The sequence below is a fragment of the Bos indicus x Bos taurus genome, chromosome 1, assembly GCF_003369695.1.
Source record: "Bos indicus x Bos taurus breed Angus x Brahman F1 hybrid chromosome 1, Bos_hybrid_MaternalHap_v2.0, whole genome shotgun sequence".
Lineage (NCBI taxonomy): Eukaryota > Metazoa > Chordata > Mammalia > Artiodactyla > Bovidae > Bos > Bos indicus x Bos taurus.
In genome coordinates this window covers 53,426,499-53,714,856 of record NC_040076.1, presented here as the reverse complement: position 1 = coordinate 53,714,856, position 288,358 = coordinate 53,426,499, and the positions used below count along the sequence as shown (strand labels likewise).

Genomic DNA, 288,358 nt, shown 5'->3' with positions numbered 1-288,358 from the left:
AGTAAAGGGTAGCAGGAAAATCTTGTGTATACCACTTACCTCCTTGATAAGCATCTTCCTAGATAGTACCAATTTACTCATCAAATTCTCACTGCATGGACATCACCATCCTGGATATTGGTGGAATTACAAATATAAATCTCTTGTAAATCTTGATCTTAAAAAGCTTATACTACAATAGTGTAATAGTATAAATTTATACTATAATAGTATAAGTATATACTGTAAGTATAAAATACAGTATCATAGAAAAGCTGTTCTTATAGAGATGGCATAAACATACTATTTTTATACGTGCTTTAAAACCTGAATCTAATGCTATCTCCTCAGTGAACATTTGCTTGATTCCCCTAGGCTGAGTAAGCTCTCTGTCCTTTGTGTACATATGGTTTTTCATTTGAGCTTACGTTGGGGCTTCTGTAGGAGAAGGCAATGGCACCCCACTCCAGTACTCTTGCCTGGAAAATCCCATGGACAGAGGAGCCTGGAAGGCTGCAGTCCATGGGGTCACTAAGAGTCAGACATGACTGAGTGACTTCACTTTCACTTTTCACTTTCATGCGAAGGAAATAGCAACCCACTCCAGTGTTCTTGTCTGGAGAATCCCAGGGATGGGGAAGCCTGGTGGGCTGCCGGCTATGGGGTTGCACAGAGTCGGACACGACTGAAGTGACTTAGCCTCATGGGGCTTCTGTATGAGGCTTCCCAGGTGGCTCCGTGGTAAAGAATCTGCCTGCCAATGCAGGAGACACAGGAGACTCGGGTTTGATCTCTGGGTCAGGAAGATCCCCTAGAGGAGGAAATGGCAACCCACTCTAGTATTCTTGCCTGGAGAATTCCATGGACAGACAGCCTGGCAGACTGCAGTCCATGGGGTCGCCATGACTGAATGACTGAGCACAGCACAATTCATTTGAATAAATACAGTGGATATTTATCACTTTTCCTGAATGTAACGCTCTATGGAGAAGGGACTACGTCTCAGTCCTCTTTGTATTTCTGCCTTGACTAGGCCAGAGACAGATGGTCATAGTGTTTGTTAGATAAGTAAATAAATGAATCAATAAATGATGCAAAGTAGCAAGAGTATTTCAGGAGAGTAGAAATAAATAGGAGAGAGGCCAGACAGACCATGGGGAATTTTGAGTTCTGGGCAACAGAATTCTAGAGCAAAACTGTGGTAAGTGAAAAGAGCATGAACTTTTATGTAACCTTTGGCAAGGTAAGAATAGCTCACTTTTTTTCTTAAGGGTAATAGCTAGTTTTTATTGAGTGTTTGTATACATGCCAGGCAGAGTTCTAAGAGCTTTATGCATACCATTTTAAGTATTCCTCACATTAAGTATGTTCAGTTATTCCCACATTACAGAAGAGAAAACTGAGGCCCAGAGAAGTAAGTTACTTGCACAAGATGGCATAGCTAGCAATGGTGAAGCCAGTATTTAAGTGTAGACATTCTACCATTTTAGAGCTACCTCTAAGTTAGCTGTATCAGCAGAATATATCTAAGCCTTAAATTTTTTCTTTAAGGTAAGATCTGCAGGACCTTCCTTATCAGAATGCTATCTTAATTTAATACAATAAAGTATATAAACTGTCCAGTATAGTACACAAGAAAGACTATGTCAGTAAAAAAATTATTTTCTCCCCTCTTAATCAGCCAAAAGTTTTAAAACAATGGCAGGTTTTTTTGATATATAACAATATTAGAGCCATGCTTCTTAATTGCATTGAGGAAGACTTAGAATTGTTTCCATGGACTAGTTTAGCACTGGAACATCTAATGGGAAACCATATGAAACAGTATTTTAGGAATTCTAGAGGGCCGAGTATCCAAGAGACCACCAAAAGGATCAATCTGATTTTGAGCATATTGGTTAACTGGTTCTATTTAAAAAATGCTGAAAACCTAGCAGATAATGTTTATGTAATGAGAGTGAAGTTGGTGAGCCTCAAATTTGCACCAAACTCTCAGTGGAGTCTGAATTTAGTGGTAATATAATTACCAATCACTTCCACTTAAATACTGGCCTTTTTAATCAATTAGACAAAGAGAGTAAATCAACATGGTTCCCTTTAAGCCCTAAAATGAAAATTTTCTAGTTAGAAGAATTCAGAGTCACCACAGCATGTATGTTCTTTTTTTTTCTTTCTTTTTTTTTAACTTTGTGGAACATCTTTTATTAAGGGAAGTCAGTTCTTTATGCTGCAATAGAACATGTGAACACCCCAGCCACAGAGGTCTCAGGAAGAGTGTAGAGTCTCAGGAAGTAAGGGAGCAGAAGGGTAGTCTCTGATCCTCTCTATTTTTCCTAATATTGTCCAGATTGCTTTAGGTTGTTCTGGATTCTTAAAAATTTTTATAGAATCTTCAGTCTTTAAATAGGCAGACTTTTACTTAAGGTTTATAAATTAGATACAGACTTAAAAAATATCCCCTTTCCCCCACCAAAAAAAAAAAAAAATCACTATGTCAATTCACATACCATTGGGAAAATAATCAGTTAAATGGAGTCAACCAGATAATTGGTATCTCAATATAAGCAATTTCTTTAAACACTGAATTCATAGTTGTATTCCAAGCCAATTTTGTATGTTGATGCTAAATATGTGGTATCTGGGTTTTCTTAAAACCTGTCTATACAACTGACTACTCACTTCCTGTTCAGTTATGTGGAAGTTAACCACTAGATTTCTAGATGAATTATTTTAGGTAGACCTAGGTTTTCTTTGTTGTTCATTTTCTGATATATTAATTTGCAATGATTTTCATAAAGTTATCTTTAAATAAGAAACCTTCTTTCCATGCTTGTTTGATCAGATAGCAATCTAATTGTAGAATTGTTTCTTAATGTTGCTGCTGCTGCTGCTAAGTCGCTTCAATCGTGTCCAACTCTGTGCAACCCTAGAGACGGCAGCCCACCAGGGTCCCCCGTCCCTGGGATTCTCCAGGCAAGAGCACTGGAGTGGGTTGCCATTTCCTTCTCCAATGCATGAAAGTGGAAAGTGAAAGTGAAGTCGCTCAGTCGTGTCGGACTCCTAGTGACCCCGTGGACTGCAGCCTACCAGGCTCCTCCATCAATGGGATTCGCCAGGCAAGAGTACTGGAGTGGGTTGCCATGGCCTTCTTAATGTTAACCTACTTCAAAATCAACATGGTAGCTAACTTATAACTTCCCATTATTAGTGCCTCACAATCCACCAAGATTCTCTCTGATAGTATACTGAATAAAATGAATCAAAGTCTTTTCTTTTTTCCCTACCATATATTGCTCCAGTCACAACTGAGTGTGTATGTGTGTGTGTGTAGACAATTTAATCACTTAAAATAGGTTGTAATGGTTAATTTTATGTGTCAACTTGACTGGGTCACTCTGCTCAGATATGTCTTCAAACTATTCTGCGTGTTTCAGTGAGGGTGCTTTTGGATGAGATTAACACTTAAATTAGCTGACTTTGAGTAAAGCAGATTGCCCTCTGTAACTCATCCAATCAGTTAAAGGCCTGACAACAGGCCGACCTCTCCTGAGCAAGAGGGAATTCTGCCAGCAGATGGCCTTAGGACTAGGACTTTAAGATTAGCTCTTCCCTGGTTTTCTAGCCCAGTGTTCTTTAGATTTGAATTGTAACATTGATTCTTGTCTGGTCCCCAGTCTGCCAACCTATCCTGTAGTTTTAGACTCTGCAGCATTTGTAAACATGAGTGGATTCCTTAATCTCTTTCTGTTTATATACACATTCTATTGATTCTGACTCAGAGGATCCCTGAGCAATACATAGACATTCCCTACTTTTTTTTATTAAACAATGAAAGTGTAGAACTTTGTGGTATCAAAATGTATGTTATTGTTGTCAAATTTATTTCTTAGTATAAAACTAAATGATTTCTTTTCTTTCATTTGGTTGTGCTTTGATTAAAAAATCTGTTTATCTGTATTAGAAAAGGGTAACAGTTAACATAATAAATTATGCATTAGCTTCAAATTTCTCACTGAAAATATCTGTAAGGGATGGGATAAGAAATATGGAATACTGAGTAGCCACCAGTGCCCTTTTGGAGAATAAAGTGCTGGGCAGCGTCTTTACAGTGCAGCTCTTGGCATCTGATTTTTGCTGCTGAAAAAGTGTTCAAGACTGTTTTAAGACCATTAGATCAACTATGGTCTGCAGGGGATGCTTTTATTTACCAAAAGAAATCCCTGCAGAGAACAATTGATGCAGGTGTACAAAGAAATGGACTTTCGAAGGCAAATCCACTTATCTGTGATTTGGGGGAGTGTCTTGATGATTGGTTATATCATTTCTCAGTACTTCTTAAACTAGACTACTGAAGTATTCCATGGATATATGGAAAACTATAGGATAAATGTAGCCCACTTTTCTGTAGAGTCAATTTTAAAGCTTTATTGGAAAGATGAATAAAAGCACATGACTGGTAAGTTTAAAATATTATTTCTTCCTTTTTTTAAAAAAATAGCTTCAGAAAATTTATTAGTGGTTATTAGGGGCTGGGGTGTGGTGGGGATGGGGAGTGACTGATAATGGATGTGAGGCTTCTTTAAAATTGTTGTTTCATATTGAAACAATCATAAATATATTATAAACCAGAATACAAAAATTGCACAAATTTTACAAAATTTCTAAGGAAAGCTTACAGATTTATGGGTTCCACTGGACTCCTAGTCATCATCTATTTCCCAAAATGAGTTAAGATTTTGTTCTCTATTGCCCACAGCAGTACAGCTGTGATTTAACAGAAGTATGGTCTTGGAATAGACTGGCTTTGTTGTTGTTCAGGAAGTGACAAATATTGAAGAAAAGAGGTGAGGACCAGCTCCACTTGAGAGATTCCATTTCCTTCCTTGAATGGAAAGTGAACTAACTCTTTCAAAGAAAAGGCAGTAGAAAGCAGGAGTTACCAACAGGAGGTTTGTTTTGTTTTGTTTCCTTTTTGGACAGTTTTTTTTTTTTAATTTTAATTATTTTTTAAAAATTTGGCTGCATCTAGACTTAGTTGCAGCACGCAGGATCTTTACTGTGGAATGTGGCATCTTTCGTTAAGGTGCACAGGCTTTTCTCCAGTTGCAGCTCTTGGGCTCTATAGCACTCAGGCTCTGTAGTTGTGGTGCCCAGACTTCCCCGCGGCATGTGAGATATTAGTTCTCCGACCAGGGACTGACCTCTCCTCCCCTGCATTGGAAGGCAGATTCTTAACCACTGGACCACTGAGGAAGTCCCTGGACAGAGAGTTTTAATGACACTACGTTTTGCTTTATATTTTCTGTTCCCATAAAAGCTCCTTTTTGGTAAATGTTATTACTGCAGTCTTTATTTCAGTTATCATTTTAAGAGCTACCATTTATTGAGAACTTCTAATTCGAGGTATCAGTGTGGATTTCCATATTTACTCCTTTCAATGGCTCCATGAGGCAGACATAAATAATATAGTAAGTGGTGCGGATTTGCCCTCAGGTCCCCAAAGCTGGTGGTTGGGGTACATCGCCACTTTTTGGGTCCCACTATTCTTGTTATCCTGGTTTAACCAGCAAGGTACGTTTACTGGGCAGTATACGTGTCAAGGGTGAAAGTATTCAGATTCAGATAATACTGTGCTGTCGTTTTCAAAGCAGTCCATGTTTCATGAGCCTGCAACAAAATAAACTTAAGTCATGATCTCTCAGTATTTAGAACATGTCTCGTCAATTATTCTGATTATCATGCAGATATTCCTGAAAGACTGAGAGAAATACTATGGAAGAGTAAGGTTTGGTATTCACACTCTCAGTGATCTGTTTACTTAAATGCTCAAATATTTTGCAGTACATATGGGGCCATAGGGTGAACCAATGCAGTAGAGTCTTGTTACATTATGGTAACTGTCAGTTCATTATACAATTATAGGCAAGAATGTGCTTGAAAATTTCAATATTCCATAATGAAGACCCAGTCTACCAGCTTATGTAATTATTTCATTTGCCATATAAACAAATGTCTTGTTTTAATACTTCTAAATGATGCCTGTTGGATAAAAACAGGCATAAAATGAAATGCATTATTCAAGCTGGTGTTTTTCAGGAACAAATGCTAAGCAAAAACAAGCTGGTCCTAGTTGACAAGTTAAAATCCAGCCAAGCAGAGTACGGATGAGACCCAGGCCCCAGCAAAACAAGGACATTCATTTCTTTCTGACTTTATGTTATATAAATATATTATTTATATACCCTTATGACTGGTGCTAATCAGAGCCTGATACAGTGAAAAGAAAGAATAAATAATTGAAGGAATTAATTAATTAATCAATTAATTGTACATTTTTCCCTAAATTGCAAAATTATAGTGGAAAGTCATGAATAATTGAGATCCTCAAATAAGCCAGCAATTTCATTTGGCCTGGAGTTTCAATGTTGTCTTCCATCAAAAAAGTAAGAATGAAATAAAACTGGGTAATGAAAATTTCTTCATTTCTCTTGGGGTAAGAATACAAATAAATAGGATAATGAACAAAAAGCAAGCAAATGAAGGAATGACAGTAAAGGCTTGGATAATTATCACAGAGAAAAACTAGCTAGTCAACTGCTAAGAGGGAACTAAAATATGACCATGATACCTCCATCCATCTGCCCAACCATATAATAATTAATTCACTGAAACTTGAGAATAATGACCTTGATGGATAAGACAAGCACCTTACATTTTTAGTCTAGGTAGGGAGATCAGGTGCATGCAACAAATAATTCCAGGGTGACATTTGAGAACTATTCACATGTGAACAGCTTGCAAAGATGAGAGAAGAAGGAAGGACAGATGCCTTCCTGGAAAGAAAGAAAAGGCTTCAGAAAGAAGGGAACATTAGATCTTAGTGTTGAAGGAGGAGGTGGATTTACTAGATGAAAGCCTCTTCATGGGGAGGAAAGAGCAGGTATAGCTCAGGACAGCTAGAGAGAGGAAAATAGGAATTGGGCTGGTGGTGTGTAATGCCAGTTGCTACCATGCTTATTTAAAAATAGAGATTGTGCATATGTATAACTGAATCACTTTGTTGTACACCTGAAACGAACACAACATTGTTAATCAACTGTATGCCAATATAAAATAAAAATTTCATTTTTATTAAAAAGGGAGATAGTGAAGGGCCTTTTGTTTGTAATGCAAATACCTGATCAACCAGTGTGTTTCCCCACGTATTCGGGCTGTGATCTGGGTTCCAGTAATCCTGCAAATATATGTGTCTTTTGAGACGTAGGAACTGGTTTGCTGGGTCCTCCAATAAAAATGGTGCTCCCAGTACTCCTGTAATTGAGTCCAACAGCACAGCATCTTTTAAGGCAATAGTTTACATCTGAGTGTTTCCTCTTAAAGAAATTGTGTCCTCTTAAAGCATCCATGGTGTTTGAGAGGAAGGGCACCTAAGAAGGATACTCTGGAAAATCTATGCCCTGGGGCCAATGGCTGCTCCTCAGTCCTTTGGCATCTTTGTCCTCTCATCACCCTATGTGACCTGCGTATCACACAGCATGCAGCCAACGCTGTGTGGTGGATGGAGAAGAGTTTCAGAGTTTCTGTTCATGTATGGGAGACTGCAGACTGAAATTCAAATTTCAGCTCTATCCCTTTTTTAGGCAAGTTGCTTAGTTTCTCTGAGCTCTAGTTTTCCTGTCTGTAAAGAGATATAACAATAATAAAAACAATAATAACACAGACAATAACAGGCTTACTATAAAGATTGGATAAATTAACAGATGTAAATCACTTGGTTCAAACCTGTAAGTCTACAATCTTATTTTTGCTTTCTCATCCTGTTAAAATAGAACATATCTTTCATTTTGAAGTAGACTGATCCCAAATCTGAAACTGTAGTTAACATTGTTAACATTGAGAGAGCCTTCTTTAAATGCAAGCAGGCTTGCATTTTCTATCTTCTTCTCACTCTAAAATTAAGAAAAAAGTAATTTAAAAAACCCATACTTCTTTAGGATCTTGAAATTTTAACAGTCTATATTATGCTTTCATTCTTGAATAAAACACAACCATGTTATAAAGGAAGAACATACTCCTGACTTATTCATGGTAACAATATAAATCTGTTCATTGCTTGTGATAAAGAAGCATTTATTATGAATCAAACTGTAAGTAATGTTACATTAGACACTTTATATCTTCATCATTAACAAGCCTTCATTGTCCAATAATCTGTATAGGTTAGGGTTATAGTGATCTATAAATATGAAACCTCCCTTCTATAGGAGAGGGGATAAAGGGTCAAGATACAAAACAAAATAAGGATACACAGGATTTGACTGTGCTAAGGGAGCTTCCCTGGTGACTCAGATGGTAAAGAATCTGCCTGTAATGCAGGAGACCCAGGTTTGATCCCTGGGTTGGGAAGATCCCCTGGGTTGGGAAGATCCCCTGGCAACCCACTCCAGTATTCTTTCCTGCAGAATCCCATGAACAGAGGAACCTGGCAGGCTATGGTCTATTAGGTTGCAAAGAGTCGGACACGACTGAGCAACTAAAACTTTCACTACTTTCACTTACTTTCAAGGTAGCTTGGGAAAGATTGGAGTATCAGAGCACAAGCAGATATTTTCATGGTCAGGGAAACTGCTTAACCTATTCTGTGAAGGGAAGATTTGTCTAGCATAAGGAAAGATTATGTCTAGCATAATGAAAGAAGGGAAAAGTCTTTTAATCTGAAACTTAAAAAGTGATGTGAACAAAGGTATGACATTAGGAAATCTACAAGACCAATGTCTGAAAACAGTGGTTAGAGGTGGCTGGATTAGAGTTTTATATAAATTTAGTTAACAATTATTGAGCATTGTGCTAAATATTATACCTGAATTACCTTATTTACTGAGCCTTTCCCTTCTCCAGCAGATCTTCCTGACCCAGGAATTGAACTGGGGTCTAAGCAGATTCTTTACCAACTGAGCTATCAGGGAATCCCTTATTTAATACTCACAACAAACCTAAGAAATGGTACTGTTAATCACTTTATTTTGTATACAAGGGAACTAAAGCACAAAAAAAGTTAAATAATAGGTCTAAGGCCACAGAGCTAGTGGGAGAGGGAAATAGAATTCTCCCTTCAGAGCCATTGCACTATATTATTACTAAGAGGGAGGGTTGCTAGGGGTCAGATTATAAAAATATTTTATGTTTATGAAAAAAAAGGAAATAACCATTATTTACATATTCCTTATGATCTCATGCTTTCCCAAGATTGGCCTTGAGTTCTAAGCAGGATTCTAGTTATCAGCTCTATTATTTCTAGTTTAGTTTGTCAATCTAGTAAGCTCTAGTTCCAAACAGATATTGAAAATGATAGTCTGTTGAATGGATAAGGAGGATGTGGTACATATACACAATAGAATACTACTCAGTCATTAAAAAGAGTGAAATAATGCCATGTGCAGCAACATGGATGGAACTAGAGATTGTCATAGGGAGTGAAGTAAGTCAAAAAGAAAGAGAAGTATCATATGATATCCCTCAAGTATCATATAATATCCCTTAAGCATTATATGATATCCCTTATGTGAGGAAACTAAAAAGAAATGATACAAATGAACTTATTTAGAAAACAAAAAGACTGAGAGACTTAGAGAACAAACTATGGTTACCAGTGGGGAAGAGTGGGAGGATGGTATAGTTAGGGAGTTTGGGATCAACATGCACACACTGCTTTGTTTGAAATGGATAACCAGCAAGGGCCTACTGTATAGCACAGGAAACTCTGCTTGATGTTATGTACAGCCTGAATGGGAGGGATGTTTAGGGGAGAATGGATACATGTATATATATGGTTGAGTCCATTTGCTGTCCACCTGAAACTATCACAACATTGCTAGTCAGCAATACTTCAATATAATAGTTTTAAAAAAAGAAAACAACAGCCTCTCTGGATATTAAACATCAGTCAAGATGCCTCTGGGTGCAAAACTCAGTACTACTAACAGAGGATCGAAAAATGACTCAGACATATTCTCTATTTATAAAAAATTAGCAGTTTTATTTATTCAATGATTTAAAAGTAAAAAGCAAATGTTGACTTCAGAAGATAATAGTTACTAACCTGCTGCTAGGTAATCTAATCAGTACAATCAAAGTAACATGTCTATGGAAGCCATCCTCTAAGATGATCCCCAAAGATTCCCTAGCTGCTAGTATTCATGTGGTCCCCTCTTTCTCTTAGTAGGGCTGACCTGTGTAATCACAGACTCCTGAGGCAATGACAGTGTGTGATTCCTGTGGCTATGACATAAAAGACATTACAGGTCCTGCTGTGCCCTGCTCTCGGATGGCTTACACTAAGGCCAGTCACCTGCCGTGTTGGAAGGACACTCAAGCAGCCCTAAAGGAGAGGCCAGCACATCAAGAAACTGAAGTGTTCCACCAACAGTCATGTAAGTGAACCACCTGTGAACCTGATGCCTTTGCTCCAGTCAAACCTTAAGAGGACCACAGCTCCCATTAGTATCTTTACTGCAACCTCACGAGAGATCCTCAGTCAGAACCCGAGACACCCCCAAATTGCTGACACTTAGAAATCATGAAATAATAAGTATTTAATGTTTTAAGCTGCTAAAGTTTGGGGAAATTAGTTATGCTGTAGTAGATAACTAAAACAATGCATGATAAGCACTAACTATTATCAATATAAACTGCTTAATACCAGAGTTGAGATTAGATGAGGCAAGTGAAGTCAGTAGGGCATAAAATATAAGAAGGAATTAACTGACATAGAAAACAAACTTACCATTACCAAAGAGGATAGTGCGAGAGTGAGGGGCAGAGAGATAAAACAAGGACCGACTGTATAGCCCAGGGAACTATATTCAATATTTTATAAAAACATATAATGGGAAAGAATCTGAAAAAATGTGTATATATATACATATGAATGTATGCTGCTGCTGCTAAGTCGCTTCCGTCCTGTCTGACTCTGTGCGACCACATAGACGGCAGTCAACCAGGCTCCTCTGTCCCAGGGATTTTCAAGGCAAGAACACTGGAGTGGGTTGCCATTTCCTTCTCCAGTGCATGAAAATGCAAGTGAAAAGTGAAAGTGAAGTCGCTCAGTCGTGTCCGACTCTTAGCGACCCCATGGACTGCAGCCTACCAGGCTCCTCCGCCCATGGGATTTTCCAGGCAAGAGTACTGGAGTGGGGTGCCATTGCCTTCTCCGATATATATGTGTAAATGAATCACTTTGTTGTATGCTTGAAACTAACACAACCTTGTAAATGAACTATATCTCAATTTAAAATATTCAAAAAAGTAAAGAATTCATTTTTTTTAATTTTATTTTATTTTTAAACTTTACATAATTGTATTACTTTTGCCAAATATCAAAATGAATCCATTTTTGTGTTATTTGATAAGTTGCAACCCAGTGGATGGGAACCCACCAGGCTCCTCTGTCCATGGAATTCTCCAGGCAAGAATACTGAAGTGGGTTGCCGTTCTCTTCTCCAGGGGATCTTCTAGACCCAGGGATTGGACCTGGGTCTCCCATATTGCAGGCAGATTCTTTATCATCTGAGCCACCAAGGAAGCCCCATTTGAAACTAATACAGCATTGTAAATGAACTATACCTCAATTTAAAAAGTACAAAAAAAGAAGGAATTCTCTCTTAGGGTTATACAAATTTTGTGCCATAAGACCTCTACTTGCCTCACCCTAATTCCTACTGCATGGAAGATAATCAGTAAATAAGTCTTGCCACTAGGAAACACATATTATATTCAGAATTGAAAAATAATTATAAGAAGATATATTTTGACTGGAGAAGGCAATGGCACCCCACTCTGGACTCTTGCCTGGAAAATCCCATGGACAGAGGAGCCTGGTAGGCTGCAGTCCATGGGGTCGCTAGGAGTCGGACACAACTTCACTTTCCCTTTTCACTTTCATGCATTGGAGAAGGAAATGGCAACCCACTCCAGTGTTCTTGCCTGGAGAATCCCAGGGACGGGGGAGCCTGGTGGGCTGCCGTCTCTGGGGTTGCACAGAGTTGGACACGACTGAAGCGACTTAGCAGCAACAGCAGCATATTTTGACTAGATTATCTGAAGGGGCAGTGATTAATTCCGATACTGGAAGGAAGGTCTCACAGAGAAGTTGATTCTGAATTAAGCTTCAAAGGATGAGGTTTCCACAGTTAGGAGGAAGGGAGGGGAAGAAAAGAACACACATTCCAGGCTGAAGAAACTTGGAGAGCCCAGGATCAGAGGAGCAGAGTAAGGCACAGGGAACTGCTCTGCTTGATGTTATGTGACTCAGTGACCCTCACTTTGCCAACGTGATTGAAAGGTAGGGTTGTTTGTGGTATAGATGTGTCAGAGTTAATGTTGGAAAGATAAGCTGGAGCTACAATCAGGAAGATCCTACCATCATACCAAGGAATTTGGACTTTACTCTGTAAATAATTATCTTTTCTGAACAGGGAAAACGATAAGACTAGATGTACTTTTGAAATCTTTTTATTGTGATATCATTTGAATCATCTTTTATTGTATGATACAGTGGCATCAAATATATTTGCAATGTCATGCAACCACCCCATCTCCAGACTTTTTCATCATTCCCAATAGATTCTTTACTCTTTGAGCAATAACTCCCATTACCCTCTCCCCCAACCCCTGGTAACCACCATTTACCTTCTGTCTTTATGAATTTGCTTATTCTGGGTACCTTAAGAGGAGCCATGCAAAATTTGTCCTTTTGTATCTGACGGACTTCACTTAGTGTTCAGGCTTTATCCATGTTGTAGCATATGTCAGCATTTCATTCCTTTTTAAGGCTGAATAATACTGTATATGTATATGCCAACATTTTGTTTATTCACAGATTAACCTTGGAAAATTCCTTTGTTGGGGGTGTGGAGAACAGGTGGTAAAAGGAAGAGAGCAGAGTGAGAGGCACAAAGTAGGCAGCTCATCAAACAGTCCAGATGAGAGATTAGTAGGACTTGATTCAGGTAAGTGACAGCAGGAATGAAAAGACAGGATTGATTTGTAGAGAACAGGACAATCAGTCATTCGGAATGATTTCTGTGGATGAACCAGCATTAAAACTTTGGTTTTAGCTGGGATGTGTTAACAAGTGACTTTTCAGATTTCTCTTCATTCTCTTTGAAAAGGTGGTAATTATAGTGTTACATGTTTAATGTAGATTTTTTCTTAAAAAAAAAAAAAAGAGAAACAGAAGTAGTGGCTAGGCAAATAGATCTAATGACATCCATACTAATAAATATTTTGAAATAAATTATGTTTAGAATAAAATTACAGCTACATAAGAAAGTATAGTAATTGTTTAAAATAATGTTATATGGAACATAACATCCAAAAGTAAAACCAATATTCTGTACCATAATTATCCTGGTGTATTGTACAATAAGAAAAAATGCTGTTACATAAACCTTGGCAGAGAGGCATGCTTTAAAATATAAGCCATAACTATTTTAAGCTCTAATAATTCTGTCTTTTGTAAATCTCTATGCTTATGGAAAATGTTTCATCTCCTCTTCTTCCCACCTTCCAGAACAAAACTCCTACCTCAGTAGTATGCACCCAACAGGCACCCAATAAATATTAATTGGTGGTGATAATAACATCACCCATGAGAAAGACAGAAAGCAGTATTTATTATCCTACTTTACAAATGAGAAAATTGACATCTGGAGATGAAATGACTCACTCAAGGTCACATAGTAAGTCAGTGGCAGGGCTGGAAATAAAATGCAAGTAATGTAGAAGGGCATGCTATTATCTTCTCTGCTTGAGAAGTTTCCCCTCCCTTTTTCATTCTGTCTGATCAACCTTGAAAGTTAGTGAGAGCAAGATCAGACTTTTGTGTTTGCAAACCTATAGAATACTGCTGGGGATTGAAAACTGAACCCTGAGTTCTATTACTCTTTTGGTTTTAAAATATGTGTGTGTGTGTGTGTGTGTTTTAATGTAGGCAGTATCAACCAGGTTGGTTTTAAACTTTATAATCATAAGCTATGAAAAAAAATCTTCCTCTCTTTCTTTCCGACTCCCGACATACCCTCCTTGCTTTCATCCTGTATTATAGTCAGTTTTAATAGGACCTGTCAAGCTCAACCTATCATCTAAACATTTGTGGAATATCTTATGCAGAAAAGCCTGTATGGTAGAAATAAGGCAGACACTACAGAATGTGGAGATATTTGAGATCACAGCTTTCCCCACGCAGGCCAAGAAGGGTCAGAGACCTGGAATCTTACTCTGGCCCTGCAATAACTTAGATCGCTAAGCCACTTCTTTCTCCTGTGTCTCCATTTTCTGCTCTGCAAAACAAGCCTGAGTCATATGGTCTCTAAGGTCTTTTTCAGTTCTAACATTCTGAACTGGAATACATTCATAACAAATAGGTCATTAACTGAAAATTACTTCCTCTCTATGGTATTATATTGAAAGTGTATAGAATATACTAAGTGGGCACAGCCCCTACTATTGTCAAGGAATTTACTGAGACTTAGTTCTGTTCAAACTGAGACAGATGGAAATAAGTGAAAGGGAAATCAAAATAGACCTGGCCAGTTAAAGCAATACAAATAAAAATATATTCACATTATGCACACAACAGATGAGTGCCCATCATGGCTTGATAGGCAGTGTGGAAGTAAGGGAAAATTGCCAACATCTGCTGGATCATTGAAAAAGCAAGAGAGTTCCAGAAAAACATCTATTTCTGCTTTATTGACTATGCCAAAGCCTTTGACTGTGTGGATCACAATAAACTGTGGAAAATTCTGAAAGAGATGGGAATACCAGACCACCTGACCTGCCTCTTGAGAAACCTATATGCAGGTCAGGAAGCAACAGTTACAACTGGACGTGGAACAACAGACTGGTTCCAAATAGGAAAAGGGGTACATCAAGGCTGTATATTGTCACCCTGCTAATTTATCTTCTATGCAGAGTACATCATGAGAAACGCTGGGCTGGAAGAAGCACAAGCTGGAATCAAGATTGCCGGGAGAAATATCAACAACCTCAGTTATGCAGATGACACCACCCTTATGGCAGAAAGTGAAGAGGAACTAAAAAGCCTCTTGATGAAAGTGAAAGAGGAGAGGGAAAAAGTTGGCTTAAAGCTCAACATTCAGAAAACGAAGATCATGGCATCTGGTCCCATCACTTCATGTGAAATAGATGGGGAAACAGTGGAAACAGTGTCAAACGTTATTTTTTTGGGCTCCAAAATCACTGCAGATGGTGACTGCAGCCATGAAATTGAAAGACACTTATTCCTTGGAAGGACAGTTATGTCCAACCTAGATAGCATATTCGAAAGCAGAGAAATTACTTCACCAACAAAGGTCCGTCTAGTCAAGGCTATGGTTTTTCAGTAGTCTTGTATGGATGTGAGAGTTGGACTATGAAGAAAGCTGAGCGCCAAAGAATTGATGCTTTTGAACTATGGTGTTGGAGAAGACTCTTGAGAGTCCCTTGGACTGCAAGGAGATCCAACTAGTCCATTCTGAAGGAGATCAGCCCTGGGATTTCTTTGGACGGAATGATGCTAAAGCTGAAACTCCAGTACTTTGGCCACCTGATGCGAAGAGTTGACTCATTGGAAAAGACTCTGATGCTGGGAGGGATTGAGGGCAGGAGGAGAAGGGGATGGCAGAGGATGAGATAGCTGGATGTCATCACCAACTCGAAGGACGTGAGTTTGAGTGAACTCCGGGAGTTGGTGATGGACAGGGAGGCCTGGCATGCTGCAATTCATGGGGTTGCAAAGAGTCGGACACAACTGAGCGATTGAACTGAACTGAACTGAACTAATATAGTACCTCCCTGGTGGTCCAGTGACTAGGATTCCCTGCTCCCAATGCTTGGGGCCCAGGTTCCATCCCTGATCAGGGAAATAGATTCTATGTACTGCAGCCAACAGTTCGCATGTCTCAACTAAAGATCCCATGAGTTGCAACTAAGATGTGGTGCATCCAAATAAATAAATAATAAATAAAATAAATATTAAACAGGGAAGCTGTATAGTCAGAAGTGGAAAGACTGCCCATATTGCTATTACCCAGGAGAGGTTGAAAAAGAGTCTTTAAATTTGATAATGGGGAAATTACTAAATAGTCTATATAATATGCTTATGATTATGAAAAATGGTACTTGTAATAAGAAGGGTTTCCTTGGTGGCTCAGATGGTAAAGAATCTGCCTGCAATGCGGGAGACCTGGGTTCAATCTCTGGGTTGGGAAGATCCGCTGAAGGAGGGCATGGCAACCCACTCCAGTATTCTTGCCTGGAGAATCCCCATGGACAGAGGAGGCTGGCAGGCTACAGTCCATGGGGTCACAAAGAGTCGGACATGACTGAACAACTAAGCACAGCACATACACTAAAAAGATCAGAAAGCCTGATGTGAAATGTAAGATGCAGAATGGAAGGGCAGAGTCTGATGGCAGACTCCCTTTCTTTTTGTGCAGAGGGGGCTCACTGAGAGCTCCCTCTTGGTACATCCAAGAGGCATAAGTTGGCATGTCCAGCTCATTCATCCTTTTTCCTCTTGAGAGTGAGCCACCCTCAGAGGGCACACTTTTTGTTCTGGTTCTACAAGCTGAAACTGTATATTAAATTTTCCAAACTCTGTGATCCAACTATATTCCATTTGCCTCATTAGCCTTTCTCAGTAATAAATGGGCTGCCTTCCATAATCAACTCTGATTTATTTCTCAACTTGATCAAAACCAGGACCAAGAAGTGGAATGCTATGTGTTAGAAGGTGTCAGAGAACCCAACAGGTGAGTTGTCTCAGAGCCTCACTAAGAAACAGGAAACAAAAAAAGGAGCACAGACAAGGGCACTCCAACCAGTGGTAGCTTATCATTCCTGATTCACTGTCTATTAAGTAAACGTGAAGGGATTCAGTGGGGACAGAAAGACTGCCAGTTTCATAGGATAAGCCCTCAGTGAGCTATTTCCCTCAGGTGTAGGGGATACTGATGTTCATGCTGAACATGGAGATAAGCACTACAGTCCTTCCACAAGCTCAAAAATACTTAGGAACGGGATTCTGGAAATAGAGCACTTAGAACTCAGTATGAGGAATTAAGGGTTTCCCTGGTGGCTTAGATGGTAAAGAATCTGCCTGCAGTGTGGGAGACCTGGGTTTGATCCCTGGGTTGCAAAGATTCCCTGGAAAAGGGAATGGCAACTGACCCCAGTATTAAGAATATTTATTATTTACTATTTTCTTAGACTGAGTCTCAACTCTTGTCCTTTAAATGTTTATGTCTTCAAAAAAAAAAAAAAGATGAAATAGGTGCCCAGGCCATTATGTGCACTTGTAAATAAAGTACTAAAATAAAGTATAAATGATCATTAAGAATTAAGTACCAAAGAAGATGAGGAGAAAAGAATACACAGATGTCTTGGCAATATGATAAAATTTTCAAAGAGCTCTCTAACTGTAGGACAAACTTTATAATTTTGTGAGAGATTAAAATACCCAAGTTTACATTCATATTTTTGGATTTGAAAATTCTGTAAGTAAAGAATTTTCTTTACAAATAGTGAAATTCTTATTTTTTATTTCCCACTCTAAACTTTGGTCACTAACCCAAAACTTCATGATAGAAGATTGAAGAGTTGTATTTTAGTATAATGTATTCTCTCACTTTGCTGCAGTTCACATAAAATTGAGAAAGAGAAGGGAAGGGGAAGAGAGAAAGAGATGAGAAATTTGGATTGTGAGGGGAAAATGGTGAAGGAGAGAAAAGAAGGAAGAAGGAGAAGAGAGAAATCAAGAAAGGAAGTCAAAGGAAGGAGAGACAGAAGAAGGGGAGTTACAAAGGTTACAAAAGGTGAAAAGTCATGGGGCAAGGGGCAAGGCAAATAGGGGAAGTAAAGGCAGGAAAGCAAAGAGGGCCAATGGGAGTGAACTGGAGAAAAGAAAGAGGTGCTAAACTCTAGGACCAGCTTACAGGTCCTCATGATTAACCTGTCTGTTAATAAAACGCTTTCGAAACTGAACTTTTAACTCGGGAACTTTGGCTTTATTGACATTACCGTTGCTGATGTATCGAGTACTTTGAAAAGCAAACAGAAACTGGTATTACTTGAGTTTAACTTCAATCTGTTTTAACCCGCTCTCAACACAGTAACATATACCCATATACGTGTTCCCACGCATGACTATGTAATTTCCTGGGGAGTATTTCTGAAGCTGGCAGGTCTTTTATTAGTTTTTAATCTTGTGGACAGAGACATCTGTGACTCACGAAAGGCACCTTTTTATGTGATTCAATCAGTGACGACTCCACGGTCACTGCCTACATACGTGGATGGGATTCCCAATCCTAGAGCCATAACTGATGTTGGCGTGTGGGCAGGTTAACAAATTTCTACAACACACAGAGTGCTGATTGAATCTAGTCATAGGCGGTGAGTTTATTCTCACTGCTCACTTTCTTGAGAGCACCAGTCAATCTTAAGCCAAAGTGAGTAGGTAAAATTAAGAACAAAATCTTATATAATAAACTAAAACTATATCAGGGAATATAGGCTCTCCGAGGAAGTGGAGCACTTGCAGTGATGACGGAGAAGGTCCATTCCTTCTACGCCGAGAAGGCAAAGGTGAGGATTGGAGATACTGACAGGGTTAGGAGGAAGAACTGTGAGCTTAAAGGCTCCTGTCAAAACAAAAGCAAACAAAAAACCTTTCAAGACAAATTGCCCTTGGTTACTAACTCTGGATTGAAAAACAAGAGCTGGAACTATGCTAGAGAAACAGATCATAGGCCATTTATTTTTTACACTGTCTAAAACCAGAAGGCATGCTTGCATTTTATGGATAGATTTGACCATAGCCAACAATATGGGCATGAACCCCCAAATTCTTTAATGGATGGGTCGGCCCCAAGGATTGGTTTACTTAGTGAAGCACTTTCCAAATATGTGCTCTTTCCATATTTCCTCTTAATGTGAGTGGGGCTGTTTCAGTTTTTTGTTTTTTTTTTCTGTTTCAGTTTTTAAAGTGCCCTGTTACAATACTGCAAAGCTATAATAATCAAAACAGCGTATTATTAGCACAAAAACAGACATATGGATCAATGGAACAGAATAAAGAACCCAGAAATAAACCCACCCACTTACAGTCAATTAATCTTTGACAAAAGAGGTAAGCGCATACAGTGGGAAAACAGTACAGTCTCTTTAGCAAGTGGTGTCGGGAGAGCTGGACTGCCACGTGTAAATCGGTGAAGTGAGAACACTCCCTCACACCATATACAAAAATAAAACCCAAAATGTTTTAAAGACTTAAATATAAGACATGACACCATAAACTCCTAGAAGGGAACCTAGGCAAAACATTCTGACATAAATTGTAGCAGCGATTTCTTGGTCAGTCTCCCAAGGCAAAGGAAATAAAAGCAGAAACAAACAAAAGAGACCTAATGAAACTTGAAAACTTTTGCACAGCAAAGGAAGCCATAAACCAGAAGAAAAGTCAAGCTATGGATTGGGAGAAAAACATTTGCAAACAGTGTGACTAACAAGGGCTTAATTTCCCAAATATACAAATTCATACAACTCAATAAAAAAATAAAAAAAATAAACAGTCAAAAAATGGGCAGAAGACCTACTTAGATATTTCTCTGAAGAAGATATACAGATGGCCAATAGGCACATGGAAAGGTGTTCAGCATTGCTAATTATTAGAGAAATGCAAATCCAAATCACCTCACACCAGTTAGAAGAGCCGTGATCAGGAAGTCTACAAATAACCAACACTAGAGAAGGTGTCGGAGAAGGCAATGGCACCCCACTCCAGTCCTCTTGCCTGGAAAAGCCCATGGGCGGAGGAGCCTGGTAGGCTGCAGTCCATGGGGTCGCTAAGAGTTGGACATGACTGAGCGACTTCACTTTCACTTTTCACTTTCACGCATTGGAGAAGGAAATGGCAACCCACTCCAGTGTTCTTGCCTGGAGAATCCCAGGGACAGGGGAGCCTTTTGGGCTGCCATCTATGGGGTCGCACAGAGTCGGACACGACTGAAGTGACTTAGCAGCAGCAGCAGCAGCAGAGAAGGTGTGGAAAAAGGGAACCCTCCTAGACCATTGGCAGGAGTGTAACTTGGTGTAGCCACTATGGAGAACAGTCTCTTAAAAAACAATAGAATTACCATGTGATTCAGCAATTCCACTCCTGGACTTCCAGGAAAACTCTAATTCGAAAAGATACATACACCCCAGTGTTATAGCAGCACTATTTACGATAGCTGAGACATGGAAGCAGCCTGTTTCCATCAATAAACGAATGAACAAAGAAGAGGTGGTACATACATATACACGTATGTAATGGAGTATTACTCAGCCATAACAGAATGAAATAATGCCATTTGGAACAACATGGTTGGACTTACAGATTATCATACTAAGTAAATAAGATAGAGAAAGATAAATATCATATGACATCACTTTCTTTGTGGAATCTGAAGAGGGAGGAATATATGTATACTTATGGCTGATTCACATTGTAGTGTGCCCTGTTGAGGAGGAACATGTTGACTTTGGGATTTTTCTTTAAATCGGTACAACTAGGAACAGTTCTTAGTTGTGTCCTTGTTTGGCTCTATTTTCTCAGATAAAATCCCCCAGCTCCCTAACTTCTGACCTTTTCTTGTGGAACCAGTGGCTATGATCTTGGCTCTATCACGTTTTTGGGAGGAGTTGTGCTGTGCTGCCTACATGATGCCCCTATGAATCTGGCATTGACCATTGACTGACTGTGTATCTTGGTCATTTAACTTCTCTAAGCCTCAGTTTCCTCTTTGTACGACAAGACTCATAACATCTATTTTCAGAGTGATTATGAGAGTTGAACTAAGGTAACATATGGGGTCCCACAGAGTCCGACACAACTGAAGCGACTTAGCAGCAGCAGCAACATATGGAAAGCCCCTGACACACAATAAATATTTTAAATAGTAGTGTTAATACTTGCTGTCTTATTATAGAAGAAAGCAATTCTTGACCTAAATGCTAAAGAGACGATTTTGTTTTGTTTTTTAATGAAATTGTGACAGTTGGACTTCTAATTCTCTGACCAGGGAATCAGCCCCAAGGTGTATAAGTTACTATTTTGAGAAAATCAGTAAAACAATTTGGGGACTCTGCTCATAAATTTAATTACTTAGTAGGCTCTTCAGCATTCCCACTAGGGAAAAAGATAATGAGATCTCTTCCCTACTTACTTCAAATTAAGTTCTAGACAAAAGTAATTTATTAGACAACTAATCTGTAACAGAGAAAACTTTTTTAAATAATAAAAACAAACTTTAAAAAATCGTTGTTTTCTTACGGCAAGAAAAAGGGCTCCAGGGAAGTGCAGATGAATAGGCTATATTCTTAAATGAAAAAGGGGGCATGGGTGGGTGGGGAAAAAATAAAGAAAGTTGAATCAAGCTATTATTTCCTACTTTAGAGCTATATGATTTAAAAAATGTCAGTTGAACTAGTTTTTAGTGGAACAAATGAATCTGGTTCTAATGACTGCAGTCTCCTCCACTTGCAAGCAGTAAAGGCTTCTTTCCTGAGATCTGAAGGGTTAATCCAGCAGTGTCAGCATCCCTTCATCCTTGGATTCTGATCCTCAATTTGTTCTTTCATGAACTTTGACTACTTAATTTTACTTATTTATCTATCAAGTACAGTTAGTCAAACCAATTGTCTTTATAGGTAAACATACTTTCTTTTCAGCTGGACTTAAAGTTAATTCCAACTTGTTTTTAAAGAAAGTCTATAAAAGTCCATTTACAGACCATTTCCCTTCTTGGCTGGTATTTTTGACCCTGCTGTGTTCACAGAGGGGATGTGGACCAATAGTAGTTCTTTCAGCCTTGCAGTCATCCACTGTCACCCACGATGAAGTCAACTGTGTGCGTGAGCAGCCCAGGAAAAGCATTGTACCACTGGATTATAATCAACCTCTTAAATGGAACCAACCTCACTTTCTTCATCTGGAGGTGGGGGCTGTAACTGGGTATGGCTGTATATGCCTTGCGGACAATGGTTTAATAAGAACTTCACTAAAATTTGCTTAATCATTTGTTTAAACATGTCCTAAATGCAAAGTTCAATATAGATTATTAAAACTCTTCGTCAAAATTATTTATATACTTAGGAATAAAGGGTTAATTATGCACACATATATATGTAAACACACATATCTAGATTCATACTCTAGATATAGATATGTATCTATAACTATTCATCTCTGTGTATCTCAAGAGAAATACACATTTCTTTTGGTTAGGTCTCAAGTTTATAAACATAGAAATTCTGATTTAAACATCTTCATCAGAAGTGTTTATAAATTATAAAGATTTAAGCATGAAAATAATTTATACCTTTCTAAGTATTTTCAGTTTTGTATATGAAATGACCTCCCAGTTCAATTCAGATATAAGCCACTGAGTTACTGGGTCAATCTGGCAGCAAATCGTCTGGCCTTTGGTGCCTTCAGCACCTCTCTGAGCTACAGTTTTCCTAAAAGGTTAATGAATTCACACTCTCAAAGTACCTTGAGGTTTCCACATAACTGTATCATGTACATATTACATTTTCTAAAAGACATTTAAAATTTTTCTTTGTTCAAGGACACCAGAGCACTTCTTTAGAGGCAGCAGTTAAATAGACTGGCAATAGTAACATGTTAATACATAATTAGGAATAAAATGATCACACATACAATTAACACTGACATGTTCAAAACCACAGCATAACACAATAGCTTAGCTTCCCTAATGCTTTAAGTCGGCCTATGAATAAAACATGCTTGTCCATTTCTTTAAAAAGTCAAAAGAGGTTATCTATCAATCTAACAGTTGTAAAAGACATGATAAAGAAAAAAAAGAAATAGGTTCTTACCTATAAGCAATGTTGAACACAGGGCAGCTTGAAGCATTTTACAGGCCATGATCCTGTTTTGGAAACAAAAGATTTATTTATTTTAATTTAGACTGAACAGAGCTTTAGGGCATACTGGTTACTTTCCAAGAATATGAAGCATTTCCTGCATACCTGGAAGCCCTATGACCTCAGTCTGAGAGCCTGTTGCTTGATTTGAGATGACTTTTTTAATACGACTCCTGCCTTTTTACCCTTTGGACTCTTTGGACTGACTTTTTACAGGCTGTTCTTATATGGGCCATGTATTTATCTACTAATTTTACCATCCACACAGCCTAATGTAATCTAAAAACCATACCAAAACAAAACAAAGAAGGTGGAAAAACTGGATCACCCAAACTTTGCTGGGGGATATAAAATGGTACAGTCACGTTGGAAAACAGTTTGGCAGTTTCTTATAAATCTGAGTAGTATACAGTTAATTCCCATACAACCCAGCAATTGCACTACTGGACATTCATCTCAGGGAAATGAAAACTTATGTTCACACAAAAACCTGTATAAGTATGTTCCTAGCAGCTTTATTAATAATCGGCAAAAACTGGAAAACAAGTGGAAACAACCCAGATGTCTTCAACAGCTCAAAGTTAAATGCATTGAGGTACATCTACACCATGCATTTCTACTCAATAATAATTTAATAAAAATTATTGATAGACACAGCAACTTGGATGAATCTCAGAGGAGTTATGATGAGTAAAAATAGCCAATCTCAACTGGTTACTTACCTGTATGATTCCATTTATATAAGCTTCTTGAGATGACAAGATTATAGATTAAGAACATTTTATTAGTTGCTAGGGCTTAGGGAGGAGAAGGCAATGGCACCCCACTCCAGTACTCTTGCCTGGAAAATCCCATGGACAGAGGAGCCTGGTGGGCTGCAGTCCATGAGGTCGCTAAAGAGTCGGACACGACTGAGTGACTTCACTTTGGCTTTTCACTTTCATGCATTGGAGAAGGAAATGGCAACCCACTCCAGTATTCTTGCCTGGAGAATCCCAGGGACGGGGGAGTATGGTGGGCTGCCGTGTATGCAGAGTCGGACACGACTGAAGCGACTTAGCAGCAGCAGCAGCAGGGCTTAGGGATAGAATAGGGTAGGTGTGTGTGGTTATAAAAGGGCAATTCAAGAGACATCTGTGGTGATGGAACTATTCTGTGTCTTGGCTGTGGTGGTGGATATATGAACATAAACGTGATAAAATACCACAGAACTAAATCTCTCTCTCTCTCTTGTACACACACACACACACACACACACACGCACATGCATATACACACAAATGAGTACATATGAGACTGGAGAAATCTGAGTAGCATTAGTAGATGTATCAGTGTCAGTATCCTGGTTGTGATATTGCACTGCATTGTAGTTTTGCAAAATGTTACCTTTGGGGAAAGATCAGTGAAGGGCACCCAGGATCTCTCTGTATTGCACTCTTACAAGTACAAATAATTCTACAGATCTAAAAGTAAAAATTTTAATTAAAGAAAAAGGAGTGTTTAACTGCATGGTAAATTTGTTTGTTTCCAACAAAGCAAACAAACTATATATCATTTAATACAATGATAAAATCCAAACACTTTTTTCATTTTTATTTTTCAAACAGTTCCCTTCTTCAGTGGTATGATTAACAGTTAAATGAATAAATTCATTATTATGCAATTTATTCTTAACAGCAAACTATGTACTTTCTTGTTTATTTAAAGTTTACAGAACCAAAGGAGAGATTCATCTTCCTCTCTTCTCCTCTTCCTTTCATCACTCAACTTCTAGGACCTAAAATGAGGAGGGTGGGAGCAGTACCTAGGTCATGCTTCCCTGTATTATGTTCTGTGTGTACATTTCAGTGTTCCAGAGTACATTACATGCTGCCTGAAGCAGCCAGTGCTGCATCTTGCTCCTATTTGTATGTCTTCAGCACCCACCAGGCACAGGACCTTTCATACAACAGCCTCATATAATAGCCCCCAATAAACATTATTGAACTTAATTGAATCAACCAATTCAAATTAAACTTAACTGCATTAAACTGAGTCAGCATTTTCCTGCACTAGTCTATCAATATACAGACTTATCCTACTGGCAGTAAAACAAAACAAAAGCAAACAAAAAAACACAACTAAAATATAGCAGTTCTGTTTTTATGTTAAGCTTAAACAGTGTTCCCTATAACTTTTCTCTTCTTATGATCTATGAAAAAAAAGTCAGATCCATAAAAATTGGTAATTCTAATTATAAAGACATGAAACTTTCTTTGAAATGAAATTTGAATATCTGTATTTGAAAAATAGAAATATCAAGTGACATGAATTAATGAAACTCATCAATGGAGTCTGTTTACAACTTTGATGCTTTATTTTTAGAAATTATTACTTTAATGCGGTCTGATAGACCTGGTAATCTCCCTTGGTCTCTTTCATATCAGTGTAATATAGATGTTAGAAGGGAAAAGTGTGAAATCAGATCTAATACTATAAAAGTATTTTTTTAATAAAAAAAAAAGAAAAGAAATAAAACTTTATTCTACCAAGGAGCAAGCTGACTTTAATTTCTGCTTGAGTCATGCTGCCAATGCAATCAGATACAACAAACTGCAAAGCTTTGGAAAACACAGTGCTCATAGGGAGGGCATAGTGCAGCCTATATGATTCAATGACATCATCAGCATCAAGAAAAGGTGGAGGGTTAGCCCACGTGTTGAAGGAGGAGAGAATACTATATTCCTTATAACCACTGTACTAAGCCTTTGGTGGCATTCAACCTATTGAAAATAAGCTGGTAATAGCATTTGGTTTTGTGAAGTGATTTGAGATTCTCAAAGAGTTACTACCTGAGAACAAAATCTTACCATAGTAACTGGTAAAGGAGTCAGTTTTACACTGATTGGACTGCTAATGGGTTTGGTATGGCTTATATTATAAGATAGAGTATATGTCATAATAATAACATGTCATTATTATCAGGTCAAACCTCTTAGAGGTACTGTTTCCCTTCTAGGACTCAGGGAATAGTCCATCACAGTTTACAGTTTTATTTTACATTTAGGCAGAGAATGGCCGAGCATCTGTATGCCAAGAATGAATGAGAGCTTCTGTAGTCTGTCCTGCAGGCATTAAGTGGTTTAGGGAGGCACAAGATGTCAGATTCAGATTCAGTTGGTAGAATGCAGAAACCATTTTTTAATTACTTAGGTAGAATATTGTTTTGCCTTGGAAGCTGGAACCTTTGTTTTTATTTTATTTTTCTCAGTATGTGAATAAAATGAAGCCCTATTGAAGGCAAATAAAAAGTATAGTTTTCCTTTAATCTTACCCCTTCACTTAAGTACGGCATATTCCTCTTATCATCTTAACTGTTGACTTTTCAATGCTGTTGTCAAGACATGAAGGCATACATGCCCCTCCCACCATATATTAATTGTAGGAGTTGGGTTCACTTGGAGAAATTAGCCAAAATGTTGGAGAAAAGTATTCTGTTTTTGTATTCATTTTCAATGTGACTGCTACAGATTTTAAAACTTGCTACAGCTTGAGATGCCTTAGGTTTAATGTGGTTTAGTAAAATTAAGTAGTTGCCTAATAGACTTCTCTTTTACCAAATGTGGGTGTTTCAGGGTCTTTGAAAGACTGAACTGATCCTGGTTTGGAGCGGAGGGGAGAGAGCCCCATAATCGGGGCTCACTGTCCTCTTGAGAGCTAGGCTGCCCCTATTGTGCAAGGGTTTCTTCTCCTTCTTTCCCTAAATCTGGAAACTGGCCACAGAGTGGTGTGAAGACAGTGGGGAATTTACAGATTTATCCTTCAGGTATTCCTTCACTCAGCTATTTACTGAGCCTTTCCTATGATCCAGGCACTTTTCAGAATCAGTCTGTTTTGAACACATTCCATATACATTGTTCCAAGTACTAGAGTTACAAAGATGTATCAAACATTGTTTCTTGTGTGGGAGAAGATCATTTCAGGGAAAATTTCCCAGTGAGGCCAGTTGGATTTTTTCATGAGGACGAATCCAGATGATGGAGGAAGAAAATTCCAGGAAAGGAAAGAAAATGGGTACAGATCAAGGTGCTGGAATGGAGACAACACATTTGAGGCTATCACAAAACATTTAGGAATATTGTACTGACCTACTACAGAAATTCTCTGTTATTGATGTTCAGTAATTTCAGTGATTTCTGTCGACTGTCACTATAAACAAATACTTGGAATAATTTAAAGATGTGTCACTAATACAAATGTAGATAGTCTAGCAGTTTAAGTAAAAATGCCAATCTGTTTTATGATATGGTGTTGGAATCACACACTTTTTGATTAAGCTTTGAGGTAATGCATGCCAAGGCATCTTCCTCATTATACACTGAATAATTGATAGTTGATAATATGTGACATTTATTGAGCATCAGCAATGTGCTAGCTAGCTTACAGAGCACAAAATTATCAAGGGATCTTGGCCAGTTGGCTCACTATCAAAACACAGTCTGTCATTTGCTAAGTCTTCCATGCTCCACTAAACCGAAAGCAAAGAAAGCATTTTTCAAAAATCACTGCAGTAGTGAACAGGGCCAGATTTTTCTCTGCAGGGGGCTCTGTGGGCGTTAGTATTAGTTCCATAGGGAAGCAATCTGTTCCCGTGGTTCTGGTAATCTCAGAAGATAAACTCAATAATCTAGTGCAGATTTGACGTAAAGGCTGTTCTGTCGCTTTATGATGCTGTTTTTCTGCTGCTGCCTATAATGGAGCCCTGACCGTGTGACTTACTCAGAGTGTAAGTGCATGTGCTTCAGTTTACTGTATAAAAACAACGAGATGGATTCTTTAGGAAAGGAGTAGCTTTAAAGGATTTAACTTATTGCTTGTAATACCTTGTTCCTTGAGGAAAAGATAGGGGAGTTAAGATATTGGAGAAGGTTATGGGTGAGGGCATTTGAAAACACCATAGGTGGGGAGCATTAAACAGAGAATCTTGAGTCCTGGGCTGGAGGGACAAGAGTTTAAAAGAAGAACATTGGTTGGTGCAGTGGCTGGATAAGAGTGGCAGAAGCAGCTTCCCGTTAATTGTTGTTGGAGAAGGGAATGACAACCCACTCCAGTATTCTTGCCTGGAGAACCCCATGGATGGAGGAGCCTGGCAAGCTACAGTCCACGGAGTTGCAAAGAGTCAGACACGACTGAGCGACTAATACTTTTACTTTCCCTGGTCTCTCAACGGTAAAGAATCCGCCTGCCAACGCAAGAGATGTGGGTTCGACCCCTGGGTTGAGGAGACCCCATGGAAATGGAAACTGCAACTCACTCCAGTCTTCCTGCCTGGGAAATCCCATGGACAGAGAGGTCTGGCAGGCTGCAGTCCATAGAATTGTGAAAGAATTGGTCACAACTGAGCGACTAAACAAGAACAAGGGGGTATTAATTTGCTAGAGTTGCCATAGCAAATACCTCAGAATGGGTGGCACAAGCAATAAAAATTTATTTCTCAATGTACTGGAGGTTGTAAATCCAAGATCAAGGTGTTGACAGATTCGGTTCCTCTGAGGCCCCTCCTTTCAGCTCTTCTCCGGCCTCCCTCTTGCTGCCTCTTCACATAATTTTGCCTCTGTGCACGCACACATCCCTGGTGTCTCTGTCTTAATCTTCTCTTCTTACAAGGACACCAATCAGATAGAATTAGAGCACTCCCTGGTATTCTCATTTTAATTTAATCACCCCTTCAAAGGCCTTATTTCCAAATACAGTCACATTCTTAGGTATGTATTCTTATGAATACATATGAATGGGAGGGCGGTTTGCAGTTCACTCCATAATGTTAGCAAAGAAAAAAAACCTTCAAACTTGGGTAGTTTTGCTTCTCCCAACTCTTGCTTGTCCATAAGGAATAGGAAAGAGTATTTGGAAAGTCAACGGAAAATAGTAGATGGAAGAAGAGTCCATCAGCTGATGGACTATCTGATATCTATCAGCTGATGATATCCGGCACGGTGAAATTGTTTTTCACTTTTCAGTAGAAGAGAAGAGTGAAATAAAACCTCTCTCACAGGTTTCCCCCACTGTCCTACCTGACTCAGTTTCCATCCCAGGAATTTTTAAATTGTTGAGTGACTTATATCTCTGAGTCAACATGTTGAGGCTATTGTGAAATTTTAGTTCCCATTCCCACAAAGGTTGACCACCAGCCAGGTTGATGGGTACATTTCTTTTCTATGGAAACAAAGTGTATCAGGTCAGGTATAAATGGGAAAGAGTTAGGGAGCTTGGGAAGAGGCCTTCACACTATGGAAGCATTGGTCTTATTTTTAGGAAGTTATGCAGATAGAATTCACAAATTTATTATAAGCACTAAAACAAGATTATTTGGTTTATTCATGGTCATATAATAGGCATTAAGTACATTATTATACTCATTTTTTTGTTGTTGTTATTCACTGTAATATCATTCTCAAGAAATCTTGAGAATATTATCTTTTGGAACTAAAAAAATAAAATTTTACTTTAGGTTCCAAGGCTCTTGAAATTGTGATTATCCCCTTACAGAGGGTTGCTATAAGGAACAGAGGTTTAACTTTTAACAGAAGGATAATGGCTATAGAATCTCAGCCTCTTTCAATGCCCCAGCACCCTTTAGGTCAGAGAGTTGTCTTATTCTCCACTGGCATCATCAGACTTTGCCCAGGATTAATAATCCTCTGGTTACTCTAGATGAGGATTATGATGCCAGAAAGAAGAGAACTTTAAGTGAGGATAAGAACAGTGAGGTGGTTTTGCAAAGAAGGATGAGAAAAAGGGAGAAACTCCAAACCTAGAAAGAATAAGCATTAGGACTCAGACTAAGATTATTACAGATATTTTATGGTCTGCCTGATACATTATAAAGACAAGACTATGACAGAGATTGGGATATGTTTGTGCTCTGGGAGAAACGGAAAGACAGAGAAGGGGTAGGTAAATGTCCAACTATATACTATTATATCATGCACCTAGCTCTTGAAAGAAATTTTGAGTCTCTAAGTTATTAAATAGAGTGAGGCAATATTTAATAAATCCAGCCAAGTTTAATGCACCCACTCCCTTGAACTCCTCAGTATTTGAAGGCATGCCTCTTTGTGGGAGAAGATCCTACCAGTAGAAAGATGATAATAATAATTACTCATCACCTCTGGTATTATGGGTATTTTTATCTACAAGAGTTAGACATAGATAGCATCACTGACTCAACGGACATGAATTTTAAGCAAACTCTGGGTGATAGTGAAGGACAGGGAAGCCTGGAGTGCGGCAGTCCCAGGGGTCACACAGAGTCAGACATTACTTAGTAACTGAACAACAGCAACAAGAAAAAAGGAAATACCACTTTTGGAGTGGTGATATCTATGCAAATATGACTTTTCATTGATGAGAGACTACCTTGTGATAGGAGTCCCTTAAAAGATGGGGTGATTAGCTTTGGCAGGAAGTGATGTTTTGAATAGAGACAACAATCCAGTTGGCCAATTTGGTGGTTAGTGATCAGAGGGTAAGGGTGCTTCTTCTGGAAATGGGGAGGAACAAGTGAGAAAATCAATAAGAAAGAGATAACCCCTAAAGAAAGAGAGACTGAGAGAAGCATGTTACAGAAACTGACACAAAGCTAGAAAGCCACTGTGAAAAGGATGCAGGCTCTGAACAAATAACTCACTTCCCACCCCCAACCTTTGTGCCACACCCAGACTGAATGATTTGGGGTGAAATTGTATGGAATTTGGAAACTTGAGAGATGTTGTCCATTCTCAATCCCCATGTGCACACTTCATATCAAAGCCTGTTGGCATTTTCTGTTGATAGATAATTTTCCAATAGCATTATGTGTTATCAGTCACCACACCCAGGAAGGTGCTCCATCATTAAACCATGTTACTGGGATGAAGAGAGCAAGTTGCCCCTTTTGGACAATGCTCCAGTCCCCATCCAAGGGAGGGGTATCTGGCGAGTACCTCTGAGCCAGAAGAGCAGGATGCCATCAGTGTTTGAACAGGGAACCCTGAGACTAGCTACTCTGTATTCAGCCCACATTCAGTAATTCCTCTCCACCACACCCTATTATTTTCCCCAGCAGTATCTGTGAAATGAAAGGTTTCACACCTTGTTGAGGAAATTTCAGGCCACAAATAACAAGATGGTGGAGTGTTAGGCTGGTGATAGAAGATCCCTGATAACACATCACAGGCTCATTTCTTTTACATGTTGGATTTTTTTTTTTCATTACTTTGTTTTTGCATTTATGGTGGAACAAAGATAACTGAAGTTCAACAGTAAAAGAAATAAAACCAAAAACTATTTTAAAACTGTTGTGCAGCTTTGATTATAGACAAGTTTGTCCCTGCTCTAAAAACTTTTTTATTATTATTAGGATATTCTTTGAGCTTACCTCAAATACCAGAAGCCTGGCAGTTTGATATGGGAGAGATATAACAATAGTAAAAATAGCACATTTCACATTAGAAACAAAAGTTTAAGTACCTGAAATATGCCAGGCATTTTCTGGATGTTACTGTGGTATGATATGAGGAGAAGATAATACAATTACGGGTAAGGAAGGTCCCTAGACTGAAAATCGTCTGCCGGGAACCATAGAGGATAATTTGTTTCACTTCAAAGGTCTGCAGTTTGAGTTAGATAAGAAATTTTAAGAGTTGGTTCTTTTTTGTGCCACAGCAGGAAACGTGTGCCTACTTCTGAATTGTCAGTGATTCATGGCACATCTGTAACTGTGGTGCACCCAAAGGTCAGGGTACAAACCTTACTTACATATGTGAAGTTTTTTCCTACCTTTGAACTTTTAAAGACTTTTATTACAGTGTCTCAAAGATCAATGTGTGTTGTTTCATCACTTTGCATTCTAACAATGCACTAAATTTGGCTATTTGCAGTGATTTTTTTTCTCTCTTTAATTTTTGTTGGGGTATAGTTGATTTACAATGCTGTGTTTGTTTTGTACAGCAAAGTGAATCAGTTGTACACATACATGTATCCACTTTTTTTAGATCCTTTTTCATAGGCCATTACAGAGTATTGAGTAGAGTTCTCTGTGCTATGTGGCAGGTTCTTATTAACTATCTATTTTTTATATATTAGTGTGTATATGTCAGTCCCAGTCTGCTAATTTACCTCTCCCCCTTACTTTTCCCCTGGTAACTGTTGGTGTGTTTTCCGCATCTGTAACTATGTTTGTTTTGTAGCTAAAACCAGTTTTGTTGAAAGAAGGCAGAACAAGTTTGAGAGGGATCTGGATACATTATTTCCCCTTCATTTTCTATGAATAAATCCTAGGAACTAGTATTCTAGAAAACACTGTCTTATTTTTTCAGGGTGAGGCTAGTGTGTAATTCTTGGCAACCTATTGAGTTGATACACAGTATCAATTCAGAAATTAGACATACACGTTTAAATGGAGGTTCAATACAGAAAATTTATTTGCAGATTTTTTTGGATCAGAGTTGACACTATTAACTCACGTTCAAAAAAAGTCACATTTCTCTGTACATTTCCCTAAGTGTGTTTCCTTTTTTTCCGGTGCCTTTAACCAGTTTCTTCCAGTCCTAGGAGCTCTTCAGCCTCTGACTTCAGAGGCACACAAAGCTTAATAATTTCACTAATATCCTTCATAAAACAAAATTATATTTTATTGAAAAATGATAACCTGTTGTTAGCTAAATCCATTTAAGACAGAAAAACCACATATTTGTCTAAAATGCTCAGACAATCCTCTACTTGGATATGCTGTGTAATGCGAAATCCTAACATCACAAACATGAACTTATTCTCTTCTACCTTTCAAACGGGTAATTTTGGGTGACTTACCTAATACTGGCAGGAGCAAGACCATCTCCCCAGGACTTCAACCTTAAAACCATGGAGTAACTTGCCTCCCCCCCTTTTTTTTCCCCTGGTTCACTCAGACCCCTGAAGAACTAAGTTAAGCCAACCAAATTTGTATTTTCTCCCTGGATTTGCTAGTATCTCGTGATCTTACTTAGAAATTCAATTTCCACATTTTCCTAATCAAGACATTTCATATTCATCTCTTTCTCACTAGTCCTCATCTCCATGGTTTCTTGTCCACTTTATTGCAAATCTTCTAGAGATGACCTTTATAGCTATCTAAGCTACCAGGGCATCCAGTCCATTTCTTTCCCCCATAACATCAAATTCTCCCCAGCTCAAGATGTTATTCCTCACTGGCTATTGCAGTACTCTGCTAACTGGCCTTCCTTCTTCTAGGCTTGAACTCCTCCAACCTGGTATTCACATGCATCCAGAGTGATCCTTATGAACCACAAATTCACTCATACCACTCCATTGCTGAAGGCCTGACTCTGGTTTCCCACCCCGACAGGAGCCATTCCAAATTCTTCAGTGCAGATTCAGAGTCCACCATGATCTGACTCCCACTTCCTCCCCAGTCTTCTTACAGCTGCACCCCATACTCCAGACATGATGAGCTGTTTATTGAATGTCTGCATAGCCTCATGCTTTTCCTTTTTTCAACTGAGCACTCTACCTAGCACGACAATCCTGATTCTGTTCATCTAGCAGATGTAAGATCATCTTTCAAAGTACTGTTCAAGTCCCATCACTTCTTTGAAATCTTTCCTAACCTACCTCCCTACCTGCAGTCCCAACTTCTATCAAAGGACCTGTAACACCTTAATGCACTAAAGGTTCATCAATGTGGTGGAAACTGTGCATTGTCTCCCCTAGTCACCATGTATCTTCTCTCTAATATCTCCAGTTAGAGAGATTAAAAAACTAGAAAATATTCTTAGGTTCTGGATGTGAAAAATATTGTTTTGTCTTGCTACTATCCTGCAGCACATGAGATGCGAGTGCACAGAGGCAGTGGCCAGCCTTAGTATTCCTGTATGTGGAAACCATCCTTGTGGGTAGCTGGAGACACTTGTAGCAGAGGCATCAGGAGACTTCTGCCCTCCGTTCTGCTTCATGGTGTGAGGTTGCACTTGCCTATCCTGTGGAGGACCCCTAATTCGAGCCCTTCTAGCCGCTCCATAGGTTCTGTCAGTATCTATTCCCCTGTCAATATCTATATTCCTTGGTGTCTGGTATACCTGGAATGGTTTCTTTTTCCTACACTGAAATCAGAGACACTCTACCTGTATTAAACTGTAACACCTCAAAGGAAGAAACAAGGTATTTTTACTTTTATATTCTTGGAGCCTACCATGGATTTGGCTCTCACCAAATAAGTGATTCATTACATGAGCCAATAGCAGCTCCAAATTATACATCACACTAAACATAAATCTCATGCTGACACTCCAACTTCTCTTTAATGCTCTCCTTACTTGTCTGGCCAACATGTCTCTTCCTGTGATTCAATCTAACAGTTCTAGTTACAATATTCTGTATACATACCTACACACACACACACACACACACACACACATATCTCCCCCCTTTCAATCTCTTTGTTCTAATGGCTCCTGCAAGTGTCTTCTCATCTCACATTTACCACATCTGGCACCAAAAGACATAAATAACAGATCATAATAAATAATCTGCCCAATTATGGAAAGAAGTTATGCTTCTGGTGCTTCCTAGCATTAATTTTTGTCTCTCTTTCTGTTGGTTAGAAATAGTTTTGGCTACAACTAAAAGAAAATCCAATTATAATTACTTAATAAAGATTAAGTTTTATTTCATAATGAAAAAACTGGAGGTGAGTGACTTCTGGCTTTGGTTTAGTAATTCAAGAATGCTTGGGCTGCTTCATACAGTTCTGAACTTCCCCTCATGGATGCAAATGACAACACAAATTCTGGTGTTGTGCCTGTACTTAAGGCAGAAACAGGAAAGAAAAGTAGAACCAGCCCCGCCTATGCCTTTTATCTATTGGTTTTTTAGAAACCACTCAGCACATGGTCTGCTTTTATCTTATTTATGAGTACCCTTGCTACAGGGGAGTTTAGAAAAGCATATTTTCAGCTTTGAGAATAGAAAGAGGAAAATTGGGAAAATGGCTAGTGGGTTAGCCAACCCAGAGTGAATACCGTATTTTCTAACTCATTTAATACCATCATTATTCTTTGGGCACGCTTTGGGCCTCATATTTGCCACCATCTCCAGGGGTACTTATCACAGTGCTGAATATCTGGAATATAAAGGTGGTCAATTATATGGGTAACAGAATTTCTGAAATGAAAACCCCACCACTGTCTAACATGGAGTAGACAGGAAGAGATGAAAATGCACTGACTAGGTTCACCCAAAAGCAAGAAAATGAGCAAGAAGGGTGTGAATTGCTTCCAGAAACATTTCACTATTATCATTTGAGGGTCATTAACCTCTTTAAATAGTATGACCTAAATACCATTTGCTTTCCGTGTTTATCGTCATATGCTGAACTTATTTCTTATAGTTCTTTGGAGATGGCATAACAGTGTGCATGGTTGATAGGTACAAGCATTTTTTTTTAATGTTTATAAACTTTGTCTTAAGTTTAAACATGTTTGTGTAATTAAATGCTGGTTCATACACAACTACTTAAGTGATAGGGAGAAAGTGGAATCTGAAAGACTTGATCCATCATTTGTGACTAGTACATGAATGTTGCAAAGTTGAAATGTTTAGTTATCCCAGATTGACTGTCCTTAACATCAGTATCAACCATAAGATGAGCAGATGATGTTCTCATTTAAGATCTTCCCTCTCTGCTGTTCCCCTGGTATTTATTTTATCATGAAATAATGTTAAAATGAATCTTGAGGCAGGGCTGAGGGACGTGACTAAGAGAGGCAATTCCAAAAGTATACCTTAAAGAGGAACAGCAATTTCCTCTATGGTAGCAGTGTGGTGAAGCGGAGTTGAAATGGGGAAAAGACTTTCGGTGGATTGTGTACAGTCAGGAAGATCTCCTGGAGGAGGAAATGGCAACCCACTCCAGTATTCTTGCCAGGACAGATGTCCAAATCTCCTTGACAGAGGAGCCTGGAGGGCTACAGTCCATGGGGTCGCAGAGAGTCAGACATGACTGAGTGACTGAGCAAGCACGTACAGTGATCTCAGGACTCTTTTAGCACCATCTAACAGATCCCCCTGTGTTCCTGTCATCCGGGCCAACCGTACTGTCCAGTGCTTTAGGACTGCCCACTCCCTGTAGGAGGGCTCTGCTCAGATTATTAGGAGTGCTTCTGTGATAATCACACCCTTCCCTAATAGAAATTAGGTATCACAGCCCTTTACTAATTACAGGCTTGTGGTTCTGGTGCCCTCCCAATAGTAAATTGCTTTGAGGTAGCAGCTGGAAATTGGGGTAGTAAAATAAACCCAGAAGAGGCTCGTCAAGCTTTTCTTACCCATAAAATGAAAATAAAATGTCATATTTCACTGAAGTTCTATGAAAGGAAAAATTGGAAAGATAGCTCACATTGCTTAGTAAAGAGAATTTTGCTATCAAAACACCATCATAGCCACTGTTAAAACAAAAATGCAATCAGGAAGATTACTTGAAATGTTTATATTTACTTCCAGTTTTCAAATTAAAGTGGAGCATCATGCGTCCTTGGGTTGCCATTCAAATTCTTTCTTCCTCTATTGAGTCTTATAAATGCAGTAACTGATAAACTTCTTTCTCTAGAAGTAGAATGAGCACCCCAAAGCTGATATTGTTTTTTTCTTTTTTGTGAGCCTCATTGCTTGTGTAATGCCTGTAAATCACCAACACTAGTACTATTGAACCGGAGAAGGCAATGGCACCCCACTCCAGTACTCTTGCCTGGAAAATCCCATGGACGGAGGAGCCTGGTAGGCTGCAGTCCATGGGGTCGCTAGGAGTCGGACACGACTGAGCAACTTCCCTTTCACTTTTCACTTTCACGCATTGGAGAAGGAAATGGCAACCCACTCCAGTGTTCTTGCCTGGAGAATCCCAGGGACGGGGGAGCCTGGTGGGCTTCCGTCTATGGGGTCGCACAGAGTCCGACACGACTGAAGCGACTTAGCAGCAGCAGCAGCAGTACTATTGAACTACCTTATTTGCAAGTCATTTGCCTTAGAATAAATGAATTTGAGCAATTAGATGCCAACCAATTCTATTAATTTCTCATTGCAGCAGGACCTTTCCATAACACATCACTGAGAAATCCTGTTTCAGCTTGGGTATTGGTAACTCTGCTTTGTGTCCCCTTTTGGACAGCTGGCATACACAGCCCTTCCTTATATTTATCCCCAACCTCTCTCTTTCCACCTTCCACTTTCCCAGTTCTATCTTTTGGAGCAATACAGAATGTCTGTTCTTCAAGCCTGGCCAGCATGTCAAATAGTTGCGTTGAATGTCAGCTGACAGGTGAAAACGGTTTACTCGGGACACACGCCTCAGCATTCTGTTCCGATGGCTTTTAGTTCTTTCCATTCTCTCTCTGGCGGATCTCCTTTCTTTCCTTCAAGTGAAGAAAACACAGCCCAAGTGACATAGGTTAAGTGCTGAGTGAGAACACAAGCGCCTTTACCTCTGCGGTGTGACAGCCACACAAGGAAAACGACCCTTGTTCTCACCCTGCCTTTTCTGCTCCTTTACCGACCTCGCCACACATTCTTCCCGTCCTGTGTGGGTTTGTGTGTCTCTGTGTGTGATCATTCCTGATCGAATTATAGCCCCAGCCTTGGGCTCTATTTTCCAGTTGAAGAATAACAGAGAACAAGTGTTTAGTAAGGTTACCTAAACCTCAGTTCGGGAAGAGGAGTCTAGCTCAGTCTCCTTAGCCTCACCAGGTGGATCCAAGATCGGCAACAGGCTTGGCTTATCAGATGCTGCCTAAAGTCTGGGACACACCCAGCGCAGGGTGAGCTTCGCGGTCCGGCCGCCAGGGGGAGCACGTGCTCGCAGCACAGGGAGTCCGCGCGTGGGCGTGGGCCTGGACGTGGGCGTGGAGCTGAGCGGGAACGCTGCTGGGCCGCTAGGCTTGTGCTTCGAGGGCCGCGCGGGTCGCGTTCCGGAACATGGGTGACAAGTATGCTACTCTGCTCCGGGCCCAGCTGCATCTGGATTTCATCCACGCCAACTCGTGAGTGCCCCCTTGTAGCTGGAACGGTGGGGAAGTTTTCCACACAACGGAGAAGCCCATCTCCTCGCCAAGTGCCCTTTAAAAAAAAGGAACTTGGTATCATTGATTCATGGATTTATTTATTTAAAGTGTATATGCTTTTTTTTTTTTAAGGCAACGAAAAAGTGATGAAGATGTATGTTCTAAACCAGGCTGAAAGCCTCTGGTGCCCTTCAATGAATACCAAGTGGTAGGAAGGCCCACGTTAATCACTAAACAAAACTATTTAATTGTAGGTCAGCAGAAGCCTCATTCTAACTTGGCCTATCTATAGTCATTTCTCTACCGAACATGCTGACATTTTAAAGATTAAAGTTGCCCTCCAGAGAGCAATGGCAACCCACTTAAGTATTCTTGCCTGGAGAATTCCATGGGCAGAGGAGCCTGGCGGACCACAGTCCATGGGGTCGCAAAGAGTCCCACAGGACTGAGCGACTAAAGCCAGAGAACAATTTGTGTTTATTGATTCCAGCTTCTGTTGCCTCCTGAGTCTTTGTGAAAGTGTAACCTCTTGGAGAAGGCAATGGCACCCCACTCCAGTACTCTTGCCTGGAAAATCCCATGGACAGAGGAGCCTGGAAGGCTGCAGTCCATGGGGTCGCTGAGGGTCGGACAAACTGAGTGACTTCCCTTTCACTTTTCACTTTCATGCATTGGAGAAGGAAATGGCAACCCACTCCAGTGCTCTTGCCTGGAGAATCCCAGGGACGGGGGAGCCTGGTGGGCTGCCATCTATGGGGTCACACAGAGTTGGACACAACTGATGCGACTTAGCAGCAGCAGCAGCAACCTCCTTGAAGACAGGAATCTCACATTCTAGTTCTTACTAGGACATTTTCTTCTGTCAGGCCAGTATCCTTTTTGAATACTCTTTAGGTGTTATTTCGAATATTCACATGGCAGAGGCAAATGCCAGCGTTTTTCTCATCTGTTATTTTCAGTACCACAAAGCCTAGCAGTGAGTGCTAGATTGATTTGGGGGAACCTTTTTAGTAATTTGGGTTTACCGAGTTCTGATTGATAGAAAGAATATGGCAAAACTGAAGCAACGGAAATGGAAGTGTGAAGCCAGGCCTTGCTGCTTGGGACAAACAGTGTCCTTCTTACAGACCACAAAAGAAAACACCCAGGCAATATTCAGCAGGTACTTAGTTCTAACTTGTTATCAGGGAGAATGGTTTAAGCTGGAAAGGATGGTACAAAATGTTAAACGTTAGCTGAGGCAGAAGACAAATGAAGAGCTAGTAATTTTGAGTAAGTGGAAGAAAAATTACGAGTGCTAGAAAGGCTGAATTTTATCTTAGGAAGTTCTTTAGCCTCATTTTTGTATAGTTTATGTGGCTATTTTGCTCCCTAGCCTCCTCCTCCTCCCCAAACTACCTCCCTCAAACCACCCCATTATCAGTTGGTGGTCTGTTGAAGTGACAGCAGCATGAAGCCGCAGCAACAAAATCAGCCACAACTTGGCCAACTCTCAGGTCCCTGGGATGAGATTTTTTTTAACGTTTTATTTTGTATTGGGGTATAGCGGAGTAATAATGTTGTGATAGTTTCAGGTGAACAGTGAAGGGGTTTAGCTATACATATACATGTGTCCGTTCTCCGTCAAACTCCCCTCCAGTCCAGGCTGCCACATTAACACTGAGCAGAGTTCTGTGTGCTATACAGTATGTTCTTGTTGGTTATCCGTTTTAAATGTAGCAATGTGTATATGTCCATCCCAAACTCCCTAACTATCCTTTACTCCCAGGCAACCATAAGTTTGTTTTCTAAGTCTGTAAGTCTCTGTTTCTGTTTTGTAAATAAGTTCATTTGTATCGTTTCTTTTTAGATTCTACATATAAGGGTCATCATACAGTAATTCAAGTTAAGATTTTTGATTGAGACTTGCCTTTACTGAGACTTACGTCAGTAAAACAGCAATGACTTTTTTATTCCTCCTTTATATCACCCCCGCATCCAATCCATCCTCAAGTCCTCTTCATGCTAACTCTTGTGTCTCAAATTCATCTGTTTCTCTTCATATTTAGTGCCATCTCCTTTCTGGATATCACATAGGCTCTAAACTGGATTCTTTGCTTCCTGTTCTTGCTCCCCTATGATCAGTTTTTCTGAAAGCTGCCAGAGTGAGCTTTTAAAAACCACCAGATATGTCACTTTATTAAAGCACAATGATGGTTTCCAGTTGCGTATGGACTAAGTATGAGCTCCTAACTGTGGAGAAGGAGGGACTACATGACCTGACCATCCCACTTCTCAATGTGATCGCCTAGATTTACTGCAGCGAGAGCAGACTGGCCTCCTTTGCTCTTTTCTGCTTCAAGGACTGTGCACTTCCTGTTCTTGCCAGAGGGTTTCCACTCTAGCTCTGCAAGGGCCTGAATTCTCATCTTCCAGGGTTCAGTCCATGTCTTCCGTGAAGAGAGGCTCTGCCTTCCTCGGAAGGCTCTTCCGCATCACTGTTCCTCTATGGCACCGAATCACAAGCTGTGTTATCATCTTTATATGTTTTACTTGTGAATTTTTCATATCCCCCACTAGCTTGAGCCCCTAAAGTTGTAGAGACCATGTCTGCCCACATTGGTATGTGGCAGGAAGTCAGTAAAGTCTTGAGTGAAATAGTACAGAAGCTTATATGGCTTTCTTTTTTTTTTTTTGGTCAGAATGATTGAAGTTACTTTTCTGAAGAATTGTTTAGAAAGGCATATGGTTTGAAGTACTGCTTTGTAAAGCATATCACTGGCACTTTTCTTTTGCTGTATTTTATATTTTTAAGTACTAAATTTCTTTTGATTGAAGGACACCTTTTTGCAACAATTGTATTAGTGGGTTTATTTTAATGAAAAATTTGAAAGCTGACTAGAGTCAAGAGATCCTGCTGTCATCAGCATGGGTTTATAGTTTAAAATTCCCAAAATAGATATATGTATGCATTTTTTAAAAATAAATTTTTGGCAACAGTGTTGTCCTGTGGTCTGTGGGTATTTGGAGTTGTTGAGACATTGCAAATAATCCTTTTTCCTGTACAAATGAGCACGGTTTTGTTTGTTTTTTTTTTTAATTGTTGACCATCCTATGCTATTTCTTTATTGAGAAATGAAGGAAATTACAGATGGTTAGTACTAATACTAACCATATTTTAACATATAAAAATGTTAAAATACTAACATTTTGAAAGCAAAGGTAGATATTTGTAAGTCAAACAATGAAATCAGTCAGCATGCATAACAACTCTGCAGGGAAAAAAAAAAATCACGGAACACTCTATGATAGCTGTATATAAGACAGTCTATTAATTTTTGTGTCATTAAAGCAAAAATTGCAATCCATGCAGTTTGTTTTTTTAAAGCTTGTACCCAAGCTTTTCACTCTTATAAGAAGATAATATTTTCAAACTAGAGGGGGTCAACAAAGTCTTTGAATACTATCGAATTTAAGGTTTTTTAAAGGATTAAATAAAAATAAAAATTAATTCCATTTTAAATTCCAATTTAGTTACTCAAACAAAACTGCAGAGTTTTATAAAATTGAAGCAGGAACCTGAGGATTCCTTTGTCCGTCCTCCTAACTATCCCAAATCTGGCAAATAGGGCCAGACTTAATTTCTCTCTAATAATGCAGGAGTGGCATAAAAAGGCCAGTGAGTGGCCCTTCTGAACTACTCACAGATGAGAGTAAAACAGAGAAGGAGAAGGATATAATATTAGACAAATAGACAGATGTTTGTTGATAAGTGTGTTTCTTTTGCTTCTGCTACCTGTTTACTATATATAAAAAGAAAATTGCTGACTGACTCTTCCCTCCATAATGTTGCCGATTGAAATATCCACATCAGGAAATGGAAAGCAAAGGTAGAACCTGAAGGCGGTTTGATTCCACCCACAGAGAAACATTCAGCCTTCCAAGTAGAAACAGTGATGGCTATCTAGTGCTTTCTGTGCCCAGGACTTGTCAGGAGGGGTACAGGGGAGAGTGAATGCTGGTCATCTGTGAAATTATTTATAGGTATGGTCTTTTCCGAGGTGAAAAGATTCCACAGAAAAATGTAGGTTAGTGGTGCAGACTGGGGTAACCTGCCAATACCTGTGTCCGCAGATAAAATCTTAAGGTCTTTCAGTGAGTCTGGATTTTGGTCAAGGTTTTTCAGAAATTATTTGGCCTTAAATAATATAGTTTTAATGAAACATTCTCTGAAAAACTTAAATGCTTATAAAGCAATATTAAAATGTCAAAATTTGGTCTAAGTACAGTCAGGTCCTTGAAGTCTTTGTTTTATTAGGAGTAAATAAGATATTTTGGCGATAGGGTTCTTAGCCCTGGCTTTGTCATGGAGTACATGTACTTCAGAATCTTGACTGTGCTGAGAAATTTCTAGAATAACTTCTTAACTGATTATCTGCCTCAAACTAGAGAACATTGCATGTGTCTTGAACCTTTTACATTGATTACAGAGTTGGTTTAACTTTTATTTTCCCTCTGTTTCTTCCTTAGCACCACTCACAGTTTCCTTTTTGGAGCACTAGCTGAATTGCTGGACAATGCGAGGTAAGGCTTATTGTAAACAAAGGTTATTCAAAGGAATTGTGTGACGTTAATAAAGTTAGCCATATTAGATGAAAATATGATTTCATTGTCTCCACTTGGAATGCTTCATGAGTTAATTTTCTGTAAAATCAAGGTATGATAGGAAAAAGAACAGTTCAAGGGAGAAATTATTCATTTTTATTCAGTTTGTATTTATGATTAGACTTGAAGTGCTGGTAAATTGGACACCATGTAATGGGGCTTCCCTGGTAGCTCAGCTGGGAATCCACCTGCAATTCAGGAGACCCTGGTTCGATTCCTGGGTCAGGAAGATCTGAAAAAGAGATAGGCTACCCACTCCAGTATTCTTGGGCTTTCCTGGTGGCTCAGACAGTAAAGAATCCTCCTGCAATGTGGGAGACCTTGGTTTGATCCCTGGATTGGGAAGATCCCTTGGAGGAGGGTAAGGCAACCCACTCCAGTATTCTTTCCTGGAGAATCCCCACAGATAGAGGATCCTGGTGGGCTACAGTCCATGGGGTCACAAAGAGTCGCACAGTACTGAGCGATTAAGAACAGCACAGCACAGGGCTTCCCTGGTGGCTCAGTGGTAAAGAATCCACTGCCGGTGCAAGAGAGGTGGGTTTGATCCCTGGGTTAGGGAGATCCCTTGGAGGAGGAAATGGCAACCCACTCCAGTATTCTTGCCTGGAGAATCCCATGGATAGAGGAGCCTGGTGGGCTATAGCCCATGAGGTTGTAAAGAGTTGGAGATGACTTAACAACTAAAAACAACAGCACAGAATATATTATATATTATTTATATTGATAAGTATATTCCCTGCCACTGATTGATGACTATATTTCAGTGTTTTACATTTCCCCCTCATTTTTAGCTTTAGAAGGGAGGTGACTGTGTAGCCATTTAACCAGCCATCAAGACCTCCTTCCTGTTCAGCAAAGCTCAACACTAAGTAAAAAGTCACTAGCACCTCTTTTTGTGAAACTCTGCAGAACAAATGGAATCATAGTCATCAAAAAAAGGAGGGAAAAGAAGAAAAAAATAAAGTTCGTTGGTCAGAAGAGCTGTGAACTCAACTTAGATAGAGCTAACAGGGATCCAGCCACTGCACATGAATGTTTGTGGTTAGTCTCTCTAGAGCAGGACAGGGTTTCTACTGTTTTCGTCTGCTCAAGCTCTGAAGCAATAGTCCTGTATCCACTAACCCTCTGTCCTACTAAAGTTCTGTTTTCAGCAACTTGATAACTGTAACTGTGAAAGAATGTACTGGTCCATTTTGCCACTGTCTTTTCTCCTATAAAGTTGTTTCACTTATTCATTTTAACAAAGGAGGGCAAGTAATACCAGAGTATAGAAGAAATCGAACAATGGGACTAGTTTATAGAGAGTGACTGGCAAAGAAAGATTGACTGCAGACTCAGGGGAGTGGTAGAAATATGATCAATTGAGCAATTCTTTGAGCAGCGCTTGTAATCTGGCAGCACCTTGACCAAGTCTAGCTTGCCTCATGTTTGACTCATAGTGAAACTTTGTACAGTATTCGTAAAGAATAAGAGGAACGAATTGTTTATAAAGTTTGAGAAGATGAAGTGCCATGTAAAAAAAAAAAAAAAAAACTGGATCCCATGCTTTTTTTCCCCCCAAGATTATATGTAGCAACTTTGAGACCAGCTCAATAGGATCAGCCAGGTAGCAGGTGCTCTCTTGGGACCAGCCTGTGTCTTCAGCTTTGCCATTCCCAGGGTTCTCCATGGCCAGCCTGAACTCCTCAACTTGTCTGTCTTCAGGGGATACTGGAGTTTGTCACCACTGCTTAGATGCCAGTAATTGACAACAAATAAAGCTATTTAACAGACCTACTCAAGATACTCTGTCGCTCTTATGAAGGTCTTCTTAAAGTCCCAGTGTTACTCTGAGATGTTATTTCATATCCTTGTATTCAAGATTTTGATGGTTTCCTATATTTGTCTAAATTAGAACTGGATGGTATTAAAAGAATGTTGTGGAAAGAGTAGGAAAAACTGTGATGGGACAGGAAGAAAATCCTTAGGGGACTCCTCCTAGTACAACAGGTGTTCAGAGAGAAAGTACCTGCGTTTAAGTATAAAGCTTATTATGAATGTCTTAACATGCTATAAAGGTGAATGACTTTTCTTTGTCTTACCCCATGAAATTTCTCTGTGAAGAAATTGTTTCTATGAAAATAATTTTAGTATAGTGGCATTTATTGAGCGATTATTGTATACCTGATATCTTGTATAATGTATGCTTATATAATGGAAATTATGATACCTGTGTGTCATGCGTTGTGGTAAGGATTAGATGGAAAGGTTTAAGAATACCTCATTCAGAATTTGTCACATAGAAAATGCTCAAGAAATGGCCATGGTAACTCCAGAATTTCTGTGGAGGAAGCATTAGACGAAGCAGTTGAGTAGAGAAAGGAGCTAAGGGGCCAACTTTGTATAACAAGGACAGTGTACCTACCTGATTGACCTAGGCTAGTTTTGGGTTGAGACTTACAGAAATTTTGGGAGACACAGGTTTCCCCGTCCGAGTCCCACTGGTTGTTACTATTCTGAGCTTCCTTCTAGATTCCCCTCAACATCCTTACTTCCCCATCAGTTAAGACCTCATTGTCTTCCTCCTTTCTCTCACAGCTTTCATGTGGAAACCTGGATCTTCTGGCTCTTTTTCCTTGCCTTTTTTTTTTTTGTGTGTGTGTGTGTGTGTAATAAAGTTTTATTAAAGTATAAAGGAGATAGAGAAAGCTTCTGACATAGGCATCAGAAGGGGGCAGAAAGAGTACCCGCTTGCTAGTGTTAACAATGAGGTTATATAATCCAAAGAATGTCTGGAGGTTGTAAAGACCTCATCAGACCTACTCTCATAATTTATATTTTAAGGTAACACTGTCCTCAGGCAAGATACATCCTTGTAAAGACCAGGTCTACTCCCATAATTTACACTTTAAGATAACAGAAGGTTTAATCCAAAAACTGTCCTTAAGGAGGATACATTATTGTTACATAATCCTAAGGAATGTGGAGAAAGAAAAAAAAGTTTGTCCTTTCTTCCTCCTTGAGAATTCCAGACCCCTCTCTCCTTGGGGACCCCTAGACTCCTTATCAACCTGCCTAGGAAATGACTCATTCCCCCTTTTCTTTTAGGAGAATTATGTTGCCTAGGGAAAAGGGGCGTCGTTCTCATTCCATAACTACTTCTGAGCTGACAAGGGGCGTTGTCCCTAAATTGGTGAGGCAACTTATTCTCCTAATCCTCATATTGAGGATATATGATCCAGGGGCCCCAAATAGTAGTTGGAGGAAGCTACAGCAGTAGCAGGAGTTTGAGCAACCATTTGTAACTTAAAAGCTTTCATGTGGCTAGAAACAAATCCAGTTATACAATTACAGATGCAGGGAGCAAACAGCAAGAACAAAACAATCAGAATCAAAATTAAAAGTCACATCATGTCTATAGTTAAAGTGCAAAGTGTTGCACCAGTCCATTTTAGGGTTGGTAAATGTCATCAGATGAAGAAGAGGCATCCCATGTGATTGTTGTCAAAGGTATTCACAGACTTGGAGAAAGTCTTTTCCTTGAAGTGGGGATGTCCACCACGGGAAGCCTTCCACTGATGAAGAGGGGAGCTCTCTGCAGACCCAGCAGTTAGACCGATTGTGGAATGCAGCATAGGAGTGAGCCCAGAACAGGAATACATTGTCTTGAGGATCCAATGGCAGACTCAGGATATTTGGAGTCAGCAGAAGTAGACTCACATAGATTATCAGGCCCATCCGCTGCCCTTTGCTTAACTCTAGAGCTTGGGTCAGAGCCACAAGCTCCGCCAACTGAGTACTGGTTCACTGGGGGAGAGATTTTATTTCCAAAACCTGTTCAGCAGTCACCACGGCGTAACCTGCTTTACGCTTTCCATCCTGAACAAAAGAACTGCCATCTGTAAATATTTCCATGTCAGGATTGGCTAATGGGATATCCTTTAGATCCTCCCGAGCTGCATAATTTAAAGTTAGGAATTGAGAACAATCGTGATCCGGTGTTTCGTTTTCCTTCTCAGGAAGGAAAGTGGCAGGATTTAAATTTCCACAAACTTTAAGCTTAGTTATTGGTCCTTCTAACAACAATGACTGATACTTAAGAAGCTTACTGTCTGTCATCCAAATATTAACCTTAGAAGTTAAGATTCCACTCACATCATGAGAAGTCAGTACAGTAAGGTTTCGTCCATTAATTATTTTTAAAGCTTCAGGTGCTAATAAAACCGCTGCCCCAATTACTCTTAGGCAGTGGGGCCACCCATGTGAAACTACATCTAATTCTCTGCTTAGATAAGCAATAGGTTGCTGGTGAGGCCCTTGGGGTTGTGTCAAAACTCCCAATGCCACACCTTTTCTTTCAGTGACAAACAAATTAAATTCTGATCCTGTGGGCAAGCTCAGAGCTGGAGCTTGCAGGAGAGCAGTCTGAAGAACCTTAAAAGCCTTTTGAGTTTCTGGAGACCAAACCAGTTTGTCGGTTTGGGCCTGCTGAGTTTCAGCTATAAGTTTATATAAAGGCCGGGCAAGTTCCCCGTAACCCAGAATCCAAATGCGACAGTTTCCTTGCCTTTTAAAGTTTTCACTTTAAAAGTTAATTTAAGAAAATACACAAATAGTATCTGTGAATTGTAGACAACTAAGAAAAAAATTAAGGCACTAGTGACCTCATCATGGGGGGAGGGTGTACAACTTACTTCTCTGTAAAAAGCCAGGTATTAAGTATTTTCACCTTTGAAGGCCACATGTCCTCTGTTGAAGCCACTCAAATATACCATTACAGCATGAAGGCAGACTGTAGGCAACATGGAAACAAATAAGTAAATGACAATATGTAAATAAGTGGTCATGATTGTGTTCCATTAACTTTATTCACAAAAAGTAGTTATGGTCAAGATTTAGCCCATAGACCATAGATTGTCAGCCTCTGACCTAGAGAAAACCCCTGTTAACATTTGATCTTTTTCCTTATAGATAAACACATGTATATCATATATGTTCCTTTGAAATGTGATTATATGGTACACATAAGCAATTTTTTTGTTCTAAAGTATACAAAAATCTTTATATGACTTCTGGATTATTTTCCAACCAACTTTTTTAATGTTTATATTCATTTTCTTGAGCTTCTTGTGTAACTACCACTAAATTCTATCTCTTTTAAATTTCTGAATTTTAGGCTTTGTAGCATTCTCAAATTATGAGTGATCATAAATCTTAGTCTACAAATGCAGGGAAGAATATTTTAGTAATTGTTTTTAAAGAAACTTAAGTGGGTTTCTCCATTGTTTGTTACCTGACAATAGATCATCTGTCACATGAGCAATTCAGATTAATGTAATTTTCAAAAACACAATATCAAACTGAAGCAATAATATTTTTATATTGTTTTCAGAGATGCAGGGGCTGCGAGACTCGATGTGTTTTCAGGTGAGCACATTTGCTTTTTTATTTTTTATTCTAATGGAAAACCCTGTAGTTATTTTGATTTCCTTTTATTTCATGAAAATCAAACCACATTCTATAGATTATTAATGCAATCTAAGTGCTTCATGAGTTCAGGGACCCTGTGGGGAGCCAGGTTGAGAACAGTACACTCTGAGTGAAATTGTTCACTTGTTAGGGGACTCATTTACAAAATTAGATCTTCCAGGGTTTTGTGAAAGCAGCAGAGTGATTTGGAGCAGTTTGTCTGCCACTGAAAAACTGTTTTATTTTAAAATGAATATTAACTTGATGGGTATTCATTATTAACTGTATGTCATTCCCAACATCACAGTTTTAAAGTGCATAAGTGAATGTGCAGTGTGAATGTTGGACGGCCATAACATTCAAACCAAGCTTGTTGTCTTTATTGACTTAATTTTAGTCACCAAATATTTATTTCACTTACTGGTTTTTTTTTCATTAGAACACAGAGGAAGTTAGGTTTGTGATCCAGTCCTGTAGTTAACACAACCTGGAGAAACAGATGTTGTGTTAAAGCTGATCCCCAATCCAGATCCTGTCAGCTTTCCTGTAAATATTGGCTGGTGGTCACAGGCCAGGGGATGTGGTTCATGATGTAAATCCTTATCAGTATTTAAAAAGCGACTCAGTTCAATTCAGTTTTCTAAGTGTTTAAGATTTGTGCTAGGTGGGTGCCTCTGGCCCATGAGGAAGAGGTTTTGGTTCTGGTTCATGGACATCTTGAAAGATTTGAGGAAACAAAGTAAATGCCACTCTTCTTCCCTTTCTATTCCCCGGGTTCTTAGGAGTTTGAGAAATAAAATAAGAGCATTGGTCTTCATTGCTGACAAAGTCTAGGTGGAGTGTAGAGCTCGGTGTGGGAGAGCGTCAGGCACTCGCCCTTATAGCGGCACTGTGCTCTCTGCAGGCAGCTCACTCTCAGAGGGAACAGAAGAGATTTGAGTTGCACCTTCTCATAGGTTATTCTTCCCCAGATTACTAGTCAGATGAATGTGCTCATTGCTCCAGGAGAAGGTGATCAAGAGACAGAAAAGGGTGGGCCCCTTACCACTGCTGATTGAACTCCATTCCCCATAGGAGGAAATGTCAGCAGTGGAGAAAAAGTGATCTTCCATCCATATCCAATTATATAAGTGAAAATGGGATAACATGTCTCTTGCCTAGGAGACGCTCAAAGCATGGTAGGAACACAGAGAAAGAATACCTCTTATTGAAGAGCCAGGGGTTGAAATATGGATATGATTTGTGTTAAGTAGTGTGGGAAGAGAAGAATTTTCCCATCTGAGGAATAATTGTGAGAAGAAGAATGGAGGTAGACTAGTTCGGAGACTCATTCATTTATTCAATAACAACTTATTGAGTATCTATTATGAATGAGCCAAGCAGTTTTTCTGGGTGTTAGGGACAGAGCAAGGAGCACCATGTTTGATGAAGCCTGTCCACTCATGGAACATGCATCCTAATGAGGATAGCTAGGCAATAAAGAAGTGGACAGGTAAATAATATACCAGGCCATAATAAGTGCTAAAAGGGAAAAAGAAGACAGGGCGATAAGAGAACAGAGAGTGATGGGAAAGATATTCTGTTTTTAATGGGGTGATTAGGGAAAGTTACTGTAAATAGGTAATAAGCCAGCCAAGACCTAAATAACAATGAGGGAGTGAGCCATATATATATTTGGAGAAAAAGCATCCGAGAGACAATGACTAGGCTAGGTTGACTAGAGCTAAGACTTAGAGCCAAATGGATGAGCACTTGGATATCATACTAAGGTTATTTTCTTTCTGTAGCCAGTGAACCATTCAATAGTCTAGAGCAATGTCATTTGACAAATTAGAAATGTACTCTTTTCTTTTTAAAGAAAGTTACTCCAGCAAGTGATTACAGAATGGTTTGTAGATGGTTTGCAGAAGTATGAAAGGATACCAAACAAGGGGGTCTGTGGAATGATCTACACAAGATTTCATGAGGATTCAAAGGCAGTGGTCCTCACAGTGGAGAAGGGAGGAAACATTCAAGCTGAATTTCATTCAGAGCACACATATGATTGATAAGGGGTTGAAGGGTTGAGAAGAATTATCTGGAATCACAGAGTTCAACACATGTGATCAAATGATCAGAATTCACACAGTATGTTCTTTTGGGGGAGTACAGGACACCAGCGGGGCATGGCAGTATTCACTTCACCCCACTTTCTCTAGCACTTGGCATTATTACAAAAAATAAACAAGCATCTTTGTAGTTTGCATTGAAAGGGGCACTTTTTCTGTATTTAGGTTTTATGTGTTTTGTGAAAAACTGAACCTATGGTTTTTTTAATTTTAAATTACCTATTCATGTTATAAAATTTTTTATTGCTGCAAACCATAATATGGCTATCAACCCAGCAAATTGATTTTTCTTGAAAAAATGAAAAAGATAAAACTAGGGCAAAGGCTTATGTACCAATAGATAGAATTGGTATCGGGGTACAAAGTTAAGCACTGGACTAGTTTTTAAATTATTTACTGAGGCATGTGAGTTACTTTCCAATCTTAAGTTTCCTTTAGGGCTATAAAATCCAAAGTGAATATATTCAGACATGGCTGTTTTATCTGTCTGTGTGTACTAGTTCTAGTAAACATGGATACTCATTCCATACATTTTTTAGTGCTTGCCAAGTGGCAGGCTCTGGGCTAAGCGATGAATATACACAGTGCCTCCTTTTAAGAAATCACCATCCTAGGAAAGGATCTGTGGAAAATATAGTATGCAGTTTCACTTTTATGAGTAGAAGGCCCTTAGCTTTCATCATATCTCTGAGTTATCTGAGTTTCAAAAAGTAGAAGAACCACTTGTCTGGAAGGGAAATGGATGCATCAGCAGGTGTTTGAATATACTTTGAAAAGTAGGAAACACAAGTTACAAGGAAAACGTTCATTATGGCCACGTGATGATGCGGAAGAATTAGGAGGTCTTCCCAGAAGAAACAGTCTATGAACTAGAGGCTGAAAGGAAAATAGGCCTGAGTCTGGAGAATCAAGCATGGAAAGTGGGAAGGAGCAAAATATATAGTTGCTTGAATCTGGAGAGAACATAGGACACTGATGGTGTTGCAGAATGTTTGAGATGTTTGAGATTAAGCCCAGGGTGATTATTTGTATGGAAGTGGAAGAGTGCAGGGAGAAGGCAATGGCACCCCACTCCAGTACTGTTGCCCGGAAAATCCCATGGATGGAGGAGCCTGGTGGGCTGCAGTCCATGGGGTCGCTAAGAGTCAGACACGACTGAGCGACTTCACTTTCACTTTCCACTTTCATGCATTGGAGGAGGAAATGGCAACCCACTCCAGTGTTCTTGCCTGGAGAATCCCATGGACGGAGAAGCCTGGTAGGCTGCATTCCATGGGGTCGCACAGAGTCAGACACGACTGAAGTGACTTAGCAACAGCAGCAGCAGCAGAAAGAGTGCAATATGGGCAGGGGAGAGGATAGCAAGGGATGAGCATGGAGGGTGCATTAGGGTTCTTCAGAGAAACAGAACCATTGGTAGGTAGACAGAGATCTCTGCCAACCTCGTTCTCTCTCTGCCCTCTATATCTATCTATCTGTCTGTCTGTCTGTCTCAGTCTCTCTCATTCTATCTGATAGACATATAATAGACAGAGAGGAAGAGGAGGAGGGGCATTATTTTAAGGAGTTGATTGACTTAATTATGGGGGCTGGCAGCTGTGAAATTTGCAGGGCAACTGGCAGGTTGGAAATCCAGGTGAGAGTTGATGTTGTAGTCTTGAGTTATAAATCTTTAGGCAGGTCAGCAGCCTGTACGCTCAAGCAGGGTTTCTGTGCTACAGTCTTGAGGCAGAAAATTGATGCTTCTTTGGGAAACCTCAGTCTTTGCTTTTACAACCTGTAACCAATTGGATGAGGCCAACCCACATTATAGAGGGTATCTGCTTTACTTACAGTTAGCTGATTATAAACGTTAATTATATTCAGATGCTTTCATAGCAACATCTAGTTGACCAGACAACTGACACCATAGCTTAACCAGGTTGACACATAAAATTAACCATCTTAGAGAGGTAGGAGGGTCAGTTTATGAAAGACAGCTAGATTTGTTAACTGGTTTGGCTTTCATCCTGTGGGCAGTGGGAAGGTGTGCAAGGGTTATAAGCAGTTCAGTTCAGTTCAGTAGCTCAGTTGTATCCGACTCTTTGCGACCCCATGAACTGCAGCATGCCAGGCCTCCCTGTCCATAACCAACTCCCAGAATTCACCCAAACTCTTGTCCATTGAGTTGGTGATGCCATCCAACCATCTCATCCTCTGTCGTCCTCTTCTCCTCCTGCCCTCAATCTTTCCCAGCATCAGGGTCTTTTCAAATGAATCAGCTCTTTGCATCAGGTGGCCAAAGTATTGGAGTTTCAGCTTCCACATTAGTCCTACCACTGAGCACCCAGGACTGGTCTCCTTTAGGATGGACTGGTTGGATCTCCTTGCAGTCCAAGGGACTTATAAGCAGGAGAGCAGTGAAACACATGATTGGCTGTAGACTGGCTGCACTCTCTCATTTGTGGGAGCAAGGAGTACAGGGGGTAGGGACTGCTGCTGGAATCCAGAAGAGAGATGGTAGTTTCCTGAACCAAGGCAGTATTGTGGGGATGGAGAAAGTGGTAAAATTTGAGAAACATGAGGAGGTGGAATTGAGAAGGCATGTTTCTACATCAGGTAAGGAAGTGGAGAACTTGATCCTGAGACTTTGACTTAGGCAGCCAAAGCCTAATGGCAGAGTGATGCCATTTATTGAGCAGGAAGCACCAGAAGGAGGAGGTAGTCTGACGAGGGAGAAGGTGCTGTGGTTTGCTTTGGACATGCATACTTATCTGATGGCTCAGATGGTGAAGAATCTGCCTGTAATGCAGGAGACCTAGGTTCAATCCCTGGGTCAGGAAGAAAATCCCCTGGAGGAGGGTATGACAACCCACTTAGAATTCTTGCCTAGGGAATCCCATGGGCAGAGGAGCCTGGCAGGCTGCAGTCCATGGGGTCGCAAAGAGTCGGACATGACTGAGTGACTAGACGTGTGCGCGTACACACACACACACACACACACACACACACACACTTAACAAATAGAAATCAATCTGAGATCCGTAGTTTTAAGGGACTGAAGTAAACAAGGCCAAGCCTCAGTACTAGGGGAGGGAATATTACACTTTGAGGTGCTGATTGTCTATAAGCCCTCATTGGAATTTATAGAACAATTAAGCATTGTATGGGCTTCCAAGGTGGCTCAGTGGTAAAGACACCACCTGCCAGAGCAGGTGATGCAGGTTGGATCCCTGGATCAGGAATATCCCCCAGAGAAGGAAATGGAAACCCACTCCAGTATTCATGCCTGGGAAATCCCATGGATAGAGAAACCTGGCAGGCTCCTCTGGGGTTGCAAAGAGTCAGAAATCACTGAGCGACTGAGCATGCATATGTAACTCTTAGGAATTTTGAGTCTTTTCTCCCATTCACCAAAAAAAAAATGCCCTGCTTTCTTAGATGAGAACTATGTACCAAGAGCTGCAAAATCAGTTGTTGCAACTGCATAGCCTGAGACTTGTGTCAGGTGGTTCCAAGTTCTGATAAACCTTAGGGTAATCAGGAGGAGCTGCTATTCCTAAACTCCATCCGAGACCAGTTAAATTATCTCCCGATGATTCACATATGCAACCAAGGTTGAGAACTACTGCATTGTGCAGAGAACTCAACTGGAGTTGAGTAGAGAAGTATCAGCCTTGGTCAGGGGAGGGCTGAACCCTCATAAAGAGGGTAGGAATATTCTGACACAGAAGTTGAGGTAAGCAGACCAGAAATCAGGTAGAGAGAAGAGCTGGAGAAATGAGATGGTTGGGGAGATCCAAAGGGTTTGTAAACAGGAAGTGAATTGGAGGAGGGGGGATTACAAGTGAACACATGACCAGAACATTGTGAACACAGAAAGCTCAGGTAAGATTTTTTAGGTACTTATTTATAGATTATCTTGAACATTTAAAAATTGTGGATTAGAGGTAACCATTGAACACAGAGTTGACTTCACTGGTATGCTAGAAATGAATCTGTAAGGATGGAAATAGTAAATCGATGGCTGCCCGGTGATGGGCTGGGGGTGATAGATAGAGCATGGAAGGGTCAGAAGGGAGAGACCTCAGAGGGCAGGAGGAGGCACCTGGGATAACGGTTATGTTCACTACCTTGATGTGATGGTTCCACAGACATTTACCTGTGTCAGATTGTACATGTTAAATATGTGGAGCTTTTTTATGTGTGATCTATTTCTCAATAAAGTTGTTACCGAAAGAGAGAGGCTTCTTAGAATTGATATATCTAAATGTTGAAATTACTTTGAGAGCCAGATTACGAACTGTGCATTGAAATTAGTCTTCATTACTTTTAGTTAAAACTTCACAATTTTTAAATAAGAGATTATATTATGTAATTGAATGATATCTCTTCATCATCAAAATTGATTCCAAATAACTTAGGTATTTTCAAAAATATTTACATTTTCAAGAGGTAAATATTTGCTGCCACTAAGCAGCAACCACAAATGGCTCTTACGGAAATTAGCTACTTGGAAGAGAGCCTGATGAGTTTAATGAGAATGACCTGGATTGACTTTGAAATTAGTGCTTTGGTGGAAGGGTATCAGCATTGATCAATTTGATAGAGAGATCCTGGAGTCACATCCCTGGCTCCTTTTATTCCCTCGTCCAGGGAGAAAACACCTGAAGTTTAAAGGACCAGTCCGATTCCAAAACAGGGTATGTCATATGGTCAGTTCAGGTCAGTTGCACAGTTATATCCAACTATTTGCAACCCCATGGACTGCAGCATTCATGCTGTATATGTAGTTTATTAACATGTTTTAAGTCAGTTTAAAGCCCTTTTGTTGCCTGACTCTTTTCCCGCTGCGGTTTCTCATGAAACTATAGCCAAGATGACTTTCTGAGCTTCTTCCTTGTGCCATAATTCTGTCACTCAGTGGCTGCATTTGGGGAGGACAAATAATTATGTGAGCAGCATGCCTTTCTGATGAACAAATTAAGCCCACTATTTATTAGTAATAACTGCTTTCCCTTACAGTGGATAATGAAGAACTGCAGGGTGGATTCATGTTATGCTTCCTGGATGATGGATGTGGTATGAGCCCTGGTAAGTTAATTATTTAGATTCCTACCTGCCTGTTAGAACAAACAGTCTGAAAACCCATAAAATAAATAAGAACAAATTGAGCTATCTATATAAAATCTGGTATGGAGCTATTAGGGAAAATAACCCCCAGACTTATTGTTGAGCTTTTTAGGCTTAAGTGTTCCCTCTGACAGAGTAAATTCATTGTAACCATCTGAAGCAAGACCAAAAGTGAACATAAATCAGTGTTGCTGGAAAAATAACAGATGAAAGGTACAGATTTCTTATAAGGAAAAGCATCTGGGAATGAATGAACCAAACGGTAATTGGATGGACTCTGAGATGATCTATAGCACACCCTGCAGGTACTACTTGCAAGAGACCCGAGGCAGTTTCAAGTGGCTTTACACTGTTTAAAATTTTCTGCTTAACCTTCAGGTGTAGGGGTCACCTTTTCTTGTTTTCAGTGGTTTGTGTTTCTTCCCTGCGTATTCAAAGGTTTAGCTGCTTCAATTGAATGTTCTCATTATTGTGAAAGCATCTGCCATGCATTGCATGATTTATCTTTGTATCTTCAAGGCTAGTAAAAGGCAGTACATAGTAGGTACAGATTACTGTTTGCTGTGGAATTGAGATACTATTCCTTTAGGGAAAGGATTTTCATGAATTGAGATACCTTATCCTTGAGTTCCTCATTTTGTTTTATTTCTTTTATTTTTGGCCGTGCTGGGTCTCTGTTGCTGCGTGCAGGCTTCTTCTAGTTGTGGTAAGAGGGGATTGTAGTGTGCGGGCTCACTCATTGCGGTGGTTTTCCTGCTGCAAGGCCAGGCTCTAGGGTGTGCAGGCTCAGTCGTTACGGCACCTGGGCTTAGTTGCCCCGAAGCATGTGGAATCTTCCTGGGCTAGGGATTGAATCCATGTTCCCTGATTTGGCAGGAAGATTCTTAACCACTAGACCACCAGAGAAGTCCTCCTAGAATTCTTATAATAGTTGCGTATATCCCACAAGCCAGATTTAACAAACGGTGAGGGAGTTCAAATAATATGAAGTGTTCCGGTCAGTTCCACACCAGAGGAAAGAATGATCGTCAGGGCTAATAGAAACTCAGAATAAAAACTAAAGCAATTATATTCAAGTCTCAGAAGACCCCCTTGGTCTAAATAGTCAAAGACTATGTGTGATATATTCTAAGGCAATTCTTTAAAAAAGAAGCAACTCTTTTACATGGGTCCAAAAACAAAATAATAAAAACACACACAAGTGACAAGTGTGAAGAAATCCACACTTCAGTTGACAGATACAGTTGTATTTTAAGAAGGGTCACTAGTGTTGAGAGCAATTCTTTATTAACATTGGAACTCAAGTGTTAACTGAAAATAAAATCTATCTATCAGTTGTCCAAGCTGAGTTGGTTCAGGCTCAACCTTTTGGAAGAGGTGATGTCCAAACTCTTTGCATTTCCAGCCTTGCCCCTTTCTGGTGCATTCCTCACACAGCAATCCTGAGTGGACTTTTTTCTTTTAATAGATCATAGTGATGCCCTTGATTAAAGCCCTTAGTCGTTTCTCATTACTTTTGAATAAAATTCATACTCCCAACACTTTCAGTTTCTTGCATTACTTGGCCTCTGTCCACCTCTTTGACCTTTTCTCGTACCTTGCACTCCCTTGCTTATAGCACCCCAGCCACACCTGGCTGGCCCTCCATCACTTGACTCTCAAGTCAGAGGACACCTTATGAAGGAGGCCTTTCCTGAGCATTCTGTCTGCAAACTACATTTTTGTTAATTCCCACAACATTCTCCTGGTTTTGTTTCCCTCACTTAATACTCTCCGAAAGGATCTTGTTTGTCTGCTTTTTTCTCATTCCATGACATAAAGTTATTGAGGACAGGGATCCTGTCTGTCTTATTCAGTGTTCTGTCCATGTGCTCAGAACTCTGGCCACCGTACATGAGAGTCTGTTCAGCATGTGATAAAAACCGTAGGATTTGGTCTGCAACTCTGGGTTATAGTTCTGGGGGTACCATTTATTAGTGTGACCTTGGGAAGGTTACATAAACCTCAGAAACTTAAATTTCCTCATCTGTAACATGCAGATAATATCTTCCTTGTAGGCTTGCTGTAAATATTAAATAGGTGGTGCAAATAAAGTATATGCTGTAGTCCCTGGCATATACTGAATGATCAATAAGGGGTAGCTAATACTATCATTATTGATACCCTCATCTAATCGTCAACCCTTAGTAAGAGCATGTGATAAAATGTCCAGGTAGCTTCAGACAAGTGGAGTGGCTTTACACAACCATGCCACTGCACTATAGCATGTCTGCACCCAGCCTCACACAGGGTCCTTAGGACAGATCTGGGGTGTGTATGCAGGGCATGTAGCCCAATTGGGAGACCCATTTCTGTCTTTCCTTTCCCTGGGAGCATGCCTGTTTCTTGGAGGTATGTATGTTTTGAAGTTAAGAGGATTCTTTTCCAGAATTCCAGAATGCCTGGAGAGATCAGGAGAATAACTCTCAAAGTCAGAAATAGATAGCCCTTCTTCCCCAGTTAGCAACCTCACATGGGGCTGGATAAGGGCCAAAACCATGGAAAAATTACCAGTGGTACAAATAATTATAGCATCTTTAATTTATTAGCATTTATCAAATGGCATGTATTGTTTTCAAGGTTGATACATCATCTCATTTATTCCTTTTATCTTTGTCAACAACTCTGTGATGCATTCAGTTCAGTTCAGTCACTCAGTCGTGTCCAACTCTTTGTGACCCCATGAATTGCAGCACGCCAGGCCTCCCTGTCCATCACCAACTCCTGGAGTTCACCCAAACCCATGTCCATTGAGTTGGTGATGCCATCCAGCCATCTCATCCTCTGTTGTCCCCTTCTTCTCCTGCCCCCAATCCCTCCCAGCATCAGAGTCTTTTCCAATGAGTCAACTCTTCGCATGAGGTGGCCAAAGTATTGGATGTGTTAATAGCTCCCATTTAGGGTCAAGGAAATTAAGGCTGTACTTCCCAGGGTGACACAGCTAGGTCTCTCTGACCTCTTGTCAGTACATTGCTCTTAAGATCCTGGTCAGAGATTATGAAGCCTGACAAAGATCATTTTCTCTGCACTCATGCAAGAAGTATGGGTCTGCCCTAATATATGTGTGACATCCTGACAACTGGACCTCTGGCCAATGTGAAGACTCCTATGTCCTAACCACTTATATTGTCTTTGTCAATTGTAGAGGAAGCGTCAGATATCATTTACTTTGGAACATCCAAGAAACGATTATCAACCTTGAAGTTTATCGGGCAATATGGCAATGGCCTTAAAAGGTGAGGACTTCTTTCTTATAATGTAAGTATTATTGCTGTTGGTTATCAGGAATGATATTTGGTTAAAGAAAGTCTTACTGAGAATGATCCAAGTTTGAAAAACTTAAAAAAGAATATAAACCCAAGAGTCCTACCTTGTTTTATAATTTCCATGCCCAAACTGACTTAAATCTTTACTTTACAAATAGAGTTTAAAATTTAATTCACAAATAGAGGATGAATCTCCTTTTCAGAGATTAGGAAGTAACACCCGTGTACCGTAGAGCTTCTGTGTTTGTTTCTTAATGCATGTCTTTGCACTGGCGTTATATGTATCCAGAGCTTATGTGATTAGTCTGCTCAATGAAAAGTGAGGACATGAGGCCACGGCTACCTGTGTGGCACCTACCAGATGATCCTTCTTTGCTGCAGCCCTAGACAGCACCTTATCTCAGCAGTCATATCTTAAGTGAGAATGTGGGGCTGGATTAGTTCAAACTCTGCTCTGTTTTGAGAAAACAAACAACAAAAAAATATTTTTACACTCCCTTGGTTAAGAGTCAGCAAAACAGTGGAGTCATTTCAGTGAAAAGAACAATATTGTGCTCCTCTGTCCCTTCTCGCTAATGTTTGAGATATAAACCGTTATATTCTTGATTTTTAATATAGCGGATCCATGAGGATTGGAAAAGACTTTATTCTTTTTACAAAGAAGGAAGAAACGATGACCTGTGTATTTTTTTCTCAGACATTCTGTGAAAGAGAAGGTCTGAGTGAGGTAAGGGTTGAGAGTTTCCTTTGGTTTCCAAGGTAATAAAGTTATTTTAATTTACCATTCAGGAGGTAAAGTCTATCATGGGTGCTTTCCTATTATGATTTAGAAATTTAGGAATACATCTGGGAAATAGATAGAAGGTGGCTGGCCATTTTGGGGTCATTGGAGGCCTGTCCTATTGATCTTTTTTTGAATATTTTTTCTAATCCTAGCCTGTTTTCAGAACATTATTTATTATCCATGTACACATATCTTCCAGAATAAGAGGCTCCCTTTGGCACTGTGAGATTTTTGGAAGCCTGCAAAACATTTCCACCACCTATCCATAAATAGGTTATCACTTTTAAAGTAAATAGAATATTAAATTCAGAAGACTTGGAAAACAACATCTGAAGAAACTGAAAGCAAAACAGATTTAAAAATATTACTCTCTTGACCATAATTTTAGCTCCCTTTTCTGACCCAGAGACATTTTATTAATTTGCAGCATTTGAGTTTTAGTATTATGAACATCAGTTATAATTCAGGATAACAAATATATGTTGAGTAACTGCTGTCTGCACAGTGCTGGATATACCCTGTGGAAGGTAGAAAACAAGAAGACCACCTGACCATCAGAGTGTTTTCAGTTTGGTCACAAAATAAAGCAGACATGTATGAATTGGATAAATAACAAAATGAAGGTATTTTAAAAGCATGCTGTTCCATGAGTGTGTATTCCTGGTATTAGTAAATTGTCAAAAGCAGGATATGGATGAAGAGACTAGACAGCCTTGAGTGAGAGTTTATGGGGAAAAGACCACTTGCATCTGGAAAGGCTGGAGTGGTGAGAAATGGCGCGTGGCAAGTCTCAGACCTGAGATGACTGTGGGTTTGGAGGACAGTATGGAGATGTAGGATTGTCCAGCAGGAGCCCAGCATGGCTGCTGGCAGTGCTGGAGTCTGGCTAGTTAATAGGAGTAGTCTAGAAGCAGCAGAGAGTGGCTGAGTGGGATTCTGACATGGGGAAAAGCAATACTTTAAGCATTTGTGTTGTACTTTATGTGTGTAAAGGACATGGGAAATTGGGCCAAAGCTGCGATTATAGCTTTCCTAAAATGAGCCATTTCCTTTTTTCTTTTTTTAAAAAGTAAAACCAGTGACCTTCTCATTTCCACTTATATAGTGGCAATGACTTTCGACAAGGTTTGGTTAAGTTGCTCAGTCGTGTCCGACTCTTTGCCACCCCATGGACTGCAGCACGCCAGGCTTCCCTGTCCATCACCAACTCTTGGATCCTGCTCACACTCACATCCATAGAGTCAGTGATACCATCCAACCATCCCATCCTCTTCGTTCCCCTTCTCCTCCCGCCTTCCATCTCTCCCAGCATCATGGAAAGATGCTGGGAATCTCATTTCTTTTCCAGTGAGTCAGTTATTCACATCAGGTGGTCAAAGTATTGGAGTTTCAGCTTCAGCATCAGTCCCTCCAATGAATATTCGGACTGATTTCCTTTAGGATGGACTGGTTGGATCTCCTTGCAGTCCAAGGGACTCTCAAGAGTCTTCTCCAACACCACAGTTCAAAAGCATAAATTCTTTGGTGCTCAGCTTTCTTCATAGTCCAACTCTCACATCCATACATGACCACTGGAACAACTGTAGCTTTGACTAGACAGACCTTTGTTGGCAAAGAAATGTCTCTGCTTTTTAATATGCTGTCTAGGTTGGTCATAACTTTTCTTCCAAGGAGCAAGCATCTTTTAATTCCATGGCTGCAGTCACCATTTGCAGTGATTTTGAAAAGTCTGTCACTGTTTCCGCTGTTTCCCCATCTATTTGCCATGAAGTGATGGGACAAGATGCCATGATCTTAGTTTTCTGAATGTTGAGTTTTAAGCCAACTTTTTCACTCTCCTCTTTCACTTTCATTAAGAGCCTCTTTAGTTCTTCTTAGCTTTCTTCCATAAAGGTGGTGTCATCTGCATATCTGAGGTTATTGATATTTCTCCCGGCAATCTTGATTCCAGCTTGTATTTCATCCAGCCTGGCATTTCCCTTGATGTACTGTGCATATAAGTTAGATAGACAGGGTGACAATATACAGCAGCTAACAATGTTAGCTGATTATTTTGATATTTTCCTGCAGATTTCTGTGTAACATGCTTGTATTGTTACTTCTTGATTTGATTTCGGCATTATCTGTTAAGCTCCCACAATAAAAGATGAGGATTTATCTATTACTTTCTCTTTGCTCCTATCACACATGTACGTCCTTCCAATTCTCCACCTTCAATATAACTTGATTTTAATTTTGGTTGTGTCAAATATTCAGTATTTTTATTATGAGACTATATAAGCACTATACTGTACACAATTATACCATATCATAAGCTATTTTTCCTGCAGAACTTTTTATTTTAATTGACAGTTAATAATTGTTTGCTTAGTGGTCTGTGTACTTGTCACTGTCACTGAATATTTGCTTGGTTTTATGTGTCTTTGTCACTGTGTTAATCCCAGTGGGCAAGCTAGTCTCCTGCCAGACAATTTCACCTGCTGTTTTGTCAGTTCCACTTTCCTGAAGGCCTCTGCTCTGCAGTCTTCTTAAATGCGGCCCCTCACACTCCTGCGATCCATGGTTGGTGTTCAGCTGCCATCCTGGGATCTGCCCCTGCCGTCATCTTGGCGGTTCTCTTCATCTCTCTAGTTTCAGATCATCTTCCCTAGCTTTCTGCCTCTTCTTGGTGTAACACATCCTCCATTAGCTTTCTCAGCAAGGGTGTATAAGAGGTAAAACATGTTGAGACTTCACATGCATGAAAATGTTTTTCTCCTACCCAAGCACTTAATGATAGTTTGTCTTGATGTTTTTTTCTTTAAATGATTTTTCTTTCATGATTTTGAAGGCATTGCTCCATTATCATATGATTTCTAGTGTTGTTCGTGAGAAGTCTGAAGCCGTCTTAATTCCTCGGTCTTCTGTGTGACCCATTCTTCTCCCCTCCGCTCTGTTTTCTGAGGGTCTTTCTCCCCAGTGTTCTGAGTTCAGTGTTTTGCCTTTGGGTGGGTTTATTTATACCCATTGTGTTGGGCGTTTATTGAATGTTTCAGTCTGAAAACTCATGTCCTTTAATTCTGTGCTATTCTCCTGTAGTAGTTGATGATTTTCTTCCATCTATATTATCTTTTTTCTCATTTTACAACATTTGTTCTTAGCTTGTGGATGTCCAAAGATGGTTTTACTTTCTTATCCTTTTTCTCCTGTCTTCCATCCTTAAATTATTGTTTTGTTTTCTGTGAGATTCTCTAACATTTATCTTCCAACCCTCTTACAGACATTTTTTGTAATCATGTTCTTTATTTCTAAAGAGTCTTTTTAGTCTCTCAATGTTCCTTTTGAAAGATACATAGTTCTTATTTCATAGATACAATATTTCTGCTTAGATTCTGAAGATATTAACTATGATTAATTTTTTCCTCTGAAATTTTTATTTTCCTCTTATAGTTTTTGTTACCACTGAGTTGCTTTGTTTGTGCTTGTTTATTTGGTCTCTGTCTGTCACATTAGAGACTTTTCTTAGATCACTGTTATTCTTCACTACTTTAATATAGAATATAGTTCAGTTGCTCAGTCGTGTCTGACTCTTTGCGACCCCATGAACTGCAGCACACCAGGCCTCCCTGTCCATCACCAACTCCCAGAGTTTACCCAAACCCATGTCCATTCAGTCAGTGATGCCATCCAATCATCTCATCTTCTGTCATCCCCTTCTCTTCCTACCTTCAATGTTTCCCAGCATCAGGGTCTTTTCAAATGAGTCAGCTCTTCGCAGCCAAAGTATTGGAGTTTCAGCTTTAACATCAGTCCTTCCAATGAACACCCAGGACTGATCTCCTTTAGGATGGACTTGTTGGATCTCCTTGCAGTCCAAGGGACTCTCAAGAGTCTTCTCCAACACCACAGTTCAAAAGCATCAACTCTTCGGTGCTCAGCTTTCTTTATAGCCCAACTCTCACATCCATACATGACCACAGGAAAAAGCATAGCCTTGACTAGATGGACCTTTGTTGACAAAGTAATGTCTCTGCTTTTTAATATGCTGTGTAGGTTGGTCATAACTTTATTTCCAAGGAGTAAGTGTCTTTTAATTTCATGGCTGCAAGTACCATCTGCAGTGATTTTGGAGCTCAGAAAAATCAAGTCAGCCACTGTTTCCCCATCTATTTGCCATGAAGTGATGGGACCAGATGCCATGATCTTTATTTTCTGAATGTTGAGCTTTAAGCCAACTTTTTCACTCTCCTCTTTCACTTTCATCAAGAGGCTCATTAGTTCTTCTTCACTTTCTACCATAAGGGTGGTGTCATCTGCATATCTGAGGTTATTGATATTTCTCCTGGCAATCTTGATTCCAGCTTGTACTTCCTCCAGCCCAGCATTTCTCATGACGTACTCTGCATATAAGTTAAATAAGCAGGGTGACAATATACAGTCTTGATGTATTCCTTTTCCTATTTGGAACCAGTCTGTTGTTCCATGTCCAGTTCTAACTGTTGCTTCCTGACGTTCATACAGGTTTCTCAAGAGGCAGGTCAGGTGGTCTGGTATTCCCATCTCTTTCAGAATTTCCCACAGTTTATTATGATCCACATAGTCAAAGGCTTTGGAATAGTCAATAAATCAGAAATAGATGTTTTTCTGGAGCTGTCTTGCTTTTTCGATGATCCAGCAAATGTTGGCAATTTGATCTCTGGTTCCTCTGCCTTTTCTAAAACCAGCTTGAACATCTGGAAGTTCACGGTTCACATATTGCTGAAGCCTGGCTTGAAATTTTGAGCATTACTTTGCTAGCATGTGAGATGAATGCAATTGTGCGGTAGTTTTGGATAAGGCAATGGCACCCCACTCCAGTACTCTTGCCTGGAAAATCCCATGGACGGAGGAGCCTTGTAAGCTGTAGTCCACGAAGTCGCTAAGAGTCGGACACGACTAAGAGACTTCACTTTCACTTTTCACTTTCATGCATAGGAGAAGGAAATGGCAACCCACTCCAGTTTTCTTGCCTGGAGAATCCCAGGGACAGGGGAGCCTTGTGGGAGGCCGTCTGTCGGGTCGCACAGAGTCGGACACGACTGAAGCAATTTAGCAGCAGCAGCAGCATGCGGTAGTTTAAGTATTCTTTGGCATTGCCTTTCTTTGGGACTGGGATCTTTTCCAGTCCTGTGGCCACTGCTGAGTTTTCCAGACTTTAAGGTTAGTCCAATAAAATGCCAATTGAAAGCTCTGAGAGTGTGGGTGGGGCTTGGCAGCCATGCAGGTCACAATAATACATACCAGGCTGTTTTATTGAGTAATCTTCAGTGTAATTTTCTTTATGTCTTTCCCTCTGGGCTGGTCAGGTATCTTAAAGAAGACTCCTACAGTCTTCTACCTGAAGGCCTAGCTGGCAGAACCTGGGAGCCAAATGAGAGAAGAGATCTGCAGTTCTCAGCATCCAATATGTGTACTTTCATTGAATCCCTCTAATCTCAGTAAGGGTTTCCCTGGTAGCTCAGCTGGTAAAGAATCTGCCTGCAATGCCATGGAGACCCGGCTTGATTCCTGGGAGGAGGGATAGGCTACCCACTCCAGTATTCATAGGCTTCCCTGGTGGCTCAGAAAGTAAAGAATCTGCCCACAATGCGGGAGACCTAGGTTCTATCCCTGGGTTGAGAAGATCCCCTGGAGGAGGGCCATGACAACTCACTCCAGTATTCTTGCCTGGACAATCCCCAGGCAAGGGACACAGGAGCCTGGTGGGCTACAGTCCATGGAGTCCCAAAATGTCAGACACGACAGAGTGGCTAAGCACACAGCCTCAGTAAGGTCACCTGCCAACTGTGCCTGACATATCCTCTAATCCAGACATGCTTTGTTCCACTCTTTCCACAGAGTAAACATCCATTCCCTATGGAGGAGGGGGAGGAGCTAATGCCAGATGGGGAGCTGGACTGCTTGTAGCTCTCTTTTACCCCCACCTCGAGAGCTAATTCATGCCATCAATCTCTGAGACTTTGAGGGAGCTCTGAATTGTAAATCAGTCTGGTACTTCTCATTTCTGGTATGGGCTTTGGATTGGTTACTTGGATATGCTGTCATACTTTTCAACTTCTGAAATGCTGATACTGTTGTTTCCTCTGCCATCTGACCCATAATTCTGTAGGGGGCTGAGGTAGAGTCCATCAGTCACCATGTTCTGTAGTGGAACATTTTAGAATAAAACTCTTAAGTATAAATTTTTGTTTTGTGCCTCTTTCTTATCAAACTAGAATACCTGGGGCAAGTACACTCTTAACTTAGCGTTGTATAATTTGGAGTGAATTAGGGTCAGACCAAAAAAAAATGATGGTTTTTATCTGTGTATTTCATAGTAAATTGATGTGTTTTTTTTTAATAGGTTGTGGTTCCAATACCTTCATGGTTAACAAGAACCAGAGAATCTGTCACAGATGATCCTCAAAAATTCTCAACAGAATTGTCTATAATTTATAAATATTCTCCATTTAAAACTGAAGCTGAATTGATGCAGCAGTTTAATGTGATCTACGGCAAATGTGGTAAGATCATCACAACCCTGAAATTTTAATGTGGAAGTGTTTGTTTTCAGCGTCATACAAAAGACTGTAAATATGATTTCTATTTAAAACGCCATGTGGAATCTCATATGAGGCAGTTATTCATTTTATTTTTATAAATTTTGTCTTAGAGAATCCAAACAGGAATAACTCTTAAGTCACTGGCACTGGGAGAAATGTTTGTACTTGTAACAGCCTGGTGAAACCGGGTAAGGAGAGGTTGACACAGGCTATGATCATAGGGAATCACAGTTTCTGCCAGAGATAATCTCTCCCCTCATCTCTCTGTGTCAGGAGACTCTCTACTACAGCATCCAGGACTAGATGACCGCAGGGCATGTAAGAGAGTTAGCAGTTTATAAGGTAACAAGTCCAAGCTTCTGTGGCAGTCTTTCTCCAGACTTGTACCACTTTTCATATCTAGAAGCAAAAAGATTCCTGCTCTAGAGAAAGCTATTTGCATTCTGCTTTTTCTAATGTTAATGTGCAAAATTCTATTCTGTTTATATTAAAATTCTGTTTTATGTTATGTTTATAGCAAATTTCTCCTCTAACTTGTGGTAGTTTGTTTAAAAGTAATGTTTTGTGTCATCCTTTTCCCTTTCTCATAGAAGAAAAATAATGGCACTTAAATATTCATTTCATTAAGATATATGGTGTACTTTAAGGATGGTTAATGTATAGTCTCTTTAGTTGCCTTATAATGGTGAAATACTGATGTATATACTACTGAAAGATATACTATTTCCTGAACACTTTTCTAAATGCCTTATAAAAATTAACTCATTTAATCCTCAAAACAACCCTTGTGTTTTAAGTGCCTCATGAGCTCTATCATCTAGATTAGGAAACTTACCTGAAGTCACTGTGATAGTAAATGGTTGGTCCAGGGTATTGACACATGTATTTAGGCTCCCAAGTCCAAGTCCAGATTCTTAGTCACTCTGCTGTTCTCCCCTCCATTTTAGTATTACCAGAAAGAAAAGTGTAATTGGTTGTTCTTCAAATTTCTCTGACAGTGCTGTTTGTCTTTATATTATAATCAACTTTATAAACAATTTGGGTTGTTTTTGTTTACTGTGCTTTAGAGCAGGGATCAGCAAGCTAGGGCCTGCAGGTCAAATTGGCCCCATGGCTGTTTTTCTTAGTTACCATTTACTGCAACGTAGCTACATCATTCATCTGTGTATTCCCTGCAGCAGCTTTCATGCTACACTGTAGAGCTGAGTTGTGAGTAGTTGTAAGAAGCCTGCAAAGTCTGAAATATTTGTTTTTTGGCCCTTTACAGAAAAAATTTACCAACACCTCTGTTAGTGTCTACTTCATATTTATACACATTTATACAAAGCAATACTTCATATTTATACAAATGGTAAAAATTCATCTTTGTTCTTATGTGCATTGATTTCAGTTCTGACAATGAGAGTTTTACCTATAATACAAATTTGGCTCAGGCTTCTAACAGTTTTTATAATGCAAATTATGAGAAGAATCCACACTGAAAGACATAATAAGTTGAATAGTTAAAAAGAAGCATGGTGCTATAGAAACTCAATGCTCTTTGGCAGAAAGTGGAATTTACTATAAGACATATATATTGAAACTTACCAAGGCATTTTATTTACTGAAGTACAAAAGAAAATTTAGTCTATAGCGGGCTTAATTCCCTAGGTGAGATAATAGCACCATGACTAATGCTTAGTGTAGTTAAATATTGACAAAAGTCAAACATCTATTTTTCCACTAGGTACTTTGCTGGTTGTTTATAACTTGAAGCTTCTGCTTAGTGGAGAACCTGAGTTGGATGTTAAAACTGACAGAGAAGATATACTGATGGCTGGAGCTCTTGGAGAGTGAGTATATGAGTGTTTGTCAGAACATGTGTCAACGATGCCAGTGAACTGGGGTTAGGAAACCTGCATCCTGGTTCCAGGTCGGAGGCCACTGGGCCTCAGCACTAGAGCCATTCATTTTACCCCAATTACAGATAAAGTATGTTAGGCTGGACCTCTGATTCCCAAATCTGGCTGAGCCTGTGAGACAGCTTCTTGAGAAGTACAAGATCCTGTCTTATCCCACATCTACTGAGTCAGAATCTCTGGATATCAAGCCTAAGAATCAATATTTTTCATATGTTTCAGAGGTGATTCAGAGGAATATCGCTGAATGACAGTTCAGAATGGTCCTATGAACTGCCTACTTGCAGTTTATAAGTAAATAAATGGATATTCATTTTTCTTGGCTATTGGGGATCCATAGGGAACAGAATGAGAAATTAGTAGGGGCATGGGTGAAAAAGTGTGGAGAAATATGAAATAGTGATTAAACCTAGATTTCTCTAAAGTAACTTTGTATTTCACTCTGTATTTAAAACTTATTAGCAGACAAATTGGGAGAGTAGCATTGACATGCATATACTACCAACTGTGAAATAAGTAGCTACTGGGAAGGTACTGTGTTACACAGGGAGCTGGGGTCGGTGCTTGGTACTGAGCACCAATCTTGGTGTGAAGACCTCGAGTGCTGGCATGGGAGGAAGGCTCAAGAGATAGGAGATATAGGTAAACATATAACTGATGTACTTTGTTGTACAGCAGAAATGAATGTAACATGTACAGCAATTATAGTCCAATAATAAAAAACTTTTAATGAAAGAGGAAGAAGGAAAAAAAAGCTTATTAGCTTAAACCTTTATTCTGTTAGTGTCAGAATGCTACAGTTAGAAGGGATTTTAAAGGAATTTAATCTGGACTGATTCATTTAATGAACAATTGTGGTTCAGTAGAAATATAGTGAAAGCCAAAAATATGAACAATATATGTCATCTTAAATTTATGAGTAGCTGCATTAGGAGAAGTAAAAAGAAATGGTTGTTATTAATTTAACAATGTTTTTATTTCATCAAATATATATAACATAATTTCGAAATTTCAGTATGCAAAATATTAAGACATTTTCCATTCAATTTTTTCCATTCCAAATCTTTGAAATCCAGTGTGGTTTACATGTGTACCACGTATCAGCTTGGACTAGTGCTCAATAGCCATGTATGGCCAGAAGCTACGGTATTGGACAGTGACGTTTTAGACGAAGATATGGATGGAGGAGCCTGGTAGGCTACAGTCCATGGGGTCGCTAAGAGTCGGACACGACTGAGTGACTTCACTTTCACTTTTCACTTTCACTCATTGGAGAAGGAAATGGCAACCCACTCCAGTGTTCTTGCCTGGAGAATCCCAGGGACAGAGGAGCCTAGTGGGCTGCCGTGTATGGGGTCGCACAGAGTTAGATATGACTGACGCAACTTAGCAGCAGCAGCGTTGAGACCCAAGTAAGCATATCAGCTTAGACAACTTTTTCTTTTTCCTTGGAAGTGAAATTTTGAAAGTTCTTTTCCCAGTTAGAGACTTTAACATATGATAACCCACTTTAAATTATCTTTTCTATATTTTTCTAATGTATATTTTTTTCTCATCTCATTCTAAAATGTGGAATTCTCATTTTACGCAGAAATAAAGGTGGTTGTTTTGTTTTGTTTTAAATATCCAACCTAATTACCATTCTACAAGTGTTGGGAACCCCTCTGCCAACATTAATATGCCAATATCAGAAAGGGTGCCCAGAACTGTTACTGGCACCTTCATTACTGTCTCCTCCTCTCTTGCTGGCCTTGTCCTCTACTTAAGGACTGGTTCCAAAACCAATATTTCATACTACTTAACAGCTTTGAGCTCAAATTTTCAAACAGTTATCTGTCAGAATGCCTTAGCCTTTCAACACTAGCATTAGGAAATAATATATTATTAGAGGAATACTTTGACAGCTAATTCTTTGGGGAAAATTCCTACTGTTCCCAGATTGTTTAATGAAGCTAGAAGCTTCTTAAGGCATTTGTTGTGCTGTGCTTAGTTGCTCAGTCATGTCCAACTCTTTGTGACCCCATGGACTATAGCCCCACAGGCTCCTCTCTGTGTGGGGATTCTCCAGGCAAGAATACTGGAGTGGGTTGCCATAGTGTCCTCCAGAGGGGTCTTCCCAAGACCAGGGATTGAACCCAGGTCTCCCACATCACAGGCAGATTCTTTACCATCTGAGCCACCAGGGAAGCCCTCTTAAGGCATTTAGGCAGTTAATTACAAAATAAAGAAAATGGATCAGACCTAAGAAATACACAATTTCGCTTTGGAACATTGACCACCCTGCAATTTTTTATTTGATTGATTTTTCAACAAAATGTTTCACATTTCAATCACAAGAAAATTTTTCTAAAGACAAGGATGGGATTTTATGAGGAAGGATTTATTGTAAAGAGGTGACATAATTTCTGTACCAAAGATGCAGTACATTTCATGGTTTCTTTTGTAAGTACCAGCTGGTGCCAAGTAGAGAGAGCAATACTACTTCCTGGGGAGGCAATAATAATGCCAGTTTTCTCTTCTAAAAAGTTAGTGGATTCTGACAATAACTTCTAATTCCTCTTCACTAAGGGATTAGTAAAACCATTAAATCTTGAGGCTGAAAGAATGCATCTGGTCCAAGATGGATCTTTCTTTGACTCGTCTTCCATTTATGACTTCTGATCTTTGAACTTCTAATCAACTGCAGTTTATATATCTTGGTTTTGAGAATAAGTGGTTTGTAATAAAACAACTTTTTTACTATTTCTTTCTATTCTGGCTATTGTATCTCTTTGAAGCCACAGGGCATGATTTGACATCTGTCCAAAAACAAATTTCAAGGTTTTGAACTGTCTAATTTTCACCTTTAGTCTTAGATGATGTGGTCCTGCCAATTCTGAAAATAATTTAATTTTCTACGTAGGAATAGGAAAACCAAAGCTTACAGGCTTTGTTTGGCTTCAGAGAATTGATTTTCTGGTATAATTTATTTTCTTCCAATTTTTCTTGTTGTAAAATCAAAAGTAAAACAATATTTTAAAACTTTTTAAGGAAAAGAATTTCTATATCATAATTATTAATTTATATTTGTCCATTCTAGTGTTTTTAAGGACAATTTTTCAGTTTTCTTTTTTCATTTACGATTTGCTTCTAAACATATGTATAGTCTTAATAAGCCTCATTTCATGATTTCTTGATAAGTGGCCATTGCATTGATTCATCATAAGTTACATAACAATTCCTGCATTTCTGTATAGTAACATTAGTCTCAGTGTTTCACATTATTTGTGGGTAATGTTGAAATAAACATATTTGTAAACATGTATTTTTTTTTTTTTTGAATTATTTTCTTAAGACAGATTCCCAGGAAGGGAACCAGTGAGTCAAAGGATCTGAACTTTTATACAGTTCTTGCAAATATTTGGCATCACCAGTATTTTATTATTTTAAACTTAGCAATCAAAATCCTTCATCATTTTACCTTGGGCTGAGGCTCTAACAGTAGTTATCTGACCATTGTCAGGGCCTTGTTTCAAGATGACAATAGCCTCATGAAAATTTCATTAAGTGTGATGTTCAAGCACAGGGCGGTGGCTTGTGCTTTGGCAGTATCAGTCTAAAGATAAACTGCTTTCACTTAAGAAAAATTATGTGTAGGTATATAACAGTCATCTCACAATTTCAGCATGCAGATGAGGCATAAGTTTGCATTTAATGTGTGATATATTAAACTGGAGTTTGGATCTGTGATTGTGGTATGTGGAGAGTGCAAGAGAAGGGTGCAGAGGTTCCAGGGCAACATGCAGAAAGAGAGTTGTAGCTACAGAAAAAGAATAGTGTTGAATTATATCATGTTAAGCTTAGGCAGAGTTCTCGAAAGGGAAGAAGATGGTATGAAATATAGCTTCGTAACAAATCAAAATGTGGAACAAAATGGAGGGGCCGGAGAGGGCTGAGAATACTAAATGTTAAAGAAATAAAAGTGAACTAATAACAGAAAACAAGATGTCTCTTTTGGGCCTGTTTAGACAAATTTTTAAAAATTTGTTATCTATTTTTAGCTGTGCTGAGTCTTTGCTTTGTGTGGGCTTTTCCCTAGTTGAGGTGAGAGGGGGCAATGCTCTGATTGTGTTGTGGGGGGCTTCTCTTTGCTGTGGCTTCTCGTGTTGTAGAGCACAGGCTTTAGGACCCGTGGGCTTCAGTGGCTGTGACGTGTGGTCTCGGTAGTTGCAGTTCCCAGGTTCTAGAGCACAGGCTTAATAGATGTGGTGCATGGGCGTGGTTGCTCTGCAGCATGTGGGATCTTCCCGGATCAGGAATTTAACCCACATTTCCTGCATTGGCAGGTGAATTCTTTACCACTGAGCCACTAGGGACACCCCAATTTTTGTTTATTAATTTATATTCTGGTAGTTTTTGGAACTCTGAACCACGTCCCACACCTCAAACCTTTGTAACATTTTCTCCCACCAAACTTTTCTTTTTCCTTGAAGTAGTCTATTTGTGCAGAATAGAATCAAGTAGAATCAAGTTAATCCATTTTTACCTTCTCACTGGTGGTTGTTAGTAACCTTCAATCACAGTCACACAGATTATTAAAATTAAAAGTCATTTTCTAAGGTTATATATTGATGGAGGGTAGTAGGACTAAGAAAGTGCAAGATGACAGACTGGTGGAAGTTTTAAAATGAGTCAGTGCCCATCATTAACCTCATATGTGGTTAGTGTAAATTGGCATATACAAAATCTACAGCGTTGTCATTCTGCTTTGACATTCCTTACTCAGAGAGTTTATGTAGATGCCAGGTGTGGAATTGCAGTTCTGTAATTTGGATGTTTTAAATTTCATTCATAAGACATACAACCTTATTATGTGGATGTGTCAGTCGTTCAGTTGTGTCTGACTCTTTGTGACCCCATGGATTGTAACCTTCCAGGCTCCTCTGTCTACGGAAATCTCCAGACAATAATACTGGAGTGCGTTGCCATCCCCTTCTCTAGGTGATTTTCCTAACCCAGGGATAGAACCCAGGTCTCCCGCATTGCAGACAGATTATTTACCATCTGAGCCACCAGGGAAGCCCATTGTGTGGATACTGGTATGAAATTATAAGTTTATAATAAAGACTTTTCCAAATTCACTGGAATATTGAGTGGTAGCCCTGTCACAGCATCATTTTCAGGATTTCAAATAGCTCAACTGGAATTCCATCAGCTCCACTAGCTTTGTTCATAGTGATGCTTTCTAAGGCCCACTTGACTTCACATTCCAGGATGTCTGGCTCTAGGTCAGTGATCACACCATTGTGATTATCTTGGTCATGAAGATCTTTTTTGTACAGTTCTTCTGTGTATTCTTGTCCTCTCTTCTTAATATCTTCTGCTTCTGTTAGGTCCATACCATTTTTGTCCTTTATCGAGCCTATCTTTGCATGAAATGTTCCCTTGTTATGTCTAATTTTCTTGAAGAGATCTCTAAGTCTTTCCCATTCTGTTGTTTTCCTCTATTTCTTTGCATTGATCGCTGAAGAAGGCTTTCTTGTCTCTCCTTGATATTCTTTGGAACTCTGCATTCAGATGCTTATATCTTTCCTTTTCTCCTTTGCTTTTCACTTCTCTTCTTTTCACAGCTATTTGTAAGGCCTCCCCAGACAGGCATTTTGCTTTTTGGCATTTCTTTTCCATGGGGATGGTCTTGATCCCTGTCTCCTGTACAATGTCATGAACCTCCATCCATAGGTCATCAGGTACTCTATCTATCAGATCTAGTTCCTTAAATCTATTTCTCACTTCCACTGTATAATCATAAGGATTTTTTTTTTTTTGGTAATACCTGAATGGTCTAGTGCTTTTCCCTACTTTCTTCAATTTAAGTCTGAATTTGGCAATAAGGAGTTCATGCTCTGAGCCACAGTCAGCTCCCAGTCTTGTTTTTGCTGACTGTATAGAGCTTCTCCATCTTTGGCTGCAAAGAATATAATCAATCTGATTTCAGTGTTGACCATCTGGTGATGTCAATGTGTAGAGTTGTCTCTTGTGTTGTTGGAAGAGGGTGTTTGCTATGACCAGTGTGTTCTCTTGGCAAAACTCTATTTGCCTTTGCCCTGCTTCATTCCATATTCCAAGGCCAAATTTGCCTGTTACCCCAGGTGTTTCTTGACTTCCTACTTTTGCATTCCAGTTCCCTATAATGAAAAGGACATCTCTTTTGGGTGTTAGTTCTAAAAGGTCTTGTAGGTCTTCATAGAACTGTTCAGCTTCAGGTTCTTCAGCGTTACTGGTTGGGGCATAGACTTGGATTACTATGATATTGAATGGTTTGCCTTGGAAACAAACAGAGATCATTCTGTCATTTTTAAGATTGCATCCAACTACTGCATCTCGGACTCTTTTGTTGACCATGATGGCTACTCCACTTCTTCTAAGGGATTCCTGCCCACAGTAGTAGATATAATGGTCATCTGAGTTAAATTCACCCATTCCAGTCCATTTTAGTTTGCCGATTCCTAGAATGTCGACGTTCACTCTTGCCATCTCCTGTTTGAACTCAGCAGTGGCCACAGGACTGGAAAAGGTCAGTTTTCATTACAATCCCAAAGAAGGGCAATGCCAGAGAATGCTCAAACTATCGCACAATTGCACTCATCTCACACACTAGTAAAGTAACGCTCAAAATTCTCCAAGCCAGGCTTCAGCAATACGTGAATCGTGAACTTCCAGATGTTCAAGCTGGTTTTAGAAAAAGCAGAGGAACCAGAGATCAAATTGCCAACATCTGCTGGATCATGGAAAAAGCAAGAGAGTTCCAGAAAAACATCTATTTCTGCTTTATTGACTATGCCAAAGCCTTTGACTGTGTGGATCACAATAAACTGTGGAAAATTCTGAAAGAGATGGGAATACCAGAGCACCTGACCTGCCTCTTGAGAAACCTGTATGCAGGTCAGGAAGCAACAGTTATAACTCGACATGGAACAACACACTGGTTCCAAATAGGCAAAGGAGTACGTCAAGGCTGTATATTGTCACCCTGCTTATTTAACTTATATGCAGAGTACATCATGAGAAACACTGGGCTGGAAAAAACACAAGCTGGAATCAAGATTGCCAGGAGAAATATCAACAACCTCAGATAAACAGATGATACCACCCTTATGGCAGAAAGTGAAGAGGAACCAAAAAACCTCTTAATGAAGGTGAAAGAGGAGAGTGAAAAAGTTGGCCTAAAGCTTAACATTCAGAAAACGAAGATCATGGCATCTGGTCCCATCACTTCATGGGAAATAGATGGGGAAACAGTGGAAACAGTGTCAGACTTTATTTTTGGGGGCTCCAAAATCACTGCAGATGGTGACTGCAGCCATGAAATTAAAAGACACTTACTTCTTGGAAGGAAAGTTATGACCAACCTAGATAGCATATTCAAAAGCAGAAACATTACTGACAACAAAGGTCCGTCTAGTCAAGGGTATGGTTTTTCCAGTAGTCATGTATAGATGTGAGAGTTGGACTGTGAAGAAAGCTGAGCCCTGAAGAATTGATGCTTTTGAACTGTGGTCTTGGAGAAGACTCTTGAGAGTCCCTTGGACTGCAAGGAGATCCAACCAGTGCATTCTGAAGATCAGCCCTGGGATTTCTTTGGAAGGACTGATGCTAAAGCTGAAATTCCAATACTTTGGCCACCTTATACGAAGAGTTGACTCATTGGAAAAGACTCTGATGCTGGGAGGGATTGGGGGCAGGAGGAGAAGGGGTCGACAGAGGATGAGATGGCTGCATGGCATCACCGACTCAATGGACATGAGTTTCAGTGAACTCTGGGAGTTGGTGATGGACAGGGAGGCCTGGCATTCTGCAATTCATGGGGTCGCAAAGAGTTGGACACAACTGAGTGACTGAACTGAACTGAACTGTATAAAGACTTTGCAGTTACATGTAAGATATGCCAGTGAATCCTGGATCTGTGTGTTCATTTTCTTTACTCTTTACTACATCTCACTCTTGCTTGTTTACATGGTGGTCCATCACCTGTTCCAGGGGCATTAATCTTTGGGGAAGAGGATGGAGTGTGTATGACGGGAAGGGCTTCAAGTAGTATACATATATTAAATTATTGAAAACAAATTGAACTTCATAAACATACAAATCGGTGTAATAGTGCTTCCTCACTTTCCACCCCAGTTCCTTTTAATCTCTCTTCTTCTATAGAAATTATTCTGCACCTTGAGTTTTAAAATATACCATCTAGTTTTCTTCTTAATAATTGTCAATTTATTAGATTTAATGCAGATATTTTTTCTTCTTTACCTTTTTTTTTTGAAATAATTTAAACTTTTTGAATGGGTTACAAAGATAATACCAAGAATTCCAATGTACTTCACTACGATTCCACAAATGTGGTATTTTACCACACTTGCTTTATCTTTCAACCTCTTGCTCTTTCTCTTTTTATATGTAGTTTGGATCCTTGGGTTCTTTTTCATTCTTTCTATTTTCAGGGTCATAATCTGTTACTGTCTATATAAATTATTTGGCTAGAGTTGTTCTAAATTTGGCTTTGGCTAGTGGGAGCCTGTTCAAGCTGAATCTTATGTTCTTTTCATGTCATCATCATTTTAAAACACTTTTGTACTTGCTGGAACCACAAGATGTTCTGGGCTCATATTACTTTCCTTTTTTCCCTGATATAGCACTGCAGTCATTTCTCCAAGAGACCCTGGTTCCCTTTAGAAGATAATGCTGCACTTCATTCTAAACGATGACTTTTAAAAATGCTGTACTTTATTTTTGAAATGGCTGTATAGTGATCAGTTACTGTATATTGGTATATAACAATTTTGTAAAATATTCAGTTACTATACACTACAGTATAATGTATAATGTGATGTTATATATCAATGCTCCCCTATTGATTAAACTTAATTTTTTCACTCTTTTAACAATACTGATTGTTTTATTTTAGGGCACATGTACAAATACTTCTTTGGCATTCTTAGAAAAATTATTGCTGGATTAAGTGGTAGTAATTTTCAATTTAAATAGTGCTAAAGTGCTGTGTGAAAATACTTACATTTCTATACACCTGACCAATGGTCTGAATTTTCTCAGTGCCCTGATTCTCACCATGATTTGATGTAATTAATCTTTAAAAATGTTGCCAAGTAGCAAATTCTTAGAACCTAGGCAAAACTCATGAAACAGATTTTTCTTCACAGCTCACACAGAAAAACCAACTATGCTGACATTTTTGTCTCACAGTTCTAGCTCCTAGAACTGTGAGATAATGAATTTTTGTTACTTAAAAAAATTTAGCAGGTAGATTAAATATTTCTTTGCACTCAAGTTTCCTCCTAATTATTGAAAAAATTGAGTATATTTTCATGTTTTTGGACACTTAATTCCATAATTTGCTTGTGTGTTTTGCTTATATTTCTTTTATATAGTTTTTCTTATTGATTTTTAGGAATATTTAATGTAGTTAGCTATTAATGCTTTGGGTATTAAATATGAAGAAAACATTTTCCTCTAGTCTGACACTCTTCCCAGGTGCTACAGTGGTAAAGAATCTGCCTACCAGTGCAAGAGAGGCAAGAGGCACAGGCTCAATCCCTAAGTCAGGAAGATCCCCCGGAGGAGGAAATGGCAACCCACTTAAGCATTCTTGCCTGGAGAATCACATGGACAGAGAACCTGGTGGGCTACAATCCTTGAGGTTGCAAGGAGTCAGACACTACTGAGTTGACTGAACACACACAGACTGACACTTGGCCTTTTTTAAATTGAAACATTTATTGAGATAATTACAGACTCACATGCAGTAATAAGAAGCAATACAGCGAGGCTGTGTACCCTTTCCCAGTGGTGGCATTTTGCAAAACTATAGTGTAACATCATAACAAGGATATCAACATTAATATAATGAACAAACTTTGATGCAAATTCACCAGTTCATCAGCACAAGGACGCTTGTTTTTGCTTTTTATAAACACACACCTCCTTTCCTTTTTCCCCACTTGACTTTCTTTAAAAATGTATTTATTTTTTATTTTTGACTGTGCTGGGATTTCATTGCTGCGTGCGGGCTTTCTCCAGTGTGTCGAGCAGGGGCTGCTCTCTAGTTGCAGTGCATGGTCTTCTCATATGGTAGCTTCTCTTGTTGCAGAGCACTGCCTCCAGGTCATGGGGTCTTCAGTAGTTGCAGAACCTGGGCTCAGTAATTGTGGCTCCTAGGCTCTAAAGCATAGGCTCAGTAACTGTGGTGTGAGGGTTTAGTTGCTCCGTGGCATCCTGGATCTTCCTGGACCAGGTATCGAACCCATGTCTCCTGCATTTGCAGGCAGATTCTTTACTTCTGAGCCACCAGGGAAGCTCCCCCCTTGACTTTTAACATTGTTAGTATTTTCCTTTGTCTTACAGACATTTTTTTATTTTTTGAGGTCAAATCTGTTAATACTAATACTTTCTTTTCTCTGCTTCTTTTGCATTCTGAACTCAGAAAGTCCGTCCTTAGCCAAATATGTTTTCTTATCATCATTTCTTTTAATATTTGTAATTTATTTCCATATAGCCTTTTAATCCATCTGGGATTTATTTTTGAAGTTTATATGCATGGGGAAGGATAGATTAATTTCGTGCTTTCCTAAAGGATATAGAATTTAAAAAATAATCCAGCCTTTTTTACTTATGTGAAGTGTATTGTTAATATAAACTAGATTACAACCATTCATGGATTTATTTCTGGACAGTCTGTCCCTTTTCACTGATAGAATTTTTTATTCCTGCTCCATTAGAATTTCTTAATTGCTGTAGCCCTTATAATGCATTTTGTTATTTGGTAAGACTACCCCTAAACTTCTAAAAAATTGCCTACACTTGTAGATGTTCTTTTTTATATGAATATTTAAAACAAGCTTTTCAAGTTTTATTACAAAAAATTCTTGGGTTTTTTTACTGGTAGTCTATTGAATTCATGGATTAATTGGGGGAGAACTAGCATATTTATGTTTTGGTCCTTATTCCCGTCTACTTTTATATAGTTGAGTTTTATAACAGCATAGTATATCATACTAATTAAGAACAGAGCTTTGGTAGTTAGACTGAGTTCAATTTATAGTTCTACCTGCTGTGTTTTTATGGGGAAGGTAGTTAACCTCACAGAGCCTCAATTTAGTCATTTGTAAATGGTAATGATAGTAATGGTATTATATCACAGGGTTGTAGTGAAAATTAAATGATATATGATGTAAAAAGTGCTTAAATTCTTCTTTGGCACATTGTACATACCCAGTAATTGTTAGCTATTATTATTTCTTCACTTAGTTCTGGTATATTTCTTGTTAAGTTTATTCTTGGGCATTTTCTGACTCTTCTTAGCATTCAGATAAGACTTATTTTTTTCTTCATTGCTTTTTCAAATTATTTATTTGTTAGTTTACTGATGGCAAAGCATTGACTTTTTGCCTGTTGATTTTATATCTCACCATTTACTGAACTATTTTATTCTAATAGTTTTCAGTTAAATTTTATATGTAGTTTTTATCTTTAAACAATGATGGTTTTATGTCTTTATTTCTGTTGTTGTTCATTTGCTAAGTCGTGTCTCTTTGAGACCCCATGAACTGCAGAATTCCAGGCTTCCCTGACCTTCACTATCTCCCTGAGTTTGTTCAAACTCATGTCCGTTGAGTTAGTGATGCCTTCCAACCATCTACTTATTATTTCTTTATTTCTTATTTTAACTAACTAGCTAGTTAAATAGAAGTGGTAATAGCAGACATGCTTTTTTGTCTTGTTTTTGTCTTAATAGAGTTTTTTTACATTTGACTATTAGATGTGATGATTATTCTAGTTATTATTCCTTTGAATCAATGCCTTTTCAGTTTCAGGAAGGCAGTTATTTCTAGTTTATTGAGTTCCTTTTATTTTTTACATCAGAAAGTAGATATTAAATTTTAGTCAGTGCTTTCTGATATCTGTTGAAGTGATTTAGATTTGTTTTTCTCCTTTAATCTGTTAAAGCAATGTATTAATATATTAGAGTTTATAATGTTGAACCATCCTTGCTTTGTTCAAATAAACCCAACTAGTTTATGATGTATTATTCACTGTGTTAATTTTGCTAGTATTTTATTTAATGTTTCTTTGTCTCTATGTTTACATATGAGACTGGCTGTAATTATGCTTTTATTATCCTTATCTTACTATTGGTGTATAGTCCATAGTAGAATGAGCTGGAAAGTTTTTCACCTCTTTTGTTAGTTTAAAAGAGTTTATATAAAATGAATCTGTCATTTACCTATAGGTTGGATAGAAGTTCCCTGAAAATTTTGTGGTCCTATTACTACTATTTTTTACTTTTCAGTTGGGTTATAACTGTTAATCTATTCAAAATTTAAAATTCTTAGGGCAAATTTATCATTTATAATTTCTTATTAAAAATACTCCTTTTGTTTAGATTTTCAAATTTGTTGATATGGAGTTTTATGTAAAATATTCTTTTTTTTTTTTAATTGAAATACAACTGCTTTACAGTGTTGTATTAGTTTCTGCTGTACAACAATGTGAATCAGTTATGGAATGAAAGTTGCTCAGTTGAGTCCGACTCTTTGCAACCTCAGGGACTATACCAGTCCACGGAATTCTCCAGGCCAGAATGCTGAAGTGGGTAGCCTTTCTTTTCTCCAGGGGTTTTTCCCAACCCAGGGATTGAACTCAGGTCTCCTGCGTTGCAGATGGATTCGTTACCAGCAGAGCCACAAGGGAAGCAGCTATATGTATATGTGTATCTTCTCCCTCTTGAGCCTTCCTCCCACCCCCCCAACCCCCCACCAATCTCACCCCGCTAAGTCATCCCAGAGCACCAAGTTGAGCTTCCTGTGCTATACAGCAGCTTCCCACATACGATAGTGTATATACGTCAGTGTTACTCTCTCAATTCGTCCCACCCGCTCCTTCCCGCCCTGTGTCCACAAGTCTGTCTCATCATCTGTGTCTCTATTCTTGCCTCACAAATAGGTTCACCAATACCATTTTTCTAGATTCCATATATATGCGTAATTATATGATATTTGTTTTTCTCTTTCTGACTGACTTTACTCTGTATGACAGACTCTAGGTTCTGCCACCTCACTAGAACTAATTCAAATTTGTTCCTTTTCATGGCTGAGTAATATTGCATTGTATAGAAGTGTAACACATCTTCTTAATCCGTTCATTTGTTGCTGGGCATTTAGGTTGTTTCCATGTCCTGGCTATTGTAAATAGTGCTGCAGTGAACGTGGGGGTGTATGTGTCTTTGTGAATTACGTTTTCAAATTGTTCAGGCTTAATCGCTCTTGTAGCATTTTTCCCTTTTTGTAGGGGCTAGGATTGTATGACCATTTCCTCTGGTCTGTTGTGCATGTGATTTCCTTGTACCCATGTTGCTTTCAGTTACTTATCATCTTCTTAACATATTCAACCCTTATGATAAAATGGAAGAAAGCATGGACTCTTGTCACAGATTCATGATGAAAAAAGGCATGTCATGGAATTGACTGCCATCAAAAGGGCCTTTCGTACCCCTGGAATCCATCACAGTTCCAGATCTCAAGCAACTAGAGGAACCCATCTGACAAAGCAATTCTGAAAGCAATGATATAATACAGGGTCACAGAGTTGAAATTTTGTACCAAGTAATGTTTTGAAATTAGGTGCCATATTGTCAGTGTATTTCTAAATTGACAGTCATTGGACAGCATTCTGTAATGTCTCTGGTTTATGTCTTAACTGAGCTGCCTGGGAACACATCAAAAGTTACAGCTTCAAATTGTTATAATGTGCTTCTTACTGTACTATGGTTATGGTAGAAGCACTTTCATTACTTTGCGAAGCTTATAACTTTCCTTTTAAATTACCTCTTTGAGTTGACATTTATCTTAGGTATAATCTACCTTAAGGTTAAATTTGGTTATCCCCTTTATAGTTCAGAACTTAAACTAGTTAAAAATCTTTTTGCACTTCTGTATATTCAAGATAATTTAGGCTTTGTTAGTTTCAACTTCAAAAAAATCTTCATAGATTTTTTAGGGACTTTGGCAGTAAATTTAGAAAAGTGTCTTGGTTATTATAACATACAACGTTTTCATGAGTAGAAATATGGCACCTCTGAGATATTCCAGAAGGGATCTAATTTAGTCCAGTACCTGGATTTAAGAGTCATTTTCTGAACTGTGGAAGGATACCCACTCCAATATTCTTGCCTGGAGAACCCCATGGACAGTATGAAGAGGTAAAAAGATATGATGCTGAAAGATGAGCCCCCCCAGGATGGGAGGTATCCAGTATACTACTGGGGAAGAGTGGAGGGTGATTATTAATCCTCTAGTAAGAATGAAGCAGCTGGGCCAAAGCAGAAATGATGCTCAGTTGTGGATATGTCTGGTGGTGAAAGTAAAGTCCGATGCTGTAAGGAACAATATTGCATAGGAACCTGGAACATTGGTTCCATGAATCCAGGTAAATTGGAAGTGGCCAAGCAGGAGATGGCAAGATTGAACATTGGCATATTAGGAATCAGTGAATTAAAATGGATGGGAACAGGTGAATTTAATTCAGATGACCATTATATCTACTGCTGTGGGCAAGAATCCCTTAGAAGAAATGGAGTAGCCCTCATAGTCAACAAAAGAGTCTGAAATGCAGTACTTGGGTGCAGCCTCAAAAACGATAGAATGATCTCAGTCCATTTCCAAAGCAAACCATTTAACATCGTAGTAATCCAAGTCCAGGCCCCAATCACTGATGCCTAAGAAGCTGAACGGTGCTGTGAAGACCAGAAGACCTTCTAGAACTAAGACCAGAAAATGTTGTCCTTTTCATCAAAGAGGGTTGGAATACAAAAGTTGGAGGTCAAGGGATATATGGAGTAAAAGACAAGTTTAGGCCCTGGAGTACAAAATGAAGCAAGGCAAAGGCTAACCGAGTTTTGGCAAGAGAACATGCTGGTTGTAGCAAACACCCTTTTCCAACAACCCAAAGAATTGATACTTTTGAATTGTGGTGTTGAAGACTCTGGAGAGTCTCTTGGACTGCAAGGAGATCAGGTCAAACCAGTTAATCCTAAAGGCAATCAATCCTGAATATTCACTGGAAGGACTGATGCTGAAGCTGAAGCTCCAATACTTTGGCCACCAGATGCAAAGAGCTGACTCATTGAAAAAGATCCTGATGCTGGAAAAGATTGAAGGAAAAAGGAGAAGGGGACAGCTGAGGGTGAAATGGGTAGATAACATCACCAACTCAATGGACATGAATTTGAGCAAACTCTGGGAGATAGTGGAGGACAGAGGAAACTGGTGTGTTGCAATCTGTACGACTGCAAAATGTCAGATCCAACTTAGCAACTGAAAAACAACAGAGACTCCTCTGTTGTTTATTCTAAATTAAACCAAGGAAGTCCTGAAAATTTTTCACTTATTTGGCAAATACTTATTGATGAGGATGATAGCCTCATAGAGGGTACAGCCTGATGGGGATACAGTCGGTAAACAGGCAGTGACAAGACTAAGTGTTATGCATGCACGCTCAGTAACTTCAGTCGTGTCTGACTCTTTCTGACCCTATGGACTGCAGCCCGCCAGGCTCCTTTGTCCATGGAGTTCTCCCACTCCAGTGGGTTGCCATGCCCTCCTCCCAGGGGATCTTCTCCACCCAAGGATTGGACCCAGGTCTCCTGCATTGCAGGCAGATTCTTTACTGCTGAGTCACAGGGAAGCTCAGGTGCGATGAAAAGGAGGCACAGAAAGAGGGAAGCACTGGAAGAGAGTGATTCACCCAACCTTGGGGAGTGAGGGAAGGCTTTGACAGCAAATGAGATCTCCTGAAGCGTGAAGAGGAGGTAACTGAAAATGGCCAACGAATTGAAATGTGCCAAGGCTTGAGGATTATAAAGCTTGATCCCATATCTGGAGAAGTCGGTAGTCCTGAATGGCTAGACTGAAGCTGGCAGAAGATCAGACTGGAAAATTGAGTGGTGTCAGGGTCATGAAGGACCTTAAGAATCATATAAAAGCATTTGAAAATGACATTGATTGGCCTATTTCATATACAGATTTCCTACTTAGCCGCCTTTTTCCATCACTGAAACATCATAATAGCATAAGTATTATTGCCATTCTGTTAGTCACAAGTAAATGAGATGTTAATATTAAAAGGTTTGTTTACAAGATTGACCCTTGGCTGGCTTCTGGGAACTTAGCTGGTAAACAGCCCCCCATCACTGATACAGAACTTTCTCTTAACAGATAAAGGTGGCTCACTGTGTGCAGACTGTGTAAACAACCTGATTTATGCTGAGGATCTACATTATTTCTGGGACTCCGGAATTTTAATACATGCTAGGCAGAGGGTGCTTATATGACCAGCCCCAGGGAAAAAACAAAGTCAGAAACAACAAAGACAAAAAAACCTTGAGCACTCACTCCCTTAACGGGCTTCCCTAGGCAGAAGCATCACACACATGTTGCTACATATTCATAGCTGCGGAAGAGTGTTGTCTGTGTGACCCTTCATGAGGGGCACAGAACGTGAGAAAGCCAGGCAAAGATCCTTCCAGACACCGTTATCTTTTCTGTAAGAGTTCCTGTATATCCTTATACATCTCCATGATAAATCTTAGCCTTGAGTAGTTATATGCTAAGTCCCATGAGACTTTCTAGTGCATTCCCCTCCTCACAAAGGAAGGGCTTGAGGATCCCTTACACACGTGCTGTGAATGTTCATTGAATATGTATTGAATGAGTAGAAAATGACCTATTAAGAGGTAGAAGGATTTGTGTCCTTATTTTATATTTGTGTGATGTTTTTTTAATCAAAACTTGTATAACTCAGTTTGATCTCTTACCTTATTTCTCAAATTCTCAAACTTGGCTCTGAATTACTTTTGACTTTTACCTTCAAATGACAGAGAAGTGTTAGCTTTGAGGAAAGTTAAAAGAACGCTTCTAGCTGTAAGGGCAATTTCAAATTAGGAGATCCAGAAAGAATTTGAATAATGGGAGAAGTACTCAGAATTTTTATAGTGTCCTAGGGTGACTTTTTTTTTTCTTTACAGGTAAGGTCTTAACTTGCTTGTACAGCTTCTAATATACTAATAATCAACTTCATTATTGCAGTGCTATATCTTCATGCACACAGCCTTTCTTGTCACATTAAAGCTACACTCATATTTGCCATTTAAAGACCACTGCCATTAACCTTGGGTTTCCCTGGTGGTTCAGAGGGTAAAGAATCTGCCTGCAGTGCAGGAGACCCACATTCGATCCCTGGGTCAGGAAGATCCCCTGGAGAAGGAAATGGCAATCCACTCCAGTATTCTTGCCTGGAGAATACCATGGTCAGAGGAGCCTGGGGGGCTACAGTCCATGTGGTTGCAAAGAGTCAGACACAACTTAGTGACTAAACAACAGCCATACTAGATACTTTTATATAATTAATATTGGGAAATTCTACTGAAGGCTTACTTTAAAAGAATTTATTTTTAAACAATTAATGGATTTATAATGAGCTTCAGATCCCACCTGGAGGAACTTACAACCAACCAGGAAATCCTTAGACTGCAAGCCTATGGGCTTTGTCATCATTTTTATAAATTCCTTAGAATTCTGTTCTTTCTCACTGAGTAACTGCCAACATTGTGACCCATTAAGCAGCAACACCTCCACCCAGACAGGCTTTATATTTCTTTTCCATCAGCTTGCCTCCCTCTGGACTGAGGTGGGATTGTAAAAATGATAGGTTTACTACTCCCTGCTTTCTGTTTGTGCCTTATAGCCTTCACAGCAGTCTTTTCTTGGGCCTAGTAGATGGAGAGTGCTACTTCTTCAGCATGGCTTGGCCTTTTTTGATCTTTATTTCTTGTCTATTTGGAGAGGATTTACAATTTGTAAATATACTTTAATATTGAAGGTCCCTGGAGTTGTTGGTGTTCGGCAACACAAAGACTTCTCAACACCATGTGGTTTTACAAGAGCAGTTTTCCTCGTAGGCTGTTTACTTTGTTCCGCTTCAATTTCATTGCCTTTCCATCCTTTACTTTTCTCTTTTTATTTTTCAATTCCATTGTTGGATTCCTCCCTTCAACTGGCCATTAATATTTATTTTAATCCTTATGTTAATACTTATTTTAGTTATAGAATGAAGTTTTATGTTTCTTGTTCATAATTTTCAAAGTAAATTAAACATTTTATTGTATTTCTCTCCACACAGTAACTTCATGGAAATGCATTTCATTAATGTGGACCTAGATTCTTTTTGTTATGCTTAAGCAAGGGAATTATTTTGTTTATTTGATGTGATTTTGTCCTTCTGGGCTGATAGTTTTAATGAAAAGTATCTTTTCTATTGCTGATATAAGTCTGGGGGTGTGTGTGTGTGTCAGTTGCTCAGTCGTGTCTGACTGCGACCCCATGAACTGTAGTCCACCAGGCTCCTCTGTCCAAGGAATTCTCCAGGCAGGAGAACTGGAGTAGGTTGCCATTTCCTTCTCCACTGATGTAAGTCTGCTGCTGCTGCTGAGTCGCTTCAGTTGTGTCCAAATCTGTGCGACCCCATAGACAGCAGCCCATCAGGCTCCCCCATCCCTGGGATTCTCCAGGCAAGAACACTGGAGTGGGTTGCCATTTCCTTCTCCAATGCATGAAAGTGAAAAGTGAAAGTGAAGTCGCTCAGTCGTGTCTGACTTTTTGCGACCCCATGGACTTTAACCTGCTAGGCTTCTCTGTCCATGGGTATTCTCTAGGCAAGAATGCTACAGTGGGTTGGCATGTCCTCCTCCAGGGGCTCACCCCAACCCAGGTCTCCTGCATTGTGGGAAGTTCTAATCTAAGTGTAGGTTATTCAGGTAAGCCCTTGTATTTAGGGGTCTGTGAGTGTTATAAGATTTGCTGGTATTTGTCATGTCATTAGGTTTAGGAAAAAACTTTCTGGAGTTGCTAGTAGTAATCATTATGACTTGGTAGTCTTAATTTTTTCTTCTCACATAATGTCATTATTATATTCAATTATTTTCTTTTCTAGTTTTCCAGAGAGATGGTCATTCAGAGCCTATACATCTGTTCTATATTTTGATCCTTGGATGAGAATATTTATTCAGGCCAAAAGAGTTAGAACAAAATACCTCTGCTATTGCCTCTACAGACCCAGGTAATTCACCTTCGTTCAATTGTGTTCATAGAGTTTTCATTTGTAAAATACCCCCCGACCCCAATTGTTAATTTGATTGGAAGAGTTTTACAATGGCAAATAAAATTTGAACTGCATTCTGGAAGGTTTGCTGAAGAGTAATCATATGAAACAAATATTTGGCCATAAACACAGTATGGTGTAGTGAACACTGTCACTCAGATTGTCCGCCTCAAGTAGGAATTTGTTATTTACTGCACTGAATCCTAGGTGCTTTGATTGTGATAGGTGCTATTAAAGAAAATCCAGTTCTCTTACATTTTCTTTTTATACAATGTATTTGAACTATTAAATCATATACATATATGTATATGTATATTTTATATATAGAAAGAATATATGTATAAATGTGTATCTAATTGATTTATATTTTAGCATAAGCTTTTTAAAATATTTATATATATATTTGCATATTGTATAACTTACCTTGTACAACTATGTGTGCGATCAAGACAGTCTTTTCTTAGTGTGTGATATGTGGGTGGTCATTCATTTCTTTACTAAACATTTATCAAAACCTTCTGTGAGTTTGAGATTGTGCTAGAAAGATAAGATTAGCTCTAGCTTTCAGTTTACTATCTACTGAGGAACATTTAATGCTTGTACACTGTGTGTGTGTATATATATATATACCCTTTGATATGCATTATTTTAGTTGACTTTTGCAGTGACACTGTGGGTTATGTTTTATCATTATTTAGAAATAAATAAACGTCAGAACTGGATAAGAACTCAAATTTTCTTACTCTGAATTCTTTATCAATTCAAATTCCATGCTCCTTCCCCAACAGCACACTAATTCTATATAATAGATCCACATTTGTTATGATGTCTTATTTTCTGGAAAAGTAGTTGCTGTCCTGAGGCCTTGCAATCACTCATGTCAATACTGATATTAAAAATTGTGGATCTCTGAATTGAATGAGCTGACCACACACCAATGGATTCCTCAAAAGCTTTACTTTTGATTTCTGATTATACTGCAGGTCATATTTTGAAAAATGAAGTATACGAAGCCTGAGACTTACTCTATAAATCTATTCGTTCCCTAAATCATATCAAAGTGATACTTCTTTTCATCAGCCTCATTGTTCTGGAAAGTACCAAGAGTCTCCTGGATCAATCAATATAGCTGATCTTTTCAAATTAAATTATTTATCTCTTAGGGAGTTTGGGTACAAAATGGTTTAAGCCAATGGAAAATGTGGGTTTGTCTCTATTTTCTGGGGGAATTTTATTAAATTGAATTTTGTCTACCTAAATTACTTAAAATCAAGTGATGGCTGTTTCCCATCCTAGTGTATTTTTTAAATGAACATTTCAATGTACTATTTTTAGATATATCTTACCAGGAATAGATATAATATAAATATTTATTTTATTCCTTAAAAGATACTTAAGGAGGCTTGAACCTTTGCCATGTGTTACACAGGGCTCTGATAAACTGTTAAATCTGGTGTTTGGTATCTACAGTAAGGACAGATTTAATTTTCCATGGCTTTATCCCTTAGGCTTAACTTTCTCTCCATTTGCCTTATTTACTTGCATATTATTTTCCTCACAGGTTCTCTAGTGGCAAAAGTTTTATGTAAGAATATGTGAAGTTCTATCCTTGTTATCTCACCACTTGTGGGGTCACCCTTACTTTATTTCTTCCCTGAAAGGCACTCTATCTCTAATGGCAGTATCAGAACAAATTAAAAGCTGGGAATGACCCTATGTGACCAGAATAGAAATGTTTAAAATATATTGTTTAAATACTCTGTCCACTTGACCACCCAAGCTCCAGTATACTTCTAGAAATGAACACTGGATATTATTTGTAAGAATACATACCTATACATCAGTCATTTCTCTGTGCTTTTATTGCAAACACAAAAAAGAACATTGGATTTTAGCTGTATGAATTGACTTATAATTACTGGAGCTTCTTTACCCCAATGTCTCTGACAAGTTAGAAAAGGGACTGAGGGGAATTTTTAATCCCTTAATCATATTCTGTTCAGTATGTTTATCAATAATTTAGATAAAAAGCAATTTTGAGTTTATAATTGACCCTTAACTAGGAGGAATATCTTATATCAGGCACAATATGAATTGAAGTACAAACGATAAATGTAGTATAAATACTTACAGTCCTGAATTTAGATTTTTAAAATCTATTTGTGTTAATATATTAATACTAGACTGGATACTCATTTACATGAAAAAACTAGGTATTTTCATTGACCACAAGCCTGATACAAGCTGATAGGATGATGGGGTTGCTGAAGATGTTTATGGAACTTAGTGGACAGAACAAGATGTTAATAAACTGTGTCCTGCTGACACCATGTCTGGAGGGTCATGTTCAGACAAGGATGCTTTAGAAGGGAAGGGGACTTCCTGGCTCACAGTAAGGTAACTATCCGGTAGGGGCTAACTAATGGAATTGAGCATCATGTTGTGAATGAGAGAAGAGTAAGTGAAAACTTGAAAGGCTGCCTTGTGATGGTTGGAATTCTAGACGGCAGAACTTGAATGGCTGTATAGCACTAGAAGACTAGCTCAGCATGAGAGTGTTGTGCTGTTTTTTTGCAGAGACACACAGATTACCTTTTCCCATTGATATTTAAGATAAGGGTACTCAGAGAAGTCACAGAGCAGGGCACCATACAGCATGCTCGCTGTCACTTTTGTCTCAGTGTTTTCTCCGTGGCTGGGGTGTTCTGAGAACTGAAGCAACAGCCCAGTGTTGCTCAGGTTATACCTGAGCTCTATTGAGCTGACTTGGCCATGTATATTTAGTATTTGCTTCATGAAGGGTGGATTTTCCACCATCAAATTCAAAGCTTCCTTATTGGACAGAGTCTAGGGACAAGACAAGAGTTTGGGAAGGTTTGATCCCTCACATAGCTTCCTTTGATTGAACCAGTCCCTGGTCCAGTTAGCAGGTTTGATGTCCAGAATACTAAATCCAGTATGTCCAGGATGGGAAGTTTAGTTTCTCCAGACACATGACATAAAGTGTAATATACCAACTCAGAGTTGTGAGTGTGCCATGAAATTAATGAAGCAGTTAAAGGCACTCTCAGTCAAGATGAGGACAAATTTGTCCCTAAAAGAGCCTAGATTGTAGAAAGAATTATTGTTTAGGTAAGAGTTTCAGCTAGGTGATTTCTTTACATCTTTCAATGTAAAGATTTTAGAAGTCTTGGGATCTTAAATATTGTTTATCTATATAATACAGACAGGCTAATACATGGCTGTATTATTTGATCTTCAGCAACAGACATTACTGGTTTCCTTTGGCTTTGGATTCTTTAGGTTTAGTAGAGAAATAACTCTGATTTATGCAGGCGTTAAATCTCTGCACATTAGGACTAAGGACGGACACTTTTGAAAGCTCCTTAAGGGAGATAGAGCCAAAGTATCTGTTTGAAGATCTCCATTCCTCATTATCACTGCTTTGCTGTGGATTCATAGCACTGAAAGGAGCCCAAATGGTATAGAGTTGGAGTCCCCCATTTTCATAGGAGCAGCATGATCCTTTTAAAGATATTCAGGGACATTGAGTTTATGGTCTGCTGTTGAATATCCTGCAACGCTGTGCTTCTGGGACAGTCTTCATTTTTTAGGGATATTACCCAACTGCTCACCTCCCACCCACTGGGACAGACTAATAATGTTTTAAATGTGTCTCTTTTGTAAATTGTGCATCTTATGTATTCCTTCATGAGTTTGTATTATCTTAAATCATTTAATCTTTCAATATCTGAAAGTAGTTGAAAGCAAAATGTGGATCAGTGACACTTTGAGTTTTGATTTTGCCTTTTACTAGTTGTGGACCTTCAGCAATTGCTTAAACCTGACACTTCTCCACTGTGTATTGAAAATTCCCCTCTCCCTCAGGGTGGTTGAAAGGATTAAAATAAAAATATGTTTATTTTAAACATAATGCTCAGCATAGTTCCCACACATTTGTGAATAGAGATTCATGGAATGAGGGGTTTTGGGTGACTACTTTAGACAGAAAATTAGGGAAGTTACTTTTTAAAATAAAGAACTTTTGAGCAGACAGCTGAACAAACTGAGAAAGTGAATGTATCTAACGCTGTATAAGCAAATCACCTGCAGATTGAGTGACTTAATAATAAAGCAGCCATCTGTTATTGCTCATTGTCTGTGGGTCAGTAATTTGATGGTGGTTTTGTAGGGTAGCTTTGTTTTGGGATCTCCCATGAAGTTGACAAGAGATTTTGGGCAGGGCTGCTTTGGAGCTTGATGGGTAGCACACTTCCATCTGGCTGACTCCCACGGCTGGCTGGCACTTTGGTTCCTCTTTATCTCGACCACTACACAGGACTGCCTGAGTATTTGTACAGGGATTGGTTTTCACTGGAGTGTGCAATTCAAGAGAACAGAGTAGAAACTGCAGTCGTTTCAATGCTAGGCTCGAGAGTCATATACCATCACTTCTTCAATATTTTGGTCACACAGATTCAATGTGGGAGGGGACTACACAAAGGCATGAACACCAGGAAGTAAGAACCATTAGAGGACATCTTGGAGGTTGGATTCCACTATGAATTGTATAAGAATTTTATGGGATGATGTTTCCAGGAAGAGAAGAACAGCTCGTAGAAGCAGCGGGGAAAGGATAGTAGAGCTAGAGCATGGTGATTGAAAAGAGGCGAGGAAGATGATGACAGGTTCTGCAGGGCTTGACCAAAATGGTAATAAGAGGAATTTGTATTGAAAATGTAAAGTCTTTTGAGAAGAGTGACATTACTTAATTTATTATTTTATAGGATTACTGTGGCTGCTTAGTGGAAAATTGATTTTATGGGGCAAGAAGGGAGGAAGGGAAATTAGTAGAATACCATTACTGTATTCTAGGTGAGAAATTACAGTGGCTTGAGCTGAGGTGGTAATGGTAGTAGTAATGAAACATGTTTAGATTACATGTGTTTAGATTATCTTTAGATTGTAAAGATAAGAGTCCACAGACCTCCTGACAGATTGGATGTGACATGAAGACAAGGAGCCATGAAAGCCTTCTAATGATATGGGAGGTGCGTGTGTGGGGGTCAAGGAGAATGGTGATGAGGTTCTTTCCACTTGTACTGGACATACTAAGTTTGAAAAGTCTATCTGACACCCAGGTCTCGCTGTCAACATCATACAAGCCAGAAAATTCTTGATCATGCCTCATTAGATGTTTTGATAAATAATGTAGGACTATAACTATTTTATAGTGTGACTAATCAGGCAAACTTGTACTTAAAAAGAAAATAACTATGATTGTGAGTACTATAATGTTGTGATTCATAACTGTGGGCTGATTTTTTTCTGCATAATTAGAAGTTTAGAACTTAAAAAAAAAAAAGAACTTTAATTTTCTTGTTGTCTGTTTTTTCAACTTAAAATTTAAAAAATACTTTGTTTTATATTAGCCAACATGTTTTGGACCAATTTTGTAAGTATGAGCATTAAAAACCAATGAAAATTTAAATTTTGCAGGTGATCCTGATTAAAACAAAGTGCTGTATTATGCTACAGTCTATAGTTTTGCCACATAAAGTCTTAAAAATTACTCAATATTTTTTCATTTTTTGATTTCTCTTTAGGGGTTTATTTCTCTCTAGGAGATGTGGTTCCATTTTGCTCCTAAAATAGTAAAATTTATTAATTAAAACTCAAACAGGGGCTTCCCTGGGGTAAGAATTTGCCTGTCAGTGCAGGGTCACGTGTTCGATTCCTGATCAGGGGAGATCACACAGGCCGCAAGGCAACTAGGCCCATGTGTCACACTACTGAGCCCACATGCCACTTGCCGCACCTAGAGAAAGCCCGTGCATAGCAACAAAGACCCGCCACAGCAAAAAATTTAAATTAAAAAAAAAAAACAAAACCCTTAAACAGTACAGAGTTCGATACTGGAGAAGATCAAATAACTAAAAGCTCCCTTTACCACTTGTCATTCACTCTGTGCTCTAGCAATCTGTAATCTCCCCAAAGGAGAATCTCTGCCTGGAGTTTAATAAATACCCTCCCAGATTGTCTTCTGCATATTTACATACACATAAACCACACACACAATTTTTAAACATAAAATTATATGTAACTTTTTTTTTAATTTACGAAAGTTCTCTTGGAAATCTTTCTTTGGCACTGTTAGATGCACGGTATAGTACTCTGTGGTTTAACTACTTATTGATACATAGTTAGGTTTTATGGTTTTCACTGTGTGTGTTTGTTAGTTGCTCAGTTGTGTCTGACTCTTTGTGACCCCATGGACTGTAGCCTGTCAGGCTCCTCTGTGCCTGGGATTCTCCAGGCAAGAATACCGGAGTGGATTGCCATTCTCTTCTCCAGGGAATCTTCCCGACCCGTGGATCAAACCTGGATCTCATGCACTGCACGCAGGTTCTTTACCATATAAGCCACCAGACAGTAAAACACCATTTTCCTTGTTACAGTGCTAAACTGGATATGCTTGGGCATTATTTGACATGTGCATATTTATGCTCAAATATGATTATTTCTGTAGAATGGATTACAGAAGTAAATTATGAGTCAGAAGATAGATACACTGTTTTTTTTTTTAAACTTTACAAAATTGTATTAGTTTTGCCAAATATCAAAATGAGTCCGCCACAGGTATACATGTGTTCCCTATCCTGAACTCTCCTCCCTCCTCCCTCCCCATACCATCCCTCTGGGTCGTCCCAGTGCACTAGCCCCAAGCATCCAGTATCATGCATTGAACCTGGACTGGCAACTCGTTTCATACATGATATTTTACATGTTTCAATGCCATTCTCCCAAATCTCCCCGCCCTCTCCCTCTCCCACAGAGTCCATAAGACTGTTCTATACATCAGTGTCTCTTTTGCTGTCTCATATACAGGGTTATTGTTACCATCTTTCTAAATTCCATATATATGCGTTAGTATACTGTATTGGTGTTTTTCTTTCTGGCTTACTTCACTCTGTATAATAGGCTCCAGTTTCATCCACCTCATTAGAACTGCTTCAAATGTATTCTTTCTAATGGCTGAGTAATACTCCATTGTGTATATGTACCACGGCTTTCTTATCCATTCATCTGCTGATGGACATCTAGGTTGCTTCCATGTCCTGGCTATTATAAACAGTGCTGTGGTGAACACTGGGGTACACGTGTCTCTTTCCCTTCTGGTTTCCTCAGTGTGTTTGCCCAGCAGTGGAATTGCTGGATCATAAGGCAGTTCTATTTCCAGTTTTTTAAGGAATCTCCACACTGTTCTCCATAGTGGCTGTACTAGTTTGCATTCCCACCAACAGTGTAAGAGGGTTCCCTTTTCTCCACACCCTCTCCAGCATTTATTACTTATAGACTTTTGGATCGCAGCCATTCTGACTGGCGTGAAGTGGTACCTCATAGTGGTTTTGATTTGCATTTCTCTGATAATGAGTGATGTTGAGCATCTTTTCATGTGTTTGTTAGCCATCTGTATGTCTTCTTTGGAGAAATGTCTATTTAGTTCTTTGGCCCATTTTTTGATTGGGTCATTTATTTTTCTGGAATTGAGCTGTAAGAGTTGCTTGTATATTTTTGAGATTAGTTGTTTGTCAGTTGCTTCATTTGCTATTATTTTCTCCCATTCTGAAGGCTGTCTTTTCACCTTGCTGATAGTTTGCTTTGATGTGCAGAAGCTTTTAAGGTTAATTAGGTCCCATTTGTTTATTTTTGTTTTTATTTCCAATATTCTGGGAGGTGGGTCATAGAGGATCCTGCTGTGATGTATGTCAGAGAGTGTTTTGCCTATGTTCTCCTCTAGGAGTTTTATAGTTTCTGGTCTTACGTTTAGATCTTTAATCCATTTTGAGTTTATTTTTGTGTATGGTGTTAGAAAGTGCTCTAGTTTCATTGTTTTACAAGTGGTTGACCAGTTTTCCCAGCACCACTTGTTAAAGAGATTGTCTTTAATCCATGGTATATTCTTGCCTCCTTTGTCAAAGATAAGGTGTCCATATGTGCATGGATTTATCTCTGGGCTTTCTATTTTGTTCCATTGATCTATATTTCTGTCTTTGTGCCAGTACCATACTGTCTTTATGACTGTGGCTTTGTAGTAGAGCCTAAAGTCAGGCAGGATGATTTCTCCAGTTCCATTCTTCTTTCTCAAGATAGCTTTGGCTATTCGAGGTTTTTTGTATTTCCATACAAATTGTGAAATTATTTGTTCTAGCTCTGTGAAGAATACTGTTGGCAGCTTGATAGGGATTGCATTGAATCTATAAATTGCTTTGGGTAGTATACTCATTTTCACTATATTGATTCTTCCAATCCATGAACATGGTATATTTCTCCATCTATTAGTGTCCTCTTTGATTTCTTTCACCAGTGTTTTATAGTTTTCTATATATAGGTCTTTAGTTTCTTTAGGTAGATATATTCCTAAGTATTTTATTCTTTTCATTGCAATGGTGAATGGAATTGTTTCCTTAATTTCTCTTTCTGTTTTCTCATTATTAGTGTATAGGAATGCAAGGGATTTCTGTGTGTTGATTTTATATCCTGCAACTTTACTATATTCATTGATTAGTTCTAGTAATTTTCTGGTGAGTCTTTAGGGTTTTTTAGGTAGAGGATCATGTCATCTGCAAACAGTGAGAGTTTTACTTCTTCTTTTCCAATTTGGATTCCTTTTATTTCTTTTTCTGCTCTGATTGCTGTGGCCAAAACTTCCAAAACTGTGTTGAATAGTAATGGTGAAAGTGGGCACCCTTGTCTTGTTCCTGACTTTAGAGGAAATGCTTTCAATTTTTAACCATTGTCCCTCAATACTTTTCACTGACCTTATGTTTTTAAGCTCTATTAGAAAGAAAATATTCAATAAATTGATTTATATAAAAAGTGGACATAAGCAAAACAATTGAATGCAATTTCATTGATGGAAGAAAGTAGGGATGTAGAAGGTGAAATGTGTGAGGAAGAGTGGAAACCTAAAATGAGGCAGAATTAGGCAAGGAGAGAAGGCAGAAACAAAGTGAAAACAGAGACCACAACATCCAGTGTGGGCAGAGGTCAAGTATATTCAGAGTTTGGGAGATGGTGTTGAAACCAATCTAACCACTGAGAAACTAGAAGCCCAGTTCTAGAAGGGACACCATTCCCTTGCAGGGAATGTTGCAAGGCTGAGGAGTAGAACTGGATGGATTCTCTTCTTTTTCCTCCAGTATTACTCTGATTCTCAGAAGCATGATTCTCAGAAGCATTTTTATCTTCAAGAGACCACGAGTAGAAAAAAATAATGCGTGAGGCTGATGGGGGCTTCTGATTATGGATGGGGATTTGAACAAAGATGCATTCTTTTATGAAAACAGGCAGATTTACTACACTAGATTTACAAAATCACATATATTTCGTAGCTTTCTTTAACTGCTGTGAGCAGTGTGTGTGTGTTTGTGTGTGTGTGTGTGTGTGTTGGTCACTCAGTCATGTCTGACTCTTTGTGACCCCATGCATTGCAGCCTACCAGGCTCCTCTGTCCATGGAATAATAAAATTCAAACCATCATCTGAGATGTACACATTATCTGAGACCAGGTTATCTCAATGACCCACTCCATGAAGAGAGAGCATTTTTTTGTTTTTATTGTTTAAAATTAAGCACTAATGCACAGTTGGCACCTTTTATGCCACCTATGTTTTCTTGTCTGTAAACATGTAGTCTCTAAAAATGCTTGAGTAGTGTAATTCACATCATCTTTGAAGGATTACCTCATTGTTCAGTTTCTCCTTAATTTCATTTTGACTTTTTAAATAAAGATTTGATTTAAGTGATTCAAATAAAAATAATTGTGTGATTAATATGTGATTTTGTTTTAAAAGCAAATGATAATTCCAGTGTATAGTGGTCAATGATTTCTTACTTTAAAACTTAGGTTTTGTTGTTCCCTAAATGTAACAGAGACTGATTTGAAATATACCTTGGTTATGATTTAAATGAACCATGTTTATTGTAAAAGAAAATCAAGGGAACAAATTGAGAATTGCTTTATCTTAGATTTTTATGAGTGTTCCTTTCTTGTACTGACTGTGTAAATCTTCTTGGAAAATGAACATTGAAGTCAGAGGTAAAGATACATAGTTATTATAACTTGAATTATTCATTAAACCATTGCAGTAGATGAATTTAGGATGTCATTTAGTGAGGTTTTTTGTTTTTATTAATTTTTTTAGCATTAAGCCTTTTTGTAGGTAATTAGGCACACTTCCACAAGTTTTTCAGATTTTTAAAAGATCACTACTCATTTTATTTCATATTCCCAATGTATATTATCTCTAAGTGAGTGAAGTCGCTCAGTCGTGTCTGACTCTTTGCGACCCTGTGGACTGTAGCCCACCAGGCTCCTCCGTCCATGGGATTCTCCAGGCAAGAATACTGGAATGGGTTGCCATTTCCTTCTCCATATTATCTCTAAAATACATACTAATATTTCCTCTATACCATATATCTAATAGACACAACTTATAAGGTATTTATTAGGTAAAACACATTCTACTAAGTCAATTTACTATGAAGCAGCATTATTCTAAGTTCTTTAGCTATGCTGATATCTTTAATTCTCTTAGCAGTCTTGTGAGACAGACATCACTGTTTTTATCTCAATTTACAGATAAGGAAATGGAATCACAGAAAATGAAGTCATTTGCCCAGTCTTTTGTAATTTGTACTCCTAGTAAGGGACAAACAAAGGCTTTTAACCCAGATAGAAGGGGCTCCAAGTAGCCCAAATCTTGATTAATCATGATGGTGTTCTGTCCAGAGTATATCTGTACAGCTTCTGTTGAGATAATGGAAGAGTTTTAAAACAAACAGACTCCAGCTAACAGCCATGTAAATTATGTGTGACCTGTTTGTATTGTGAAGAATTTGCACTACTGCTTACACTGTTTAAAAACCAGAGCATAGAAAAGCAATTCTAGATCAAGCTGTGATTCAAAAATCATCGATATTAGCCTAGATTCTAAGGATTGGTCAACTTTTTCTATAAAGGGCCTGAGAGTAGGTATCTGGACATATCCAGATACCTAATTTTTTTCCTTTTTTTAAAATCCTTTAAAACGGAAAAAAAAAATTCTTAGATCTTAGGCTATAATAGAAACAAGCTGCTGGCTTAATTTGGCCCATGAGCAATATTTTGCCTATCCCTGGCATAGACTCATTGGGCGTATATATATTAATAAATTTAGACTCTCTCCTCTGCATGAACAAATTTCTCTTTTACATGTCTAAAATGTTTTGGCTTCAAAAGATGTTCTAGAATTCTCCCTCTACCTCTCACTGCCTATCTAAAACTTGCCTTATCAGAGAATGGTAAGCTTCCAAGTCTACATGGATATGAGAGGCAAAAGTTATAGAATGAAGTATACAGAGCTTTGAGTATTCTCAGACCAAATATTGATCTGGAGTTTTTCTCTCTATGATGATTTAAACCAGCATTTAAAATCCTTATTCCAGGAATCCTCTATTATAGAAAAACATAGCTTCAACTGCTTTCAGAGAAACTCTGATTCTGCAGAGCCTTTCTCATCTCTATTTTGCTCACTTTGAGTGAGGAAAAGATATATATACATTTCTTTCTCTGTGATTGTTCTGGAGTATCTTTGCTTTCAGTAAAACCCTGAACCTTGAAAACAGGCTTCTTGAGCAATAAATTAGAAAAATGTGTTAGTAATTTAAAATGATACATTAATGTGTGTTTTTGAGCATTTCAGTTAGAGATAATTGTTTACAGAGAGGGAGAAACAGTTTACCCAGTATCAATGATGGTCTGGGTAAGAAGGATGGGTATATTAACCAGAAACTTTGATAATGAAGCAGTTCAATAGAAAATTTTCTTTTTAAGAAAAGTATCACATTTTACATGTTTAAGTGAATATTTGTGTGGGCAGAGATTTTCCTGTCTCTCTCCTGAAGTTTCCCTACAGAAACAAAATTGCTCAGTATTACAAAGCAAGGAATTTTTCTTAGTTATAAACTTTGCTGATTTAACAGCTGAATGTAACTTACTTGATGAATTTTTCTGAATAATAATGTATCTCTGGAGTATATAGTCTTCTTAGGGAATATTTTTGCATTGTGAACTTTAAAATGATAATCTGACTTGATTATGTTCTTTCCTATTTTGTTTCAGAAAGTATCTGTATGTCACATCTTCTTTTAAAGGAGCATTTAAATGTGAAGTTAAAAAGGCAGAAGAAGCAGTAAAGAGAGGTATGTAATTACTTGTGGCCTGTATCATTATTGTTATATGGCCTACATCATTATTGTCTGTTTAATCAGCAAACATTCATTGAGCAATTATTCTGAGACATAGGCTGTACTGTGTGGATCACAACAAACTAGAAAATTCTTAAAGAGATGGTAAAGCCAGACCACCTGACCGGCCTCCTGAGAAATCTGTATGCAGGTCAGGAAGCAACAGTTAGAACTGGACATGGAACAACAGACTGGTTCCAAATCCAGAAAGGAATATGTCAAGGCTGTATATTGTCACCCTGCTTATTTAACTTATATGCAGAGTAAATCATGAGAAACGCTGGACTGGAAGAAGCACAAGCTGGAATCAAGATTGCCGGGAGAAAGATCAAAAACCTCAGATATGCAGATGATACCACCCTTATGGCAGACAGCTAAGAAGAGCTAAAGAGCCTCTTGATGAAAGTGAAAGAGGAGAGTGAAAAAGTTGGCTTAAAGCTCAACATTCAGAAAACAAAGATCATGGCATCTGGTCCCATCACTTCATGGCAAATAGATGGGGAAACAGTGGAAACAGTTCAGTTCAGTCACTCTGTCGTGTCCAACTCTTTTTGACCCCATGAACCACAGCACCCCAGGCCTCCCTGTCCATCACTAACTCCAGGAGTCCACCCAAACCCATGTCCATAAAGTCGGTGATGCCATCCAACAATCTCATCCTCTGTCGTCCCCTTCTCCTCCTGCCTTCAATCTTTCCCAGCATCAGGGTCTTTTCAAATGAGTCAGCTCTTGGCATCAGGTGGCCAAAGTACTGGAGTTTCAGCTTCAACATCAGTCCTTCCAATGAACACCCAGGACTGATCTCCTTTAGAATGGACTGATTGGATCTCCTTGCAGTCCAAGGGACTCTCAAGAATCTTCCCCAGCACCACAGTTCAAAAGCATCAATTCTTCGGTGCTCAGCTTTCTTTATAGTCAATCTCTCACATCCATACATGACCACTGGAAAAACAGTGGCTGACTTTATTTTGGGGGGCTCCAAAATCACTGCAGGTAGTGACTGCAGCCTTGAAATTAAAAGACACTTGCTCCTTGGAAAAAAAGTTATGACCAACCTAGACAGCATATTAAAAAACAGAGACTTGACTTTGCCAACAAAGGTATGTCTGGTCAAAGCTATGGTTTTTCTGGTAGTCATGTATGAATGTGAGAGTTGGACTGTAAAGAAAGCTGAGCCCTGAAAAATTGATGCTTTTGAACTGTGGTGTTGGAGAAGACTCTTGAGAGTCTACTGGACTGCAAAGAGATCTAACCAGTCCATCCTAAAGGAAATCAGTCCTGAATATTCACTGGAGGGACTGATGCTAAAGCTAAAACTCCAGTACTTTGGCCACCTGATGTGAAGAACTGATTCATTGGAAAAGACCTTGATGCTGGGAAAGATTAAAGGTGGGAGGAGAAGGGGACGACAGAGGATGAGATGATTGGATGGCATCATGGACTCAATGGAGATGAGTTTGAGTAAATTCCAGGAATTGGTGATGAACAGGGAGGCCTAGCATGCTGCAGTCCATAGGATGGCAAAGAGTCAGATATAACTGAGCAACTGAACTGAACTGAACGCTGCTCTCACCATTGCAGGAATAACCACAATTAGTCAAATGTAATTCCTCCCTCTCAGGAACTTTATAACACATTTCCCATCTTTGGTTTTGTCTAAATATGATGTTATTTATTATTACAAAAATAATTAAATTCTAAGGACACACTTGAAACTAGATTGATGTGCATCAGAAAACCCCAGGGACTTCCCTGATGGTCCAGTGGTTAAGTCTCCGTGTTGCCACTGCAGGGGACTTGGGTTCGATCCCTGGTCAGGGAACTAGATCCCACATGCCACAACTGAGTTCACATGTCGTAGCTAAAGATCCCATGTGCCACAACCACCCAGCACAGCCAAATTAAAAAAAAAAAAAAAGAAACCCCCATTGTTCCGTTGCAGAGTTAGATAATTTTAGAGACTGATGTTACATCTACTTTAAGACAGAATGCTATACACTTTGTCCTCCCACAAAAGGACAAAGTCATCCTTCCCCAGTGATCCAAGAGTGAGGAGTAGCTCTGAATCCATATTTCATGGATTTTAGAGAGTTTCAGTCAACCAAACATTCAGTCATGACTTTTGAATTTGTATGTATATGTATAGGTGGCTCAGACATAGACAGCCTACCCGCAATGCAGGAGATGGTGGCAGGAGCTGTAGGTTTGATTTCTAGATCAGGAAGAGGAAATGGTAACCCACTCTAGTATTCGGGAAATCTCATGAACAGAGAGAGCCTGGTGGGCTCCAGTCCGTGGGGTTGCAAAGAGTCTGACATGGGTTGGCAACTAAATGACAACAAGTGTATGCTCTGTAAGTTGTCATGCCTTAGAGGAAACACTATATAGCTACCTAACCTTGGAATGTGTGAGAACTGTAGAAGGAATATAGAATTTTCTGAAATTATTATCTGTAAGCCATTCTTATTGGTCATGTATGTATTATGTATATGTAATATTCATTTAAAGATGTTTGAAATAATTTCGTTTTATTAAATTATCTTGCTTCTGTTTCTAGCTGAACTCATCCTGAAAGAAGCACAAATCAAAGTAAACCACTCTGACAGAACTCCTCTGTCTTCCTCTGCCAAGGTATGACATATAGTCTTCTTAAAGGGCAAACAGGGCCATTTGCTTTTTCCTGTACATAGTTGTCTCTTATCACTTACTTCCTAAACCTTTAAACAAGCTGAGGAGATTAAGTTCATTTTAACACAAGGTAGACAGATGAGAGCAGAGAAAGGGGAGGAGACTCAGCAAGTTGGGGAAAGGCTGAGATTGAGAGCAAAGATGAACTAAATGTGGGGTGAATTGGAAACAGTGGGGAAGGACATCACAACTCATTTCTTTAAAATGAAGGAAAAAGTATAAAGAAAGGGAGAAAATAATGAAAAGCTAAAAGAAAAAACTAGCCTATCAAGTCTCCCTGAAAATATCTCTTCAAATTATAGCTCCCTATGGACCTAAATGAATGGGGAGAGCAAAGAGAACACTAATAAGCAATCCTTCTTTCTACTGCCAGGAGTGATATACTATAATTATGAATATTAATAACAGTGCTTCCAGCTTGCAAAACTCTTTTCTTATGAGTTATTCAACACAGTTCATAAACATTCTCTGTAATCCTTGCAATATGCCCATGAGTAAGATAGGTTGTAAAGAACTGTTGTTATTAATTACAATACATAGCAACTAAGAGAAAAAGAATGTTGCTACAGGACATGTAAGTTTGCTAACTTTTACCAAAAATACGGTACCAGACTTTCTACTGTGGTGCATATTTATCATTTGGCATATTTCTTTGCTTGCATGGGGTAAGGAGGTGTTTGGAGAAAAAAATGCTTTACTTCACCCTTCCTTCTTCCTCTTCTACAGTCTCAGTGTAGGAATTCTTTCTGTAATTTGCTCTTAAACTTTCAAGGACCAAGGCTGTGTGTGAGGAAGAGCTCTCATATCTAACTGTCATGAATACGGGATGAAGTCAGAGAGTAGCACATGGTAATTCCCCAAAGTGCTCCATGGTTTTCCCAAAACTCTTTTACCTATTTCTTTTCACTTTTTTTTAAGGTAAATGTAGACCTATCTTATTGTTACAGATTTTTTAAAGAAAAGTTTAAGCTTTATTTTGTCTCTTAAAAAAAAATCAATTTCCTTAGCTTCATGTATTTGCATGACAAGAGAAACAGACGCTTTCTAATGGGTCAGGACCTCCCTTTCTTCCTGCCTGAGCCCATTACCTCTCACCACCTCTCTGCTCTGTGCTCTTAAGTCCATTGACAGAAAAGGTGGGGACGTCTTTGAGCAACTTGCTTTGTTGCTCTGATGTGCACTGACTTCTTTAACTCAGAGAAGAGAGCTAAGCAGAATGACCTCAGCTTTTGACCTCTTAAATTCCTCTAGGCAGTTGAGTGGTTGAATTTGAAGTGCAATACTTACCAAGCATTTACCATTTTCTTTTACAAGTCAGTGAAAATAGGTTCACTCCGTGGTCTACCCATCAAATGAGATGCCCATCTTTCATATCAGGTGGATGGAGCATGTTAAAAGTTTGTTCTTATTTGTGAAATAGTGATGATGCATTATTTCTTTTCTGCCTGACTGGAGGGAAGATACTAGAGATAGAGTTAGGAATGAGCTGATATATCAAGTTAGAAGAAAAGAAAGACAGGCAGGCACTGGTATGGAGGCACTCTGAAAGGGAGAAAATCCAGGGATGGGATATTCTATAAGGGGAAAGTTTGGGGAGTATTAGTGAGGACTGTATGGAACTTGATAGAGAGGAGACATTTTCTTTTGGCCTTTGCTAAAATTTTGTAGTCACAATTTCTGTTTTTTCCTGAAAAAAGCCTTAGTGATAGATCACATGATGAAGCATTGTCCATTCTCACAGACAAAGGCCAGGTACACGGAATGACTTTTCCCAGGTTTTCACACTGTTTGTGTGAAAGCCATTGTGACTTTAAAGGGAGCAGTGGCTCTTTCTCTAAAGACAGAGAGGACATTGGAATATGCGCAAAAAGAGAACTGTGGGCTTGGATTTGGTTTGTCTTCTTAGCTGTTGGAACTTCATATCTATCAAGTATTTATTGAGTACTTACTGTGGTAGAATTGCATTAGGCAGTGTGACCTGTCACTGTTACCCTTGTGAAACCTCTGGATAATAGGATAATAAATATCAACTCAGCTCTCATTAATTTAATGGCATTATGTTCTCTCCTAACCAAATGTACTTTTCTAGGATGTATTACAGAAAGCTCTGGAAGATGTTAAAGCAAAGCAGAAGGTTCTTCAAGAGAAGCAGAGGTAAGACAGGAGATTTTCTGTTTGTTGGAACCCCCTGAAACTCTGATTTCACTGTCGACAGATTTGGTCATTATTATGACAGTTTCTCTTCCTTAGCCTGTGACATTTTATGCTATTCATCATTTTATGATGAAGAAGTGAACTGCTCAGGGGGTCAGCTGGCAGCTTCACTTTCTCTATGTCTTCTGCTATTTGAACTCTGAATGGTTAGTCCCAGTTTCTTCCATCTTCCAGTACTGCTTTCAATTTAAGATGGATGATATTTCAGGTAAAAGTATCACTTATATACAATTAAAATAAAAATAGCAAGCCTGTATTACAAAACCATTGTTTACATTGGTAAGGTTGACTTGCTGTCCAGCTCGGGTGTCAAACAAATTAAACTGAAAATAATAGCTGTTGTCCAAGTTAAGCCAGACTTCGAAAACTGTGGTAACTTTTACAAATAAATTTTTAGGGACGTGTTACTGGTTTTCAGCGTGTTTTGGTATATGTGAATTGTGATGTGCTATATGACCATGTGTGTGTGAGTCGCTCAGTCAAGTCCAACTCTTTGTAACCCCGTGGACTGTAGCCCACCAGGCTCCTCTGTCCATGGGATTCTCTAGGCAAGAACACTGGAGTGGGTTGACATTCCCTTCTCCAGGGCACCTTCCTAACCCAGGGATTGAACCTGGGTCTCCTGCATTGCAGGCAGATTCTTTATTGTCTGAGCCACCAGGGAAGCCCACTATATAACCATAACTTTCCTCACAACTTAAATTTGAACTGTTAAGTATGCATGTATCAAAATAAACAATAAATAACTGCCTTAGGATTCTTTACTGAAAAGCAAAGGCCACTTTAAAGTCTTCAGAAAGAAAGAGCTGGTTGATGACTTTTTTGTTATCACAATGATAGACATAAAAGGTGAGCAACCTATATTTTATAATAATGCTAGTTGGGGTGGACTTGTTTTTATAGCAAAATGCTTTTTTTAATATTTGAAGACAATCAGTATGCCATATCGCAGAGTGATTACATCATACCCTCTAATACTCTGTTTTGGGGTTCTTTACAAAATCAGTATTCTTTTTAGTTAAACAGCAGGGATCTAATTATAGAGTAGACATTTTTGAGAAAAAGTTTGATTCATATATATTTAACCCTACATGTTTGTGCATTTAAAAATACATAATATATTCATGTCAGTAACTCCCTCAAAAAATCTAATGTCATAATGTCTAATCTCTGTCATTACATCCACATAGAAGGACTGCTGAAGCTTTATTATTGTCCTTTAATGATAGATATATTTAATCCGTCCAGCAAGTATATTATATTACTTTTAATAGCCCATGATCATGAATTTGAAAAGAAAGAAGCTGTTTCTGTGGAATGAGGGGAGCTACAGGATGAGTGGAGGGAAAGAACTATGTTTGATACCATTCTTGGTGGAAAAGGAGAATGACATTTGCCACGCACCTAAAGTCTTCCAGATTCATGCTGAATATCATCTCTTTTAATCCTCATGGCATCCCAAGTGGCTAGACGGATACAATTCCCATTTTTCAGACGAGACGAAAAGTTGAAGTGGCTCATCCATAGTCATATGGTTATTACAAAGATGAGCTTGTACTTGAAGTCATGCCCCTCTTTCTGGTTCTTACATGCAAGTGCTTTTCAGCCTCCTGCTCCTATGATGGTTTCTTGTGTATTCTGCTGTCTCTTAATTTCTGCTTTTATACTTTTAATGCAAATGTCACATAAAACATAGTCCAGCAGATAGAGTCAGAAAAACAGAAGCTGTTGTCCTTGTAAACATGCTTCATTAACTCTGATTTACTTTGAATATGGAAAAAGAAAACTGAAGAATATCTTTTGGCACATTCCAATCTGTGTAGGTCAGGAAGCAACAGTTAGAAGTGGGCATGGAACAACACACTGGTTCCAAATAGGAAAAGGAGTACGTCAAGGCTGTATATTTCACTCTGCTTATTTAACTTATATGCAGAGTACATCATGAGAAATGCTGGGCTGGATGAAGCACAAGCTGGAATCAAGATTGCCAGGAGAAATATCAATAACCTCAGATATGCAGATGACACCACCCTTATGGCAGAAAGTGAAGGAGAACTAAAGAGCCTCTTGATGAGAGTGAGAGAGGAGAGTGAAAAAGTTGGCTTAAAGCTCAACATTCAGAAAACTAAGATCATGGCATGGTCCCATCACTTCATGGCAAATAGATGAGGAAACAGTGGCTGACTTTATTTCTGGGCTCCAAAATCACTGCAGATGGTGATTGCAGCCATGAAATTAAAAGATGCTTACTCCTTGGAAGGAAAGTTATGACCAACCTAGACAGCATATTATAAAGCAGAGACATTACTTTGTCAACAAAGGTCCCTCTAGTCAAGGCTATAGTTTTTCCAGTAGTCATGTATGGCTGTTAGAGTTGGACTATAAAGAAAGCTGAGCGCCGAAGAATTGATGCTTTTGAACTATGGTGTTGGAAAAGACTCTTGAGAGTCCCTTGGACTGCAAGGAGATCCAACCAGTCCATCCTAAAGGAGATCAGTCCTGGGTGTTCATTGGAAGGACTGATGTTGAAGCTGAAACTCCAATACTTTGGCCACCTGATGCCAAGAGCTGACTCATTTGAAAAGACCCTGATGCTGGGAAAGATTGAAGGCAGGAGGAGAAGAGGACAACAGAGGATGAGATGGTTAAATGGCATCACCGACTCAATGGACATGGGTTTGGGTGAACTCCGGGAGTTGGTAATGGACAGGGAGACCTGGTGTGCTGTGGTTCATGGGGTCGCAAAGAGTCAGACGTGACTGAGCGACTGAACTGAATCTGTGTAGAATATTTAGAGGTTTGAGAACATGCTAAACGTTAGAAATCACATTCAGTGTTAGAAATACCTACATTTTCACATGGTCAGATGATTATTTTTCAAAAATGCTGCAATGTACATTTAGGCCAGTTAATGTTTCATGATTCTGCTGACTTTCTAGTTCTTAAATTTAAATTGGCAAACTCATTTGTGAATAAAGGAATGCTTATGTTTAACTGGTATGGTTGTTGCTGATCGTGTTTATGTAAAATGCTTGGCTATAGAGAGATACTGAATGCGCCAACTAGGTTTTGCAAAATACCTGGATATTTTATATATATATATATGTGTGTGTGTGTGTGTGTGTGTATATAGTTCCTTTATGTTTACCTTCTGAGTTATTTAATTATTAGTTTGTAAAATATATATTTTTACTTAATGATTTTTTTTAACTTTCTAAATGTAATGCTAGAGAATTAAAAAAAGCAAGGACACTCACCCTGTTCTTTGGTGTGAACATAGAAAACCGAAGCCAAGCTGGGATGTTCATTTATAGCAGTAACCGCTTGATCAAAATGCACGAGAAAGTCGGGCCACAGTTGAAACTGAAGTCCTTGTAAGTATGTTTTTGTTTTCAGAGGCACAGGCAGGATGAGGGAAGGTGTGGTAGGATCCTGTCTTTGGAGTTAGATGAGTAATTAATCATAATGGGAGCAGGTGTCATGTCCCCCATCCACCCTTCCCATTAACGTGCAGGCATTCATCTGCCTAATTTATAATATCAGTAGGATTGCATGCCTGCTCTAAGGAAAAAGCACACTTTTGGAAATTTTACCATTTCTGTGCCATCTACTCGGGTGAAGTTGCTGATATTTCTCCAATTAAAAAATAATGCAAGCAGAGTAAAAAAATTTTAGAAAAGAAAAATCCATAGTCTTGTAACACAACCCTTTCAACATTTTGTGTAGCCCCAGCATGAATGAGTTCTTGCCAGTTACCTGCATGAGCATATATTCTTAGCACTCGCCAGCCTGCCTGGATTCCAGAGGAATACATTCTGGTGCTTTCCCAGTGGTCGGTCTGAAGCTCTCGTGAATTACGTAGAGCCCTGAAGAGAGACTGTAGAAAATTACAGAATCAGACAGGATAACCATGAGCAATAGGATAGCTCAGGGGAACATTTCTTTATCTTGTCCCCTCACTCTCAAGGAGATCATGATTCATTCATTTGTTTATTCAGCAAGCACTGGTATTATAGTACCATGTGCCAGGCACTGTACCAAACTCTGCAGACAGAATGGTGAAGACCTACTACCTTTTGCTAAGGAACTTATAATCCAGTGAGAAGGACAAGTGTATAAATACATATTTTTTATATTGTGTGGAAACAGTGAGAATGATCTTTTAAAATATAAATTAGTTTACTGTCTTGCTTCAAATCCCAGTGCATGTAGAATAGCACTGGTTTTCATATTCTGTCAGTGATCTGGCTTCTGCCTGGCTCTGGAGCACCTGCTCCGATACCACCCTCTGACAGCATTCCCTGCACGCTGGCAGGCATCTTGTTTCTCAAACATCCTAAACTCATTTCTACCTTTGGGCCTTGACATTTGCTCTTCCCTCTGCATTGAACTTTCTGTCCTCAGATCTTCTTACTGAGGGTCCTAGCATGTCACTCAGGCATCAGCTCTGAAATCTGCTCCACAGGAAGGTCTCTTGGACTATCTAATTAAAATTAGCCTCTGACATCACTCCTTCCACCTTATCTCTCTTCACATATTATGGCACCTGCTGTGTTTTGCTTACACCGCTTATACCATCTGAAATTATCTTGTCACCCGTAATGGCTTTCAGCCTTTAAGGGAAAACTCATAAACAGGGACCTTATCTTCCTTATTCATAACATATTCCTGGTTTCTGGCATGGGACCAGGTGCTGAGCATGAATGAATTGATAAATGAACAAACAAATATCTGTTATAGGCAAGGACCAGGTGCAAAAAGAGCCTCTTAGGAGGGGCAGTAAACCAAACCTGGGAAAGTTAAGTTAGGTCTCCTGGAAGAAATGATGCCCAAATTTAGGCTTACAGAATGAAGAGTTGAAGGAAGGGCAGGGTGGAAAGGGAAAGTGATGGAAAACATGATGGAAAGCCCCAAATTGGGAAGGCATGGCTTGTGCGCCAGTCGTAGGCACAGCCCCTGGGAGCCCCTGAAAAGCCCGATTTCTGGATGCCTTTTCCCCAATCAGGTTACAGCACTAAGCAGAAGAGCCCAGCCACATACATCAAGAGCTGCTGAAATGTGAAAAAAAATCAAGTTTATCCATCAGGCTATTCCTTTCTCAGATAGTACAGTGTATATTCCCTTAATAGATTTCACTGAGCACCCGTGGACCTCTGCAATGATGAGGAGAAATCCAACCTGACAGGTGAAACAAGGATGATAAAAAGCGACTGTCTGGCCTGTATTGTTAAGACGACTGTGTCAGTTTATCTCTGCAAGGGATTGTTAGGGGTGTTTACTGCTTCAAGGCCTCATTTCCCTACTCACTCTGACTCCCCATGTCAGGTTATAGGTTTAAAAAAGGAGTCATATTAATTCAGTAATGACATATTAAGAAATTTTATATTATGGGACCAAACACAACTGGAATGACCATAGACTTACATTAAAAAGTACAGTTATAACTTGTTAACTTTGACATGCTTTGGACGAAATGACTGAATTTATTTTTTTAATTGATTTTGAAAGATAAATACTAGCCTTTTCTGTTTTCTTAGCTTAATTTCACGTAATTTATATATGTATTTATTCTTCCAGACTCGGTGAAGGTGTAGTTGGAATTGTTAATATACCCTTGGAGATCATGGAACCATCCCATAATAAGCAGGAATTTCTCAATGTCCATGAGTATAATCATCTTCTAAAAGTTATGGGACAATACTTGGTCCAGTACTGTAAGGACACCGGGATCAGTGAGTATTCAGTAGCCATGATAAGAGATGCTTAATGGGGATTAAATTGATGATGTCTGCACGCTGGAATGATTGTACTGATTCAGATAGACAGTAACCCAAAAGCCTGAAAGAGAGTACCTGAATTAATAAAACAAACAAAGGGGAAATAGGAAAGAAGTTAGAATCTTCCCTAGAGTATTACATGAAAAAGAAGGCAGCAGGTTAAAAATTATAAGAGGAGGGTGATCAGAGAGCAGTATGCAATGGCAGCTGATCATGTAGGAAGGGGGCAGAAGTTTGCTGGAAATAAGCTGAGAACCACCCAAAGGACACTCTAGGACTCTACTGTATAGGAATGCAGACTCCCACACAGACCTAAGCAGCTCCTATTGTTGTTGTTCAGTAGCTAAGTTGTGTCCAGCTCTTTGCATCTCCATGAAATACAGCACGCCAGGCTTCCCTGTCCTTCACTGTCTCCTGGAGTTTGCTCAAACTCATATCCATTGAGTCGGTAATGCCATCCAACCATCTCATCCTCCTTCTCTTCCCCTCAATCTTTCTATAGTGTAATCATTGTTGACCCTGAATAATTGTAGATATGTTAAACCCTGTTTTGTATATCTGACAAGTCTTGAATATGTTAATTACAGAAAGATTTAGAAGAAAAATCACTATATACACTTAGAAATGTAAAAAGGAGAAGTCAATAGCACCCCACTCCAGTACTCTTGCCTGGAAAATCCCATGGATGGAGGAGCCTGGAAGGCTGCAGTCCATGGGGTCACTGAGGGTCGGACATGACTGAGCGACTTCACTTTCACTTTTCACTTTCATGCACTGGAGAAGGAAATGGCAACCCACTCCAGTATTTGTGCCTGGAGAATCCCAGGGACGGGGCATCCTGGTGGGCTGCCGTCTATGGGGTCGCACAGAGTCTGACACAACTGAAGTGACTCAGTAGCAGCAGCAGAACTTATCTAGAAAATCTGATTTATTCAGATCACCTCACTCTCCAGAGACGCCTGACAATTAAGTGGTGTGATGATGATGAGTGATTCAGTCGCTAAGTCGTGTCTGACTCTTAACAAGTCCATGGATTGTAGCCTGCCAGGCTCCTCTGTCCTTGGAATTCTCCAGGCAAGAATTCTGGAGTGGGTTGCCATTTCCTTCTCCAGGGAATCTTCCTGACCCAGGAATCAAATCCAGGTGGAGACAGGTTCTTTACCGACTGAGCTATGAGGGAAGCCACATGAAGTGGTGTGCTGTGCATTAATTAAGCTTCCTTTAAATTTTGCAGACATATGGCTTCATTTATGGAAATACATAGGCTACCGTGTATTTGTTCAGTGAATTGCATGAAGTATGTATAATTCATGCATATCAAAAATTACATCCTACCCTTGAGACAACTTAAACTCTTATTATTGTTTCACTTGAAGTTGTAATTTTAGAATTTTTGTGCGTGTGTTCCCACTCTGCTCAGTCCTGAAATTGTCTCATACCGGTGAAACAGGAAAGAGTGAAAGAACTCAGGGGAAACAAATATAAAGGTGGGAATGACCTTGAGGGTGTTAATTTCCTGCCAGTGCTGGATTTTCCTGTCATGGTCTAAAGCCTCCTCAGAGTGTGGTCTGTGGACTAGCAGCGTCAGCATCACCTGAGGGCTTGGTGTACATGCAGAATCTGAGGCCCCACCCAAGACCTACTGGATTAAAATCTGCATGTTAGCAAAGTCTTCAGGGGATGTGAACACACAATAAAGTTTGAGAAACACTTCTCTGAAAAGTACGTGCGTGTTACTCATGCTTAGCAAAGGCATACTTTTTCACATGTATGTTTTGTTCTCAGAGACATGTTTAAAGCTATATTGAATGTAGGAAAGACTACGTTATTTGGCAGGGTGTGCTTGAAGCTGTATAAAACATTGGAAGGTACGGAGTGAGGTTGTGTAAATCAATGATCTACTCACTGGTCTTTAAATGCTAGCATAACATGGTTCAGAAAGAAAATGTTAAGCATTTGAAAATTATGTAACTTCCTCCATCTTCATATTTTCTCCATAATCCCTTCTTTATCTTGTTTATCCTTGCTTATCTTTGTTCAATCGCTAAGTTGTGTCTGACTCTACAACCCTGTGAACTGTGGCACACCAGAGTTCCCTGTCCTTCACTAACTTCCAAGGTTTGCTCAAACACATGTCCATTAAGTCTATGATGCCATCCAGCCATCTCATCCTGTCACCCACTTCTCCTCCTGCCCTCAATCTTTCCCATCATTAGGGTCTTTTTCAGTGAGTCGGCTTTTCACATCAGTTGGCCAAAGTACTGAAGCTTCAGCTTATCCTTAGAATAAAGAACTAAGTCCTCAGAAGGAATTAGGCATTCAGTTTAAAGCTTATAGGAATGATTTCAATCCAGCCCAGATTTACTCAAGACAGTCTTACACAGTCCTGATTGTAGGGGTTGTCTCTGTAAGTTCCTTTGGAGTGTGGGTGCCCTCCCAACATGGTACTGTCAACTCCACAGAGTGTGACTTGCCAGGTTTTTCCCCTCTGTGTAATTTCCTATCCCTATTTTATCTACCTAACTTTTTCAAAGTCTTCTCAACAGAAGATATAGTATGATTCAAAATAAGTAAGTTATCAGATCAGATCAGTCACTCAGTCATGTCCGACTCTTTGCGACCCCATGATTCACAGCACCCCAGGCCTCCCTGTCCATCACCAACTCCCAGAGTTCACTCAGACTCACGTCCATCGAGTCAGTGATGCCATCCACCCATCTCATCCTCTGGCGTCCCCTTCTCCTCCTGCCCCCAATCCCTCCCAGCATCAGAGTCTTTTCCAATGAGTCAACTCTTTGCATGAGGTGGCCAAAGTACTGGAGTTTCAGCTTTAGCATCATTCCTTCCAAAGAACTCCCAGGGCTGATCTCCTTCAGAATGGACTGGTTGGATCTCCTTGCAGTCCAAGGGACTCTCAAGAGTCTTCTCCAACATCACAGTTCAAAAGCATCAATTCTTTGGTGCTCAGCCTTCTTCACAGTCCAACTCTCACATCCATACATGACCACAGGAAAAACCATAGCCTTGACTAGACGAACCTTTGTTGGTGAAGTAATTTCTCTGCTTTTGAACATGCTATCTAGGTTGGTCATAACTTTCCTTCCAAGGAGTAAGCATCTTTTAATTTCATGGCTGCAGTCACCATCTGCAGTGATTTTGGAGCCCAGAAAAATTAAGTCTGACACTGTCTCCACTGTTTCCCCATCTATTTCCCATGAAGTGGTGGGACCAGATGCCATGATCTTAGTTTTCTGAATGTTGAGCTTTAAGCCAACTTTTTCACTCTCCACTTTCACTTTCATCAAGAGGCTTTTGAGTTCCTCTTCACTTTCTGCCATAAGGGTGGTGTCATCTGCATATCTGAGGTTATTGATATTTCCCCCAGCAATCTTGATTCCAGCTTGTGTTTCTTCCAGTCCAGCGTTTCTCATGATGTACTCTGCATATAAGTTAAATAAACAGGGTGACAATATACAGCCTTGACGAACTCCTTTTCCTATTTGGAACCAGTCTACTGTTCCGTGTCCAGTTCTAACTGTTGCTTCCTGACCTGCATACAGATTTCTCAAGAGGCAGATCAGGTGTTCTGGTATTCCTATCTCTTTCAGAATTTTCCACAGTTTATTGGGATCCACACAGTCAAAGGCTTTGGCATAGTCAATAAAGCAGAAATAGATGTTTTTCTGGAACTCTCTTGCTTTTTCTATGATCCAGCAGATGTTGGCAATTTGATCTCTGGTTCCTCTGCCTTTTCTAAAACCAGCTTGAACATCAGGAAGTTATATTTGTATGTTAATCACTAATGGTTAAAAACGTGTTGATGTCCTAGTTCCATAACTGTCCATGAATGGAGTTGGGGCTAGAGGTTGCTCTCACAAAAGATGTTCCTCTAGAAAGAAAGCAGAGAGTGGAGAAAGGAGAGTGAGCATGTGTATTTCCTCACATATCTCACAACTACTTCAGTATCAAACTGAATCAAGTAATCAAGGTCAGAATTGGTAGTCTCAGGAATTGTGTTGAGGAGATTGACCTTCAGGTCTCTGCTTATTAATTCCCACAGGAAGAAGCAAAGTTATGTAATGCTTGACTAACCCTCTGAAAGTCAATATTATAGACACACGATTTTAATGAAAAGTATTTGGGTAGATTTTTAACCTTATAAATAAAAGATGCAATTTTTGTATTTGCTGTAAATCTGATCTGTTTCTATGGAAAATTGGGCCCTTGTATTTAAAAATCCAATCAGCAGAAAAAGAAATGGCGAGGTAATGATTTTGTGTCATTTGTCAGATCTGCGTTTACTTTTGGCACAGTTGATGCTAAGAATCTCAGAAGTATTCTTGTCTCTGAGTCTGTCCTCACGTCACTGTCTGCTACTGTGTTTTCTGAAACTTTATGCATCCTTACAGTAAAATGGAAATATTAATCATCAGCTTTTTGGAATGGAGAGAGAAGGAGAAGGAAAAGATAGGGAGAAATAGCAAATGAAATCTGAATTTGAACAGAAGTAATTACATAGAAATGTATTACTAAAATTTTTCAAAACAGATTATAGCTGATCAGCTAAAATGAAATTTATGATGCAATAAACAACCTTTACCAGCAGAACTCAAATTATAGGGCCTGGGTTGGCAATAAGGTTAAAAGTTGTTTAATCCAGTCACCCACCCCCACCATGCATGAATCCCCTTTACCTCACCCACCCCTGCCCCAGGCATTGTGTATATGTATCTGTTCAGTCATATCAGTCATGTCCGCCTCTTTGAAACCCCATGAACTATCTATCACCCACCAGGCTCCTCTGTCCATGGGATTTCCCAGGCAAGAATACTGAAGTGGGTTGCCATTTCCTCCTCTACGGGATCTTCCTGACCCAGGGATCAGACCCACATCCCCTGCATTGGCAGGCAGGTTCTTTACCACTGAGCCACTTGGGAAGTCCCAGGCAAGTGGAAGCCATTTTATGCCTAAACAGGGTAAAATTTTTCTCATGAAAGAAAAATTGCTACTTCTTGAGGCAGCTATGAATCTTTGCACAACTGTATTAGAAAATACATTTTTATATTAATGTCAAATCTATTTCTCATGTGTTCTTTTATTCATTCATTCATCGATGCCAGGCGCAGAATGTTACAGGACCGATAAATCAGACGAGGTCCACCCTCTCTGGGAATTTACAGTTTAGTAGGGCTAACACCATGCTTATTTAACTTATATTGTCACCCTGCTTATTTAACTTATATGCAGAGTACATCATGAGAAACGCTGGGCTGGAACAAGCACAAGCTGGAATCAAGATTGCCAGGAGAAATATCAATAACCTCAGATATGCAGATGACACCACCCTTATGGCAGAAAGTGAAGAACTAAAGAGCCTCTTGATGAAAGTGAAAGAGGAGAGTGAAAAAGTTGGCTTAAAGCTCAACATTCAGAAAACTAAGATCATGGCATCCAGTCCCATCACTTCCTGGCAAATAGATGGGGAAACAGTGGAAACAGTGGCTGACTTTATTTCTGGGGACTCTGAAATCACTGCAGATGGTGATTGCAGCCAGGAAATTAAAAGATGCTTACTCCTTGGAAGGAAAGTTATGACCAACCTGGATAGCATATTGAAAAGCAGAGACATTACTTTGCCAACAAAGATCCATCTAGTCAAGGCTATGGTTTTTCCAGTGGTCATGTATGGATGTGAGAGTTGGACTGTAAAGAAAGCTGAGCACTGAAGAATTGGTGCTTTTGAACTGTGGTGTTGGAGAAGACTCTTGAGAGTCCCTTGGACTGCAAGGAGATCCATCCAGTCCATCCTAAAGGAGATCAGTCCTGGGTGTTCATTGGAAGGACTGATGTTAAAGCTGAAACTCCCGTACTTTGGCCACCTGATGTGAAGAGCTGACTCATTTGAAAAGACCCTGATGCTGGAAAAGACTGAGGGCAGAAGGAGAAGGGGACGACAGAGGATGAGATGGCTGGATGGCATCACCAGCTCGATGGACATGGGTTTGGGTGGATTCTGGGAGTTGGTGATGGACAGGGAGGCCTGGCGTGCTGCAGTTCATGGGGTCGCAAAGAGTGGGACACGACTGAGTGACTGAACTGAACTGATTATGAAATACATAAACCCATCATCCAACCCTAACAATTATCAACTCCTCAGCAAACTGGTTTTATCCATACTTCCACCTAGTCCCCCACAACTGGAACGTGAAGGAAATTCCAGATACTTTATATCTGCATATATTTTAACATGTATTCTTAAAGAACTCTGTTTAAAAACATGACCACAATACAAATATGACATCTAAAAATCGTCAATACTTTTTTAATAGCATAAAAATATCCTGTCTCATGTTTACATTTTGAATTTTCTGTTATATTTCATAGTCCTCTATCCTGTCCTCATATTTCTCTTTATTGTTCCCTCTCTCTCTCTCTCTCTCTCTTTTTTTGGGCAATTTATTTGTAGGCAGAATTGGTTGTCTTACCGTTTTCACAGTTTAAATTTTTCTGACTGCATTACTGTGTGTAGTTTAACAGATTCTTTCATTCTGTTTATTTTATTTCTCTGTAAATTGGTAGAATCTAGCAGCTTGACCAAATTCAGGTGTGTTCTTTTGTGGCTGTTTTATCAAGATACTTCGTAGGTTGAAGAGTGTTCTATCAGGAGCCATAAATTGTTCTCTTTTAATAATATTAACAATTAGTGATCAAAACTCATATCCCTTAAGAGTCCCAAATTCTTGCATTCTAATTAAATCAATTTTCATTGCTTATTAACTAATACTTCTATAAAGAAGAACTTCTTTTATCAACCATTTGATTACCCATGTTTGTTGGGACCTTACTATTGACAGCAGCAACAGTAGAATTCTATACCACTAAAAAAATTGTGTTGGCTAAAAGCTTTATGTGAGAGGAATTGGAGAGAAAATATCAAAAAACATTATAGACATTTTTACTTTATTTTTATTGCATAAATATATATTCTGTTTAAAATTGTTACTTTGTGCCAGTTCCCAGAAAATAGCAGGATGGTTCAGGAGTTCAAAGCATTGACTTCTGTTTTTTAAAAAATATCACAGTCTTAGATTTTATCCATTACACTGCTTTCACTTGATAATTGAAATTATCACCATTGACAGCACTTAACACTTCTTTTTCTATCTGACTGCACTTGTATTGTTATCATGATAATGATATTTTTAACATCTACAAGGAAATTTCTTGCTAAAACATCTCAGAAGATCTCACCTATATTGCAAATAAAATATGAAAAAGCCAGCCCTTCTTTTGTCTAGAATTAAATACACTTTGAGTCTTACAGTTTGATTTTTCCCTGCCATACAAGAAGCAAAGCTTCAACACTCTTCATTATTCTGCGTGTGTGTGCTTTAGAAAAAAGAATAAGTTGTATCTAATGACTGAATTTAAGACAGCGAAATCAGAATTAAACAATTTAACATAAGTTGTGTTAACAACAAAGAATCTTTAGACTTTTGAGACCATTAAGTCACGGTGCTTTGTGTATGTCTAAGAAAACTAAGATTGTGGCATCCGGTCCCATCACTTCATGGCAAATAGATGGGGAAACAGTGGCTGACTTTGGTTTTTGGGCCTCCAAAACCACTGCAGATGGTGATTGCAGCCACAAAATTAAAAGGCACTTACTCCTTAGAAGGAAAGTTATGACCAACCAGGGCAGCATATTAAAAAGCAGAGACATTACTTTGTCAACAAAGGTCCATCTAGTCAAGGCTATGGTTTTTCCAGTAGTCATGTATGGATGTGAGAGTTGGACTATAAAGAAAGCTGAGTGCTGAAGAATTGATGCTTTTGAACTGTGGTGTTGGAGAAGACTCTTGAGAGTCCCTTGGACTGCAAGGAGATCCAACCAGTCCATTCTAAAGGAGATCAGTCCTGGGTGTTCATTGGAAGGACTGATGTTGAAGCTGAAACTCTAATACTTTGGCCACTTGATGTGAAGAGCTGACTCATTTGAAAAGGCTCTGATTCTGGGAAAGATTGAAGGCAGGAGGAGAAGGGGACGACAGAGGATGAGATTGTTAGATGGCATCACCAACTCAATGGAGATGAGTTTGAGTAAGCTCCGGGAGTTGGTGATGGACAGGGAGGTCTGGCGTGCTGTGGTTCATGGGGTCACAAAGAGTCGGACACAAATGAGTGACTGAACTGAACTGAAGTGAAGATAAAGAGAATCCTGGTAGAAAGAAAAATTATGCTAACCTAGGTGTTGGGGTGGTAGGCTGCAGTCCATGGGGTCGCTAAGAGTCAGACACGACTGAGCAACTTCACTTTCACTTTTCACTTTCATGCATTGGAGAAGGAAATGGAAACCCACTCCAGTGTTCTTGCCTGGAGAATCACAGGGATAGGGGAGCCTGGTGGGCTGCCGTCTGTGGGGTCCCACAGAGTCAGACATGACTGAAGTGACTTAGCAGCAGTAGCAGCAGGTATTGAGGAGACTTAGGTAGCTGACTAAGCTTTTACCCGTGATAACACAGAATGTTTTTTAATATATTTATATTATTATGTCTAATTTTGATTTCCATTCTTTATAAACAACAGGAAAAATTAGTGCATATATAGAAAAGCTATGAATGTGACTAAATAAAAATATAACCAAAAAAATGAAAGTTAAATTGTTTCTTTATAAGGAAGAACTCAGTAGAAACGTAACTTTCCTTAAGTTTGTTTTTGAAGATGTCCTCATAAGGCTTCCCTCCATCTTCCTGCACATATGGTGTGGTTCTGAACTGGGAGGAGTCACGAAGCCTAGGGGACCTTAGAGTGTGGCTTGGAATCCTTGAATCCCTGGCTACTGATGATTGTTGAAGACGGCGTTATGTCTTGTACATATATGTGCTACATTTTTTCAAATATAGCGATGTAGTTGTGAGTAGTAAGACATAAAATCACATAAAAGTATGATTGAATTCATGATTTATTTATTTATTTTGTCATCATGTATTTTCTCAAGTCAGGATGGTGGTGGTTCTAAAATCATTTTTTTCAGCTTAAGGAGATCTTCGTGGGAAGCAGCTAATATGGAATGAAAGGAAATGATGCTCCATTGTCAGGTGAAGTCATGACGTTACTGCAAAGTTGGACCAACTCTGCAGATTCCTGGAGTTTTGCTATGGAGCCTACTGTACCATCGACTGTACTGTACTGGGAGATGGACCCAACCACCTCAACCACATCCAGGAGCCAAGAGAAAGAAGGGCACTGGAAACATCTTTACCACTGCTGAAGACATCTCGCTTTATTTTCCTTCAATTCAAATCAAATCCTTTGGGAAGTGATCACATAGGGCCTCTCTCATCTCACATACACCACACACTTTCTAAGCCATCATGGCAGTTCTTCCTGATAAGTGGTAATTGGCCTCGAGATTTTATGGGCATCACTACCAGCTGATCAGAGTTGCTATGTTACTTGAAACCAGTTTCCTATCCCTAACCCAGAGATGCTATCAAGACCATAAATGATAAATGATCACACAAGGGATCAGCTTAACAAGGGTCTCATATCTGGCTTGGCTAAGAATTATAAAGATAAGGACAAACAGGACAGTATTCACCAGAGGAGAAAGTGTGATCTACAGTCCTCCAAGAATGGATGTGTAATTTCTATTTGAGATCTTTAATGTTCAGTTCAGTCGCTCAGTCGTGTCCGACTCTTGCAACCCCATGAACTGCAGTACCCCAGGCTTCCCTGTCCGTCGTGGACTCCAGGAGCTTACCCAAACTCATGTCCGTTGAGTTGGTGATGCCATCCAACCATCTCATCCTCTGTCGTCCCCTTCTCCTCCTGCCTTTAATCAGCATCAGGATCTTTTCCAGTGACTCAGTTCTTTGCATCAGGTGGCCAAAGTATTGGAGTTTCAGCTTCAGCATCACTCCCCAGGTTGGTAGGTGCCCAATATGCTACTGGAGAAGAGTGGAGAAATAACTCCAGAAAGAATGAAGAGACAGAGCCAAAGCAAAAACAACACCCAGTTGTGGATGGGACTGGTTTTGCAAGTAAAGTCTGATGCTGTAAAGAGCAATATTTCATAGGAACCTGGAATGTTAGGTCCATGAATCAAGGCAAATTGAAAGTGGTCAAACAGGAGATGGCAAGAGTTTACCTGGAGTTTACCCAAACTCATGTCCATTGAGTCAGTGATGCCATCCAACCATTTCCTTCTCTGTCATCCCCTTCTCCTCCTACCCTCAATCTTTCCCAGCATCAGGGCCTTTTCAAATGAGTCAGCTCTTCGCATCAGGTGGCCAAAGTATTGGAGTTTCAGCTTCAACATGAGTCCTTCCAATGAACACCCAGGACTTATCTCCTTTAGGATGGACTGGTTGGATCTCCTTGCAATCCAAGGGGCTCTCAAGAGTCTTCTCCAACACCCCAGTTCAAAAGCATCAATTCTTCGGCGCTCAGCTTTCTTTATAGTCCAACTCTCACATCCCTATATGACTACCGGAAAAACCATTGCCTTGACTAGACTGGGACCTGACTGTGCTCAGATCATGAAATCTTTAAAAGTAGAACATAAATATCTATTTAGATGCAGAACTACCTGAAGGCAGGGACCTCGTTTAAATACCATTGCCATCTTCAGATTTTCTTGGTGCTTTATTTTCATAAACTGTTTTAGGTTTTATTATTTGATTGGAAACATCAAATGTTGCTTTGGTAGTTTATTACTGAATTTTATTACTTTTTCACTTGGTCAATTGACTCCCTGGATATCATTGTACATTCTATGAATACATATGAAACGGACCTCTAAGAGGCTATTAGATTTCTTCCCCCTTTAAGAGGCAAAATCTATGTGAACTGCTCTTTTAGTTACTGGTTTTTGACAATTTTTTAGTAAGTTATTGCAGTAGTTTCCATTATTTTTTCCTGAAAAATTAATCAGATTAATTTAAACTTTGGGAATCTTCTGAATACAATACTCCATACCTAGCTAGCAGTAAATTAGGTTTTCACAGCTTGTCTCAGATACTTATCCTAGAAATTAGTAATTTAATTCTCTATGTGCATTAAACCCTGATTATTCCATTAGTTTAACAAGCTTGTTGATTATTCAAACAAAAGTCTCAAAATATATACTCCTCTACTTCCTGTTCACAAAAGTAAAATGGATTTTAAAATCAGAATACCTTGAGGATGTTAATATAATTATGAAATTAACAATTTTGGGGTTATCTACAAAGCATTCTCCATGAGTGTTAGTCACTCAGTCCTGTTTGACTCTTTGTGACCCCATGGACTGTAGCTTGCCAGGTTCCCCTGTCCATGGGATTTTCCAGGCAGAAATGCTGGGGTGGGTTGCCATTCTCTACTCCAAGGGATCTTCCTGACCCATGGATCAAACCTAGGTCTCCTACATTGCAGGCAGATTCTTTATCGCCTGAACCACAAGGGAAATAGCATTCTCTATAGGTGGGGGGGAAATATTTGAGACACAATATTTTGTTCTTAATTGACTTCTGGATCAAAGAGAAATTTTAAAAAACTTCTTTAATACACATTAACAAAATATGGTTTATTAAAACCTTTTGAGCTTCCCTGGTGGCTCAGATGATAAAGAATCTACCTGCAATCTCAGCTTCAATCCCTGGCTTAGAAAGGCCCCCTGGAGAAGGGAATGGCAACCCACTCCAGTATTCTTGCCTGGAGAATTCCATGGACAGAGGAGTCTGGTGGGCTACAGGCTATGGGTCACAAAGAGTTGGACATGACCTAACAACTCATACTTTCACTTTCATATTTCAAGGCCTACCTAATTTAATGAATTCTATTAATCATTTTACTCTTTCTTGCCAGACTAGGATAGACAATAATTTTTTTCCAGGTTTCTTGAGTATCATTGACAAAAAATTACATATGCTTAAAGTGAACAACACGGCTATTCACTACACATATACATTGTGAAATATTTACCACAGTCAAGTTAATTAAAACATCTTATCATCTCACTCAGTTACCATGTTGCTTATGTAGGTGTGAGAATGCTTCAGATTTACTCTCTTAGCACATTCAAGTATACAATACAGTATTATTTACTATAGTCACCATGCTGTACATTAGATCCTCAGAACTTATTGAGCTTATAAATGAAAGTTTGTACCCTTTGACTGACATCTCCCCATTATCTCTGGCCCACAGTTGCCAGCAACCATGATTCTACTTTCTGTTTTTATGAATTCAACTTTATTAGTAGTAGTATTGGATTCCACATGTAAATCATATTATATGTTTCTCTGTCTGGCTTATTTCACTTAGTATAATTCCCTAGAGTTTCATTCTTATAACAGATGGAGAATTCAACTCTTTTATGGCTAAATAATATTCTACTCTATCCTCCTTCTCTCTCACATACACACACATCCAGGCATACTTTCTTCAACCTTTCATCCATCATTGGACACTTAGGTTGCTTCCATATTTCCATATCTTGCCGGTACTGACTGATGTTGCAGTGAAGATGGGAGTGCAGATATCTCTTCAACATACTGTTATCATTTTCTTCAGATATATACCCAGAAGTGGTTTTCTGGATCATATAATAGCTACATTTTTTAATTTTTGAGGAATCTCCACACTGTTTTCAATAATGGTTGTACCAGTTTACATTCCTACCAAAAGTGTACAAGGATTCCTTTTTCTCCACATCCTCAAGAACACTATCACTTCTCTTTTTGACAATAGCCATCCTAATAGGTGTGACGTCATAAGGTACTGTGATTTTGATTTGCTTTCCCTGATTATTAGTGATGTTAAGCACCTTTTCACGTACCTGTTGGCCATTTGTGTGTCTTTTTCTTGGAAAACTGTCTATTTGGGTCTTCAGACCATTTTTCAATAAGAGGGTTGTTTTGTGTTTTTTTTTGCTATTCAATTATTTGAGTTATTTATATATTTTAGACTTTAATACCTTATCATATAAATTATTTGCATATATTTTCTCCCTTTCTGTATGTTGCTTTTTCTTTTTTTTTTTTGGAGTGTTTCCTTTGCTATACAAAAGCTTTGTAGTTTGATATACGCCCTCTTGTTTATTTTTTGTTCCACTATGCTTTTAGTGTTATATCAAAAACGACGACAACAAAATTCATTGCCCAGACCAATGTTAAAGAGCTTTTTGTATATTTTCTTCTAGGAACTTTATGGTTTCAGATCTTACCTTTAAATCATCAATTCATTTTGGGTTAATGTTTATGAGTGGTGTGAAATAGGGTCCAGCTTCATTCTTTTGTCTGTACATCCAATTTTCCCACCATTTATTAAACAGACTGAATGTGTATGTGTTCGTCGCTCAGTTGTGTCTGACTCTTTGTGACCGCATGGACTGTAGCCCGCCAGGCTCCTTTGTCCATGAGATTCTCCAGGCAGGAATACTGGAGTGGGTTGCCATTCCCTTCTCTATTTATTGAGGATTTTAGCATCTATGTTCACCAGTGATTCTAGACTGTATTTTTCTTTCCTTATAAAGCCCTTATCTGGTTTTGGAATCAGAGTAATGTGGACCTCATAAAAAGAGTTTGGAAATTTTCTTTCTTTAAAGAAGAAAAAATTTGGGGGAATATATTTTTGGAAAAGATTTATAGGCATTATTATTTTTATTATTATTATTATGTTTGGTAAAACTCACCACTGATGCCATCTGGTCCTGGGTTTTTCTTTGTTGGGAGATTTTTAATGACTGATTCAGTATCTTTACTCACTCTTGGTCTGTTCATATTTTCTATTTCCTCATGATTCAGTCTTGGTAGGTTGTATGTTTCTAGGAATTTACCCATTTCTTCTATGTTATATAATTTCTTGGAATATAATTTTTCATTGTAGTGTCTTAAGATCCTTTGTATTTCTGTGGTATCCACAGTAATGTCTCATTTTTAATTTCTGATCTTATTTATTTGAGTTTTCACTGTTATTCTTATCTAGTCTAATTAAGTGCTAATCTCTTAGTCATGTCCAACCCTTTGTGACCCCATGGGTTGTAGCCTGCCAGGCTCCCCTGTACATGTGATTGTCTAGGCAAGAATACTGGAGTGGGTTACCATTTCCTTCTCCAGGGGATCTTCCTGACCAGGAATCAAACCCAGATCTCCTGCATTGCAGGCAGATTCTTTACCATCTGAGCCACCAGGGAAATCCAAGTCTTGTTAAGGGTTTTACAATTTTGTTTATCTTTTCAAAAATGAGGCTCTTAGTTTGATTAATCTTTTCTATTGTTTTTTCTGTTCTCTATTTCATTTATTTCTTCTCTGATCTTTGCCATTTCTTTCCTTCTGCTAACTTGGGACTTAGTTCTTCTTTTTCTAGTTCATTGAGGTATTTAATATAATGTTATTGGTTATATCATTCTTGTTTATTTCTTAATGGAAGTGTTTATCACTATGTGTGGATTTATTCCTGGGCTTTCTGTCCTGTTCCATTGATCTATATTTCTGTTTTGGGGCCAGTACCATACTGTTTTGATGAATATAGCTTTGTAGTATAGCCTGAAGTCAGGGAGTCTGATTCCTCCAGTTCTGTTCTTTTTTTCCTCAAGATTCTTTCTGCTCTCCAGGCTCTTTTTCATTTCCATAAATAGTTTAAAATTACTTGTTCTAGTTCTGTGAAAAATGCCATTGGTAATTTGATAGGGATTGCATTGAATCTACAAATCACCTTGGGTAGAATGGTTATTTTAACAATGTTTATTCTTCCAGTCCAAGAACACAGTATATCTTTCCATTTGTTTGTGTCATTTTTGGTTTCTTTCATCAGTGTCTTATAGTTTCCAGGGTATAGGTCTTTTGCCTCTTTGGTAGATTTATTCCTATGTATTTCATTCTTTTTGATGCAGTAGTAAATGGGATTGTTTTGTTAATTTTACTTCAATATATTTAAAATTGCCCTTTTGATTTCTTCTCTGAGTCATTGGTTTTTCAGTAGTCTGATGTTTAATTTCCACATATTTGTGAATTTTCCAGCTTTCTTCCACTTGTTGATTTTAGTGTTATACCATTATGGTCAGAAAAGATACTTGATACAATTCAGTCCTTGTAAATTTGTTAAGACTTGTTTTGTGACCTAATATATGATCTGTCTTGGAAAATATTCCAGGTGCATTTAAGAAGAATGTGAATTTTATTGCTTTTGGATGAAATATTATATTTTCTAATTTGGGTCCATTTTATATTTAATGTATTTAATGTCCATTTTTCCTTATAATTTTCTCTCTGGATGGTCTTTCCATTGTTAAAACAAGGGTATTGCAGTCCCCTGCTATTATTGCTTTGCTCTCTATTTCTACCTTTACGTCTGTTAATATTTGCTTAATATATTTAGGTGCTCTGACAGTGAGTGTATGTATTTACATGATGTTAATAGCCTCTTGGTGAATCAGCTTCTTTATCATTAAATAATAATCTTCTTTTCTCCTCCAACATACTTAAAGTATGTTTTGGATATAGCTACCCACTCTCTTGATTTTCATTTACATGGTATGTTTTTTTCCATCCTTTCACTTTGAACCTATGTATATCCTTAAAACTGATGTGAGTGTTTTATAGACAGCATATAGTTGGGTCTTGGTATTTATCTATTCAGTCACTTTACATCTTTTGGTTAGAGAATGTAATCCATTTATATTTAAGATAATTATTGATAAAGACTTACTATTGCCATCTTATCAGTTGTTTTCTGGCTTTTTTGTAGTTTGTTTCTTTTCGGTTGGTCTCTTCCTTTGTGATATGATAATTTCCTGTAGTGCTATGCTTTGACTCCTTTCTCTTTCTCTTTTGTACATCTGCTATAGATTTCTGCTTTGTGGTTATGAAACTATAAGTATAAAACATGTTATACTTATAACAGTCTGTTTTAAGTTTACAACAACTTAACTTCAGTCACATAGAAAAACCTTCTTACTCCCTCCCCCTACAAGCATTTTATGTTCTCTACTTTGCCAACAAAGGTCCGTCTAGTCAAAGCTATGGTTTTTCCAGTAGTCATGTATGGATGTGAGAATTGAGCTATAAAGAAAGCCGAGTGCCGAAGAATTGATGCCTTGGAACTATGGTGTTGGAGAAGACTTTTGAGAGTCCCTTGGACTGCAAGGAAATCCAACCAGTCCATCCTAAAGGAGATCAGTCCTGGGTGTTCATTGGAAGGACTCATGTTGAAGCTGAAACTTTAATACTTTGGCCACCTGATGTGAAGAGCTGACTCATTTGAAAAGACCCTGATGCTGGGAAAGATTGAAGGCAGGAGGAGAAGGGGACGACAGAGGATGAGATGGTTGGATGGCATCACTGACTCAACAGACATGAGTTTGAGTAAGCTTTGGGAGTTGGTGATAGATAGGGAAGCCTGGCATGCTGCAGTCCAGGGTGTCACAAGGAGTTGGACATGACTGAGTGACTGAACTGACTTACTGATTTCACAGGTTACGTATTTTAATATTGTGTTCATTTATAAATTATTGTAGCTATGGTTGTTTTTTGAACTTTGTCTTTTAACCTTCATATTAATATTAGAGTTAAGTGACTTACGTACAATCATTACAGAATTAGAATATTATGAATTTGACTGTATACTTACCCTTACCAGTGAGCTTTGTATTTTCAAATTTTTAAGTTACTAGTTTCCTTTCATTTCAGCTTGAAGAATTTCCTATAGCATTTCTTGTAAGGCAGATCTAGTAATGAACCTCCTCAATTTTGTTTGTTTTGGAAATACTTTATCTCTACCTCATTTCTGAAAGACAGCTTCAATAGTGGTAATGTATTCTTGGTTGGCAGGTTATTGTTTCTCCTTTTGCTGCTTTGATTATATCATACCACTCTCTCCTCATCTATAAGGTTTCTGCTTAAAATCCACTGATGGTTTATTTTTTGTATGGGAGAAAAATTTTTCCCCCTCAGGATAGTTGTATAAATCTCTGTAGACTGAGTAACACATGAAAAAATTTTTTTGTGTGTGGTATGTTTCCTCCCATGGCCATTTCTTTAGCCAACTTACCTTGCTGAAGCATCTACATAATCTTCAGGGTTCATTCAATGGAAATTTGTTTTATTGACACATTAGAAATTGTGCACATTGGCATAGCTTCTGTCTGATGGGGAAAAAAGTCAAGATTGCATTGGCCATTAGGGAAACCATTTCTGATTCCCAGATTGAATATAGCTGGTTGTTTCTTTTGTCCTGATACTGACTTCAAATGGCATATCTTCTGTCAGTCCTGGTCATTAGATTAGGCTACTGAATGTTCTCGTGCCTTTGATAGCCAGTAATTCTTTAGAATTATTCAGTATTATAAGTAAATATTAAGCTCTGCGTGTCAGCTAGTGAAAACAAGATCCTAAACACATCCATTATCTTTAAGAATTTCACTTTTTAGAGGGAAAATAGGCATAAAGTGAACTGAAATATAATGTTCAGTTATAAGTGTTGTATAATAATAAGCATTGTAAGAGTGATATGATCACAAAGCAGGTATCACCCACCCTCAAGAGGCATGTGCTTGTGTTTCTAACATCCTAGTAGTTTTCCAGCTCTTAAGATGTTTATATCGGGCTTAACAGTTGATACTTGTTTTATAAGTTTGCTGGGTTGGGTTAGCTGTGATTAGTTAATATTTTCAGGGAAAGACATTATTTCACTTTGATTTTATCCTAAAGAACACATTAAAGAGCTATTTTGTTAGAATGGCAGCAAAACTTTTTGTGGATTTATTAGGTACAGGGTGCAGTACCTAATAAACACAGTTCCTTTTTTGAGAAGGTGAGGTGTTCTTGGGGAAGTAACATTTAAAGAAAGAACAAATATGATACAGCAGCAACATAAGTTTCTGCACAGCACTATATTTTTTAATGCACCTTAATATTTATTATTAGTGATGACCATGTAAGGCAAGTTAGAGTAGACACTCATTTTATGGATAAGAAACTTTACTAGCTTCCCACAATTACACAATAAGTGTGTGGTAGAGACAGCACTCAAAGTTAATCTATAGCTCTGTGTGCCTTAACATAGCAAAAATTGAGTAGTTCTTGTGGAAATCAGAGAACAAGATCTCACGAGTCCTGTCCAGACACCAAAGATTAAATCAGGTTCTGGTGTACAGTGAAAGGGTAAAGTCTGGGCTGGGCCAAAACCACACGCTGAGCAAAAAGCAGAAAACTGAAAGTCTGAGTTGAGAAAGGCCAAGGAAGCAGAATACAAAGGGACATTTAGACAAGAACTAGTAGAGATTTTGTGAAGAGACAAGGTAGGAGACCAGGGAATTTTCGGGGCAGTTGTCAACCCATCCAACTGCAAAGCACCTTTTCAAGACCGAGTCCCTTCCCTGCTGGTCTTAAAGGCACATAACATTCTGAACCTAAATCTTAACAGGCATAGGAAAGTGTAAAGGTATTTATTGGTTTTTGCTTGGATTACTTGGTCATATATTAAGGTTGATATAAGGCTGGCCCTATTTTATATATTTTATTTCTAAGGTATATATTTTAGAACCTTACTTTTTGAACCTTATACTTTGATGAAATGTTCTGTGTCTTCCACATTTTAAGTACTCAGTAGCTACATGTGGCCAGTTGATTACCATATTGGACAGAATGTTAAATTTGGATTCTTATTCAAAAAAGTATTTTTAAAGTAATAAATGCACATGTAAAAAATACTCAAGTGTTCAGAAAGTAAAAAATGAAAATTCAAAGTACCTTTCCCTGCCTTCCTCTCTCTCTCTATCCTTTTCCAAGTGGTATCCACTATTAAAACTTTCTTTTGTATCCTTTTAGGAAAAGAAAAGCATGGTTATCAGCATTTTATATGTATACTCTTTTTTTACATTATAAAAGTTGATTATACTAGATTTGCTGTTTTACATTCTTTTAAAAAATTATTAAAACTCTGTCTTGGAGGTGTTGACACAATAATATATTTAGCTCTAACTTTTTAATTTAAAGGTTGCCTAGTGTCCCCTTGTTTGAAAATGGGATTTATCAGTTCCCTAAGAATCCACCTGCCAATGCAGGAGCCATGAGCTCGATCCCTGGTCAAAAAGATCCCTGGAGAAGGAAATGGCAACCCACTGCAGTATTCTTGCCTGGGAAATCCCATGGACAGAGAAGCCTGGCGGGCTACATAAAAGAGTTGGGCACAACTTAGTGACTAAACAACAGTTCTAGGCTTTTACTTTGTTTCCAGGGGGTTTTTGTTTTGTTTTCCTATTCATACAGTGCTCTCATATATACGGCTATTGTGCTGTTAAGTTTTGTAGGGAAGATTCCTAACAGTTCTATTGCTGGATCAATGGATAAGAACACAGCCTCTTAAGGAGGATGCCTGAAAGACCTCCATGACAAGTGCTGTTTCTAAACAAGGAAGCAGTTTAGAATCTGGGGCAAGGGTAGGGCATAAACAATAGAGCCTGAAAGAAAAGGGAGCCAGAGATAAAATAGAAACTGGCTGTGAAACAAGATGATAAATATTTGTACCACTAGTCTTAAGGGTGACTTTTTAATCAGCACAGTCCCTCCTAGGAGTATTTAAGAAAAAAGTTTTAAATGTCAGTGTATTTTATTATAACAATAAAAGTATAGATATATTTTTATAACTATAATTGTGGTTTTATTATAAATACAATGCATATCTATTGTATATAGTTTGGAAAAATGCAAGAAAGTGTAAAGTAGAAAACCAATTTCATCCATACTCAAGGAAAACCAGTGTTAAACCGTAATCACTTGTTTCTATATGTTATTAGTTTTTACATATTTGAAATCATATTATATGTACATGTGTTTATATTCAAATTTCCCTTTACTTACCATCTTGATCTTATTAGTTTTACTTTCTTTCATTATTTTCTTCCTGCTTTTTTTTTTAATTTCTTTTTTCCTAGGTAACAGAAATCTAACATTATTTTGGAATGAATTTGGATACCCAGATAATAAGGACATGGAAAAATCTTCAGATTCTGTTCAGTATCAAAGAAGACAAGCCATGGCCATCCCATGCATGATTCAGTGTGGTGAGTGTTAAATTCCATTCAAGTTAGCAAACTTTTCAGATCAGATCAGATCAGTCGCTCAGTCGTGTCCGACTCTTTGCGACCCCATGAATTGCAGCACGCCAGGCCTCCCTGTCCATCACCAACTCCCGGAGTTCACTCAGACTCATGTCCATCGAGTCAGTGATGCCATCCAGCCATCTCATCCTCTGGCGTCCCCTTCTCCTCCTGCCCCCAATCCCTCCCAGCATCAGAGTCTTTTCCAATGAGTCAACTCTTCGCATGAGGTGGCCAAAGTACTGGAGTTTCAGCTTTAGCATCATTCCCTCCAAAGAAATCCCAGGGCTGATCTCCTTCAGAATGGACTGGTTGGATCTCCTTGCAGTCCAAGGGACTCTCAAGAGTCTTCTCCAACACCACAGTTCAAAAGCATCAATTGTTCGGCACTCAGCCTTCTTCACAGTCCAACTCTCACATCCATACATGACCACAGGAAAAACCATAGCCTTGACTAGACGAACCTTTGTTGGCAAAGTAATGTCTCTGCTTTTGAATATGCTATCTAGGTTTTAGTAAGAGCCTAATATTGCAAGCCTAATATTATCACTGTGTTAAAAAAGAAATAAGGAAGACAAAGATGAAGTAAGACAGAGTTTTTGCTTTCTAAGAGATTAGGGTCTAGGAGAAAGGTTAAGATGAGTATGAAAGTAATTGTAATAGAGGTGAAAATAATGTAAATGATGTCAAAGAGACCCACAGTTCTTTGAGGTTTCAAAGAAGGAAGAGAGAAAATTGAAGCAAGGCTTCATGACAAGGTAGCCTTTGCCTTGGTCTTTCAAGTCAGTTTTTGAAAGCAGAGGTATAGTTGGAAATATGTGTTAATATATAGTGTGCCATTCAGCTAATATTATTGTGGTGAATAATAGAAACAGTCATTTTCCTATTTTTAATACTTAACACTGTGTTAAATTAATAGTAGATACTTAGCAGTTGACTACTAAGTGAATCAATAATGAGTAAATAATAATAGATAAAATTATTAGATTGTGTAAACATGTTCAGTAGCCTTGAATGCCAGGATAAGGAGTTTTAATTTTAATAAGCAATGGAGAAGCATTGGAAGTTTTTCAAAAGGAGAGAATATCACTGAAGCATTGAACGCTTATTATGGGTCTTCACTGTCTGTAGGGAATCTGCCATCCAGTGGGAGAAGCAGTCAAGCAAACAAAAAAAAAAAATCACACTGTAGTTCCTTACACAGGGCCAAGGGAACCCCTTGGACATGAATTTGAGCAAGGTGTGGGAAAAGGAAGGACAAGGGAGCCTGGCATGCTGCAATTCATGGGATCTCAAAGAGTCGGACATGAGTTAGTGACAGAAGAACAGCAAGGGAACACCTCCCCAACCTTGAGCCTGGGGTGTTCCAAACAGGACCTGGCTGGATAGATGTCACTTGTAGTAAGGTTGCTCTGGCAGCTCAGTGCAAGATGATTTGGAGAAGGCCTAAAGCAAAGGTTAGGGTCATACCTCTGCAGACAAGACTTCTGGTACGATCCAGGATCCAGGTGAGGAATTACACAGATCTGAATAAAGATATGGCAGTGAGATTTAAGAGGAACACACACGACAGGCACTTAGAAGGTATAATTGAGAAAACTGATGACTGTATGCAACAACCTATTGGATGATAATATCACTGGTTAAAAATGACTGTGTGTATTTGATATGTGCAACTTATTGCCAGAATCCAATTTCTAGTACCTGAAAGCTATGTGAAATTGGGCAAATTTCTTAACTTCTCTAAGCTTCGATTTTCTTTTTTATAAATTGCAGTTAGTATTTGTAGTTACATTATGCAGTTTTGTGAAAATACAATTAATTAACACATGTAAATTTTATTCAGTGCTTAGGATAGTGTATTATGGTTCTCCTGAGAAAGAGAAGCAACAGGATAGATAGATTTATGGATGGATGGATAGATAGATATTAATCATAGGGAATTGGCTCAGATGTTTGAGGAGGCTGACAAGTCCCACGATCTTAGTCAGCAAGGTAAAAACCTGGGGGAGCCATTGTTTTAATTCCAGAGCTTTAAGGCCTGAGAACCAGGAGGCCTGATAACATAGTTCCAATCTAAATATTGACAGATTTGATACCCAAGAAGAGCTGATGCTTAGTTCTAGTTTGGAGACAGGAAAAACTGATGTCTTGGTTCAAGACAGAAAGAACTGTCTCTTATTTGCAAGAGGGTCAACTTTTTCCCCCCTATTCAGGCCTTCAACTGATTTGTTGAGGCCCATCATATTAGGAAAGATAATTTGCTTTATTCATTCTACCAACTCAAATGTTAATCTAATCCAAAGCACAGACACAGTCAGAATAATGTTTGACCAAATATCCAGGTACCCAGTGGCCCTGTCAAATTGACACATAAAATTAACCATTACAAATGGCTACTAATGTTGTCTTTTTAATCATTATTATTATATCTTATAAGCCTCAAGAACCCCTTTTGGTAGGTAGTGAAATTCATATTCTTAACCACTGTGCAGACTGCCTCCATTTTAGATAAACAGAGAGAAAGAAGTATTTACCCAAGAGCTACTAACAAAGGGTGTAGAGGGGATTCAGGATTCAAGTGAGGAGTAGCCTGAAGAGACTGGAGTGCCTGAAAACGAGGAGAGACTGAAAGGGGGAAAGAGACAAAGAAGTCAAGAACTGTAGACTGGAGAGCAGAGTAAGAGCTATAAGAAATGCAGAACAAGGAACTGTGTAAATGGTAGAATTTGATTTTCCTTCTTATCTTAGTCATGTGGTTGGAGATGGACGGTGGTATTGGCAGATAAATAGTGGGTCAGAAAAAATGGAAGAGTCAGTCTTGATGCCTTCCTGTGGTTTAAGAAAAGGTGAAGAGGGACCTATTACTTCATATTCTTTTGGCTGGAACCAGCAGAAACCAACTGGAAAAAACTTAAGCAATGATGGCAATAATAATAATAATGGCAGCAATGATAATACTTATTGATGGTGTTCTAGGTAGCTCAGAATCCTGGACTATTTGTGCCATCAAATATAATGGTATATGGTCAAGAATTCACTTGTCTTTGGACTGAAAGATAGCTTCATACTTTCGGTATATGCAGCCTGACATCTTACTATGGTAGATTCACCTCTGATTGTGGTCTTTCTTGTATGTGGTTTTTGTTTTGATGATTTTAGATCTTTGCCTTAAGTGGAGAGTCTTGCCTCCTTCTACTAATTATCAGGAAAAAGAATTCTTTGACATCTGGATTTGTGCTAATAACCCTAATCTCTCGGAAAACAGGTAGTTTTTGATAGTTTTCTAAAATTCTTATCCATTTTTAATTCCTATAATTTATATGTATGAAGCTGAAAAATGTCATCCCTTAGCAGCTGTCATCCCTTCTAACTCTTTCTAGCCTATTGCCACTTCTGGAAGGATATTTCATTAGTGCTCTTTTCCATCAAGTTAAAAGACACTTGGGTGTAAGTTTTTGTTAATGTTGGGTGTGCAGCTCTGCACTTCCACTGATGGAAAACCTTACCTCCGTGTTTAAGAGTTCTGCCTTCCAGTTCATTTTCACGCAATGTACAATCTTATAGTGCATGAGTCTTATCTAGATACTTAAGTGTTAGACCATGTGCTTTTTCTGTTTAAGTCATATATTGATTTCATTGCTTTGTGCTTTTGGAGGAAGAACTTCAGACTAAAACAGGAAAAAGGTCAATTAAATATTGATGGATGTCAACATTATTGCACACCCTTTTTGACTTACTTCTTTTCCTTGTGGGCTAAAGAGTTAATATGCCCCTTTAACAGAGGCACCCTTAAGTGAAGCATCACTTTTCCATGGAGTTTATTCTAAGTTCTTTGACCTGGATGAGTGGATCGATATTGCTAATATAGACATTAGGGTAATAATTCGTGTTTATTTTTATCCAGCCCTGAAAAAAAAAGAGTAACTGAAAAAAAAAATAAGAAGGAATAAAACATTTAGAAACTGCTACTAAAACCTCTTCAACCTGGAGTCTTCAAGTTAATCATATTTAGAGATTAATGAAAAATGTCATAGGTGATGGGGCTCTTAGATTTCACATGGCCCAAGGGGTTTTTCAGTCTCCCTTTCTTGGATTGCAGCAGAACCTTTTTTTTTTTTTAATCCCCAAATAAAATTTGTCTCTGACCTCAGGTATATAAAACAGATAAAAACAGAACTGTCCTGATTGAATTGGAGGCTGAGAATCTTGGGGCCAGAGGTATCTACTTCTCATTTCTGTCTCCAGCTCTCTGTAAAAAGCCTACAGCCCCAGGGAGCATGATTATAAAATACTGATCTAGACTCACTTCTTCATTTAAGAGAAGTGAAAATTGAAGCCCAAACAGGGGTTGAGAAGACTATTTATGAAGCTGCTGGCCTTGATCTTCTGACTGCCAACCTGATTCTAGTCCTAACCTGTAACTTGACTATCTCCCAAATAGGAACACAGTAGTGGCTCAGTTTCGATATTAAGAATAGTCTGATGGATAGTGTCTTAATTATTACTGTCATTATTTTCACCCATTTGTTGTTTAAAATAAGTTGTTTTTTTTGTTTTTGTTTTTGTTTTGTTTTTTAAATTTCTCTGTGGAAAGACTTGTGCTTGGAAATGTAAATAAAATTGGTGCCATCCCTCAACTGTCCAAAAAAAAAAAAAAAAAGTGGTAATATTGATCACTTTCTGTGAGCTCAAAACTTTCATAGAGTGTGGGATAGTGTTTAAAGTTCAGACTCTGGAGCCAGACTACCTAGGTTTGACTCATGGCTCCTTTAGCCTGTGAAGCCTTGGACAAATGATAAAACCTCTCTATAACTCATCTTCCCATCACATAGAATAGAGTGCAATAATAGTACCCTCTGCACCTTTTCTAGGTCCAGCTGAATCCCTTTTTAAGGACAGTCTTAAGTCCCTGGTCACTGGGGGGCCCTTAGTAATAAGCCATGAGGATTTAGATTCCTCTGGTAGCTCAGATGGTAAAGAATCTGCCTGCAGTGCAAGAGACCTGGGTTGGAAAGATCCCCTGGAGAAGGAAATGGCAACCCACTCCAGTATTCTTGCCTGGAGAATTCCATGGAAAGAGGAGCCTGGCAGGCTACAGTCCACAGGATCGCAAAGAGTCGGACACAACTGAGTAACTAACACTTTCACTTTTTTTCCCATTATATTTTAGCCATATATCTATGACTTCTCACTCCAGCCTTAGGCCATCTCAGATCCACAGAACTGGGGATCTGACCTCTATAGATTCCCTTTTCTCCAGCTAATCATTATCCTTGAATTGACATGCTTGTCCCTTCTCCTTGAAAAGTGGTGATGCCATCACTGAGTGTTATAAAATTAGTTTCAAAGCCATACTAATTCTGTCTCTTTTATACATCAAAACACTGCCATTTCTGATGACAGGCAAGATAAATTTGCCATGTTCACAGAAAACGGATGGCCCTTAAAAGCCTGAAATGCAAAAAGTCCTATATTTATAATTTCTTAAGTCCTTGATTCTTTAAATATACTGACATAATTTTGACCATCTGCATTTCATTTCCACTGAAAAGATGAAGACAAAAACAATGCTTAAAGTGAGAGCAAGAGATTTAGAAATGGGAGCTATGGAGAAAAACTCTTGATTATAAGGGCAGTTACTTGAAAGTTGATACTTCCTTTAAGGGAGATTATCAACAGCAATGCAGATGAAGATTCCCATGGGAAGAGAAGTTGATCTGATGACCTCATTCAGTTCTCTGATTCAGTATGTTTAAATGGACCATGCATACTTTGAGACTATGCTGTGAAATAGCAAAACTCTGATATATACGCACTGTTAGACGTGGATAAAATGTGTGTTAAAATGATGAGAAAGGAAGTATAGTTATTTATTAGGCAATACTGGATGAGTGAAAGGATAGCAATACGGGGTGAAAAGTGGCATCATATGTATTTACAGAAAATGCAGTTTATTGTCACCAGTTAATTGTCACCTGCCAATTGTCAGCAGGGTTAAAGCCAATGAACAGCATTTGAATGAACAAAGTTTGTGTAACCAGAACTGGGACAGGAAATACAATAATATCTCCCTCTTACATTGAAGTTACATGTTATGTCATTTCATTACAATAACCACGTACTGCTAAGTCACTTCAGTCATGTCTGACTCTGTGCGACCCCATAGACGGCAGCCCACCAGGCTCCTCTGTCCCTGGGATTCTCCAGGCAAGAATACTGGAGTGGGTTGCCATTTCCTTCTCCAATGCATGAAAGTGAAAAGTGAAAGTGAAGTTGCTCAGTCATGTCCGACTCTTAGCGACCCCATGGACTGCAGCCCACCAGGCTCCTCCATCCATGGGATTTTCCAGGCAAGAGTACTGGAGTGGGGTGCCATTGCCTTCTCCGAATAACCACGTGAGCTTTCTCCAAATCTCAGAGGAGAAAACAGTGAAGCTAAGGGGGGTTCAGTGACCTGTCCACCATTCCTCCCTAAGCCTGAAACTTGAATCCAAGCACTTTGATTCAAAACCTGTGCTCTTTCTGCCTTACTACTCTCCCCACCTGTAGGGATCTTTAGCTCAGGAAGCCAAATCCAGACAAATATTGTGTGGTGGTAAAACATACCCGTAAAATGATCGTGTTCTGCGTTGGTGACTCAGGCAGCTTAAAATGGAGTCATTCTTTCCCAAGACACCTTTTTGTTTTGTTTTGTTTTCCACCTTAAGCACAGAGGGAGGCTACACATTTTGGTCACAGTACCCAAGAAATAAATATCAGTGTGCTTCCATTACATTCATTCTGTGTATTTGTATATATTAGAACAGGGATCACCAGCAGAGTAAAAATGATACCTATCATTTGACTAGACCCAAAAGTGAGTTTTGGAAAGGATATTTAAAAATATTTAAAATATGGCTTATATTGCATATTAAGATTTAATTTGTTTATAAAAATCTTTGAGGACAATCAAACATTGCATTTTAATAAATTAATTGAGGTTTTTCTTTTCTAAATAAAAACTTAATGTTACCACAAGGTTCCTTTCTCAAATGAAATATAAACCTGTGTGGGTACTATCCCACAGATGTCTTCAGATGAACACTGCATGTGGTTATATATATATATAGGTTTTATATATATAGGTAGGTGTCCCTCTGATTTATCTACCACTTTTCTTTGAAAATAACAATAAAAACAAATACCATATGTGGGTGGAATTAAGTGTTTTTCACAGCAGTACTTGAATTTGATTGTAGTCCTCACTCTTCTCTGTTGGTGGGGGCAAGAAAAATATATGGTGAACCCTGGGAAATAGAGAAATGTAGTGAGAGTGAGATGCTTAGCTTTCCCTGCACTGTTTCAGATTGAAGAAGCCCTTGTCTCTATTCTCAACCTCCTCCTCCCTTTCCGAGCTTAGCACCCATGTATTTTATGACACGCACTTCCCCCTCTTTTTGGTACCTACCAGGGGTAGAAAAACTCTTGTGTAAGGCTCTGAAAATCAACTTCAGCATTTTGTACCCCCTTCCCACATTGCATGTCCTCAGCTATGCCCTGGATTGAGGCCATGTCCAATGGGAATGGAACTTCTTGTCCCTGCCAGGCCTCCATACCAAAGTGAAATAAGATGGTATCTCAATTTTTCAGCAGTTTGGCTAGCTCAGCGCCCCAGAACATAGCCATGAAATCAGAAGTAGGGTGGAAAAAAGGCCTCAAACCTTCCCATGCATATGTCTCAAAAATCATTAGTATTCTTTTCAACCATAAAGACAGAAGCCCTCAGGCACAGCCTGTTTATTGCAATTTATAGACAATTCTGCTTGATTATGTAATGCATGTATTAACCCACTGGTGACTGGAGACAGCCCATCAGTAAGGCTAGGAAGCTGAGAGTTCTCTAGCAGCTGGTGTGCCTCCAGCAGCAGGGAGAGGAAGATGGGGTGCTGGGCTGCTCGATGGGGCTCCACCATGTGGCTCCATAACCCCTGAGGTGATCACAAGGTGCTGCCTCCCATCATAGTAGTCACTGGTCTTCACAGTGAGTCTCAATCCTCAAACAAAGGATCTATGTGCTTCCGAAGCAGAATTATTTGGTGTATTTTTACAGAGACATATTGGAGAAGGAAATGACAACCCACTCCACTATTCTTGAGAATTCCATGGACAGAGGAGCCTAGAGGGCTACAGTCTATGGGGTTGCAAAGAGTTGGACACGACTAAGTGACTAAACCACCACCACAGATTTCTATCCCAGATATTTTGGGAAAAGAATAATGCATGGTAGTAATGAATTAAGCTTCAGTTATCTAAAAAATATTTTTGCAAAAGTTCTCATTTGGTGATAACTCAGGATAAATGAAATGTTAGTAAATAATGAATATTCTCCCTTTCTTGTAAATCCATAGTACCCTCCACATTTTCCATTAAGTTCTTTTCCAAGAAAAGTGGAAACTTAATGTATTACCTAAATTCTCAATATAATGCTGTATTTGAGCAATGCTGTATTTGAGTTTTGGGTGTAAGCCAGAGACAATTCCTATTGAAATAAATAATCTTTTGCAGACAGTAAATAGTTTTATATTTCTTCCTGATGTTCTCTCTTGTACTTGGTTGTAAAAAGTTGTCATCGGACAGAACGTCTACCTTCCATACCCCTGGGCACTATGAGCACAGTATCACAGTCAAAGGATGAGAAAGACAAGCAGCTTCAAGAATCAGTCCAGAGGTACCAAAATCAGCTGGTAGAACCACGTCAACAGGTGAGCTGTTAGTAATTCTTTCCAAACGCTACCCAGATTCTTGAGCGTGAGTACAGATTTCGTGCATACAGACTAACTAAAGTGGTTTACCCAAATAAATGTGTAGCCTCTTTTTTTCTTCTTTTTTTGTCACCTCCTTTTCATTTTGGATCTAAGGACTGTTCTAGAGGTGATCACAGGTACTCCAGGGATCCAGAAAGGGAAAGGACTTCTTCAAATAACGCTATATTTTTATATGTGATAATGTAAGTCCATCTCCACAATAGTGTGTGAGAAATAAGGGAATATATTTCCACTCTAGGGTGTGCGTACAGCCTTGTAGAGGTCAGCCGGTATGTCAAAGGTCACACAGTCAAGTTTGGGACTCAGATGTATATGACTACAAAGATTATGCTCTTTTTATCTCATCAGGCTTCTTCCCTGAGGGTAGATGTTTTGAGGTAAAGAGTTATTCTTTTAAAAAATACTAGCCTATAAATACAGGAACTTAACGTCTTATTTAATTGTTAAGAAAATTCAATAAATAAAACAGTATCAGTAAATATAGATAACCATGACAATTGCAAGTGAAAGAAAAAGTGGTGTGCAGAATTACTGTTTTAATCTCTTAACTAATAAAGTAATTGCATCCCTTTCTGTAGATTTTGCACCCAAGTTCAGCATTTTTTAATTGTGTTGCCTGTCAAGTTCCTCAAATAGAAATTGAGGAGGTCAGCAGCATATGTCCAAATGTGTTGACTCCTGTGTGGATGTCAGGAAATAAAATGCTCATTTGAGTAGAAAATTCCCTTCCTGAATTGGGAGTTAAGACACTTGGGCTTACTACCTGATTATTATGTGTGTTCCTGGGTTCATGGAAAATAAACCTTCTTTTCTAACCCAGCTTCATCTTCTTACCTCTCTACCTTTGCTGAGGATCTGCTGTGCAGGTCAGCCACCACCTGGGGTCATAGACAACAAACACTGACTCTCCCCTTTTAGCCTGAAGTCTCAGAGTTTCTTTGGGGAAGAGAGTGAAAGTCATTTGGGAACATATTCACCTAACCAGTCTTCAATCCTCAAAGTTGCTCAACATTTTACATATCCTAGAGTGTCTGCTTTTGAGTTTTATAACAGGTCAGACATAAAGATATCATCACTGGTTGTTATTTTAATCAGATCAGATCAGATCAGTTGCTCAGTCATGTCCGACTCTGTGTGACCCCATGAATTGCAGCACGCCAGGCCTCCCTGTCCATCACCAACTCCCAGAGTTCACTCAGACTCACGTCCACCGAGTCAGTGATGCCATCCAGCCATCTCATCCTCTGTCATCCCCTTCTCCTCTTGCCCCCAATCCCTCCCAGCATCAGAGTCTTTTCCAATGAGTCAACTCTTCGCATGAGGTGGCCAAAGTACTGGAGTTTCAGCTTTAGCATCATTCCCTCCAAAGAAATCCCAGGGCTGATCTCCTTCAGAATGGACTGGTTGGATCTCCTTGCAGTCCAAGGGACTCTCAAGAGTCTTCTCCAACACCACAGTTCAAAAGCATCAATTCTTTGGCGCTCAGCCTTCTTCACAGTCCAACTCTCACATCCATACATGACCACAGGAAAAACCATAGCCTTGACTAGATGAACCTTTGTTGGCAAAGTAATGTCTCTGCTCTTGAATATGCTGTCTAGGTTGGTCATAACTTTCTTTCCAAGGAGTAAGCGTCTTTTAATTTCATGGCTGCAGTCACCATCTGCAGTGATTTTGGAGCCCAGAACAATAAAGTCTGACACTGTTTCCACTGTTTCCCCATCTGTTTCCCATGAAGTGATGGGACCAGATGCCATGATCTTAGTTTTCTGAATGTTGAGCTTTAAGCCAACTTTTTTACTCTCCACTTTCACTTTCATCAAGAGGCTTTTGAGTTCCTCTTCACTTTCTGCCATAAGGGTGATGTCATCTGCATATCTGAGGTTATTGATATTTCTCCCGGCAATCTTGATTCCAGCTTGTGTTTCTTCCAGTCCAGCGTTTCTCATGATGTACTCTGCATAGAAGTTAAATAAGCAGGGTGACAGTATACAGCCTTGACGTACTCCTTTTCCTATTTGGAACCAGTCTGTTGTTCCATGTCCAGTTCTAACTGTTGCTTCCTGACCTGCATACAGATTTCTCAAGAGGCAGATCAGGTGGTCTGGTATTCCCATCTCTTTCAGAATTTTCCACAGTTTATTGTGATCCACACAGTCAAAGGCTTTGGTATAGTCAATAAAGCAGAAATAGATGTTTTTCTGGAATTCTCTTGCTTTTTCCATGATCCAGCGGATGTTGGCAATTTGATCTCTGGTTCCTCTGCCTTTTGTTTTATTTCTTACTTTCCTTAACACCCCTTTTATTTTTATGAAGGCATTCAGCACGTCTTGAACTGGTTTTATCTTTATTGCAGTCTCTGGATATTTTTTTCCTATAGAGGATAGCACTGACCCTTAGATAGTGAGAGTGTATGTCATGAAGTCTTAATTACCTTTTTCTGTTTAGGATTGGATGTTTTATTCATCATCAAGGTAGAGATTTTGATGGAGGCTGACGGAATAACAGATTTGAGCCATCCATTCTACTTATTCTTTCTTTCTTGGTAGTCGGTTTTTTCATAAAAACTTGAGCCAGGTTTATAGATTCAGTCTGTTTCAGATATAAACAAAAAAGTTTAGCAGTACTTAAATAGAAACCTACTCCAAACAGTTCAAAGGATGTTAAGACTCATCATCTTCCCCTCGCCTGCTTTTGTGAAAACAATCCTCACATCTTTAACACGCTTCCAGGGTTCACGGTCCTTAACTGACCCTGTTTTTGTGGTAATCAAGGAAAAATTTGGTTAGGGTTCACCTAACCATGGGAAACCAGTTAATTTTTTTTAATTGGAGTTAGTTGAATTACAATATTGTGTTAGTTTCTGCTGTACAGCAAAGTGAATCGATCGAATATATCCACATATCCCCTCTTTGTAAGATTCTATTTCCACATAGGACATTACAAATATTGAGTAGAGGTTCCTATGCTATTCAGTAGATTCTCATTACTGGTCTGTTTTATATATAGTAGTGTATATACGTCAATCCCAGTCATCCAATTTATCCTCCCTGCCCCTTATCCTCTTGTAACCATAAGTTTGTTTGCTATATCCATGGCTCTACTTCTGGTTTGTCAATAACATTTACACCTTTTTTTTTGTAGATTCCATTCATAAGCAAAATCATATATATTTGTCCTTTTCTGTCTGGCTTACTTCAGTCAGTATGACAATCTCTAGATCCATCCATGTTGCTGCAAATGGCATTATTTTTTTATTTTTTATGGCTGAGTAATATTCCATTGTATATATGTACCACATCTTCTTTATCCATTCCTCTGTTGTTGGCATAATTTTGAGGTGGTCATTAAACTCATACTTGCCCTTGGATCTGTCCTGTGCTTGGCATGGTGGGGAATAAGTGAAAGTGAAGTTGCTCAGTTGTGTCCAACTCTTTGCGACCCCGTGGACTGTAGCCCACCAGGCTCCTCCATCCATGGTATTCCCCAGACAAGAGTACTGGAGTGGGTTGCCATTTCCTTCTCCAGGGGATCTTCCTGACCCAGGGATCAAACCCAGGTCTCCCGCATTGCAGGCAGACGCTTTAACCTCTGAGCCACCAAATAACTCTAATACCACAATGTAAGCCCCATGATTGTAAGGATAGTTTTGGTTTTGTTCACTGTCTATTACCAAAAACACTGCCTGGCATGTATTCAACAGATAGTTGTTGAATCATGAAATAAAACATGACCTTGGATAATATACAGTCCCTTTGAGGACCAAGTCTGACAGCTATTTAAAAATTAACAACCACTGTAAACCAGTGCTAGTTCAGTACTTGTCTGATCATGTGCTGTGCTTAGTCGTTCAGTTGTGTCTGACTCTTTGTGACCCATTGGACTGTAGCCCATCAGGCTTCTCTGTCCATGGGGATTCTTCAGACAAGAATACTGGAGTGGGTTGCCATGCCCTCCTCCAGGGGATCTTCCCAACCCAGGGATCGAACCCAGGTCTCCTGAATTGCAGGCAGATTCTTTACCATACTGCTGCTGCTGCTGCTGCTAAGTCACTTCAGTCATGTCCGACTCTGTGTGACCCCATAGATGGCAGCCTACGAGGCTTCCCTGTCCCTGGGATTCTTCAAGCAAGAACACTAGAGTGGGTTGCCATTTCCTTCTCCAATGCATGAAAGTGAAAAGTGAAAGTGAAGTCGCTCAGTTGTGTCCAACTCTTAGTGACCCCATGGACTGCAGCCCACCAGGCTCCTCCGTCCATGGGATTTTCCAGGCAAGAGCGCTAGAGTGGGGTGCCATTGCCTTTGCCGATTCTTTACCATAGCTGAAACTAAATCAGAAGTTACAAGAAGATAGGGAGGGTGGCTTCATTCAAAAAAGTTTCATAAAGGAAGTGACACAATTTGTATCTTAAAGTCTATTTAGGGTAAATAAAGGGAAAGAACAGGGCATTCTAGGTGAGAAGAGCATTATAAACAAAGACCTGGAGATGAGCACGGGCTTTTTCCTTCATGGAACCAGTCTTTTAAATTACATGCTAAACTTTCGTATTTTAAAAAATAAACTCAGCATTTCTGTGACATGCTTGTCTTTTAAAAACTGTATAAATCATTATAAGATATGGTAATTACTGAATAGAGGACCTCTGAAAGGTGAGCTCAGTTCCCCTTTCACAAAAATTATTTATGAAAGTATTCAAAAACTAATTTGGTAATAGCTGTTTGATGCCAGAAAAAAAGACTCAAAACCATCCAATATTCAATGAGAATTTACTTTGTTCCTGACTGCTTTTTAGAAGAAGTGCTGTTAGACTATGACGTAGGAAGGGTGGCAAAGTGAGAAAAACAGGGCATTGGTGCCATTCAGGTTCAGTGCACACACTATTCAGGTGTAGGATAGACATCACTGGAAAATCAAGTAATGGCTAGTGTATTACCATCATTCCACTATATCTATCAGTGGTGCCCATTCTCTCAATATCAGGAAATAATGAGTTGCATGCCATGAAATTATGGTTTGCCCACCTCCTGTTCTCTCTTCCTGCCTCTGGATACCAGTGTTCACTTATTCGTTGATTAAATCTGGGGAGCAAATATAAAAATGGCCCAAATCTGCATACTTCATTTCTTACTCTCTTGCATTTCCGTTTTAATGGCAGAAGGCATCTTGATCTGGAAAACAAAGAGTTAACTTGGTAAATCAAAAGCCTTTCAGGATCTTCGATTCTTTCGTTGTTGGTTTTGTATCACTGACAACCAGGGAGGAGGGAATAATGGTAGGAAGGGTAGTATGATGGTATTAGTATCAGAAATCAGCAGCTGCAGTGTCTTCTCCACCCTTTTTGCATACTACTGGTATGCAGAGTGACAAAGTCTAGATTCTAGGTGCCCCACTGCAGGATGCTCTACTTAGAGAAAATTCACAGTGGGTCAGAAAACTGCTGGTAGAAGAGGTACCTCAGTGATTAGATCTTGTCCTCTAGGGAAAAATTAAACATGTTGGTTCAAAGCTACTATCATTTCCACAGGTGGTATTGTATTTAATCCTCACATTACAGTTATAACAATTATAACATCAGAAAGAGAGTGAATTTCAGAGCAATTCAGTAAGTTGAATCAGTCATACATCTTTAAATGGTGAAGTTAACTTTGGTTTCCTTTTTGCCTAATTCCAACACAATCTGCTCACAGTCTCATATGATAAATATAGTCAAAAAGGATATGAAAACATTCACAAAGGCCACAAGCTGATGTAATGCAAATCATATTTGTTAAGAGAAATGTATAAGTTCATAAACCTAGTAGGAGGGCTCAAATACAAGATGTAATTGATAAGTTGTGCCAGCAAGCCAAGAGCCACTTTATAAATTGTGCTTCTGAAGCAGCACATTCTGCTTCTTCTCCTCTCTGAAGAGATGAATGAGTGTTCCTCACTGTGCGTTTCCGCGCTCATTCCTCATCACCTGCTGTTTTCTATACCGAGTGACAAGTGACACCTGCTGGCCAAGTAATGAAGCATTTTCATTTTTATCATCACTCTTGATTGTTTAGCTACTAATTGGCCCATCAGCTAGATAATTGTCATTCTGTTTTTCAGTAAACCTAGACAAGAATTTTAAAACCATAAGACAGAGTAACAGAATCAAGTCCTCTGCATTTGAGGATTTGGCAGTACTCAATTTTGCCCTTTTCTTAGTTTTCAGTTCAGTTCAGTTCAGTTCATTCACTCATTCATGTCCGACTCTTTGCAACCCCATGAATCACAGCACCCCAGGCCTCCCTGTCCATCACCAACACCCAGAGTTCACTCAGACTCACGTCCATCGAGTCAGTGATGCCATCCAGCCATCTCATCCTCTGGCGTCCCCTTCTCCTCCTGCCCCCAATCCCTCCCAGCATCAGAGTCTTTTCCAATGAGTCAACTCTTCGCATGAGGTGGCCAAAGTACTGGAGTTTCAGCTTTAGCATCATTCCTTCCAAAGAACACCCAGGGCTGATCTCCTTTAGAATGGACTGGTTGGATCTCCTTGCAGTCCAAGGGACTCTCAAGAGTCTTCTCCAACACCACAGTTCAAAAGCATCAATTCTTCGGCACTCAGCCTTCTTCACAGTCCAACTCTCACATCCATACATGACCACAGGAAAAACCATAGCCTTGACTAGATGAACCTTTGTTGGCAAAGTAATGTCTCTGCTCTTGAATATGCTATCTAGGTTGGTCATAACTTTCCTTCCAAGGAGTAAGCGTCTTTTAATTTCATGGCTGCAGTCACCATCTGCAGTGATTTTGGAGCCCAAAAAAATAAAGTCTGACACTGTTTCCACTGTTTCCCCATCTATTTCCCATGAAGTGATGGGACCAGATGCCATGATCTTAGTTTTCTGAATGTTGAGCTTTCAGCCAACTTTTTCACTCCCCTCTTTCACTTTCAAGAGGCTTTTGAGTTCTTCTTCACTTTCTGCCATAAGGGTGGTGTCATCTGCATATCTGAGGTTATTGATATTTCTCCTGGCAATCTTGATTCCAGCTTGTGTTTCTTCCAGTCCAGCGTTTCTCATGATGTACTCTGCATAGAAGTTAAATAAGCAGGGTGACAGTATACAGCCTTGACATACTCCTTTTCTTATTTGGAACCAGTCTGCTGTTCCATGTCCAGTTCTAACTGTTGCTTCCTGACCTGCATACACACTTCTCAAGAGGCAGATCAGGTGGTCTGGTATTCCCATCTCTTTCAGAATTTTCTACAGTTTATGGTGATCCATACAGTCAAAGGCTTTGGCATAGTCAATAAGGAAGAAATAGATGTTTTTCTGGAACTCTCTTGCTTTTTCCATGATCCAGCGGATGTTGGCAATTTGATCTCTGGTTCCTCTGCCTTTTCTAAAACCAGCTTGAACATCAGCAAGTTCACGGTTCATGTATTGCTGAAGCCTGTCTTTGAGAATTTTGAGCATTACTTTACTAGCATGTGAGATAGTGCAGTTGTGCGGTACTTTGAGCATTCTTTGGCATTGCCTTTCTTTGGGATTGGAATGAAAACTGACCTTTTCCAGTCCTGTGGCCACTGCTGAATTTTCCAAATTTGCTGGCATGTTGAGTGCAGCACTTTCACAGCATCATCTTTCAGGATTTCAAATAGCTCAATTGGAATTCCATCACCTCCACTAGCTTTGTTCGTGGTAATGCTCTCTAAGGCCCACTTGACTTCACATTCTAGGATGTCTGGCTCTAGATGAGTGATCACATCATCGTGATTATCTGGGTTGTGAAGATCTTTTTTGTACAGTTCTTCTGTGTATTCCTGCCACCTCTTCTTAATATCTTCTGCTTCTGTTAGGTCCATACCATTTCTGTCCTTTATCAAGCCCATCTTTGCATGAAATCTTCCCTTGGTATCTCTAATTTTCTTGAAGAGATCTCTAGTCTTTCCCATTCTGTTGTTTTCCTCTATTTCTTTACATTGATCGCTGAGGAAGGCTTTCTTATCTCTTCTTGCTATTCTTTGGAACTCTGCAGTCAATGCTTATATCTTTCCTTTTCTCCTTTGTTTTTCACTTCTCTTCTTTTCGCAGCTATTTGTAAGGCCTCCCCAGATAGCCATTTTGCTTTTTTGCATTTCTTTTCCATGGGGATGGTCTTGATCCCTGTCTCCTGTACAATGTCATGAACCTCAGTCCATAGTTCATCAGGCACTGTATCTATCAGATCTAGGCCCTTAAATCTATTTCTCACTTCCACTGTATAATCATAAGGGATTTGATTTAGGTCATACCTGAATGGTCTAGTGGTTTTCCCTACTTTCTTCAATTTAAGTCTGAATTTGATAATAAGGAGTTCATGATCTGAGCCACAGTCAATTTTAACATCACAATTTACAGTCTTTTCTACTTTCTATTGTTCAACAGGACAGCTGTGTCATAATCACACATATGGAGTATTGTTTTAGGTCCATTCATTCAGGGATTTTGGTACCACTTTAAATACACTTAATGCCTTCAGATCATTATAAGGCAAATGATAACTTGATTCCTTGATGAAGCCTACTCTGTTTACCCATTTGTACCACTGGGATGATTCCCTGGAGAAGGGATTGGCAACCCACTCCATTGGAGAATCCATTAACAATCCACTGCCTGGAGAATTCCACGGCCAGAGGGACCTGGCAAGCACAGTCCATAGCGTCTCACATAGTCGGACATGACTGACTGACTAATACTTTCACTTTTTTCAAAGTCAGTGGGTAGTATAGTATATTTATATAATCAGTTCATTTGTGCAGACGCGCTGTGTTGCTTGTGTATTCTCTGGGTCCTCTGGGTTAACCTTCTCTGATTAATGTTAATTTCCCATCTGGAGCCACAGTCTAGGCTCTCTCTAATCTGACACTAGTCCCTTGGCGTAAGTTTCTTCTCTTCTGCAGGATTCTCTCCCTGAGCTCCCGCAGGTTCCTCTGTGTTCTCCACTTCCTTGATGCCGCATGCCTCCATTCCTGACACTTTGTCTGAGTGCCTTTGTTCCCTAGTCCTTCAGGGTCCAAAATGAATGTCATTGCTGTGTGAAGTCTTCTCCCATTTCCCTGCTTGTAGAGATATCTCCTTCTTCCACTTCCCCTTACCCTTCCTGTGTGTCTTTCTTAAGGACGTATTTCACTTTTTAAAAAACTTTTATTTATATATTTGACTGCTGCTAAGTCGCTTCAGTCATGTCCGACTCTGTGCGACCCCAGAGACTGCAGCCGACCAGGCTCCCCCGTCCCTGGGATTCTCCAGGCAAGAACACTGGAGTGGGTTGCCATTTCCTTCTCCAATGCATGAAAGTGAAAAGGGAAAGTGAAGTCGCTCAGTCGTGTCCGATTCCTAGCGACCCCATGGACTGCAGCCTACCAGGCTCCTCCGTCTTTGGGATTTTCCAAAGGGTGGGGTGCCATTGCCTTCTCCATATATTTGACTAGGTTGTGTCTTATTTGTGGCACGTGGGCTTCTCTCTAGTTGTGGCGCACTGGTTTAGTTGCCCCTGTCACGTGGGATCTTAGTTCCCCAACCAGGGATCAAACCCGCATCCCCTGCCTTGGAAGATGGATTCTTAACCACTGGACCACCAGGGAAGTCTCCGTGTTTCACTTTCTACCTGGTATTATAGTTAGTCATGTGTTTTATCTGTCTCCTGTGTTTGACTGTAAGATTTTTGAAATAAGGGAACATTTTTATTCATCTTTGTGTTCCCAATAACACTTAGACCTGAACCTTTTATATAATAGATGTTTGCCAAATGAGTGAAGGGTTGAAGGAACAATTTGGTTTATGCAGAATTCTTCACAATTAGATACAAAGATAAATATTTTTCATTGGATTGGTTGAAGCTATATAGGTTAGACTTAAAACTGTCTACATCTATTCTTGGACACCATAATGTTCTCACACTTGGTCAAAATGAAGTGTTGGCATTTGAGTGGGAGTATAGAGACTATATTTGGATTTCATTTGTCACATTCATAGTCTTTGCATCACATGAAGAGCCTTTGTAAAATTCCATGCCTGTTGAGAAAACTCAATAGCCTTCTGTTCTTTCATGGTGCTTGCATGGACACAAAAACTGAGGCCGTGTGGTCTGACAGTTCCCACAGTAAGTGTACAGTTTAGCAGTAAATGTAAGGCAGAGAAGGCTCGCTGACCTTTTAGCTGTGTTTTCAAAATGAAATGGCATATCTGAGCACAACTTTATACTGAAGACTGTGAACACATTTTCTCATTTAGAATATAATCTTTTTAATGTATCATTGTTGCATAGGATGCTGAGATTTCTAATCTGTATACTAAGGAGCTTGATGCCTTAGAAAATCTATTTGTTTATCAAGCTTTTCAGCCTCCTTACATAAACTTCCATGATCTAAAATTTATGACACCTAAGCTCTTATGACACTCTGTCTAACAAGAGGCTGATGATGCTCACTGTAATTGAAATGTTTTACTTTATTACTCTTGTGACAAAGATCTAATTTCTCTGTGGTGATACCTGTCATTCCAAAAGGGATAATGCATGATACGGTCACATCTGTGGGCCCTGTGTTCGCAGTATAGCAAACAAGCTACTATTGCTCATGAGGAACATGTGTGGAAATTCCTTGAGGGCAGATATCATGAGTTCACTTCCTCATGTATCTCCCATCACTACATCTGGCTCAGTATTGGGCACAGTAGATGTCCAACAGTAGCTCTTCCACTCCTTAGCTTGATTTGCTTGTCCACATTCTTTTCTTTTCTCTTGAATTTTAATTGACATACAGTGTTATAGTAGTTTCAAGTGTATACCATAATGACTCAATATTTTCATATGTTACAAAATGATCACCACGATGTTTAGCCACCATAGAGAGTTGTTAGAATATTACTGACTGTATCTCTTGTGCTGTACATTGCATCCTCTTGACTTATTTATTTTATAATTGAAAGTTTGTATCTCCTAATCCCTTTCACCTATTTTGCCCATTTCCTCACCATTTTATCCTCTGACAGCCGCTAACTTATATATATGAGTCTGTTTCTTAATTGCTTTGTTTGTTCTTTTTTTTTCCTCTTAAATTCCACATGGGTGAGATCATGTGATATTTGTCATTCTCTGTCTGACTTATTTCACTTAGCTTTATACCCTGTAGGTCCATCCATGTTGTCACAGATGGCAAGAGTTTGTTCTTTTTATGGAAGAGTTGTTTATAAGCTGACCTCAGGTCTGTTTGATGTCACTAGTCCTTGATCCTAGCACACCCCTCCCCCTTCAGCCCAGTAAAAATGGGATTAAACTAGGTATTTGTGAATATCCATTTAATTTTATCTGTTTGCAATACAGGAGATCTGGGTTCGATCCCTGGGTCAGGAAGATCATCTGGAGGGAGGGCATGGCAACCCATTCCAGTATTCTTGCCTGGAGAATTCCATGGACAGAGGAACCCGGTGGGCTACAGTCCATGGGGTCGCAAAGAGTTGGACACCACTGCGCAACTGATGCTTTACTTTTTACTTTCACTTTTGTCCAATTTTAGAGCCTATGAGTGTGAGTTGCCCATCTTCATTTACAGGGTGTTAAATTTGTAATGCCTGTATATATTTGTTTTATTTTGAATACAAACATGAGGTTTCTGGAGCAGAGCAGATCTATTATTTAATTATAGCAAATAATTACTCTGATTCCCTTTTGTCCTAATTTGTACCCCTGGGGCAGTGGATGAGATGAGGCAGATCATATGTTATCCTATATATACTGGAGTTTGTATCATCAGCGAGAAAGTTGGGGGAAAAAATCTGGTTATTTATATAAGAGAGGGGCAGCCTCCTCCCTAACTCCACCTTATTGCCTGTCAGACACATACTTCTTTGCTCTTTGAGAAGGATCCTGGATTCTTACTGTTACCCTATGGAATATAAGTAAATCTCTTAGGGGAAAGATAAGACTATCTTCTTTAGCTATGCTTGTACATCCTCAGATCTCATTCCTTCCTTAACATGTAAATACATACCTCTAGGAGGGTAAATCTCTTCAGATACTCTCTCACTAATAATTAGTCATAAATTAAATTCTAAAATTTGTTCTTCTAGGCTAGGTCTAAAGTTTTGGTAAAATTTGATCAGAAAGCCTTCATAGTACAGAAACATAAAAATATTGTCTCTACAGTCCCACTAAGCGTGAATCTAAAATTAAAATGTAGAATCCTCTGTCTTCCAGGGCCGTGAGTCTATGATGATCAGGTCATTTGTGTAAGAACTTCACATGTTTGTAAAAATTCAAATTCCTGAGGTCTACAGCAGACTGACTCAACAAGAGTCTCTGAGACAGAAGCCTTGGAATCTGCTTTTCTGTCCAGCTCTCCACATGATTCTTATGCACCACAGCCTTTTTTTCCTTTATTCCTGACTTTAAGGACCCTCTGTTTTTCCTGCTGGCAGAGATACTTCATGTTCTGCAGCTTTTGCTATTGAATCTGTGGTTTTCAGGACTTTCCAAAAATGGAAAGAAATGTAACAGTCTTTCTGGGAGAGTTTATGAGTATCATATAAAAATAAATACCAATATTAGCAAGCTTTCTAAGGTGATGATGAGTCTCTGAAATCTGAAGAGGTGATGGTGATGATAAAGATATTACCACTAGCAAACAACCATTCATTAAGTAACTGAGACAGAATTTGAAATGGATTAGCTATGTTACCTAGATTTCTGTTTTACAAAAAATGCAAAGATGTGCTGCCATTAGTGGTATTTTTCTATTCAAAATGTAGTTGAGACATTTTTGCTGTGTATTTCTATGATGTCTGAAGTTCTTTTGTAGAAACACAACTCTGAAATGAATATAAAAAGAGGAAAACGAATGGAATTAAAAATTTTTATTACAACTTCAGTGATGTGATTAGTCATTCAGGTTAAAACTCACTGTAATAAAACTTTTTATCAAAAAGTAATTATCTTTAAGCTAGCACCAAAAATGATACAAACCCAAATGATGTAAGTGTATCATACCTTGTTACTAGGCTACACTCAATCCATTTCTCTATATCAGGAATAAGACACTGGCATTTAATATAAAGCATCTCAAATATGTGATAACATCTGACAGGTAATGAAGAAGTAGTCACATTATGAGTGCAGAATAGAACTGTGGCGGTGTTTCAACAGAGAAAGAAATGAGCAATAGTCTCTGGGAACATCTGTTTATCCTGTTAATCACCAACATTTTATTGAGTACCTATAAAGTGCTAATGGAGAAGGAAATGGCAACCCACTCCAGTACTCTTGCCTGGAGAATCCCACGGGCGGAGGAGCCTGGTGGGCTGGTCTATGGGGTCACAAGGAGTTGGACACGACTGAGCGACTTCACTCACTCACTCACTCAAAGCACTAAACACTGTGATGGGTACTACAGATAAAAAATGACTTTCAGAGAGAGATACAAGTATTACCATGACTATGACACAATGTGATACATACCGTGATTTCTGCTATAAATATGGCTATATAGATGTAGCATCTTCCTGTTCTTTTCCTGGGAGTCTTGTAAGAGCAACCGGAAAACAGAGAACAAAAATGCAAACTCTAGTTTCAGTAGAGCTAGGAAATATATACCAGAATACCCCAGGGCTGCCCAAGGCAGTCAAGATAATGCAAGAATCCCACAGGAGGAAACGGAGAGAAATGGAAGAAAGAGCCCAGCAATAGCACTTCTAAAGAATCAACACAAATACACTTACTAAAGAAGGGTTCATCTGGAGATGGAAAATCTATAGCCTTGGAACTTTACTGGACCTGCTTGGGTTCACAGAAGATGTGGAGTGTACATGAAAGTACTCAAAAAGCCATGTTTGCAGAAGATGAGAAAAAGAATTTCTTGGGGAGAAATGAGAAAAGAGATTTTGCTTATGGAAACAAAAAAGAAAAACTCGCCTAGACTCTTATCCTCCACCTACCCTTCCTATAGAAAACTCTGGCAGATAGATAGTCTGGGAAAACCAAACTCTTATAATGGTGTGTTTAAGATACTATGATAGCAGCTAAATATCTACAAAAAAAGAAAAGACTATCCCGGTAATATATGAATATAGCACTATATAAATATGGATGTCAGTTTTTAGGGACACAGTTAAGGGCAGTGTATCCTCAACAGTCCCTTGAAGCTCAGATCCAGGGCTCTGACCTATGCAGAGCTATTGCTAATGGTCAAGATTTGTTCCAGATGCTGGAAACTACACGTGGAGAAAAAAGGGTCTCCAGAGAGGGGAGATGAGGGCTGTGGAGACAATTTCTGATACCATGGCACCCTTGTATTGCTCATAAGATGTTTGCTTGTAATTGCTTGTAATTTTGCTTGTATTGCTTATAATACTTCATTGCATTATCTTGTACTGTTCAGTCACTACCAATCATATACCATTACTGTATGTCTAAACTGAAAGGGACTCCTTAAGGATTGGCAAGAGTGTGTGAGCTTGGCACTTCTTTAAAAAATGAAGAACATTGAATTATTATAATATGCCAATTAAAAGTTGCTTTTACTTATATTTGTCTAATGATTTTTTTCCATAATAGCCTCAGTTTATACCAGTGAATAGGATCACTGAGCTCACTAGCCCCTTCCAAGCTTCAACATCTAAGGTGAGTAATTAAAGTGGGATTGAGTCATTTGTGACATTTCCCATAGGAATGATAAGACTTACCAAGGGCCAAATGTCATCATGGTTTAATATGTTCAGAAAGTGAAGCACTCATAGATATTTTTTCACCATCATCATTTTTTATTATAACAATTCATGTTTATTAGGAAAAACTCAGAAAGTAAAGTATAAATAAGAAAATTTAAACCACCCATTGTCTTACTGCATGGAGATGATGACCATTTTAGATATCTTAATGTATCTTACTGCATGGAGATGATGACCATTTTAGATATCTTAATGTATTTATGATTATATTTTTCCAGCATATTATTTATAATATATATGTGTTATATAAAATTATGCATATAAAATCAGAGAGAGAGTGTGTATGTGAGTCTGTAGGTATATATTTACCTAGAAATATGTTCTATATGTAATTCCTATGTTGTTTCTTATTTTGCTAAATGTCATATTACATTTTATTCCTCAAATATCTGTTATTATCTAAAATTTAAAAATTTTTGAATCTTCAGTTATATCAATCACACACACAAAATTATGAAAAACTCTTTACAATTTTGGTTATTCGGATTTCTTAGCAGGCAAATGGTGAGATTGTAAACCTCAACCAAATTTTATGTTAATAAATAGCTGACCTACATGCACCAGAGATCCAAAAGCAAGAAAATCTCTGCTCAGGAGTAAGTCAGGAAGCACAGTGTATTACCAGTTTGGAGTCTTCTGCATCTTTAGGATCAGACTTCTTGACTCAGCCCAACTCTGCTGAATCAAATTCTGAATAAGCCATTATAGCAGTATACCTTTGCCAAAGTTTATTTTCTAAGCTTCTGATTTTTAAAACTGTTGTTAGTAATAAATATCACCTAATATTATAAGATTATAAGGGAATGGTAATTATAAATAAGCCAGCTACCCCAAATTAAAAGCATGTTCTTTCTTATTTAAGGGAAATAAGAAAATTCAGAGAATCAGACCTTCCAGTGATGACTGGAAGCATGAGTCTCTTTCATCCTTTGAGCTTTTGGTCAACCACAGAGGCTGGGAAAAAAACACAGAAGGAGCGGACTCTGATGTAGAGTATATTTCAGAGACTGAAATTATGAAAAAGTCTGGGCAGAAGAAAGTGAAACCTCAACAGCAGATGTATCCAGCAGTTCCACTGGAAAATGTCAAACTAGCTAGCAGAGACCAGGTGATTTTTTTTTGTTACTTTTTCACAAAACTATATAGTCATTCACTTTTCCAGAAATAACATTTTTTAAAGATTTTGCTTCATTTCACATTTTTTTAAAGCACTCTAATTATAGCATACATATTGTAATCTGAGTTCCCTGGACAAAGTCCCAATTTCTATTTTTTCCCTACATTGTCTCTTTTGGAAGAAAAGTCAGATTGCTAATATCAGCACTGAAGGGCTCCTAAAGAACACCTCTATGGGATAAAGATTTTAATCTGTATTTAAGAGAGAAATACCCATATAGGATAAACCTGTAATCTTGAGAAATTTGCATTCAGTGCTTTATAGCAAAAATGCTTGGTCAAATTTTACATAGGTAGTTATCCCTATAGTCCAAGTTCTGGAAAAATAAAATGTGATGTTGATAATGTAACTAACTGCTGAGCTTGATTATAATGAATGTACACCCTAGGATTTCCATGTATCTAAATGAGTTTCTTTAAAAAAAAAAATTACACTTTCATTCTTACAGTGTTGACGCTTATTTAATTCCTCTTTGAGAATCTGCCCTTAGTTTCAGTGTATAATAATAACAACACTTAAAATTGAGTGGGCATTTACCCTGTGCCTGATCAGTGTTCAGTGACCACAGCTATTATCTCACAGGCTTCCCTGGTGGCTCAGACGGTAAAGAATCTGCCTGTAATGTGGGGAACCCAGGTTCGATCCCTGGATTGGGAAGATACCCTGGGGAAGGAAATGGCTACACACTCCAGTATTACCTGGAGAATTCCATGGACAAAGAAGCCTGGCAGGCTACAATCCATGAGGTCCCAAAAGGCTATAGTCCATGGGGTCACAAAGAGTTGAACACCACTGAGCGACTAACACTTTCACTTCACTTCACTTCACTTCGTTATCTTACTACCTTTAAAAAATCTTTTATAAGCCAAAATTTATTGCTTAGTTTATCTGCCTTGTTGATAAAACTTGATTACTAATGTTTTTTTACTGTTTCTAAAAATTTACTTTACCCTGAAAGGGTGAATATGGGCCACATGGAAAATATTCCAATGAGTTGCCATCATATCTGAAAGCAGGGAACTAATTTCATTGGCAAATATCCACTGAGCTTCTGCCCTGTGTAAGATAGTGTATTAAGCATGGTGGAAGACAAGATTTCAGGCATGGTTCTTTAAAAAAGAATTATTCTGAATAATAGTTACATTACAGAAATATCTCACACATTCCTTTGTAATATCTTTGGAAAATGGTATTGGATTCTTTAAAATCTTTAGTGATATAGGCTTATTACCTCCTAAAGGCAGCCTTTTCTTACTTCATTTTTGGGTAGCTCATTCTCTTAGATTATTTGAAATACAGATCCCTATAATTTTGAAGTTTTGGCCCTAAGTCTTTTCTTGAGGCTGTTGAGGCCAAACTGAATCTTGAATCTGTCCACCTTCTTCAGAATTTTAGTTTGAATTATGCATTATATTTGAGTGTAGGAATTCATCTATTCAGCAGATACTCAACTTTTGCATGCTTATAATAGAAAAAGCAGTTGCTATCACTTTATAATTATATCTCATTTAACTCCTGATTTCATTAACTGTGGAATTTCAAGATTTGGGATTTGTAGACTAATTTTATGGGGAGGTTGCATGCTCCAAAGACAACATACAAGTGATCACAAAGTTGTGTTAGAATAGCACATTTTAGAATGTAAATATGGAGATTCACATATGTATATGTGAATATATTATGTGTAAAATCATCTGTCATGTGCCATTCAGTATGTTAGCCAGCTACAGGGGATTTAGCTGTGAGCAAAACCACCTATAGTCCCAAGTCCCCGCTGAACTTATAGTCTAGTGATAGAGACAGACAATCCAATGATTATACAGATAAATGGGAACGGACACTGAGGCAGTTTTTATGACATAGTAGTGTGAGTCCTTATAATAGGAGGTTTGACCCTGGGAGGACAGGGAAGTCTTCCTTGAAAAAGTGATGACATAACTTTTAGGTTTGAATTCCAATTAAGTGGCTAAATGGAGAGGAAGATCATTTCCAATCAGTGCAAACATTATTTGCTAATGAGAGAACATGGAATACAAAGTACCTTAAGAAGACAGCTCCCTGGAGAAGGGAATGGCAACCCACTCCAGTATTCTTACCTGGAGAATTCCATGGACAGGAGCCTGGCAGGCTACAGGCCATGGGGTTGCAAAGAGTGGGACATGACTGACTGACTGACACTTCACTGACACTAAGAAGACAGCTAAGCTAAGCTGTGGTGGGGCAGTGAGGGAAAGGGGGCTGTGGTGTGAGATGGGCAGGGAGTCATCAGAACCATGCAAGCTGATACTTTGATAAGGGATTTTGTATTTATCCTGAAAGCAACAGAAAAACACTGAAGGATTTTAAACAGGAAAGTGGCATGATCAAAATTTCCTTTAGAAAAGATTGCTTTGGGTTAGTATGAAAAATGGATTCTCAGCAAACAGAATGAATGTGGGCAGAGCAGTTAAAAGGCTATTGCAGTGGCCTTGGGGGGAAATAATGGTGGTGTGGGTGAGGTGATCATGTGGAGGGGAGAGAAGTGGATGTATTTGTTCCTGTGTATTTGGCTTGAGGAGAGAACACTGACCCATTTGCTGAGATATGGGGTGCAGATGATCGGAGAGGCTGAATTCCGTTGAGAGGTCAACTCAACCAGGCCAAAGGCCAAAAAAGTTCACTAACTTAATGACTTAGTGGTAATAGGAAGAATCACAGGAGGAATTTCATTGTTATTGAATTGGAGAGAATAGAAACCAGGTTACAATGGATTTAGCAAGTGGAAGGGGAAGAAATGAAGACATGTTGTATGTCAACTCTTAGGAAGAATTTTTAGGTTGTTTGAGATTTTTCTTGTTTCTTGGGATAAGCTTGTATCACTATAAACTTCCCTCTTAGAACTGCATATTCTGTTTTGGAAAAATTTGTTTTTGTTTTCATTTATTTTTAGGTGTTTTTTATCTCTTCCGTGATCCACTAGTTGTTTAGTAGCGTATTGTTTAGCCTCCATGTGTTTTTTTTTTTTTTTCCTTTGCAGTTTTTTCCTTGTAATTGATGATAAAATAAACTCAAAAGGGATTAAAGACCTAAATGTAAGACTGGATACTATACAACTCCTAGAGGAAAACATAGGCAGAACACTCTTTGACATAAATCGCAGCAAGATTTTTTTTTGGATCTGTCCCCTAGAGTAATGGAAAACAAAAGCAAAAACAAACAAATGGAACCTAATTAAACTTAAAAGCTTTTCCATAGCAAAGGGAGCCAGAAACCAAATGAAAAGACAACTTACAGAATGGGGTAAAATATTTGCAAATGATGTAACCACAAGGGATTAAGCTCCAAAATATACAAACAACTTAATACAGCTATATATATACAGCTGTGTGTGTGTGTGTATATATATATATAAAACAACCTAGTAAAAAAATGGGCAGAAGATCTAAATATGCATTTCTCCAAAGAAGACATACAGAAGGCCAACAAGACACATGAGAGGATGCTCAACATCACTAATCATCAGGGAAACACAAATCAAAACCTTTGAGATATTACCTCATGTCTGTCAGAATGGCTGTCATTAAAAAGAACACAAATAAATGTTGGTGAGAAGAGAATCCTCATACACTATTGGTGGGAGTGTAAATTGGTGCAGTCACTGTGGAAAACACTATGCAGGTTTCTCAAAAAATAGTGTTTTGATGGGATAGAGATTGATATTTGGTTTGCAAGGTTAGCACTCAAGATTATTCTAGAAGACTTGGACTTCTAGATGAAAGTCTACTTAAAAATTTAGATATGTCTAAGAAATCTTAATGATTTCAGGGTAATCAGTGAAATTTTACATCTAGCACCAAACATTGACAACTTCAGGTTAACCCTGAGAGTTATCAAACTGTGGACCAAACACATAACATCTACTCCAATATATTAGGTTTCCTCGGTGGTGTCTCCTGGGCTATGCTCATAGCAGGAACTTGCCAGCTTTGTCCAAATGCAATAGTATCAACTTTTGTACAGAAATTTTTCTTGGTATTTTCTAAATGGTATGTGTTTAGATTATATTAAAATGAAATTGATTGTAGACACTGAAAAAACAAAAGAACTATCCCATGATCCAACAGTTCCACTCCTGGGTATATATTAAAAAAAACCCAAACTCTAGTTTAACAAGATACAAGCACCCCAGTGTTCATAGCAGTTTACAGCAGCATTATTTATGATTGCCAAGATATGGAAGCAACCCTAGTGTCCATCAACAGATGAATGGCTAAAGAAGAGATGGCGTGTATATACAATAGAGTATTGCTCAGCCATAAAAAGAATGAAAATGTGCCATTTGCAGCAAACACTATATGATATCACTTATATATGGAATCAAAAAATACAACAAACTAGTGAATATAAGGATAAAGAAGCAGATATATAGATATAAAGAACAAGCTAGTCATTATCAGTGAGGAAAGGGAAGGGGGCAATGTAAGTGTAGGGAATTAAGAGATACAAGCTATTATATATAAAATAAGCTACAAGGCTATATTGTACAACATTGGGAATATAGCCAATATTTTATAAAATGTACATTGAAACTGTAAAAAAAATTTTAAATGACTGCAGACATCTCACATACTAGGCATATTAACGTCTACTGATTAAGAATGACATAGTAAAAGAAAGCCATCATAGATATTTTTTAATGAATATATATCTTATTCCTCCCAGCAACATCCACATAAATTTTAAAAACAATGTATATATACATATATATATCCATATGAAACATTATATATTCAGTATATAGACAGTAATTCATGCAAATTCTTTGCAAAATACTATAAGGCCTTTGATTCACTGTTGAGTGCCATAATCTACACCATTCGTCTCATACTTAACTTGCATTATGATGTTATTTTGTTGAATGCCCTCTGTTTATCCTACAGAAGCCAGCACTTAATAGAAGCTGAAGGAAGGAAAGAGTGACAGTGGTTTAATATGTACAATTGATTGCTACTAATCCTTGTATATTTTTTGTTAATACCTTGCTATAGGCCTCTTGGGAAATGAAGAGAAAGAGGAGTCAAAACCTTGCTTCAACTGAAGTTGAAACCAGCAACAGCAATTCAGATATAATCCCGGTGAGACAAACTTTGCTGACTAAATGATACCTTGAAATGTATTCACATTTGTAAAGATTAGAGGAACCCAAGAGGTATTTCACATTAGTGCCCAAAGTAACTGAAACATTTAATTGAATAATTGCTTTTAGGTGAAGAAACAGGACTCAGAAAAGTTTGTTACTTGCCCAAAACTACACAAATTAGTGAAAACACAGCTGAGATTTATGCCTCCTGACCACTAATCTTGTAGTGTTTTTCATGTTGGTTGTCAGGGTGAGAAAGCTTTAATATTGTTGTTCAGTTGCCCAGTTGTGTCCAACTCTTTGTGAACCCATTCTATTGGGTTAATGTATATATGTGTATAACATTATATATATATATATAAACTGTGTGTGTGTGTGTGTGTGTGTGTGTATACATAAACTTGAAGTTCATCTCAAAACCTACCTACATGCCCAAATCCAAAGCATATGAACCTTTCTGTAATTCATAGTGTGGATTCTTACTAGAAAGTATAATTCTAAACTGACTTAAATTAGGACACTGCCAAAAACCCTTCAAAGAGAAGTCTCTTCAAGAAATCTAGACACGCTTCCCATGTGCTTCTCTATAGATTGTGTGTCCCTGATTCTAACTTGGTAGTCAATATCAAAGACCTGCATATCGTACTATTCTGCCATAGACCCTAGCAGAGGTAGTTTTCCTCACTGAACCTAGTGTAAAAGTCCTTGGTTTGTAGGAAGAGGGCTTCCCAGGTGGCTCAGTGGTAAAGAATCTGCCTGCCAGTGCAGAGAGATGCAGGTTTGATCCCTGAGTCAGGATGATCCTCTGGAGGAGGAAACGGCCACCCACTCTAGTATTCTTACTGGGATAGTCCCATGGATAGAGGAGCCTGGCAGGCTACAGTCCATGGGGTCACAGAGTCCTACATGATTGAGCAACTAATCATGCATGTGTGGGAAGAATTGACTCAAGGATTATAAGAAATACTTTATCTATGAAGCCATGTTAAAGACTTTGTTATGTTATAGGGCACCCCTTGTGTTATATTAATAATAAAAAGGTTCATTTGAATATTAGAATTTAATATCATGAAAAAAATCTATTTGATACTTTCTTTTATCAGAATATGAATTTTTTTACTTATTATAGTTCTCTTTGTACCTTGATTTCCAAGAAGCTTATAACTAAACTTTAATCTGTATAAGAATAACTATTTTTGCCTAGATTATAATTTTTTGACATGATAATATAAGAGAGAGTAATTAGACAAATTCTTGCCTCATTTTTCGTGTCTTTAGGTAAGTTATCTCAAAATGCAATTTAAGATTATGGATTAAGTTTTAATTACAAATGAGTCAATGAGAAGCACAATGTCTTCTGATTTTAGCCTAATTTATGTGCCCTTCAGCAGAAAAACATTGTCACAAGGTACATGACATAACAATAATGGAGGTTTATTTTAAAAAGGTTCCAAGATGGAACATTTCAAACAGCAGAGTCAACCCCTGTGTGCCCATTTCCTAGTTCCAATAGTTATCAATTCGTGATTGATCTTGTTTCATCTGTATCCTCCCCCTCCCCAGCTTTATTCCCAAACATCATATCATTTCCTCCATAATTATAATTGTTTTAAGAAGGAATCTGAAAGGATGTTGAAAAGCTCTAGAAGTGATTTGTGAATGGGAAAGAAAAAAAAAAACCCTTCACATCGAAGTAAGGAACAACTAAATATAGGATGTGGAGGAAGTGAGCACCAACATATTTTCAAAAGGAAAAGGGTCAACATTTATTCAGAGGGCAGAAAAGAAGAGAGGACTATATAACTAGTGTTGTGAATAACTCAGCCTCTCTACCTCTTGGAAGCCAAATGTGATAGAATGTACCTTTGCATATTAGTCGTCCCCACCTGCTTTGCAGAATCTTCAAAGTCTTTGTGTGTTTTTCATGTAGCCATTGCTTTGTCACTTCTCTGTCCTCTGCATGCAGCTTTTAGCAAGTGCTTTTGCACAAATTAAGTATGACATTTATGTTAAAATTGTTGTTGTCTTTTCATGTAATATTTCTCAAGTTCTTATGTTACTTGCATGAATGTGTGTGGTATGATTAATTTGTGTCCCTGTGATCCTAGCAGGAAGTTCGTTTTCAAATTCATGGTATCTAATTAATCTGGATAAACACTATACATTATCCAGAGATGCCCATTAATTTTTCTGTTTGGCTGTGGTTGCAGCAATTCAAGTAGGAAATAATTGCTTCTGCATGTTTGTCTGCCTGTACTTTCTTAAACTTGGAAATTAAAAAAAGATTGTTCTTAACCCCTGGGCTCCTCCCCAGTTATCTTCTTACTGTGGTGCTTGTGTGTGTGTGTGTGTGTGTGTGTGTGCGTGCATGTGCGTGTGCTTTAATTCTGACCCTGCACCTGTCAAATTTAAAGAGGGCACACAGGGTGCATTGGGCTATCACTTAAGGAAGAGTCGTTGGCTACTGACCACTTGCCACAGTTAGGTGGTTTTTATTATTTTGGGGAATTTACTGCAGCCCAGGGTCTTATTTTCAGGTGTCATGCTGTTGTTCACTCACTAAGTTGTATCCTTCTCTTTGTGATTCCATAGACTGCAGCACACCAGGCTTCCCTGTCCTCCACCATCTCCTGGACTTTGCTCAAACTCATGTCCATTGAGTCAGTAATGCCATCCACCCATCTCATCCTCTGTCATCCCTTTCTCCTCCTGTCTTCCATCTTTCCCAGCATCAGGGTCTTTTCCAGTGAGTCAGTTCTTCGCATCAAGTGGCCAGAGTATTGGAGCTTCAGCATCAGTCCTTCTAATGACCATTCAGAGTTGATTTCCTTTAGGATTAACTGTTTTGATATCCTTGCTGTCCATGGGATTCTGCAGCACCACAGTTTGAAAGCATCAGGTGTCATAGGCTCTAAAATTTGTCTTCAGCTCAGAGAAAGTCTTATCTCACAGAAATGATTTCACATTATCCAAACTCATGAGACTGTTGTACAATATCATAGCAGCTGTTTAGTCTTTTGAGAGATAAACCCAGCCTCAGTCCAATTGGAAGACACATTCTGACCTTCACCGTGTGTTTTCTCCCTTTATGCCAATCTGCATGGGTTGGCCAGTACAGTTTGACAGTGCCGGTGAGCTATGTGCCTGAATATTTAAAGGGTTTCCAGCTAAGACAGCCTGCTGTGTCCACTGCCCTGCACAGGATGACTGGAATGACGTTACCAGTTGTAACTGTAACACTGGAAGGGCAGTGGCCCAGCACCCTCATCCTGTGCTCTTCCAGTGTGTGTGTGTGTTTTGGTTCACATTACATGGAGAACATCTCTCTTCTTTTTTTTTTCCAGTAACCAACAGTAGGCTTTACATCCACTCTTTTTTTACTATGTATTGAAATATGTATTGACTTACAACATGACATTGGTTTGAGGTATATAACATAGCCATTCACTAGTTTCATAGATCGTGTAGAGTACAAAGCTACTATAAAACATGGAATGCGTCCCTTGTGCTATACGTTACGTTTTGTAACTTATTGACTTTATAACTGGTAATTTGTATCTCTTAATCTCCTTCACCTATTTCACCACTCCTCCCACCTACTTCCCTCTGGCAATCACTGGTTTGTTCTTGTATCTGTGAATCTGTTTCTGTTTTGTGACATTTGTTCAAATGAATGACCTGCTCAAGGTTACAGCAGTTTGATCTGTTTTCCTAACTTCTTTCTCCTCCTACTCCCCTTAATCCTTGATTGAATGCTTTTAATATTTCTTTTATCCAAGGCCTACAGTCTCTGGAGGCTATTTAAAAAAATATTCTTTCTCAGTGGGATAATCCTTATTTTTGAGTCACTTTTGATGTTTGCATATCGTGTGTATCACATTTCACATGCTCCCTAAGCATGAATGCATGTATATGCTTACATATAAATGAAGGTATACAGCATTTGTCTTTATCTAACTTACTTCACTAAGCGTAATGACCTTCACGTACAACCATGTTGTCACAAATAGCAAGATTTCATTCTACCTTATGGCTGGGTAATATTCCACTGTACATATACCACATCTTCTTTATCCATTTATCTGTCATTGGACACTTAGGTTGCTTCAGTATCTTGGCTATTATAAATAATACTGTGAACATCTTTATTCTGATCAGCACATTCTTTCTTTTGTGTGTTGTTAATGTCTGTCAGTCTGCCTTTGGAAAGAATTTTTTTTTTCATATTAGGGTACTTCATTTTCTTCTCTTCCAAGTTTCAGACATATGTTACTCTGGCTCTTGTACCAACAGTTGTGCAATTTCAAGTGAAATGATAAAAGCATTGATTGTTTTTCAGATTTATATTGAATCCAACCATTGCTGATTATTTCAGTTATATTGTCATAATCTCCAAAGTCACCTCATTTGCTGGGCTCAAGGTTACAGCAGTTTGATCTGTTTCCTAACTTATTCCTCCTCCTACTCCCCTTAGTCCTTGATTGAATGCGTTTTATATTTCTTTTCTCCAAGGCCTACAGTCTCTGGAGGCTATTTTTTTTAAATACTCTTTCTCAGTGGGGTAATCCTTATTTTTGAGTCACTTTTAATGTTTGCATCTCATGTGTATCACATTTCACATGCTCCCTAATCCTTCATGGGATGTTGGACTTCATTTGCCTTATCACCAGTTCCTTCTGATCACATAGTTGGCAGGTGTCACTTCTGTGGCAGTTTCCCTTCTTTCTCTTCACTTTTTCCTTTTTGATACTAATTTATGCTTGGCCTTTCAGCCACTCTGGGCCATTCATTTTCAGAATCCATGCAGTATGAGTGTTCTTGGTAAGACCTTGCTTGCATGTCATTTGGAGCTGTGGAAATATCCAATTGGGATTCAGTTAAAACTCCAGGCATATTTTAGAGATTAAAAACTGTCATGAAAATAATGAGGAGTTTTTTTTTTTTTTTTTTAAGGACATCTTAACCCTCTTCAGAATGCCCTACATAGCCATTCAATTGGAACTTCAGAGATGTTAGTTGTGGGATCACCAGTCTGCGCTGCAGCAGACTTCTTTCATTATTTTGTACAATCTTGTTAGCACTGCCATGGTTCCCTCCCCCATTTCAAGGTGACTAGTGCAATCCAGTTTTTTTTAATCTCAGCTCCTGCAAAACTGTATTTTTTTTCTGAAATTCTACTCTGTGTGTGTGTGCACTACGTGTGTTTTCGTGGAGTTAGCCTTTCCTTTTTCTGTGTGACCATGATGAAAATCAGCTACAATACTTCACATGTATCATCTCATCTAATCATTTTAATAATTGAAGGGGTATGTTCTCTTTTCATCCCCATTTTTACAGATGAGGAAAATAAACTTGTTGAGGATCATACTCTCAGGAAGTGGTCACCTTCAACCCTAGCTCCCGCTTCCTTAACCCCTCCTCATTAGGACTTCTCCCTTTGTCATTCATGTCCGTGTGCTGACCCCACATCAGTTCAGCCAGGCCATTCCACACAGATTGGTTGGAGTGCACAAATACTCCTTACTCAGGGGTCAGGATTTGAAGGCACAGATAAATACTGCATCGATTCACGTTCAGCCTATTTTGGCTTAGATAGGTTTACAAAGTTTCATTCTCCAGCCAAGAGTCTTGAATTCATTTTTTTTTTTAAATCCAGCCATCATCCATTCATTGCCCAGATTAAGCTAACTTCCCTTTAACCCATTTCTTACCTTATCCACCCCAAACTTGACTTTTTGTGTGCAAGATCTGACACTTTTCTTCCCAGTCAACCTAGAATCTCCATAGTAATCATCAGGATAATCATCTCAGGATTGATTCCTAGAAAGGAGAGTTTTCTCCTCTCCTAAGATTGTAAGTCTAATAATATAGTTGTGATCATAATTGTACTGTCAACCCCTCCCATGAGCTGGTGTTTCCTGACCCTTGGCCTCCAGAAAATATTATTTTCCATCTTCCATGCTCAAGACACACACCCTGCCCTCCCTTTTAATGAATACTGGCTATTCTGAACCGTTTCTGTCTCAGACATTTACACACCCAAGTGTAAAGTTCAAATATGTCCCAGTTAACTCCAGAAGGGGAGGAAGTAGAAATTCTTTTGCAGCACCTCTCACAGATGTCTGAGGAATCCAAGTCTGAGTGAAGCTTGCTAGGCAGTTCTGCTTTACTGGAGCAATGCCCTGTGGTACTGTTGTAATTAAGGGTTTGTCTGAGTTCAATTAAAAGCTCCTTGTGCACTGTTCTGTGATAAATTGGCAGTTCAGCTTTACTCCAGGCAAAAATTTGGCATATGAGCTCCATAGGACCCCAGTGCCCCTCAAAGTGATGTGGTCTGATCAACTCTCATTGTACCATGCTTAATAGAAGCGATAAAAATAAAAAGGAAGCAATAGGACTAGATTCTCAAGCATCTTGTCAAAGAGGTAAGCAATCTCAAGTTAAGTCACCAGTTGAGATATAAGAAGTGACTCTATGGAATAGACATTCTAGGGAAACTATTCTGAAAGGTGATGGGGAAAATTAGGTTGCCAAACCACAACAGATGGTCAGGCAAGCAAATGATCAATTAGAAGAATGCTTCACAATGCAGGAACCTGAGGGGAATAAAATTACCAATGCCAACAGTAAAAGTTCAGCAAGAATAATTTTCTGAGACTCAAGTCAGGGTGATGAAAGTACTTTTTGTTACACACATGCTCTTCTTCATCTTGGCACAACATGTACTCCAAGTTGACATTATGCAAATTTTCTGACTCTACCATGAAACAGCATTTACTTTTCCTATACCAGTATTTGTTGCTTTTCCATATTTTATAATAATCTTTCTTTCAGTTACTGCTCTGAATATCATTTGCTAAGGTGATGAAAGAATATCTATGGTATGCTTGTTTTTAAGTCAGGTTGGACCCGCCTGTTTAATAACCATGAACCATACTACCTTTTTGGCCTTCGCCCTTTTGTCCTCTGTGGTCATTTAGGTCTTTTTTGCCTTGTACCTGGCCTTAGGTTAGAACAGACTGACAGATTCCTTTCATTTTTCAAAACCACAGACATTTAAAAAACTCAGTGGCCAGATCACCACTGACAGATGTATTTTAAGAATTTGGCTATGGTGTCTCCAGGGTTTACTCTGAAAGATGTAACCTCCAGCGTTTAGTTCAGAGTGTGGCACTTTCTGGGGCTGAAGAAAGATTGATGAGTAAAGGAATGAGTGGGTGGAACCATCTTCCAGTCTCAGCATAAATTAAATCCTTTACCAGTTGCACCTAATTAGCTCTTTATGGCATCTTAAAAAAGATGCTGATGCCAGTCCAGGAAAGGCATCAACCAGCTCTGAATCCCTGGGGTCATTGACAGGGCCTCCGTGGGGGAACACAGAAGCTGAGGAAGGTCTGGAAGAGCTGGTGAGTTCCCCATGTCTAGGTTTATGCTCTATGGTAGTACCCCCAAGAAGCAACCCAAATCCAAAAACAAACAAAAGGCCACAATAAGTTTTAGCATCAGCATTGTGTGACAGTGAAAATGAAAAGATGACTCAGTAACCCAAAAAAAGATTTAAAAAAAGTAAACAACCTGCATAGCTAGTTCCGAAATCAGCCTCATTCACCCTTCAAATATAAAAATTAAATATATAAATTTTTCTGCCTTATAACAGAAAAAAATTTAGTAGGAAACTGCATTGATATTGCCATATGATTTCATGACTGAAGATGTGTTACTTTAAAAGCAGGCCATTTCTTAGTCAGTTTTCCTGGTTGATGATGTTACCATTGCCTCTGTAGGAGCCTGTATTGTCCTGTGATTGTTGCTGATGGTATCAGAAATTTCAGATATAGCAGCCCCTTTATAAGATAAAAACCAGAGCTGCCCCAAGGGCTTTGGAAGAAAAATTGTCTATACTCACCCTCTGCAGCATCATTCATCAGCTCACCAACAGATTGACAGACACAAAGACAATATGTGATACAGCCCTTGACCTAGAGGAAAGTCTCATGGGTGAATTATAATGAATCTAGATATTCAAATGCGAGTTTGTGAACTGTCAGCAACCATACACCAATTTAAGACACATTTATTGAATCTCCATTAGAGATTTGGAAGGACACACACACAAAAACCATTATCTCTACCCTAAAGAAGCAGAAAAATTGGAAGACAATTTTACAAAACCACGAGTTAGCATTGTTTTATGGAAAAGAGACAGACTATGAATTCTGACAGATTGATCCAGGTTCACATTCAGCCCTACATGCCACATGTCAGCTGTATCAACTCATGGTCTTCTGTTTTCTTACCTATAAAAGGGAAATAATGGTATTACCTACTCATAGGGTTATTATGAGAATTAACGGGATGATTTGTAACGAATGAAAGTAATTCTTTAGATTATGAAAAACATTTTTTTTTCAGTGTTTTAATTTCTTTAATGATTTTCTCCCTATATTTAGTAGCACAATATCATTATAGCAAAATGAATATCATTATTTAAATCTTTAATAGTGAAATGTTATTATCATACATAATTGGCAGAGGAATTTAAAAGTGAATCCAGAAAGTTTGTTACCAAAATAGTAGCAGACAGTCCTTTAGCAAAAATGTAATTTCTGACATATGGAAAATTACCCAAATTATGGAGTGTTGCATCATGTTCATCCTAATTTTATGCAATTAAATTTTAATTTTACAAATAAAGATAGAGTGCATAATCCTTATCTTTGATTGATAGATTCTAAAAGCAGAAAATTAGTAGATAGTAATTTGATATCTTAGGTTGATAATCTACCAGAGGCATAATAAGAGAAATAAAGGAGAATGGTTAACCCACTGTGAATAACAGCAGAAGAAAGATATTTCTATCCTACTTAAAGTACGTATTAGGGCAAATAGTATATAATCTAAAACAATGAAAGGTAGAGACGTTACTTGATTACATCTTTTAATCAAGAGAAGGATAGGGGTTTACATTACTTTTTTTGTTTTTCTTTTTTTTTTTAATTTTATTTTATTTTTAAACTTTACATAATTGTATTAGTTTTGCCAAATATCAAAATGAATCCGCCACAGGTATACATGTGTTCCCCATCCTGAACCCTCCTCCCTCGTCCCTCCCCATACCATCCCTCTGGGTCGTCCCAGTGCTCTAGCCCCAAGCATCCAGTATCGTGCATCGAACCTGGACTGGCATCTCGTTTCATACATGATATTTTACATGTTTCAATGCCATTCTCCCAAATCTTCCCACCCTCTCCCTCTCCCACAGAGTCCATAAGACTGTTCTATACATCAGTGTCTCTTTTGCTGTCTCGTACACAGGGTTATTGTTACCATCTTTCTAAATTCCATATATATGCATTAGTATACTGTATTGGTGTTTTTCCTTCTGGCTTACTTCACTCTGTATAATAGGCTCCAGTTTCATCCACCTCATTAGAACTGATTCAAATGTTTTCTTTTTAATGGCTGAGTAATACTCCATTGTGTATATGTACCATAGCTTTCTTATCCATTCATCTGCTGATGGACATCTAAGTTGCTTCCATGTCCTGGCTATTATAAACAGTGCTGCGATGAACACTGGGGTACACGTGTCTCTTTCCCTTCTGGTTTCCTCAGTGTGTATGCCCAGCAGTGGGATTTTTAAAAACCACCTTTTGTAATTCCAAAGAAGGCAGTTGCCTTCCGGGGGCCCAGGAGGTGGGAGTAAAGAATGCAAATTGAGAGAGTGACAATGCTATGTGGAAAAGAAGCCAGAGCTGGAGAGTGACTCTGTGTATGTGGGAAGCGGTGAGAGGGAGGGAAAAGGAGGTAATCCCACAAGCAGAAAAACACTGGTGCTGTGGAACTGGAGAGTCTGGAGGAGAAGGTGTGTAGAGAGAGATGAGGCAGCTAGCAATTGAAGAAGTAAGCTAGAGTGTTTTCATGGTAATTTTAAGCTGATTTTTGCCTTGTTTAAATGTTTCCTCCTTTTCTCAACAGAATTTTCAGTAAAACCTGTGTATTTATTAATGCTTTTTTTAAAATTTTATTTTATTTAACTTTACAATATTGTATTGGTTTTGCCATATATCAAAATGAATCTGCCACAGGTATACATGTGTTCCCCATCCTGAACCCTCCTCCCTCCTCCCTCCGCATACCATCCCTCTGGGTCGTCCCAGTGCACCAGCCCCAAGTATCCAGTATCGTGCATCGAACCTGGACTGGCAACTCGTTTCATATATTATATTATACATGTTTCATTGCCATTCCCCCAAATCATCCCACCCTCTCCCTCTCCCACAGAGTCCATAAGACTGTTCTATACATCAGTGTCTCTTTTGCTGTCTCGTATACAGGGTTACTGGATTTGATTTTGGGAGATGGATTCAGGTGTTGAATTCTGTTTTGAAGTGTCTTGATAAGGCTGCTACAGGATTCCACTCTTGTCTGGGTCCCATAGATATGAAAATAATTAAAACTATTTGTAATTTACTGATAATACTTCTTTAGGGAAAAGAGTATGTGCTAGAGCAAATTAAAAAGGACATTTTGGAAAGAGTGGGAGTTGTCTTAAAATGTGAGAGAGACTTAAAGAAAAGGAGGAGAGAATGTATTTCAGGTAGAGAGGACAGTGTGGGCCAAGACATGGAGGCAGAAGGCTACCTAATGCTCACAGGGGATTCTGAAGAGAACTTTTTTGGTTCTTACGGAGGATGATTATTATTAAGAAAGACTTATTAAGAAAGACTGAAAATATTTCCGGATATCTTAGAATCACATTGAAAAGAGCTTTGAAAACCAGTTAAGGGTTTGTACCTGAAGGAGAAAGTAGTCAGGACCTGGAACCCCAGTTTTGAGAAGGAAAGTTGAATAGTGGAGATTTTCTCTAAAGAATTAATTCTTTATGTTATGAAAATGTTGTGATAGTCAAACAGTTCTGCAAAGATGAGAAACTAAGGATGAAAAAACCAAATTGGAATCTGCTGCCTGGAGATTTTAGTACAAGAAGACAAGGGATATTGAAACATTTTGAAGGAAAAATAGCACAGCTTGAAAAGGTGTATGGTAGATTAAACCATAAAAAGTGATGACAGTTTTGAGATGGAAACCTGGAACAATAATGTCATTATAAAGAGGACTTGACCAGAGGAATCTAAGTGGGCAAGGGTGGCACTGAGGATTTGAAATTTCAGCAGGGTCAGTGTCCTTAAGTCAGTTGAAAATAACTGGGGCAAAGACGAGGAGTTACGGTGGGTGATGCAATGAAGCCGTTGTTTGCATCAGTTCAGTTAGTTCAGTTGCTCAGTTGTGTCCAAGTCTTCGTGACCCCATGGACCACAGCACACCAGGCCTCCCTATCCATCACCAACTCCCGGAGTCTACTCAAACTCTTCTCCATTGAGTCGGTGATGCCATCCAACCATTTCATCCTCTGTCGTCCCCTTCTCCTCCTGCCCTCAATCTTTCCCAGCATCAGGGTCTTTTCCAATGAGTCAGCTCTTCGCATCAGGTATCCAAAGTATTGGAGTTTCAGCTTCAACATCAGTCCTTCCAGTGAACATTCAGGACTGATCTCCTTTAGGATGGACTGGTTGGATCTCCTTGCAGTCCAAGGGACCCTCAGGAGTCTTCCCCAACACCACGGTTCAAAAGCACCCATTCTTCAGCGCTCAGCTTTCTTTGTAGTCCAACTCTCACATCCATACATGACTACTGGAAAAACCATATCCTTAACTAGATGGACCTTTGTTGGTAAAGTAATGTCTCTGCTTTTTAATATGCTGTCTAGGTTGGTCACAACTTTTCTTCCAAAGAGCAAGCGTCTTTTAATTTCATAGCTGCATTCACCACCTGCAGTGATTTTGGAGCCCCCCCAAAATAAAGGCAGCCACTGTTTCCACTGTTTCCCCATCTATTTGCCATGAAGCAATGGGACTGGATGCCATGATCTTAGTTTTTTCAGTGTTCAGCTTTAAGTCAACTTTTTCACTCTCCTCTTTCACTTTCATCAAGAGGCTCTTTAGTTCTTCTTCACTTTCTGTCATAAGGGTGGTGTCATATGCATATCTGAGGTTGTTGATATTTCTCCTGGCAATCTTGATTCCAGCTTGTGCTTCGTCCAGCCCAGCGTTTCTCATGATGTACCCTGCATATAAGTTAAATAAGCAGGCTGACAAGCTAAATAAGCCTTGACATACTCCTTTCCCAATTTGGAACCAGTCTGTTGTTCCATGTCCAGTCTAACTGTTGCTTCGTGACCTGCATACAGATTTCTCAGGGGGCTGGTCAGGTGGTCTGGTATTCCCATCTCTTTCAGAATTTTCCACAGTTTATTATAATTTAACCCCCTGAAGTTTTATTTGAGGGATTGACTATAGACGGAAAAATAATAATTACCAGGATGAGTTGGGACACAGAAGGTTATCTAAATCAAGAGGGAAAAAAATTCCAAGGGACTTCTGCATGCTTCCCCATATCAGTAAATGTCACCATCACTCGCAGCTGCTCAGGCCAAAACTTGAATTTCTCTCCATCTTTCACAGCCTGTACTCAACCCATCTACCAATCTTACTGACTCAACCTTCAAATATATACTCTGTTCTGTCACCTCCATAGCTACCCACCTGGCCAATTCACTAATGTCTCTCACCAAGACCACAATAATAGCTCTATAAATGATTCCACTGCTTATTTTTGACTCCACAGTGTGAAAATCTGAGTATCTCATCCAAACAATGTCAGATAATGCTTTTCTCCTACTTACTGATAGAACCTTCTGCTGGCTTCCTTTTTAGAAAAACTTATTGAAGTATAGTTGATTTAGAATGTGTGTTAATTTCTTCTGTACGGCAGAGTGACTCAGTTACACATACATACATACATATATTCTTTGTCATATTCTTTTCCATTGTGGTTTGTCACAGGATATTGAATGTAGTTCCCTCTGCTGTACGGTAGGACCTTGTTGTTTATCCATCCTATATATCGTAGTTTGGAGAAGGCAGTGGCACCCCACTCCAGTGCTCTTGCCTGGAAAATCCCATGGATGGAGGAGCCTGGTAGGCTACAGTCCATGGGGTCTCGAAGAGTCGGACACGATTGAGCGACTTCCCTTTCACTTTTCACTTTCATGCATTGGAGAAGGAATGGGCAACCCACTCCAGTGTTCTTGCCTGGAGAATCCCAGGGACGGGGGAGCCTGGTGGGCTGCCATCTCTGGGGTCGCACAGAGTCGGACATGACTGAAGCGACTTAGCAGCATATCATAGCAGCAGCAGCATATCATAGTTTGCCTCTGCTAATTCCCAACTCTCAGTCCTTCCTGCCCCGGCTCCCCTGCCCCTCGACCCACAAGTCTGTTCTCTATGTCTGTGAGTCTGTTGTTTCATACATATGTTCATTTGTGTGGTTATTTTAGATTGCACATGGAAGTGATGTCATATGTGTACTTGCTTTCTCTTTCTAACTTACTTCACTTAGTATGATAATCTCTAGGTCCATCCACATTGCTGCAAATGGCATTATTTCACTCTTTTTTAAGGATGAATACTGTTCCAGCACATCTTCCTAATCCACTCATCTCTCAGTGGACATTTAGGTTGTCTCTATGTCTTGGCTACTGTGAATAGTGCTGCATGAACATAGGGGTTCATGTATCTTTTTAAATTTGAGTTGTGTCTGGATATGTGCCCAGGAGTGGCATTGCTGGATCATATGGCAACTCTATTTTTAGTTTTTAAAGGAGCCTCTATAGTGGCTACACCGGTTTACATTCCCACCAACAGTGTGGGAGGTGAACCCTCTGATGGCTTCTGCTCACATTTAGAACGAAATGAAGTGCCCTCCAAGGCCCTGTGTGACCTGGCCTCACCTCCTTTCTGTCCTCACTGCCTACTGCTCATTCCTTCTCTCACTTCACTCTAGGCACCCTCATCTTCCTTGGCCTCCAGCTCCCTAAGTTTATTTTTCCTTCACAGCCTTTTCCCTTGTTCATAATGCCTGGACTCCACGACTCCCCATCCTCAGCGACACACATGGATTTTCTTGACTTGCTTTTAACTCACTTTCTTTCTATGAACATATGGAGTATCAGTTACTGACCTAGATATTGGCGATACAGCAGGTAAAAATTAGGCACCACTCCCTGTCTTCATGGCCCTTCCATTCTAGTGGGGGGATCTGACAACAGATAAGATAAATAAGTAAACTGTGTTTCATGGTGGACAGTGGTAAGTGCTAAGGTGAGAAATAGAGCAGAGGAAGGGGCAGGAAGTGTCATTGTTGGATGGTGAGAGTGAGAGCAGTTTGATATAGAGGGGGCAAGCAAGGCCAAGCTGAAGGAGGGTGTTTGAGAAGAGACTAGAAAAAGTTGGGGGAATAAACAAATCCACAGCAAGTCCAAGGCCTGGAAAAGGCGAGTGTGGAAGAGAACAGTGAGCCCAGAGAGGAGCCGTGTAACTTGATTCATTCTTCTCTTACCTGCGTTATTTTTTTCACAGAACTTGCAGAGTTATATACCTGTCATTTTACTTATTTAGTATCTCTCTGCCTCACTAGAAAATAAGCTCCATAAAGGAAGGACTTTGTTGTCTTCATTATAGCAGTGTCTGACCCATACAGGGAACTCAATTTTATTGAATACATTAATGAACCAAAGGGAAGTACCTAGAACATAGCATTAACTCTGGGAGAGTAAAAACAGGAAGGGTCTTGGAACTTGGCAGGAGGGCACAAACTAGCCTGGTAGCCTTCATGGGTCCTTGATAAAATGTTTGGGATGGGTGTGGAGGGGCAAAGAAACAGAGAAAAACCAAAGTGATAACAGTTAAGGCTTCCGTAAAGACAATTGAGTGAGAAGATTGTTACACAGTTGACTACGGTGTGTTCTTTCTCCTCTCCAACTTTTTTATGATTTATTTATCCTCTTAAATACATACTTCACAAAACTGAGCATATGGTATTATACTGATCCTTTGCATCCCTTGGAGAACTGACAAATCCCACTCTACTCATTGTTAACATAATTTTAATTAAGGTATCTAAAACCTCTCGTTAAGACTTAACTGTAATCTCATTTACTGTGTGGGAAGTGTTATCTATTTCATGACTAGAGGTAAAATCTTAGGAAAGAGATATCCCCAGACTGCAGAATATGAGACACAGTTAAGCCTAAGAGACTGGAGAATATTCCTATAATGAAATGATGTATGTGAAAGAGCCCTGCAAGTATCAGAGTATACAAATAGTGTCATTGAAAAAACAACTACGTGTTTCCTTGTCTCGGCTTGAAAAAATCCAGACCTTCAAAACTACAAGTACATTGTAAACAAACAAAAAACAGTTTCTTCTGAACTCAGATATTTACACAGTGTCATTCAAAAAGAAATACTGTAGACTGTGAATTATTTATCCAAAATATTTTAAACATTCCTATGCCAAAGAATAAAGGAAATATAAGAAAGGAAAAGAAAAGAAGAAGTCTCTCCTGCAATAGAGATGGTAAAGCTCTGTTTAAGTAACATCTAGAGGGGTGAGTGGACATAGCTGATCTTCATGGAAACAGCCCTACACATAGCAAGCTCAAAGCAGAGAGCTAAATAATAAAATGCAAAAGTAATTTCAGGAGACTGAGTTAATAATACCACACCCAAGAGTTCTTGCTGAGAGTCCTGCCATTTTTGTTAAGCTTGGATTCTTTTATCTTGTCTGATTTCCATCATAAGGAGAGGTTACCAAAGAAAATGAACACATCTGAGCAGGATCATCATAGATTATTATAAAGTGGTTATTGCTAAAGGCGTTAAGTAGTTCATTCCTCTCCTGAGCTTCCCTTGTGATTGCTGTTAACTGTGACGGGAAATAGTGTGTGCTAAGCTTAAGTGAAAGTGTTAGTCACTCAGTCCTGTCCAAGTCTTTGCAACCCCATGGACTGTAGCCTGCCAGGCTCCTCTGTCCATGGAATTCTCCAGGCAAGAATACTGGAGTGGGTACCCATGCCCTCCTCCAGGGGATCTTCCTGACTGAAGATGGAACCCAGGTCTCCCACATTGTGGGTAAATTCTTTACCATCTGAGCCACCAGGTAAGCCCATGCTGCTTATAAACTAGTCAAAAAAGATTCAGTTCAAAGGAGAGACGCTTAAAGTATGTAGATCTTCCTTACACGTCAACACATCAGAAGATAACTTTAAATTTTCTGTTACATCAGAAATAAATAAGATATCCATTTTAAAGTCATTTTGCAAGATGAACTTTTGAAAGTATATGCATTTTATTTACTTCCTGGCACATGAATTTATTCACAGTGTAAGAATAAAAACATTTTGAAATAGACCAAAGTAGCTTAAAATCAGTTTTATTTATTTCCCCTACCTGCAAGGCTTGCTTTCTCTTGATTTGGGCGGAATAGAAAATGACGGTGATGGACAGCCTCACTGCTGTTTTGTTGCTAGGTTACATGTGTGCCCATTTAACCTGCTTCGACAGAGCGCTGTCTCCCGAACACCATGTAAAATACGTGCCTTTGTTTCCCGGGAGAGGAGAGAAGGAGGGTTGATAGACTCTCTGTTCCACATTGGTTTAGCAGTTTAGAGGGGACAGGAAAGGTGAAGGATACACACACAAAGGGTGAGCTCCAGAGAACTGACAGGTCCATGCCACACACGGGTGATGTAGTCAGAAGTCTCATGCATCTCAGCAAGTGTTCAGAGGTTTTCAGATCAAGGAGCAGACAGAGCTTTTGCTTTGCCCCCTGTCTTCTCCACCACCCGCCTCTGATCTAAAGAAGTGTATTCCCAAAATATAAATTTATTTTGATTGAGCCTTGAAAAATAGGCTCACAGAATTCGCAAAGTTATGGGATACCTGGCTTCTGATTGTCATATTCTACCCCCCAAATTCTCCCAACTCCACTTAGCCTCCATCCCCACCACCACACACACACACACACCCCTCCCCTCACTCTCAGTGCCACCAACCCTCCTGTCTCCTGCATTCAACACATTAAGGCTCTGCATCCCACTTTAAGCAGACTTCCTCTTTTGTCAGAAGACCAGGTGTCCCTTCTCTCACCTTCCCAGGTGTGCTCCCCAGTCTCGGCCGCATGTTCTTCCCCATCACACTCTTGGGCCCGAGGCCTGAGCCTCCCCAGACTTCTCATTGCACTGATGTCGAGTTCATTCTCTGGGTCTACTCTGTAGCAACTAGAGCTGGGACTGCCCTTCCCAAACAACAGAGGCTCCATGGTTGCTCCTGGTGATCAAATACTTGGCCCATGTGTTACAGTCAACATGACATCCACCTAAGATTTGGATTTTTAAAAAAATCTATCGCAGTATTGGTAGGAATGTAAATATTCCTTTGAAGAAATGATAGATGTAAATATGACATTTATAATGCAACCATACTTGAGCTACGTGCCAGTATAATTTCTGACAACATGTATGTTTGTGTCCCTGCATAACATGTCCCTAAAGTATACTTTATGGTCTCTGATATGGGCATTGATGTTCAAGGTCATTTTTTCACCTTATGATATACCCTTTGTTTTGGTGCAGCTTTAAATAAAGAGCTTGTTTTTCAGATTTTAGATGAAAGTGACACTGATGTTCCATTGAAACAAGAAAAAAAGGAAGTTTCTCTTATGAAAAAAGGTAAAAAAAAGAATTCAGTTTACATATATTAGTTGTAATGTCTTGAGTTGTTTTCAGTTTGACTTATGTGACATATCTTATGGTAGCAGTTTGGATTTTGAAAAGTTAAATCTGTTGTTCCAGCAGTGGGAGGAGAGGTGATAGAGACTGAGCTGCCAGCCTCACACGTTTTGAAGGGGCATTCCCTGCCTGAAAATAATGCCCCCTGCATGACCTCACTGCCTAGAATTCCCAAGAGTGCACAGATGTCACCCTCCTCCTTGAATTTTATTTAGAAATCTGCTGAGGATTGATATCAGGTCTGTCATTTTCAGAAACTATTTTTGAAAATGATGATGACCTTCCTCTGTTTTCAGTCATTTAGTTCTTTCCCTATTTTGCATGACTCCTCTGAGATCACTAAGAGTAGTTCAACAAGCACATTTATTATCCATGGGGTGTAATTTGTCTCAGATGAGAGATTTGACCTTTTTTTAAACATAAAGTTCCCATGTTATAGTTTTCAATCTAAAGACAATTTCCCAGGACAGAGAGCTGGAAACAAACTAGACTCAGAAAATTTTATTTTCTTTAGTGTTCATTCGTTATTATTACCAGAATTCATTATGTTCATATTATTATACCATTGTCTCCTTTATTGTAATATTATGCTATTGGCCTAAACAGCAGAACCACTGTTTTTTCATTGTCATCTTCTTAATCTGAAATAAGTTTTAAAGGCTTTCTTAGTCTCCTAAATAGGTCTCTGTTCATTTTGACTCAGTCACTCCCAGTCATTTTTGTATTGATCCATGCCATCATTTCGTGTTCACTCTTAGATGTAAGCACTCCTTTCCTTTATACTCTGTTGCTTAGGTAACCTAATCAGTCATTCATTCACATCTTTATATTTGAACCCATTAGTGCAGGCCATAAGAAATCACACTTTTTCTTTTTCATCATAATTGGGATAATTTGCCATTACACAATCAAGATTTCTATTGTAAGAATCTCTTAATTTTAAAGCCAGTCTTTTATAGAAGTTTCAAGCTATTAACATGCCTTCAAGTATGTGCCAGTTGGATTTCCAAATTGTAATAGAAAAATTGTTAGTATAATTTTGATCCTAAAATTAACATTTAATTTCAAATACTCATCCTGGATTTGGAAGGAACAAATTGTGAAATATTTTCAAATGACTGTAATTATGAATTAGTTGGCTATTAGGTTAAGAAATTTCACTTTGTATGCAGATCATGAGTAAAACCAACAGTGCCTGCAGTGTGCTTGGAAAACCTCTCTGTCTATTCTCTTTTATGTCTCCTTAGAGTAGTCGGGCAGGTCCTAACCATCTAAAACATTTCTTGTTGCTTTCCTGTTCCACTTGGCCTTCAATGGCCTTGGACTTTGTAGCAAGGGTTTACTTGGTGGAACAATATCACAGTTATCACAAAGGATTCTAGAGTTAGATGGAAGAAGAACACTTTGACTTATTTCTTAGACTCTCCCCAAGATCCTCTTGAAACCAGTCCAAGGGGATCAAAGCATTTCTGCTTTTCTATGGACTGTTAACAAAGCACTCACCTCTCTGAACCTCTTGATTCTGAGGTTCCCTGAGTGAGAAGACGAACTCAATGATTGTAGGTCTCTTACTGCATTAAAATCCAACTCTCTTCTAGGGGCACATTTCTGATTGGGGTCTTTCAGGATGTCTTTGAACCTGAACCCAAAGGAAGAGAGTAAGACACTAGGGAAAGACAAGTTGTTGTCTGGGTGCAGAGGCTGCTGAGAGAAGGGACACTAAACAGGTCCAGTGAGTCATCCTGTGCACACCAATAACAGAAAATAAGCATCATTAGAAAGAAATTACAAAAAAACAAGCTACAGAGGCTCTCAGATTCTTGTACACTGTGTACACTTTATTAAGAGGTTATTGTAAATTGTCTTGAAAAGATATTGGTGCAGTTTTACAAGAGTGTTTGAATACAAAGCCAAATTACGTGCAAGTTGTTAATGAGCTGCTAACACTTCCTTTAGTTCACTCTTACGTGTGATTCCAAAATGTGGTTATCTTCATTTTTGTCTATGTTCTTTAGAAGAAAAACAGGAGCTGTGCAGTGATACTCCAGAAATAAACAGAAATTCTTCATCACCTAACTGGGAAAGGTGAGTGTACTGCAATTATACAAAATTCCAAGGGAGTACAATTATACTGTTGAAAAGTAATTACCAGTGTTTAAATACAAGGAGAAAGAAAATAATAGCAACAAGCAAAGGCAATTAAAAGTGGAACAGAATTTTAAAGGAGATAGGAAAGAATAGAATACCCTAGATTTCTTACTCTTTTCCCAAACCTTTTATTTTCTTTTGTGAGGATTCAGGAATGGAATAGGCTTAACTTCCTACTCGTAGCAAGCAACTAATTCAAATTATTCTAATACAGTCAAAGAATGAAAATGTCATGTATATGTAAGGTATGACTATGAAATTATGACCTAGTTTTTTTGTATGGCTTATAATCTTATTTCCATACATATATGTAAGTGTAATAATCATTGTATGCTAGGATATTCTTGACATGAGCCTTTTGTCACATTTAAATGTAATCAGCTAAATATTTTGGCTATCCAATAGAGGGAAAAAATGTTTTCAAGGAAGCAAATTCTTACCTCACTCTGCTCCAAATGTGTCTGTATGTGTGTATGTGTATGTGTATACACATGTTGTATATGTGTGTTTGTGTATTATTTCGTATATTACTTTTAGGTTTTTATGAACTTTTGATTTTCTTCAAATAATCTTTGAATCATAACTACACAGTTCATGTTAGAACTATGATCCAATTAAGAAAATCTTAATGGAAGAATCATCAAATTCATTTAGTAGTGGTAGTAATAATAAAGATGATTATAATGACAATGATAACTAGGTACCATCTACTGAGGACTTAATAACAGAGGCATAAATTCTGTGTATATCTTGTATAATCTTTGGCACAGCTCTGTGAAGTAGGCTCTGTTATTATGTGGCAGGAGAAGAAACAAAGGTTCAGGGAGGAATGTGTGTCTTCTGGTGTAGTGCATTTTACCCTCCATGCCAACAGCAGCCTGAGTTTCCAGCATCCCCAAAATGGTAAAAAAAAAAAAAAAAAAAAAAACTTTAAGGACTTCTCTAATAAAATTTCAGCATAAAGGAGGTTATAATTAATAAGTGCCAGACACTGTGTGAATGTTCTTTAATGGACAATTAAGCATTAGTTATAATGTTCTTAATCTTAAATAAAGTATCAGCTGAAGTTAGACAGTATAATTAATGCCAAAGAACTGTTGACAGTAGAAGCACTTTCCATTTGCTATAAGCTATTATCCAGTTTTTTTAAAAAGACCCAGATAGTGTGAATACAGGAAACTCTCCAGAGCTGTGGTCTTAATTCATGGACGTTAGCACGAAAGGATTACAAAAATCTCCTTTTCACTTGGTGGACAAGACTCTGCATCATCTGGCCCCAACCTGCCTACCCGGGTTTGCCTCCCGTATTGTGTATCCCCTAGCCCTCTTAAGCATTTTTATTCTCATAACACTGAAACCCGTAGGCCTCATTAACACACTATGTGCTACTTCATGAATCATCATTGTTAGTTAACCTCCATGCTGCAGCCAGTTATCCTTTTAAAACATGTGTCAATCAGATTACCTCCCTCCATGTAAGAAACCCTCGAGTGGGAGCACCTGCTCTGCTTAAAATAAGCCCCAGCCCCCACGCCATAGCCAGTACCTCTCGGGTCCGCTCTCTGCATCTTCCTGTGTGCCCCACCCCTGCAGCCCTGGCCTTCTCAAGTATCTCGCAAAGACCCTACTTTGTTTCTACCCTAGTATCATTACCCTTCACCTGAAACACTCTTCCTCCATCAGGTCTTGACTAAATACTTCTTTCCACTGACTTTGCCTTATTTCTGGACCTACCTTTAGTACCTACCCTCCCACAAGCTGGTGGCTCAGACTGTAAAGAATCTGCCTGCAATGCAGGAGACCCGGGTTTGATCCCTGGATCAGGAAGATCCCCTGGAGAAGGAAATGGCAACCCACTCCAGTATTCTTGCCTGGAGAATTCTATGGACAGAGGAGCCTGGCAGGCTGAAGTCCATGGGGCTGCAGAGAGTCCGACATGACTGAAGCAACTAACATTTTCACTCTCCCACAGGCTAAAGTAGAACTTGGGTTTAAAAACTTCTTTCAACAAATAAGAGGCAAGTGGTAGATGACTGCTGTTGTTAAAAATAAATTACTGCCAATTCTGTTTAATTGTGGTTGCCCAAAAACCTTGAAACAAGATTTTTTAGGAATAAACAGTATTCATATAATTGAGAATTGCTTTTGTATAGCTGTGTAAATGACAGTTTTCAGCATTACATTTATGTCCATGCATTGATTTGTTGTATATTAACACCTCATTTATTGTGTATGATTTCCACTTGGAAATTCTAAACCTCAGCTTGTTTTTGCCCAGTATGCCAGTGGAAGATTTAAATCCAAGTTCTGGATATAAAGCCAGAGTTTCTGTGAGTGGTGATTGTAAAGTTGCTTCTGCACTGACAGAATCTTCTCAAAGCACGTCTGTCAAGGAAACAGTAAGAAAACTGACATCTAATTTAAGGTAAAGATATTTACCTGCTTTGTTGAATTTTCTAAGCAGTGAGAACTCCTGATTTTCTTTCTCTATTGAGTGGTAATATTATTGAGAAAATTCAATAAAATGACTTTATGACTTGTCTCCTAACTGCACTGATTTAGATATAGTGTGGGTTACATGTCTTTTGAGATCAAATTATTGTCACTAACTGTCCTATTGTTACATGGTACAGCAATATAGTGGATGTTAGTTTTCTCTCCAGTGTAATAAAAAATCAGAATTTGTAAGGATAGAAGATAGGACAGAAAGGGCTATTAAAAACAAAGGAATGAGGGACATTTATCATGAAGGGGGAAAAGAAAATTCTTACTGAATTTCTCCTTCCTTCTTCCTTCCCCTCTCCCTCCTTCCCTCTTTCTCTCCCTCCCTCCCTTGTTTCCCTTCTTCTTTTTTTTTTTATTCTGCCTCACTAAGACCCTCATGGGAAATAGATAGGGAAACAGTGGAAACAGTGTCAGACTTTATTTTGGGGGGCTCCAAAATCACTGCAGATGGTTATTGCAGCCATGAAATTAAAAGACGCTTACTCCTTGGAAGGAAAGTTATGACCAACCTAGATAGCATATTCAAAAGCAGAAATATTACTTTGCCAACAAAGGTCCATCTAGTCAAGGCTATTGTTTTTCCTGTGGTCATGCATGGATGCGAGAGTTGGACTGTGAAGAAAGCTGAGCAGTGAAGAATTGATGCTTTTGAACTGTGATGTTGGAGAAGATTCTTGAGAGTCCCTTGGACTGCAAGGAGATCCAACCAGTCCATTCTAAAGGAGATCAGCCCTGGGTGTTCTTTGGAAGGAATGATGCTAAAGCTGAAACTCCAGTACTTTGGCTACCTCATGCAAAGAGTTGACTCATTGGAAAAGACTCTGATGCTGGGAGGGATTAGGGGCAGGAGGAAAAGGGGATGACAGAGGATGAGATGGCTGGATGGCATCACTGACTCGATGGACGTGAATCTGAGTGAACTCCGGGAGATGGTGATGGACATGGAGGCCTGGTGTGCTACGATTCATGGGGTCGCAGAGAGTCGGACACGACTGAACTGAAGACCCTAATGACATTATGGCCTTCTAAGAAGTCTTTTTTGTAGCTTTAGATACTGAACTTATTGAAAGAAATTAAGTTTTACTTTTTGCTTCAGTGTAGAATCTTATTATTCGTGGGCATGGTTAATGAGGGATTTAAATGTCTGGATCTCAGTTCTCAAAGGATGGAGTTGTTGTTCAGTCGCTGTGTTGTGTCCAACTCTTTGAGACCCTATGGACTGTAGCCTACCAGACTTCTCTGTCTGTGGGATTCTCCAGGAAAGAATACTGGAATGAGTTGCCATGGCCTCCTCCTGGAATTTGTTCAGATTCATGCCCATTGAGCTGGTAATGCCATCCAATCATCTCACCCTCTGTTGCCCCCTTCTCCTCCTGCCCTCAGTCTTTCTAAGCATCAGAGTCTTTTCCAATCAGTCAGCACTTCACATCCAGTGGCCAAAAATTGGAACTTTAGCTTAAGCATCAGTCCTTCCAATGAATATTCAGGGTTGATCTCCTTTAGGATTAACTGGTTTGATCTCCATGCTATCCAAAGGACTCTCAGGAGTCGTCTCCAGCACTACAACGTGAAAGCATCAATTTTTTGATGCTCAGCCTTCTTTATGGCCCAAGTCTCACATCTGTACTACTGGCAAGGATGGAGACATGAGCATAAAGTTCAAAGTTCAGAGATTTTCCAAGTAGGGACCAAATATAAGGGGCTTCACAATCAAGCCAAAGAAGTTACTATACAGAAGAATGCCCTCAGATAGGTGTCATATGAGAGGGTGGGGGTCAGGAGCAGAAACACCACTAAGTTAGTACAGCCAATTGGTTTGGTTGGGCTTCACAGACTGTGAGCAGCCTGGATAAGGTAAGAGATTTTTAGCAGAAGGAAACATACACTGTGCTCTAGCTGGAATAGTATTTTCCCTTAGGACACTGACTTTCTTATCAGAGACTGACACAGTCTTCCTGAAGAAGAGAGTTGGCAAAGAATGCAAACAGGTAGGAAGAGAAAGGTGAGGTAGGGCATATATATAGGGAGCCAGGGCCCCTACTCAGGCCCAGGACAGGGTCTAGGGTCCTGTGTGTGAAAGTAGACTGCAAACCACTGGAAGACATGGATGCCATTCTGTAGTTGCCCTGGGCTTTAGGGAAGTCTCTGTGGCAGCATCCAGGGCCATGGGGCTATACTACATGAGCATTAAGGCCCACCTGCTCTCCTTTAGGAACATATATCTAATGCCTATCCTGCCCCAGGTGAAAGAGGGAAGCTCTTGTTATATGTAGGTGAATCCACTTTGGACTTTGTATCAGGACACATTTTCACTAATGACAGTAGGAACCCAGTGACAAGGTGTTGACCAAGGAATGAAGTCAGAGTGCTGCATCCCTGAACACTAAGTCATGACCACCAACTCTGCATGTTGCCTGGGTTGGCAAGCTTGTACTAGCATGGGAATAGAACAGAAGGAAACCAGACCTCAGGACAGTACCAGTATCACCCAATGATATGGTGGATGTCAGTGTCATATTGCCGTGGCCTACAGTATAGTCCCTAAAGAATGGGATTCTCCAACCATTTTCTTGCCTTCTGTCAGTACTTGATCAGAAGTTTTATGTAAGATCCTCATCTTTGATGTTGGGTAGCCATAAATTTGAATCCTGGATTCTTACTAGTTATAAGATTCAGGCATGTCAATTGGTCCCTAAGACATGGTATAGTATACAATAAATTATATATGAATATGCCTGTGTACATCTGAATAAATATGTGCATATTATTTTAAAATGTATGGACAATGTACATGACATGTCCAATGACTGGAACATTGCTTCAAGTGAACCAGGCCTTCTTGATAATAATAGCTACCATTTAAAAATCATTATTATTTTATTTTATTCATTCACTCAAGTGGTTTGTGTACATTAGCTCCTTACACAAACTTACAAAGCTGATATTATTTTTAACTATTTTTTTTTTAAAGTTAAACTGAAAAAGAGAAACTAGGGAGCTCCCTAGTGGTTCAGTAGTTAAGACACAGAGCTTCCAGTACAGGGGGGCCTGGTCTCAATCCAACTAAGGCCCCACATGCTACATGGTATAGCCAAAAAAAAAAAAAAGGGAGATAGAAACTAAGTAATGCTTGAAGTCACAGATATAATTACACAGCTACCAAGGACAGGGCTGTGTTTGAGTCCAGGCTCCCTGATTTGGAATTTCATCCTCTTAATCACAGTGTATACACACACACACACACACACACACACACACATATACACACACACATACATACATACAGATGTACAGACTTACATATACACACACACACTTTTTGTAATACATACACACATACAGATACCACACATGCTTTGCTATCTCTACACTGTAAGCCTGGAGAGACTTGCCTGGTTGTATTGTAGTAGAGTTTGGATGTACAACTACACATTATCATTTTCTTTATTTTTTTACTTGTCTAATTTTTGTTCTGCATCTAAGTGTATCATTACTGTTCATTTTAATGAGTTACGTGTGATCAAAAAGGAGATGATCTGATTGAGAGTATTAAGAGTGTAAGGTGCATCCAGTTCTATAATTAGGCATCAGTAGAAAATTAAAATTTTCCAGAAACCATCTCCCTAATGAACATACAGAATCTTTAGTACTTAAAATCATCATACTATTATCAACTGAATTCTCTGAAAGCCAAATGAATTAATAAATAAGCTCCTTTCTATACTGGCTTGAATTTTTTTGGGGGTGATTATTTTATAAAAATATTCACTGGGGAAAGAATTGTACACAACACAAGGTTTTAACTGGAATAAAAGGAGCTCCTCACTTACTGATTTTCTCTTTTGCCTTTAGCAAGATGTAGTGTGTTTTCTTAAATTTCACCAGTGAAGAAAAATTTCTTGTCTTCTGTGTTATGTTTCTTTTTTTCCTCCTTATACTGCACTGTTCTATTGTTTGGTCCATATGTTAGTCCTTGTGTTAACTAGACGTTAAATTCTTCCAGACATGAAGGTTTTGGTGGTCGGTCTACAGTGTGGAGGGCACCATATTCTTTATAATCATGATTGTCCACCAGACTTGTCTTGCTTGTCACAGATGAGAGAGCAGTCAGTTCCTTTGCAGGGTGTGGAGTGTTCCCTCCACTTGGGTCACTTTGAATGTGACATCTTTTTTATCCCTTTCAACACTACTAAGTGGGCCTTGTCCATTAAAAATGGTAGTTCTTATTGTCCATTTTATCACCTGATTATGCTCAGTTTAGCATTTTCCTATCTTGCATTATTTTTTGTTTTATGTGTATTAATTTGTTTAATCTGCAAATATAGTAACTGCTTTGAAAACAGATTGAGTCTTTCACATCGTGTCTAACATATATTAGTAGATTTTCAAAGAACACTTTTAATTAAATTGAAGGGGATTAATGTAAAGAGCAGTGAATAATATTTCTGGATGTTAAAGTATTTTCAAATAATGGGGTGCACCTGAGTTGTGTTAGTTAGTAAGAGGTAAATAAGGTAAACTGAGATCCAGATTGCTGAATTTTGTCAGATCCTAAATATTGAAGCAGTATCAAATCTCAGATCACTTTCAACGACAACAGTAATATTTTTTATCTACTTACTATGTGCCAGGCACTGTCCTAAGGGCTCTGCATATGTTAACTCACTTAAACTTTACAACCTCCCTATAAATAGATACTTTCATTATCCCTATTTTACAGATGAGAAGCTCTGAAGGATCTTTAGGATACTTATTTCTTGAGCTTCCAAGAAGAGAGATAATGTTATTAAAGACAAATTCCTGATTTTATTATCAAGTTTCAGGGTAGAACTATGAGTAAATGCTCCAAGGGAAGAAGGGGTGTTCCTGGTGCAAAGACTCCCCAAGAATGGTGGCACTTGGTTCACGTGTGTGTGTGTTAGTCACTCAGTTGTGTCCGACTCTTTGTGACCCCATGGACTCTAGCCTGCCAGGCTCCTCTGTCCATGGGATTTCCAGGCAAGGATACTGGAGTGCCATTTCCTTCTCCAGAGGATCTTCCCGACCCAGGGATCGAACCCGAGTCTCCTGCATTGCAGGCGGATGCTTTACTGTCTGAACTACTAGGGAAGCCCACTTAGTTCATGAGCCCGCTCAAAATACACAGCATCCACCTGGATACTCCAGACACCACTTTATTCCTATTGTTTTGTGTTGAGCACCTCCTTGTGGGACCTTCTGTGGATTAGAGGATCACTATCTCTGTCTTAAAGGGAACCTAAAGTTTGAGGATGGAGAGAGGTTTGATGAAATATATCCTCAGGAACAAAAGAAGGTGTCATTGAAGATTATCGTTGAAGAAAGGGACTCAGGACAATAAATAAAGGAATTTTTAAAGAGCTCTTAAGCATCTACATTCAGATCCTACATTTGTGATTGTTGGTTGCTTACCCTCTGTTCAGTAGTGTCTAACAGTTTTCCTGAATTAATTTTTCAGTAAAAGGAAAATGTGAAGTTCTGTGTGTTTGTACTTGCAAACCACAGGAGCAGCATATTAATAATTTGTTTTCTTTGTCAGTCTCATGGGACAGAATCCCCAAGGGAAGAACTGTTTAGCAGAAGCCATGCGGAGAAGAGGGTACAAAGCTAGATTCTGAGGTCCCAGAGGGAGAGGGGCAGAGAAGGAGACTGGAGGTCGGGTGGGGATGTGCTCAGTTTCTCAGCTGTGTCTGACTCTTAGTGGTCCCATGGACTGTAGCCCACCAAGCTCCTCTGTCCGTGGGATTGTCCTGGCAAGAATACTGCAGTGGGTTTCCATTTCTGCTTCCAGGGGATCATCCCTACCTGGGGATCGAACCCATGTCCCCTGCATCTCCTGTGTTGGTAGACAGATGCTTTACCACTGATCTCTCTGGGAAGTCCCAGGGTAGGGATGAGGGTCCTTAACAATTAGAGAACCAGAGAGATTGAAGTAGGAATAAATCCTCAATCAAAGAGCTTCCGTAAGTATTATATGAAGTTTTGTATATAAAGCCTATAGCAACATTAAACACATTTTTAGCACTTTAGAGAGTGGATGAATCTGACCAGGGCTCTCAATGCCATCAAAAAATACTCAGTTCTCCAGCATTTCTTTTCCTGCAATTCTTTTTTCACAGGCTGAACCCCCTGCCCCTCCAGCTGGCTAATTCCAGCTCTTCCTTCCTTGGGGCTTCCCAAGCACAAGGTTGGGCCCCTCCTTTAGGTAACCATGAGGCTGCATTCTCATTTTAGCCTCTGTGACACTGTATTGGATAGTTTGCTTCCATAGAGAATGTCTGCATTCTCTACTAGGCTGAATTCAGTGTAATAAGATTATATTGGGTTCCTAGCATGGGGGCATGATGCCAGTCTCTGGAAAGTGCCACTAGAGACAGGCTGGGTTTTAGTAGAGGTTTGGGAAATGTCTGTGGAATGAATGAGCTTGAGGATACTGAGAAAATACAACCATGACAAGAGCTATTTGTAACAAGTGATTCCATAAACCTTTATATAAAGTGTTTTACTTTAAAATAATCTTTCTGTGTGTGTGTGTGTGTCTGTCTCTTTACCTCTCTGTCTTTAGTACACATGTGTGAGACATTATTCAGACTATAATGATGTTTCATGTAAATTTTGATGCAGAGATTTTACAGATTGAGAATAATCCAGAACTGATTCAGAACTTTGTCTCTCCCCAACCTGCCCCTTTACCCTCTCCCACTACCCACCACATGCCACCACCTCCACATATTTGTTTTTCTAGAAATACTTCCTTGGAAGATTACTGACTAGCTCTAAATCTAAACCCAAAAGAATTTATACCCACCATGAAAAGGACCAGTGCATAGATGAGGTTTCAACCCTGTGTTCGTATTGGAGGGGAGGAGACTAGATTTAGGGAAGGAAAGGGGTGGTTTGTATTTAAAAACCTTTCACCACTTCTGCTTCACCAAACCCACCATAAACTTGACCACAGGCCCCCTTTCCCAGGGAGTCTAGTTGAAGCTTTTATTTCTATGCCATCTGATTTCTGCTCAGCTCAAATACCCAGAAACTCCATTTCATCTTGCCTCCTATCCACTCAGCTTCTTACTAGCCAGGCAAATAATTCTGAGGTGTTGTATGTGTGTAAAAATCCTGAGGAGTTTTAACTTTTTAGATTAAATCTCCTTAAAATTACAAATGAATATTGCCACCAATAATATACTTAAAATACTGGGAGTGTAAATTATGTAAGAGATGTTTTTCTTTGTGTGCCAAGTTATTTTATAATTGAAAAAAATTTGTAAATCCCTTGGAAGTTCTTGGAATACTTCAGCATAAAACATTATTCACTTTTAAGATGTAGCTGTAAATTTCTAGATGTCCTGTTCTCCCAGGAATGAAATATGTATCATTTATGTGATTAATCCTAGAAAAGTCATAACACTAGAAGGACAGAGTGCTGCTGCCTTTTGACAAAATGAAACACCTGTCAGAACAATGACCATTGCTGTCTAGAAAAAGCTGGGTCCATGCATGAGTTCTTGAAATAGTCCTGGATTAAAAAATTACTCCAGAGAGTTAAATTCCTTGAATTTCTTAGGCAAAAATCAGTCAGCCTATTGTCAGCCTCTTTTCCTCCAGGAGATTTGCAGTGTTGCCTTGGACCTCTGCCAGGGAGAACATTCAAGTAGGTGCAAGGGTCTTCTGGACTGCTTGGTTAGGGATGGGTATTGTGAGCTCATACTCGCTTGCTTTAATCAACATCTGAAGATAAATGCAGATTCACGTGCTGTTGTAAGAAATAATACAGAGGTTTCCCCTGTACCTTTTATCTGGTTTTGTAACATCTTGCAAAGCTATAGAACAATATAACAATTAGGATATTTGGCATTGACACAGCCAAGATACACACTTCCATCCCTAAGAGGATTCCTCGTGCTGCCCTTTTACAGCACAGCCACTTCCCTGTCCCCACTACGAAAGTCAGTGCCTTTTGTAGAACACTTTGATGCCAGTGATAAAAACTATTTGCCAGTTATGAATGTTTATCTTTGCCAAGATAATTTCACAGAACCCAGGAGACAGATCTATTTCTGACAGATGAGTGCTGCATCTCTTTTCTTGGTGTATTCCCCTCTCTACTGTGCTTACGTTCCTAGGGAGATTCTTCTGTATTTTTTTCCTGAGTATCAGCTACCATCAGAGTTTGGCCAGGCATCTCTGGAGGAACTTACAGCATGTTCTGAGGTAAGCTGGCTTTTCTTAAACTTTGAGATGACATAATACCCTGAATTGAATCTTCAGTGAAGAGGTAAAGGGTTACCTAGAATAGATTTAGTGAATTAGGAACTTTATACCAAGTGGGTGGCTGAGAATTAAAGCTGCATTGGAAACTAATGTGGCCAAAGTTTAATTAAACTCTGGGAAGATTGTACAGACTGAGAGTAGTTGGTCACTGAGATGGAAAGAGACAGGACATAGTCCTTGACTTCCTTCCCTACACCAGAAATAGTCCCTGTTCCTTAGATACTGTCCCTCAGCCACCTTTTATGAGGAGCCAAGTAGAAGATTGGGTTAGAATCAGTAAGACGTCACAGGGAAGGATGAGGAACATTGTATCCATATTTACACAGTCTCCTCTCAGTGGCAATACTATATATGATGAGAAGGAAAACTTTGACCAGCAGCTCCCTGGGGCACACAGGATGAGCATGGCACTGGCTCACAGGGGGCAGTCCCCGAGCTGCTGAGTCCCAGCAGGCTGGGCTGAAGCTGAGTGAGGGGTGCGGGCCCGAGGCCACCAGAGCTGCTCATGGGGCTGGAGGAGGCCCACTGGGTACACGGGGTTAGGGGGCTCCGTCTCCAATCTCATGCCTGGTGTTGCTTGTGGAAAAGATAGATGCACGTGAAAACGTATCAGTGAAAAGAGCACCACATGATAATCTGCAGAGGTGCCACATGCCTTCATCTGATCCTGGATGAAGTCCTGCATCATCGTTTCTGCTTCTTCACCATCTACTCTCACCTCATTCTCTCCCGTGGAGCTTGACTCCATGACTTCACTGGGACTGTCTTGTCAGGCTACCAGTGACCACTCTCCTGACCAATGCAGTAGTCACTTCTCTTACCTGACCTCTTGGAGACATCAGTGCAGTTGACCACTCTTTCTTTCTTGGAGCACTTTCTTTGTGTAACTTCCATGACAGCACAAAATTTTCATTTTCCTGCTTCCCTCCCTCCCATCCTCTGTGCTGGCAACTTCTTCTCTATTTGTTTGCTAGGCATTGGCATGTCTGAGGGCTTGTTCCTGTACCACTTTCTTCTACTAAATGTTTCTAACCTCAACTAGTCTCTAACTTTAAATACTGACCCATGTGTCACTGTCTCTCCCCAGATTATTTCTGTTGTGTCCCCATCCATGATATCCTAACTCCAACTTCTTTATTTATTGTTAATCATTTACTTTTCCCTCTCCTTGATTTTCTTTTCACTTGCAAATTTTTTAAACCATATTATATAATGTAAGCTATCTTAATAATTTTTAGAATGAAGTGAGGTCTACTGTAGGTAATTAATTTAATTCGACTTGGACTTAAAAAACCCATAGTACCAATATTGGCAAGTTCTAGGCTTTGATGCTGTGTTTATACTACTAGATACTTACATGCTGTAACTCAGCTGTAGACAGCTCATTCTCTAAAAGTTAATATCCTGTTCTGTTATCATTTATGAAAACAGCTGGAGCAGTGCCCAGAACAGACAAACAAAAAGCTGAAAATGTGTTTCAACCAGGTAAGCTTCCTTTCAGTGTAGTCATTTATATTCTAAATGATCCTGTATTCCAAAGGAGAAATAATACACATTTCCAAATGTTACATTTGAAAGAAAATCAAATTTGCATTCATTTATCAAGACTTAGATTAATGTGTAGCATATCAGATGTCACAAAGCAACATCTTTTTGAATTTTAAAGATGTAAATGTTTCCAAACCATACCGCTTATGAAACACTTGGAATTGGACTATATTTTGAACAGGAAATATGACATTCGGAGTCTTTAAGAAATAGACTCATTGAATCTTTGATACACTATGTTAAATCAGAAATCATTTGTGTGTTAACGTCCTTATTTTGGACAATATGATATCTCTCTGGGTTTTTAAAATTCTATCAAGTTTTTTTGGGTTTATGATCTTTCTATTTTAAAAGTGGCTATTAGTTCATTTCAGATCAGTCGCTCAGTTGTGTCTGACTCTTTGCGACCCCATGAACCACAGCAAGCCAGGCCTCCCTGTCCGTCACCAACTCCCGGAGTTTACCCAAACTCATGTCCATTGAGTCGGTGATGCCATCTAACAATCTCATCCTCTGTCATCCACTTCTCCTCCTGCCCTCAATATTTCCCAGCATCAGGGTCTTTTCAAATGAGTCAGCCCTTCTCATCAGGTGGCCAAAGTATTGGAGTTTCAGCTTCAACATCAGTCCTTCCAATGAACAACCAGGACTGATCTCCTTTAGGATGGACTGGTTGGATCTCCTTGCAGTCCAAGGGACTCTCAAGAATCTTCTCCAACACCACAGTTTAAAAGCATCAATTCTTTTAAAAGCATCAATCAGTGCTCAGCTTTTTTAATAGTCCAACTGTCACATCCATACATGACTACTGGAAAAACCATAGCCTTGACTAGACGAACCTTTGTTGACAAAGTAATATCTCTGCTTTTTAATATGCTATCTAGGTTGGTCATAACTTTCCTTCCAAGGAGTAAGCGTCTTCTAATTTCATGGCTGCAGTCACCATCTGCAGTGATTTTGGAGCCCCAAAAAATAAAGTCAGCCACTATTTCCACTGTTTCCCCATCTATTTGCCATAAAGTGATGAGACCAGATGCCATGATCTTAGTTTGCTGAATGTTGAGCTTGAAGCCAACTTTTTCACTCTTCTCTTTCACTTTCATCAAGAGGCTCTTTAGTTCCTCTTCACTTTCTGCCATAAGGATAGTGCCATCTGCATATCTGAAGTTATTGATATTTCTCCCGGCAATCTTGATTCCAGCTTGTGCTTCCTCCAGCCCAGCATTTCTCATGATGTACTCTGCATAGAAGTTAAATAAGCAGGGTGACAATATACAGCCTTGACGTACTCCTTTTCCTATTTGGAACCAGTCTGTTGTTCCATGTCCAGTTCTAACTGTTGCTTCCTGACCTGCATACAGGTTTCTCAAGAGGCAGGTCAGGTGGTTTGGTATTCCAGTCTCTTTCAGAATTTTCCACAGTTTGTGGTGATCCACACAGTCAAAGGCTTTGGCACAGTCAATAAAGAAGAAATAGATGTTTTTTCTGGAACTCTCTTGCTTTTTTGATGATCCAACAGATGTTGGCAATTTGATCTCTGGCTCCTCTGCCTCTTCTAAAATGAGCTTGAACATCTGGAAGTTCACGGTTCACGTATTGCTGAAGCCTGGCTTCGAGAATTTTGAGCATTACTTTGCTAGCATATGCTGCTGCTGCTGTTGCTGCTAAGTCGCTTCAGTCTCTGTGCGACCCCATAGACGGCAGCCCACCAGGCTCCTCCGTCCCTGGGATTCTCCAGGCAAGAACACTGGAGTAGGTTGCCATTTCCTTCTCCAGTGCATAAAAGTGAAACGTGAAAGTGAAGTCGCTCAGTCGTGTCCAACTCTTCGCAACCCCATGGACTGCAGCCCACCAGGGTCCTCTGTCCATGGGATTTTCCAAGAAAGAGTACTGGAATGGGGTGCCATTGCCTTCTCCGTCCTAGCATATGAGATGAGTGCAATTGTGCAGTAGTTTGAGCACTCTTTGGCATTGCCTTTCTTTGGGATTGGAATGAAAACTGACCTTTTCCAGTCCTGTGGCCACTGCTGAGTTTTCCAAATTTGCTGACATATTGAGTGCAGCACTTTTACAGCATCATCTTTTAGGATTTGAAGTAGCTCAATAGTTAATGGCAATAAAAGAAATTAAAAGGAATTTTAAGAAATTCATCCTTAGTCCCAACCATTCAGAGATCACTGGTATTTTTTGGTGTATTTCATTATCATCTTTATCTCAGCAGATGCCTTTTTTTTTTTTTTTTTACAGTTTTCTTAGAATACTCTGTATCTAGTTCTTAAAGATTCCCTTGGTGGGGGAGGGGAAGAGAGTCCATAGAGTCCTTTGGCTCTACTGGAGAAATACCTCAAAATCATATGCCCTCAACTTCCTTAATTCACACTCAAGGGAACTGAGATTGCAAGGTGTGAACTTGGCCCAGCCAATACAAGGGATTAGCACTGGAGCCAGTGCCACCGTGGAAGTTCCCAGATACTTCATGGAGGCCACAACAGTCTAGAACTTTCCATGGCACCAGGATCAACGTTGAGATGTTTGGACCCCACTGACACTTCACCTGTGTTTGCTCCAACAGGTGTCCCAGCTCCATCACTAGCACACATACTAGCATCTTCTTCCAAGTGCTTATGTTTACAGCCGTCTTCTGGAAAGCTCTCATAATAACATGAAAATCTATAAAGACTGGGAGGTGAAGCATGCTCCTTGAAGTTGTGTTCAGTATAACTATAAGCAGAGGCATCTCCTTACCCCTTTTGTAGGGAATGGAGTACATTTGAATATTCATGTTTTATAAATGAAATAGAATTGGGAAGTAAGTTCCCCGAAGCATGTAACTAGGCAGACTTGAAATGAAAATTTGAACCTAATCTAGATTTCTTCTAAAAAGGCTATGTCACAAAGTGTTTGGATTTTAGGGTGTGTCTAAACGTAATACCCCTGTTGATATATTTGCCTCTGATGTCTCTCCCTGAGCGTCTGCTGGCCTGTGATAAGCAACTGGAAATGAAGGAATATTGTAACTCTTATTTTCTCATCATTGTTCAACTGAAAAATGAATTTATTTTCTAGATAATGTTTTTTTGAGAAAGCTGCAATTGAACACTTTCAGCATGAAGACTTAGCTGTCAGCGTTTCCTAATTAGAATAAAAGACAGCCTTTTTATCCAACATATTTTTTATCTTATTCTAGCACAGTACTAATATTTTCATCAGTGAATCTAACCCTGTGATTGACTAAGAGTCACTAGTGCCAGGCACTAAACTAGGCTTTTACTTATGTTGCCTCATTTAACTCTCACAACACCTGGAAGGTAGGTGCCACTGTCTCCGTGTTAGTAATAGGGAAATGGAGAATCAGAAAGATAACATTCCAATGTCATGATGCAAGTAAGTAGTAGATTCAGGGTTGGAACCCAGATTTGTCCCGCTGCAGAGCTCTTTTCACGACCCCACTTTCTTCCATCTCATTCTTATCCAGACTGTAACAGTTCATCCTTAGAGAATTTTCAAGTATTACTTGTAGTAGGTATATTACAGGCTTCTCAGGTGACTCAGTGGTTAAGAACCCTCCTGCTATGTAGGAGACATGGGTTCAACCTCTAGTCTGGAAGATCCCCTGGAGAAGGCAATGGTAACCCACTCCAGTATTCTTGCCTGGGAAATCCCAAGGACAGAGGAGCCTGGTGGGCTATACAGTCCATGTGGTTCCAAAGAGTTGGACATGACTTAATGACTGAACATCAACAACAACAGGTATACTACAGCTTCTCAGCCTATTGGTATAAAAGATTCTTGTTTACTTACTAGCCACCTTGACATTACAGGACGACTATATGGGGAGATACTGACAGTAAGATACGGTGTGGGGAGGGCATGTGGTAGGCAGGTTGCTCAGTGTCCCACCAGGAATTGTCCCAAGTCTGTGGTAGCCAGCTTAACAAATTGCCAGTAAGGCTCCTGGATCTCTCAACGGATCTTTATCTGTTGGTTAGGGAACTCTGTTTTAAATATTTACACTGTAAAACTTAGAAATTTTCTATGAATTAGTTTGTCATACATCTCAGCATATCCAGGTATATACGTGTCCTTCATATCTGTTCTAAATGATATTTTTTCAGTGTCTACACTTGATAGTGGAGCCAAGTTGTTGGGTCTTGGAGGCCAGACTGAATAACTGTTTATTCAAGATATTAATAGAGGATGAATAGGCAATGGCACCTCACTCCAGTACTCTTGCCTGGAAAATCCCATGGACAGAGGAGCCTGGTGGGCTGCAGTCCATGGGGTTGCTAAGAGTCACACACGACTGAGTGACTTCACTTTCACTTTTCACTTTCATGAATTGGAGAAGGAAATGGCAACCCACTCCAGTGCTCTTGCTTGGAGAATCCCAGGGACAGGGGAGCCTGGTGGGCTGCCGTCTATGTGGTCGCACAGAGTCAGACACGACTGAAGTGAATTAGCAGCAACAGCAGCAGAATCCTCTTAATGTTCAGGGCAAGTGGGATTCAAAGAAGCAAAGCAAATAAAGGGTCAGGAGACCATGAGTTCCTTTTGAAACTGAGATCACAAGCAAAATACAGAACAATTGAAATCATGAGTTTCCTCCCATGAAACTGATCTTAGGGAATTTGTTAATGTCTGGTAGCCTTAAGTACATGGTTATAAAAACTATTAATATTAAAATCATTTGTTGAAATCTGTTAGGGGATAACTATGCACCTTGCTCTAAGGTATGTATGTTTAATGAAGAGAGGACCCCTGGTAGTTACAAACTTCTTTGGTCACCTTGCCCTGACTGCATCAGCAATTTCCATAACTACTAGAACAGCAGCTGATTCATAACAGCATTGGTGGTCCTGCGTAACCCAACCTGAACTACCATCTTTCATTCTTTCGTTTTGCAAGCCATCTGCTCCATCCAAAATGGAATTTCCCCAACCTACTACACTGGGAAGCCTCTGAGCCTTTGCCCATGCTATCCGCCCCAAATACTCTTTCCCATTTCCCCAGTCCACAGCTGTCTCGAGTGCTTAGCCAATGCTGCCTTCTATCTCAAGCCTACCTTAGTCTCTCCATATGAAACTAACTAATCTTGACTTCTGTGTTCTGAGAGAACCTTAAAACTCTATTTTAGCATTAATTAAATTTTCTGCCTTATATTACAGTAGTTTCTTGTATTTTATTTTATCCCCAATTAGATTATAGAATCCTTGAAATTAGCAATCCTCTCATATTCTAGAGGCATCAATAAGAACCTTTGATGCATCTGGACCTTACTAACATGCATTGAATCAAAGTTGATTATTTCTGCTACAGTGTCTGCCTGCACAAACACATGCATGTTCTTATAAACAGAGGACAAAAATCTATAGATCTTGTAGGCCTGCCTTACTTTGTGCAAACTTGTTAGGATTCCGGAGCTCCAGAGCTGCCAGAGCTCTGACTTTTTTAATTCAAGGCAGAAAATTAAATCTCAGTTGAATATCCTTTCTTTAAAATCCTAATTCTATCCTGAATTAATAGGGTTTGGAAGAATTCCATTTTTGATCCACCACAAATACCTCTACAAGAGTGAGTTTAACCAGCAGAACTAAGCCTCTCATCCTGTTACAATTCTATACCCACCTTAATTAAAATGTTAAAACAGCCAGAAGTCCTTTTACATTGAGCTTTAAAAGTTGTCAAAATTGTCACCTTTTATAGAAATCTCGTGGAGATGTTAGCCTGAGAAAGAAAGAAGCATAAATCAAGAAACTGGCTAAGTTGGCCAGTAGCCTTTGAAGGAAATATAGTTCGCTGGTTACAAAATAGTGAACTTTGAGAGACTGAATATGATTTTGAATATAGTGTGCTGTATAAACATTCTTAAAGCTATACTGCATTAACAGTGCTGTCTTTTGAACTTAAAATTAATTATAGATACACAGCAAATTATAGACTAGTAGAGAGGTCCCATGTACCCTTCATCCAATTTTTCCTAATGCTTATTTTTCATAATTATATAATTATAATGCAATATCAAAACCAGGAAATTGAAATTGGTAGAATGTGTATCTCATTTTGTCATGTGTGTGGATTTGTGTAACCAGCACCACTGTCAGGATACAAACTCCCATTACCACAAAGATCTCCCTGTGTTAGCCGGCTATAGTCACATGCCACACACACAAACACCCCTCACCCCAGGCAACCACCAAGCTGTTATCCATCTCTATAGTTTTGTCATTTGAGGAATGTTAGTGAAACGGAATCATAGAGTAGGTGTCGTTTTACAAGTGGCTTTATTCATCAATGAAATTCCCTTCAAATCCATTAAGTATAACAGTTGCGTATTTCTTTTTATTGCTGATGAGCAATACTATTATGTTTCTAAGTAATAATTGTTTTTCGTATTCTGTATTTCTTTTTAATTTTATCTATTTTAGTTTGTTTTATTATTGTTGTTGCCTTTTATAAGAAAGTGTTTCCTGGCTATTGTTCAGGATGGCAAAAGCTGTAAATTCTAAAGTTCTGAAAACTAAGAACTGTAATTGGCTGCTGACTTCTGAACTGTCTATAACTCTGCCGTCATTATTCCCACTGTGTTGAATTATTTACCCTGCTCTCCGTGGGAGATCTCACTTCCTAGATTTGACAGAAGCCTCCACCGGAAGTGCCTCTGATGCTTCCTGGAGGAGGTGGTGGTGGCCTTAGTTGTAAGCCATCAGCTTCTTGTAGGTTGAAGGAAGGATTTTCAAAAATGGCTTCCCCTCCAAGATCTCAAAACGTAGCCTGTTTTTCAAGGCAGGATTGGCCCGCATGCGTGAAAACCCCTTGCTGGTGAATGCTGAACATCTGCTGTCCCAGCTTTTTACTGTTTAGTGTCCTATGGCATTGGAAATAAAGGTGCATGAAACCAGTTTTCGGTTTTTTTACACTGAGGTTACATTCCAGAGGGAAAGAGAGATAATACACACTTAACTAAGACATAAATAAATATACAGTGTGATGTGCTATAAAATAATTGTGTAAGCCCAGGGGATAGACAGTCTTGGTGTGTTGGGGAAGGGGAGGCTATTTCAGATACAGAGAGCAAGGAATATCTGAGCCGTGTTTTAATACTGGTTGAGGCCAGGAAGGAGCCTTGTGCAGACCTGGAGCTGAATTTACTGAACAAAGAAAGCAGCAAGTGCAGGAGGGCCTGTGACAAGAGAGAGCTTGGTGTATACCAGGAAGATCGAGGGCTAGAATTTAGGAAGTAAGGTAAGAAGAGGGAAAGCCAGGTCAAGGATTTCAGAGTCTAATTCCTCGTGCCCTCATACAAACATCCAGGCAATGTAAGTCTCTAAAACATCTAAGATTTCCTTACATGGCAATCTATAGATCTCACAATGAAGTCTCACCTTTAATACCGCACATGATATATGTGAGTGTATGTATGTGTGTAAACAGGTGTATATATGGCCAATGTTTGCCACTTTGGAGTGGTATTTGGGTCCCCACTCCCAAATATTCCCTCAGTTAATAGCACATGGAAGTTTACCTTTGGGGGTAAATTACTGATGTCAACCTAACTCAAGTACCTTAAGTCAGGACTTTAATGCTCTTCAGTTTAATGGAGACTCCGCACCCTCCTCTCAACTCTAGTAATATCTGTGCCTTACTTGAGGCACAGTACATTTTCTCCTGTAAGATACAATATTCACATACTTGTATTCTCTTATTCTGTAGACTAGAAGGTTGTCGAGGGCAAAGACTGAACCTTGTATATCTCTTCATCACCTATTATAAAATTCAGTGCCTTGAATTTAGGAAGTAGTCAGTGACTATTAAACAGAATTCAGTGTGCTTAGGGATGTTTGTTTGTTTAAAGAATTTTATAGAAAAAGGAGAATTGTGTGTGAGGTCAAGGAGTACTGAAAGGAGATAACATGGACAGTGCTGGGCAAGAGCCTGCGTGTGCAGTGAGTGTGGTGGAAAACAGACACGGCTACCTTACAATTTTCCTGGCAACCCAGCATGTTAGAACACAGAAACCTCCTTATTGCAGAAACATTCAAATGTTTGTCAAAACAGAATTTGCCCTATATCTCTTTTCTCAGAATACCCCCTGGCCTCCTCAAAATGTTGATACAGGCAGTTAATGTCATTTTGAAATTGAAGCATTTGCTGCTCCATGCCTTCTCTCTGCTCTGTAAGTGCCTCAGGCATAATAAATACGAGCTCCTGGAAAATCACCAAGGCTCTTGAATCAGCAAAGGTCATACATGTTAGTAGATAACCATAGTCTTTACATCACACTAAACAACCCAAGGAGAGTGACAAACTAGGAATTCCTCTTATTGTAGCTTCTGTGTTTTTCAGCTGCTACAGATTTGAGTCATAGACAATACGTAATCTGTCTAGAAACCCCAAGTTGCTGGCTTTGTGCTATGGAGAGGGGGCACAGGCGCCTGTCCCTTTGTGCCCTGAAGAATATGTAGCCCTGTTGGGAGAACAAATCCATTATTCAGTTTCTTCTTCATTTCAAAGCAAGGGTTTCTGAGCCAACCCTGGTGTGCCTGCTCATATCATAGTTACTAGACTGTTGTACATTTTTCCTCCTTTCTCTTCCTCTTCCTCTTCCATCAGATTGTCAGTTCCTTAAGGGATCAGTGTATCTTAAACGTAGACTACCCAGAGTACATACATATAGGGACAGATGTGTAGAATTGTGATATGAAGGGGAAAGTAATATTTTTAAAATATGCTAAAACTATTTTAAAAACATTCCCAGATCTGTGATGTTTACATGGTCCAATATGAAAAAAAACTAAAGAGAAGGATTCAGTCTGTTATCTGCGATGCAAACAAAAGAGCAGTAGTTAATGAAGTATCTCTGGGACAATGTGAAAAAAAGAGAAAACTTACTGAAGATAAACTGAATAAGCTTCGTGTAAAACTGGCAGTATTATTGCAGAAGCTTCAGCTGGTAAGTAGTTAAGTGTTGTTTGAGTAGTAGGAACACATGCTGTGGAGAGAGCCGTGGGGTGGCTTCCTCTCCTGACATCGTCGTCCACTTACTGAGTGGACTGAGATCACTTATTGTAGCCTTCACTCTCCCTAAGACCTGGAAATCACAGATAAATGAGCTTTAAAAGTATAAATTAGAACATTGTTAAAAGACCTATTATTTTTTCCCTTAAAAAAAAAATTAGAAGCTTTGGGCTGTTGATATATTTCGATTATTCTGCCTTCTCAATAGCTTATTTCTAGTAGGAATTTTAAAAAAAATTTTTCAGACAACAAAACGTTTTAATTTTTATCCTAACATATAGGTTAAAAAACAGACTTTTCTAATCTTAGAAGTGAGGTTAGAGAAATCAGGAAATATCATGTAAGTATGAATTACTGTTCCTCTTGTTTGTTTTTTATATATTTAAATACATGAAGAATTGGGCTTCTGTGATAGATTGGGTCAGTAAGGAACAGTCTGTCTTTGATTACAGTATACAGAAATGCTGGGGAGAATATATCAAAAATTCAAATATATATAGCCAATGTTGAAAAGGTCTCTCTGTAGATGCTAAAAAATAAATTGAGAAATCAGCAGTGAGCCCAGGAACTATGTCTGTGTTGCTCAGCTTTTCTTGGGGTGTAAATAAAGGTTGTTGAGTGGGACCCCTAGGAAAGATCCCTAAGAGGGGTTCAGAGAGCTTTGTAGAGGCCCTCGGGGCAGGTCTGTGTCTGGAGCAACTTGGCATCGTACACTCAGCACCGCACATCCCATTGCTTCCCCAGCACTGTGGGTGGACACCGGCACGCTCTCGGGGCTGCTTCACAGCCAGCCTTTGGCTCAGTTCATTGTCATGGTAACCTGGAAGATCCTTAGATATCATAGAACCTGCTTTAAAAATATACGGAACAGGGCCTGAAGGGGGAGAAAATTATCTTGGGCCGCACAGAAAATTCAGACATCGGCCCTGAGTCTGGGACAGGAGATGGGTCCTTCCTGGGCCATGCAGGGTGAGAAGGCAGGAGCTGTCTCCCACAGAGAGTTCAGCCTGGAGCATGGCCTTGCTGGTGAACTGGGTCCACACACAGTAGGGTTTCAGTGATGTCTGTTGTTTCACTAACAAGAAAAGCTATAGAGACTAAAGGTCTTCATCACAGTAATAGAATACCTCTCTCTATCAAGAAAATTCATAAAAACTATTGGGTCTCATAATAGCAAATCTGTTCAGCTAGGAAAAAATAAATGAAAGAATACTAGTTTACTCTTCTTTCTGTGTCAGACCCTGGGTTTCCTCAAAGTAACCAAAGTAATTATATCAGCACTAACTTAATTTGTTTTATTCACAAAGTTTAGTAAAGAGGTGAAGGGCTTTAGCCGCATAATGTGAAATGCTTTATCCAGTGTCATTGGAGAGGTGCTCAAAGGGCTCCTGCTTTCCCTACTTGAAATTGCCATTTTCCTTGCCTCTGCCTGAGCAAGTACCGTGGAATAGAGCAGAGACGAGAGGTTAAATGGACCTGGAGCAGTCTTTTGGGGCAAATCGTGAAGAAGCTGAGGACAAGAACCAACCTGGAGTCCTAGGAGGAAGTCTGGCCTGCTGGGTAGAAAGCAGGAGCCAGGGAATTAGACCAGACGGAACAGGTTGAAAGCGGTTAGTGTCAGAAAGGGTCACACAGGGCTTGCCTCAGGGTCTGTGAATATTTTGAAATCCTAATGAATATCAGCATCATGGAAACCCATCTGCAGAAACAGGGTCCTATTTACAAAGCTGGGATGTGGTATAGTGCAGACTTGTTAGAGGACTGAACAAATCTAGGGCAAATGGAACAAAGCAGACAACACGTTTAATGGAACCAGATGAGGGATGGAGAAACTGTGGTAGTGCCAGATACTTGGAAACAGTGATAACATCGGGATTATTCCTGATAGGTCCTCGCTAAAAATTCTCCTATCCATGAGCTCAGTTGGAGAGCAAGTTGATCCCGTGGTCGGGCCTGGGGGACTGAGATTTAGGGAAAGAGGGAGCATTTGTCCAACTGTTCATGGATCAAGAAACTCAGGAAAGGAGAGCTTGAGATTATCCCAATAGACTACTGAGAGAAAGAGACAGAGAAAGGGAAAGGGGGACAAATCAGGGCAGCAAGCCCAAGGCTATGGGGAAAGATGCTGCAGAGAAAAAAGGAGAAACAGAGAAGTCAGAATTTGCCTACCCATCTGTTTTGCCTCTAAGGCTCAAAATTCATGAATTTTAAGATGGAAGAGAAGAACCTGTAATACACACACACAGATAAAAATGAGATGAGTGGGGGCTTTAGGAATATGGCAAGTAATTAAATCAAAGGGGAAAAAAAAGACCACAGTTAAACAACCTCCACTACAGAAGAAGAGGAAAAAGAAAAAGATCCAAGGTCCTAACCACTTGTGAACATAAAATGAGATTAAATGCAAAATCATTTCAAAAGGTTAAAAGCATTATTCAGATGCAAACTGGGTTTTGTTGCTACATGATTTATGGGGAAGACTGGTCCAAGGTCACCCAGACAACCGGGCTCAACCCCGTAGCTTCTTCCCCAATTATGACTGCTGCTTCTCTTTTCCAGGGTGGTCCAGCCGGAGACCTGGAGCAGATTGATGCTTACTTAGAAGCTTTGCTGAAAGAAGATAATCTTCTTTTTCAGAAGGCTTTTTGTAAATAAAGTGACTACAGATACAGGGCATTGCCTCCTTTTAGAAAAAAAGGAAAGTATTTCTCAAAATTAGAAGTCAGAAAAGGCATTCCCTTTTTTAAAATGCTAATAAGAAAAAAAAAGGAAGATTCTTTAAAAGAGAAATCTCTTCTGTTCTTGTTATTGTAAAGTTCATCTTGTTTAATGGTACAAAAATTTTGTATTTTAAAAATGGAGACTGAGTTATAATTTGCATATTTCCCAGTTCTGTTCTGTAACTCTTCCTGTTCTTTCAGAAACCATTTCCAGAGTTCTCTAATTCTCATGTGAGCTACTAAGAAAGAAATGTTGCTTAGGCTTATATTTTGTTTTCACTAAAAAGATTGTAAAAATGGTTCTTAAGAGCAATACGCAAAGGACTACAAAATCACCTCCTTATGAAACTTCAGTTGAAAAAGGAAGACATTATACCCCTTCTCCACTACAGCCAGCATTCAGTAAAGCAGGTAATATACATTCCCAAAACAACTTTGAGATATATTTGATATATCTTACATATATTACATATATATTACACATATAAAAATTGTATTATATTACACATGTAAGAATTGTACATTTTCCTTGATAACTTTTGTTTAGAAATGTTTGCAACTTTGGATAAAAGCAATAAAACATTTAATAGTTCATGTAATTGTATAATTTTATTTTTATGTACATGTATGTAGTACAATCACTCAGTCGTGTCCTACTCTTTGCGACCTCACAGACGGTAGCCTACCAGGCTCCACCATCCATGGGATTTTCCAGGCAAGAATACTGGAGTGGGCTGCCATTTCCTTCTCCAGCAGACCTTCCCAACCCAGGGATCGAACCTGGGTCCCCTGCATTGCAGACAGACGCTTTACCATCTGAGCCACCAGGGAAGCCCATGTAGTACAAAACTGAAAACAGGAGAAATGGAATATGGTGAAAGTTTTTACCACATTCTTGTCTTTAGCTACTTAATTACTCTTCTTAAGAGGCATGCTTTTAACAGTTACTTATGAATTCATCCAAAATCAATGTATATACAACTTTATAAATTATTATATGGATATAAATACGGATGTAATGGCATCCAAAAATGCTGTTGTTTTTTTCCCACTTAATTTATCTTCAAGATCATTCCATATCAGAATCAGTACATGTAGGACTATCTCATCTTTAAACTCCTCCTTATTATTCCATTCTATCAGTTCAGTTCAGTTGAGTCGCTCAGTCATGTCCAACTTTTTGTGACCCCGTGAATCGCAGCACGCCAGGCCTCCCTGTCCATCAACAACTCCCGGAGTTCACGCAAACTCACGTCCATCGAGTTAGTGATGCCATCCATCCTCTGTCATCCCCTTCTCCTCCTGCCCTCAATCCCTCCCAGCATCAGAGTCTATTCCAATGAGTCAGCTCTTCACATGAGGTGGCCAAAGTACTGGAGTTTCAGCTTTAACATCATTCCTTCCAAAGAAATCCCAGGGCTGATCTCCTTCAGAATGGACTGGTTGGATATCCTTGCAGTCCAAGAGACTCTCAAGAGTCTTCTCCAACACTACAGTTCAAAAGCATCAATTCTTCGGTGCTCAGCCTTCACAGTCCAACTCTCACATCCATCCATGACTATTGGAAAAACCATGGCCTTGACTAGATGGGCCTTTTTTGGCAAAGTAGTCTCTGCTTTTGAATATGCTATCTAGGTTGGTCATAACTTTCCTTCCAAGGAGTAAGTGTCTTTTAATTTCATGGCTGCAGTCACCATCTGCAGTGATTTTCGAGCCCCAAAAAACAAAGTCTGACACTGTTTCCACTGTTCCCCCATCTATTTCGCAGGAAGTGATGGGACCAGATGCCATGATCTTAGTTTTCTGAATGTTGAGCTTTAAGCCAACTTTTTCACTCTCCTCTTTCACTTTCATCAAGAGGCTTTTTAATTCCTCTTCACTTTCTGACATAAGGGTGATGTCATCTGCATATTTGAGGTTATTGATATTTCTCCCCGCAATCTTGATTCCAGCTTGTACTTCTTCCAGCCCAGCGTTTCTCATGATGTATTTTGCATAGAAGTTAAGTAAGCAGGGTGACAATATACAGCCTTGACGTACTCCTTTTCCTATTGGGAACCAGTCTGTTGTTCCATGTCCAGTTCTAACTGTTGCTTCCTGACCTCCATATAGGTTTCTCAAGAGGCCGGTCAGGTGGTCTGGTATTCCCATCTCTTGAAGAATTTTCCACAGTTTATTATGATCCACACAAAGGCTTTGGCATAGTCAATAAAGCAGAAACAGATGTTTTTTCTGGAACTCTCTTGCTTTTTCACTGATCCAGCAGATGTTGGCAATTTGATCTCTGGTTCCTCTGCCTTTTCTAAAACCAACTTGAACATCTGGAAGTTCACGGTTCAGGTATTGCTGAAGCCTGGCTTGGAGAATTTTGAGCATTACTTTACTAGTCAAAGGTTAATTGACTGTAAATGTTTGGGCTTATTTCTGGGCTATCTATTCTGTTCCATTAACCCATATGTCTGTTTTTGTGCCAGTCCCACACTGTTTTGATTACTGTAGCTTTGTAGTATTATCTAAATCTGTGAGGTTATGCCTCCTACTTTCTTCTTTTTCTTTAGGATTGCTTTGCCAATTCTGGGTCTTTTATGGTTCCATATAACTTTTAGGATTATTCTAGTTCTGTGAAAAATGTAATGGGTAATTTGATAGGGATTGTGTTAAATCTGTGGATTGCTTTGGGTTGCTGCTGCTAAGTCACTTCAATCATGTCCGACTCTGTGTGACCCCATAGACGGCAGCCCACCAGGCTCCCCCATCCCTGGGATTCTCCAGGCAAGAACACTGGAGTGGGTTGCCATTGCCTTCTCCAATGCATGAAAGTGAAAAGTGAAAGTGAAGTCACTCAGTCGTGTCCGACTCTTAGCGACCCCATGGACTACAGCCCACCAGGCTCCTCTGTCCATGGGATTTTCCAGGCAAGAGTACTGGAGTGGGGTGTCATCGCCTTCTCCGATTGCTTTGGGTAGTATGGCCATTTTAACAATGTTAATTCTTCCAATCCAAGTGCATGGAATATCTTTCCATTTCTTTGAATCATCTTTAGTTTCCCTTATTAATATTTTAGAATTCTTAGCATATAAATCTTTCACCTCCTTGATCAAGTTTATTCCTAAATATTTTTGATGCAATTTTAAAAGGGATTTTTTTTATATTCCCTTTCTGATATCTCATTGTTACTATTCATTCTTTTTTCCACATTTATATTTTCTCATCCTTTTGGATTTACGTGCACACAACAGTGAACATTCTTATAAATATGTTCATTTCACATGTGTGCAATTGTACTTGTTAAATAAAATTTCAGAAGATGAATTGTTTGGTCAGAGTGTATGTACATTTTATATATTGCCTAATAGCATTTCATAAAAATTGTATTAATAAACACCCACAACAATATATGAATGCCTATTTCCTCCCACCTTCACCAAAATCATGAATTATCAAAGTCTCTTATGTTGTTAATCAAATAGCTGAAAATGATATATACTTGTAGCTTTAATGCACATTTCTTATAAGTAAAACTGAGTGCTTTTTCATGGTTAGAATTCATTTGAATTTTAGAATTTGGCCTTTGTTCATTTTTCAACTTGGCTATATTTCCCTGCTAATTTATAGGAACTATTTTTATATTTGTATTAAATATTTTATATTTAAACATTTTATATTTCTATATCTTTTTTATATGATGTGTATCACAAATATTTTCTCACAGTTTTTCATTTTCATTTTTTATGGTGTTGTGAGTCATGTGAAATTTTTGGTTTAATTTCATTTATGGCTTCTGGGTTTTTAGTCATATTTAGAGAGTACTTTTTAATGCTAAAATTATAGGAAAGTTTACCTTGCTTTCTCTAATAATTTTGATAATCATATTGCTAAATCTTTGATTAATCTAGAGTTTATTTTGATGTAAGGGGTAAGTTAGAAATCTGACTTTGTTGTGTATGTTTCAAGATAGCCATATTAATGAACCAGAATTAACAAATGAATAATCAATCCCAGTGATCTGCAATACCATATTATTGCATGTTAATTTTCTATTTGTATTTGTGCTGAGTTCTAAAAAACAAAAATTTTCTATTTTCTCTATTGATCATTTCATCTTTTATTTTCTTGTTGGATCCATGTTGTTTTGCTAGGACTAGTTAATAATTTTATTTTTTGAAATATTTCTTTGTATCCTTGCATGTGCAATTCTCATTCAAACTTAGAATGAGAATTAGGTTTTCATTCACTGCTTACCCCTCAAATTTTATTGGTATTTTGTTGGGTTTGTAGTAATATTATAGGTTAATACAGGGAGAATTGCTTATATATATGTGTGTGTGTATATATATATTTCTACTCAAGACCAAATAGGCTTTTCTGTTACATTCAAGTCTTCTTCACTAGTAACCTATATTAGAATTTTAAATTTTTCTTCAACTACATCTAGCATATTATAGTTATATTTATTGTAATTAATTAGATTTATTATATGGCCTATTATAAATGAAATGTTTCTTCCCCTTTATCTTTTGACTGGTTAATGTTTTATATAGCAAGATTTCTGATTTTTGGATATAAATGTTATATCCAGTGTAAGAATTCTTTTTATCTCAAGTAATCATTATACAGATTTTTTTAAAGCATAATTGGTATGACTAAGTACAGTTTCTGGATCTCAGGTCCTTGCATTCTTGATCTATCCAAAGTTTTCCTTCCATAAGGGATATTCTTGGCCCCTTAAAAACTTTCATTATCTTCCTCTGCCATCATCAGTGTCCATTCTTCCTTTAATCTAAGAACTGGTGATTAACAAATGTTAATGGTGAGAAGTCAGTGCCTCTGAGCATTTTTTTGGCAGACATTTAGAAAGAGTCTGAAGTGGGACTTTCTTAGAGAATTGTTTTTGAAAATTTTAACAGAGTATTCCTCATATTTCCTAACTGAATAATCCTCAGGGCCGAGTCCTCAGTATCTCAACTTCTCTTTTTACTCAGCATAAGAAATCTCATCTACCCTAATGGTTTCAAGTAATACTTCCAAATAAATAAGTCCTAAATTTCTATGACTTTATTGAACACCTATTATCTAACTCTAATTATAAACTAGAAATTTTCTGTTGAAAGTCTACATCGATGTGTTTGAAAGAAAATTAATCATAACATCCCTCTTCCTGTCAAGGCAGTTCATTTAGGCTCCAGAGGGGTTTTATAGTGAAGAATAGGGACTAAAGCAGTGACTAGACTTATGAACTGAGTCAGCATGGGAATTGGGGAAATAAAGTGGAGTAAGTTTAGGGGAGGAGATTCATCTTGGTACCAGATGACTCTAGGAGGAAATAATGTAATTCTGTTACTCTTAAATATGGATTGTAGCAAGATGGCTTGGGGACCACAGAGACAATTCATTTCCATTATTAGACCCTGGGTACAGTTTTTAGGCCCAATGGCTCAGCTTTGAAGTCCACTGGCAATTTGGGCTTGGCTGGGACCAGATAAGCTCAGGGACCAGATAATCCCAGGGACCAGAGTGGGATAAACCTAGCAGCAGAGAGTATGGTAGATGCAGGTTTGAGAGACAAAAGAGACAAGAACAGAAAAGCGGGTAGGGTCCGTGGCAAGTACAATGCCGGAAGACACAGCTCAATACCTTCCTTTTTCTGCAGACCACACTTTACCGCTATCACATCTACAACTCTTCTTACTACTCATTATTTACTTATTTCCCTCTCCTGAACATAGAATTTCTTTCATTTTAACAATACTCAGAATGTTTCATTTTTCCATGGCTTAAAACACATTCTTCATCTAAATTTATCTTCACAATATTCAGATGTGAGAAGGAAAACGTGCTGTGTGACAAGTCGCTCAGTTGTGTCCAACTCTTTGTCACCCCGTGAACTGTAACCCACCAGGTTCCTCTGTCCATGAGATTCTCCAGACAAGAATACTGGAGTGAGATGCTATTTTCTCCTCCAAGGGATCTTCCGGACCCAGGGATCAAACCCAAGTTTCTTACATCTCCTGCGTGGGCAGGTGGGCTCTTTTACCACTAGTGCCACCTGAGCACGGGGAAACTGAAAGTGACTTCCCAGCCTGAGCCAGGCCTTGGCGGGCCCTCAGCAGGCTCTCTCACAGTTGAGAAGGAAAATACTCTTGATACTATTTTACTGATGAGAAACTTGAGTCTTACCGAAGTAATATTTCTATGTAGTTAATAAGTGGTGAATAAAGTGTAGAACCCACACCTCCTGATTGTAAATTCCTTCCATTAAGCCCCACTGTACGACTCAATAATGTAGGGGTGTGTGTGTGTGTGTGTGTGTGTGTGTGTGTGTACATGCTCAATCGTGTCTGACTCTTTGTGACCCCATGGACTGTGCCCTCTAGGTTCCTCTGTCCATGGAATTTTCCATGCAAGAATACTGGAGTAGGTTGCCATTTCTTTCTCCAAATATAGGTGTAATTTATGGCTAACAATATGGCAAGGATTACCCTCTAAAATATTGTCTCTGTCCTTTACAGAAAAGTATTTATCTGAATGGTAGTAAGCAACAATCCCATCAGATACTAACCGATGACCTTGGTCTTAAAATTGTACAGATATTCATCTCACTGGCTTTCTATTCTTATTTAGCCTATAGCTGTAAGAGGTTTAGAGGAGTTTTCTAAGAGCATATGTTAACCTCAAGTTTTAGTGAAGCGTGAGAGACTAAATTCAGAAAGACCTTACATGAAAATAGAGAAAAAGCTATAGACTGTGAATCAGGATGGGGACTGACAAATCTGTAGTGGGTGGTGAGACAGCAGTTCCTGCTAATGAGACCTGTGGTACAGAAAACTTACAATGGAATACCCATCCAGTCTGCAAACATTGCCTGAGTTTGACGTGCTTGGGTCTGCAAGGTCTGAATCAAAAAGTCAGTCGACATGTTGATCAAGTCTGTAATACCATGGTCAAGAACAAGGTAAGAACTTTTACTTATCATTTGGGTATGGTTCTGCATTTCCTCCTTTTTTCAATAAATAAAATAGCTTGAGGTAAATGTGTGTGTTCCACCGAATTGTGAGGTCTTCAGAGAACCCGCAGCTTGTAGGTAAGTGAGTCATTAAACACATTTAGCACTGCCGGCATGAAAATAATTGGGAACTAGCCTCTCCGCCCTTGGAAATGTTCTGCATGTAGGGAGTTATTTTAAAACCAAATTAAATCTCGGCATGGAATTCTAATGCTATCGTTTAAACAAATCTAATAAGTGCAGATTGATTTACAAAGACTGTTTTCAAAGTATTTAATGCATTGGTGACATTTTATAGAAAAGCAAATTACAGGAACCTACTTTTAAAAGTGTGATTGCATCTGGATTGGCAGATAAAATCAATACAGATTAGCCAACATGTTGTTCATACTCAAATCAAAAGTTAGAATGCTTCATAATCCTTTCCTTTTTTTCATGTCTGACCAATTTAGTTTGGGGAAAGCCAGAAAAAAAAAAAAAGTACAGTTTTAAATTCAGATAAATGTTAGTTTCTAAAGATTGTTACTCAACTATTGTCTCAAATTTACTCATTCCTGAAGAGATACTGCAGATTTAATTATATGTCTTAAAAATAGAAAAATGAGAAAAGAAAAGCATGCTGCTAAGTCGCTTCATTCGTGTCCGACTCTGTGCGAGGCATAAGAAATCCCACCAGGCTCCCCCGTCCCTGGGATTCTCCAGGCAATAACACTGGAGTGGGTTGCCATTTCCTTCTCCAATGCATGAAAGTGAAGAGTGAAAGTGAAGTTGTTCAGTCGTGTCCGACTCTGTGCAACCCCATGTACTGCCACCTACCAGGCTCCTCCGTCCATGGGATTTTCCAGGCAAGAGTACTGGAGTGGGGTGCCATCGCCTTCTCCAAAAGAAAAGCATAGGATAGGAAAAATAAGATAAAAAAGTAACAATCTGAAATACTGGGCTAAATTCTTCCTATCTGCTTTTCCTTGTACATTTCAGTTGTTTTGTCTGTAGATTTGTATATTTCAAAATGTACTGATTCCATCTAGAACAAAAGGCAAGGGAAAATACTACTCATAGAAAAATAGATGACTTTAGAAGACTGTGCATGATAATAGAAGATAAAGAAGAGATAATTAACTCAGTACAGTTAAAGCTACTGTCTGTCCATTAGGATGTATGGAATCAAATACAGCTTTTAGAGCTTTTAAGCCAAAAAAAAAAAAAAAAACACAAAAAACAGATGACTTAGATGTAATAGCCAGGAATTTGGGAATTTTAAACCTGAGTAAAATTAACAGCTATTTTAATCCTTGTGGCAATGACAGAAACAGAGTTTTTTTTAGGACATTATTGTCCTTTGTTCTTTGTTTTCAAATATGCATTAAGGACTGCGTGCTTATCATGACAGTGTTTTCTTCCTCATTAATTTAACTTAGTGTAGATGCAAGCAAACCCAGCTCTACCCCCAAGGAGCTTACAAGTCAGTAGGAAAATGAGGCAGATTCTGCTTTTGTTCTTAACTATGAAAAAGGATTTTGATATGCTATAGACTGAATGTTTATGATGCCTTCTCAAATCCTATATTGAAACCTCAGACCCCAATATGATGGTATTTGGAGGTGAGGGATCTTGGGGGTGATTATTTCATGAGGGCTGAGCCTTCATGCGTGGGATCCCTTATATAGAGGCCCCAGAGAGCTCTCAGCCCGTTTCTCCATAGGTGGACATGGTGAGAAGACAGTTGGCTACGAATCAGGAAATGGGCCCTCACCAGACACTGAATCTGCCTGTCCCTTTGATCTTGGACTTCCCAGCCTAAGAACTGTGAGGAACACATTTTTGTTTAGACCTTTCTGTCTTTGGTATTTTTGTTGTAACAGCCTGTTGTGCTCACTGTCCTGTTGCGTGTCTTTGCCTCTGCCTATGCTGTGCCTTTCTCTGCTCGCTTCTTCACGCGCCCACCCCCCAGCATTCTCTGTGTCTAACTCGTGTGGCTGTTGCTGACCTACTCCCTGTGCCTGCTGTGAGCTTCCCAATGGAAGTCTGCTGCTACAGACTAGCTTTTCAGACTCTGACGATGGTATTCCTGAGAGTTTAGAAAATAAGCTATCAAGTATCAAGTACTTAAGGTATTTTTCAAAGGTGTTGATGTTATGTCCCAGACCAGCAATTTTGTTGTCAGCCCTGTGTTTGTGAAAGCACTGTGGGTATCAGAGGCTTCTATGCAAGAACAGGCAATGGCGTCAAGGAAGCAGAGGCAGACACTTGGCCAGAGTGTCTGGGATGTGTGTGCCACTGGATCGAGAATCCTGTCGGTGACAGTTGTGGAACAGCCATATCAGAGCTCAACTGAAATGGCTGGGAAGTTCTGCTCTTCATGATTAATCATCAGTTCAGTTCAGTTGCTCAGTCGTGTCCAGTTCTTTGTGACCCCACAGATGGCAGCATGCCAGGCTTCCCTGTCCATCACCAACTCCCAGAGCCTGCTCAAACTCATGTTTATCGAATCAGTGATGCCATCCAACCATTCCATCCTCTGTCCATCCCCTTCTCCTCCTGACTTCAGTCTTTCCAAGCATCAGGATCTCTTCCAATGAGTCAGTTATTCACATCAGGTGGCCAAAGTATTGGAGCTTCAGCTTCAGCATCAGTTCTTCCAATGAATATTCAGAACTGATTTCCTTTAGGATGGACTGGTTCAATACCCCTGCAGTCCAAGGGACTCTCAAGAGTCTTCTCCAACACCACAGTTCAAAAGCATCAACTCTTCGGTGCTCAGCTTTCTTTATAGTCCAACTCGCACATTCATACGTGACTACTGGAAAACCATAGCTTTGGCTAGACGGACCTCTGTCGACAAAGCAATGTCTCTGCTTTTCAATATGCTGTCTAGGTTGGTCATAGCTTTTCTTCCAAGGAGAAAGTGTCTTTTAATTTCGTGGCTGCCGTCACCATCTGCAGTGATTTTGGAGCCCAAGAAAATAAAATCTGTTACTCTTTCCATTGTTTCCCCGTCTATTTGCCATGAAGTGATGGGACCAGATGCCATGATCTTAGTTTTCTGAATCTTGAGTTTGAAGCCAACTTTTTCACTCTCCTCTTTCACTTTCATCAAGAGGCTCTTTAGTTCTTCTTCACTTTCTGCCATAAGGATAGTGCCATCTGCATATCTGAAGTTATTGATATTTCTCCCGGCAATCTTGATTCCAGCTTGTGCTTCATCCAGCCTGGCATTTCACATGTTGTACTTTGTGTATAAGTTAAATAAGCAGGATGACAAGTTAAATAAGCCTTGACGTACTCATTTCCCAATTTGGAACCATGTTGTTCCATGTCCGGTTCTAACTGTGGCTTCTTGACCTGTATACAGATTTCTCAGGAGGCAGGTCAGGTGGTCTGGTATTCCCATCTCTTGAAGAATTTCCCATAGTTTGTTTTGACCCACACAGCCAAAGGCTTTAGTGTAGTCAATAAAGCAGAAATAGATGTTATTCTGGAACTCTCTTTCTCTTTCTTTGATCCAATGGATGATGGCAATTTGATCTCTGGTTCCTCTGCCTTTTCTAAAGCCAGCTTGAACATCTAGAAGTTCACAGTTCATGTACTGCTGAAGCCTGGCTTGGAGAATATTGAGCATTACTTTACTAGCATGTGAGATGAGTGCAATTGTGAAGTAGTTTGAGCATTCTTTGGCATTGCCTTTCTTTGGGATTGGAATGAAAACTGATCTTTTCCAGTCCTATGGCCACTGCTGAGTTTTCCAAATTTGCTGGCACATTCAGTGCAGCACTTTCACAGCATCATCTTTTAGGATTTGAAATAGCTCAACTGGGATTCCATCGCCTCCACTAGCTTTGTTTGTAGTGATGCTTCCTAAGGCTCACTTGACTTCACACTCCAGGATGTTTGGCTCTAGATGAGTGATCACACCATCGTGATTATCTGGGTCGTGAAGATCTTTTTTGTATAGTTCTTCTGTGTATTCTTGCCACCTCTTCTTAATATCTTCTACTTCTGTTAGATACATACCATTTCTGTCCTTTATTGATTTATCATAAAGGTATTTATGATTTCTGTCTCTTTTTATGATTTATCATAAGATACCATTTTGCTTAGGAAGCAAGTAAACCCACACAGTGATGATTAATGCCACAAAAGTTGTGGGGGATCTCAACATAAAATGAAGTCATAAAATGAGAAGAGTAAGAATTGCTCATTATCAGGTGATAGCAAGAAATGATATGCAGTTTTGCATAGGAAAACAAAAAAAAAGCCATATATTTAATTAGATCAATAAAACTATCAGCTGTCCAGAAACCCAGAGGATTTACTCTTTCAATGGAGCTCCTCTGCAGTTTTACTATTCTGGATGGAAATCATTCTAGAAGACTTTCCTATTTCCTCAAAGTGCTGGTAAACATTTTCTTGATATTAGCCATTATTATGAACATTGATTGTTACACTTATGAAATACCAAGAAGTACGTATGCCTACTGAAGTTGCTGTGGCTAAGTTTCATAATGTCAGAAATCCTGAAAGTACATGCTTTTGTCGTGTTTGCTTTTCTGTCCCTTTTCCTGATGTCAAACATACCATACCCAGCTTTCTGATTGTTACACCAAAAAGCTTCCAATCTTTTTCTCCCTTGCCATTTCTGACTGGCTTTGGCTTGTACTCAAGCCTATAAGAATAGTGCTTAGAGTAAATAGATTCCAAAATATAGAGTATCAAGTTTATTCCTTTGGCTAATCACACTCCCTTGTAGGTTGATATTTGACACTCAGTAAACATTTTGTTGTTCAGTAGCTAGGTCATGTCTGACTCTGCAGGCCCATGAACTGTAGCCCTCCAGGCTTCTCTGTCCATGGGATTTCCCAGCAAGAATACTGGAGTGGGTTGCCATTTCCTCCTCCAGGGGATTTTCCCGACCCAGGGATTGAATTTTAGTAAACCAATGGGCTATGCAGAGAACAAAATTTACCAGAGTCACTAAAATGAAACTTCTGACTTTTATATTAATCTACAATTGTGAGAATAAGGAGGAAGACTAGCGGTATACTAGGAAATGTTAACAACTAGTGTTCTGAGGGGAAGTAGCCCTGGTAACACTTGCTGGTTTCCATAGTATAAATATGCCCACCCTGGCCAATTTCAAGCTAACAATCATTTAATACTTGGCTTGCAAATTTTCTGAAAATTTAACTGTCAGCCCTTACCAGCAGGTAGAATAAACTCCAGCACACCAATGGGATGGGAGTCATAGAGTTAAATCCTTGTCATTTGCTATAATAGGAAGTAAATAAAGTCTAAAATTGATAAATCAAGACATAAGCAGAATAAGCATCTCAATTGTAAACATGTAAATAAAAGGCTAGAAAAAAAAACCAAAAAGTTCAAAGTTTTAAAGCATAAGTCTTTTAATTTTAGATATGTACATGTATGATATACATGATAAAAATAAAAATGGATTTTTAAAATTTTGTAACAAAAAGAAATGGAATAAAGGTATTATTATATTAGCCAGTCTTTGTAGGTGAGGTCAGTGATGGAAATTGCTCTCCTCCAAACTAAGGTCTGTTTCTGTGGAAGGCACAACATAGATGCCTTCATTTCTACCACTAGGAATTGTCCCTTCCATTATGGAAATCCTATGGATTTGAAGCTGAGGGTTGTGTTGCTCAGTTGCTAAGTCATGTCAGACTGTTTGCAACCCCATGGACTGCAGCACACCAGGCTCCTCTATCCTTCACCATCTCCTGGAGTTTGCTCAAATTGATGTCCATTGAGTCAGTGATACTATCAAGCCATCTATCCTCTGCCACCCCCTTCTCCTTTCGCCTTCAATTTTCTCCAGCATCAGGGTCTTTTCCAATGAGTTGGCTCTTCTCATCAGGTGGTCAAACTACCAGAGCTTTAGCTTCAGCCTGACCCAAACCTGGTAGTGAGTAACTTCATCAAAACATGAAGTCTCCATTAAAATATACAACACAGTAACATCATGTAATAAACCCACATAGGGTGAGACAGCAGGACTTGAAGATAAGTGGGCTCCAAGGACTGACCAGGGCCACCTCCTTCCCCACATGTACACCATTGATTTGCTAGGGAGAATGAGTCTTTATCTAACAACTCCCTGCCAAAGCAAAAGATGATGGAAGGCTGATGAGCATTTGAACTGGGTCTGGGCCAGCACCAGTATTCCAAAAACATTATGAAAAATGTTATTGCTGGCTATCAGTTCCTAAGAGGCTTTGAAAGTGGACACGGCTGCACTGTTCTTACCTGAGTATCCACATGCTTCACCTGGAGATGAATGCAAAACACCCAGTTCCCTGGAAACTTCTTCCTAAACTAGACATGAACCTGCACCCTGGGATCTAAGCATCCAGCGTGGGTGATACTGAACTTCTTAATACTTCTGCTCTGCTGAGGTCCAGTCAGAGGCTGGCAGTGCAGGAGAGCTTGCGCTGCTATTATCCTGTACTCCTTTCATTCCAGCTGCACTGCTTTCTTCATGCTACACGCTCAGTTTGCTCTACTTCATTTCACTGTTCTCTTTTTAAATGCAAGTGATGCATGTATTCATCCTAATGAAACAGAAGTGCAGAAATATGAAGAATAAAAATGAAAAATTAATCATCCCCTTTAAGGGGATATTTCCCAAGATGAGGCACCAAGCCCAGTGGCATAAAGTGGATGTTGAACAAACATTTACTGAGTCATTGAATAAAATAACAAGGGAAGTGACAACTCTAGTAGCCTTTAATACATGGACCTCTTTCCATTCCTCTCTCTCTCCTTCACCTTCCCCTCTTTTCCCCATATTTATACCAAGGAGGGATACTGTGTCTTCCAAATTTTAAACTAGTGATCAACTAGAGTGATTATCTCAATTATCTCACAAATTTTAAATGTATTTTTTATTTGTGCAGCTGGTAAGAATTTAAGCTCACACAGGCATTTAAAACATGTTGATTTAGTTTTCCATAATTAAGTTCTATTTTCAGTCCCCATTTTACCTAGATTTCCCCCTCAACTTTTCAGGGTTGCCTATGAACCCAAAGGGGTGGCTCTAAAACTCAAGGAATTAACAGAGGGCAGAGGAGCCTCTGTCCCACCCTTGTGTTTGCTGAGACAGAATCTCTCCTCATCTGCTACTTCACGTAGAAGGTCCCTGTCTCCACATGGCTAGGCCTGCTGTGTCGGATTCTCTCCCTTGGCTTGTCTCTACTCTTAGCCACAGAGGCCTGTTAGCCTGGCTCAGGATTGTCTGGCCAAACACTCCTCACAGCCTTTCCTCCCAAGCTCAATATGTTCTACCCAGTAAATCACAGGTGCTTCTGAAAGTATTAGGTAGCATTTCAGGGCTCTGAATAGCTCTGGTCATTTGTGTCTCAGCACAGAAAGAATTTAGCTGGAATAAAAGTCACAGACAAGTGATGTATTAGAATAAAGTGAAAGGGTGCTGTCTTGAGTACTTCGTGACTTACATGTTTGTAATCAAAGAAAGTGGGGAGGGGAGAAGACCTTCTTCATCATTCTTGAGTGGACATTATGCTTTCGTCGTCAGCTTCTCCTCCTGAGCAGGGGAGTTTTCTTGTCCCTATATGGTCAAGCTAGGTTCACAAATTGTTTTTTATGTATGCTGAGAGTATGTCCTAATTTACTGAGCTCACTGGGCAGGATGTGGGGCTCATGCTACAATTGTTTTATTGCTTGGGGGCATGTCTCTTAGTTTGGTTACATGGTTCTGTTGCTGAGCAAGCCTGCTTGGTTTTGTGGTTAAGTAAACTTTCTTTCTTGAATGGTCATTAACTTACAGGTATTAAAAAACAAAGACATCACTTTGCCAACAAAGGTCCTTCCAGTAGTTATGGATGTGAGAGTTGGACCATAAAAAAGGCTAAGCACCAAAGAATTGGTGCTTTCTAACTGTGGTGCTGGGGAAGACTCTTGAGAGTCCCTGGGATAGCAAGGAGATCAAACTAGTCAGTCCTAAAAGAAATCAACCTGAATATTGATTACTGGATATTGGAAAGACTGGGGATAGAGCTGAAACTCCAATGCTTTGGCCACCCTGATGCAAAGAGCCAACTCATTGGAAAAGACACTGATGCTAGGAATATTGAGGGCAAGAGGAGAAGGCAGTGACAGAGGATGAGATGGTTAGATGGCATCACTGACTCAATAGACATGAGTTTGAGCAAACTCAGACAGTGAACAGGGAAGCCTGGCGTGCTGCAGCCCATGGCATTGCAAAGAGTTGGATACAGCTTAGCGACCGAACAACAGCAACTCATACATTTTCTATTTACAATTCCCTAATGGGATTAACTATTTAATCACCAACATTTAATCACCTCCTTTGTTCCTTTATTCCTATTGCTTCTACCCTTACCTCTGCCAACTGCACCTGATATGTCTCTCCTCTACCCTTCCAACTAGTTTGGACCCTCACAGAGCAGTGCCTTTCTTCCCACTGTCTTGCAACTCTCCTTTCCTTCCCTATTTGTCACTTCCCCCGCCTATGGAATGCTTATTTAACTTGAGAGTAGCCAGGAGAAACTAGAGAAACTCACTCTAATTATGTGTTCTTCCAAATCTTTTGTTTATGGCATACATTTTATGCTTTGAATCCCAAATGGCTTAAACAGTTGAAACTCAAGAGCTAAGAATGACCTCTTGATTTCTGCTTTTCTGCTGCACTGTCTTATTTCTCAGGCAGTGAATGTCTTTACTGAACGTGGGAGGGCTGAATGATGGAAGGGATTACCCGGAGCAAAGTCACATCCTTAATACACCATATTATTAACTCACTCTATTTGCAAATATTTTATCGAGCTCCTGGGAGGCATGATGTAAGGAAGGTAGGCACAAAGATGAATGGTAATTGGTCCCTGTCCTCAAAGGCATTTACAATCTAGCCAGATGACAAATGCATCCTCATAAAAATAAAAGTGAATAAAGAATCAAAGATTGAAAGAAAAGCATAATACTTACTCTCTAGCTTCATGGTTCATGATGGGTCTTGGGACTATAGGGCTGCTTTTAAAACTTGTCCAGCCTATTCTTAGGCAACCTGACTGGGAGGGCCAGAGAGCTCTTCAATTCCATCTCAGCAGTTCAGGTAACAGGAGAAAAATCACACTCAAGTTTTGGAGGGTTGTGGAGGTGGGGGTGAGTAAGTAGGTAGAAGACATGATTTCTGTGCCCTGAAAGAGTTGATAATCTAGTGGATAAAAGTCATGTCAAAATGAAATGCCTTAAGATGAAAATAAGTCAATGTAATACAGCAAACTATAGCAGGGCTGTGCTATTCAAGGTACATTTACTGAGATCAGAAAATGCATTGAAAACCAAGTCGTACAGTTAGTTAGGAAAGATTTTGTGGAGGCATTTTGAGATCTTCAAAGAAATGAAGAGGTTGAATTATGCTAATAAAAGCTAACGCTTAATGAACATTTCCGTACCAGTTACTGTCTTAAAACACTTTATTATTTTATAGAATTCTCACAACAGTAACACAAGAGTAGGTACTATTTTTATCATTTCCATTTTACAGATCAGGACCCTGAAGCACAGAGAGGCTAAGTAACTTGCCTAAAACTACATAGCAGAATTGGAACGCTGACAGTCTGACACCAAAGGTTGCACTCTAAATTACTCTGGTATTTCCCACCTTTTGCAAAACAGTTGAGTATTTCAACAAAGAAAACAGTTCAACTTAAAGTGTGGGGTAGAAGAGAGACCGGTCAATGAGGTCCTCACTAAAGTAGAAGGTTACTGCAGGAGCATGACTGGGGAGCACACCCTCCAGGCGCCTCACCTCCACCTTATGCTCCATGCAGACAGCCAGTCAATTTCTGGGACTACACTGATTCTAAAATCATGGCTGAGAAATGAGGCCCTCAAAGCACCTAAATGCCAGGAGTGATTTGCCTGGAAAATCTCAAAGCAGAAAGCCAGCCCTGAATCCCTGTGGCTCCTGGTCCACATTCTTGCTGCTGCTGTAACACTGTGAAGGGCAATGCATAGCCCTCAGGGCCACACCTAGGCATCTGGGTATGAAACCTTGGGCCAAATCCACTTCACCTGCCTTCTCTAATCAAGATCATTTTAAAACTTGCATGTTCTCCAAGGTGCATGTAGCTTCAACAATAAGATGTTTGCCTGAGTTGTTGTCCAGGTTCTTGGAGTCAGATGTGCCTGGTTCAAGCTGAGCCCATTAAGACTAGCTAGGACCACTGACCCTCCAACTAGGCATGTGTAAGTATCTGCTCAGTGACCTTTTGAAGATGTAGAGGCCCATAGCCTAATTACACCTGTGCAGAACGATGATGACACACTTTTTCCCACTCACCTGTCCCTACTTCCCCAAGCTCCTCACATCCCAGACCAATGATGTGCTTCTCTAGTCCTCATCCCATAAATACCCCCACCTCTGGCCTTCGAAAGAAAGATTTGAGCTCTGTTTTTCTGTCTCTTTGTTCTGCTCTCTTGCTGCAAATAATTCTGTTTGCCTCAAATCTAGGCATCTTGGCTTGCTGTGCTTAGGGCAAAATAAACCATAGTGGTGCCTTCCAAGCAGAGTGCCATTTTCAGCTCTCAAACTGAGTCTAAGTTTCTCTGAAAGTGATCTTTTGTCAGATACCTTCTTGAGGGCAGTGATGGAGCTGTTATCTAATAGGGTAATGGAAGTGAGCTAACAGAAGCCTGACTGCTGGAACAGAAGGAATATGGGGGAGTGGGAAATGGGCCTAAAAGACTTGTTAGAAGCTTTGTCTCCTGTAAGACCAAGGTCTTACAAGGGAGGTAGAAGAGTTTCTTTGAATTTGGAATTCAAACTGTTACCAAGTCAAAGTTCGTAGGCCTTTCCCACTGCAAGAAGTTAGGAGATAAGATGTTGAGGCAAGGAATGGTGAGTTTTCAAAAAGCCAACAGATGAAGAAAAGGGTGGGCTAATATCCTAAAGAACTATCCTAATTCAGGCTTCTCTTCTAAGGAAAAAGGGGGAGTGGGAAGGGCTTCCAGTAAAGGGAGGAAGGGGATTGCAGACCTCTTGGAGCACCACTCCCTCCTCGAAGGAAAGCATCACCTTCTTCCTCTTACTCAGAAGAGCTGGATCACAGAGCTCCAGCAAAAATTCAAGTTGTTAGCAGTTACTTTTACTTTACCTCTCATCTCTGTTTACATGAAAGCTTTCTAGGCTAGCAGTGAATCTATCTTACAAGTAAGGATCATGGGATGGGAACTTTCTTAAGGGAATTTAATGAGCTATTTGGGCATAGGAAAACATCTTTTCTCTAATGCCTAACTCCTGACATGCAGGGCTAAAGTAGTCAAATCCATAAGCTAAAGAATGAGGGAAACCATTTCAATGTAGTGTGTATTCTGTTTTGTCTCTGTTCCAAAACTATAGAGTGGTGGTTTGAGCCAGATAAACAGTCATCAGCAAAGATAGTCAGAACACTAGGATAAAACAGCCAACACAAGTTCTCAGATTATGCAACCTCAAACAGATCCTGGGACTCAAGAGTGAGGGAATAGTGAGGAATTCTGAGAAACATGGCTGATTAACCTGTCTACAGGAAGAAAACTGAGGAAAAAGAGCAAGCTGTGCACAATGTGAGAGTTTACCAATAATATGTATACAATTCAAATCTTTGCTTTAATATCAAATGTCCTGACTATTCTCAATGAGCCCTTCTGTGAATCTCTTCCATCACCAGCTGGTCACCATGGGAACAGTGGGGCCAGCACCTGGGAGGGGGTGGGATTGCCAGACTCTGACCCCACTCTGACCCTTACTGCTGTGTGAATCTTGGACTAGGCTCATGACCTGTGTTAGTATTAAATTCCCAAACAGACAAAACCTATCCTGCCTATATTATCACTGCGCTTATGTGATAATGTGGGAGAAAACTTTGAAAAAATGTGTAATACAGCCCACAAAGGAGGGTATGCTTATCTGTAAAATGCAGGTGTGCATGCTAAGTCACTTCAGTCATGTCTTACTCTTTGCGACCCCATGGACTGTAGTCTGCCAGGCTCCTCTGTCCATGGGATTTTCCAGGCAAGAATACTGGTGTGGGTTACCATGTCCCCTTCCAGGGAATCTTCTTGACCCAGGGATCAAACCTGAGTATCCTACATCTCTTGCATTGGCAGGTGGGTTCTTTACCAGTAGCACCGCCTGGGAAGCCTGTAAAATGCAGTTAACACTGACCTCAGCCTCCACAGAGACTCTCTCCTTGTTATAGAGCTCAAATTATATTTCCAAATGAGACATGTCTAGAAGTACAGTGGTTGCTTTCCTACAATTTCTTGTCTTTTATTGATCTGAGTGCATCAGACATTCATTTGTGCTGTTTGGGGCAACACTGGCTCCATGCAATGATTGCCAGTCACAGAATGCAATTAATTACATGGGAATCATCTGAGGTTTTACTGTCTTGTCTAACCCAGGATACCTGAAAGGAAGCCCTAGCTCTACTCGAAATTCAGAAGTGACCTTTGGCTGTCTGAGTTCTTAGTCTCTCTTCATGTGAGAGCTCTTAAAAATTGCAGCAAGCAACCTGCTTTTAACTCGTGTCATAATTGCTGCTGATCATTACTCCCCTGGCTGCCCTGCAGACTATAACACTGTATCTGGTTGTCTGGCCTATAATAAGGTGACCGCAATTACTGCCACTATTCATTAGACATACTTACTTGAAACATGACCATTTATTAGATTGTAAACAATTAGGCCACAGTCTCTTAAGGGTGAAAAGACCAAGGCTACTAACTTCAGAACTACAAGCACAGGTATTCTTAGGAAGCATTTGCTAGAGATTAATAAAAAATCTCACTTGTTTAGCACTTCATAATTTACAAAGCATTTTCATATATACCACCAATTGTCAACATTTTGGCTGAGGCTCTCAGACTTTCACCCATTAAACTATACCTGCTAATGTAGATTTAAGCTGTTGTAACTCATATTTTAACAAAACCTGCTGGATCTCAATTCTGGCTAAATAACTAAAGTACAACTCAGTAGGACCCTATGGGGCCTTCCCAGGAAAGACCACCTCATGGCCTCTGCTTATAGAAAACTTAGCTTCTGAGGCCTTCCCCAAGTTCCGAAGAGCAAATTTAATCAGAAAAGTGAGAAAATGCAGAAACAAAGGAAAACAACCAAACAAGAGAGTAACAATAACTTAGCCATTAAACACAGTCAAGGACCTTTAGTTCTTCCTGAGTCTCCCTACCCTTGCTGCTGCTGCTGCTAAGTCGCTTCAGTCGTGTCCAACTCTGTGCGACCCCATAGACGGCAGCCCACAAGGCTCCCCTGTCCCTGGGATTCTCCAGGCAAGAATACTGGAGTGGGTTGCCATTTCCTTCTCCAATGCATGAAGGTGAAAAGTGAAAGTGAAGTCGCTCAGACCTGTCCGACTCTGAACGACCCCACGGACTGCAGCCTACCAGGCTCCTCCATCCATGGGATTTTCCAGGCAAGAGTACTGAAGTGGGGTGCCATTGCCTTATCCCCATACCCTTGAGCTGTTTGCAGATACTGAAACCCTCACCAGGTGGAAGAAGTTAAACTGCATGCTGACCACAAGCACTTAGATCCCAAATTGGTTGGAACCAGGAGGTTGATGTTAACTCCTGGCTAATTAGACTGTCCTTGAGCTAATCACTCACCCTGCAAACCTCTCGCTCACCCTGTCTTTAATAAACCTTTCCCTGAAACCACTGGGGAGTTGGGGGTCTTTTGAGCATTAGAGGCTAATACTCCCTGATCAGCCTTGCAAACAAATGCTGCACTTTCCTTCACCACAATCCGGCATCAGTAGATCAGCTCTACTGTATACAGGTGAGTAGACACAAGTTTGATTCAGAACAGAAGCACCTGGGTATATTAATACCAGGGACTGAGTCTCCGCCTCAGTCCAACTAAGTCAAAATTGTTTATGCTGTCAGATGATTCAAATGTGTAGCCAGCACTGTTATACCAGAAAAACTACAAAATGACAGAAAACTGGTTTCTCGGCCAATTTCTGCCCCCAACAAAGAACTGTGTACCATGGATACATATAAAAGGGGGATTCTGGGTACCAAACTAATAATTCAGAAGCAATTCCTCTGACCTTTTAGTTACAATTATAGTAAAAATAAAAAATGCCCAGAATATACTACATACTTTCCACCATCTAGTCTGCCATTGTCCACATCCCCTATTACCTCTCCTAGTCATTAAAGAGGAGAAGGCGATGGCACCCCCTTCCAGTACTCTTGCCTGGAAAATCCCATGGACGGAGGAGCCTGGTGGGCTGCAGTCCATGGGGTCGCTAAGAGTCGGACATGACTGGGTGACTTCACTTTCACTTTTCACTTTCATGCATTGGAAAAGGAAATGGCAACCCACTCCAGTGTTCTTGTTTGGAGGATCCCAGGGACAGGGGAGCCTGGTGGGCTGCCGTCTGTGGGGTTGCACAGAGTCGGACACGACTGAAGTGACTTCAGTTCAGTCGCACAGTCATGTCTGACTCTTTGTGACCCCATGAATCGCAGCACGCCAGGCCTCCCTGTCCATCACCAACTCCCAGAGTTCACTCAGACTCACATCCATCAAGTCAGTGATGCCATCCAGCCATCTCATCCTCTGTCATCCCCTTCTCCTCCTGCCCCCAATCCCTCCAAGCATCAGGGTCTTTTCCAGTGATTCAACTCTTCGATGAGGTGGCTACAGTATTGGAATTTCAGCTTTAGCATCAATCCTTACAATGAACACCCAGGACTGATCTCCTTTAGGATGGACTGGTTGGATCTCCTTGCAGTCCAAGGGACTCTCAAAAGTCTTCTCCAAAACCACACTTCAAAAGCATCAATTCTTTCGCACTCAGCTTTCTTCACAATCCAACTCTCACATCCATACATGACCACTGGAAAAACCATAGCCTTGACTAGACGGACCTTTGTTGGCAAAGTAATGTCTCTGCTTTTGAATATGCTATCTAGGTTGGTCATAACTTTCCTTCCAAGGAGTAAGCGTCTTTTAATTTCATGGCTGTAATCACCATCTGCAGTGATTTTGGAGCCCCCCAGAAATAAAGTCAGTCACTGTTTCCACTGTTTCCCATGAAGTGATGGGACCAGATGCCATGATCTTCGTTTTCTGAATGTTGAGCTTTCAGCCAACCTTTTCACTCTTCTCTTTCACTTTCATCAAGAGGCTTTTTAATTCCTCTTCACTTTCTGCCATAAGGGTGGTGTCATCTGCATATCTGAGGTTATTGATATTTCTCCTGGCAATCTTGATTCCAGCTTGTGCTTCCTCCAGCCCAACATTTCTCATGATGTACTCTGCATAGAAGTTAAATAAACAGGGTGACAATATACAGCCTTGACGTACTCCTTTTCCTATTTGGAACCAGTCTGTTGTTCCATGTCCAGTTCTAACTGTTTCTTCCTGACCTGCATATAGGTTTCTCAAGAGGCAGGTCAGGTGGTCTGGTATTCCCATCTCTTTCAGAATTTCCCACAGTTTATAGTGATCCACACAGTCAAAGGCTTTAGCATAGTCAATAAAGAAGAAATAGATGTTTTTTCTGGAACTCTCTTGCTTTTTCCATGATCCAGCAAATGTTGGCAATTTTATCTCTGGTTCCTCTGCCTTTTCTAAAACCAGCTTGAACATCTGGAAGTTCATGGTTCACATATTGTTGAAGCCTGGCTTGGAGAATTTTGAGCATTACTTTACTAGCGTGTGACATGAGTGCAATTGTGTGGTAGTTTGAGCATTCTTTGGCATTGCCTTTCTTTGGGATTGGAATGAAAACTGATCTTTTCCAGTCCTATGGCCACTGCTGAGTTTTCCAAATTTGCTGGCATATTGAGTGTAGCACTTTCACAGCATCATCTTTTAGGATTTGAAATAGCTCAACTGGGATTCTGTCACCTCCACTAGCTTTGTTCATAGTAATGTTTTCTAAGGCCCACTTGACTTCACATTCCAGGATGTCTGGCTCTAGAAGAGTGGTCACATCATCGTGATTATCGGGGTCGTGAAGATCTTTTTTATACAGTTCTTCTGTGTATGCTTGCCACCTCTTCTTAATATCTTCTGTTTCTGTTAGGTCCATACCATTTCTGCCCTTTATCGAGCCCATCTTTGCATATAATGTTCCCTTGGTATCTCTAATTTTCTTAAAGAGCTCTCTGGTCTTTCCCATTCTGTTTTTTTCCTCTATTACTTTGTATTGATCACTGAGGAAGGCTTTCTTATCTCTCCTTGCTATTCTTTGGAACTCTGCATTCAGATGCTTATATCTTTCCTTTTCTCCTTTGCTTTTTGCTTCTCTTCTTTTCACAACTATTTGTAAGGCCTCCTCAGATAGACATTTTGCTTTTTTGCATTTCTTTTTCTTGGGGATGGTCTTGATCCCTGTCTCCTGTACAATGTCACTTAGCAGTCATTAAAGAGCAAGCATCCAACTCTTCCAGGAGAAATAATGCAGTCTTGAGAGACAGGCTGACTGAATTAGGGTGAGCCTGCTGCTAAGTTGCTTCAGTTGTGTCCAACTCTGCGATCCCACAGACAGCAGCCCACCAGGCTCTGCCATCCCTGGGATTCTCCAGGCAAGAACGCTGGAGTGGGTTGCCATTTCCTTCTCCAATGCATGAAAATGAAAAGTGAAAGTGAAGTCACTCAGTAAGTGTCCGACTCTTCGTGACCCCATGGACTACAGCCTACTGTGCTCCTCCATCCATGGGATTTTCTAGGCAACAGTACTGGAGTGGGTTGCCATTGCCTTCTCCGAGGGTGAGCCTAGATTTTATCTATTGTAATATTGGTTTAAGTAGACTGATGCTGATAAGAAACCCACATTAGCCACTTGAAGTTCCTTGCAAAAGGCAGCTATTATAATCTGGCATGAGTCTTCCATACTTAGCTCCAGAAGTGATCAAACCTGGACAATGGTCTTGCCTTCCGTGAAGTGCATATGAGACTGGCTTTCAAGTTATGGGGTAGGGCACGCTGAGCTGGCGGCTTTCTAGGGGCAGATGGTCAGCTCCTGGATATCCAGGAAGCCTATGAACACCAGGAGCTAGTTTGAGAAGACCTTTGTCCCAGAATCCTCAAATCTTGTACAGTGGTGACCAAGTCAAGAACAATTGAGTCTGATCTGCATAACAATCACATTATAGAATCCATTTCCCAGGCCAGCATATTTTCATTTTAGAGAAGCGAGCCTCCTCAGGATGTTCCAGCAATTCCTTGGCTGAAAGAGGTTTTGTTTGCTGTTAGAAGTCAGTAGGTGAAAATGAGCTAGGTCATAAATGCTGAACATCAAGTTTCCTTTATAGATTTAAAAAATTCACAAAAGTATTTTTTAAAGCATTCACAGGTACTTGATGTGACAGAGATAGCGCTTATTACCTACTTTCTTTTCAGTTCCTAAAATGCCAATTAAGTATCACTGGCAGTTGTTGATTCACTTTATAATGTGCTTATCACTTGCTCTCTGGGTTTCCTTCTGACCATCTGAGGAACCATTTTCAGGCAGAAATTTCAATTCATATGTTGCTACTGGCCTGCAACAGCTGGCAAAATGTCACTGAAGTGTCACACGTAAAAGAATGAAAGCATCTCACCGTCTCCAGGTTAGGGACCGTGATGATTTACGAATTTCTCAGATAGTGATTCTGTGAAAAATAATAGAAAGTCCAAGCTGTGGGAGGAAATAAGTCTTAATCTGGGCTAAAAGTTTGGATTTTTGCTGGATTTGGATTATTTTCCTGACTACGAGGGTGTGTGTGCGCATGCTGAGTTGCTTCAGTTGGGTCTGACTCTTTGCAACCCCATGGACTGGAGCCCACTAGGCTATATGGGATTCTCCAGGCAAGAATACTGGAGTGGGTTGCCATGCCCTTCTCCAGGAGAACTTCCTGACCCAGGGATTGAATCTGAATCTCTTGCATCTTGTGCTTTGGTAAACAGGTTCTTTACCACTGGTGCCACCTGGGAAGCCCACTCAGCACGAACAAATGTGGCTTTATAGCTAGTTATAATAAGTCATTTCTATTTCCATGATAATGTTACTAGAACTGAGATGTTGTGCTTCTTGGTTAATACTGTTAGGGCCTTGTTAGGGTTAAATGAGCCCATACATGTAAAGCACAATCCTAGTCCTAAATGTATAACAAGGATTACATCACACCAACAACTGTCACTGCTGTCATGGTTATTATTACTAGTCCAGCTCATTTATCATCTGAAATGAAGGACTGTTTCCAGAGCTGAAATTTCATGATTTTGAATCAATGAAATGAAGCCAAATTTTTGTAATATTATCCAGCTCATAAATTCATGGTTCTGTCATTGGGACAAAACCCTGAAGAGAATGTCTCTGAAATACACTAAGATAAATTTCAATATCTGTATCTCAAGATCACTGAAGCAAAGAGAGTGACGGGACCATATTGAACCTCTCAGATGATATCGACAGTGAGATTTTACTCAAAAGCTTTAGAAGTTTCCCTGCTGGCTTAGAGGGTAAAGCATCCGCCTGCAAGGCGGAAGACCTGGGTTCGATCCCTGGGTCAGGAAGACACCCTGGAGAAGGAAATGGCAATCCACTCCGGTACTCTTGCCTGGAAAACCCCATGGATGGAGAAGCCTGGTGCAGGCTACAGTCCATGGGGTCACAAACAGTCATACACAACTGAGTGACTTCACTTTCACTTTCACTTTAGAAGGTGGGGAGAATGGAGGAGTGAGAGTTTTAATGCAGGTGGGAGGCCCCAAAGAGGGGGAAATGATGAGCCAAAGCAAGGACCAACTCCACAGTCATAAAGGAAGGCTCTAGTTTCCTAGCCAAGATCATGGGTGAGGACTAAACAGGGTCCGCTGGAAGAGAACTGGTGCATGTACTGATTCATCTCATTGGCCCTCCTGGAGGGAGAATATTCCTGGGGGAAGCCATAAGCAGTGAGAGGCTGTTGTCTATGGGGGTACATATGTGTGCGTGCTCACTCAGTCATGTGTGATTCTCTGTGACACCATAGATTGTAGTCTGCCAGGCTCTTCTGTCCATGGAATTCTCCAGGCAAGAATACTGGAGTGAGTTGCCATTTTTTTCTCCAGGGATCTTCCTGACCCAGGGATTGAACCTGTGTCTCCTGCATTGGCAGGCAGATTCTTTACACTGAGCCACCTGGGAAGGCCCTGTTATCTGTAGGGTGCTGGAGGCTAAACTGTGGGCCAGGAGGGAGGGGCCAAGAGTTCCAGAATGGACAGAAGTGTTCATCAAATCTGGATGCAGGAAGGGGCTGGAGGATGAACACCTCCTGTCCTGCTTAGCCAGGTGGCTATAGTGGCAGAGTGAGGGAGAGCCAACAATAGAGGCTCAAGTCTCCCTGAGGTTAAATGGCTTAGAGGACATGGCCAGCTTTACCTTGGGCAGTACCAGGTCTGAAGGAAACACAGCATCTTCAGACACTGAGTTACCTTACCTTACACACTTGCACTACCAAGTTGTTCACACATAGAAGTCCACAACCATCCACTGCATTGAACCTGTCCCATCTATTCCAGAAAGAGAATTCAGTTTTAATAAATTGAGGGCAATATTGCATGATATGAAGGAAAGTCTTAGAGTAAGCTTGTGCTCAGTTGCTTCAGTCGTGTCTGACTCTGTGAGTCCACAGCTCTAGCCCACCAGGCTCCTCTGTCCATGGCATTCTCCAGGCAAGAATACTGGAGTGGGTTGCCATTTCCTTCTCCAGGGGATCTTCCCAGTGCAGGGATCAAACCCAGATCTCCTGCATTTCCTACATTGTGGTGGATTCTTTACCACTGAGCCACTGGGGAAACCCAAGTAAGGCTGACTAGATCTTAAATCTTGGATCCACCCACATCCCAGTTTTGCTGCTTTAGATGGTTTATTTAAACTCTGAAAATCAGTTTTCTTTTCTGTAAAATAAGAATAATGCTACCTGTAAGGCTGTTGTTAGAATGAGAGAGAATGCATGGAGAGTGACCAGCACGGGGCTTGGGATGTGGGCCTCCCCCAAACAGCTTCCTAAAATATACTAACAGTTGTTCTTTCACTTAATAATAAATCAGTTATTTTCATGTGCATATCAGCTTTAACTTTCTACCTTCATTTCAAATTGATCCTACTTTTAAAACAACTGATTTATGGCAGGTCGTGAATATCACCTGGAGATCATATTCCACCTGAATATTTTCTGTTGAGCAGAAGTTGTACTGCATGACTTTGTTTCCCTTGTTTTTATCATATACTTCTAGAATTTCACCTCCTGGGGGAAAATCTTTTTCTTAAACTTTCTTTATAGATGTAAAAAGTGTGCCTTAGTTTCTGAGGCACACACATTTTACAGAGACCATGAGAAAGCTCGTTTCCACGTATTTCTCTTCCCCTCACTTGAACACCCTCTACAAAACAACACAGTAATGGAACCAAACTCCCTTAGGAAACAGAAATTTATGCTTCCATATCTTGACCCCCATTTAACTCTTCCCTGTAATCTACTCTATCCTAAGAACATGATGTATAAATCTATAAATGTTTTGGGAGTAAAACTGTGAATAGGCTCTCAAACTCTCCTGAGGCTCACCAGATGGCTTTGTCTTCATCCAATTTCCACCCCACCCTTCAACCTCAAAAGAAGATCCTTCCCTTACCAAACCCACTTTTTAGAGTTTTGTGATTCAGAATTATGAGAAATTGGAATAAAAGAACGAAATGTTCTCATGGTAGGGCAGGCATGTGAAGGAATGGGGCAGTGGAGACTGCTGAAGATGGAGCATCAGGATTCACATGGAGGAGCAGATGGGAGAGGGAGGGGGTGTTGTGCAGAAACCTATAAATGTCTTGCAAGTCACGTTCCAGAAACGAAAGACTTGCTGTTATTTTGAAATTAATTTTTGGCTAGACTGTACTCATGACTCATTCTGAGGCTGAACCTTGTGGGTCATAATTTTTCTAATTAGTTTGAATAAAGGTTTATAAATTCGTGTGAGAGTAAGCCACAATTACAGAGCCACTTGGAAAGTTGTTAGATGTTAACATTGTCTACAATGATAGACATGGATAAGAAAAACAGCTTAGGTCCGTGATTCCCAAATCTTAGGATATATAAGACATTACTGAGGAACATCTTAAACTGCAGCTTCTTGGACTCCATCCCAAGTAGTTTTGATGTTCTTGTTCAGGTTTATGTCTAGGAATCTGTATTTTGATGTCCACACTTGATTCTGACATAGAATTTATGAACCCCATTCTGGCTCAAGGCCAATGTCAGACTTCGTACAGTTCTATGTGCCATGGGGGCTCCCATAGTTCAACCACAGAAATACAAGTTTTCCTTTTGGTTGCCCCAAAGAAAAGCTGGTTTGGACATTCCCTATTGCATGCCTCCTAGTCACATTTGGAGAAATATCTTGCCTTTTCTGTAGTTCCTTTTTCCCCTCTCACCCATCCTAAATCTATAGATCAATTGAAGACAAGATTTGTTCTTTTTTTACAGAAGAAGCATTTTACTTAACGCCCTCTCCAAGATTAACACAAACTATTAAATTACATTCACCAGAATTGTCTCACCAATGCAAATTTATACAAAATCTTAATGGGATGAAAATTGGAAAGGGATATCTGACTGCAGATTGTGAGGATTAATTTGCCAGACCACATAACAGAATGCTCCAATGAAAACAGGAAATGTTTTGCTTGCAGGAGCCTTTGAAAGAGGCCGCACTTGTTTAAGTAAAAAGGTCTCCTCACCCATAACCATCGACTTTGACTGTAGATGAGCCAAATTGCCCATTTTAAAACCACACAATGAAAATACTTTTGCTTGTCTCCTGGTAGAGGTTGCCTAGAGCTTTAGAAGCCTGGATAAGAAAATGTGTTAGGACCACCCACCCACTGTGCCTTATCATAAAATACCAAATGTTCTAAAGACAACATTGTTCAATCTACCTTGTTGTCATCCATCATGCCCAGGTGACACTGAAAATTGTGATCACTGAAGCAAGACTCGTAAAATGAATCATCACAAAATATCATAAAATTTAAAGTTTTATGGAAATACTGGAGTGTCCACCTTATAACAAACCAGCTCAGTCTTCACAGGGAAGATGCTTCTGTGACCTTTTGGTAAATATACACAATAACTACCCAGGAAATGACTGTATTGATTGGTCAACCCTGGAGACACAGGAACAAGACCCAGAAGCAGATGCACCTGTGGTTAGACACCGTATTACCCACCTTCTATTCTCCACACCTGCCAGTCCTGTTTCTGAAAAATAATGGTTGTGTCCCACCAAATCTGGAGATGATATCTTGATGTCACCTTACATTTCAACTCTCTAATAACTTCCCTTGTCCCAGCCACAGCTCTGCTAGGGATTAACAAGTGAAGTGGAAGTGAGCAGTAGGAAAAGCAGGTGGAAGAAAGGTAAAACCATGTAATGTTTTGGGCACATTTGAGCTGACTTCTTTTAGGACACTTCTGCTCTTGAGAAACCTATATGCAGGTCAGGAAGAAACAGTTAGAACTGGACATGGAACAACAGACTGGTTCCAAATAGGAAAAGGAGTTCGTCAAGGCTGTATATTGTCACCCTGCCTATTTAACTTATATGCAGGGTACATCATGAGAAACACTGGGCTGGAAGAAGCTTAAGCTGGAATCAAGATTGCCGGGAGAAATATCAATAACCTCAGATATGCAGATGACACCACCCTTATGGCTGAAAGTGAAGAGGAAGTAAAAAGCCTCTTGATCAAAGTGAAAGAGGAGAGTAAAAAAGTTGGCTTAGAGCTCAACATTCAGAAAACAAAGATCATGGCATCTGGTCCCATCACTTCATGGGAAATAGATGGGGAAACAGTGGAAACAGTGCCAGACTTTATTTTTCTGGGCTCCAAAATCACTGCAGATGGTGATTGCATCCATGAAATTAAAAAACACTTACTCCTTGGAAGGAAAGTTATGACCAACCTAGATAGCATATTCAAAAGCAGAGACATTACTTTGCCAACAAAGGTTCGTCTAGACAAGGCTATGGTTTTTCCAGTGGTCATGTATGGATGTGACAGTCAGACTGTAAAGAAAGCTGAGCACCAAAGAATTGATGCTTTTGAACTGTGGTGTTGGAGAAGACTCTTGAGAGTCCCTTGGACTGCAAGGAGATCCAACCAGTCCATTCTAAAGGAGATCAGTCCTGGGTGTTCTTTGAAAGGAATGATGCTAAAGCTGAAACTCTAGTACCTTGGCCACCTCATCGAAGAGTTGACTCATTGGAAAAGGCTCTGATCCTGGGAGGGATTGGGGGCAGGAGGAGAAGGGGATGACAGAGGATGAGATGGCTGGATGGCATCACTGACTCGATGGACCTGAGTTTGAGTGAACTCTGGGAGTTGGTGATGGACAGGGAGGCCTGGCATGCTGCAATTCATGGGGTCGCAAAGAGTCAGACACAACTGTGCGACTGAACTGAACTGATGGTTGATTCAAGTTGTTGTACAACAGAAACTAAAACAACATTGTAAAATCAATAATAAAAATGACTGAATTAACTTGAAAACATTTTAAAATGTGGGAATCTCAAAAAAAGCCATTAACCAGCCAAACAGGCTTTGCTTTACATCCATAAACACTGGTGGATTCTCACTTTTCTTAGACTTGGTAGAATTAAGTCTCAAGTCTTAAAGACTTAAGCACATCACTTTATAGACCAGTAAGCCTAAAGTCCTTTATTTCCAAGGAAAAAGGATACTTTGTCACATCCTGTTTTTGTAAATATAATTTGACATCCCAAATATTCCAAAAAGAATCAGCTGATAGCATCTTTTCCTGGGCTGAAGATGCTGCCCATTAGCAGCTGAAAGCACATGGAAAAACAGAATGGCCTGACACCTCCCCTAGAGCTGGCCACCTTTCTTAAAATAGTCGAGCATTTGGCTGAGCAAGGTTTGAAGTATATGATTCTAAGAATGGCACAGGATGCTTTTCAACTGGGAATGTTTTACCAATTTAAAACAGGATGAGGGGAACTACCTAAACTTGCACCCCTTAATCTTTTCTAAGATTTAACACAACAAAATCTTTTTAAAAAATTAATTTTGATTCATACTGAAAATGATGGGATTAAAAGGAATCCTGCAGATTAGCAGCCCAAAAACTTCAACCGGTTTCTCTAAAACAGTAGGGAATTTAGCTACATACTGGATGTTTCCCTGTAATTGAAAATTGGCACCTGGTCTTCTCCCTGAGTGGAGGCAAAAACCTGAAGGTATTCAGAAGAAACCACTGTAGGGTGTTCTCTGTGAGAACTCAGCCTTCCATCATGGCATTTCAGACTCTTTTTTGTCATAGGAAGTAAACATTTTCAGAACTTTCCTGGTTTCAGGTGGTTAAGACTCCACACTTCCACTGTAGCGGGGTACAGATTCAATCTCTGGTTAGGGAACTAAGACCCCATGTGCTGCACTTGGCCAAAGAAAAGAAAAAGTGTACCTTTTCTCTGAAAATGTTCTCACTTATTTATAATTATTTGTCTCTATACACCTTACACCAGTTCTTTTTAATAAAGTTCCAGGGAATAGTTTCATGCCAAGATCTCATGAGTTGTATTATATTGTACTGATAGGTCCTGCTCATGAATGATGACTTCACAAATAAAAAATAATTGGCCTTCTTAAATATTTATTTCCCTTTCTACCTTGCTTTCCATAGGATGGATTTATTGACTTAAGAGTTTATTGCTGCTGTAAATCCAGTAGTACAAGAAAAATGAAGCAAAAATTAAAGTGGTATTTTGAGCAATATGATGTCATCGGAAATGGTTCTGTTGACTAAAGGGAACATCTTTGTGGTAAGTGAAGTAGTGAGGCATCCTTTGCAGGACATTCTATAGTTAACTCCATCTTCCTCCTGTGGAGGCAGTGACAATTCCCTATGTGGTTGGCTATTCTTGGGACGTGTATTTGGAATGGCTGAAGCAATGTCAGTCTCTATCCTGTTGGTTACTGAATGTGCGACTGCATATCAGCATTTTCTTCTAGGTGCAGTCCACTCTGAAGTTTACACATTTAGAACGGTAAATGTGTATTTAGAAAAATAAACATAGGTTGGCCACCTGATGCAAAGGGCCAACTTGTCATTGGGAAATGACACTGGGAAAGATTGAAGGCAATAGAAGGGGGCAGCAGAGGGATAAAATGGTTAGATGGCATCACTGACTCAATGAACATGAATTTGAGCAAACTCCGGGAGATAATGAAGGACAAGGGAGCCTGGGGTGTTGCAGTACATGAGGTCACAGAGAGTCAGACACAATTTAGTGACTGAATGACAACAACTTATCTTTTTCTCTGCCTCGGTGCAGAAAGTCTCGTGGGGAGCAGCTGAAATATAAGATGGTTTATATAGCAAGAGACATGGATGAAGAATAAAGGTCCTAAGGAATGAATCTTTCTGGGAACTTGACTAAAGTGTTTTCTAACAGATTGCTCAGGGAGCTCAGATCCTTTCCATCTCTGAAATTCGAGGACTCCCTTTATAAGTCTTAACCCCCAACTCTCTGCTAATGGAGTGAGGATAGTGATTATAATGGTATGAGATGAAATGTATCCCAAGTAAAAGTGACTAAGTGGGGCACTGTGCCTGAATAAAGATATGAAGCAAAATAAACATTATGAATATTATACGCTGAATTTGTGAATGTCAGAACTAGGATCAGATGTCACAGAGATGATATGGTCCAAATTCTCTCATTTATAGATGAAGCTGAGTCACATAATGTGTGGTATAAGAGAAACTTGTGAGGAAAAATCATTGGGTAGAACTATAATGACTATTTCAACAAAGCTGTTACACTATTTAGTAAATATTAACACATGGGAAGAATTCAAGAGTATGATAATACTAATATTGCTTCTACTTGAATCTCATCAAAAAGAGTACCAAGATATTTTGTAACTGAACTTTGTAATGTTAAAATTCAGAAATTCTGCATACTTATTACATGTTGTAATACAAAACTGGGAATCTAAAATGTTCTACAGAGTGCCCAACCCAGTATAAAATTTTAAATAACATCTTAATATATACCTATTTTAAAAAACACTAAGTATATAATACGGCATACAAATACTAGGGTGCCTCAAAGCAGTGCTCCAATCATGAGGTTTGTATCCTGGGGTCTATGGATCTATTGCCTTCAGGAATCCTTGGCCCCTCTTAGAATCAAGTGCAAAATTTTGCACATGATCCACTTTTTTTCCCAGGGGAGGTATGGGGTCAGGTTTGCAAAAGAACTAGGAAGAGCTAAAGGATTAACTCTTTTTGTTGTTCTAAATCTTACAGGAAAGTTTACATAGATTCTCATTAGTTGAAATGTATAACTTAAGTTAGTGAGCCAAGGAAAGAAAAATAGCTAATTTGAGTTTTTCCCTAAAATGTTTAGAAAGAACAAAATGAAAACAGACAAACTGAAATAATTAGCACAGAGCAGAAATTAATAATTGATGCTATTTGTCTCTGATTAATAAAGTGTTAAAAACAGTAAGATGTAATTCTGGTAAAGGCACTGTGGAGGGACCATAAATTGATAGAACATTCCTGGAAATGTGGTCTGCATAACAGACTGAAATGTCTCTTCAGTTTTAGAGTCAGTTACTTTTTGTCAGGAAAAACAATTTTGCCAAAGATGAAAGTTCTGATTTACATCACAGAATCATCTAAAATCAGATCAGATCAGATCACATCAGTCACTCAGTCGTGTCCGACTCTTTGCGACCCCATGAATCGCAGCACGCCAGGCCTCCCTGTCCATCACAAACTCCCGGAGTTCACTCAGACTCACATCCATCGAGTCAGTGATGCCATCCAGCCATCTCATCCTCTGTCGTCCCCTTCTCCTCCTGCCCCCAATCTCTCACAGCATCAGAGTCTTTTCCAATGAGTCAACTCTTCTCATGAGGTGCCCAAAGTACTGGAGTTTCAGCTTTAGCATCATTCCTTCCAAAGAAATCCCAGGGCTGATCTCCTTCAGAATGGACTGGTTGGATCTCCTTGCAGTCCAAGGGACTCTCAAGAGTCTTCTCCAACACTACAGTTCAAATACACATTAAAAAAATCTAAAGGAGGAAAACTTTTAATGCAATGAAATATATAATTATAAAAAATCAGTGGTCTATAAACAAACATTCTACATAATTACAAGTGAAGAAAAACACAAAGGTAAGGAGTAATACATACTGCGTAATTTTTGTCAATACATAGTAAGATGTTAAAATGAAATTCAGCCCAGGTATCATTAAGATTTGAAGGAAGTACTAGTATAGACAGAATTTACTAGTAGTTAAGGAAGCAGTTACAAAGGAAGTAGTTACATCTTAATCACAATTCAAGGGTATAAAATGGTCAAGATGAGGGCTTGGGAGAAGGATTACTGAAGAGGATTTCTCATGTAAGAGCCCTCATGTCAATTGCATGAGGTTCTAAGGACACCAGTTAAGGTGTGGATGTGCCCTGGAGTTTAGGGAACACACTGTTCCAGTCATACCTGAGAAATCTAAAGAAGCAGACCATGGCAACAGAGTCTTGGGGTAAAGTTCAGTATATGTCTGCATTCCTGGAATCTGCTGGGACCAAAAATGCTTGAGTGTTTCCTTGGATCAGATATGGGCCACTGAGAGAGGAAGCTGGTAGAGAGCTTTCTTGGATCTTGTCCAGCTGAGTCACTTGGAGAAGTGAGGAATCCTCAGGAGAAGAGAGGTGGAGAGTGGTTCTCAGCCAGGAGCTATTTTACTCTCCTCCCTCAGGGGACAGCTGGCAAAGTCTGGAGACAATTGATTCTCAACTGGAGAATGGGGGAGGGTGTGGTGCAACTGCTGTCTATTGTTAGAGCCCAGGGATGCTGTTAGACATCCTACCACGCATAGGATGGCACAGGACAAGAAAGAATTGTCGAGTCCAAAATGTCAGTGACGCAGATGTTTAGAATTGGGTTTCTAAAGAAACAGCCTCAAAGGCTGTAATCAAGTGCATGATTTCACGTCTAGGAAGTTGCAGGAGAATCTCAGTAATGAACAGGGGGTGGGAGGCTTCAGAGAAGGAATGGGCTTTAAACGTCTGCTATCCAGAGAGCTCTACAACCGTGATCATGATGGTATCTGCCAAATCAAGGCTCTCTTACTCTCCCTTTATCTCCTCCTCCCTCCTGCTCACACTCGGAGAGGTCAGAGAAAGGGCTTAGCAAGGTGGGGGAGAAACAGATGTACTAAAGGAGGAAGGAAAGAAAACAAACCATGCCTCTTTGCCTCCCCGCCCCGCCATGCTTCTCCTCAAAGAAGAGGGAAAACAAGAGGCACCCGACAACTCCCTCCAAATTATTATCCCCTTAGGCCTTAATCTTCCAGTCAATCCTTCATCCCCACTTATGTTGCCTGGAGTTGGGTGATGGACAAATTCTAAAAATCTCATCATCTCTCACTGTGACTTACACATGCAGTCGAATATCACTTCAGGATGTGGGAATACTGGATGTCTCGCCAAAGTTTTGAGGCTTCTGGGGTCTCTGTCAAGACAACTGAGAAAGCCTAAACTTTCATCTAATAGGAGACTAACTACATGTATCTTAATCATTGCACTAAGTATTATTTAACTGAGATCTCGGCTTGCTAAGGCCAAGAGTGGTGCTTTGCCACCGTTAACTGTGATTATTCCTAGGATTTAAGATTAGTTATGTTTGGGAAGCAACAAGAGAGAGTCCTATGTGACAAACTGAAATGTTGCCAACAGTTTTTCTCAAGATTCTCCTGTTCAATCAAGATAGTTACGTTCGAATTCCCACATGACTGATCCATTCTCTCATTTTCTTAATTTCTACATCCAATATGGGTCATTAAATTTAGTCACTTGGGGCAAGAATGGGGGCGGGGAGAGTGGTTAAATCATCCCTCTAGGAAATCTGGAAATGTCTTTTTCCTTATGTCCCCTGACAGCTTTTATGATGAAAAGTTGCTGGCAGACTGAGAGAAATTCAGGATCCTTCCAAGGCATGCATGTCTGTCTTCCCAGTTGATAGCTCTGCAAAAGGGCACAAAAAAACAAACACACCAGTGGCAGAAGCCAGAGAGAAAGCATTAGATGCTTATAGAACACCCTTTTATGTTCATCATAAGATCAAAGATAAGTCTAAAACTTGAGAAAACTGTCTTTTCTGGGTCCAAAACCACTGTGATATTTTCTCCAGTGGGCTGTTAGTATCTTTTGTTACTTAATATGTTGAATGGATCCCTTTGTTCTGTGTAAAATAATACCTTAGACTAAACTCAGTTCATTTAAGTTCCAAGTCTCATTACCCAGAACTGACATACAATCTTTTTATTTGTTTTTGAACTGAAAACAGGTTGGATAGCAAACCTGAAATAAACAATTCTGTCACACTGAGGTAAGAAATGTTGCAAAATGAATTTGCTTCCAGAAAAGTTGAGCTTAGATTTAGTTTGCAGAAGGTGCAAGCCTTCAACCACCAGCAAACTGAGTCCTGAAGAGTTTAACACATTGGTGTTTTGTAAGAGATGTAAACAGTGATAAAATAGCCCTTCACCTCAGGCTCACTTTCCTTATTGTGTAGGAGATAGATGATTTAGACAAAACCATGAACCTTTCAAGAAAATGTACTTGTGATATCACTTCAGTTCAGTTCAGTCACTCAGTTGTGTCCGACTCTTTGCAACCTCATGAACCACAGCACGCCAGGCCTCCCTGTCCATCACCAACTGCCAGAGTCTACTCAAACCCACGTCCATGGAGTCGGTGATGCCATCCAAACATCTCATCCTCTGTCATCCCCTTTTCCTGCCCTCAATCTTTCCCAGCATCTGGGTCTTTTCAAATGAGTCAGCTCTTCACATCAGGTGGCCAAAGTATTGGAGTTTCAGCTTCAACACTTGGGTTTCACAATTTGACCAGTGCAATGTTCTGCAGCTGATACAATTTGACTGAATATATACTGACCCCATGGACTGTAGCTCGCCAGGTTCCTCTGTCCATGGGATTCTCCAGGCAAGAATACTGGAGTGAGTTGCCATGCTCCTCTCCAGGGAATCTTCCCAACCCAAGGATTGAACCTGGGTCTCCCACTTTGCAGGAAGATTCTTTACCATCTGAGCTACCAAGGAGGCCCATATTGACCATACTTATATTCAATGCACAGTGACTGACACTTTGTATATATAAAGGGTGAAGGGAAATAAAAAGGGGGGAAAGTGGGAGAGTAGGGGATGAAGGACTCTCTGCTGTTTGTTTGTGGATATGTTTTAATTTTATGAATTTCTTTTTACTGGAAGCTTCTCATCAAATTACGAATAAACTTAAGTTTTCCCTCCTAACTTCAATTATGCCATCTTCTATCAGATTTTTCCTTCTCCTTGACGATACACTTCTGGAAAGAGTTGTCCACAGTTGCCTCCATTTCTGCTCTCTCCGTATTTCTACTGTCTGCTCACTTGTTCGTCTGTTCGTTCTGCCCTAAAACCTGGTTTCCTCTTTATCTCAGAAATGTTGCATTTCTTCAGAGGCAGGAACAAGAAGACACAACACAGACATTCCAAGAGAAGGGAGGGGGATTACACCAAATGGATTCAATCAAGGGATGATCTTGAAAAAGTAAGTTTGAAATTGTGGAAAATTAGTAAGAGATGTTAAAAGGGGATCAGGGGAGGGAACAGATATAAGGGATTGAAAACCATGTTTGGCATCATTCCACAGAATCAACCTACCCATCACGGATCACTTGTAGTGAACACTGGAGGGCAGTAGAGGCTCATGTTGAACGTAGCAGTTTGCTTAGTCAAACGTGGCTGCTTACTACTCTGCAGGACATGAGGAGGAAGCTGGGAGAGAGTTCAAATGAAAGCACCGCCATGAGCAATCCAAACATTTGGGCAAGAGTATAATTCTCAGAAAAACAACTTGAAAATATATCAAGAGCAAAGAGCTTCCTCTTAAGGACCCAGTCCCGCATCTACCTCTTAGTCTCAAGTGAGTATGCTGACTTACTGGTTTACTAAGATCAAAGCCACTTGGTGTCATCACTTTATATAAGTCTACATAGATGGAGAATAAAGTAAGTCAGTACATGTGAAAGCTGCAAGGAACAATTTCAGATTGCCCAGAGTTGCTGAGGAGGCTAAGTGAAGTTAGAAAAGAACCAGAAAAATGGAAAGCGGAGGACCTGATGAGGCCAGTGCAAAACTTGATTTGAAATATGTACCTGAAATGGTAATCATCAAGCAAGAGAAATGCTGGAGATTGTTTTTTGTTTTAGACTTTAATCCTAGAGGTGCTGCAGGGTGGCAGGGACTGGAGTAGAGAAGGATAAACCATTCAACTCAGGGTCAAAATCGTTGATCAAAGGGTGAGAGTTCTGAAAGTAGATGGACCATCATGAATACTTAAGACTTAGCATCATAAGTGAATTTCAAAAGGACAGATCAAGAACGTTTGAAAATATCCACAACTCCTGCTTGTAGTGCTGGTGAGGGGTGGAAGGGGTCTAGGAAAAAGTGACTTCCCATAGAGAAGTATGAGAGGATGGTGGTATCCTTATGAAGAGGCTCCGTTTGAAGAGACAGATAACATGTTCCAGAAAACAGAAAATTATGCAGGAGTCATTTACATTTATGTAATCTCCTAAAGAACAAAGAAATGGTAAAATGGGAAGTGTGGTTGGAAAGGGCCTAGAAATAAAGTTGAGTTGAAAAACAATGTAAATCTAGACGAGAGAAGATGTTGGACACAGGAATAACTGAGTTCACCTGCAATTAGGGAACTGGGATTTTTGACCTGTAGTGATAACTCAGATCACTTCATGGGAAATAGATGGGGAAACAGTGGAAACAGAGTCAGACTTTATTTTTTGGGGCTCCAATATCACTGCAGATGGTGACTGCAGCCATGAAATTAAAAGACGCTTACTCCTTGGAAGGAAAGTTATGACCAACCTAGAGAGCATATTCAAAAGCAGAGACATTACTTTGCCAACAAAGGTCCATCTAGTCAAGGCTATGGTTTTTCCTGTGGTCATGTATGGATGTGAGAGTTGGACTGTGAAGAAGGCTGAGCACCGAAGAATTGATGCTTTTGAATTGCGGTGTTGGAGAAGACTCTTGAGAATCCCTTGGACTGCAAGGAGATCCAACCACTCCATTCTAAAGGAGATCAGTCCTGGGTGTTCATTGGAAGGAATGATGCTGAAGCTGAAAATCCAATACTTTGGCCACCTGACACTAAGAGTTGACTCATTGGAAAAGTCTCTGATGCTGGGAGGGATTGAGGGCAGGAGGAGAAGGGGACAACAGAGGATGAGATGGCTGGATGGCATCACTGACTCGATGGACGTGAGTCTCAGTGAACTCCGGGAGTTGGTGATGGACAGGGAGGCCTGGCGTGCTGCAATTCATGGGGTCGCAAAGAGTCAGACATGACTGAGAGACTGAACTGAACTGAACTGAATAACTCAGAAAAAAGGGGATACTTTATGGTTTCTGGAACAGCTTACAGAATTAATAACATCATTTACTCTGATATAAAAACTCATATCTTAAATATCATTGGCTTTTATAAAATGAAAATACCAAACTAGTCACACTTTATAATAACAATGAACCACTCTTTCTTGGCAAATGCATATACAGAATTAAAATTGATAGAATTTGCTTTTATTTGGAAATTATTGGAGGTGGTTGTATCATCTCAAGGGAGAGCTGGGCCATTCCATGCATCAAGATAAAAGTGCTAAAATTGTTGTACAACGACAGCCCAGTGCACCAAAGGGCAAGGAAGAGAAAGTAATGAAGACATAGATGGTTGATATTTGTTGAAGTATAAAAGGATTTTGCCAGAATTTGACAGAGGAGGATACAGGGCTTCACTCAGACCTAAAGGGGAAATGAGTGTCACAGATGAAAATATCTATTCACATTTTTATAAGTTATACATACCTCAAATAAAACTTTTATTGTTATCATTGTTATAAAAACATTGGTGTTGGTAGAAATGGAGATGTTTAAATGTAGCAGAATAGTGTTAACCATGTCCCAACATATCATTTTCTGATTTCTCAAAATAAAAAGCAACAAACACAGAATTTGTATCTGATCCAATGTATATTGAGGCCAAAGATAAGAAGACTCCAGCACACTCAGATGCAACCAAAAAAAAAGAAAAAGAAAACTTCAGGGATTTATATGAAAAATCCCAATTTGACTGAAAATTGCAAAAGGATGACCAACATCAATTCTGCTGGAATAGAAAAATGCAGAATAGATACTTTTAATTCCAGACATAATTATCATGGTAGTTAGCAAATCAAAGTTATATCAAAAGAGAGGTATAGGTTTAGTGCTAAGAAAATAAAGAAACAAAGAGCTATCAGCTCCATGAGGGCAAGAAGTATTTCTGGTTTTTTATGTACTTTGGTGTTTCTTGTGCTCTCACACTTTCTGGCACATAATAGGTTCTCCATAAATAGTTGTATAATGAGAATCTGATAAGATGTCATGGAAAACAAAGGAAGAAATAAAGAACAAGTAAGCACAGTATGCCTTGCTATCTGTAGGAAGAAAGGCATCTAAGAGACTAGTTTGGAAATGAACATATATGAAAATGGGTTTGTTTAGTCACTAAGTTGTACCCAACTCTTTTGCAACCCATGAACTGTAGCCCGTCAGGCTCCTCTGTCCATGGAATTCTCTAGGCAAGAATATTGGAATGGGTTGCCATTTTCTTCTCCAGGGGATCTTCCCAACCCAGGGATTGAACCAGAGTCTCCTGCATGGCAGGCGGATTCTTTATAGTTGAGCCACCTGGGAAGCCCAAATATGCATTACAAATGTCATAAGATACAAATACAGATCTATTAGAACTTAATTGCCAATGGAAAATATTAATAGACGTGAGGTACAGAGAGAGGTTAATGGTGGATTCTTTCTTTCATTACACTTCTCTGTAGTGCTGTTGTTGTTTTTTACCATGAGTACGTATCATTGCTATTACTCAACAAGTTAGCTTATTCTTATATTATGAACAAAAGCATCTAGGAAAGGAGATTTTGAAGAGAATCACAAAGACGGAAAATCGAAGCTCAATATTCAATATCACTGAAGAATGAAAATAGAAGGGACAGCAAGATGTCCCAGGATAAATGATCAAGCATGGAATTCTGCAGCCCTTACTTCAGGAAGAATAGCAATCGGCATGTTACCATGTGCCTCTTAGGACTCATTCTTGACATGATTTAGGAAGATTTATAGACACTTGTTCACAACCACAGGTGCAGAAACTGTCCAGGCAACAAAGTGCCAAATAGCCCAGGGATAAAGGAGACTTAAGTGGCTAATAATAAACTGTGAAAGTGAAAAGAAACAGAATGAAGCCAAAGAGAAAATGAGAGGGTGGTTAGTAAGGAGGTAATTTGGGGTAAACGAAAACAGGAACATGAAGACCTTTTATTGAGTGACTAACCAGAAAGACCAGTTTCTAGACTGGAACACTGGAAGCAAACTGGGAAACTGGGAACTACCAGGAAATAATAGGGAAATCAAGTTTCTTTATATGAGACAAAAAATTGCAGCTTTTTTATAACACTCGGCTATAAAATACTACTAAAATCTTCTAGTGCCACCTTGCTAACGAATACAGAACTTGTGTCACTTTTTCTCACCTCCTGAGACTGCAATTCCATCTTTGCTAATTTCCCAGCCCCAGCACAAAATTTCATGTTCTTATTAGAAAGAATTGAAAAGCAATTCCTTGACACTGGTTGGTTTCTTTTCTAACCAACCTGACTTCTTTAGAGGAAAAAAAAAAATGCTAATGGGGGCATACTCAGTACATTTTGATATTTTGGAAGGAAGATGCAGTTTGGGGCTTATAGACACTTAAGATATTAATGGGAAGAAAGACATGATCCAGAAATACCAGCAAAACAACGGGATTCCAGAAACAAGATTAAATATTCATGGGTCACTGTCCTATCGCCAATAAAACCACTGAACCTGGTCATGAGTGATGATGGAAAAGCACCCATAAAACTCACCTTCAGGGTCCCAAACAGCCCTATATAATGTGGCTATACATTCTGTGTATTATGTATATTTCAATATATAAAATTGTGCAATTTCTGAATTATATGCCACAAAGATTAATGTGTTTCTAAATAGAAAACAAAAAATAAAATCTCAAAGCTTTAATTTAGGTCCTGGGTCCCATGAGCTCTGGCTTGGTCATTTCTCATCAACTTAGACTCATGACTGGTTGATCTTTTGATAGGAAATTTCTGGACCTGCACAGGCAATCCTTTCCAGGGAGACACAGATCCATCTTTTTACTTTGTTTGGGCATAAATCCACAGACAAATCAAAGAGGACCAGGAAGTAATGTTTAAGAATATCAGATAAAGGAAAGCAATTCATCAGCTGAGGTTTTCTGAGCACCTCCCATCTTTGCAGCCCTGGTTGGCCATGCTGGTGAAGCCATGCCGTGGAGGAAATGGCAACTGTAGTAAGGCTCGATGAATGTTTGAATGCTCAGTCTTAGGAGGAAAAGAGTGAGGAAAACTTCAAAATAAGTATGTTAGAAATAGTAAATATTATTTAAGTTGCTTTTGGTAGAGGTTGGCTTAATTTGGAAGGGAGAATGTTTTTGGTAAGTGGGTTAGATAACATGAGAAAAGCAAATATGCAGAATTCATAGGTATTTTGAAAAGCATAACAGCAGTGAAAAATTCCATCTTAAGAGTAAATCTTATAAGTTGTGACAAGAAAAATTGTAACTATGTAAGATGATAGATATTGACTAAACTTACTTTGTTACATCAAGTTATATTGCACCCCTTAAGGTAATATGTCAGTTACATTGCAAATTTTTAAAATTCCATAAGTATTTCATCTTTTTTCTCATTTCCACAACTTGCATGGCTTTTGAACATATGCTACTATATCCTGTGTTTAGTTGCTCAGTCTTGTTCGACTTTGTGACCTCATGGCTTCTTCTATCGCCTACTGTGATAATGGAGAAGTGTTGTTACAGTTGAGTGGTCAAAACAGATTTCAGCTCCCATCTCCACTCCCACCTCTCTTGCGGTCATACTGAGCCCCTAGAAATCTAAAAAGCTTTTTGGGTTGTAAACCTAGCAGCTGTGTTTTCCCTTTGCAAAGGAGACATTCTTATTTATGACCCCCTGCCCTAGGACCACTACAGCATGTGACTTCCCCACTGCACACTTACTTCTCCTTTTGAGTTTCAGATTTCCTTCCTTTTCTTTGGTTTGTTCCACAGTTGCACTTTCCTGGGATGCATAGGGAATTCTGATCCTACCTGCTGTTACTGGGATTTTGCACAGACTTCTTTGGCATAAGAAAACATAAAGGAACAAAGATTAGATTTCTCTCTTTAAAGAAATCTTATTTTGCCATGGATACCAAAAGGAAAGGATATTATAAAAATGTGATTTATACTTGTTTGTATTTGAGCCACAGTTGTGGTCATTAGATATTTGTCTTCGTCCGTTAAAGGACAGGTACAGTTGGTGATGGACAGAGAGGCCTGGCATGCTGCGGTCCATGGGGTCGCACAGAGTCGGACACAACTGAGCAACTGAACTGAACAGTTAAACACGTGCTTTCGATTCCTGCTGACTTTCTGCCTCAGGTGCATATTCCCTAGTAAGCTACTCAATGTAACTTCACTTGACTTTGACTGACCTCCCACCAAGACACACACTCTAAAGTACAATCTCCTTGAGATTTGGAAATTTATCTGTGCTTTTCAACCTGAACATACCCATTAGTATAATCCAAATGACTTAAGTCGACAGAGAACCCCTCCTCCATCCCCCACTGTCCAACGTTGAAAAGTTTGTCTTGTGGGCTGAAGGTGGTGGAAAACACAGCAGCTGGTACACATGGGTATAAATCAATAGTTTTGTAGCTAACTGGAAAAGCTGGTCAGTGTAGACCTAAGGCTTAAGTCAAGGTGACACAATGAGAAATATAAAATCAGAAAAGGAGAGAACTACAAAACTGGTGAATGAATAAATGTTTACCCTTCTGTACAGCTTTGGATAGTCCTTGAAGTCATTTCCTCAGGGAGAAGAATGTTAAAAACAGCCTTGTGAACAGTCATTTCCTTCTGATCTTAGAAATCAGCAGTTTTCATGCTACTATGACTTGGCCATATGTTCAAGATTCAGTTCAGTTCACGTTAGTCGCTCAGTCGTGTCTGACTCTTTGTGACCCCATGGACTGCAGCACACCAGACCTGCCTGTCCATCACCAACTCCGGGAGTCCACCCAAACTCATGTCCATTGAGTCAGTGATACCATCCAACCATCTCATCTTCTGTCGTCCCCTTCTCCTCCCGCCCTCAATCTTTCCCAGCATCAGAGCCTTTTCCAATGACCCTTCACATCAGGTGGCCAAAGTATTGGAGTGTCAGCTTCAACATCAGTCCTTCCAATGAACACCCAGGACTGATCTCCTTTGGGATGGATTGATTGTATCTCCTTGCAGTCCAAGGGACTCTCAAGAGTCTTCTCCAACACCACACTTCAAAAGCATCAATTCTTTGGTGCTCAGCTTTCTTTACAGTCAAACTCTCATATCCATACATGACCACTGGAAAAACCATAGCCTTGACTAGATGGACCTTTGTTGGCCAAGTAAAGTCTCTGCTTTTTAACATACTATCTAGGTTGGTCATAACTTTCCTTCCAAGGAGTAAGCATTTTTTAATTTCATGATGCAGTCACCATCTGCAGTGATTTTGGAGCCCAGAAAAATAAAGTCAGCCACTGTGTCCACTGTTTCCCCATCTATTTGCCATGAAGTGATGGGACCGGATTGCCATGATCTTCGTTTTCTGAATGTTGAGCTTTAAGCCAACTTTTTCACTCTCCTCTCTCACTTTCATTAAGACGCTCTTCAGTTCTTCTTCACTGTCTGCCATAAGGGTGGTGTCATCTGCATATCTGAAGTTATTGATATTTCTCCCGGCAATCTTGATTCCAGCTTGTGCTTCTTCCAGCCCAGCGTTTCTCATGATGTACTCTGCATAGAAGTTAAATAAGCAGGGTGACAATATACAGCCTTGATGTACTCCTTTTCCTATTTGGAACCAGTCTGTTGTTCCATGTCCAGTTCTAACTGTTGCTTCCTGACCTGCATACAGATTTCTCAAGAGGCAGGTCAGATGGTCTAATATTCCCATCTCTTTCAGAATTTTCCACAGTTTATTGTGATCCACACAATCAAAGGCTTTGGCATAGTCAATAAGGCAGAAAGAGATGTTTTTCTGGAATTCTCTTGCTTTTTTGATGATCCAGCAGACGTTGGCAATTTAATCTCTGGTTCCTCTGCCTTTTCTAAAACCAGCTTGAACATCTGGGTGTTTATGGTTGGTGTATTGCTGAAGCCTGGCTTGGAGAATTTTGAGCATTACTTTGCTAGCATGTGAGGTGAGTCCAATTGTGCTGTAGTGCAGTAGTTTGAACATTCTTTGGCATTGCCATTCTTCCGGATTGAAGGTCAAATAATCAATACTGTATAGAGATGTTAAAAATGTATGTGTGAACACAGGTATTATATACTACCTGATGTTCTCAACTTGAAAAGAGATTGTCACCTGTATTTTCACCTAACAACCCTAGCATTGAATGCTTTCTATGGAAGGGTATTCAAGGAATTAAGAGTCTGAGATGAAAGGATCTAAGAATACCAATAAAAATGCCAGTGAATATATTGTATGTTAGTGAGTGGTGTAGACAAAGCATTTTGCTAATTGTTCTTATTTTCTGAGAGAAATGACTTTGGAAGGATTTATCAATGGCATGGAAAAAGATCAGGGCCTTCTGGAAATTGTTTCCAAGAGCTTTGACTTTTCCAATGTACTGAAAGTAATCTGTGGTGGGAAATAGCCAGACACTGGAGAAAGGCTTCTTCTGAACCAATTGACAAGAATGGTGTAGGGACAGCGAAAGTTGAGAAGCTGTGGAATGGATGCAAAGCAAAGCACTCAGCTTTCGGTGGATTGAAAACTCTCAGTGGAGAAGAAATGTGATTTTCTGCATGTGCCTGCTATTGATTACATGTTTTTATTATCATTGGTAACCACTTATGAATACCCCACTTAAGTTCCACAGAGAACTCTCATAAAGATTCTAAAAAGAAGCACTGCTGCTTCTGTTTATGCATCAGTCCTCGGTCCACATGTTAGAACATGGTTAAACTGAAGGATTGCCTCCATGGCTATCAGTGCAAACTGGAGCTTGCATGTATGTTTTCTTGCCCACCTAAAGTAGTCTGCATCTTATAGAACTGGATTATGCAGACAGTGTCTCAACAATTTAACATTCTTAGATTAAACACGCATTTGACATATGTATTTGCTGCCTCTTGGCTCTTGTTTCATCCATATATTATAAATGACTGAGTTCTGGTCTGTTGAAAAACTTTTTTTTCTGCCCTTCTTTCTTCTTCCTTACCCTGAACACTGTCTTGAATCAGTAATAATGTTCTGCTCCAAAGGAAAAGTCTTAAACTATGTAGTGAAAGGAGAAAATTTCCAACTGGGCAATGAGAATGTTTCCATCTGATTTGTTATAAATCTGGGTCCAGTTGTGCATGAAAATTTGATGCATCATCTGTAATTATTATGCCAGTTGGAGGCTTGATCAGAACAGCAGACAGCCAGGCTATGCAACAACAAGCACTTGACATTTTAAATGGTCCTGACATTATAGCTCTGACATTTCATTTTTTATATCCTTTCCCCAAAAATGAAATGATGAATGAGATTTCTTGATGGGTTAGAACTTTTGAAGTTTTGGTTCTATATCACAGGCCTATTAGTACCTCTGTCAATGCCAGGCTATGCAAACAGTGGAGATTGAAGAGCAGATGTGAGCTGTCTTTACATTAAAAACTTCCTAATTACTCTTTCATATTCAAATTTGGGTTAAAAACACACAAAGAGTGAACTGTCCCTGTCTCCCTGTAGTTACAGATGTGGATCAAGTATAGAGAGAGATAGATGAGGCGCACACGGCAATAGAAATGAAGTATAAATGGAGGTAGGAAGACTTAGGTAAACAAATTGATGAAGATGCAGTTGAAGGTCATATAGATGCAGGTAGAAATATTCTAAGTGAGTGATAGTTGCTCAGTTGTATCTGACTCTTTGTGACCACAGGGACTGTAGCCCATCAGGCTCCTCTGTCCATGGAATTCTCTAGGCAAGAATACTGGAGTGGGTTTTCTAGGATCTTCAAAAGAAAAAGAAAAACTGAGCTTCCTAGCAGTAGAAGTGAAAAGGAAAACATCATTTCACTCTTACCCAGCAGCAGCCCCATCCCAGCAGTGGCAGTTGATTTCATTTTTTGAACCACATTTCTCTGGGGCACCCAATGTCCTTTCCACATAAAACTGGGTCCCAGTTCCCTGCTTCCAAGCTTCTATGTTCTAATAACCTCAGCCTCTTCCTTTTATTTCCCTTGCCTAGGATGGGAGCTGCTCCTTGCCATTTCTGTGTTACTTCAGTGTCTTGCTTGACTTTTCCAGTCCTCCAATGTCCTCTTAACCAATTCTTTGTATTAAACAGGGATTTAAAATATTTTGTGTGTGTGTATGCATGCTCAGTCATGTCCAACTCTTTGTGACCTCATGGACTGCAGCTTGCCAGGCTCCTCTGTCCATGGGATTTCCCAGGCAAGAATACTGGAGTGGGTTGCCATTTCCTCCTCCAGGGTATCTTCCCAACCCAGGGAATCGAACTTTCATCTCCTGCATTGCCAGGTGGATTCTTTATCACTGTGACACCTGGGAAGCCCTTTTCTCTCTATTACTAAGTCCTTACTATGGAATTGGCTGAGTGGGCTCATTTAATAGTGATGGCCCCATGATGTGGCTGTTATCCCTGCTTTATGCCTGGTAGCTGAGACTCAAAGAAGTGGTATCATTTTCCCAGATAGCTGTCTGGTAGAATCATATGATCCAGGCTGAGCATAACAGGGAAACAACTGGTGACAGAGCAATGTAGTCAGTAGGACCCCAGCCCGGCATCACAGAGTAAAACATGGAAAGACGGGTTTTGGAGCTGAGGGTTTATAGCTTAATTATCAACACAGAAGTAATAGATAGGGCGAGCCAAGTAGACACTTAAGGACACACCCCTACCCATAGAGACCCTAAGAACATCTGCGCTCTGCTTTATCCCAGGTCCCATCTCCCACTTTGTTTTGAAACCTATATTTCTCAGGCGGCTTCCCAGGCTCCAGCTCCACTGTTGCCTCCTACCTGGATGGCGCTCTTCCACTCATCACCCTCTCTGGAATCATGACTGCTTTGTCTAGTTTGCCAGGCTTGCTTTTGGTTTTTTCCTTGGATGCTGCCTGGTAGATTTCTAAGCTCTGTTCCATCACTATACCCAACACTCACTCCGGGTCTACCTCTTCTCAAGTTGACTCACAGTTTATGGAGAAGGTGAGAGCAGTACTCCGTTCTCTTTCCAAAGTATAGCTTTGCTCATATGTGAGAATAGCAGACAGAGCACACGCTTGTCAGATTCTTAGGAAAATGGGTTTGTGGGTGCAGTTGAAGGATGTGAAAATGCTAGTTGCTTGTCGTAAGAGAACACATCATAAAGTAAGGTCTACTTCATAAGTTTGCTGAGGGTGGTCCTAAGGAGATGAGATGAAATCTAGGTACACAAGGATTTAGATTAAATCATGTACAGCTGAGGTAGAAAAAGAGGCTGGAAAAACAGAACCATATTATTTCCTTTGGAACTCTGTCTCTCAATACCACATTCCTCCAAAGTCCTAGGCTCCATCATTTCTTCTGCAACTTAGCATTGTGATGCTGAGTCCAAGGAAATAGTCCTAACTGAAATATGAAGTCATATTACTTTACTTTAAAATATCTCATTCATTAAATTTAAATTCATCCTTTAGATAAGCTTTAATCAGAGACTTCTGCCTAATGATTTTTTTAAATTTTGAATTTTTATTGTATTTATCAGAATTCCTCAGTTCCTGCTCCCCACCCACCCAGGGGTTTTTACAGTAAAATTTCAAGCAAAGAATCCCATGACAAGTAGGGCCTCAATAACTTTTAATTATATGGGAGTGACAGCCTCAGAAATAGTCAAAGGGCAGTAGCCCAACCAGAATTACAGCCATCTAATGAGGAGAAGGCAATGGCACCCCACTCCAGTACTGTTGCCTGGAAAATTCATGGACAGAGGAGCCTGGTGGGCTGCAGTCTGTGGGGTCGCTAGGAATCGGACACGACTGAGCGACTTCACTTTCACTTTTCACTTTCATGCATTGGAGGAGGAAATGGCAACCCACTCCAGTAATCATGCCTGTAGAATCCCAGGGTCGGGGGAGCCTGGTGGGCTGCCGTCTATGGGGTCGCACAGAGTTGGACACGACTGAAGCGACTTAGCAGCAGCAACAACAAGATCCTAGCCTAGATATTCCAATATATTTTCCTCTTAAAAAAATAATTCCTTGGCATTTTGAAGGAGAGGAACACTATTTTAAGATATATGAAAGGCATTAAAAGATCTAATTTTTACCTTATTAAAAGGAGCCCTCCCCTTAAAGAAGGCTGAAATCCTATAACTCACATCTGTCTACATAGTTGAAGACTCACCAGAAGGAAGATGGCCTAATTCTTTGGCTCAATATCAACAAAGAAAGGAAGTGAAAAGGGAAAACAGATTTGAGTGGCAGCTGGTCCAGGCTGACGACAGGCTCTAGGGCAATTACTTTCTCCTTGTCAGTGGCTTGTGTCTACTGTTCCTTGTTTTGGTTATTTCTGGTAGAGAGAGGATATTCTCCATAGAGGAGCAGCTACCGACCTGGAACTGAGGTGTGAAGCACAAGAGTAGGCTGTGGAGGGCTCAGGAGAATGGGTTGTTGTTTAGTTGCTAAATCGTGTCCAACTCCTTGGTGACCCCTTAGACTGTAGCCCACCAGGCTCCTTTAGGTGCGGCAAATATTCCCTTAATTTTTCTTTCCAAAATGTTTTGGAATAAATGTAATGGGGGAGTAAATGAGAAAATATGGTTTGTTTAAAATTTATGTCTGAGAGGCAAATGAAGAGGCCTAGAGGAAGGTTTGCTGCATTAAAGAAACCAATAGGAAAGAGCCTGCTTTCTTTACTCCCTTCCTGCCCCCCACCCCTCCCCACCCGCCAACAAATTCATATTAAAATAACCTTTAAAAATGAAAATGAAATACAGGAAAGTCCTGACATTTAAACCAAGCTAGGGTCTTAATGCTTTCAAAAACCTAAATCATTAAAACAGTGTGGCCAGGGAATATCTTTCTCAATATTGAGAGTCTGTGAGGACAGTCGTAGGTAGGCAAAACTTGGACATTCATATGAAACCCAGGGAATGCTGAGTTTATCAATAGGATGACTGACAACATGGAGAAAAATATTTTGGGAGGCAGAATTGCTTGGCAGGAAGAGTGCTGGACAGACTCAGACATGGGTTCTCATGACATTGGACGAGTCATTTATCCCTCAGCGTCTCAGTCCCCTCTGCTCACAAAGGGGTGTGGGTTGGGGGGAAAACCTCTGAAGTCCCACCTCTAGTTTTCTATGATTCCATGAAGCTTTCATAATGCATGGAATCACACCTCAGTCCTTCAAAATGATTAGTTGTTTAGAAACACAATTTAAGACTTGTTTGACACAAATCTCAGGAAGCCCAGATCATTTTAGGCTCAATGGCCAATGAGTTTCAGGTTGCTACCCCTGGGCTCTATTTCCAGTTATTACTCTTTGTCCTATCTCTCATTCTGAGATCCTCTCCATGAATGGAAGGGAGGGCCAGTGACAGGCTGCCTACATAGAAGTCACCTGCATGCCTTTTCCAAAATAAATGTTTTTATATCCCTGGTGCGCTGTCGCAGCCGCCTGGGCTCCACAAACACATCTATTTCTGCTTTATTGACTATGCCAAAGACTTTGACTGTGTGGATCACAATAAACTGTGGAAAATTCTGAAAGAAATGGGACTACCAGACCACCTGACCTGCCTCTTGAGAAACCTATATGCAGGTCAGGAAGCAACAATTAGAAATGGACATGGAACAACAGACTGGTTCCAAATAGGAAAAGGAGTACGTCAAGGCTGTATATTGTCACCCTCCTTATTTAATTTACATGCAGAGTACATCATGAGAAACGCTGGGTTGGAGGAAGCACAAGCGGAATCAAGATTGCCAGGAGAAATATCAATTGCCTCAGATATGCAGATGACACCACCCTTATGGTAGAAAGTGAAGAAGAACTAAAGAGCCTCTTGATGAAAGTGAAAAAGGAGAGTGAAAAAGTTGGCTTAAAGCTCAACATTCAGCAAACTAAGATCATGGCATCTGGTCCCATCACTTCATGGGAAATAGATGGGGAAACAGTGGACACAGTGGCTGACTTTATTTTTCTGGGCTCCAAAATCACTGCAGATGGTGATTGCAGCCATGAAATTAAAAGACACATACTTCTTGGAAGGAAAGTTATGACCAACCTAGATAGCATGTTAAAAAGCAGAGATATTACTTTGCCAACAAAGGTACATCTGGTCAAGGCTATAATTTTTCCAGTGGTCATGTATGGAATGTGAGAGTTGGACTATAAAGAAAGCTGTGCGCAGAAGAATTGATGCTTTTGAACTGTGGTGTTGGAGAAGACTCTTGAGAGTCCCTTGGACTGCAAGGAGATCCAGCCAGTCCATCCTAAAGGAGATCAGTCCTGGGTGTTCATTGGAAGGACTGATGTTGAAGCTGACACTCCAATACTTTGGCCACCTCATGTGAAGAGCTGACTCATTGGGAAAGACCCTGACGCTGGGAAATATTGAAGGCAGGAGGAGAAGGGAACGACAGAGGATGAGATGGTTGGATGGCATCACTGACTCAATGGACATGGGTTTGGGTGGACTCTGGGATTTGGTGATGGACAGGGAGGCCTGGCATGCTGCGATTCATGGAGTTGCAAAGAGTCGGACACGACTGAGCAACTATACTGAACAGATATCCCTGGTGATTCTAATGCATGACCAGGTATGGACACCACAACTGCTCACATCTGAGAGATCCACCCCCAGGGTCATCCATCCACACTGTCTCCCAGCATTGACCTTTAAGTCCTTTGGAGCCATGGAGTCCTGCGTAATTCATTTATATGATACATACAGCAAAAAAGATCAGTCTTGTATGCATGCATGCAGACTAATTTAAACCTACTGCCTCCATCACTAATTATATTACCCTTGTCAGTACAGGGTGCTTCCCTCAGTGAGTTTCCCTCAGCGAGTCTGTTTACACACACATGAAATGAGGTTAAAAACACTCCATTGAGTTATGAAGATGACATGAGAGGCCATATGTAAGCACCTAGCAAAGTGCCTGGCCTACTATATGCTTAGTATGTGCTTGTTCCTCTAACTTCTAGAATATTTAAGGCCTTAGATATATAGAGTTCAGGCTACTTTTTAGGTAATAGATTCCATTCTGGCCTAAAGGGACACTATATCCTTTTCCCAGGCATTTTAATCCCTTGGTTCTCTAGTTATTAAAGGTATGCAGCTGACAGCCCACCAGGCTCCTTTGTCCATGGGATTTTCCAAGCAAGAATACTGGAGTGGGTTGCCATTTCCTTCTCCAGAGGATCTTCCTGACCCAGGAATCGAACCCACATCTCCTGCATTGCAGGTGGATTCTTTACTGACTGAGCTATGAGGAAAGCTTTCTCTCTAGCTATATTTAATTGGCCTTCTAATGAAGTTTGAGAAAATCATTGTCTATGAACTATTCAATATTTGGGTAGGCAAAACCTTTAACACACCCACATGGAATGGGCTATCTGTCAGCTGCAAACCTTTAATATTTTGTCCAAGCTCTTCAGATAACAGTGAACCTTCGTATACATTTTCAGACAAGAGTCTAACAGTTAGACTGTACCCTTGGTCCCTGTTCCAGCACATATGTTCATTCCTTCTGATCATGCACTTTACATTTCTATAACACTATACTTTTATGAACATTTTAAGAAATATAAATAGCAATTTAAGAATTTATTTTATGTCCTCCTCTGTCCATGGGATTCTCCAGGTAAGAATACTGGAGTAGGTTGCTATGCCCTCCTCCAGGGGATCTTTTCCTGACCCAGGGATCTAACCTGTGACTCCTGCGTTGCAGGCAGATTCTTTACTTTCTCTTAAAATGAAAGTCAAAATTCTCTTCTCAGAGTGGCCTTCAGGCCTTTGTGTAATCTGCCCTCCTCTTTCCTGTCACCTTTCTCAGCTTCTCAGCTGCTGCTCTTCTCTCTTTCATCCTCTGCTCGGCCACAGTAGCCACTTTCTCTTCCTAACACATCTCAGGCACCAGCCCTCCCCAGGGATATTCTTCTTCTCTCTGACTGGTATGCTTTTCTCCAGATAGCAACCAGGCTTTTTCTGTCACCTGCTTCAAACTTTAGGCTTGACTGTCACCTTCTTCATAAGGTCTTCCCTGACCACCTACCTACTGCGGCTACTGCTGCTGCTGCTGCTAAGTTGCTTCAGTCGTGTCCAACTCTGTGCGACCTCATAGACGGCAGCCCACCAGGCTCCCCCGTCCCTGGGATTCTCCAGGGAAGAACACTGGAGTGGGTTGCCATTTCCTTCTCCAATGCATGAAAGTGAAAAGTGAAAGTGAAGTCGCTCAGTCGTGTCCGACTCTTCGAGACCCCGTGGACTGCAGCCTACCAGGCTCTTCCGCCCATGGGATTTTCCAGGCAAGAGTACTGGAGTGGGGTGCCATTGCCTTCTCTGACCACCTACCTAAAATTGCAAATATCTTTTCTCTCCACTCCCACACTTCCGAGACCCCTTCTGTACTTAACTAGTACATGGAATAAATTTATTTTCTAACCTACTATCTCATTGGTTATTTCGTTTCTTGCCCTCTCCCCATTAAAACAAATTCTGCAAGCCAGAGATTGTCAGTTGTTTGGTTTATTAACATATCTCCAGCACTTAAGACATAGCTCAACACATAGTAACCACTCAACAAGTATTTGTTGAATGAGTAGAGGAATATGAAACTTGCCAATGATTATGCCTGTTAATGGTGACTGGTGCTAACAGAGCTCCTCGGAATCTCTCTGCAGAGCCTTTCTTCCACTCCATGTGCCCTTTCATTATGTCACAGAAGCCAAAATGGGTAATAACTTCTTCCTTCATCCTTCAAATTAACTTCCATATGAGCTCATATAATCCAACTGATGCTGCCATTTAAAAAATGCTTTTGAAGTAGGCTTTTAAGCAGTTTCTTGATCACACAAGAAAATCATAATGTTACCATATTATCACAGGTGGCTAATGCTTTTGTTTTTCAATTTGTTCATTTTCTTACCAAAATGATATTTGTGTATATATACTCTGGTTACCTGAATTAGCTATGAATGGTTTCTGGCTCTTTTTAGAATTAAAAATATATTCTCAAAGAGTAGAATATGTCACCATTGTGAGCAAAATGGCTCTCAAAATGTGAACAGATTTTTAAACAGTTAAAAATTTAAACTATTAGATCAAAAATTAAAAGTTAAACAGTTAAAATATTTGTACCAGTGTGACAATGTATTTAAAATATTAAAATTCAGACATTTATAGGTAAAACACAAACTCTGAAGACTGAAAGTTATCAAGAAAAAATCTGCAAAGGAGAAAATACAACTGATTACTGATTAACAAACACAAAGAAAAGCTTTTAAGGTCACAGATAATAGGAAAAACACCACAGATTTGAACAAAACAATTTAACATGTCAAACTTAAAGTTTATTTTAAAAGTCAACCATGAAATGGTAATATTTGGGGATGTGGGCTACTAGATATAAGATAATTCCTTTTGTACTATTTTACAACTTTACTGTAAATCTAAAATTAGCCCAAAGTTTATAAAGAGAATAGATGGCTCTGTTCTGTCTCTATCCCTTCAATGATTTACTCTCAGTTACTACACTGTTGTAATAAGTCTTTATGTGGTATCTGCTTTCTTCTTTGCAGTTGTCTCAGTATTCTTCACCCTTTCCCATATACGGTGCAAAATCAGCTGGTCAGTGTAAAATCACTGTTGGGATTTTCCACTAGAATTGCATTGAACTTACAGGTCAATTTGGGGAGAATGAACTGACAGATAGGAGATGTGTATGTCTTCCTCTATCAATGCTCCTTGAGCTCCTTTCCTAGGTCCTGCATGTGGAATAAAACTGAATCTGATCAGAGCTTGCATCCATTGCTCAGTTGCTTCAGTCATGTCCAGCTCTTTGTGACCCTTCAGGCTATACCCTGCCAGGCTCCTCAGTCCATGTTACTCTCCAGGTAAGAATACTGGAGTGGGTTGCCATTTTCCCCTCCAGGGGATCTTCCCAACCCAGAGATGGAACCCAGATCTCCTGCATTGCTGGCAGATTCTTTACCACTGAGCCACTGGGGAAGCCTGATCAGAGCTTAGATCTCTCCAGATTTACTGGCTGGTCTGATGGGTATATTTTTCCACTTGGATTATTCCCTTCTGATAAAATTTTAATCTGGTATAGAAAATAAAGCATATTCTTTCTGTTTTCTAAATTAAGTCCTGTTTTAGCAGATATGTGTATCATGGTTTAGAGTAAATAGATGACCCTACTTATACCACCTTAGGAGTAGAGGATGCCGATTAATTCCAAAGCAATAGTCAACAGCAGAAACCTAGCTCAAAATAGCTCAAGTGTTTAATAGAAAAGGGAATCTACTCACACAACAAACATTCAGACAGCTAAATACAAGGCTCGAAGAACGTATCAGTTCTCTAGATCTCATGTCCAATTGTCTCTGTACTTGGCCTCATTCTCCCCTCAGGCCACAAATGAACCTAACCTGAATTATTTTTACAACTCTCCATTCCAAAGAAAGCTTCACAAGTTAAAATGATCTGCTTTGTCTTTCTGGGCATTTAAGTTCAGGGCCGCTTCTAGATGCTAAGTCCTCCCTATATAATGTGGGCAAAAGGAATTATTTACATAAGACAATCTAACTCACTAGAGTTGGGTTCCCCACTGGAATAAAGGCCTCACAGTAACAAGGTGTGTTTTATAGGTCATAGAGATATGCTGCTGCTGCTGCTAAGTCGCTTCAGTCATGTCCGACTCTGTGCAATGCCATAGACGGCAGCCCACCAGGGTCCCCCATCCCTCGGATTCTCCAGGCAAGAACACTGGAGTGGGTTGCCATTTCCTTCTCCAATGCATGAAAGTGAAAAGTGAAAGGGAAGTCTCTCAGTCGTGTCCGACTCTTTGCGACACCCTGGACTACAGCCTACCAGGCTCCTCCGTCCATGGGATTTTCCAGGCAAGAGTACTGGAGTGGGGTGCCATTGCCTTCTCTGAGACATATGCTAGGTTCCATATATACAGAGATATATCAATGCACATGTTCATGTGTGTGTGCTAAGTCACTTCAGTCATGTTCGACTCTTTGCAACTCTATGAACTGGGGCCTGCAAGGCTCCTCTGTCCATGGGATTCTTCAGGCAAGAATACTGGAGTGGGTTGCCATGCCTTCCTCCAGGGGATCTTCCCAACCCAAGGATTGAACCCGCATCTCTTACGTCTCTTGCATTGGTAGGCGAGTTATTTACCACTAGTGCCACCTGGGAAGCCCTGAAGGTTTCCTAAACTCCAAATGCTAATGTTGAAACACCTTGTATGCATGGATGTACTTGGAGGTATCTTGCCTTTAACAAGAATTTCATGACTATCAAAGAGCCGTAAAAGAGGAGGACACAGATCTCAATGCTTTGCCACCAAGACAAAATTCCAAAGAATCAATACTTATGGGGGTGTAGGGAGTGGGAGTCTCTAGTTTTATTTAAAATTCAGGGTGTGGTGGACATGATGATGTTGCCCAGGTTCCTCCTCAAGGAAAGACTTACTGATCCAGTCACTGAGCATATTATCATTAGACAACCTCCAGCTGTCAGCTCCTTCTGAAATTGTGCCAGCTGCAGAGAGTGGCCTCATTCAGGGTCATACCCTTGGTGGTAGGAGGGCATGGCCCACACAAAATAACTGATAAAGGGCAGGGGAGAAAGCCTTAGCCATTTCAGACCAAGAATAAGCACTCTAGGATCACTTCTGCTCCAGAGTGACTCAGTGGGGTCAGACGAGGCTGTTCAGCCTGCATCACAGCTGACTTTTCCTTCGCTTTCCACTGGTGTTGTTCACAGGTGCTCCATAATAAACATTCTGCACACTATCCCATCTCAGAGTCTGCTTTCCAGACAGTCTAACCTGCAACAGTAGCCTTTCTATTGTTGTTTTTCAGTTGCCCAGTTGTCTCCAACTCTTTGCGACCCCATGGACTGTAGCAGGTCAGGCCTCTCTGACCCTCACCATCTCCCGAAGTTTGCCCAAGTTCATATCCATTGCATCAGTGATGCCATCCAGCCATTGCATCCTCTGATGCCCTCTTCTCCTTCTACCTTCAATCTTTCCCAGCATCAGGGACTTTTTCCAGTGAGTCAGCTGTTCACATCAGATGACCAAAATACTGGAGTTTCAGCTTCAGCATCAGTCCTTCCAATGAGTATTCAGGGTTGATTTCCCTGAAGATTGACTGTTTGATGATCTTGCTGTCAAAGAACTCTCCAGAGTCCTCTCCAGCAACATATTTCGAAGAAATCAATTCTTCAGCACTCCACTGTCTTTACAGTCCAACTTTCACAACTGTTAGTGACCACTGGGATAATCATAGCCTTGGCTATAACAGACCTTTATCGGCAGAGTAATATATCTGCTTTTCAACACACTGTCTAGGTTTATCACAGCTTTCCTGCCAAGAAGCAAATGTCTTCTGATTCATGGCTGTAGTCACCATTCGCAGAGATTTTAGAGCCCAAGAAAAGGAAATATGCCAGTACTTCCACCTTTCCCCCTTTATTTGCCATGAAGTAATGGGGCAGGATGTGATGATCTAAGTTTTTTTAATATTTAGTTTTAAGCCGGCTCTTTCACTCTCCTCCTTCACCCTCAAGAAACCCATTAGTTTCTTTTTGCTTTGCTGTTAGAGTGGTATCCTCCGCATATCTGAGGTTGTTGATGTTTCTCCCACCTATCGTGATTCCAGCCCAGCATTTCTCATATAGATTGAACAAACAGGGTAACAGACAGCCCTGTCACACTCCTTTCTCAATCTTGAACCAATCAGTTGTCCCATGCAGAATTCTAACTGTTGCTTCTTGATCAGCATACACGTTTCTCAAGAGACAGGTAAGATGGTCTGGTATTCCCATCTTTTAAAGAGCTTTCCACAGCTTATTATGGTCCACTCAGCCTAAGACTCTTGCACTCATCTCCCATGCTAGTAGTGTCATGCTTAAAATCTTGCATGCTAGGCTTCAGCATTTTGTGAATCAACAACTTCCAGATGTCCCAGCTGGATTTAGGAAAGGAAGAGGAACCAAATATCAAATTACCAACATTTGCTGGATCATAGAATAAGCTAGGGAATTCAGAAAACATCTACCTCTGTTTTATAGACTATACCAAAGCCTTTGACTGTGTAGTCTTTCTATTATAAAAGTATATAATAGTATATTCTTGAAAAGCCACATATTCTGCAAAAATTGTGCTTGAAAAATTACCAGCCTTTTGGAAAGTATAGGGCTAGATGGAAAGTATTAAAAATGTTAGTATATAAGTTGAGCTTCCCTGGTGGCCCAGACAGTAAAGCGTCTGCCCGCAATGCGGGAGACCTGGGTTCAATCCCTGGGTCGGGAAGATCCCATGGAGAAGGAAATGGCAACCCACTCCAACACACACATACACAAAAACCAATAAAAACTGTAAGAAAATACTAACCAGTTAAATCTCCAGTCACAGTCAGTAGACCCCAGTGGCCTTAAACCCCAGCTCAGGCTTCCTCCATCAGTACGTGCACCCCTAACAGCATTTGCTTCTGGCAGAGGCCAACTTCATCAAAATTAAAATGAAAGGGTAGCTTTCATCGGTCACCTTTTTTTAACTTAGGGGAGAATACATCTTTCACAGATTCTTTATCTGCACTCATAGCCTCACCAGATAGCTTAACAATATGGAAACTGGAGGCAGTTCAGCCCCTATTTGACTAAAAGAAGACACTCTTACAAGATGTCTAATTTTGGGTTGTTTTTTTTTTTTTTTTCAGTTAAGGTTTCATATATTGTTACAGTTTTTTCTCGAATTGTGAAAAAACTTGCCTCAATCACTTCAAAACACTAATAAGATGGAAGATTTCATGTAGGAACCAAAGGAGTTTCTGTGTTATACTGACATCAATCCCTGACTCATTTCAAATTCAGGGCTAGAAAGAGATAGATTGTGTCAGATTTCGAAAAAGGAGACTCTAATTATGTATTATTCTATTAAAATTGTAAATGTATCTAAATGAGAGGCATTCTGGAGAAAGGGAAACTAAACATGAGAGATACTTTGGTATAAAATAAGAGTAATAAAACAGACATGCAACATGATTTTTTTCAACTTCCCCTGCCTCTTTGGACATTAATCCCTGTAATAAGATCTGTTCTTCACTGTGCATTTGTTACTTGTAGGTTTACTGATCTGCCACCAGCTGAGTCAGTCTTACCCACTGTTCTTGCATTTTCAGTTCATTTGGTGGAAAAGTTACCAGGCAGAGTGAGGACTCCATTCTCTTAGGCTTCCCAAAGTTACTTCTACATCCCACATTGCTGAACATGATTAAAGGCAGTTTAGTGCAATAGAAATAACCTTGATTTGATGTCAAAAGACTTGGATTCTATTCCTAGTTCTGCCCCCCAACAATGTGGCTTCAAAGGTGGAATAAGTAATGGATATAAAATTAGCAAGGTTGATGGGTGCAACTTTCTGTGCTCCCCTGATCACCTACCACCCTTACTTCTAAAACACCAACCTCACCAAATTGCTTCCAATTTTGACTTCTACAGCTTGTTTCCACACTTACTTCCCTAGCACTTAACTGAAAGACAAAGTTAAAAACTGTGGACGTATGCAGTAGGGACCAACCAGATGTGGACAAAAAGATGCGTGTACCTGCCTTGTGTTTCAGTTGAAATGGTTCTGACAGCCAGGCTCAGAAGCAGGGAACAACGTGCCAATGCTGGCTGACTTACAGTGGCTACGGTCAGTTTTGGAAAGGATGATGGTGAGGCTGTTCTACTCTGGTGATCAGTTTATTAGGTTTGAGATGCCTGTGAGAATTGAGCTGTTGGTGGAAAGTTTGTAAAAAACAACATCCTTGCTGAGTCTTGACATCTAAATAGTTTACAGTGAGAATTCTTAAGTTGATTTGGATTTAGCATTTTTGTTGTCTCTTGCTTATATAAGTTTATATTTTGAATTTCTTTTCCTCAGATAATTTTTCCTCTCCTAAGAGGAAAGAGATTTTTGTTTTAGATAGAAGACATAGTAAACAGAGTCCTGAATTAGCACTGCCTGTCTCATTGATAGATGTTGCAGAAAGTGAATCTACACGAAAAAAGTCACTAATGAAATAGCAACATGATATTACACATGCACACTCTCCTGTTTGTGACAATGGATGTATGCATGAACTTAGTCCACAGAGTCAGATATGTGGAGAATGTAATAAATTTTCTGTAACTGGACTTAAGATCATCATTCTTAGTAACGGACATGTAGTCTCCATTTAAAGACTATTTCATTCTTTCACCCGTAGTAGGGGAACTTATGGAGAAGGCAATGGCACCCCACGCTAAGACTGAGCGACTTCACTTTCACTTTTCACTTTCATGCATTGGAGAAGAAAATGGCAACTCACTTCAGTGTTCTTGCCTGGAGAATCCCAGGGACAGTGGAGCCTGGTGGGCTGCCATCTATGGGGTCCCACAGAGTCGGACACGACTGAAAGCGACTTAGCAGCAGCAGCAGGGGAACTTACATTAATGTCACCAACCTTTCCAGTTGGTCCTCTACAAGGGTCCTTCTGTGCAGTATCACTCAAGCAAGTGAAACCAAAGTTTGGTTCAGGAGCAAAGGAAAGTTTGATAAAAGACTGGAGAGGTAGGGACAGACTTGAGCTCCAGAGTACACACTCGCCCGGAGAAAGGCCCTTGGGGTCTACTTTATAAAGCAGGGATCCCATCAGTGAGGAAGGAAAAGATGGGGTTCTCATGGGGCTGGCGCAGCTGTGCTGCTCAGGCTGTAGGTCGCAGTGTGGTTACAGCGTCTCTGTACAAGGCCGGCTGCTGCCATCTTGAATCTGCACTTGCCCTGCGAGCTATGTGGGGCACAGCGGCCATTTTACAGGAGGAACCCTGATCTGAAGGGCTGGGTTTGAGGCCGCTACACATGGCTCCCTATGAGCAAGTGAAACTAGACTAAGTGCAAAGGAAAGAAAAAAGTTAGACTTTATCACCCAGATTTTATTTTTATTTCTCAGGATTTGTTAATGGGCTTTGCTGGTGACACTGATGTGTTGGAGGGTGGAATCTGGTGTGTGTTGCTGGATGTCCAACTGACTTCTGTAGTGACCGAGGATTATTATAAATACATTAGAAACATTTGAAATGAAATGTCACAGGCACAGACAATCAAAATGGATGCCTGTAGTAACTGGTTAATACAAATGAACTGCATGTACTGATGCCCTTGCCTTTTTGGTCTTCAACTATTGGTTCACCCAAGTATATCATTTTGTCCCCATAGAAGATTCTTTGCCATGCTCAAGTGCTTCGTGGGAGCAGTAAATGTATTATACTATACCCATCTCACTTTTGGCCATAGAAAGTGTCTTCTTTACTACTCCTTGGAATTATGGGCCTTGCATCTTCATGAATTCTACTCAAGAATTGGAGGAGGAGGCTTGGTGTCAGAGAGTTACCCTGCTCTTTCTTTCCCCTTCCTTGACAGGGTTTGAGTTGGATTTGGACCAGGTTAGAGGCAGGGATCAGGTACCTGAAATAGGGCAAAGATAATTTTTAGAAATCCTCAATTTCTAACTTTGTTTCACATTAAGTTCTTTCTGAAGAATCTTCAATAGTTAACATCGTAGCCTGCTGTTGCTGCTGCTGCTAAGTCGCTTCAGTCGTGTCCGACTCTGTGCGACCCCATAGACAGCAGCCCACCAGGCTCCCCCGTCCCTGGGATTGGCCAGGCAAGAACACTGGAGTGGGTTGCCATTGCCTTCTCCAATGCATGAAAGTGAAAAGTGAAAGGGAAGTCACTCAGTCGTGTCCTAATGGACTGCAGCCTTCCTGGCTCCTGCATCCATGGGGTTTTCCAGGCAAGAGTACTGGAGTGGGGTGCCATTGCCTTCTCTGTGTGTAGCCTAGCTCTTCATATATATTCAAATATACCCAAAATTTTGTCTAGGACAAAAATTTTATGGTTTGAGTCCTTCACTGTTCTTTGCCTTGACTTTTAGCAAACAAGGGTCATTTTTCTGTTCTGTTTGCCACCTACTGAGATGACAAATGTTGTCCATTAAACAGAATAAATGTTCATAGCATAATAAAAAAAAAAAAAACTCATAGTGGTAAAACTAATCAGCTACTGCATACCAATCCACCATATCAGCTTCAAGCATCTGATCCATCCGTCAAGTCTCTACATCTCATGCATGGCAACAGGCTTCCTCCTCGAAAGCCCACCCAGCCTTTGGGTCATTCTATTAGGAAGTTATTTGTTGTAATGGTCTGAAATCTGTCTGTATATAACTTTCCAAATTATTTAGGAGAAACCAACCAGTCATTTTGGTATTATCGCTTTTCTCTAGATCTCTCTTCAGATAATCAGTTCTGTTCACCACTTTAATGACCCGAGGGCATATCCCAACACCAGCACAGAGATGAAAAATTGACTTTTTGGAACCACACTGTTTTGTGTGGCTTTTCTACCATCTAAATTCCTGCTCCAGATCTCTGCTTCCTGATTAGCAATATGGGTGATCAGCTGTTTATCAGTATTCCTTATTGTCCAGTGAAACGAATTCTAAGCCCAGTTGGCCTGTGTGTAAGGGAGATAATGTATCCATCACTGGAATTCAGAAGTTCCACAGGTCATTCATATGAGGCTTTATAACGCTCTGCTTATTCTGGCTTTGTATGTGAGCCTCAGTTCACAGTTCACAGTGTTCTGCCTCTGTGCTTTCTCCATATTGGGACTCTGGTCATTTTTCAGTTTCTCTTCAGACCATGCTTCCTCTTGACTTACACAGCCTTTGCTTTGCTGTGACTTCTCTCAGAATAGATGCTGTTGTTCTTTTTTTTTTTTTTTCCTATTTATCCAGTACTACTCTCCTTCAGCATTTCAAATGATACATCCTTGAGTAAATGTCCCCAAATTCCCTAACAAGGTTCCTTGTTTGTCTTTTTTCAGAGTGATTGATTTATACTTGTTTGTATAATTATTGATTTCCTCCATTCTACCCTCAGGGTTATCATTCAGCTGGCAAATGGCAGGAGCTGCAAAATAGTTCCTGAATGAATAAACAAAAAGTTCATACCTATATGTGAAACTAAACCTGAGGCCCCTGACTCGGTATGTCTTTCTTCACTCTCTCTTTTTATCTCTAAATGTTTCCTTTCCCTCTTTGCAGTGCCTGTTTCGCTGGAAAAATGAAATGGAATAGAATGTAATAGATGGGTAAATGTGTGTAGTTTTTTTTCCATAAGGCTAATCACACGATATGGTGATGATTATCCTAAGGAGTCACCCAGACCTTACTCAATGGGCAACGTGAATCTATAGGTAAACAGTTTTTCCCAGGGTTTGAGTTGAATATTACAAAGAGGTTGGAAAAAGAAAATGGTGGGAAAAAAATTTCCAAATGTCATTTACTTTACTTTGTGTTATTTACAGTGTATCTTGTTAAGAATTCTGCTTATTAAAGGGTGAAATGGCAGAATCCTCTCATAGTTGATATAATGAAACTCTACTCTTTTTCATATTTCCTATCCAAAATGTAACATGTCTTTGGATGTCATTATAAATCCTTTGACATATAATTTCCCTTCAGATGTAGCCCACCAGGTTACACAAAATATTACTGAAATATTTCATTTTTCATGGAAATCGGATATGTTAATTTGAACATTTAAAGTAGTCCTAAACAAATTCTTGATTACATTTTTATAACTAGTAATGTTTTCTCCATATGATTTCTTTCCAACAGCAGTTTTAGAAACCTACCAGGCACAGTATTCAGGCAATATTATTCTGACCATTTGTTTCTTTAGAAAGATGATATTAGACATTTTGTTGGCATGATTTTGAATGATAATCTTGTATATTGGTCACACAAAAAATTAAGCCTGATAAGTGATGGCAATTTGAATATGAACAGTTTACTGTCAAGCCAATCCAAGCTTCATTTTCTACAGTTATAATTAAAGTTGATAAACTCAGGAATAAGATATATGTTTACAGGAAGACAATCCACTCCAGTACTCTTGCCTGGAAAATCCCACTGACGGAGGAGTGTTGTAGGCTACGGTTCATGGGGTAGCAAAGAGTCGGACATGACAGAGCGACTTCACTTTCACTTCACTTTCACTTTACAGGAAGATGGCTTCAAGAAAGTTAAAAGTAGCTTATTTGGAACTGAGTAACAAAAAATGAGGCAGATATTTTATGTAAGATGCAGACATGCTGATCAGTTGCATTATCAAGAATCCATACAAGTTTAGATATGGAAGACTCTTCTGCAAATAATTCAACTACACAAAAAAGAGTTAAAGATATAAAATAACCACCTAAAGCACTGGTCACTTTATTTTTCTTTCCAGTACTGCTCATTTGGGGGAAAGACTTCTTTGGTTTATACTTATGCTTAGCAAAAAATTTATTAAACTTTCATAAAGAAGATATGGCAATTTCATCAGTGATGAGACACTGTTGAAGGTAAGATAGTTTGATTTCAAAATATTGTTACTTGGATTTTTCCCAAAGTAATCTATAAAGGTAGTCTGTGATCCAGCCATGAATTTGGGGGACTTAATTGCACTGCATCATTTTGAAATCCATCCTCCAATTTAATATGAGATGGGCTCAGAAAGGTGAGCAAAGTTATAACCAGTAGAAGGAAAGTGTGTTTTTGGAAGTAAGGGAAAACAGGGAGCTGGAGAGTAGACAGAGAATCAAGATAGTTGCATTGGAAATGCAATACCTACATAAGCTCTAAATTGCTTTCTCTCTAGGCAACCCCCCTGAGTCCCTGTTGTGAAAAATGTGAAATTCGTGCAGTACCATTGAATGTCCAACATAATTAACATAACATGGATAATGCAGTGACCTCTTGGTGTAAAATAATTGGTGTCTATACAAATGAAAATTAGTAGCTCTCTACACTGCCCTCTGTTCTGATTCAAGTTAGGAAATGTATTTTTTTTCTATGTAGGCTAAGACTATCCATTAAATACACACTCTCAGCTTGTTTCCTAATTTGAAAATTATTCAGTATTTTCCAACTACATTCTTCTAGGCAGAAATATATTTCAACAAAGCTAGTGTGATAACAGCTAGCATACCTTTTTATACTGACTGAAGAAATTAAAATGCTAAGGTCACATCCAGTAATTAAAAATGTGTGATTTATTTTGGATCATGAAACATTAAAATGCAGATACTATAGCAGAAAATCAATTATTTTTCTCTGATTTATTAGGATTTTTTAGGATGAACTTTTGACTGAAGAAGTCATGAGGAAAACCAAACCAATGGTCATGTAGCTCAAAGAAAAAGTTCCTAACCAAATCTAGATTACATGAACAAGGACTCAAAGTGATTATGCACAAGTATATTATTCTCAACTGAGTGAAAACCAAGGTTTTTTCCTTTATTTATGTAATTGATGTACAATATTATGTTAATTTCAGATGTCAAATTGCTGTGTACATTTGCATACATTACAAAATGATCACCACAAGTCTAGTAAACATCTATTCCATATGAAATTGTTACAGTATTATTGACCACATTCCTTGTTACATTAATAATTGCATCCTCGTGGCTTATCTATTTTATAACTGAAGGTCTGTGCCTCTTAATCTCCTTCACCTATTTCTCCCAAACCCCCACTGCCCTCCCCTCTGGGAAGAACCTATTTGTTCTCTGTATCTGTGAGTCTGTTTGTTTGTTTTGTTTTTTAGATTCTGCTTAAGTGAAATCACATGGTATTTGTCTTTGACTTATTTCACTTAGTATAAAACCCCCTTGATCTACCATGTTGTCACAAATGGCAAGATTTCTTTTCTTAATGGCTGGGAAATACTCCACTGTACTATGGATCCTTGAACAATATGGGTTAGAACAGTGCAAATCTGCTTATACACTTTTTTCACTGCTAAACGCATACTTCAGTACTACACAATCTATGGTTAACTAAATATGTGAATATAGAACCAAGAATCAGATCAGATCAGATCAGATCAAATGCTCAGTCGTGTCCGACTCTTTGCGACCCCATGAATCGCAGCACGCCAGGCCTCCCTGTCCATCACCAACTCCCGGAGTTCACTCAGACTCACGTCCATCGAGTCAGTGATGCCATCCAGCCATCTCATCCTCTGTTGTCCCCTTCTTTTCCTGCCCCCAATCCCTCCCAGCATCAAAGTCTTTTCCAATGAGTCAACTCTTCACATGAGGTGGCCAAAGTCCTGGAGTTTCAGCTTTAGCATCATTCCTTTCAAAGAACACCCAGGACTGATCTCCCTCAGAATGGACTGGTTGGATCTCCCTGCAGTCCAAGGGACTCTCAAGAGTCTTCTCCAACACCACACTTCAAAAGCATCAATTCTTCGGCACTCAGCCTTCTTCACAGTCCAACTCTCACATCCATACACGACCACAGGAAAAACCATAGCCTTGACTAGACGAACCTTTGTTGGCAAAGCAATGTCTCTGCTTTTGAATATTCTATCCAGGTTGGTCACTTTCCTTCCAAGGAGCAATCGTCTTTTAACCTCATGGCTGCAGTCACCATCTGCAGTGACTTTGGAGCCCAGAAAAATAAAGTCTGACACTGTTTCCACTGTTTCCCCATCTATTTCCCATGAAGTGATGGGACCAGATGCCATGATCTTCATTTTCTGAATGTTGAGCTTTAAGCCAACTTTTCCACTCTCCACTTTCACTTTCATCAAGAGGCTTTTGAGTTCCTCTTCACTTTCTGCCATAAGGGTGGTGTCATCTGCATATCTGAGGTTATTGATATTTCTCCCGGCAATCTTGATTCCAGCTTGTGTTTCTTCCAGTCCAGCATTTCTCATGATGTACTATGCATATAAGTTAAATAAACAGGGTGACAATATACAGCCTTGACGAACTCCTTTTCCTATTTGGAACCAGTCTGTTGTTCCATGTCCAGTTCTAACTGTTGCTTCCTGACCTGCATACAAATTTCTCAAGAGGCAGATCAGGTGGTCTGGTATTCCCATCTCTTTCAGAATTTTCCACAGTTTATTGTGATCCACACAGCCAAAGGCTTTGGCATAGTCAATAAAGCAGAAATAGATGCTTTTCTGGAACTCTTTTGCTTTTTCCATGATCCAGCGGATGTTGGCAATTTGATCTTTGGTTCTTCTGCCCTTTCTAAAACCAGCTTGAACATCAGGAAGTTCACGGTTCACATACTGAGGGACAACTGAAGTTAGGGTCAGCACCCTTAACCCTCATGTTGTTCTAGGACCAGCTGTGTATGTGTATGTGTGTATGTATGTATATGTATATATTATACGTACACACATTTTTTTTAATATCAATGGACACAGGTTGCTTGCTTATCTTAGTTATTGTTAATAATACAGTAATGAACATTGGGGTGTATATATCTTTTCAAATGAGTTTTTTATTGTAAGCAAACATACAGAATTGAATGCTGAATCATATAGTATTTTTAATTTTTGTGGAACCTCTATACTGTTTCTCATAGTGGCTGTACTAATTTACAATCCCACCAACAGTGCATGAGGGTTCCCTTTTCTACACATTCCCTTTGTTTCATTTTTTTCAGCCACTTCTTTAGAAGGCAGGAGCAGCAGCTACCACCCCAGGTAGGGCTGGATATTCCTTAAATGTATGCGCTGAAATGAAGTTGCATCTACATTTATCTAACCACAGCCCCCACTGAGCCTACTGCCCAGTGAATTCTCCAGATAGAAAAATAAGTCCATGAGGCTCTTTGCTGCTAGGAGAGTAGAATTGAAGAAATGGGCAGAAACAGAAAGAGATATTCATTAGTTTGTTTAATTCATAAAATATCTATTGTAGACCCCTTGTCTGTTGGACTCAGAGAGACCACAGAGATAAGAGGAAATAAAATCAGACGTGGACCATGACTTCTTTGAGTTTCCGTGCCAGTAGGAGTTATTAACCAAATAAATTACCTTAGGAATATAAAACCGCAAGTCTTGAGAAGCACCGCGAAAGAAAGCAAGGATAATTCAACTTAGCATTTTACAAGCAATGGTAATTCGATTATTCAGTGGATGTGAAGGGTTTTCATTACGCTTTCAGAGTAGCTTTTGAGATCTTGGAAGGGGGCTATGTCATTGCCTTTCCTTGTTTCTTTGAAGGATGTGTGGTTGAATTGCTGTAAAAGTACAAGGAGGTGAAATTATGTAGATTTACTATTAATGTTATCTGGAAGAAAATAAAATTCTCTGGAAATAAATATTTTAATTTTATTTTAAATTAATTAGTCACTACTTGTGCGGGCACAGCATAAATTCTCAAACCTTGGAATCAGATTGGATACCATATTTTATGTTTCCGTATTGATTTTCACATAGCAACTTGTTTTTGGTTCAACTTTTATTTCTAGATAATTATAGATTCACATGCAGTTGTAAGGAAAAAAAATGCAACTTTTTCTGTACCATTACTCAGTTTCCTTAATGGTAACATCTTGTACAACTGTAGTGTAATATCACACCAAGACACTGACACTGACAAAGTCAAGGTACAGAATGTTTGCCTGACCACAGGATTGCTTACCTTGCACTTCCATAGCCCCATCTTCTTTCCTCCTCCCTCCATCCCCGCAAACTCCGGTAACCACTAACATTCATTTCTTTAAATTTGGTATTTCAAGAATAATACAAATGAAACCATATATGTAACACTTTTGAGCTGGGTTTTTAAGCTCAGCATAATTCTCTGGAGATGCATTCAGATTGTTGTGTGTGTCAATAGTTTTCTTTGTATTGCTGAGGACTATCCTGGTGGCTCAGTGATAAAGAATCTGCCTGCAACACACAAGACCCAGGTTCGATCCCTGGGTCAGGAAGATCTCCTGGCAAAGGAAATGACAACTCACTCCAGTATTCTTGCCTGGGAAATCCCATGGACAGAGGAACCTGGCGGGCTACAGTCCATAGGGTTGCAAGGAGTCAGACAGTACCGAAGAGACTGAGCACATACATTCTGGTGTATGGATATATTAGTTTGTTTAACCATCTGAGTTGTTTCTGATTCTTAAAGATTATGTAATAAAGCTGCTAGCTATAAACATTTACATACAGTTCTAGGATAAATGAGCTTCCCTGGTGGCTCAGAGGTTAAAGCGTCTGCCTGCAATGCAGGAGACCTGGGCTCGGTTCCTGGGTCGGGAAGATCCCCTGGAGAAGGAAATGGCAACCCATGCTAGTATTCTTGCCTGGAGAATCCCATGGATGGAGGAGCCTGGTGGGGTACAGTCCACGGGGTCACAAAGAGTCTGACACGACTGAGAGACTTCATTCACTTCTAGGATAAATATCCAAAAGCGATTGTTGGTTCATACAGTAATTGTCTTAGTTTTTTTTTTTTTTAAAGAATTGCCATATTGTTTTCCAGAGTAGCTGTTCCATTTTACATTCCTCCAGCAACGTGAATAATCCAGTTTTCCCACATTCTCACCAGTTTGTAGTTTACCACTATTTTTTATTAAGCCATTCTGCTATGTAGTAATATTATATTTTTTTTCCCTTTTCTAATGGACTAGATTTATTAATTTATTTAAGACAATTAGCATATTAGTTCTCCAGCCAAGGGATTTATAAAACATTACACCAAAAGGAGAAAACAGGCAGTGAAAACCAGCACCTCCTGACACGCCCCAGCCCAGTCCCCTGGGCGCATGCCTCTCCCCAGAGCCCAGGAGGAGCAAGGCTGCATCCTTCAGTCTCCCATCTTCCCGGGGCTGTGCCCGAGAGGCTGGTCCAGACTCGGACACTGAGGTCTACACACGGGCTACAGCAGGTCTAGGGCACGGACGGAGTGGCGTAGCCCTGGTAAGGACCGAGCCCGGCACCATGAATAAGTTAAGTAACAAAGCCCTAAAATCACTAGCAACAGCATCACTGTGGCCCACCAGAGGTGGAAGCGACCAAAATGTAGTGCTTGGAATACAGAGGAGACCCAATCCTTATCACCCACCAGGAGAATACAAAGCAATGTCAGTTACTGCTTTAAGGGGCAAAGCAATAGTTCTGTGAGAGGACTGTCTTCCTTATAGTTTTGCATTTCCCTAATGGTTAATGGTTTAACATTCTTTCATGTGCTTGTCATCTGTATATCCTATTTAGTGGAATGTCTTCTGCCTATTTTCCAACTGGATTTTTTTTTCTTTTTTAATTTTATTTCATTTTTAAACTTTACAATATTGTATTAGTTTTGCCAAATATCGAAATGAATCCACCACAGGTATACATGTGTTTCCCATCCTGAATGCTCCTCCATCTTCCCTCCCCATACCATTCCTCTGGGTCGTCTCAGTGCAGCAGCCCCAAGCATCCAGTATCGTGCATCGAATCTGGATGGGCAACTCGTTTCATACATGATATTATACATGTTTCAATGCCATTCTCCCAAATCTTCCCACCCTCTCCCTCTCCCACAGAGTCCATAAGACTGTTCTATACATCAGTGTCTCTTTTGCTGTCTCGTACACAGGGTTATTGTTACCATCTTTCTAAATTCCATATATATGCGTTAGTATACTGTATTGGTGTTTTTCTCTCTGGCTTACTTCACTCTGTATAATAGGTTCCAGTTTCATCCACCTCATTAGAACTGATTCAAATGTATTCTTTTTAATGGCTGAGTAATACTCCATTGTGTATATGTACCACTGCTTTCTTACCCATTCATCTGCTGATGGACATCTAGGTTGCTTCCATGTCGTGGTTATTATAAGCTGTGCTGCGATAAACATTGGGGCACATGTGTCTCTTTCCCTTCTGGTTTCCTCAGTGTGTATGCCCAGCAGTGAGATTGCTGGATCATAAGGCATTTCTATTTCCAGTTTTTTAAGGAATCTCCACACTGTTCTCCATAGTGGCTGTACTAGTTTGCATTCCCACCAACAGTGTAAGAGGGTTCCCTTTTCTCCACACCCTCTCCAGCATTTATTGCTTGTAGACTTTTGGATCACAGCCATTCTGACTGGCGTGAAATGGTACCTCATAGTGGTTTTGATTTGCATTTCTCTGATAATGAGTGGTGTTGAGCATCTTTTCATGTGTTTGTTAGCCATCTGTATGTCTTCTTTGGAGATATGTCTGTTTAGTTCTTTGGCCCATTTTTTGATTGGGTCATTTATTTTTCTGGAATTGAGCTGTAGGAGTTGCTTGTATATTTTTGAGATTAGTTGTTTGTCCATTGCTTCATTTGCTATTATTTTCTCCCATTCTGAAGGCTGTCTTTTCACCTTGCTAATAGTTTCCTTTGTTGTGCAGAAGCTTTTAAGTTTAATTAGGTCCCATTTGTTTATTTTTGCTTTTATTTCCAATATTCTGGGAGGTGGGTCATAGAGGATCCTGCTGTGATGTATGTCAGAGAGTGTTTTGCCTATGTTCTCCTCTAGGAGTTTTATAGTTTCTGGTCTTAAGTTTAGATCTTTAATCCATTTTGAGTTTACTTCTGTGTATGGTGTTAGAAAGTGTTCTAGTTTCATTCTTTTACAAGTGGTTGACCAGTTTTCCCAGCACCACTTGTTAAAGAGATTGTCTTTAATCCATTGTATATTCTTGCCTTCTTTGTCAAAGATAAGGTGTCCATATGTGCGTGGATTTATCTCTGGGCTTTCTATTTTGTTCCATTGATCTATATTTCTGTCTTTGTGCCAGTACCATACTGTCTTGATAACTGTGGCTTTGTAGTAGAGCCTGAAGTCAGGTAGGTTGATTCCTCCAGTTCCATTCTTCTTTCTAAAGATAGGTTTTTTTTTTAATAGTTGAATTTTGAGCATTCTTTATATATTCTAGATACTCATCTTTTGTCATGTGTGTTTTACAAACACTTTGTAGACTTTCTTTTTAATAGGATCTTTCATAGTCCAAAGTTTTTAATTAGATAAAACTAATTTATCAATTTTTCCTTTTATGATCAGTACTTTTGGTGTCATTGAAGAATTCTTTGACTAACTCTAGAGCCTAAACATTTTCTCCTATGTTTTTTTTTTCTAATGGCTTATAGTATTTAACATTTAAGTCTCATCTGTTTTGAATTAATTTTACGTATAATGAGATTTGAGTCAAAGTTCATCTTTGTTCCTACAGGTGTCTGTTTGCTCTGGCATGCTTAATTGAAATGGCTGTGTTTCCTGTACTAACTTGCTTTTACAACTTTGTGAAAAAAAATAGTTGGATATATTTTGGGTTCCCTATACGTGAGTCTGTTTTGAGTAACCTATATGTCTTAAAATTAAGTAAACTGATTATAATACCTTTATCTTTTCCAAAATTGTTCCAAATATATTAATAGCTATAGAAATATCTAATTTTGTATAAATTTTAGAATATACTTTTTATATCTAAAAATATTGCAGAGGTCTTTATTTTCCTCATGAATATAGAAACAAAAACCTTGGTAAAATATTAACTAATAGAGTTTGGCAATATAGTAAAAAAATTATAAACCATGACCAAGTGTAGTTTACTTCAGGGGTGACATTTGTCCAGTGTTCAAAAAAAATCAATATAATACACCCTATTAAGGGACTGAAGAAAAACGATCATATGATCACATGATTGCATCATTGATGCAAAGAAGACATTTGACAAAATTCAACACACATTAATCACATGAATGTCTTTGAGTTTATCCTGTTTGGGGTTTGGTCCATTTTTTGATCATGTAGATTTGTGTCTTGCTAAATTTGGGAATTTTTCTTCAAGTACTTTTTCAGCTCTGGCTTTTTCCTCCTTTTCTATGGAAACACCAATGATATTAATGTTAGATTCTGTTCTAGTCCTACAGATCCCTGATACTCTATTTTTTTCATTTATTTTCCCTTTTGTGTTCAAAAAGTACTGGGTAATTTCTATTCTTCAGTCTTTAGTTCACTGATTCTTTTTCCTGTCCTATCCATTCTATTGTTGAGCCCATCTGCTGAGATTTCATTTTAAGTTTTGTATTTCTCAATTCTAAAATTTCTCTTTGGTTCTTTGTCTTCTATTTCTTTGCTAAGACTGTGTTTTCATTTGCTTTAAGCATGCTTATAATTTCTCATTGAAGCTTTTTTAAATTCATGGCTGTTCTAAAATCTTTTCATTGTAACACCTGTCATCTCAGTGTTGGCACCTATTGAGTGTCTTGTTTATTTGAGTGGTCTCATTACTCCTGGGCAATGCTGAGGGTCCTGACTCTCCACTAAGCCTCCTCTGATGCCCTTGCCTCTACCAAGTGATGAGAAGGGCTCCCTTAAAATGGCTGGATGAAAGGTGGAAGTCCAGGTTCACCATATGACTTTCACTGACACTGCAGGATGGAGACCTCACAGTGTAGTGGGCGCAAGGGGGATGAAAATCCTGGGTCTCTACTGGCTTCTTTGATACCACCCTAGTAGGGATTTGGGAATATCTCTTACAGCATCATGAGTGTGGAAGTCTAGGCTTCTCTCTCAGTCTTCGCTTGCCCCAACTGAGGTGGGCCTGCAGTTTTCTCTATGGTATTTGACTGGAGCTGAGAAATTATTGTCAAAAAGTTTTTTGTTTTGTTAGGTGGCCTCTTTCCTGGCCCTGTAGCTATAGAGAGTAAGCTTTTTTGTTTGTTTGAGCTCATTGGCATTTTCAGGTTGCTTGGCTTCTTTAGTTCCAAATAGGCAAATTCTGGGGGATGGTGAGGGACAGGAAGGCCTGGAGTGTTGCAGTCCATGGGGTAGCAAAGAGTTGAACACAATTTGGCAACTGATCAATAACATGGGACATATGAGATAAAAAGAAAACCCAGAGAACTCATTACTCTGTTTCTTGGGATGCTAGGTTTCTAGCTGGTTTGCTGCTTCCCTCAGTCTCTCAAGTTCTTCTGTTTGTCTTATATAATGCTCAGGGGTTTTAATTGTACTTAGTGGGAGAAATAGGAAAATTATTTATATTCCATCTTCCTGGAAGCACGTGTCATTTTTTTCAATTAGTGCATTTTCACTCAACAAATGCTTTCTTGAGTTTCATACATAGAAAGATCCAAAAAATTCAGAAAGGAACATGAACACTCCCAAAATACACACCCAGAATCCAAGAACTCTTCATTGCTGCTACCACTGTGGCTCAAACCATCATCTCCCATCAGAATTATTGCAATTATCTCAAGGTTACTCTCCCCTTGACTGCCTACTATTAAATCTAATATAGCAACTGGGGAGACTCTATTAAAACATAGACTAATCACTGTACTCAAAATCTTTCAAGGGTTCCCTGTCACCAAAGACAAATTCCAATGGCCTATATGTTCCCATGCATTCTCCTTCCCTCCCCCTCCCTTTACCTCTGACTCCCTTCCTCCTGCTGCTGCTGCGAAGTCGCTTCAGTCGTGTCCAACTCTGTGTGACCCCAGAGATGGCAGCCCACCAGGCTCTGGGAATCCCTGGGATTCTCCAGGCAAGAACACTGGAGTGGGCTGCCATTTCCTTCTCCAATGCATGAAAGTGAAAAGTGAGAGGGAAGTCGCTCAGTCGTGTCCAACTCCTAGCGATCCCATGGGCTGCAGCCTACCAGGCTCCTCCATCCATGGGATTTTCCAAGCAAGAATACTGGAGTGGGGTGCCATTGCCTTCTCCACCTTTCCTCCTGGTCTCCCTTTATTCACTCTGTTGTTGCCACAGTGGCCATCACAGCTAGACTGCTCACATGTTGGACACAGTTTCTTTCACTGGGAACATTCTTGCCCCAGCTCTCCTCATGAGTAGCTCTTTCACCTCCTGCAAATCCCAGATGTTACCTTCTTAGGCCTTTCTTGACTACCACACTTAAAACTGTAACTACCCATCACTTCCTCTCCCCGTTATATCCCTCTTTTTGCTCTATTTTCTCTGCAGTTTTCCTTCTAATAGATAAGACTATTTACTAATTTGTTTATTCTCTGCCTCTCTCCAATAAATTGTAAGCCCCATGAGAGACATGGGGTCTTGTCTGCTATTTGACTGCTGCGTTGTCCACATCAAGAACCGTGCCTAGCATATACTAAGTGCTTGATAAATAGCTGCTGAATGAATAAATGACCTATGTGTCCAAGTTTCAATGAGACAAATATCTTCATGCTCTAATGGCCCAATTGATGGGAGCTCTGCTGATACAAAAGGAATTGTAGTCAACCTTCCTTTAAAGCACTTGTACATAGATCCATGTTCTAGTGTTCCACCACTGTGTCTCTCAGATCCTCCCTCTGTTTCTTACTATCTGTCTCATTCTAGACCCACTACAAATTTTTTTCAGTAATTACAAGCCTAAAAGAATAACAAGATTGACTTCAGTCCAGTGATATTGTCATCACACCTTAGCTTGAAAAAAATCCTTATAACAGATCACACTATAGGTTAGTGGCCAGGGCCTACCCTTGGGTCAGTTGTGAGTCGAGTGGTATAGTATGTGACCACCTCAGCTGGACAAATTGCTTTGGGCAGTTCTCTCAAAAGCAGCAAGTGGGCAAGGCAGAGGCCCAGAGAGGAGTAGATTCTTTTCTCATATGCTGAACCACTCTGTCGATTTGCAAAAATTTGTACAAATTTAAAATCCTTAAATTCTTTCCTTGACTAGTATACCTGTGTACAGGTTATCCCACACATTAGAGAAAAGGAAACCAGATTATGATTCTGCATTTATCAAAGAGCTCTCTGACCTCTGTGACATTCTGTCTGGTAGAGGACTTTGCCCCTTGAAGAACTTAAGAATCTATGTGCAAGAAATAACAAATAGTTTAATTTAACTCAACTTTTATTTTTGAAAGGAAATTGAATTTCAATACAAAACAAACAGAAGAAAGCTTTCCTCTTGAGCTTATGCATTGTCAGAAAAGTGACAACACTCTTCGCTTTGCAGTATATCCTGGAGGGATCCCACAAAGCCCTTGAGAGTTATTGGGGGAGGGCGGTGCCATGTTTCAGATCTTATGGCTCCACTACAATGCTTTTTTGAGCTCTCTGAGCTCTTTGGAAGCATATAAATAAAGTAGAAATGTCAGAACTAAGTGCTGAGAAGCATGATAGGTAAGGGACGGCAGTCTGGAGTCCGTGTGCATTTGGAATTTTTGGTTAAGAATTCTTTTCTGGCTCTACTCAGGCAAAAACTGTTTCTAACACACAGGGCATAATTAGGCTCAGTGTAAAATCTCTCACATTTTATGTAATATGAAAATACTTCATATACAAACTGTGCTGTGACAAGCAGCTTTCAAAACACAACAAAAAGATATAAAACACATTAAACATATTTTCTTTCCCAGGAAATTTCTATCACCTCCAACAGCTGTTGGTTAGTATGCTGTTTGGTGGGTTTCTTCCACACCGCCATACCTAATGATGAAAGGAAAAAGCTATTATGAGTAAATCATGATAAAATTATTAAAGCCCAAAGAACCAATGGAATGATTTAATGAGTATATTTCAGTTTTGGAAAAATTGGGCTAGTTTCAAATTTTAACAGAGACTTTTGTTTTCACTTCAGAATCTTTTCCTTATTGAACACAAGATACTGATTATTAAGCAAACATTTATTTACTTTTCACTCAACAACCAATTGATTTTGAAAGTAGACTCAGAGTTTGCCTTTTGTTGGTGACACATAAGCAGGTGCTATTAAGCAAAATGCACATACAAATATCTGCTTCTGCTCTCCTACCTTATGGAACACTCCTTTATAATTGAGTAAGCTTTAATTACCCTGATTAGAATGCAACATTACCCAAATTGAAAGGAAGTAGATTAAATAGTAGCATGTCTGAGCTTACATGAATTATCTTCTGATGACATTAAAATGACAAGTGATTACCATGCTTTTTTCATCTTCATTTGCCCAATTATTGTTGTTTAATTATCCTAGTTAGAAAGTAAGGCCAATAAAATTTTCAAGACAGAAATTTGTATCACCTTTGTACAGCTTTATGTTAATAAACAGCAACCAAATAAAATGATCAGGACACAAAAATGTTAACATTTAAAAAGTCAATTTTATGATATTGCTTTGTTAGCATTTAGTACACTTACTGTCGGGGCCATCTGAGGCAAAGACAATTATTAAACAAAAGCCTTGAAAGAAGTTGTGCTCCATATTTTTGCCTTTCTGCCTTTTCTCTGGCTGTAGTGCTGTGATTTATTTCTGCAAGAGAAACCCTGTTCATTTGGGTTGGTGTGTCTGAGTAGATCAGACTCTGAAACAAAAGTTAAATTGCTTTTATTGTGAGAATCAAATTAATTCTGGCTTCATTCCTTCAGTTGTTAAGATTGTGTGAAATTCAGTCTGGAGTGTTTTTGGAAACCCCTCCACTTCTCTAGAGGGAGTCTTTCATATTGTATGAACAAGAGGTCCTGCTCGCATCTTTGCTCCTGCTGCCTGCTGCTGTTGACCTGTTTCTCACAGGAGTCCTCTCCCCGTTCTGTCTCAGAAATCCTTAACACCACTCTCAAGTGTGTCTGATTCAGATCCTGCTTCCAAGGACATTTCACAGCCAACACCAAATATAGGGCCCCAAGAGTAAGTAAGACACATATATCTGCCCTTTGAACATACCCCCTAAAACCCGCCATCGCCCACATGCCTGCAAAAGCCCTCTGTCTTTTTCTCCTCTCTGTCTCTCTCCTTCTTCCTTCCTCCTCTTCCTTTACCACCCGCCTCATTTTTTGGTGTGCCTCATGTCCCAGCAACAACTTCTCTCCCCATCTTTATTCTCCTTCAAACACATATTGGCTATTCCTGGCATCTACATTTCTATATAAATATTAGAATCAACCTTTAACTTTCACAAAACAGCCTGTTGGAATTTGGATGGAATTACACTGTGGCTCAAACAGTAAAGAATCTGCCTGCAATGTGGGAGACAGGGTTCACACCATGGCTCAGGAAGATCCCCTGGAGTAGGAAAGGGCAAATCACTCCAGTATTCTTGCCTAGAGAATTCCATGGACAGAAGAGTATGACAGACTGCAGTCCATGGGTTCACAAAAGAATAGGACATGACTGAGCAACTAACACTAATAGATCTCTATTTATACAAATATAAGTAAATGTAAAGTATGCATATTTTTATTCCTCCAGCCTTGACTGACTTACACAAAAGGCAGCAAACATTATACACTATTACAGGCTTTAAAAAAATTTTTTAACCTATACCCTGAAAGCTTTTTATATCAATGCACAATGTGTCTTCATTCTTCTTTATAGTGACATGTATTCTATTTAGTGACTATATCAGAATTCACTTAAAAGATTCATATTGCTTTCAGACTTTTGGTATTACAAATACTGCAATAAATTTTGTGTAGAAATATAATTTCAAAGATATCCTAATATGTCCTAATGTACCTGTAGAATGAATGCTTTAAAATGGGAGTGCTACCAGTTCAGTTCAATTCAGTTCAGCCGCTCAGTCCTGCCCGACTCTTTGCGACCCCATGAATCGCAGCATGCCAGGCCTCCCTGTCCATCAACAACTCCCAGAGTTCACTGAGACTCACATCCATCGAATCAGTGATGCCATCCAGCCATCTCATCCTCTGTCGTCCCCTTCTCCTCCTGCCCCCAGTCCCTCCCAGCATTAGAGTCTTTTCCAATGAGTCAACTCTTCACATGAGGTGACCAAAGTACTGGAGTTTCAGCTTTAGCATCATTCCTTCCAAAGAACACCCAGGGCTGATCTCCTTCAAAATGGACTGGTTGGATCTCCTTGCAGTCCAAGGGACTCTCAAGAGTCTTCTCCAACACCACACTTCAAAAGTATCAATTCTTCGATGCTCAGCCTTCTTCACAGTCCAACTCTCACATCCATACATGACCACTGGAAAAACCATAGCCTTGACTAGACAGACCTTTGTTGGCAAATAATGCCTCTGCTTTTCAATATGCTATCTAGGTTGGTCATAACTTTTCTTCCAAGGAGTAAGCATCTTTTAATTTCATGGCTGCAAATGAATTTCATGGAGCAAATGAATTTGTAATTTTTAAATATATTGCCAAATTGCCCTCCATTGTGTACTGTATTATATTCTTTACCAGTAGAGGAGGAGAGTATCTGGTCTTCCCTGGTGGCTCAGATGGTAAAGAATCTTGCCGCAATGTGGGGGACCCGAGTTTGATTTCTGGGTCAGGAAGATCCCCTGGAGCAGGGAATGGCTACCCACTCTAGTATTCTTGCTTGAAGAATATCATGGACAAAGGAGCCAGGTGGGCTACAGTCCATGGGATCACAAAGACTCAGACACGACTGAGCGACTAACACACAGGAGAATATCTGTTTCCACTATGAAGTTTATAAAGTATTGAGCCAAATTCTGTAATAATTATATAATAATTTAGTTTTTCTATTTTTTTCTTTAGTTTTGATAAATTTGTATTTTTCTAGAAATTTATGCATTTTCTCTATATGTCTATACATTTCTGTATACATTTGTTAGTAAGATTCTAATTAAGTTCAGTTCACTGGCTCAGTCATGTACTACTTTTTGCGACCCATGGACTGCAGCACACCAGGCTTCCCTGTCCATCACCAACTCCCGTAGCTTACTCAAACTCATGTCCATTGAGTTGGTGATGCCATCCAAAAGTCTCATCCTCTGTCATCCTATTCTCCTCCTGCCTTCAATCTTCCCCAGAATTAAGGTCTTTTCCAATGAGTCAGTTCTTTCCATCAGGTGCCCAAAGTATTGGAGCTTCAGCTTCAGCATCAGTCCTTCTAATGAATATTCAGGACTGATTTCCTTTAGGATGGACTGGATCTCCTTGCAGTTCTATGGACTCTCAGGAGTCTTCTCCAACACCACAGTTCAAAAGCATCAATTCTTTGGTGCTCAGCTTTCTTCACAGTCCCACTCTCACATCCATACATGACCACTGGAAAAACCATGGCTTTGACTAGATGGACAGTTGTTGGCAAACTAATGTCTCTGCTTTTTAATATGCTCTCTAGATGGGTCATAGCTTTTCTTCCAATGAGCAAGCGTCTTTTAATTTCATGCTTGCAGTCACCATCTGCAGTGATTTTGGAGCCCCCCAAAATGAAGTTAGTCACTGTTTCCCCATCTAATTGCCAGAAGTGATGGGACCAGATTCCATGATTTTATTTTTCTTAATGTTGAGTTTTAAACCAACTTTTTCCACTCTCCTCTTTCACTTTCATCAAGAGGCTCTTTAGTACTTCTTTGCTTTCTGCCATAAGGGTGGTGTCATCTGCATATCTGAGGTTATTAATGTATCTCCTAGCAACCCTGATTCCAGCTTGTGCTCCATCTAGCCCAGCGTTTCTCATGATGTATTCTGCATATAAGTTAAATAAGCAGAGTGACAATATACAGTCTTGACTTACTCCTTTCCCGATTTGAAACCATGTCGTTTCACGGACATGCCTGTCATTCCATGTCCAGTTCTAACTGTTGCTTCTTGACCTGCATACAGGTTTCTCAGGAGGCAGGTAAGGTGGTCTGGCATTCCCATCTCTTTCATAATTTTTCACTGTTTGTTGTGATATACATAGTCAAAGGCTTTGGCATAGTCAGTAAAGAAGAAGTAGATTTTTTTTGGACTCTCTTGCTTTTTCGATGATCCATCGGATGTTGACAGGTTGATCTCTGGTTCCTCTGCCTTTTCTAAATCCAGCTTAAACAGCTGGAAGTTCACAGTTCACATACTGCTGAAGCCTGGCTTGGAGAATTTTGAGCATTACTTTGCTAGCATGTGAGATGAGTGCAATAGTGTGGTAGTTTAAACTGTGGTGTTGGAGAACACTCTTGAGAGTCTGTTGGACTGCAAGAAATCCAACCAGTTCATCATAAAGGGAATTAGTCCTGAGTATTCATTGGAAGTACTGATGCTGAAGCAGAACTCCAATACTTTGGCCACCTGATGCAAAGAGCTGACACATTGGAAAAGACCCTGATACTGGGCAAGATTGAAGGTGGGAGGAGAAGGGGATGCCAGAGGATGAGATGGTTGGATGGCATCACTGACACAATGGACATGAGTTTGAGTAGGCTCTGGGAGTTGGTGATGGACAGGGAAGCCCGGCGTGCTGCAGTCCACGGGTTCACAAAGAGTCTGACAAAACTGAGCAACTGAACTGAACTTGAAGATTCTTTGGCATTGCCTGTCTTTGGGATTGGAATGAAAACTGACCTTTTCCAGTCCTGTGGCCACTGCTGAGTTTTCCTAATTTGCTGGCGTATTCAGTGTATCACTTTCACAGCATCATCTTTTAGGATTTGAATAGCTCAGTGGGAATTCCATTACTTCCACTAGCTTTGTTCATAGTGATCCTTCCTAAGGCCCACTTGACTTTGCATTCCAGAATGTCTCACTCTAGGTGAGTGATCACACCATTGTGGTTCTCTGGGTCATGAAGATCTTTTTTATATAGTTCTTCTGTGTATTCTTGCCACCTCTTAATATCTTCTGCTTCTGTTAGGTCCATACCATTTCTGTCCTTTATCAAGCCCATCTTTGCATGAAATGTTCCCTTGGTATCTCTAATTTTCTTGAAGAGATCTCTAGTCTTTCCCATTCTGTTGTTTTCCTCTATTTCTTTGCATTGATCCCTGAGGAAGGCTTTCTTATCTCTCCTTGCTATTATTTGGAAATCTACATTCAAATGAGTGTATCTTGCCTTTTCTCCTTTGCCTTTAGCTTCTCTTCTTTTCTCAGATATTTTTAAGGCCTCCTCAGACAACCATATTGCCTTTTTGCATTTCTTTCTTTTAGGGATGATCTTAATCTCTGCCTCTTATACAATGTCACGAAGCTCTGTCCATAGTTCTTCAGGCACTCTGTCTATCAGATCTAATCCCTTCAATCTATTTGTCACTTCCACTGTATGATCATAAGGGTTTGATTTAGGTCATAACTGAATGGTCTAGTGCTTTTCCTTTCTTTCTTCAATTTAAGTCTTGATTTGGCAATAAGGAGTTCATGATCTGAGTTGCAGTCAGCTCCCAGTCTTGTTTTTTGCTGACTGTATAGAGCTTCTCCATCTGTGGCTGCAAAGAATATAATCAATCTGATTTCAGTATTGACCATCTGGTGATGTCCATATATAGAGACTTCTCTTGTGTTGTTGGAAGAGGGTGTTTGTTATGACCAGTGTGTTCTCTTAGCAAAACTCTGTTAGCCTTTGACCTGCTTTGTTTTGTACTCCAAGGCGAAATTTGCCTATTACTCCAGATATCTCTTGATATCCTGCTTTTGCATTCCAGTCCCCTAAAATGAAAAGGACATCTTTTTTGGGTGTTAGAGTGTTCAACTTCAGCTTCTTCAGCATTACTGATTGGGGCATAGATTTGGATTACTGTGATATTGAATCGTTTTCCTTGGAAACGAACAGAAATCATTCTGTTATTTTTGAGATTGCATCCAAGTATTGTACTTCAGAGTCTTTTGTTTGCTATATTGGTTACTCTATTTCTTCTAAGGGATTCTTGCCCACAGTAGTAGATATAATGGTCATCTGAGTTAAATTCCTCCATTCCAGTCCATTTTAGTTCACTGATTCTTAAAATGTCAATGTTCACTCTTGCCATCTCTTGTTTGACCACTTCCAATTTGCCTTGATTCATAGACCTAACATTCCAGGTTCCTATGCAATATTACTCTTTACAGCATCAGACTTTACTTCCATCACCAGTCATATTCACAACTGGGTGTTGCTTTTTCTTTGGCTCCGTCTCTTCATTCTTTCTGAAGTTATTTCTCCACTGATCTCCAGGAGCATATTGGGCACCTACTGACCTGGGGAGTTCATCTTTTAATGTCCTGTCTTTTTGCCTTTTCTTAATGTTCATGGGGCTCTCAAGGCAAGAATACTGAAGCGGTTTGTCATTCCCTACTCCAGTGGACCATGTTTTATCAGAAATCTCCAACCGGACCACCATCTTGGGTAGCCCTACATGGCATGGCTCATAGTTTCATTGAGTTAGACAAGCCTGTGGTCCATGTGATAAGTTTGTTTAGTTTTCTGTGATTGTGCTTTTCATTCTGTCTGCCCTCTGATGGATAAGGGGTTTATGGAAGCTTCCTGATTGGAGAGACTGACTGAGGGGGAAACAGGGTCTTGTTCTGATGGGCGGGGCCACCCTCAGTAAATCTTTAATCCAATTTTCTGTTTGATTGGTGGGGCTGTGTTCCCTCCCTGTTATTTGATCTGAGGCCAAACTATGGTGGAGGTAAGGAAGATAGGTAAGACCTAAACCAAATCCCTTATGATTGTACAGTGGAAGTGAGAAATAGATTTAAAGGACCAGATCTGACAGAGTGCCTGATGAACTATGGACGGAGGTTCATGACATTGTACAGGAGACAGGGATCAAGACCATCCCCAAGGAAAAAAAAATGCAAAAAAGCAAAATGGCTGTCTGAGGAGGCCTTACAAATAGCTGTGGAAAGAACTGAAAAGCAAAGGAGAAAAGGAAAGATATAAGCATCTGAATGCAGAGTTCCAAAGAATAGCAAGGAGAAGTAAGAAAGCCTTCCTCAGCTATCAATGCAAAGAAATAGAGGAAAACAACAGAATGGGAAACACTAGAGATCTCTTCAAGAAAATTAGAGATACCAAGGGAACATTTCATGCAAAGATGGGCTCAATGAAAGACAGAAATGGTATGGACCTAACAGAAGCAGAAGATTTTAAGAAGAGGTGGCAAGAATACACAGAAGAACTGTACAAAACAGAGATTCATGACCCAGATAATCACGATGGTGTGATCACTCACCTAGAGCCAGACATCTTGGAACATGAAGTGCTGCACTCAATATGCCAGCAAACTTGGAAAACTCAGCAGTGGCCACAGGACTGGAAAAGGTCAGTTTTCATTCCAATCCCAAAGAAAGGCAATGCCAAAGAATGCTCAAACTACCGCACAACTGCACTCATCTCAC

At 39.5% G+C, this 288,358-nt stretch overlaps 3 protein-coding genes across 3 annotated transcripts; 2 read left to right on the top strand and 1 right to left on the bottom strand.

The window, feature by feature from the left end:
- Positions 1-4,389: 4,389 nt before the first annotated feature.
- Positions 4,390-23,143, bottom strand: C1H3orf85 (chromosome 1 C3orf85 homolog). Its single transcript, XM_027515245.1, has 4 exons — positions 23,077-23,143; positions 22,924-22,976; positions 7,157-7,290; positions 4,390-5,646 (listed from the first exon to the last, which is right to left on the bottom strand). The coding sequence occupies exons 2-4, from the start codon at positions 22,970-22,972 to the stop codon at positions 5,557-5,559; spliced, it is 273 nt and encodes a 90-aa protein (XP_027371046.1). The 5' UTR covers positions 22,973-22,976; positions 23,077-23,143; the 3' UTR covers positions 4,390-5,556.
- A 29,633-nt stretch (positions 23,144-52,776) lies between these two features.
- MORC1 (MORC family CW-type zinc finger 1) lies at positions 52,777-204,484 on the top strand. Its single transcript, XM_027550561.1, is given in 26 exon segments — positions 52,777-52,843; positions 55,250-55,318; positions 58,542-58,632; positions 59,281-59,389; positions 65,808-65,967; positions 67,733-67,838; positions 86,940-87,065; positions 99,274-99,353; positions 101,956-102,029; positions 104,176-104,240; positions 107,531-107,674; positions 109,878-110,032; positions 129,993-130,121; positions 133,320-133,425; positions 138,763-138,901; positions 153,530-153,595; positions 154,565-154,810; positions 159,907-159,993; positions 177,561-177,630; positions 179,706-179,775; positions 182,117-182,263; positions 190,488-190,575; positions 192,067-192,120; positions 200,939-201,133; positions 203,758-203,844; positions 203,846-204,484. Coding segments are annotated over 26 exon segments (2,802 nt in total). The 3' UTR covers positions 203,918-204,484.
- A 6,188-nt stretch (positions 204,485-210,672) lies between these two features.
- Positions 210,673-249,965, top strand: GUCA1C (guanylate cyclase activator 1C). Its single transcript, XM_027550549.1, is given in 9 exon segments — positions 210,673-210,727; positions 210,730-210,787; positions 210,789-210,870; positions 235,663-235,776; positions 237,295-237,326; positions 238,995-239,192; positions 240,419-240,475; positions 240,477-240,524; positions 249,797-249,965. Coding segments are annotated over 9 exon segments (813 nt in total).
- Positions 249,966-288,358: the final 38,393 nt, after the last annotated feature.

Coding starts and splice junctions, on each gene's coding strand:
- C1H3orf85 (XM_027515245.1), bottom strand. CDS start 22,972: ATGGCCTGTAAAATGCTTCAAGCTGCCCTGTGTTCAACATTGCTTATA. Junction 7,291..22,923: donor GTGTTCAACATTGCTTATAG/GTAAGAACCTAT, acceptor ACTCAATTACAG/GAGTACTGGGAGCACCATTT. Junction 5,647..7,156: donor GAAACACACTGGTTGATCAG/GTATTTGCATTA, acceptor ATTTTGTTGCAG/GCTCATGAAACATGGACTGC.